Consider the following 278,365-nt stretch of genomic DNA (forward strand, 5'->3'; position numbering starts at 1 on the left):
TCCTATCTTCAGCCCGTGAAAGAACAAAAGCCCCCCTAACCCCCTATCACTGTTATGGGAGTTAAATCTACCACCTGTGGCCGGGGTTTACTCCATCCCTTTATATTACTTCCAGAGTCATTTGGAGGGTTAGTCACAGCAGTGTTGCTGCTGGGGACTCGAGAAGGGTCAGTGATCACTCCCCAGGTGGGCAGGATGGAGCTGGGTACATGCTCACTGTCTGCTGTGGGACAGGATGTGCCAAACAGGTCCCCACTCTTTGGGTTTGGTGGCATGGCTGTGCAGATTCACCGCAAGCCCTCAGGCTGGTGCTGCCTGCCCCATCCTCCCAGCAGCTCTGTGCACACTGCAGGACATGTTGGGGGGCTGTCCCCCACCCATATCCCCCTCCCACCCTTCTCTGTGCTGGGCCACGTCTGTCTGTGTGGCGTGGGGCTTAGGTTGTCCGTATACCCACCCACTGCAGGCCCACCTGCCCTTGCTGCACCTGTCCACTGGCAGCTTGGGCAGCTCTTGAGGTTTGGTTTGCTTTTCTACTCAACTGCTGAAAAGGCAGATGAGGACCCTCTTCTTGATTCCTGTTGACTGAGATGTCCATCAGTGAGCAGCAGGTTGGGGGCATTAGTCACGCTCTGGAAGAGGAAACAGGTGAGAAAAAGCCATGGAAAGGTGAGGGCAACCTGCTGGTGATGTGGAGAGAGGCTTTAGCTGGGCCACTGATCAGACAGATGCCTCACTGCATCTATGCAGGGCTCAGGCCCCACAGTGCCAGAGGTGGGACAAACAGATGGACAGAGGGAGAAGCAGTGGGTTACACTCTCCTGCCGGAAGAAGTGGGGAAAGAGCAAATGAAACTCCAGCTGTCAGCTGTCTCCCTCTGAGCATTGCAGAGCTGTGGCCCAGGTTTGGTTTCTTCCATGTAGGGTCAAGTCCCGCTGACACCATTAATGTGATCCTAAGGTATCCCCTGCGCCTGATGAAGTCAGAGGGAGCATTTCTCTGGGCTGTAGAGCAGAAAACAGAGCTGGTCAGCCCTGGGATGTCCCTTTCGGGTCTGTCAAGGCTGACATACTCGCCTCCACAGCTTTTGATCTACCTCACTTGAACAGCAAACTAAGGATAGCTGTGTTGGCACGGGTTTTGGGCCAGGCTGGACTAGCTTGCTGGAAAGGACTGCTCTGTGCTGCTGTGCCCATCCTCTTGTTATTACCTGTATTAGGTGGCTAAAGGAGGTTTGTATTGGAACCATTTCTTGCTCTACTGTAACAACTCTGTAACCTCGGATTTTCTGTGAAATGAGGACACTTTGCCTCTCATAACTGTACTAACAATTCTGGGATGCTCAGGTACCTCAATAACATGTGTGTATATGCATGCAGACATAGACATTTGTCCCCTCATGCCATATGCAGCATATTTCTTTAAGGCACTGGAGGCTCTTGTGTTTCAGAAGGAAAAGAGTTTGTCTGTAGACCAGGTGGGGTACTTGTACTGCAATTTGTTTATTGTTTAACTTTCATTGATCTATGGTGAATGCACATTTCAAGGGAACATATGCAAGTGATAAATTAAATGCTTTAAATTTGGGTGCATGTGGGAGAACTGTTACTGACTGGGCCCAGAGTTTACCTTCCAGAGTCATCATTAGAAGAACAGCCTAACTGTGTTGATCCATTACTGATAAACTCTTCATGTCCCTTGGAGGTCTCCTGCCAGTCCTAGAGAGCAGAACGGGGAAAAATATCAAAGGGCTCTAACTAGCTGACTGAGGAAATTGTCCAAGACTATATAATCTAAAAATAGCAAGATGTCATTATAATAGAGATGTAGAAAACGAGGAGATACTAGAATAAAGTAAAAGGTGTCTTCCCGCCTTTGAGAGAGCTCACTTAAGTGAGTCTATCTATCAGATATGACCTTGATGTGTAAACCATGCATTTAATTGTCTAAAGTTTCAGCCCGCATGGGAAATCCTGATACTTGGCTGGTGCCTACTGTGGCAGTCCAGGAACATGCATCTCGAAGGTGCTGTGTAGTCAGGAAGTTCAGGTTGTGGTTCAGCAATTAACAGACCTTATCCTAAAGTGTTGACTTTGAGGACACAGTACACTCCTGTATGCTGTCCTGAGCACAGGAGCTGCAGCGTAGCATGAGGGTACTGGAAAGCAAGACAGAAGTTGGCTTTTAGGAAGTCCTTTTATACTTTTTGCATCCCAATATGCCATTTTAATTAGCTGCCACACAGACCGTGTGGGCCTGCAAAAGGCCAAGGAAAGGCTGAGAGAGAAGAAGTGTAAGGTGTTTTCCATTTTAAAATTAAGTGACTCATAATTCAAGGCATTAATTCATGACCTCAACAATTATAAATTCATTTTGGTCTTAATTTATTATTAAATGACTGGACATTTCTTCATCTTTTTCTTGAAGGCTCTTACCCCACCTCAGAACCATGGGATCAGCCTGGGGAAATAATTTATAAGCCTCATGGAAGGAAGATGGAGTAGCCAGAAACCATCACAATGTGCACTATCTTGCCAATGCCTATGCATGCACGTGGAAGGTACCTCCAGTGCTGCCTCTCAGAAGTGTTGCGGCTGCAGCCAGCAAGTCCTGCTCAGGTGCTAGAATAACGCTGCCCAGTCGAAAGAAATCTCTGCTATTCTTTCCCTGCCTGCTCAAATACATGCAAGTGGTTCAGGTGCTGTTTCATACCAACTCTGGGACTGGAGCAAGGTCTCTCTCACCTTGTTGAGCTCTTGTGTGCTCTGAGGTTAAACAATAACATGGGAAAATGAAGGCCAGTGGTTTTAAAGAAATGCAGGGCAGAATTATTCATGGCACAAAGAACTTGGGGAGCCAATAAGTATAACTGAGTTACAGTGACTACGGCTGGTCACTGACACCTGGATCTGCTGTGCTGTAGAGCATCATCAACACCAGGCAATTCTCACTTTAAACTGATCAATACAGTACCACAGACAGTATATTAAGCATAATCATTTTAACAGTGGTATCCTATCCACAAGCCCTCCTGGGTCAAGTTTTCTGCCTACCTGCTGAAACTCCCTCTAGTTAAATTTTCTGCTGTTTTTCAGCTACCGATGGAAACTTGTGTGTCTCCATGTTCTTCTGTGCTAGTAAATAGCTGTAGCTGTCTACACTTAGCATCACTGAAGTGCTATGGAGAATGACTCCTGTATTTCTGGGGGCTTAGGTTCAAAATCCTCCTTTAGACAACCAGCTGATGTTGGCCATACAGCCTCTAGGACAGGGCAAGATGCGCAGCTGTAGAGTGCTTGATGATGGTCCCAGCAGGCTAGATTTGAAGTAGGGGAGAGTATGTTTAAAGTAAGGATCAGAGAAGGCAGTAGAAGCTGGCAGGCATGATGCCAGGTTCTGGCGTTGGCTCCAGTGGCCAGAGCAGCAAGTGCCACAGCTGCATCCCTTGCGTGGAAAGTCTCCCCTTGTAAGAGCAGCCTGCAGGCAGCAGCCCCACAGCAAACCACTGCGTGGGTAGGGCGGGTGGCATGCCTGAGCCCACGGGGTGCTCCCAGCAGGCAGAACAGGCCCCAGAGGAGATGGGGGAGGGCAGCTTAGACCTTGCTTTGCTGCAGTGCCAGGTGAGGAGCAGGATCTGTGGCTGGAAACAGTTAAAAGACAGAGAAGGGGATGTGGAGTATTGCTGGGGCGGAGAGGGGGGTGGTGGGGGTGGGGGGGGGGGGGGTGGTGGTATTTAGCAATACCAGGAGAAGGCTCTGCAGCCTTGCTCTCCCAGGCTTATACAGCGGGAACTGATGATGCAGGGGAAACCAACTACAGACAGACTGCTCCACCAAAGCGTTTTTTCTCAATATTTTATCACTAGTAGTGGCAATGTACAGTCTTTTCTGGTTCTCCAAGATGCTTTCACAGAAACAACTCTGTCCGAAGCAAATAATGAGTTGCTTGACTTTAGAATAAGTTTACAGCCCTCCTTCTCCTTGTTTAGTCTTAACATTTGCCTTTCTACAAAAATGCTATTTTGTATGCACTTCATGTCATGCATTTAGCATACCTTATATTCTTAATTGAAAAAAGAAAACTGAAAGTCAATAGCCCTTGGTCCCACTTGGCCGATGTTCACCTTGGTCTGCTCCCTGCCCCGTGGCTGCCACTGGTTGCTGTCTCTGCTGGGAAGGCCAAGAACTAAACCAGCCTTGACAAGAAACTCCTCTCCTCTTCATCTGACTGACCTACCTGCACCCTGTTTGAGGCACCACAAAAGTGCTGGACTTTCTTATCAACACTACCCTGGCTCTGGCCGGGACTCATGCCACCCAAAGAAGGAAAGCTGATGAGGGGTCCTGGGGACTGTGGGATCTGTATTTGCTTCCTTCTCCCAGGCAGGTGTCTCGTGCTTTATGGGAAACTTGATAGAAAAAAAAACCAACCCACCATTCAGCACGTTTCCCTCATACATGAAATTCCCCAGTTTCATTACCTTCTCCAGTAATAGCCTCCAATGATATAGTAACATCCCAGTGGTGTACCAACAATATTAGACAGTGTCATAGAAATGGGGAAAAAAATTGAAAATAGTGTTTCCTGGGTTTTGCTTTGATCTGTCAATACAGAGCAGTGTTAATACTGTTCTTTGTTCTTGTAATGTTGATATATTTTGAATTGAAATCTTGATTTTTATATCTCTATTCTCCCTCCTGCTTTACCAAGGTATGTGGGTGTCCCAGAAATGCTGTACCACTCTGTGAGCTGGGAAAGGATCACGGCCCCTTTTCACAGCTGCGCTCTGAGTCAGAGAAGGTCTGTGAGTTGCCTGAGACAAAGTGGGAAATGCGTATGTTGGGGCAGGGAATTGAAACCCTCATGCCAAGCAAGTGCCCTGCTGCGTATTGTGGAGTTCATCCTCCCTGCCACTCCACCCTCAGAGGAGTCCCTGACTTCTCCCCTTGTGCCACCACCTTTGCCTGTTGAGGATGCATTTGTTGTCACCCGCTGGTAATTCCCATAAGGAGCACTTAGACCTTGCTCTCCTTGAGTCACCACCACCCAATCTAATATAATTCTATAATACTTTCCTCCAGTTTCTTATCTGATCTTCTCCACATACTCTGTAGACAAGGTACTCATGACTCTGCTTCAAATTCAGTGTTGTTTACTTGTCCTCCCTCCTTTCCCTGCTTTGCATCCACACCAAAAACTGAGACAAGCAAAGGCTTTGTGAGCTGCTTTTCCTTCCCCCAGTTGTCATTTTGAGTTAAAAAATATCCACAGAGCAAAGCAATGGCAATTTCTAATTTAGTAATAATTTGCTAAGGAAAGAAATTGGTAATTGGTGCTCTTTAATGTTAAACTTGTTATCTGTTTAATTACTGTTAGCTGGGCTTGAAGACCTCATTAACTAAGCATCTGGTTTTATAGATGCAGTTCTTAAAGTCTCAGATGCTTCCTGCAATTATCTAGCCATGACATGGAACTTATTAACATATCCAAATAATTAGTGCAAGGCAAGTAAATTCCCTCTCTTCTGTAAAGCCAGAATGACTGATCTGTTACCTGGGTACTACAGGATAGGGGGACTCCCTGCCTGCAGTGGGACAGACGGTACTTTTTTTCCCATTCATTAATATAACACTGCGCTAACAACTCAAGCAGGCTCACAGCCTTTTTCAGTGCCAGTTTTAGTTCTTACTTTTCCATTCTCTCTCCTTTGCACAACCATGGAGTTCCCAAAACACCCCCTTCACCTGGCCCCCTTGCAGGCAGAAGGCCCTTTCTCAGCCATGTGCCTCAGTGTGCTGAAACCCTTGTGGCACATTGTGACAGTGCCACGACTCACCTTTTGCACTGAGCTTCACAAATTTCCCCTGGCTCCTCTTCTGGTTTTACTGCATTCCTTGGGGTGACACTGGCACTGAAGCCTCCTGGTCCTTGCTAACCAGCAGCTCTCAGCTGTTCCTCTCCTGTCTCTCTCCAAGTCTCCCTTGCTCTTTCCACATGGAGCAAATTCCTGTGGGGAAAAGCTCAGCCACATCAGCACTTAAGGGCAGCAGGATGGCACCTCCTTTGAGGCAGCAGTGACCTTGCCTACCTGTGCAGCCCATGGAGAGGTGCAGCTACAACAACTCCAACTTGAAGAGCTTGCCCCAGGGTGGTCTGGTGCAGGAGTGGTCCTCTCCTGAAGCTTGCTTCTGTTTCCCTGACGGTTTTTAACTCCATAGTGGTACCTCCGATGCTGACTGTTTCCTAAAGCTTTGAACTTGTTTTGAACAGCTCCCTGGTACTGCTGTCCACATTTCTTAGATCTAGGCTGTACCTACAGGTAGTGTCAGGTCTTCAGCTCGTTACCGTTTCAAGTGTCTTATTTTGTATTGCTCTTGACGATCCAAGGGGCTGATAAGTGCTGTGAGCCCCGGTCAGCCCCTGGGAGCCTTCTGGCACCTTGAATGTTACTCACAGGCTTTGAAGCAAGAAGGCCGTGGTGACCGGAGCAGAGGCAGCCCAGCTGTCAGTGCTTGCACCTTTTGCATGCTGGTGTGAGTGTGCATGCTGCTCTCCGCTGCCTCTTCTTTGGAAGTGGAGCAGCTGATTACCTCATGCCACTTGTTACCTGATAATCCTGATGCCTCTCTCACCTGTTTCTTGGAGGTATAATTTTGTCAGGGATAGTGACAGATCACTTTGACATCCCAGGGACTATTTGACCCTAAATTAATTAAAAGTACTTTCAACTCTACCCCCATTTTAGTGGCTTTCCGATATACTTTAACAACGTACACCCTGTAATGATAATTTCACTCACATCTAATTTGCTAGAGGAACTTTGTTCGGAATACTCTTATGGATGGAAAAGAACAGCTTTTAATCAGGACTGTTCATTAGCAGCAGCAATCAGTCTGGCAGGTATTATGGGCCACTGCTCTGCCTCCTGATGCATGTGCTCATTAACGGGGAAGTTCAGAGGAGAGCTTAGACCTTTTGTCTTCAGAGTGTTGTTACAGATTGAATACCTTGCTGACTCTGAATTCAAACACTGTTACCCAGAGTTTACTGGACAAACTGGTTTTGGTCCACATGATGAGTAGGATTGACATAGCGCTTAGGGATACAGTGTAGTTGGGAACTGTCAGTGCTAGGTTGACGGTTGGACTAGATGATCTTCAAGGTCCTTTCCAACCTAGATGATTCTGTGATTCTGTGATGGACTTAGTTAAGGCAAATGCTGAGGAATCTAATGCTTTGGGTAGACTTTTTTTTGGCTGAATATTATTTGAGGGATGGGATGGGTAAGTATACACATATGAGTATATGAAAAGGAGTTTGATGGAGGTTGAACAAGCTTTTGTGACCCAAAGAACAGGCCTCCTGTGAGGGGCCGGGATGCTGGCTAGAGGGGATTTAGCATCGCTAGCAGGAGAACTTGATGATTTCTCCATCAAAGCAGACTTTGTGTGGTCTTGTTAACAAATAAGCTGACATCAAAGTAATCTGATGCTGGTCTCTGTTTCTTCTCAGTAGAATAACCTGAGTGCCTCACTTCGTCAAAAAGTGGGTGGTGCCTAATAGTGGGGTGCCTAATAGTGGTCTGCTTTACTTAGTGATGAAAACCCAAGCCTTTCCTATGGTGTCTGTCAGAGAAATCATGTAGAGGCAACAATATATCCTTCTCATGGGGAAATGAGAGCCCTGAAGTGTTCAGGAGGGGTTCTTGAGCCAGCTGAGGATGGGTACTACCACTAACCAATTCAGAGTTCAGCTGGGGGAAAGGCTGCCATTTAAAAAACATATTTATTTTTTCAACCAAAGATTGCCTCTTCCCTCACAGGTCTGCAGGTGATTTTTTTTTTTTTTTTCAGCCTGCTCTAAACTTTTACTATGAGAGCAGAGACTGGGCACAGTGTGCCTGCAGGAGGAAAAAGGGAATCCAGGTGTCACCGGAAATTTTCTCACCTTGTAAGAAATTAAATGGACCTAAATACCTGATGGAGCTGCCATAAAATCTGTTTAAACTGAAGTTTTTATCAGGAGAGCTCATTTTTCTACTCTGGGCACTTTTGTTGCCGAGTCATACATAAAATGAAGAGTACTTTCATAACTAGTTTCATGGCACATCCGCTACTTTGGAAGAGCCATGTCAATTTTCTTTTTTTTTTATTAATAACCCTTGATGACCTTGTCCTGGCTCAATGAAGAGCGGATGTCTCAGCGGGCGTCCCCTGCCAAGTGCCTTGGGGAAGCAGCAATCCCGCACTGCTGGGTGACCAGGGACTCATCTGCAAGCGCAGCCCTGTGTCTCCGGTTGATCTGAAAACAGTCTTCTTTTTATATCCTTCACTTCCACAGTCTTGATAGAGGCCTGCCAACCACAAGAGTTCTGTTCACCTGCCAGAAACTGCCTGTTGCTGCCAAGTTGCCCACAATGAACTTCAGAGGCTCCACTTGCCAGCGGTGCCTTGGTCAGTGTTGCAGAGGCAGCGCTGCAAAAACCTGTCAGCTTTTACAACAGAACAGCCTGGGTAGCTTTGAAACTGCTTTTCCTGTGACCTGTGGTGGTATTTTAATAACATGTCTTCTGTTCAATGTGCTCAAACGTTATTTTTTCTTAGTTTATTTTTCCTTTAAACGCCTGGTCTGTGTGTTGGCACTCAGAACAAACCATAAAGATGCAGAAACCCACGTATGACTGGTAACTAGGAAATGCAAAGTCTTCATCTAGACTGCTTCTGTCTATGACCCCGTCCCCTCCCAAGTCCACCCTTCCCCGCTTTGGTTCCCCAGTGGCTACAGAAATTGCCAAAGCTGCGATGCCCAATGCTGTGCCTAGACCTGCTTTGCATAATTCCTGAAGAAGGGTATTTCCAAAAACTTCCCCAGGGAGCCTGCACCATGCTTTGCTGGGTTTCACTCTGGTTATGATTAGCTGACTTTGCTTATGCTCTGTCCTTGGGAGTAAAATGGGCAATTCCCCTCCCTCACTGTCAAGCCTGTGCTTTAAATAGCTGCAGAGTTTTACATCTTTCCTTAGACAAGCTAGATATCTGGTGCTTTCATCTCCCCTCATCGATCCCTGCCTACCCTTCTGATCTTTCTTCATTTATCTCCGCATTTCCCCACTACCTGCTAGGGTCTTCCTAAAAACATGGCTCCTCTGGAGGAGGGGGTGTCATCAGGCCATTCGCACAGGGACGTGCTTCCCTCCTCTGCTCACCCAGGACATCCCCGCAGCGCCCCGACGCCACGGGAGCCTTGCCAGCGGATCTCAATGAGCAGAGTTTACGGCAGTTCAAGCCCCAGCCTCAGACACAGCCTGGACATAACAGACTGTTCATTGCTTTGCCACACAGCATAAATCTGATGCACCAGTATTCACCTAAGATTTTTTTTCTTTTTATCTTCTAGGTCCCTAGAAACATCTGACTCAAAACAGAGGTGCTTTTAGTTTGCTAAAGGCTGAATGGATTTTATTTTCCATCTGGAAATGAAATATTGGTCCTATTATAATCTGGCTTGGAAATCTGCCATTGGATTTAGTGAGGCCAGAACGCTGAGCTATATTTTAATACTAGTGAGGTATTTCAATGTACAAAATTATTTTTCTTTATGAGGAGAGCTATCTAAATTAAACAAAACAAAGTTTGCCACCACCAGAAATGTCTTATGACATTTACTGATGGCTCACTACACCCCTGTGGCTTTTGGCTTGTTAAGGAGAGGTACTAAACCTCTATTATTCTCTATAAAGTTCTGTAAGCTTTAAGTCACTTGTGCAACTGCATCCCATATTTCCTAGGACGGTGTCTGCGTGCAGGTCTCTAAATGTCTCCTGGTTCTTGCTATATTCACCTTAACACTTGTGTTCATTTTAATGTGTTTATTTTCAGTATGTGCACATTTCTACGAAATTAAACTTGTAACTCAAAGCATTTGATAGGAAATGTTATTATTTCCATAAAGAAAATTTGTCTCTGGAAAAAACAAATGTTCTCGCTACCAAGCAGAGAGTGGATAAGTATGCTTACTGTAAAATCCTGTCTAGATAATTTTAATGCTGAACCGGTTACCTTTTGTCAAGTCAGGTACGACTATTATCCAGGTGCTGTTAATATAATGCAAAACATGTTAAAGTTCTATGCAATGTGCAAAATTATTATGAAACATATACATTACATTTCACATGTACTTTAAAATGTGAACAGATCTTGTGTGCATATGTGGCGTATATTGAACAGCTGGTCTTTCAAATGTACTGAAACAATAAGGTGATATCAAATGTCATATCCTGTTATAAATTCAGCTTCAGCCTTGGTAAGCAATAATGAAAACAAAAGGTAACTGTATTTCTAAGATTAAAAAATATGTATCATCAGGAGAGACTTTTGCAATACATTTTTTTTAAAAAAAAAGAATGTCAAAACTCAAAATGGAAAATCAAATTACCCTTTCAAAAACATTTCCTAATTTCTGATTCAATTGCAGCACTTTCTTGTTTTCTGGAGGAGAGAATTTCTCTAGTGACTTGATCACGAAACTCTACATGAGAGTCTGTAACCACAGCTCCAGGCAAAGGCACAGCTTAGGTGGTGTTCCTACATAACTGGCTTTTTTCAGTAGATACTGGTCTAAACAATGAAAGATCAAGGCTGACTGATCAGGTACAGGAATCTTTATATAAGTAACTGAGAAAATTCTACAAAATATAAGAATGAGCTATCTTCTGATACACCTTCCCCTTACTAAAATATTTAGTCAGGTGAAGTGGAAGCCATGTGCATTTCAAGTGGCTCCCAGAAAGTTCCCACATTGTCATTGGAAAAAACAACCCTGACTGACAAAAGCAAACCCAGGGCCTGACTCCCTGGAAAAACAGCAATCTCCAGCAGCTGAGCTTCTTACATTTAGCCATCAGCAAACAAAACAGCATGAAAAAAACCCCAACGTTTATCAGAGTTTCTGTGTGATTCTTCTTTTTAATCTCAGGCAAGAAGTCAAGGAGCGTGCGAGTAGAGGGAGTGAGCCACTCTCACTAGCCCTGGTAGTTCTCATTTGTCTTTGGGCAAGCTTGTCAAGCTTGCACTGAAAAGAAGGCTGCACAGGTACCACTCTCCAGTCATTTAAGGGATGTAATTTTCTAGACCTATTCTTCTGACACATTTTCCCAGCATTAAAATCAATGGAGTAGTTGCAGATGAAGAAGCCTGGAGAAATTTAAAAGGCAGGAATAAACAGGAGGGTTACATAATCTGTTTAAAGTTGCTACTTTTGGACATGAAAGTTGAGCTCAGGGAAACAATTATTTGGTGTCAGGGGTTTCCCCGCTGTGCTCCTCAGTGGGCAGCGTGCAGCAGGAGTAAGGTCATTTTCATCAGCATACTGCTCAGCAAGTGGGCCACCGCGCATTAAGTTTAAAGTAGCCGCAAGTTATTTTCTACGCATCCTCCCCCCAGTCTTGGACCCACACTGGCTTTCTATAAACAAATGAATTATTCTCTCTGTTCTGCAACAGCATGGCATGTCTGTGCATGGGGAGTCAGGTCATGCACCCCTTTAATTCATCTTTGACTGACAGGTTTTGGCTGGCTTCCTGAATAGGCTTCCTTGGTAAAACGATATCTTGTGATAAGAAATGTATGTTACCTATATGTTTCCTATGACTCCACTCTTCCTCACCGTGACTCTTGTGGCTGGTAAGTCAGACACAACTGAAGCCATCCTCAACACTTAAAGCCCACAGTCTTTTTAAAATACAGAATACTGAATGCAACATTTAAAAACAGAGAGAAAACAATGCAGGTGTCCTCCTTCCAGGTCCTCTCCTATCCAGCTTTTGTAGGCATTTAGGCAGGGCTCCCACTGCAATGTGCTTTAACGAGTGTGCTTCTGAAGAGTCACATGCTTGTCTGCATTTCCCTGTTCTTTCTCAGGTGGTGGTCAGCAGTAACTTCCGAATCATTGCTTTTTCTTTTTTTTCCTTCTGTCCCTTACCTCCTGGTGCAACTCTAGAAAGGCACAGAGGGCCCCGGATAGGGGACTAGTCACATGCAATAGCCATCCCTTGCTGTTCATACCGTGGCTTGTGACAGTGCGTTCGTAATGGAAAAAATAGAGGAAAAGGAAAGGAATTTATCCTCTGGGAGAAAATAAGGGAACAAGGAAAAAAAGGAAAGCACAGACTGGGGCTTTGGCAGTCCTGGGCTGTGGGGCACATGGGAACGTCCTTTCAGAGGAAGCCTGTTTCTGAAGGGGGAAACTGTGCAGGTATGTGGTGTGCCTACCTGCAAAAGGATATCATAGTACTCATTTCACTCAATAAATCTTTTATTTTTAGGAACTTTTGGGGCTGTGGAAGGTAAGAGGAGGAGGTTTCTGGTGGTAATAACACAGTCCCTGCAGAGTGTATTGTATGTGCTGATAGGATGGTTTTCAATATCTGTGCAGTATGATTTTTAATGGTTAAGGGCAACATTATGGTCATGTCATGCAAGACAAGTAGTCAAAACTCAGCTTGCAGTCAGATCTGGCCAACCACTATGAGAGGCAAATAATTGATTGTCACTAAAGTAACTTTTGGGAGGCTTCTGGGATTCAGTTTGATGTCTGTGGTCAGTCTGTGGGACTTGCTCTCAGGGGGCTGGAGAAATAGACAACATTCAAGGCAGGGAGAAGACACCAAGACACTGGAGGGGTATTACATGGACACTGCTGGGTTGTCAGCCTGCCTGGATGCAGGGACTGACCACGAAATCTTCCTGCTACAGGTGCTGGACATGTCTGCTTGCGTTCCTTGGACGGTCAAACAGGCATTGCAGGATGTAATCCCTCAGTGATGGTCCTCCAGCCAGAGCTCCTGAATGGCAGTAACACATTCCTAAAAATCACACGTGTTCAAGTAAATGGGTCTTTATCCTTCTGGAACATTCTCCCCCCTCTGCCCCATTTTGCCTTATTTTTTTTCTAGATGGGTTGATTTGCCATGGCTTTTCTCTGTAACAAAAGGTGAAAGCAAAAGCTGTTAGTTTCAGAGTCAGTTAACTGGACAAAAAAAATGTTTGTCCCTAATCTTTAGGAAGTTTGAAGACAACATTCAGTAAACTGAATGAGAAAGGCATTAAGTGAGCTATGTGGAGGTGATGGGTAAATAGTTTCTCACTTTTTTTTCTTTTTAAATGTTAAAATGCACGTGGAATACAAACATTCAGAAGGAATGTCTGAGGAAATGATCTTGGGAAATTTGAGATGGGCAGAGGTACATTCAATAATATGTGTGTGTATGAGATACTCAGTTGCACTAAAAATGTGGGCGGAGGGAATGTTTGTCAGAAGGAAATTTACCAAAACAAGGGGCGGGGGGGGGGGGCGGAATAGCTGAAGAAAATGCTGTTTCTCTGATCCATAAAATACAGGCATAGCTGCTTAGCTGGGATAATTCAGACTCTTTCCATTGAGTGCCTCAGAGATACTAAACGAAGGAGTTAGAGCCATTGTCCCTGCAGCAAGACTAAAACTACAGCAGCTGTTTTTAATTCACTGCCCCTATGTACCTGCAGCATGTTCTACATGTACATGAATTAACACCAGACTAGAAACTGAAGTCTAGCAAACCCTTGTCTGTAGGCTTAGCTGTGAGCCCAGCGTAGACTTGTTGGCCATTACAGGGGTGAAGGTAAAAGATGGGGGAACAACAGGACGTCTCAGGAAATGCAGAAGAGTAAATAATTGAAAATTCATGCATTTACTTATGGTCTTTCTTGGGAATTCTGACAGGAAGGCACCTGTAGGAATAGCCGAAATACGGAAAACACCGGTAACTTGTTGAACCAAATTAATGCAGGCGCTGCATAAGAAGGCATGGGCTTTCAAAATCTTATAGTTGAAGTGATCGCTTCATTTCATAAGTTTTGTATCCCCTGAGTCACTCTTATTTTTCAAACACACTGTAAAATTAAAAATCCTCCAAATCTGTGCAAAGCCTGCTTCAATCTGGGCAAGATGTAGGAAAGAAGGGGAATAAGAAAGGGAGAAAAAAAGGCTTGGGATAACATCCAGAACTATTCGGCTACAAGATTCTTCATCTGCCAAGAGCAGAAGAATGCCATTCTAAAATGAATAGCACACAAAATGCTGAATGAAGTGAGCATAAGAAGCTCTATCAAATCAACAATTATTTGGTGAACAGAATACGATTATTCTGGGCTGAAGTGAGCTGAAATGCTAAAGAAGTCTGTTGTCAAATATTACATCTGGAGAACTTCTGCTGCATATTTTGTGGTGAAATTTACAGTTTTTCATTCTCCTAAGGTTCCCTGTGAGAACTGCCTCCTGGTGTGAAGACTGGGATGCTATCCCCAAAACAGACTTTAAAAAGAAGATGAACTACAATGCTCACAGTCAGGTTTTGGGGGTGCTCTGGGAATTGTAAGTAGGAGAGAAACACCAGTTGTCCTCATAGTCAAAACACTGTTGCTGCAATCCTTTTTATCCTCCAAAGCGTACAGGACACGGTGCTGCTGAGCAACTGGTTTTCACAGGTTTGCCAACTGTAGGTGTTCATGTGCACATTTCCCACCCTAACAAAAATGAACATTACAAAAAAAGTGAATACATCCTAAATCACACAGACCTATAGCCAGGCTCATTGCCTTTGGGTTACAGAAGTCAGTTCTAAACAGGAGAAAGTCAGAAAAAGCAAAAGTTATGTTTCTTCTTGGAAACTGTTACTGCCCCTAATCAATATCTGCTGCTTTTCTTTGAGAAACAAGGACAAAATGAAGCCATACACTGTGCTTTCATTCATAAAGCTCTGTACTGTTTTTGGTTACGTTCTTGAGACACTTTCTGACTCCTGGCCTGGAGATACGGATAAGAAAGAAATCCTCACCTTTCTCAGAGCTCTCTTTAGTTTTATTTCAACAAAGAAGCTCCAACCACAGCCTCACAGCAGCTGCCCTGGACCCAGGCACCATCTTGGGGCTGCACTGGGGGGATCGTGTGAGGAAGTAAAAGGGGAAATGGGGAAGCAATGAGATTTCTTGAGCAGCTGCCTTGGCGTGGCTTCCCATCAGCTGCGCGTGGCAGTCTTCAGACGGGCTTAACTACAGACAGCAAGAGCTGGAGAGCAGGGTCTGAGCCAAAATGATGTGGACAGGTCTTCTCCTTTGCATTGCAGGTTTTGGACAAAGCATCCTTTATCTCAGAAAAGCACCAGTATGAAATGTGCCCACCACTAATGAGGCCAAGCAGAGCAAAAGATGCAGGATTTGTGATGCTCCGTTTCGGCCAGCTTCCCTTCTTCGGGGCTTCACTGAAATACGAAGGCCGTGGCAGGACTGTTGTAATTAGTACACTCTTGAAAACAGAGATGCTATAAATAGCCAAATGGACCTCAAAGTGGAGGAGACATCAGAGTTGGGTTTTTTTACTGCTACTTGAGGTGAACAGAATACTAATTAGTCTGGGAAAAACAATATTAGTTGGTCAGATAGTTCAATAATTGCAGGAGGCTGCTTTATTTTTTATATGCCTCCCTCTAAAAGTCTCTTTCTCCCTCTTTTCCCTGATTTCAGCTTTGCTGGTATGGATTAACTCCCTAGGCTTCCAGGTGGAGGAAGGTGCCTATTTTAATTGCCCCAGATTTGTCTCCTTTGTCCCAAATGGAATGTCCCCTTGCCTTTTCCTTTGTCTATGTTCTGCACAGAACAAGAGCTGTGTAGCATTTGAGGTGATTTTAATGAAAAAAAAATAGAACTGGGAATTAATTTACAGACTGACCATGTGCTCTGTACAAAGCCTATATGGGAAAGGACTTCACTAAGCAACAGGAGATGGTTATATTGATATCTCAAAGATAAAGAAACAGCCTGTTAGCCCACCTCTCCTCAGGCACATAGTGAACGTGAGGTTACGTTGTCCCTTGGTGTTGACAGTATTGACTCACCCAGGTATTAAGAAACTTTTGGTTTACACTCCCTCCACAATCACAGCTATGATACAAAGTTCTGAGATGTAAAAATGTATGTACATTTTTGGTTTGTGGTTTTTTTAATCAGCTTATGATTTTTGTATCCTTTAAGGGTTGTAACATTTTTCCAAGCTTTCATAATTCATTTCAGTAAAGTGAAGATTTGACCAGTCCTTGGCTTCTCTCTTTTCCTCTTTTGTGTTTTGTCTTCTTCCAGGCTTAGTGGTGTCTCCCATCTGTCATTGATGGAGTCTCAAAAGTAAATGCTAATAGTCATACGGGTGCCTCAACCAGCTGCTTTGGTGGCTCCAGAACTGCTTTGTCTTCTGCTAGCCTGGCTTCTCTTTCCTCTACTAGCATGTTAACTGTATTAGTGACTTGATCACAGTTAATCCTTTTACTATTGTATTAGAGTAATACAATAAGAGGGCAAAGGAAAATCAATAAGAAAGTCTTTACAAGACATCAGTAAATCAGATGAGAGTCTAAGCAAGGCAGCAAGTAAAGCATTTAACAGACTGTAAGCTTCTTCTCTTGAATTAAAAAACTAATGACAAATAATATCTGTAAGACTAAATTAGCTGTACTCACTTCTGGCCATAAAAAGGAAAATGCAAAGGAATCTCTTTACAAGGCACTTGGGAGGAGAGTGGTTTGGGAAGGAAGTTAAATACCTTCCTACCATTAGACACCCCCTCAGCACCGGACCTGGGACAGCCCCTCTCTGGTGTTGAAATTTCCCCACGGAAGAGGGGGCAGCCCAAAAGCCTGAAGCAAGCGCTGCTTCTCAAGGTCTCCAGGTGGTCGCTTAGCAGATTCCTTCTGTGCTGACAGAAAGGTCCAGCCTGTCCCTCCATACCTGAAACCATGACTGTGCTGTGGGCAACACAACTGCAGAAGATCTCTGTGCTGGGATCCTCCCGGGGTGTGTTTTTTCTTCATGGAGTTATTTCTATCATGGGATGGGTAGGATGAGAAGACCTCAGCACAAGCTCCTTTATTTCTTCCCCCTTCTGCCTCTTCCTCCTCTGTCTTTTTTTAATCTATAAAAGACAGTAATTTCACAAGTTGTGGAGCTCACACAAGAGTCTGGGCCTGAAGGAGGAGTCGCTTCATTACTGGAGGACAAAAAGTGTTAAGGTCCAGGTTCAGCTCTTCTTCTCTCTCCATAGAAAACTGTCTTATTGCCACCTTTTGATTTTTTTAATGAGTCGGGGTTTTTTTTGAGTCATGATACTTGCTGGTAGACTTTATCTAGTAGTTTATAAAACACATCCTTTCATGTGTTTTCCCCCAGACCTCTCCTCACAATGAGAAATTGTTCCCAGCAAATACATATGAATCCATTCCCTGTTCCACGAAATCTCTTTTGCCAAAAATGAACTTGACAACAAGTAGGTCGTTGGTCTGCCAAGAAAGACGACTGTCAGTCATGTTTGCTGACCCTCTCTCATCTTTACTCTGTGTATGACCATTAAGTGTCACCTGGCCGGAGAGTACATGTGTCCTCAGCTGGGTGCAACGCGACCACAGCAAGGCCTGCACTCTGCGCTAGCTGGGGCTGCTCCTCTGAAGCAGAATAACCACAGCAGCACTCATGTGGTCCAACACCTTGAGCACTCAATGAGTTTCTCAGGGCCTTTTGCATCCCACGCTGAATTTGGTCAAGGCTAGCTAGCAAGCTAGATCATTTAAAGAACATTATATGCCTGCAATGTGCTGACTCATAAAAAGGCCCACACTCTCCACAGTTTGCAAACTTCGGCGGGGAGAGGGGAGGGCTGTCGTTACAATTTTGTGTTTGTAACGCCCCCATTGTAGTGGGCTTCTGGTCAGTGGGAGGTCACTGCTGTTGTTACATGAAAGGTGAATAATGATAACACGTTAATGATGGCTTGCAGCAGGCTGACACACAGGCGGAGATGCGACAGATGGTGCACGAAACTAGTTCCTGCTGCTGTAGTGAAAGTAATCTGTTAAAATCTGTAGGTTTTGTCATGTAAGGGTAAATAATATGCTTTTACCCTGGGGCAATGAGATCTGGCAGGATAGCAAGTGCTGTCTGATCATGTCTCTGGTGTTAAATGGGACTTCTTGGATGTTTAATCCTTTTTATTTTTTGGTAACCCTACTTCCGGGAGATTTTCTGACAGAACAAGCACTGTGACTCCTGTTTAGGATGACGACCTGTCAAACCATCAGCTCTCTGACTCTGCTTGTGTGCCTGTCGCACAGTTGCAGGTTTTCTTAGGCTCTGCTGCTGGGAGCCCAGATATTGGGGATACGTCTATATTTTGTTAGCTGTTTTTCATTAGTAGTCCATTTTAAGGGTACAGCATGAGCATTTTAAAAGCTATCCTGCTTGGTTTGCTTCTTGATGTGACTGATTTTGCCCAGTTCTGTGCTACTAATGAATAAGTAATAGCACAAAACTGTAACAGCTCACACTGCAGGAGCCAGGGACTGGCAGAGTGCTCTCCATCTTTTTTTAGACATCAGTGAGCAAACATCCTGTAGCTTTTTTGATTTACTTGAAGATCTTTCCTGACCATATACAGTGCTCAGTTACATCCCTACTTGAGAAAAATAACAACAGAAACAAAAAAGGATGGGGCTGAAGCTGATTAATTTAATGAGGGAGACAGCAAGGAGCAGTCATGAATAGAAAAACTCAAACCTTGATCATCAAAGGCAAGAAAAGATATGTGCTGACTTTTCTAGAAAAGCTGGAAGTATGAAATTTAAATGGGTAGAGGCTAAAAATTAAAATAAGTGGACTTTTAATGATGATATTGATGCAATGGACATACCAGAATGTCGGAAAATAAGCTGAGCCATGGGATAGCATAGATGCAGGCTGTGACTGATAAAGGAATTGCAGATTATATCGTGCTACTCTGTGTTTAAAAAGAGCTTGAAGTCAAACCAGGTAAATCTGTGGCATACAGGTAACGGAGAATCCCTGCGATTTGAAATACTGTGCCTAAAAGGGAAGAATATCAGAGGGCTGCTCTCAGCCACCTGACCAGGCTGGTGACCTTGACTGAGAAATGGGAAAGGTAATGAGAAAGCATGAAATGGGAGAAAACAAAGGAGATTGGAGATCTCAGTGATGTCCTGCAGCCTGGGTAAATGTTATGAGAAACTATGAGGCAGAGATTATATTTTCAGATGCCATAAATAACTGCTCATGGCAGCAGCTAGGCAGAGAACACAACAGAAAAAACAGCGCGTGGTTTTCACCCGGGGCCATGAGAAGAACATTGCTGTGAATGCAAGCATCACCCAAACATTTTAGCACGGTGACCCCAGCACACTCAAATTCAGCAAGCACAGGAACAAAAAAATCCCACAAAGACCACAGTTAGAGCTTCATAAAGGACAAAAATGTACAAGTGAAAAAAACTTCTTAGAAATTAACAGCACCATTAAAAAAGTAAAATGCTTGCAGATGTCATGGACACATGGACATCATACTGAAAATTCAGAATAGGGAAATATGTGTTGAAAAAAGACTTTCAGAGTTGGCACAAGTAAAGAGCAAAGTAAAGGAAACTAGAAGAAGAAAAGATATCTTGCAGAATAGAGGGGAAGGTACAAATGGGAAAAATAGAAGAGAATGTTCTGGGAAAGGAAATGTAAAACCATAATGAAGCAATAGGTAATAAAAAGGTTCTTGATAGCAGCACACTAAAGGCATGTAACTAATAATAAGAAAATTTTCAAACATGTCAGAAATAGAAGGTCGCTGGCAGGAACTCAATATAGCTGATAAATGGTCAAAGTGTAAAAGAAAGGCAAAGCAATATCAGGAAAGCCAAACGGATTATTTGCACTGGTGTTCACTCCAATTTAGGAGTTCAGTGGAGTTGCCATATTGAAGACTTTAATTGGGCAAGTCTGATGAAAGGTCTCAAATTGAAGTGACAGTAAAAGCCTTTTTAAAACAAACCAATAAAAAGAATAACAACAGATCAACAGGACCAGATGGCACTCACACAGGAGTTTCAGAGCAGCTCTGATATGAAATTGCCAAACTATTAACTGAGGTGAATAACCCACTGCTTAAATTGGTTTTGCTTAAATTAGCCTCAAGGTTAGAGGAAGTGGGACATGTGATGCCCACTTCTGAAAAGGTTCCTAGAAGAACCCAAGGAACTACATACTTGCAAATCTGTTTTTCATTTGAAGGGCATTTGTGAGAAGCATTATAAAGAAAAGAATTAGTAGACATATGGAGAAATACAAAATAATGGAGAAGAGTCGGCACAGCTTGGAAACCATGGCTCATAAATCTGTTGTTAGGGTTTTTTTGTGAGAATCAGCATGCACGTAAATGAAGCTGATCCAGTAGACACAGTGTACTTGGATTCCTCCAAGCTTCTGGTGAAGTTTTTTATATAAACCAAGTTGTCATAAAGGTGAAGGTTGTCTTATGGGTTAGCAACTAGTTTAAAGACAAGAAACTAAGGGCAGGAATACTTGTCAGTCCGCACAGTTGGGCAAAGTCACCACTCAGGGTCATACAGGGATGTGTGGTGGCCACAGGGCAGCTCAATGTACTCAAGAGTGGCCTGAAAAATTATTTTCATTGGAGGTGACAAAATTTGCCTACAACATTCAGTGACTTGGAGTAATCAAAATCCGAACTGATTGTGAAGAGTTACAGAAAGATCTCATGGTACTGAATAGCTTGAGAATAAAATAGCAGATGACAGTCAATGTTATCAAGTGCAGAGGAGTAGACTTAATTTTAGTGCACATAACTTTACATGCACAGTGGTGGGCTCTGAAGAATTACCACTGAGGAAAACTATCTTGGTGTTCAAGAAAGTTTCAGCTAAACCCACAGCAGTTGTCAAAAAGGTAAATGGATAATTAAAAACCATCAGGAAAGAAATGAGGGAATAACTCAGGATATTTTGACATTCTGTAGACCCACGGTGCACTATCATCCTGAAAGTTTCATGTTGCCCTGCTCATGTCACCCAAGGAAAGATGTAAGAACCAGAAAAGACAGACAAAATCTGGTGAGAGCTGTGGAGCAATTGCTGTATGAGTAGAAATGAAAAAGACAGGGACAGTCAGTCTGATAGAGACAGCTAGAGAGAGAAGATATGACAGGGGTTTGTACAATCAAACACACCATGGAGGCAGTGAATACGGAGTGATTACTTGCTCTGCCCATATTCGGCAGCTGCCAGATCACTCGGCTGCAGTCTTCTGCCACTGGCCCTTCACAGAGACGTGAGCTAGTCAGCCCTTTGCTCCAAACAAGTATCAGCAGCCACGCACATCAGTGTGCTCGGAGAGCATCCCAGACAAATGGACCTCACCCCATCATTTCTAGCAGGACCACAAAGAAAAGGAGATTTTTTTTCTCTTCTTGTAATTCAGCAGTGCTTTAGCTGGGATTGTTGAGTTGTGCAGAGCACTGTGACTACCATGAAGTCATGATTCACAGGGTCAGTGATGCCGCAGCTTTCAGCTGCTACCGCTGCTTTCCCTGCATATTTTCAGTGCAGTTTCTGCCCAGTAAGGAGAGAACATATTTTCTAAGGAAGAAACTCTAACTGCCCAAAGCATTTCCATTTAAATATTTGCTGATGATTGTCCCAGAATAGGAGATCATTTTGATTGTTCTGTTAAGGTTCAATGGCTTACAACTCTTATTAAGCAAAACCACTAATCTGAAATCATGTGTAAAGCAGAGTGTCTGATGGCACTTGTGGTCATTAAATGATATCTTGTGTAGTAATGAAGTCTTTTTTGGTGGTTTGGGTTTTTTTCATGCTGCAGGTTTTTTTCCACTCAGTAACATTTTATCTGTGCTGATTCAGTCTCCTGAAATCAGATGAACATTTCCATAGTAGGAAAGGATGAAGCATTGTCATGTAAACAAGGCAGGTATTTTTGAAGAGGTTGAGACACAGTCCTGTTCAAGACCACATAGTGTGACTGTGGCAGAAACAGACACTTAATCTGTCTGCATGTCATTTCCCACATCACTAAATTAGGATTTTTGAGTGCAGTACTGAGACTTTCAAAATAAAATAGTGACATACGTGCAAATGGATCAGGAATCCTGAATGACAGTGAGGTTGGGCTGACTTGCAAGTTGGATGAGGACAAGAACAGCAACAATCAAACACTGTCTCATGCCTCAGCCAGAGCCAAATGCAGTTCTGAATCCTGAATTCAGGGCTTGAGCTCTTCTTCTTGCCACTGAATCTTTATGAAAAATTTGGGGTCTGAACTCATGATTTTGATCCAAAGCTAAACTTTGTGCTTCTCCGACTGTGTGGATACATATAAATTCAAAACTGGGCAGAAGCAAATGGATGAGGGTCATATGTTGCAGAGGGAATGATACTGAACAGGTGACTAGGATGATCATCAGCTTTATAACAACATTTATTCCTAACACTTTTGCTTTATTACATACTTAACAAAAATGTTGCTTTAAGTATTTTGGAGTGGGTGTTCCAGCTGATGCTGGAGGACTTGTGTTTGCGAAGTTTGTTCCTCTGCAAGGACTGCGTGTTGTGTGTCACTTTTCATTGATAGTTCACAGAAAAGGTCAGAGAGAGAAAAAAAGAGAGGGGGGGAAAAAAGGCTTAGCTAGTGAGTCTTCGCTGCCCGCTGCAGTGTGATCTGGTCATACCCAAGCAGCTCATGCCAGAAGACATCTAACACCCTGGAGGCACAGAGCACAGCACAAGCTAACATCTTGTGGAAAGCAGGGCACGCCAACCTGTGCAAGTCTCCATGCTGTGAGTGGGCATGTTATCTAGTGTAAAAATAGGTTGTATACATCTGTACTGCACTGAAACATGCAGCATATACAGCCATAGGGATGAAAACCATATTTTCTACAGGACACTGTGTATCTCAATTACATAAATTCACTTTGACATCTGTAAAAAATGAGCAAAATTATCTGACAATTAGGTCCTGTATCTAGCTGAATTTTGGGGAGGGCTCCCTTTGGAGGTGCCCAAGAAGAGCAAGGTGGTTTCATGGCTGGGGTGGTGTCCCGCATCCTGGGTAGCAGAGGATATTGCCTTGAGCCTTTTGCAGAGGAGCAGTGGATTTCCTTGACCGGGAAGAAAGGTTTCACTAATCTCTCTCCCAGCACAAGGCAGCATTCAATTCATCTTTCTCATCCTGTTCCTCCAAAGCCTCTTTCCATCTCATAGGCTCTCCTGACATATGTCTGATAAAACCACATGACCTGTGACCACTACATGGCTTTGCTACCTTGCTCTCTCTGCTGAGTTAAGGGTGTCCTGAAGCAAGGCTGGGACTGTCACCTGTGTCAGGATGGGACATCCCACCAGAGATCCAACCCCACCATGTGGGTAGCCACGCAAGTGAGGCAGATACTGCTCTGCGGTAATGACAAGTCACTAGGGGTTCTCCCTTAGGGGCTCACAGGCTTATAAACTGCTGCTGGTCTTAGAAGGGAAACATCAAAAACAGCACCTTTCCTTTTTCAGGGAAAAAAAGTCTGGTGGGAAAAAAAAAAGGGTGATATTCATTGTTTATATTCAACAAGCATGCTACCTCTGGGGTTGTCTACTGCAGGAAATCTTATATTTCCATTCTGAAAGAAGTGCCTACAAGGAAAGTGATATAAAAAAGGTATGTGGATAACTATTTAACTATATGAAAATCAGTGATGAGAGGGCATCTTCAGTATTGAAGTATGACTGATCAAACAGTGCTGGAGGAGAGAGGCCCCCGACATCCATCCCCTCCCTGTCCTCATTTCTCTTACTCTAAATGTGCCTCACTCGTTCAGTACTCTACTCATTTCAGCATGAGTCTGTGGAGATGTGCTGGGTTTGTGTGGAGGGGGTTTTGGTAGTGGGGGAGGGGGCTACAGCAGTGGTCCCCTGTGAGAAGCTTCTCAGAGCTCCCCCAGCTCCAAGTCAGACCCACCTCTGGCCAAGGCTGAGCCAATTAGTGACAGTGGCTGCGTCTCTGCGATAATGTATTTAAGAAGGGGAACCTGGGAGGGGTCTTGGGACTTGTGAGGACAATTTACAAGAAGAACACCTATGTGAACACCAAGGTCAGTGAAAGGAAGGAGGAGGAAGGGGGTGAGATGTGCTGGAGCAGAGATCCCCCCTGTATCCTGTGGTGAGTCTGCAGGGCTGCCCCCCTGCTACCCATGGAGATCACCAGTGGAGCAGAGGCCAACCTTCAGCCTGTGGAGGACCCCACACTGGAGCAGGCAGCTGCGCCCAAAGAAGGCCAGGACTCTGAGGGGAGAAGAAGCCCCCGCTGTTGTAGTTCGATGATGTGAGGACTGCAGCACATGGGGGTGACCCATGCTGGAGCAGCATGAGAACGGCTGCAGCCCATGGGAAGCAATCATGCCAGAGAAAGTTCATGGAGGACTGTCTCCCGTGAGAGGGGAACCACATGGAGCAGGTGAAGAATGTAGAGAAGTGCTTTCCCCACCTCGGGAGGAAAAAGAGGTGGATCGACTGAAAACACCACATTCCTTGCCCCCATGCTGCTGGAGGAAGAAGGTAGAGATATTGGGAACAAAACTGAGCCTGGGAAGAAGGGAGGGGTGGGGGAAGGTGTTTTTAAGATATGGTAATGCTTCTCACTGTATTACTCTGTCTGTTAACTGTTGGTTTTGTTAGTGTTTTGAATTAAAGTTATGTTCTTTTTCTTACCCTAATGAGTCTGTCTTTTGCCCATGATCATAATGGGTGAGAAACGCTTCTCTCTCCTTATCTCAATTCCTGAGCCTTTTTCTTCATTTTCTCCCTCCCAGTGTTGGAAGGGGAAGGGGTGAGTGAATGGCTGCGTGGTGCTCAGTTGTCCTCTGGGCTCAAACCACAACAGGGGAGTGAGACATTCTTCAGCTCAAGGAAAGGCAGACTTGAGCCATTCAGATAGCATTTAGAAGTCATTCCTGTGACATGTCCAGGTCTAAACTTAAATTTACAGACATTGACTGGTGCTCATGCTTTCTAATGAGGCTAATATTGGGCACATGACATGCCAGCATGATGAGAGGAGTAAGAGCAGTCAGAAACAGGTGGGTTCCCAAGCTACGCAGGTTATCATTTTAACCAAGTTTGGTTCGAATTCTTAAATTTCAATGCTGCCTCTTAAGAGATCTGTGACTCCAGATGTATCCAGGCTAAAAACTGTGTGATGCCCAGAAACAAAAATAAGTCTGACAGGAAGACTTTCCTCCAGTAACTCTGTGAGTGCTTGCAGCCACAGTGATTTTTTTTTTCCACCGGAGTAGTTATAGAACTGATGTAGTTGTACTAATATGATAAGAAATCAGCAAAGCTTGTATGAAATGAGAACTAGAGGAACTTAAATCTGATATGCAAAACCACAGAGAACTCTCAAAGAAAAGTAGTTGTAAAGTGAAGAGAGAAACAATTCAGTTTCAGATGAGGTTTAGAGCCATTATTCAGAGCTTTATCTAGCCCAGATCTTTTTTTTAGCAAATACCAGCACTACTATAAGAGTATAGAAAATCTTTTTAGTATGCTCAAGGGCAACAAGAATCTTTACAGCTTTGCAAAACTCACAGGTAGTAAACCCTTTTTTTTCACTACATTTCATTACAAGAGGACTACAGACCAAAGGTGGAATTGTTTCTGCTCCTACCATCCTAAAGCAACCTTTTTGTCCCTCTGTTCCACCTTCAGAGGCTGACCAGAAAATGAATCTTGAGCAAGCAGGACTGTTTCCAGTCTCATTGACCCTCAGAAGATGCACTTGTAGGCCTGGCAAGGATCTGACCTGAATCTCAAAAAAATTTCAGTATGTGAAGCAGGAATTAAGGTTGCTTGAAAAAAAACCAACTAGGATGGTGCAGTCTATGTACGTGCCATGTTACTGCTTTCCAAAGTGAGCACAGGAAGATAATATATACTCTGCAACAGGTCATACAGTACAGAAGTGAGAAATGATGCTATGCATGAAGCCGTCACCCTAGGGATGCAGGAAAGTGTCAGAATAACTTTTGGGGCTTCACTAGAGAAGACCCAAGGGATAATTATCACCAGGTTTAGACCTGGATGCAGCTAATGGTCTCTCTAAGCATTGTCTAGATTAATACTACTGAGAACTGTTGCTAACCTGTCAGATTGAAGTACATGGTGGTTATTATAGTAGGATCCAGATATTCTGGGAAGTGAAAACCAACCTATTCTTTCCCACACAGTCACTGAACAAATTAAATGTGTGGATACATTGAATTTTGATTTGGTAAAAACCCAAGAATATTATAATGCACTGGTTTTAGAAACTAACTTTGGATCAAGTGATTTCTTCAAATTATATGAAAGGAATAACAGACATATAAACAGTGCTTTGGATTTTAAAGGGCCAATCTTTGTGAAGTTGGCTGTTGTGGTATGCTTAAAAGCCTCTTTGCAGAGTGGGCTTTGAAAGTTTTTGCATCTTTGATTTAACAGCAATGTGGACTTTGGATCTGAGTAAATGGGGAAAGATACTTAGGAAAAGGCTAAGGTCATCAGAGTAGAACAAGAGCCACAAGATACACATTAAGAGTAAACAGACAGCCTTACAGCAAGACTGATGGCTTGAGATTAACAAAGTGCAGGAAGAAAGTAAAAATTGCCAAGAATCAAGCTGAGATAGATGTTGCAAAGTATATTAATAGAAATAGTAAAAAACATGTCCTGGTTTAGCCAGGATAGGGTTAAGTTTCCCCAGCAGTGGGGGGAAGCCCTAGCCCGGTTATTCATATGCCATGCTGATGTCACGTCTGGGCGTCAGAGCGCGGGAAGAATCGGTGATCGCGTGGGTTGGTGCAGCCGGTTCTCTCACTGCTGTATTGGTAGAGATCTTGCTCTGTTCATTGTTATTACTGTTATTGTTGTTGTTTGTTGTGTTGCTGTTGCACTGTTGTATTAAACCTCTCTTTATCTCAGCCCCGGGGCTTTGTATTTCACTCCCTTTGTGGGGGAGGGGCAGCGGCCGCGTGGTCTCAGACCCCGGCAGGGGCTAAACCACCACTAAAACAATATAAAAAACTTCAGACATCAGGAAAATGAAGAATGGGGCTGTCACATGGTGAGGGCAGGATGGAAATAAATACAGCCAGTTTGTCACCAAAATGAAATGAATACTTTGCTTTTGTTCTCAGCAGAATCAGTGAGGAATACAAATAAGGAAAAAGCAGGGTGACTAGTGGGAATGGGAACAGAAGACTATCATTTCCCAGATGAAAGCAAATTAGAAGTTGCTCAGCATGCTTATATCCAAGAAATATTGGGAACGGTGATGTCTGAGGTGGGTGAAGAACTGGCACACAAACTTGGAACATCCTGCCTTAGGGCAAAAACAAAACAAAAAGAAAGGATCTATTGATACGGCCTTACAGTGCACAAGACTTTAGGTGGTTTGTTTTGTTTGGTTTTAATGATAAGTATGATGAGAGACATAACAGCACTATAGCAAACTCAACACTCCTTCATCACAGTTACATGACAAGACGCTACCCTGACAGTAGCCTGGTGAAGACAGCTGTTTTCCCCAGCTGAGGAAAATACAGCAGAGCTACCTGGAGTGCTGCAGGATATGATGCTGCATTAGTCAGAAAACTGCAGCTTTGGAGCTGAACTAGAATTGCCAGGGCAGCCAGTGACCAGCTGGGAAGAGGCAATGGTCTGGGTTGAAGGGGGAACTGTGATGCTTTTCTAATTCTTGGTAATTCCTAGGTGTCCATGCTAAGAATTACAAATTATCCAGGACAGATGTCTCTGTGACACTGGTACACTCCGAAAAGAGAGGTGCTGTACCTTGCAAGTGGGTAAAAGCAAGGTGGGATTGTGGAAGGTAAGTCCTGAGGTCACAGGTGGCTCCCACGTTTGTGCACCTAAGTCCCATTAGTATCTCATGCACATGGTTTTGCTCTTGGACCCTAGCTGAGGGTTGACAGAATTTCCATTCAAGGACATTTCATCTGTTTTTCTTTCTTCCCTTCTCTCATAGAAGTGATTTTAGAAGGCTAGAAGGATTTCTTCTGAGAGCCATGGGTTTTGAGGACACTATGCTTCAGGAATCCTTTATGCAAGAATCTTAAAACTTTGCAGAAATGTTTTACCATTTTTTCACATTTGACTTCTTTTCATCAGTTTTGAGACAGCTCTGAAGAATAAACAGCTGTCAGAACAGGACACACACCACAGAGGCCATCATCAATCCATAAGAGCGCTTAGAGTGTGGAGTTTTATTGTTTGCATTCACATGTTGGCAAATGTGATAAGACAACTTTTTCCTTTTCCAGAAAGGAAGAAAGCAGTACTAGCATTTTGCCCACCTGACTACATAGGACAGCAGAGTGGCCAGTCCTGCTGGGTCTGAAAGTTCCTGCCTGGTGTCTCTGTTGCTTGGCATTATCCAGCTCAGCAAGACCTCAAGCCTCCAGCTTGAGGCTTGCAGAAATGGCTCTGGTTTTCCATAATAGGCAGCAATACCATAAAAGATTTGCCTTGGCTCTGTTGGGGTTTTTTAAAATCTGAAGGATAAGACTAGTCCCCCTACCTCATGCCAAAGATGCTAATTTTCTAGGCTTTAATTAATTTCTGATGCATTTTAATGAAGACAAAATTATCTTTAATGGAGAAAACACTCTGAGATTATATAATGGTTCCCTCTTAATTTTTCTTACCTGAAAACACACTTATCCTCTCTACAGAGAATATAATTATATAAAGAATAATGATTTTTCTGTGGTAAGAGAATACTGAGGTGCCAGTTCAACTGATCACAGGTGAAACCCAGCTGGTCTAAGGGAAAGTTTCCTGTGATGCTGATGAGAGCTGAGGCAGCCAAGTAATCATTTTTTTCAGAGAAGTGTGAGAGGCTTGCGGAGATTCTTTGTGAGCAATATTCTAATAGTCTTAATGTCCGAACTGTGAAATGGCCGAATTGTATAAATCAGTGGTTTCAGACCAGGCCTCTGGTTGGTGTTAAAATGTGTCAAGATGGTACAAAAAATAATTGAAAGGATTTGGTTTATTTTAAGTAAAATAAAACATGCATAAGCCAATGCATTCTAGTAAGTGGAAAAAAGAAGTGGGGAAAGGGAAATAGGTACTTTTTAGATTTGCTGGAAATGAAAATCCTTGAAATGATCTTGTCCAGGTACTTGGTTGGGTTTTTTTTCTTCCCAAAAGGTGAAGAAGCCTTTTAATTAAAAAAATATTGAGCAACACTGGTATGAATGTCCAGTGAGAGAAAACTGATTTGGGTTGCAAAGTTATGTGGGAGAGAGAGCCTGTTGCTCTTTGTAGCACATGCAGAGGAATGAGGCAGAGCATGGTCATGTTCTAGCTCTTCTAAGTCACTGACCCTCTGCTGTATAGATTTTCTGCAGATCAGCTGTGATTTGTACAATAGCAAAGCTATCAACAATTTAGCTACAGAAAACACTCTGTCCAGGCCTCTCGCATTTAGCATCCAAATGTTACCTGGCAGTTAAAAAATTAAACAAAAACCAACCCCTCACACATAAAAGACATGTCTCTCGTTGTACCAGAAAGCCGACATCATTTCTCTGATATTTTGAATAAGCAACTTCCTCTTGTGTGGGTTTGCTAACACATGGTGTAAAACAGTTGTTAGAAATAATATATCCACCCTATTATTCCAGAAATGTGAGTCCTGAAAAGATGATTTTGTCTTTTGTGGCTTAGAGGAGTTCTCACCTTCTGAAAATTACTGCAGAAGTGCAAAGTTATTTTTTTCCTTCCATATAACATGAATAATATGGGAGGGAAAAAGATCTATGTTTAGCCAGAAGTACAATAGCTACCACAGATGACTGTGTGGTCCAGAGTGGTATCATGGATTATGAGAACTCAGTAACACTATTGTATAGCTGAACTATTCCATAATTTACACAGGTTCAGATAAAAGTAGGTAGAACTCTCTTCAGCTTGTGTAGGCATTAGCTTTAATGCCTTGGCCAAGGTGAGCCCTGGCTATACCCTTATTTAATAATACATATCAACATTTTCTTCTAAAGTGATGTACATAAATATTTAAGAGGAAATGTGAAAGTTGCCATTCTTTCTGGAAGGCCTGTCATTGTTGTGATAGAAATACTCCACTTTTACTGAGCAGAGACAGCAATCTTCAAAGCCAGAACTTGTCTCTACAAAGCACCTGGCAAGTAAAGCCATAATACAATTCTTCTTGCTGACTACTGTGAACTGTAAGTTTGCACTTACACAGCCTTTTCCTTAACCAGTCTGCTCACATTTCTGCAAGCTCATGCTGGTTGCAAATCAAGTAGCACATGTATTATTTGTCTCTTCTTATCTGTAAGTAAAGGGACACTCTGATGGGTTTGATTGTACACAGTCACAAAGCAAGTCTGTGGAAAAGGTGGGATCAAATTGAGAGGCTTTTTCCCTGCTCCCACTATTTTCATTTACAAGAAGCTGCAGCACAGATATAAAGCTTAAAATCCCCCAACAGGCGTACAAATAAGGATTCACATAGGCAATTTTCTGCCTAGACTTTGGCTTGGCTTCTCGCTATTGTACTCCACTGGACAGCAAGAAAAATCCTTATCTTAGGTTTACAGATGAGAGGGCAGGAAACTGTGCAGGGTCTCATGATGGTCATGGAGGTCTTCAAGAGGACAGGGAGGAATGGAGAGACAACATAGTTCTTTCAAAAAGAGAAGGGAGGCGGTTAATTCTGGATCACCCTAAGGTGCAAGGAAAGAGGGGAAGAGCAGTGGAGAGCTCAGGGAGCTGTGGTCACTGGTTAGCAGCTGGGCACAGCACAGTGGGTCCTAGGTGGGGAGATCTCCCACTTGGTTTCAGTCAGTTCTGACCCCGGCTAAATGCCTTTGTCCCATTCCAGCTAAGCTATGTCTCTGCTTTAACTGCTTCATGGTAAAAGCCCTTTAAAAGATGGTAAGAGGCCCAGCAAGACAGTAGTTGTTCTCTAGTGACCCTGAATCTCAACTTCCTGCAGAACAGGGAAGAGCCACTGAATCTAATGGCTAAGTGGAGAAAAGTGACCGATAACCCAAGAAATGGGGTTTGTGTCTTGTATATAACTACAGGGGGACATTGGAGATTACATTAAGCATTCGGAAGACTCAGGTCAAAACAGAGTAGGCACTAAACGTAAGAAGAGACTTTGCAGGAAGTGCTTGTTTTGAAAGGCAATTAAAAGAAGGTTTCAGAGGGATTTGACAGGTCACAGCCTGATGCTTCAGTCATCTTGATGGAAATCTGGCTTCTTGAAGCTCTGTTTTTTGCTGCTCTCACCAAAAGAAGGCAGAAATGGGAAACTCTTGGGAGAAAAGGATCATTTACCTCATTGCTGTGACAGTTGCCAAACACAGTGGTCTATAGTTGAGATGTCGGAGAAGAATCACTTGATGTCGTCTCACCCCTTCCAGTAAAGCAGCAGAAAGAAGAGGAAGAGAAGAACTAGGGGATGAAAGGTATGGACTTGGAAAAATGCCAACTTTTAAACCCTTTCCACTTTTAAACCCACTTTTAAACACCACTTCAGATAATCCAGATATAGATAAAGATGAGTGCTAGTATAAAATTCAGCTGGTAAATGTAACCATTTAAGAGCATAAAACTACAAACAAGGGGACTAGCAGGTGAATAGATTGGGTCTGAGAGTTATGAACCTTTTTATTTATTTGTCTTTATGCTTTCAGGTGTAGAAAACCAGTGCAGATGTCAAAGTGAGGTCTTAGGGAAATGTAGGGGATTTTATACTAAAATAGCCTGATTTCACTCACACTCATTCTTGGCCACATTTCACCCACTACACTCATACCATGTTACAGTCATGCACAGTGAGGCAGATGCATATGCTCAAGTGGTCTGGCCAAGGACCGCTTGTGTGTAATGTGGAGAACAAGAGACAGAGGCTAGCAGTTCTTAACTAGTGATGGCAAATTGGGTTTGGACAGGCCTTTTATACCTGTTAGAAGCCAGCAGTTACAGTATGACCCTTTTGCTTCAGCTTTTTGCTTATTTCTCCATCAACATTGGCATGTGCTTTGTCTGTGCTTTCACATTTTGGGTATCTTAGAGGTACCACCAAGAGGAATGGCCCATGAAACATCCTGTAAACTTATTGCCTTCCTCCTGTGGAATCTTCTGTGACCCAGCTGTGGTCTTACCTGAGCACAGGCCTTCTGGTCTTGGCATAAACAACACCTTTGTTAGTATATTATTTTGTCAGTTTGTCCTTGGTAGATGCTACTGTTTTAACCTTTGTTTTGTTGCTTTTTCTGGTGCTTTCATAACACTCATTTCCATTCATACTTCGTCCAGAGCAGACTTATTTCTGTTACAACTGTGTGCATTTGGTTTCCTCACCACTTCCCAGTAGATGTTTTAAGAAGTTCCTGTGCTTTTTGTGGGATTTTTTGCTGGTTCATTGGTTCATTTTGTTTATATCTGGTTGAGGATAATCACCTCCATTTTAAGCAGTGATTGCAGCTGCTCCACAAGTCAAGTTCTCAATCCCGAGTTTGTCTGTGTAGCCTTTTTTGCAGACCGATGTTCACTTATGATCTGAGTGGCAGCAATGAGCCTAAGGTCAAGCTCAGCCTCTCAGTCAGGCTTATTAGTTTGGGGACAACACAACGCTGATGAAGGCTCTGCAGTATCTTGTTGCTTGCTTGCTTGCCTTTGTGCACAAAACGTTGGGTGGAAAAACAGGCAGGAATGCAGCCACTTTTCTTCTCCCCTAAGGGATAATACAGGGTTTACATCAGAACAGCTCACATGCTGAATTTTCATATATCTTTTCAGTCACTGAGATGTGGTGGTGTTGTTTCTTTCCCTTTGCTATAGTTTCATACAGAGGGGGCATATGGGCTCAGCCAGCTGCTTCTGCATCATGGTTCTTTGCCTCCTGCCTCTCACAGCCAAGGGACTTGTAGGAGGGCAGGGATGCTTGCAGCTCATCCTTTCTTATTTTGGGCAAATAACCAATGCCAGTATTAGGCTGGCTTTTACGTCCCTGAGCTCTGATGATTGGGCTCCTTCCTACATTCAGAGTATATCATATGAACCTTGGCAGTGGTGCTGGCTTAAGCAATTACTGCCACATACTCTGTTGCTCCTGGGCAACTTGGGTTTACCCCATTTTGCCTTTTTTTTTTTTTTTTTTTCCTGCAGTTAGATGAGCTTCCAGGTTCTGTCCCTCACACAAATGCTCAGACTTTTGAGTCAGCCCTGCCCGAGGGGCTGTTACAAGGGGACAGACATTACAAGAGGCAGATGAGCGCAACTCTAGTGGGGAGTACTAAGCCAGCTAGTGACAGCGCAACCATGGTCTCAGAGGTCTCGGGGTTTTGATATGCATACAGAAGCTTTAAAGAAGGCAGGCAAAAGAGAGAAATTAGCTAGATGTCACGCTGGCTGGGGCCTTGGCATTGCACAGTCACATGACCACAACTGCAAAACCTCTTGTGCTTTCTAGACAGGTCTAAAACTCATGAGATCACACTGTCTGTCACTTCCCCCCTCAAAACTGTCCAGTTTCATCCACATTTGAGACATGAGTTGAAGACACAGAGATACTGAAGTTCCCATGCGTGCTCCCCTTTGGGAAAGATTGCAGTCTGCACTGGCAGTCACTGGTTTTGTTTGCCCTATGGAGCGGTCAGCAAGCAGATGCATCCTGCCCAGCGATCAGCACATCTATGGCTTGGCACTGGCCATAACACAAACTGCCTCTGACTTCGACAGTAAGTGGGCACATGGAAAGAGGTTGGAGGTAGGATGTGCACATCTACAGGACATAGCAATTAGTAGATGTGACAGGGGGGCTGGAGAAATAAGAGGGAAAGGGTGAACCACAGAGGAAATAAGGAAGGAAGAAGGGGGTACTGTGTGAAGAGCAGAGAGTAGGGTTGTACAATGCAAGACCGTAGAAAACCAAGCTTCCTTCAGCTCTGCTTCTCACAGAGCAATGTTTATTTTCCTTAATGTCAGCTCAGGGAGCTGCAGCTACACAGCCTGTACCTCATTAAGGATTATGACTCAGAGGCACAGCAAAATTGAGGTATTTGGTCTCTAACGTTGCCGAGTTTTGTCTATGTGTGCAGAGACACCATTCTAGCTCTTACACAGTAATGCTTGTCTTGCTTGCAGTAGAATAGCAGGTTTGGACCTAGATAAAAGTTACTGCATTTTCATCTTTCTTAGGAGACTTGCTATATTAGGAAAAAGAGACTGACTTTCAGGGGCTTGTACAGGACAGTGGCTATAGATCTACCGCTAACACCTATCACACAAGAAGGGAGTGATGAGATTCTGACTTTTTTTGAGGAGAACAAATGACAAATTTTTTCCTGGTCTTCTTTCCAATGTCTTCTTAGCTATTCAGCTCATATTGCCCTTTTCAACTGATGAGTGGGCAAAACATATACTGTGATTTTCTTTTCCTTTGGCTCCTCAGAGGAGATGTGACTACACACAGTCAAAAACCCGGTGCCTGTGTACAAGGCACTCCTCAGCTTTGTTCTCTGGATACCCCTTCTCTCTGCTGCTCTTCTTGCTGGGACAGAGGACAGCAGAGTTGTCTTCTCTGTGCTGAAGGCACTTCTATCTTCATCAAAATTCCTGTTTGCAAACCTCTCCATGATTTAAGCTACACGCTCTGAGGAGAAACACTCCTCCTGCTCAGTGGCTGCAGGGAAGGTCAAGATAAGTGGGGAGCTGGATGCTTCTGCCCCCCTTTGCTTGTGGGGCCTTTGCTTGTGGAGCAGGGACTGTCTGGTGATAGCCAGAGAAAAGTTCATTCCCCTTGTCAGAGCTTCGCTGAGATAGAAGAAGATGGTGAAGGTGATATGATCACCTTTATATTCAGAGCAGGGGGTGGGCAGCAGGAGAATATGTCACTTCACAGGTAGCTAATGGTGCTGCCTGGGATGGCTAATGGTGTTGATGGGCTCTTCTCCAGGGAGTCTGCTGGGCTGCAAGAGCAGGGCTGGGCTTAGTGGGCTGTTACCAGACTCCTGCCCACTTTCCCTCTGCAGACAACAAACTTGCCCTTGAAGCTGGTGGGAAATGGTCTCCTCCTACATAAAAGCCATCAGCCTCTGTCAAGCCTTGTCCAGGTGGTCAGTGTACAGCATGGTTTCTGAGGGCTGCCTGGGAGTTTCATTTTTTGTTTTAGGCTGCTTGCTCAGCTGCCAGTTGGGGTGACTGCCCCAGTGTGCTGCTGCTCAGCCAGGCGCCCAACTGTGCCTGTGCCTGAACCGCTGGCCTGGCTCCTGCTGCAGCCCTGCCTTGTCCCCCCAGACTCCCCCCAACACAGCCCCCTCTGTAGCCCTGTGGCTTCAGCTCCTGACTTCCACCTCACACTGACTCCACTTTTATCCACCCATCACGTAGCATGGACAGATTCTCTGGATTATTCTGCCTGACTTCTGATCTGCTTTGTACCTTGTCAAGCTCCTTGACAATCTGCTCACTGTTGACTGTAAGCTCCTGGTATAGTTGCCCCCTTCCTGGATGGGAGGACCTCTCAAAAGACAATTTGCTAACGTCAGTTAACTGTTTATTCCATCAAAAACGTGTATACTTGGGGGGAGCGAGGGCTAGTGCGTGCAAGGGGGTTGTAAACAAGGTGGGAAGGGAGCAAGGGATGCGCAAGTGGGAAGCAGAGAGGAATGGTTTGTGTATCTTTGGTGTTTGTGTGTAAGCACATGTATGTGAGTCAGACCAGAGGTCTGCCTAGCCTAACACCCTGTCTCCAGCTCTGGACAACAGCAGATACTTATGGAAAGAGCATAAGAAATGAGATATTCACAAATTTTTAACATGTTAAACAGGCGGGTTCTTTGCAAAGACTATGAGAGAGCGTTGCTGTGGGTTGTTACTTGGCCTCCACTCAAACATTTCTACTGTTAATACTTATTTTCTTCAATGAGTTATTTATTCACTATTAGCAGTACAAATTAATGCTGCGGTTTTGTGGAGGAGTGACCTGCTGAGAGTTACAGACAAGTTTTCTTTAGTCTTAAGTTTCCTGCAGCCAACAGGGTGCACAGAGAGAAATATTACAAATGTATATAACACAATACAGTGCCTACACAGGCTATCTAGTCTCCATGTATCAAAAATACTTCTATTTTTTATTGCCACTGTTTTGTTTTTATGACATCCTGCTCAACCTTTATAGCCTTACAGCAGTCACTGTCACAGCTTTTGAGACGAGGCTAATAAAAGACATCTTGTGGTCGTCTCCACCACCCATAACTCACAACAAAATTAAGCTAGACATTTATGGAGTTGTCCGTTCAGTGCAGTAAATAAGCAGAATTTGGAATGTGCGCATATAATTTACCAAGGTAGTTGAACTAACTCGTTAGAAAAAGAAAAAAAGTAATTAACCTGCCACAGAAATTACTTCAACGCAAAATGACTTTGATGCAAAACAGGCAAAGTGCGGAAATAGAATCTCACTGATTACTGCTGCAGTCCTTGCAGTTCAGCATGAATTTCTAGTCTGTTACTCAAAATTGGGAATATCTGCGACATCGTGATAAGTAACAACAGAAAGTCATCATAACAGGTAAGCAAAAGGTCAATGTACATAATCCTGACATTCATCAGTTTTACAGTACAATAGCTTTGGTACCCTCTGGAGTCCTCTGATTTCCACAGCCCTTCAGTATCTCCTGGCATGAGGATGATCTATGCTACCTTCTTGGGTGTTGGTTTTTTTAATTGGTAGACACAGTGCAAGATCTCTTTTTTAATCAACAAAGTCATGTATGGTTTTCACTCTCAGTATCTTACAAAATCTCCTTCTTAACATAGCAGTATGATAGCAGTGGGGAGGCTCGTTTCCTGGACATCAGAGATAAGACACAGATGAGCTTGTGCGAAGAGTCCACTGTTTTTAGAAGTAGGTCCATGTGCAGATTAAACAAAACTGAGACTTGTGACCTTCAAGTGTAAGATCAAAAGTCAAGCTAAGGTTTGCTTAGATTTTTGCTCAATGTGGGTTGTGTTGAAATATCTCTAGAAAAGAGGACACACCAACAATATCACACCATCGGATTGCTTTCCCTCCATTCAGCCCCACAAAGTCAGATGAGAGTTATTACTGTCTGCTGTGAGGTCAAGGTTTCACCTGGGAAATTTATCCAAATCATAAGGTCTCTGCAGTAACTAGTAATACTTAATAAAAATAGACACTCTCTGCCCTTTTTAGGCTGTGTATTTTAAAGCTACTTTACAAAGGAGGAAAATAGTGTGCAGCTGTAACAAAATGAAAGAAAAAATACTCCCACAAGTGACAACAGCGAAACTTTTTAGATATGTATTTTGTTTTCTCTTGTGTCCATATTTAAAAAGCAAAGCAGGGGAATTCTCTGAAGAGCCTCCAATAATAGCCAATTTTAATGCAGAGTTCTCCGTATGGATCTGTTTGGTTGTATACAGTGCAACCCATATTATGCTCAGAGGAAATCTCAGAGTAACCCCTTCATAGTGATCTAGTCCTCCCAATTAAACCCTCTGCAAGACTATGCATAAGCAACCTTACGCCAGTGTGGTGGTTTGACCTTGGCTAAATGCCAGGTACTCACCAAATCACTCTATCACTTCCCCCCCCTTCCCCTTTTTTTCTCAACAGGGCAAAGAGGGGAAAGAAAATAAGATAGGGAAAAAAAACCAACAAACCAACCCTTGTGGGTAAAACAACAGCAGTTTTAATATAAGCAAAGCGAAGCAAAGGTCCACACGCGGAAGCAAAAAGAAAACAGATTTTTTCTCTACTTCCCATGAACAGGCGATGTAGGGCCTTCTCAGGAAGCAGGGCTCCAATACGTGTAGTGGTTGCCTCGGAGGACCAAGGGTGACCCCACCCCCTTCCTCCTTTCTCCCAGCCTTATACTGAGCAGACGTCATATGGTATGGAATATCCCTTTGGTCAGTTCGGATCAGCTGTCCTGGTTGTGTCCCCTCCCAAGACCTTGCCCACCCTGTCCCACTGTGGGGGGAAATGTCGGAAAGAGCCTTGGTGCTGTGTAAGCACTACTCAGCAGTAGCCACAACACCAGTGTGCTATCAACACCCTGCCAGCTCCCAACATAAAACACAGCACCACGAGGGCTGCTACAGGGGAAAACCAATTCTGGCTCAGCCAGACCCGGTACAGCCAGGATTGTTAATCAGTAATATGTGACTCTGCAATCTAACAACAGGCTTACATTAATATTATTAAATTATTGTTTACATTGCAGTAATTCCCAGATACTCCAGTCAAGAGCAGAGCCACTATAGTGCTGCTCAATTGTAGATTAAAGTTCAATTTAGGCCCTGGGGAGTATGCTTTCTAAAGCAAAAAAGAGAGTCCCTGCTGGTGTACAGAAGGAAGTTTAATTGCCTTCTGCTTGGGTGTGCAGCGTTACCCCAGCTGAGGGTACAGCCCAAAGGAGCTGGGACAGATGGGGGATAAATTTTCTCCTCCCTCTTTCTGTGTCACAGCTATGTCATCCCACCTCATTCACCTGTTCCTCTGTGTCCACTTTGAACCCCCCTTCTCCAGCTACCCCACATGTATTCCTTGATGAACCTTTCTTTCTCTTTATACATATGCTCAGATCCCAAAGGCATGCTCTCCTACCGAGGCCTCCTCCAAATGAGACTCTGTCCCTTGTCCACAGTGGGAACCCTCTCCAGATGACCCCTTTCCCACCAGAGTTCCTTCCAGCAGGAATTTTGTGGCAGTCAAGCAGGGGTTCCCATATCCCTAGGGAAGTGTTGCTCTGACCCTAACACCAGCATGCTTTAAGGGCTCAGGACCCATGCTCTTCTCTGAGAGACAGGGTTGGTGCCTGGGGCAAGGTTTTGGGCAGTGAGCGGGAAGGAACTTGCCCTCACCACCATGCATTGCTGCAACTCATCTATTAATTGCGCTGAATGAAAAGCAAATACCATGACGGTATTGCTCAGCAGGCTCACCCTGGGAATCACAGCCTTTCTAATTGAGACAGAATAAGGGAAATAAAAGGGGAGTTTGACTTCACTTTTTTTCCCCCAAATTATGGAGAGGTCAGACATAACTGCTTACACAAGCAGTAACCCCATGGATTAAATGACAAGTTAAAGCTCCAGGGTTCAGCAGCCATGGTTGCTTAAAAGTACCACAGTGCTTGATTTTGATTAACACAAGTTTTGCAAATGGAGCTGGTAGAAATGTCTTATTCCCTGTTCTCTCCTTGGCTGCTGCTGTATAATGCTGTAAGCTGACTGGTTTGCTATATTCCTAGGAGAGGAGAAAAAAGATTGTTAAGAAAATATCCCAAAATATATCAGACTGTACTAGGGTAGAAAATGAGATTCAGTTTGATACAATGGGTGGAAATGTTCCTTCTCAAAATCTGACTGCTATCACAGTTTTATCTGAATTTGTATAAAGTGCATAATTTTTATGTCCCTAGGTGACACAACATCACCTTCGCTACTGTCCCAGCAACGTAGCAAAATCCTAGCTACGTTTTTAGCACTGCTGCTTACCTGCTGTGACTCAGACGAGAGTTGTTCCACTAGTATTCTTCACAATCAAAGCTAAAAATAATTCTCTCTAAAGAGACAAAGACTGTCAGATAGGAAGAGTTTTTATTAGCGATGGGAGTTTGTTTCACTTTTTTTGTAATTTTAGGAGACTCAGTTAGAGAAACAGCTTCCTCTCTTGTACACAATTTTCCTGGGAGCAAATCGATGAATTTAATTTGATTTTGAACCTTGCTGCACAATCAATAATGCTTCAAGTCTGGAAGCAAATCTCATGGAAAGTGACTTCAATCTGAGATTTCAAATCAGTATCCCTAAAACTCAGATGTGAAACCCCTTTCCCCAAAAAACAAGAGCGGTTTGCTTTTCACCAAATCCATATTAAGAAGAGGGTTATACATGCTAGTTAGAAGAGACCAAACTCTGGTACTGCTCTCTGAAAAGCTGCAAAAATAAGGTGTAGAAATAACGCAAGGAATGCAGTCCAGTCTTGGTAGTCCTACAGGGTAGTCTATTCTCATATGTGGACTTCATACGCTAGCAATGGTAACACACGTTTGCCCAAACCTCTGCAGCAACATGCTTCTACGTGCCTTGGATGGGAAGGGAGAATAGGGGCAGAAAACTCCTTTTCATTGGATCTCTGCCCTGATTTTTTACAAATTAAGGCAGGTGTCAGACACATTCACACTTTGCATGATCGGGCAGTGCTATTAGTCCATCTTACTGTGTGACTGCATTGTCCACATTACTCACTGCAGGAGGCTAGAGATGTATTCACTTATACTGGGACTGGATTAAGCTACTGTCCAGTCTATGCTGAAATTTTTTTCTAAAAAAAACAGTTATCAAGCTTTTAGCCTTCCCTTCACCCTTTGTCCAATTTCATTTATTCTCTTGTTACTCACATTATGGTCTGTTTAGCCCAACCTATCTATTTGTGACAGGTGGGAATTGGGGAGTAATTCTTGGTTAGTGTAAAGTACCAGGCTTACGTCCATAGATTCGATGGATGTGACAGTTAATTTCAACTGCAGACCTTCCCTTTGTCTTTTGAATGATTTAAGTTTCTTTCTGTTTAGTCATACTTGAGAAAAATCTCTACAGAACATTGTAATTTTACCAGTGATGGTCTGCATAGTTCTGGGTCCTCCTTACGTACATTTGTGATTTCAAATGAAATCAGAATATTTGTATTTATATTTATATTATTTATATTTATATTTATATTTATATTTATATTTATATTTATATTTATATTTATATTTATATTTATATTTATATTTATATAGGATGCCTTAGTAAGTGGCTGACAATATTCTGACAAGTAGTTCCCACAAAAATTTACCTCTTTAACCTGTGATAGACCCTGCTAAGCACCTTGAATGGATGAATTTGTGCAAAAGAGGGATTTGCAGATTATAAACCACAAGGAGTTTTGATTGTGTAGGGTGAGGATCTCTACAACACAATCCACCTTCCCAAAAATCTTGTTAGAATCATGACTTTTGGGGGAAAACCCACTCAAGAAAAAACCCAAACACAGCTTTTGTTTTTTCAATTTTAAGGTTATCAGAAGTAGGAAATCCACCATAACCATTGCAACAGCTTTCTAATGGGTTGCCAGAAACGGGAAATCCAACATTAGTATAGCTTGGTAATGGTTATCTATCCTCACATTGCAGATCATGCATGTCATTTTTAGTTTAGGTTTATAGCTTCAGCGAGTCAATTGGACTTTTTTGTTTGGTAGATGGAAGAGCCCCCACTTATCAGATTTCTTCTCCCATGTAGATAGATATTTACAGCCTGTGATCTAATTATCACTCTATCCTTATTAAGCTAAACAGGCTGAGCTACTTGAGAAATCCCAAATCTTATTTATTACCCAGACATCAAGAGATGATACATAGGAAACTAAAGACATTCTTCTTGTCATGGTTTTGGTGTCTTGATTAAATTTGTCTTCAGGCATGATTTTGTGCTAAACAAATGTTTATCTGGTTCTTCTTCTTTCCCATTAGTTGCTACCATGTTGCCCTCCTGAATGATTCAGTCAGGTTTACTTCCTTTGAGGACAGGTCCTTCTGCTGCAGTGAGGCCACGTTGACTGCACAGGTTTCTGTCCACATAAAGTTGGAGCATCAAAACTGAATCCCTTAGTCTACATCACACTTGCTATGTGTGCATTGCTTCCGGAGCCATTGGCTGTCCGCGCTCCTGTTCCTAATTCAGAAATTATTTTCATTCAATAGCCTCCCAATTCCCCAGAAGTCCTAAAATTTCTTAAGCGTCACATGAGGCTGTGATGCTAATGCTGGTGTGCACCATTACAAACGAATGGCCTGTTAAGTTTGGAAGGCTGTATGATCTGAGTTACATCACAAGGCTCAGCCCCAGGAGAGGAAGAGCACTACTTCTGTGGTCTCTGTGTTTGTCTTGGGCAAGATGTTGGTTTCCTTTTTCTTAGAGTGAACTTCCCAACCAGCACCGCCTGTCTTTCTTGGATAGTCAGATTGCTGTTTTGAAAGCAGACTTGACTATTTCATGGTTTCTGCTGAGCAGTTATCAATTTTATCCCATACCACTCTCCACTGTCTTTGATCAAGTGTCTCATCAGTTACTATTTGCTTCCTACTAATGACTTCTGGCTGTGTAGAATTCCCCAGGCCATCTTCCCACAGCCTGCGGACCTCTGTTCACCTCCACCGCACAAAACACTGCCTTGTCCCCTTGGCTGCCAAGACCACCTCCCTGCCCTCCTCTCTCCGTGATTAGTTCCTTTCTGCCTTGAATTTGGGAAGACAGTGGTGTTCAGAAAGCATCTTTTGCCCTTCTATTTAATATGGACTTTATCATAATTTAAATTAGTGGGTAAATTCAGGCAAATGGCAAACAAAACTGCCATATACCGTATTTGCTGTAAATATTTGTGCATACTTTCTGACACGTTATAGAACATAGCACTACCATGCGAAGTGCTTAGTGTATACGAAATGGAGAATAAAGAAAGGGACAAGTGGACAAGAGGGAAAAAAGAAAGGGACAAGTGGACCAGAGGGAAAATTAGGTTATTTTCTTTGGAGAGAGTTGCAATACAGGGCTCCTTGAAGCTACCTCCCTCACCCCGTATGCTGTGCCATGGCCATATGCATGGCAGAGATTACAGCTGTTGCTGTTTGGCACAGCTGTAAGATCATGGACAAATTGTAGCTGTGATTGCATCAGTTTCACTGAAGAGAAAACAACATGAACATGACATTCCCTTCCTCTTTCTGACAAGGCAATTATGCTGAATTAATCTTTCTTAAGACCGGCCTTAATTGTTTCTGGTTTTCTGCAGTATATTTATCTGTGTTGCTGGGTTTGTTTTTTTTCCCTGAGAGAAGCTGCCCTTAACCTCCTGACTTGATAATTTCAGACTACTTTGAACGGCAGGTTTTATAAAACAACAGCTATAAAATTTAATGCTGCTAAGGGAATAGTTAGGTATATCTACATATTATGATCATAAAGGCATATGATCTTCAGACATTGACCATAGAAAACATTTAATTCAAGATTGCATATATTTCCTCCTATCCCAGTGATGTTTCAGACCATAACTTAAGCAAAACTCCTCTCTTCTGTGTCATCCCATGCTGATGGCCAGAAACTCCCTATACAGGGATAGTCCAACATTGCTGGTGAAGCTTTGAAAACCTATTTGCAACCCAGACCCAAGCAGCCCAAGCCTGCTGCACCTCCTAATCATGGTCAATGCAAAGGTTCCTATTGCTTTAATAGGTGATGAATCAAGCTCACAAGGAGCAAGTCTGAGTAAAAAACACCTCCATGCAAACATCTACTGTGAGAAGGTGTCTGTATCCCCCCTCCCCAATAAGCAAGGGATGTCTATACAGACTGGTGACAGGGTCAGGCTGTGGAGCACTGCTCAGTGAGACAAGCCAGTTACCAGCAGCTAGAAACACAGAAGGGAATTGTAGGCACATTGAACATCCTTGAGTGAATTTAGGATTGCTTTTCCACTTAACAAGTGAGGTTGCCACACTGGGGAGGCTTGGGAGAATTTACTTAAAAGGCAATCATATAGCACAGGAGGCGTTTTTCAGGCACAGGTGTCCCACTGTACTTTACAATCAAATAATTAATGCCCACGAAAAACTAGGAAGACCATCCCAAGTTTAGAGGTAGGTAAATAAACATTGAGATGTTGGTGTGCATCATTCACTGATTTAATGAGTGCTATCACAGCAGAACCCAGGAGTTCTGAGCAATTAAACCCAAGGTAAAATTGTAGAAAGCAGAGTAGATTTTATTTTTAAAGTCTCCAAAGAGTAACTGAAAACATCCCCTTTGTCAAATATGTCTTAAATTTAAAGCAAGGCAAATAATCCATACTAGTGACAGACTACCTTGGGATCTTTTTGCCTCTTGTTTCTCCCTCTTGGCAGAATTGGAGCTGATCTCATGCCTTTTAATGAGATGTGTCCCAGTTGGAAATGGCAACTTCTACCGTTTTTCCCAAAACCCCATGTTCAGACTGTTTTCTGAAACACTCTAAACATCTGTACTTGTCCTGTGAATTGCATGGTGGAATATATTGTAAGGAAGTAGTATCTTGGTGTTCTGAAAAAAAAAGAAAATCAGGATATTAACTTCAACTCTTTACCTTCTCCGTACTTTCAACAGTTAGTCCTAAGACTGAAAAGCTGGTCTGTACACTCATGAAACAAAAGCAGGTTGATATATGACATTGTGCTGGCTTTGGCTGCATAGAGTTAATTTTCTTCGTAGTAGACATAGTATGGGCTATGTTTTGGATTTGTGCTGGAAACAGTGTTGATACACAGGGGTGTTTTCATTATTGCTGAGCAGTCCTAACACAGCGTCAAGGCTTTTTCTGCTTCTCACTCCATCCCACCAGCAAGCAGGCTGAGGGTGCACAAGAAGTTTAGAGGGGACACAGCTGGGACAGCGGACCCCAGCTCACCAAAGGGATATCCCACACCATATGACGTCATGCCCAGCATATAAAGCTGGGGGAAGGGGGCAATGTTCAGAGTGATGGCATTTGTCTTCCCAAGTCACCATTATGCGTGATGGAGCCCTGCTTTCCTGGAAGTGGCTGAACACCTGCCTGCCGATAGGAAGGGATGAACGAATTCCTTGTTTTCCTTTGCTTGCGCACACAGCTTTTGCTTTACCTGTTAAACTGTCTTTATCTCATCCCACAAGTTTTTCACTTTTACCCTTCCAAAACTCTTCCCCATCCCACGGTTGGGGGGAGTGAGTGAGCTTAGGGGCTTAGCTGCCAGCTGGCGTTAAACCACAAGAGACATTAGGACAATGATCTTTTTTTGTTTCAGATCCAGAGGAGAAGGATTTGTTTCTTTGTTGTGTTTTATTGCCACTTAAATAAGTTGGGAGGAGCTGATGGCATCACAGCACAGGACCTCTAAGATGACCTTTCAGTGTGACAGGAGCCGTGTCACACAGCTCAGCTTTACTTCAAATTGCTCAGCTGGGTGGAAGGCACAAGAGGTTGCGATCGATGGCTCATTTTGTCTAGTTTCTCTCTCACTTTGTCACACCTCTTTTCCCAGATGTATGATGCAAACCCAGCCAGAGCGAGCAGTGTTGGGTGAGGCCATGGCTCCCTGCAGCACACCGCAGCAGGTGCATCTGAGCCTTCATTTCTGGGCCCCGGCTGGCTCCCTGGGCTGTGTTTCATAGCCTGCAGGCAAGAGGCTGCCTGGGCCGCCTGCGAGGTGGGGGATGCGGTTTGCTCATTCCCAGTCTACATATTTTTTCTGTCTCAAAGAATAACTGGGGAGCCAGGCAAAATGTACCCACATATATTCAGGTGTGTGGGTCCACGTGTGTGTAACCTATCTTTAGCATTTCAACAGTAAGTGTTTTAAAAGCTCTCCTGCAAGAAATATTCCCATGTCAAATTCTGTATGAGGCAAAAAGCTCTTTTTTCATATGCATAATTTTTTCATATATTGGAAATTGTGGTACCAAATAATTCTAATTTTGAATCCATAGTCATTTCAATCATGATGTAAGGCACAGTTGGATGTTTACTGATTTGTATAATCAATCTTAAGCTTTTTTTGTCCTTCACGTTTTTGTGATTTTCATTTGAAGTTGATTATTATTGCATTAAAACCATTCAAATAGGTAATTTTGCAATCATGCGTAGTTTTACACTACTTCATACTTCTTTCTTGCAAACAGAATCTGTACATGTACTAAAATAATTACCTACTTTAACATAACTTTATCCAAAGGCTTAATTTTTGCATCCCTAACGTACCGAGTGATATAATGTCAGTAAAAGAAGAAAATTAATTCGATACTAATTTCTACCAAGCACTTCTGATAAAAAATGGAACTCATTAAAAAATGTGGAAAGTCAGTATTTCGTATTTGTGATTTATTTGCTGTAGAACCTTCTCTGGTACCTGTCTGCATTTAAATTATTAAACAAAGGAAAAACTACCCACTCCTTTTCTCTAACTTAAAAACCTCAGAAGGTATTTTTTTCATATGTTCTAATTGCTCAAGTAATTGAATTTCTTCACATTTTAAGATTATGCCAAGACTTTATTCAGTCACTGGGTAAGAAAATCTTTCAACTACACTTATTCCAGTACTGAACAGCTGCTGATTTCAGTATCTTGCATGCATTCCTTTTTTTTTTTTTCAGTTTCATGTTTTGAGGATACTGTCTTTTTTATGAAATTCTATTGAGATGGCAGTGCAATAGCAGCAAAGCCAGAGGATACTGCTTCTTTTACTCTTTAAGGGTGATACAGTCAGTAAGACAAGTTTAGAAATTTCAGCTCGTGGTATCACTGAAGGCGGCAAATTCTAAAGATGCTTTGTAGGAGACATCTATGTTTTTAGACTTAGTTTAGGTATGATAACTTTCTCTTTGCAGTAGTTTATCAGTAATTAATGTTTTTATGGTGACCTCCTGCCATCAGTGACAAATGTATTTGGTGCAAAAATGTTTAAACTTCACACACTTACAGTTAAAAGAGAAAATTTTAATACACATAACAATATTCATTGTTTAAATGCACCATAAACAAATGGCATATTATTCTCGCTTGATGAGTGCCCATAATGTATACTGCAAGGCACTGCTATGATACAAGATGCATAAGTCAAGCAACATTGTAATTTTCTTCTCCCCCAATTCTCAGTTGAACTTAATTAGTGCACACACTATGCAACTGTCTTTATTATAAGTCTTTGGGTTGGTCTGGACTGACATCTCACACAGCTCAGTGCACTTTGGACTGTTTGTTTGCTACGATGTCCACGTCCATCAGTTACTGTCTCACCTCACCAGCCTGAGGGTGGCTTTGGATTGTGGTGAGCCTATCATACAGGGTTCACATTGCCTGCGTGTCCCTCCAGGATCCAGCCAGCCCTGGCTGGACCCAGCACAGCCAGTCCCATCCCAGGCACTGTCTCCAGTTTCCCACTTCCAATCACCCATTCAAGGCATGCTGAATGCTGGTAGCTGTTGTGTGGTAATAAGTGGTTGGAGTTAATTCCTACCTCCTGGCTCTCTCCTTATCCACATTTGACACAGGCAAGTGTCCAGCAGCACCCAGTGGCACCACCCACTGCACTTCATGCTGTGACATGGGAATCCTGCATTTTCTGGTGGGAAGCCCCATGATTATTCAAGCCTGCAAAAAGTCTGTGAATAGTAAAGCTCCTGACACTGTGCTGCCTGCAGAAAAACTTATGAGCTGTGTCTCATCCCAAAAGCCACTCATCGGGGAATACACATTATTACTGTTATTGTCAGTGAATCTTGCCCAGAACTGTGTTTCAGGAAAAAAAAAAAAAAAAAAGAAAGAGAGAGCAGCATCAGTTTTCCAGTACTCCAGTGCAGTACAGCATTTCTGAATCCGAGGCACCCTGCCTTTAGTGATGATTGATTTGGTCCCATAATCCTGGAGAACATGTGAAATAGGATGTCTGTGTGTATCCTCCCGTGATGATTTCAGAAGCTCAGTCTTCCCTCAGTGGTCTTTGGTGAGACTGGAGTAGAAGGATTCATGTGTGTGACAGTGAACTCTGTCATGCAGCTTCTCACTAGTATCTTTTCCATTCTTCAGGTGATAATTTGATGAATCCTGACTTATAAACCCGGCTGTACAAAAAAGATCTCTGTTCTTAGATCATGTGCCTTGTGGGTGTGTTATGAAAGAGAAGTATCCTTCGTTTCTTGCAGTGCCTTTATTGGTCTCTCCTGGCAAATGTCAAGTGCCATGTCGAAGCTACAACTTCCAGCTTCCCTTCTGGAGTGCTAATACGCAGATATCTTCTGGAAGATCTGCAAATATCCGCTCATTCTTTTGATTAGATTCACTCTCTAATGTAGAACTATTTCCTGGGATGGTTTCAGCTGGCCTTCTGCCCTCTTCTGCCTCTTCTCTTTCTCTCACAGTGATTCATATGGTGTTACTAGTGAAGTCAGCTCTTAGCCATAATGCTACTCTACTCAGAATCTCTTGCCTGTATGTTACTTTGGATTTGCATGCTTTGAGAGCTCTGAAATGTTAACTGTGTCTTTATCACCAGATTATCTATAGCAAGCATATTAGAGACAAGTTATCTGGCTGTATTATTTCTTCTGTCTCAACAAAGGTGTTCAGGAGTAGTTCCCCAAACTCGGTTTCTGGTTTACAATGGGAAGTGTCTCTTCCATAAATCCATTAATTACTGACATATATATGATTTCATAGAGGCATAAGCCTTACTGTGAAGTTAGTCACATATACTGTTATATACTGTTTCTAACCAGAAAATGTTTGCATTAAGGAGTGCTTTCTAATCTAGACTCCAGATTATTAGTCCTGTGCTTATTTTTCTATAACAATCTCTTCATTGTCAGTGTATGTATGGCAGCAAGCACAATGATAACAGGCTTTTGCAGCACCCATCTCCCTACTGAAACTTGTGAAGCACCTGTTGTCCATTTTCTTTGCAGCAAATTTTCTTACTTGGGCATTTGATTACTGTGCATTACACTTAACCAGCACTTCATGAATCCCTGGTTCTTTCAAATAAGTTTTTTTTTTCATCCGACAGCAGAGACAGTCTGTTTCGTATGATGATCCACTTGGATCTGCCTCAGAGGCTCCCTATCAGTAATTGCTGCTTTTCTCTTCTGACACAAATGCATCCAAACATTTCCTCCCAACTGCAGATATGCTAAAGCACTGCTGATGACACCGAATCTGCTGTACCTTAATCTGATTTTCATTTCTGGCAAATCCAGGCAGTAACATGACTGTGAAACTGGCATTTCTCAGAACTTGTGGTTCGTGAAAGTAGATTTTGATGCAACACTCCACCAACCATGGGATTTCTAAGGTTCTGTGAATTATAAATGCCTTTCATGCTCCTGGGGGGGAGGGAGAGGGACAGCCACTGGCTCCTTTCTCTTTTATACTTAGCTTCAGAAATATGACAATTACATTGAAATCTGCAATAAAAAATTGTATGTTCTCTAAACTGCACAACAATTCACCAGTATTATGTAAACCTGAGCATCAGTAACATGTACAGACCAAACAGACACTGTGACATTCAATGTTTATTTTGGTGATGTCTTGGGAAAATTACTCATGTGGAAAGATTAACACATACAGAAAGACTACAAAACCCTACAAATAACCCTGTCTAACGGAAATGTTGCCACAGCCTTGCATAGTAGTTCCCACCTGGGTTTGGGGGCTTATCTAATACCCTTAGCCTATGACATTAATTGATGGCACAAATCGGGTCTGATTTTCCTCTGGGGTATATTGTTGTAAGGCCAGTCTGACTCTGCTAACATCACCAAACCACACCTGAGAAACCAAGGAGTCAGGTCCATACATCAGGGATTGTATATGATGATGACAAATAATATTGGACAGTCTTCTCTGGCTTCATTCATACATAAATAAATCAACGGAGATTTATTTTATGATACATACAGCAGTACCACTAAATCCTTGTCCTGTTAAAACCATGTTTACTGAGTTTCAGGCTGGCAAAGCCACGGATTACTCCAGAAAAGCATTTTGAAGTATATCAAAACCATAGTGGGAAAGCATATCCCCTACCATGTAACACCAGCTTACTGAACTGCAAATGCTTCCAAAACCAGGAAAAAGCAACTTCTTCCACACAGAGGTAGGAAATCAAGTTTTCATCTATATTAGGGATCTGGCACATTGCAGTATTTTATCTTTTCATATTTTACATGTTTATAAATAACAGGGCAGCCTGCCAGCAGCTCTGGCCAAAAACAGCAGCAACGGCTTAGCTCCGAGTGAGTAGGTTTTTGGTGGAGCAGTGCATGAAATAGGTACGTTGGTTTGTCAACATTCAATTATAAGTACAGAGGCACTGCCTACGGTGCTGACCGCCATTAAAAGCATAGCAAAACTGAATGGTGTGCTAGTGCCACTAGAGCTAGAAAGCAAGGTGCTGTGGTTGACCGAGAAGCTCTCCTAATGCAGTCCTGAAGCTGAGGAATCTCATTTGCATTCACATTTTGGCCCCTATCCACCATTCTGGCAATGCAAAGGAAAATCAATTGACTAAGCTTCCAAAATGGCTTTAAAGACTCAAACAATGTCAAATCCGTTTCCTATGTCTACAGCAATTAACAGAAAATTCAAGATTAAGAATCCCCAGTAAACTCAGCTCTGTCTCCTTGATCCTATGCGTTAAGTGGGGTTTTCATTACCCCATCCTACTTCTTTGTACAAATGTGTTCTGTAGATCAGCTGGACCAGTCTTTTTCACACTTGGTCTGGGAACCATGAATGATTCATAAGCTGTCAGAAGGTGGTTGATGGAACAGGCCACCAAAACTCAGTATCAAACGTGCAAGCCCTTTCCCATGCATGCAAGCAAGAAAATAAGCAAGCTCATGAAAGGAAACCTAGTAAAGAGATACTCAAAGCTGAATCTAAGGCTTTCTCTTTGTAAATGAAAACGTGACCAGTGTGGGTGCATTACAAGATCCCTTAATTTTATCTGAGGTGCTTAGGTAGCCCTTGGACCAGATAAAAGAGCACTGGGCTAAGTGACCTCCAGGATCCCTTCCAGACCCTCCTTTCTGCAGTCACACAACACAGCATGTGCTGGGTTCATTTCACCTAACACTCAACATCTACAGTACAGATGTTCACACTGAACTGGGCTCCCTGCGTTATCAGCGGGAAACAGGCCTTGCTAGGAGAGCAAGTGTCACTCGGGCTTTTGAGGTTCAAAATACACTGCTAAGAGAGTGGTTAAATATATACTGCTAAGAGGGGTTAAATCAAAGTAGCATTTATTCAGCATTTCCTCAGATTCAATTATGTATAGGACTGTGATCCTGCTTTCCTTATACAGAAAAACTCCCACTAACGTTAATGGCTACTTTTTCCTTAAGAAGATGTACAAGATTCAGCCCTTGGATTACACAGAAAAATATGCAATTTCAATATAAGTCAAGAGCATTTGGTTCAGCTCCAAGTGCCTTGTGAGAAGAACAGAATTAAAATTCACCTCAGGGCATTGGAAGATAACAAATACCATTTCAAGAGAAAGTATAGGATCTGTAGTTACAGCGAAATGTGTATTGTGTATTTGTATTGTGCGAGGTTTTGTTCTTTGCTGAGCAGCATGACCTATTTCCCAGCATCATGTGATTTTTGTATTGGAATACTCTTCTGTAGAGAAGTACAATTAATTTTCCAGCAGAAAAGATACAAATTTGATTTTCCTTAATGCTGCCCAATAAAATAGTATAACGTTGCATTTTATTTATTTATTTATTTATTTAAACTTCATAACCCTTTTGAAAGATACACATGTAAAGCATATGCACGTACTTACCTGTTTCTGGCAACATTTAGTTTCGTTAAGTTTTTATTCAAAAAATGTATCAGGCATCAGGAAAATCCAAATTAAATTACGCTTGGATTTAATATGATTTAAAGTCCATCTCCCACCACATTGTCAGTTAAGTACTTGGGTGCCTAAAGTGCACGCAGGGAACTGAAGCCGCCTCCCATACCTCCCAACCCAGCTCTGCCTAAGTTTTCTGCTTAAATTTTGCTTAGCTGCCTGAAGTTTTACAACTATGCACATGGAGATGAAAATCTAGGGATGTCACCTCTGGCTAAAACAATCCCAGTTTCATAAGCAACCCTGTCTATCAGACTTCCTCAGTTCATTCCTAATGGAGACCAACACTTGAATTGAGAGAAGAGAGAGAAAAAAAATCAAGCTGTAATGGAGACATCTGGAAGGGAACAGTTTATATAAACTCAACAGCTTTTGAAAAGCTGGCCCCTTAAGCACTCCAAATCAGCAGTCCCTTCCGAAATGCCTGCTATATATGTATTTTTAGCTTGTGGCTTCTTTATTTTAGTCATATTTCTTCTAACATACTGGAAGTATTTGTAATTATGGTGATATGACTTTTTTTAATGCTCGTAGAAGTCAAAAATGAACAAATGAAAGCTGACTACACCTTCCAAAAGAAAAAAAAAATGGTTTATGCATTAAGAAATTTCAGCTCTAACAGTAATTAATTTTCAGGTAACTGTTAGAAAGCTGTGTTCATAGCACAGGTTTCTGTTCATTTGTCAATACCAACAGCACAACACTACTGAGAACACAACGAAGAAGAGAATACTGTAGTAATGATTGTAAAGGCAATGTTGAACATTTGGTAAGCTAAGCGGATATTCAGTTAGGTTGGATTTAAAGTATTAACCTCTTCAGGAGATGAATTCTGGCTTTCTATATCTTTTTGTATCACATGCACATTAATGCATTGTGTTGGCATGTGGTTTTGGTTAAGACCTCAAAATAATTAGAGCTTAAATTTAGGATAGGATGTGTCAGCACTAGAAAATAAGTGGTGTTGCTATGTCATGCTTTCACTTATATGACCAATGCTGTGTACTTACACTTGCCAGAGCGTCCCCAAATTTTCAAGTACAGATGAGACCCCATTCAGCGTCAGCTTCAAGTCTTCTTGACCTTTCAGCAGCTGACACACCGCAGCTCGTGCGGTACCTGCTGTACAAAACTGCAAATGGTTGCCTGGCTTCTGCTCACTCCAGAAGTTAATCAGGGCTTTACTGCAGTTGATGGGAAGTAATGAGGAGCTGCCTTTGGACCGAGGTGTTGAACATGACTCAGACACAGCTCTATACTAAAAACTAACAGGGAAATGTCCTCCAGTGATCTCTAACTAATGCCTTGAGAAACCAGAATGAGATCAGGGGAGTGGGGGCTATAGCAGGTACGATAGGTGCAAAAGGGATAATTTCAAAAACTAGAAGAGTCTCTTAAAGTGGAAAGAAAATCTGCTTCTCCTAATTATATTCACATTTTCAGAAAAATTGGCAAGACAAGTGAAGATCAATGTAAGAAAATTCCTTTCCAGCAGACCCTGCAGACCTGTTGGGGTGATCTGAAACAGCTGTTTTCCTGATGCTCTTAAGTAGATTTCAACCACTTTAATGTATTAAGTGTTTTTTGTTCAATAAAAAAGGCTAGTAATGCTTTAGCTGGAATTTTGCTACAAGCACATAGTAAGCATTGCTTCCGTGGAAGAGCTCATTTTAAGCCTGGGGATGATAATGGGTGAGTATCAGGATGGTTGCTCTCAGTTTCACTCCAGAGGTACTGGTCAGCACTTCACAGAGCTCTCTTACCAGCTGAGAAGGAGAGATGCTATCTGCCAGTAAGATGTCAGAACACAGCTGAGCGGGAAGGTGGCAATGAATTTCTTGGCAAACTTTATAGGTGTTACCTTTCGGGATTTTTTTCATGCTGTTTCTGTATTCCAAATTTTTATTCCCAAACTTTAAATGTATTTTCTTTTCTTTCTCTTTTCTCTTTATCTGTCTAATGCTAAAATACCCCACGAATGCACCATCCTTTCAGATTCTAGTTTTGATCATTTGATTGTTATATGCACAACACTCTCACTGGACACTATAAGCATGTAAGCACTGCAAAGTAGGACTGCCTGTATATAAAAAAGTAGGGAATTTATACTATGCTGTAGTTAAAATTTGGGTAGACCAGAAACAGATCAGGCAAGCTTAACTGTCTTCCTCTTAGTGATACAATCTGAAAAGTCTCCTGACTGAAGAAATTATGTCATGCTCTGTTTCTGCAATTAAACTGTCATAAACTACTTCTATTAGATCATTACCTTGAATGAGCTATTTCTTATTTGGAAACAAGCTTGTGACATATACTAAAAGTTCACACTGATGAAAAATGGAAACTGTGCTCTATGTGCGTCCTTGTGCAAACCCAGAAGTTGCAGAAAAATAAGCTGCAAATACCTGTGTACTACCAGTGTGGAAAATGAAGACAAACAGGAGGCTCAGCGCCAGGACCCTTAGAGGAATGCTAAATTGCCTTTGTCCTGCCTCAGTTCTGAGCCTTGCGAGGGACTGAAATCGCCTGCAATGTTCTCCAAGAAGCCACAGAGGCTGCCGTAATTTATGGCAGCCTACTATAAGGCTACACCAGCACAGGAGACCGGCCAAAGATTTTGTGATTGGCCAAGCCAGCATGGGCTGAGCAGCATTAGATAAGGCTGATCAGAAATGCCAGTAAGAGGCTGTGCTGGAGGAGATAGAGAAGAAAAAGCAGCATACGCACCTGACCTAAGGGCAGAATCTCTGCCTCGTACTACAACTCACATACAAGGAAACCAGTAGCGAGTTCTGTGATGATAGTAAAAGCACAGCAATTAAGGGATTTAATGGCACTTCAAGTAAACACAGAACATAAATATTTAGATATTACTTGTGTGTACTTTTCTAAAGTAGGTCAAGTTATGATGTTCTGAATGTCACATACTGCAGGCAAAAGAGGGGAACATTTGGATCCTAAATAACTGTTAAAATCACTTTCTTTTACAGGTCTCCCATAACCGCTGACGGTAGTATTTGCTTTACTGTGATGATCCAGAGAGCACTCATGACCACTGTCTTTCCATGTTACTAACATTAGTCTCCTCAAAAATCCGTGTTCTGGAACCAAATAAAAGAAACTGAGGTAATGAACATATGCAATCATCTCGAAGAAAAAGCTTTGAGAGTTGCAAGCACTCACCATCTTGAAAAGTAAACCCAATTATTTAGTGGCATCAGTAAGGTGTTTGAAGGATAAAGCTAGATACTGGTATTTGAAAATGCTGTTCCTTTTTTTTTTTTTTAATAAAAATTTGTAACTTCCAAGCTTTGACACTTACGCTGCACCGAATAAAGGAGAGGAAGACCTCGCTACCCCTACTCGTTATCGCCCACAAAAGCCTCACCGAGCTGAATTTCCCTGGCCAGGACAAACACAGCTGCTGCAGTGCCCGCACGCAGTCCTGTCACACCCTGAGGAGAACGAGAGAGATTCCAAACAGAAACGTTATCTTTCAAGACTCACGCTGAAAAACGGACCAAACTTGTATTCCCTTTGATATGTTCTGACTTGCTTCTTCATGGCACACTGAGGAACACAAAGATATTGTTAGTCTATGACGTTACATTCGTTGGAAATCAACCTAGGTGAGATCCCGCTCCTTTCGTGAAGAGCTTCCTTGAAGTCCAGCCCTTGGCAGGGCATCCCATCTTCTGCACGGGAGCGTCACCCCGAGAGCCGAGAGCCCCGCTTCACCGCTTTTGTCTTCATTCGGACCCGGGACTGTATCTTTATTTATTAACAGCGTTACGTAGCGGTTTCCTGCGTTACCGGGAATTTCCATTACCGATCGATCCCTCACGGTGCCACCTTTGCGTTTCTTCCCCCCCGACCCCCCGAACATACCCGGGAGCTTCACTCGCACCCCCCCGGGGAGACCGCCCGCCCGCTCCCCGGGCTGCGGCGGGGCCACACCGGCGGGCGGGGGTGCCCCCGCCCCTCGCTGCCAAGCGGGCGGGGGGCACAGACCGCCCTCCCTGAGGGCAGCCAGCGGGATGGCGAGCCATGGCCCCGGTCAGCGGCCGTACCCGGGCAAGGCGGCTCTTCCTCCTCACCCAGGGGCCGGGGGCAGCCGCCGCCGCCGCTTCCTCAGGCAGGGGAGCGGGGCTTCGGCCCCCGCGGGCGCCGCGCTCCCCTCCCCGGGACGAGCGACCGCCCCAGCCCCGCCGGTGGGGGGCTACGCCGGCTCCCCTGCCCTCCCCCGCCCGCCGGAGGAGCGGGGCCGCGGTGAGGGGCGCGGCGGGGGGCGGGCAGCTGCGGCGAGAGCGGCCGGCGGGGGTCCCGCCGCGCCGGCCGGGGCGGGGCGGGGCCGGGCCAGGCCCGGCGGGAGGAGCGGCGGCGGCGGCGGCTGCCGCCCCCGCTATCTGACCCGACCGTCCCCCTCTCCTCCTCCTCCGCCCCCCGGCTCTCCTGCCCCCAGCGGCCCGGGAGGAACTGAACCGTCGCTGCACAGGAAGTAGCGGCTGCGGGGAACAGCGGCGGCGACAGCTGGGGCTGCCGCACTCAATGAGCGAGGCTCCCGCAGCCGCCGCCGCCCGCCCCGCTCGCCCCTTCCCCGCCTCCCGAGGGCAGCGGCGCCGAGCCAGCCTGCCGCCGCCGGGGGGGCACCGCGGACAGCAGCAGGCGGAGGAGGCGGGCAAGGCCGCCCGCCCCGGGGCTGGAGGCTGAGGCGGGCAGAGGCAGCTCCGGCTCTTCCCGAGGAGGAGGCGGCGGCGGCGGGGACTGCAGGTTGGTGCCGCTCCGCCGGCGAGGCGCGGGTGCCGGGCTGAGGGGGGAAGGCGTGCGGAGGACCCTGCCCGCGCCGTGTCGGCCCCTCGGCGGCCGGGGCAGCGCCCCCCGCCTCGGCGCTACCGGCGGCGGCTCCGCCGGTCGCCCCTCTCGGAAGGCCCCAGCGCGCCGCCCCCCGCTGCGGCGGCGGCAGGAGGAGCCGCGCCGGGCCCGGCTCGGTCCGGCGGCCGCGGTGCCGGTGCCGCCGGCAGGCGCAGCCCTTTGTGCGGTGGCGGGGGGGGGGGAGGGGGGAACGGCCGGGCCCGGCGGCGGGGGGTACCCGGGGCGGGGGTGGATGGGGGGGATGGCGGTGGGGCGGGGAAGGGCACAGTGGTCCCGCCGCCGCGGCCGGGCCCCGGCTGAAAGGCATCCTCCCCTCCCCGGTGAGATGGACGCCCTCCCGGGGCGTGCGGAGCCGAGCGAAGGAGGCGCAGGCTGGCGGCTGGGCTCTCCGCCGGGCGTGAGGGGAGGGTGGGCGAAAAGTGGGAGAGCGGTTTAAAACAACAACAACAAAAAACAAAACAAAAGAAAAAAAAAAAGGAAGGAAAGCCCGTTTCCGACGAGCCAGGCTGTACCTGGGTGCACGGCTTGCGAGTGCAAAATGGAGAAGAGCAAACCCTACTGATCTGAGAGCGGCAACCAAATAGGATGCTGCTGCGCCTGGATCCTGTTCAGATGATGCTGATGGATTTAATAAGTTGCTAGCCTACTGTGTAGGCATCTAAATCAATAAGCACGTTGATTATCCCCTTATAGCTTTTAATACGCTGTATTCTAAGGGCATTTCTGTGTTGAGACCGAGTGTTGCCTCTTTGATGCCACACTTGTATATTCTTCCCCTACAATGTTTTTTCCTCTCTGATTCTTCATCTCCCCTCCTTGAGTAGGCAGAGAGCAGGTGTGGAATGGGAAAAGGAAGTGGCAGAGTTTGCAGTAATTGCGCTGCTCCTTCTTCAAATCAGTAATAATCTCATTAGCTCATCGTGTTATCAAACTCATTAATTTCAAGTCCAAAATAAACTTCATGGCCTTTCCCCCTCTCCCACTCTAAGGGAAATAGGCTAGAGTCCAAGACTGCATGTTTGCCATCAGTGAATTGCTGATACGTACAAGCATGTCAGGGAGTAAAGTGGTGAGTTCTCCACTTGTCTTGGCAGTGTTTCTTTCGCGGTGACGCTCTTCACTTGAGGCTCTTTGCTTGAACTACAGGTCGCTTGGGTGAAGTTCAACATAATCACAGATAGGTACATGTATTTTTTTTGCCAAGTTTGATTTTACAAGCAGTAAAACCTGTATGGTTTCCATTCATTTTCTTTCAAGACTGCAGCTGTATACGAGATGATGAAGTTAAAGGTGGTTGTTGTTGTAACCTGCAGTGAACTCGCTTTGCTGCGGTAAGCATCGGGCAGTTATAGAGCTCCTTGTGCCATGAGCTATTCTGGTCCTTGGATTTTCAACATAAATATTCTGGTCTTTCCTGTAACTTTCACAGGAGCTTTGGCTTATGGTTCCCTTCTGTGTACTCTAGTCTTCTTCTCCTTCACATCTATTGTTACTGAACCTTCCTGATTAAAATTATGTGCTTTACATTCAGTACCTTTTTTCAACCTTTTAAGGCCAGTCTTATGTATTCTAAGAAAGTCTCATTATCTCTTTCTTTCTTAATTCCCACCTTCACCTCATCACCTTTATACACACACCTAATTGGAGAAAGCAGAATAGAGAACAGTTGGTCTCCAAATATAGCTTGAATTCAACAAGCACAGGAAAAAAACCTGACCAGATTGTCCCTGCTGAGCATGATTAAAATGGCAGGACCACTTGTCAAAACTTGGTACTGCAGTTTAACAATACATTGCAGATAGCTCAGTCAAGGGTGCACAAGTTTTACCTGACTGAAGGGCTGAAATCAGAATAGACTTTAGTTGAGGTAATGTTGGAGAGGAATAAGGATGCTATTTTCTCTTCCCAGTATGATTTCTTTTAGCTCTGAAGAGATGCATTAACAAACAGGACAAAGTTCCACTTACAATTACAGGGAACTCTACTAGCACAAAGCGTATGTTCTTTTTCCAGCCAGAGCCAAAGCTTTCTGCCCTGTGTTAATCTTCTTACAAAATGAAACTATTGCATTGTCCCGTGCTAGCTGCTTTTTTTTTTTTTTCTTTCTGCCTCTGTTTGCAGAAAGATGCATTGTTTTCAAATCCTAAACGGTGTTTTGTTTACTTACAAAACGATTACGGAATAATGGGATTTGAGGCTTACATTTTGTGGGGAACTGGTGTGAATAAAGTATTGCTGTTAACTGTAATGAGTTCACCCGTACTAAATTTACGATAGCCGTGAATTATGGTAGGCTGCTTTAACGCTTTATGTAAATACAAAAAACCCCAAGAAAGGTTGCATTCAGACTTGCTCTTTGGCTTATGAGAACATAATTCTTGATAGGAATGGCCAAGATACTGACAAAGAAACATAATTATCATCCGTAATGGCTAAAAAAGTCCTGTTCTTTCAGTGGGGTTTTTTAGTGTTCATATTGAGTGTTGGTACATGCGTATTAGTCTGTTTATAGTCAGTGCCTGAACAAAGAACAGGTGACTAGGCAATCGGTACCTTGAGTATTACAAGATAAAGAACAAAAGAAATGACAAAAAGCAAAGGGAACCCAAAATTTCATTGTATCTCAGACTGTTCCACAACCTTCTGGTGCTGGGCCCCTAGTAATAAGAATTCTCTGTCTAACCTTGCATTTCAGGCTAATACCAGGGAACTTTTGTTTGCTCTTATTAAAGTAATTGATACCCTCTTTTTAAGTAAAACTAAAAGCAAGGGAACAGAGAGGCATTAGAAGGCATTATCCAAGTTTCTTGTTTACCTATGATATTAACCAACATAAAAGAAGAAAAAGAAACACTGATCCCAAGGCCTCTGCTACGTGCTTGATGAAGATACTCTTAAATGTGTTACATGAAAATCAATTTGCCATCTGATGTGTGATCTTGTCAGGATTCCAGGAGTGAGTCAGCACCTAAATTGAGGACTGATTATCACTAGGACACAGGCACCTATAGGTAAAATCAGGATAATCTAGGAAGTGTTTGATTTGCTGGTGCACCAAACCAATAATCTGTTTTCTATTTTGGTTATTAATTGCAACAGTCCAAATTTCAAATGGTTAAAAAGGAGACTAATCCTTGCTTACACATTTTTTAATGCTCCCAAAAATCAGTGGATAACCTATGATTTCCCTGTAAAATTTCCTTGTGCCTCTGAGTCTGGCTGTGTTTAGGTGTGTGCAAGACATGACAGTGATGAGAAGCTGGGCACTTACAGCTGTTACACCCAAGTCAGCAAAAATGAAAGAAGTGCTTGTCTCTTTTTGTAAAGACCAATCTGTGAGTGCTACCTTTGGATACAGTCCTTCACCACAGCACCTCCTTCTGCTGTGTCTTTAGCTGTCTAACCTTTCACGAGATAGACAGCATAACTGTGCAGTTTAGTAGACGGGATGCTCATCTTGGGAAGCAGGAGGCTTGGGTTCTTGTCCAAATGAGTTTTGGTGTTGTAAAAAGGAACTGAGAGCCATGGGGATCCTTTTTGTGTCTGTAAAACCATGCAAACCCCAAGCCGTTTTAGTAGGAGAGAGCAATGACCGGCTGTGTCAGGGTACCGTGGTGCGTTACCAAGGAAGTGCTGGGTGAAGGCTATGATACCTTCCAGGGAGAAGGCAGGGAAAGCTGTATCAAAATGGTGTACAGCTCAGACTACATGAGGATGCTGCCCATCTGATGGGCAAAGGAGCTGATCAGTCTCACTTTTCTGTTTTATGAGGGGATCAGTGTAGTCTTGGCACCCTGAACTTTCCCCTAAAGTTGTTGATACCTACCTGTCATAAACCTGGGGAAAGCTAGGCCTGATGGTACATCTTTGCTGGGTATTGCTAAATCAATCCAGTTGCTCATGTTGCTTTTTTGTCTTCCCCCCCCTTCTCAGGAATGCAACTTCCTTCATGTATTTTGTAGGGAGAGCAGGCACATAATTTTGGCTGCCACTTCCCCTGGGAATCGGAGAACTTGGGAACTAGCCTCTGTGAGGCTTGCTACTGCAATGCTGCATTTTTTGTTTGCCTGTAGGTGCCAGTTCCTTTGTAGAGAGCTAGGATGAAATAGAGAGGAGAAGAAACTTTCTGTCGCATCTTGGATGGGGGGAAGGAAAGCTGGTGTACTGAGTAGTCCTAATACTGTTTGTCTTGCAGTAGTATCAATAATGTGGTGTTTGCTTTCCAAACAAAGGATGTGGTCTATGTCCCAAAGAGTTTAAAGATCCTTTGAAGCTCTGTGTAGTGGAAACGGTAGTTCTCTCAGCCAGATCCGTCTTCACCCTGGGTACAGCCTTGTTGCCTAGTTGTGATTACTGCTGTAGATTGAGACTGCTCAGGAAAAAGAAAATGCTTATCCTTGAAGTAGGTGTTGAGCTCCCCAATGTTTTATGAGAATGAAAGGGTGTATAGATTCCTTCTGTGTGTGGTGAAATGGTAGAAATTTTCCTTGTGGATCTGAGCGTATGGCAGAACATTTAGAATCCAGCACCTCCTGTGTATTTCCATATTCATGCAAAAAAACCCTATTAAAAACCTTTACAGTGTTTCTGCATCAGTGTTAAGTGCTCTTTAATGGTCAGGCATAAGCAGTGTGACATTGGCTTCTTTCTGTGTGTAGCCTCTCTTCTCCATGCAGACAGACTTTCTCATTTGCTGTGAAGGAAATGGTATCACAGTGAAAATTTTAGTTGCTCCCCCCGCCCTTGTTCTCTTGTGTTAGCATTAGTTAGGTAATTATAGTGTGTTTGTTAGGAGCCCTGACAGCCTAAACTGAGTTCTTTGTCAAAAATGCAATATTTCCCTTGATTAAGAGGATTAGAAACAGTACCTGAATCTACTAATTAAATAGTCAAAGGTGCTATCTATTTAGGATATATTAACAAGCAAAACAAAATACATTTCTGACTGTTGCCCAGAGTAAATGAGCTTCTGTGAGGCTTTTTTGTGGAGAAAAAACAATCTATTGGTGCTGCAACTGTCACACATGCACGGTTGTGCAAAATTCATGTGAGATCTTTCCAAATTCTATGGTACTCAGAACAATAGCCACTATTTCTTCTTCAAAGCTCTTCAGAGATGTTAAATAATGCTTGTGACAACTCTGTGAAGTGAGTATTGTAGTAATTTTGTATGGATGGGGAAACAATTAATCGACATTGTCTCCAGCTGTACTGCGAAAGTGGCATTTTCAAAGTGCCCGCGGCTTGGCCCGCCACTAAAAGTTGTGGTTGTGTGAGCAAGGGGTGGGTGAGCCTCTCCGAGCTGATGAAAATATTTTGCAGATGCAGCGGTTGTCAGCATGTAGGTGCATACGTCAGACTGGACACTACTAATCCTTATAAAGGATAAATTTAGCTTGTTCTAAATTATTCTGTCCATGTTACTGGCATCACTTCTGGGAGGAGAGATGTGCAGAGCTGTTGGCTGTGCTGGTGTCTGTAAAGTTTGTCCAAGTGTGAAAGTTGGGTTGCTCAGACTGACTTTAGAGCACAAGTTTGCTCATTTGTGGGATGAGGTCCTGGTCAGGCTCTTCACACTGGGCTCTTGCCAGGCTGGGCTTGCTCAGGGTTACAAGTTGCCTTGAGGTTGGGCTCCTAATTCCCATTGTTCTGAAAAGTCTGCAGACCCAGCTGTGTCCTCTGCTATGTGAAACACGGGTGGCATCTGCAAGCTGAAGGAGGTCTGGCAAACCAGTACGTGAGCTCCTGTTTGGGTCAGACCAGCATCGCAGCTTTTCTGCACAGCCTGGCTTTAATTGCTGAGATATGTGTGTCTCTTCTTCTCCTCCACCAGCTCTGCCTCCTGCCCTTCCAGGAGTTATAAATGCCACAGCAGATGGCTTGGGGAGGCAGTGTCTGTAATTACTGTTGCGAGATTTGCCTAAGCTTGACTCTGTACAAAGAATGCTTTTTTTCCCTGGAGATTTCGAAGTTGTGGGTACTTCAAATGCAGATTTGGTCTTTTCAGGGAACACGATGGTGGAAATGTGTGCATTATGTGCTGGTTCAAAAACAGCCTGTCTTTCCTCTTAACATAATTCATATGATGGTTTAGTGTTACCAGTTTTCAGTCTTCTCCCGCTGGGTCAGCTTTCAGGTTCCTGGTGGTGATACAGGCTAGACTGCTTATGGATCCAAATTTTGATAATGGCTGACACAGTTAAATAACACAGCTATAATCAGTTTATTTGTTAAAGGTAGGTTTTTAAACCCATTAGCCTGACTGGTAGCCCTCCGCCAGGTTTCAGTGTGAACGTTGTTCCTCCTCCCAGCTGAGCAGAGATGCGTGGCTATACAGTTGACACATGCATCTTTAATGCGTAATGCAATCATCTCCCAGTTGCAGTTGTGATTGATTGATCCAATGTTATGGTGCACAGTGTGTACTTCTGCATGGGCCCCCTTGCTCCAGATGCCTTCCTGCAGTCTTGGGCTCCCTACCAGCATGTCTGAGCTGAACTTCTCTCGCATCCATCTGGTGCCTGTGGCCCTTGGGTTATTAACCATATAGCTACCCTCTGCTTTAGGTTTGAGTTGCAAGAGGGCTGAAGCCAAAGGGAAAGAAAGGTTTTCATTTCTTGAGGTCACTGAAGATGCTGTGAACCAAACCACCCAGGCCTGCTTAGCAGGGTTGTTTTTCTTATGCTCATGGCAGAGGGTGACAACCTCTGGTTCCTCAGACAGCTTTCTGGCGTTGCTCATGGTGCAGGGGGTTGGAGCCCCTCTCTTCCTAGGGAGTACGAGGCTCTCATCTCTATTTTGAAGACTTTTTAATTCTTTTTTAAATTAACTTTGCCTGTGAAGTACCTTGGGCTAAAATTATAAGCAGCAGTGGGAATTTGGGCCAGATTCCGGATCCTTACTGATTTTTCCCACCCCTTCCAATGAAATATCCTCATCACTGGGTTCATGCGATTGAGTGGCTCTTGGTATTTTGTGTTTTGAGGTTCTTATCTTGTCTTTTGCTTTTCTGGCCAACCTGTGGCAGGGGGACAGTGTCATGTCTTTTAGCAGTCTCTGCTCATAGCTAACTCTTCTGAAATTTGTAAATATTTTTCGTGTTGAATTCATGTGTGGCACTGCTCTTATCTGTGGAGAGGACAACTACTTGAAAATAAGTGTGTTTCATATATAGCTAGCACTGCGGCAAGGATGTTTACATGATTTCTCTTAAGAATTGAGATGGCTTAATCTGAATTATAATGTATTTTGAGTAATTCAGCTAGCTTTTTGTCATCTCAAGTTGAACTGTTTTTGACGGCGGAAACTCAACTGGCTAGCTTCACTCTCTAGTTGCGTTTTTCTCCAGTGTCTTTCTGTGATGATGTGACACCTATCGCTGCCGAATGCTGCTGGATTCCTTTCAAGATTTCCTGCCCAAATACTCATCAGAAGACACTCAACAAGCCCCCTTCCTCTGCCCGCTCTGAAAGGACTGAGTTTGCATTCATTTTCTAACAACCTTACAGCAGCATGTCTTAAGCTGAACTCTGAAGGCAGCGACACTGCTTCTGCCTTGAGAAGTGCCTTAGCTGCAAATCGCTAGACACTGAGGGGTTAGGCAGCAGCAGGGCTGCAATACACTTGCCCTGGTCCTCTGCTCTTCCCTGGCCATTGTTTGCTGGCTACTGCCAGGGACACGTCATTCGGTGGGAAGGACCTTGGCTCTGACCTCGTACAGATGTGCTTGTTTGCTGCCTGGGTCCTGCTCAGCCCTAGAAAAGACATTCAGCCTTGCATTTGAAATGAAAACTTTGGTTAAAAATGGCATTGCTTCAGCTTGCTTGTTGCAGCTGTAAGTGTGGCTGTGAATTGAGAACCATAAATTAATTCATGGGAAAGGTTTTGGAGCATATAGTCTTAGGATGAAGATGTGTCCGTTAAACATGTATGTATGCTTATGCTGTTAGATGTATACAGCTAGCAAGCTCTTCGGGTGCAGCTGTGCCTGTACCAAAACCCCCTTGCTGGTACTGTTCTTTTCTTAATTTATAAGCTTTTGCTAGCAACTTACCAATAAGGAAATAGGCTTTACTGTCAGAAAAGTTTCATTTTAGTCCATGCGCTATAAGTTTTTTATGGTATACTGCAGTACACTGCTGGAGTAGTATATTGGCTTTTTGGTAGCAATATTGTGCTGGACAAAGAGAGCTGGCCGAAGTAGTGATGATATTAAAGGGAATTTTATGTATTAGTTTGGAAAGCAGGCTTTGTAGCTCTTCAGGATCCAAAGGCATCATTAGCTTTACTGGAAAAAAAACAAGTTTCCTTGTTTTGCTGTTTATCTGATGAACTGACATTCAAAGCATCATCTTGGAAATATTTCACAGTAAAAACTAGGTAGACAGTGTTCATCATCACTGAATTAACAGGACCTGCTGTATGCAACCCACTACGAGTCTCACCTCATTCAGGTAACATGCCTGTACCTTTCTCTACAGCAAAAGAAAGTGGTATAATCCTTTTCTTTCTTTTTCTCTTGCAGTGTTTTTTTCCTGTCAGTTTTTTAATGTCCTAAATCTTAAACATTTTTTACAAATGCAGTGATCTCAGCATTTTTCAAGCTACCGATATGGTAGGTCTGGTTTGAAGGTTGAACCTTTGGTTTTCTTTCAAGGTGTTATGGGTAGAAAGGCAGTATTTTACATCCATCTTCACTAATTCTTCCGACACCAATTCAAAAGCTGCCTTGATGGGTCCCAAAGGAAGCTATCAACTACCGGGAAGCGTTATCTATGGATAACTTGGCTTGCTGGGCTTGAGAAAGGCAGAGGATGTTTTTTTGTATGAGGGAAACAGGAAGAAGCTTTACCGCACTTGGTGTTGTGTTTGAAATTAGCACTGGTTGCTCTTCACGTGCGCTGCTCTTGCAAAGGAAGGCATATCCATTGAGAACATGACTGGGTTTATAATGTCAGAGTGAAGACTTATTTTTCAGTGAAGGAACATCCAAAAAGAATGTGGGTTTCAGATTGGTTTAACGAGCATTTCCTTAGTTGATTTATTTTAATAAAGCTTTGCCTAGATGACTCTCTTAATTGAATATTTAAGCAAGCTGAAAGCAGACATTTTACTGTCTCTCTTTAATTTGTGCTGATACATGGTTTAGCATAATTATTTTTTAATGTCCCTTTTAAAAGTATGGTGCCCTCATCCCCTTGACCCTTCTCCTTCAAGAAAAAGTGGATTTAATTTGTTGGAGAGAAATTTGACTACTGTATCGCTGCTCTGTGACAAGGAGGCGTGTGGGAGGGGTGGGCTTGGTGAAAAAATTGCTGGCTTTGAAGTGATGGGTTCAGTCCAGAAAGCTTTAAGAATGGTCTGAAGCACACTATTGCATTTGTAAGCTCCCTTTCTGAACCTCATGGATTCAGTTCTAAATATGAACCTTGCAGCATTATGCAGATGTTTTGGTTTTACTGGGTGACCTAAAATAACCAACTTACAGCTTTCTTTTTTCTTTTTTTTTTCCGCTCCTCCAGCAGGCCCGTCCTTTTCTTGTTGATCAGTGTTAACTTTCCTGAGATCTGAATCCCTAAAGAGGGAATGTAGTCATATTCTTGTGTGTTAAGGTTTCTGCCTGATCCAGACTGGGGAGTAGTGGAGTGGTGGAGTACTCCTGGGTGGGAGCATTTTGTCACAGGGCAGATAAAACTGGCTGCCTACCTCCTATCTAGTTGCTCCTCCCCAGTGCAATAGGAATGTCAACACTGAAAAAAGGTTGGCAGCATCTTTCCTAGTGGGACTGCAGTTTAGTCTGGAAGGGAGGAGTCTGCTGGTATTCTTAATCCCTCTCTGAATAAGATCAACCTCAACAACCTCAATTTTTGGTGACATCATTGCCTGCATTCATTTGTGCCTCTGTACTTACGCGGGAGTCTTTAATGCTATTCATTAACACAGCTAGGTTGGCAAGACATCTAAGGGGAAAGAAAGCCGTAGGCTTGCTTGTATTCCTACCAAATACCTGTTTTGATAATAACCAAAAATGTAGCGCTTCCACTTAGCAGTTTGCAAACTTGAATGTGAGTCAGTCTGAGGTGGTTGCAAAAGAAGACCAAAACCAAGCAACCCCAAAGTCTTCCTTTCTCTCTTACCCCAAAAGAAAAAAGCAAGTACACTAGAGAGGGATGCATCCACACTAGATGGGGATGCACTGACAATCCTGCAAAATGGTTGTATTCTGCATGAGCTGGACTGCGGTGTGGAACTGTGAAGGCATAAGCTTTTAAGAAACGCCTTTTCCTGCAGACATAACTGTAAGAAAAATTGAGTGAAAAAATTCACAGGGATATCTAGAAAACATTACCAAAAGGAAGGTTTGCAGAATGAAGGTTGTTCTATGTAGAGAACACCTGAAAGCCTGCTGCAAGAGGAGAAGCTCTCCATGCCTGCTGTAGAGAGGACAAGAAGTTATGGATTTAAGATGCAGAAGGGAGAGCTGGAAAGCTTTGGAAAAAGCTTTCTGTTGCCAAATGGGAGTTGTGAAATCTCTGTTGCTGGAAAGAACTCAGAAAGAAAAGATCCTGGCAGATGCCTGTGGGAAGGGTTGGGGTTTGGGGCTTCTGCACTGGGGACTTGAGTGCTGGGTCCCTGGTGGGAAATGCACCCTTACGAGATGCGGGCAAGAGCAGGAACGTAAGTTCTGGCCATCCCTGCTCATCCCTTATGTTGCCATGCAAAAAGTGTGTATGGGGGGTGGGGGGCAGGAAATCAGCAGTCATGATGAAGAATAGAAGTTAAAAGTGATAGAGAAGCTTAGCTGTCAAAGGTTGGGGACAGCTGGGTTAGGTGACCTCTTGAAATCCCCTTCAGATACACACACTGCAATTTTATTTTGGTGGAAACTCATGCTCCAAGCCTGCTCTGCTCTAGGAGCCTCATGTGCTGTGAATTCCAGCACAGGGTGATGCTGATCAATCTGTGCGTCAGACTGAATGACCCTGGGAAGGATATTGGTATTTTTGCTTTTCTGACAAGGGGTCCTTTTAATTAGTGGCTGCTTTGTATCTTCCTCTTTAAGCATGTGAAAGAATTCACTTGTGGTCCACATGTGTTCCATGCAGAAGGTGGATCAAAGCCTTGAAGATGTTGACCTTAGAGATCAGCCTTAAAACTGGAGCCTGAACTCAGCTGCCAGGAAGACTGTGGTGCCCATTTCCTCTGGTTTGCTGTTTTTTCAGCCATTCGTCTCTCAGTGAATTTCTGTGGCACAGAATTAATTCCTGACAACCAGCCAAAGTACCTCAGAGTCTCTCTGGCCAGAAAGGGTAACTACCAGCAATGTGTGGAGGGCACTAAACAAAAGCTGAAAGGCTGGGTGAACCTCATGCAGAAGCTAGCTGGTATGTGCCTGCAGAATTTAAATGCAAGTGCTGGTTCTCTCTGCAACAGAGTACTGCTTGCCTTTTTGGTATTACAGCCATTGCATGAAGCTGTTGGGTGCTGAAGTAGTTTTTCAGAATGATAAGCAATGAATTAAAATCTGAATCAAGTTCCTGGCTCCCTGTACTAGCGAACGCTTCCCTCGCAAGTATTAGAGACGAAGTACCAGAAAATTTATGGACTGTGATGGTCTGTCACTCTGTATGAACAGAAAAGAAATACCATCCAGCTTCCTGAAATGCTTTTTTTAATGCGTGGTATGCCTAAAATTGTTTGGCAGGACATATGGTCTTCACGTGTTCGTAAAACATGGGCAATCCAGTATGCTCCACACAAGGAACTTCTTGCTCTTTGAGTTCTCTCCCCAGCAACGGCCAGTGCCTGACCTAGGCAGTGCTGAGCTGTCATTGACTGCGTCTGAAAAACTCATCAAAAGTGTGTGTATCTGTAATATAAATGAGATACAACTTGCCTCCTCATGGCCATGAGGAACTTCTGTTTTCCTGTCACCGGCTATGGAGCATGTGCCTAGGTAGGAGAGACAGAACTAAGATAAATTGAGCCTCTATTGAATGACTCAATAGATGTTGGGGGAATTTGTAATGCTTTTTAAAATGCCATATGCTGTTATGAGAGGGGATCCCTACTGTGTTTCTGCCTTCATTCCAGAACAATGTTAAAATGGGATTCTGTATGTTGGAAGCATTTTGGATGTTACTGTTTGGTAAATGGACCATGTATCTTGAAAGACTCCATCTTTTGCAGATAGCGTAGTATTTATTGTTCACAAATCTGGTGTAATCTGGTGGAATTACACCTACGAGAGAGGGTATAAACAGCAGAAGGTACCCGCATTTCGCAATATGCGTTTGCTCTTGCTAGCCAGCAAGTCCTCATTAGCTATGTGCCTCTAAACTTGAGAATAATTGTTACACAAATTAAAAACCCACTGCACTGATACAGGCCCTCTCTGCAGGGGTGTCTGTCTGACAGCAGCTGTGTTTAACAAGTTCTAGCAGTGCCAAGCACATACGACTTGGTTACAAAGTGGGGATTTTTCTCCCCAATGAGTTTTTTTTTGCTTAAAACTTTAGCTTGCACATCTTCTCTAGAAGAGGGTGGATCTTCTCAGACAGGAGAATTTGTGTACCTCCAATTTATCTTAATCTCTTGGTGTAATTTTCTCTTGTTCACCTCTTCCTCCTCTTCCTCATTTCATCCCACTTATTGTGGGTTTTGTCAGGGCTCTTTTTTAAGCATTTGATTCAGTTGCCAAATTCCAGTAACGAGCAGGTAAGGTTAATGCTGCATTGCATGGTAGATGAAGTAATTGTACTAGCAACGCTTAATCTTTGTGTGTTTCATTTTTGTACTTCCAGTGTAATTAGATCGAGTTTTCTTTATTGTACCTCTAACCATTTTTCTTCTATGCTAGATATGTGTGGGGAAGGGAGGGGAAAGAGGAGAAGCAGGAAGGGAGTGAAAAGGGCCTTTAACTATTCCTGGGTTTTCTTGGATTTATGTTTATGTAAGCATGTCTGCCTTGGGTGGGGGCTGCGGTGGTTCTGTCCCGAGTCCATCGTGTAGGTAGCCAGCAGACCTGAATGTTACAGGTCCAAGTTTGTGTTGATGCTGCCATGGTTTCAGCTATGAACTAAGCCAGCGGGTTTTTGGAATGGATCTGGGTTGAAATAGAGGAGGTTGTGGGGGGAGATACTGGGGTGGCTGTGCTTGTTTATCTGTTCAACCCATCACTTCCTGGGACTCCCCATTGCCTGTCTTGCTCCAGATTCCTACAGCATGTTTCTCCTGGCCTTGTGTACTGCTTCCCGAGATCTGTCTTTCACATCCTGAATTTGCTGTTTGTCAAATTTTCCTCCACCATGAACTCGTCGGGTTGTCTCTGCTGTTTCTCCCCCCTGTACCCCACCGAGGCACTGTCTGCTGCTTTGTCAGAGGGTGAGAGGCTAGGGGCTGCTCTCTGGAGGGCTCTCACAGGCATCTAAGAGCTGCTGCCCATTTTTTAGGATGACAATATCTCCTCTTTTTCTCAGGAGTCCTAGTTTCTTGCTTCAGGTCTGGATGCAATCCTAATTTATGTAGAGATCCTATCTTAAGACTTGTTCAGATGTTAACTTAGCACAGACAGCTTTGCAGTTCTTGCGATGGAAGTGATAGTTTCTGCATGTGGAGGGAGCTGTGTAAGCTTGCTTAAGACCCTGGTTATATTGGCCAGTTCTTTACTGCAGCCTTTTTAGTTGTTTGATGAGAGGTTATTTTGGGAAGAAGAATGTAATCAGATCAAAAATCAAACTTCAGCCAAGACCGATTTATCGTGTATGGGTATGTTTTGGTTGCTGGTCATTGCTCACAATAGAAGTTGGAAGAACTGAAGTGTTCAAACTGATTTTAATGAGCGGTTTTTCCTGTTGGCAACGTGTGGCTTTCCCGACATGGTTTCATTTCAGATTCCTGAACACTAATTTCTGTTTTGTGTTAAATGTACTTTTGACTGTCTAATAGAAATGCTTTGGAGAAAGTAGTAAAGCCCAAAGGGGAACAAAACCATTTTCTTTTGGCTTAGTATTTTTTCTATAGATCAGCTGTGGCTGTGTCTTGTTTTGACCTATTTCATTCCTGGTATGAATTTGAGATTTAAAGTCCTGCTGGTGAGCAGAATAAACTTGCTAAAACACTTGGGCAAGATAAGGCGGAGTACTTGGAGTCTTAAGCCATGCTAATGTCGTCTTTCTTCATGGTGGTTCCCATCAGTAATCGAAGTGGCCTTGGAGAATGGGGTAGCAGCTCTGTGCGGGTAGAAAACGCTTTCTGAAAGTGTGTGTATCAGGTAGGTAATGTCTATAGTTAACATCTTTGATAACTGAAAGCCTGGGTTTTGAGTTCATAATGAATACTCTTCCATATTGGAGCCTGATTTTGCTCTTTCCTTAATAAAAAGAGAAACCATCATGATCTCTCATAAAACAGTAGTGGGAAATGGTGTTGTAAATCACTTGACATATTTTGAAAACCTGATGCTTTCATGCTGCTGTCTTCTATTTGCCTTTTGTGCAGCTCAGTTTTTAGTGTGCGCTCTTCCTCTCACGGTCACTATTCTCAAAAGTTTCTTTGGTTATTTGTTGGACTGATACCATGGAAAGTAGCCCAAACACTTTGAGAAAGCAGCTTTCTTTTCTGCACACTGAGATCATGTGGTCATCCACCAAATGAACTGGCTGGAAGGATGTAGGATGAAGGGACCAGTCTGGTTCTAAATCTAGTTTTAATCTCCTCTGCTTTACTTAAATGCTGTAGAGACTATGGGGTGACTCGGGTATCTGAACATCTAGTGTCACTTCAGGCACTCAAGGGTATTTCCTCTGGCCTGGAGCCACCACTGTCAAAGGGTTTTAAGTTTCCCAGTGGTCTGGTATCACATCTGTCAGTTCCACATGGATGTTGTGGCTGTATCTTGGAAACATCTAAAAATGACACTTGGCCACCTGTGTTTGGAAACCTAGATCTCTTCTGTAAGTGTTGGTAAGAATTTCAAGGAACAACTTTTTTCTGCCTGTTAACCTAGAAACCTTCATCACTGATAGACCTTTCCACAGACCTCAGTTGTATTTTCGCCTTGCCTCAGTGTTTGTCTATGTGTTTAAAGCCAAAACCTTTATGTGCCAATAAGTAAATACACCCAGACATCAGTGTGTGGTTTCAGTTAGAGATTATTTGACTCTCATGAAAATGTAATTTAATTGCTGCAAAACTCTTTAAAATTGCTCTGAAGTAAAGGTCTCAGAGTAATCTATAATAATGTTCCATGGATTCAACACTGCAAAAATGCAGGTGCAAAAGTGTATGAATAGTGTGCCTTCAAAGATAGATACTTATGGGACTGCAAATGCTGTAAACCTTGATATTTTCCTTGTTGTTCGGATCAATATTTTTATTATGTATTAAACAGTTTCTAGGCTGCTGAGCAAAGTGGTGTCTGACTGTATGCTTTCTTCCCTATTCCTGGCACAGAGTGTCATACCCATTTTAATGAAATAGCGTGCCTCTGGTATGATGAAGGGAAAATGAGTAAGGTAGTGAATGGATTGGTACGGTGAGATTTTATTTTTTTCCTAGTTTCCTGCTGTCCTTTAGCACAGTACTTCCAAACAAATAAATTGGAACACTGATAGCTTTGTAATAACTCTGATGTTCTAAAGAAACAAAAAGGAAACATCTCCAGAGGTTTCTAGCTTTGGAAAAATGTCATATGAAAAGTCAAGTCATACCCTAGCAAATGTACTTGTATCTCCATGCTTTCAAATCTGTTATTCAACAAAACTCTCAGTTATATGTTTAAGTACTCTTGCTTTCAAGATTCCCATGTGTCCTGAATGAAGCTGCTTTATTATTATCATCATTCATAAAGAGTATTTTGACTTTGATAAAGGGACTATAGTTGGAAAACCATCTTAGCATAGAAAATATGACAACCATCTTAAGCTATGGAGAAACTGATTAATGTGGATATTAAGAGAAGGTGCAGCCTCTGAAAAGCAGTCACAACAATGGGGTGAATCTGGGTAAAGATTCATGGAGTATCTGAATGTTGTTGATCTTGGTATCTGAATGTCTCTCTGAAATTAAGGTGATGCAAGTTACTTGGCCACTAAGCACTGTGTTTTTTATTAAAACTCCTTGTATGTAGGTGCATGTAAATGGTCTACATAGATTCAGTTGTTTATTATTTAGAGTAAGCGTTTAATGTTTTAAATACCTTTCCAGGAGGGAAGGCATACAGTGGAAGGAAAGGAGAAGGGAGGTTTTAAATATATATTCCTTTTTGCTTAGTTTTTTCCATGTCCAAGAGAAAGACAGGAGCATAATTGGCTGTTTTTAAGAATCAAGCAATAGGCAGAGCTTTAAGCTGAGAAATAAATAATTAGAAATCTTACCCCCAGTTTAGTAAGTCACACCCATCTCTGTAGTAACCAGCACTCCAAATGATGTTTCACACAGGTTATTGCACTGCTGAAAAGCAAACATCCTTTCCTTTGGATCAAATGCTGGTCACAGCAGTAGTTAATGTGTCTGATTTCAGAAGAAGGTGTTAATTGTGCGCTTATTTTTACTGTTTGTTTGTCTAAAAATCAGTGAGTACTTTGTATGTGGGTCAAAATACATTCTAGTCACCAGTATGTAAATTGAAAAGCAAAAAGTCTTACTTAAGACAGCATGTTATAGCATTATAATGAAATGGGTAAATAATACTATAATTTGTGCTTTCTAAATCGCTCAAAGTATGTTTGTGGACTGCAATCAAATGCCACTTTGTGGCACAACAAACCAATGGCCGTGGGGCCAACTATGTTACCATGGGCTGGATGTAGCCTGGGTAGGAGGCGGCAGTGGAGCCTGCAGCACTGTGGTCGGGGCTAGGTAGCGGGGCAGGACACCAGACTGAAGAGCCAAGCATGGCACCTAGTGAAATGCACTCCTGAGAAGTCGTAACCGTTCCTTCTGACCTTAAAAAAACACTCAAAAAGAGAAATCTGCTTGTACTGACTTGTGCTGGTCAGTAAAACTTGCTGAAGTCTACGACAGTATTTCTCAAATTCAGCTGTTTGTGTATGAGCAGTGCCAGGGCTGGCCTCGGTGATCCAGAGGGCATCTGTATGTTTGCTTTACCTGTGCACTTTACCCTGATGGTGTGACTTTTCCAAATGGTATTTATGTTTTAAGCAACATGAGATTGCGGCTGGATCTTTGAAGGATGAGAGTGATGGTGTGCGCCCATAAGACACAGTAAATACTTGCTGTTCCTCACCAGACATGCTCTGCACCAGCATGGGCTGGCGCCAGCCATTTTAACAATGCCTTCCTAATCTTTTGACATATTAGCGGCGTGCGGAGCTGGACACATCTGGCAGTAGCAGGGTGTGCAAACACGCAAGTGTCTGACCAGCTGTCTCTTGTGCTGGCGATGCCGTGGGGCGCTTTTATCTGCAAAAGAGCCCCGGACGAAGGTGAAGTTGGCCGTTCCTTTGGGCCGGTGAGCCCGAGTGGCACAAGGTGAAGTTTTGTGAGCTGTGTGAGGTGCAGGCGTAGGTGAAGTCAGGGAGTCTCCTCTGGCTGCCTGTGCCTGGAGGCCCTGACCCGTCTGGGCAGCGTGTGGTCCCTGTGCTCCTGGAGCAGCAGTCCCTGCCGTGGGTCAGCTGCCAGCGCTCCTCACCGGCCTCCCTGGGGGCCTGAGCCTGTCTGCTCAGCACCTGCAGGTCTTTGGTGTTGCAGCGTTACCTGTTATCTAGCACGAGCGGTGCAACCTTACTTCTCCGTTTACTAAACGTGGATTGGGATGTGATATTTTAAGGGGATGATTGTGTGGGGGCCAAGATGAAGCTGGGAACTTGAAAAGCTGTAACGCCCCTAGGTGTCTCCTCTGAAGTGTGTATGAGGTCTTCTTAATCCACTTACCGCTGAATGCACTATACTCAGGGTGCTCTGTCAACGTAGAATTTTATCTTCCATGTGCCAATAAATATTATTACCTTTAATTATTCATATTCTTTTATTGTTTTATGGGTTCCATATTTCTGAAACAGCAGTCCTTTTTTAAAATCTCTCATCCACTTAGGAAATACTGTCTTTACGTTTCCTCTGAGGATGATGAGACAGTTTTTGCCTCCCATGATAGGTGGAAATAAATGAATGTGATGGATGTAGAGAGGCATCTCACTTTTTAAAAAATCTTTTAATTTCTTGGTAGGGTAGGAAGTGGGTCTACTGTTCCATTTTAGCCTCTTGTGGCATCTGGCAAATGAGAATAAGAGGAAGCTTAACCCCTATGTTTAGGCTGACAACGAGGTGTGAGAACAGGCTTCTGATGCGTAGATGCCATGACTCTCTTTCATGTAGTTGAAGGCACAGTCTTACCGCAGCACCCAAATCTATCACATCGAGATACTATCCCATCGAAACAAAAAAGCCTAATTCCTCAGTATTTGACTATTAATTTCTCTTTTTCCTTTGCCCTTCTTTGTGTTTAAGAAATTAATTTTATTATTTTTTTTGTATAAAAAAACCTGGTCTATTTGGACACATTTTCTTACAGTCAAATCTTATGTCACCTTTTTTTACTTTGATTCTAAAGTTTTAAAAACTGTGCTGTGAAATTAATCTGAAAAGCAGTAGGTAGATTAAAAAGGAATACTCTTTTTAACACAGGTAATGGAGCTCTCAGGAGCAGAGCAATTGGAAGCAGGGGGAAGAGCCCACGTGAGAAGGAATAAATCTCTTTATGACTCTGCTGTTTAACACTTAAAAGCCTTTGTGCATGGGGCGTGAGTAAACTGCTGGCTGTCTTTAGTATTCAGGAACAACTACTTCCCTTTCCCTGAGTTGTTCTGGAGTCATTCGAGTATATCTATACATTAGCAAGGTTTTTTCTGTCTCTCCTGATGCCTCCAGAATGAACACTGCTTGGGACCACCTTATACAGTGTGGAGATCACTGAGCTGATCCAGAGGAGTATTACATGAGTTGTAAAGAGACAATTTGGGATTTGGCGGGAGGGGAAACATGTCTTTGAAATGTCTGTGGTTATTGGGTTTTGATTTTTTTCTTTTATGTGTTTTGTTTTTTAAATCTTGAGTGGAAGAAGGTGTGTGGATGAAACATAAATGTAGGTGGAAGCAGAAGGGAATGTACTAAAACCCTCTGTGTTTACGTTCCTAAGACTTTTCAGAGGCTTATTTTACCCGAGTTTGATAGTGCTCAGCTACAGGAAGTGTAAGCTTTTATGCAGTGTTTACCCACTTAGAAATTCCTGTTTGTGTATGTTTTGCTGGATTTGATTTTTAGAGCAAAGATAGGAGTAAACTCGGATCTGATGAGAGAATTGATCCCTCTGTCTGCCTCCCCCATCAGGTTCCCATCCCATGCCTAGCAGAGGTGAGAGAAGCATGCTGTGCTGCCCTAAATAAACTTTCTTGCTGTGTTCAGAGAGGCTGATTGCTTTCATTGATAGAGCTGTAAGCGAGAAACCAGCCTGCTCTAAAGCCTCCATGGCTAATACATTTTGATCTGTCCTATATAGTTTGCCACCTTAGCTACCTTGACTATGAAGTTCAGATCTTTGCACTGTTATGTGGCAAACCCTTTTAATTTGGTTTATTGTTGTTTGATCCTGTAGTTCTTGCTTGAAGAAGCCGACAGAGAGAGCCCAGCTAGGTAGTCCCTTGCTTCCTGTGCTTTTGTGTATCGATACCTGGTGTCCTGGTGTCTCCTTTCCTTTCGCATAGATCACAACGCCTGCTCACATCTGATCCCCCCATAGAGCTGGTGTCCAGGTAAAGTTTCGCTGCTGTACCTTGTCACAGAGCTTGAAACAACAAAGTAAATAAACAATGGCTGTATTGATCAAGGCAGCATGAGAAGGAATACAGTGGCTTTAAAAGAGCATCTGCTTCCACATTTCATTTGGACAGGGGATCGTTAAGTGTAAGGATTTGTCACCTGGAAGAATCAAGCTGTGTGTGAGTGTGACTGGGGGCACGTTTTAGGTTTAGCATTTTTCTGGCTTATTGTCATGTGGCATCTTGTGCTGCCTACACGATGCAAGGCCAGTCAGAGCAACACATGGCAAGCTGGACCTAGGATCTCTGGTACAGGGAATTTTGCGCTTCAAAAACTTACCCCTTAATACTTAGTGACCTAAGGAAACAAACAAACAAACCAAGTTGTTGTCTTTTCCCTCATTGCCCCTCCTTACCCTCTCTCCAGTCCTGGTCTCCTGCACAGAATTGGTTTCTCTTGTTCTGTTTCTTTTCTTCAGCCCATGCATCTTCAACTAAAAGAAATAAATTGATTATGTACATCCTTTTGCTTTCTCTTTTTTGGCTGCTTTTACACATTCTACTTCAATATCAGTATGCTTGCTTTGTTTCCCTTTATATCTTTTCCTATACTTTCTTTTACTTTCTTTTCCAGCCCCTTTTTCATTCCCCAGCCCCTTGACACACACATATCATTGCGTTCTCAGGTCACAAGCCAAAGGTAGAGGGTGTAGGAAGTTAAACCTGTGTCTTATAAATCTGTGCTCAAACTATAACTTGCCTCCGAGAAAAGCTTCCAGACTTAATTTAAAAAATGGTTAGACATGAAGACTATCTTGGCCATTGGAAAGTTGTTCCAGTGGCTGGTGATCTTTGCTGCAGTACATGGGTTGTGACCTGAATTTTTTTAGTTTCATCCAGAAGCTGACGGCTCTTGCTTTCCAAGTTTTAGTTCCAGCAGCTAAGGTTTAAACTGCTGTAAAACTTGTTTCCATCCAGGGACTTAGACTGTGATCAAGTTTGTGGTTTTGCTCTTTTTTTTTTTCCTTAAACTTGAAACAGTTGTCCTTGTTGAGTCTCCTGCTGAAGACTTGTTTTCTGGTGGTTGGAATTGCTTGTGAAGCTCCTCCATGCACACTTTTCACTCTGTGAAAATAATCCTTGAACTACCAAAGGCAGAACTGGACATGGCGATGTGAATGCATGACAACCCCATCTCCTGTTTGTATCAGCCCCTAGCTACAGCAAGGCCCTGTTTCTTTCTCCCATTTCTCCCCATGTTTCCTGACCACCACTCTGCATCTTCACCATCTTTGTTCACTCTTGTTTCTTCTCCTGCCTCTTCTATGGAAATTCCTTTACCTGCTCTGCTTCTCCTCGCTCAAGGACTGTTCCAGCTTCTGACGATGTGGTATTTTCTTCTTCAACATTTCCCCAGGACTTAATTTTTATAGCTTTTGGGTAGAGGGACTGACTGATTTGAAAGCTATTGAACAAATACTGGAAGACTGTTAGTATGGTTCCACTCTTCAGGGTGTCTTTGGAGGAAGCAATGATCCCATCACGAGGCTCACCGGGCTTGGGAATAAGCTATGTACATGGAGCCCTCACTTTGTTTTCAGTGGCTCAGTACTTAGAATTTAGAAAAAGCTACCTCTTTGCTTTTCCAGGTGCCTGTTAAGGCTTTTGTGGGGGAAGTAGTCCTTCTGGTCACCTGGAAGAAAAACTGAAAAAAACAGGGTTCATATACAGGACTGAGTATTATTAAAATCTTGATAGATAGGCAGAGTGTAATAGTTTTACTTGTACTACAACAGTAAGGCCCCATTTGCTTTAAGTCTTACAATTTGCAGGGTTTGAAATAAGTCACGGAGGCTGTTGATTTCTTAGTTCACAAAGGTAGCCCTGGAAGATACTTGAGGAGAGCAAGTGTTTTTTTTTCCCACCCTTCAATTTGACAGTCAGACTAAGTCTGTTCTGGGGAAAACTGTCGCTTGCCTTGAAAAGGTCATTCACGTATTCAAATAACAGCACGCAAGAACAGAAAACTCTTTCAGAGCAGGTGTCCAGAGATGGAATAGAAGATATCTGCTTGTTTCTTCTTATACCTGTCATCATGGAAATCTGGTGAACGAGTCTCCAGTTGCCAGCAGGAGAAAGAAGTTACAGTGAACAATAAATAAGAGGCCCATGGGGAGCACCCAAAGCATTATCTTTCACACAGACTGAAAGCTCTTTTCTGCTGTGCAGAAAAAGAACAAATAAGTAAAACTTTAGTATGCCACTGATGGGACACATGTGAAGCATTAGGAAAAATTAAAAGGTCAGGTTACTTGGAGTTCTTGCTGAAGTTAGATCCTTATCTCTGTGCTGACAGAACCAAGAGCAGTTTTTATTTACTTTTCAAAGAAAGGAGAGGATCTGTCAGTCTGGCATATGAATACAAACCCACTTTTGTTCCTCAAAGTCTAAAATTGCATGGTGAAATAGACTGTATTATGTGAAAAGCCCTTGGAGCATATGTACGTTCGTAGTAGTAATTTTTCATTATGTGGTTCTCTGACTTTACATGGAGAGTACATCAGTCCTGGAGGTGAGATATTATCAGTCATTGAAAATGTTGCAGGTGGGAAGACTGTAGTAGTCCAGGAGTAAACTAGTGTTTTGTTGAACAAAAATGTGAAATGCAGTTTTGTTACATAAGATTTCTCTGTCCCATTAAGGCAGCTTGGAAATAAAGGCAATTAAAGGCTTGTACCTTTTATTATGGGTGCAGTGTAGCTGATCTGTGACCTGGCTGGAAGGGCAGGAGGATGCTGATCAAATCTTTGTAACTGAAAAAAGCCAGTTAGAGAACAGTGCTTGTTTATCAAACTTTCTCTTACCGGCAGGAGTACCTGGGAGCTTTATCTTGTGTGATGGGTAAAGAATTCAACTTGTTGAATTCAACTCTTTAATATTGGTGGTAGATTTCCATATGAAGTACTGATAATATATTTTAGGTAAGGGCTTGTTTCACATAAATACTCCTGGTTTAAGCAAGTATTTGCATGAAATTTGTCATAAGAGTGAGATAATACAGAACATGTCCACCTCATGGCTTTGACCTACATCTCTTTGAATCAACACTCTTGCATTATGGCTTGGTTTTGCAAGATTAGCAAGCTGTGGGCTCTTCACTTACCTGCTGTTTGATCTCTGTGCTCTGGGATTCACTTTCGGGTGTGTTGTAGGAAGCTTTTCTAAGGACGTCAGATTTTTGCAAGTGTGAGCTCAGATACTGGTTCCTGCGATTCTCCTATTCTTTCCATTCCTGTTTTTGGGTTGCTGTCAGACAGCAAGGTGAAACCATTGCTTGGTGGCACAATCCTGGGAATCATTAAGATATTTAAGCTGCAGCACACGTGTGTGTGATTGCCAGACTGGTTGCTCAGGCTGTTCAGCTGCTGTGACTGCTCAGCTAATCTGGGTGGAGGCAGAGATTGTGCTGCTGCTTTTGGATGCCCTTACCTGCAGAGATGTTTTTGCACATGGAAATGAGCATGGCCTGATGGGGGGAGAGAAAGCTGTGGTGGCTGTTGGTGGGAGCACAGCCTCTATGTGCTGAAGGTCAAGCTTGGCAGCGCTGGTGCTGGTCCAGGGGAGCTCTGCGCAGGAGAACACGGATGTGATAGTTTCCCTCTGCCTGGCTCTCTGTGCAGTCATCGCTGCCTGGGAAATTGCTGTGAACTGTTACTTCCTAGTACAGTGTCTACTTTTTATGTGAAGAGCTGCTTGGCAGTTTGCTGAAGGGCGTTAGTGCAGCAGTAGCTCCAAGAGTGTCTTGGGGTCACTGATAAAGCCATTAACCTTGAGCCTTCTCTTCCCCAACCAGGCTTCCCGGTGTGTCAGTAGAGAATTGGCCTTTAATCTTTTTGTAAATTCTCTAGCTAGCAGAGGCCCACGATGTCAGGATCCTTAAAATCATTCCAGCATCTTCGTCAGTGAGAGGAGAACTACTTCTGTATAAATAGGTTTTTCCTGTGGTTGCTCTGGGCAATGGCTTGCTTGCCATTCCCCTGACTTCAGTGTTTCCAAGCAGTGTCTAAGTGGATGGCAGCCTGGAGGACTGTGGGGAGAGCGTTCGTGGCAAGGCTTGGTGCTGCCGTCTTGAGGGCTGCTTTTTGGGTGTTTGAACTTGTCTGTGAGGGGAGTGGGAAGGGGGAAGGTGGAAGCCTCATTTATCAGAAGAGGTGCAGTAACCTCTGCAACACATGAAGAGGCAGAAAGACTGCTTCTGCAAATTGCAGCAAGTCCATTGGACTGCATAGTGACCCTACGTGGGGTTTTAGTCCTGTTTTAGTCTGAGGGCTTTTCAAGGTTTTTATAAAATAGCTTTATAGAAAACACTTCTTCTATAAACACAGGTTTTTTTGCATTAATCTGGTGAAAGGTTACTAAGTGAAGTTAACTGCAGATTTTAAGCCAGTGGACCTCAAGTTGCTGCAAAAACTATCCTCAAACTAGTACAGGTTTCAAGAAATACAGATGTAGATATATCACCAGCTCATCACTTTTGGATGCATGTGATTGATACTATCCTTGAGAGGAGTGTGTTGATATGGGTTTCCCTTGATCTTTGCCATGGGAGGGAGAATGTTTTCTGTCTCCCTGTTACTTGCGTAGCAAAAGCCTTGGGTTTTGCTGTTCCAGCATTCTGGAGTTGGAAATCCTGTGGATTTCCTAAGGGAATGTGCATGTTCCTTATGTGCTGTAGGATGTGCTTGTCTGGGGATGATGTTTTTGGCCAAGAACACTGCACCAAAATGTTTTCCATACGATGGGCTGCTCCTGCATCAAATTCAGCAGCTGTTTCCTCGTATGGCTTTCTTCTGCAGCGCTGTCCTCTGCCAATTCTCTCCTCTCCCTAAGGAGAATGCACACTGGTGAGCTGATTCATCAGCCCAGTCATTAGCTGTGCTCAAATTAGTCCTTTCCCGGGGCTTCAGAGTATTGTCCAAACATGAACAGGAATGGATGGTACTAAGGTATTAGTGTACAGATCTGGTCAGGATTTATCCTTGGTGTTTATGAGGGTCCTGTTATCCCATTTGGAGGTGGAGCCATTTCCATCCCCTTCTGCAAGCAGCTGCCAGATCTGCTTAGTCCATTCCCTACATTGACCTTTTTGATTCTGTTTGTCCCTGCCCCCCAGTTCAGCTGTTCCCTGTTGTCTGCTACTCGAACCCCTAGAAGAGAAGCAAACTGCCTGATAAAGGGACTTTTTCCTTTTGTTCTGCAGCTGTTTCTTCCCTCTTCGAGGATCAAACACTGAGGTCCACCAGAAGATTTACATCTAGGTGGTGATATTGTTGAGTGTGTGTGAGGTCTGGTCAGCATGCACATCTAGTGCAGGAGCAGGGAAAGCACAGAAATAGAACAAAAAATTACTGAAAAATTATTCCAGTCTCAAGAAATAATGATAAAGATTTGGCTTTTTTCCCACTTGGTTAAAATATTGCTCCCCACCTCCCTCAGTTATGCAGAGCCCTTGTAATCTCATGTCAGGGTGAGCCTGGATGTGAGGAAACATTCCCTTCATTCCTTGATATCTCCTTTATGTAGGATCTAGGTGTCCATCCAGAATTGTGGAGGACAGGAAGGGTCAGGGTGGTAGACATCTTCTGTGCATGTCTGTAGCCAAGTCCTTGTGTGGGAGGCTAGTGATGGTTCACAGCAAGGTGGAAAAGGGGCCGTTTTTGGGAAGAAGTGGGTCAATCGGCAAAGCACTGGGTGGTGGTACTTGCTGGAGTGCTCTAACTGCTGTGGGACCCAAGAGGACAATTCTGTAAAAAAGGTCCAAAAAATGATCATAAGGACTGGAGCTCTTGTCTTCTACCCTGCTTAGCTGTTGGCTTGCCCCCTGACTTGTTTTGGACCAAGCTTGGCCTTCTGGCCTTTGTTTTAGCAGCATCTAGCTGTAGAATAGTGCCTCAAGTAGCAGTGGCTGAGTTGCCTGTCAGGGTGCGTGCCAAAACGGGAGTCCTACCCTTGCCTTAAACTCTTCATGTGGCTTGTGAATCAGCACAAAGTCCACTGAAGAAGAAATAGGCTTCTACAGCAATTTGCCCTGAGCCCATGGGATTCAGATCCTGAGAGGCTGATTAATGTTAACTCTGTGTTTGATAACCTCTGGGTTTTTGAATGTCATGTTTGGAGGAGGAAAGGGGAAAATACAGCAGTGTGAAATGTTCAAACTCAGGATATTGCTCAAACTGGAAATCAAAGGACTATATGGTATGCTTTTCTGTCCTTATCAGTTGTTCAAATAAACGTGCTAGTCCCTGTTTTTTTCTAGTAGTTGTGGTGATTATAACCACAATAACAAAGGTACATGTTCTAAGGAAGGGAAGACTGAAAAGGTACCTGTCCATCAGATACCTGAAGCAAAAGTTTAAGACAAACAAAAACCCCAAGCAACAGAACTGTACTGTGGTATGACACGTAATACTCATAACTGCATTTTAGCAGAAGTCATCTCTTTGCTGCAGTGCCAACGCTGGGCTTTGGCTGGGATTTCGGAGCTGCTCTCTGTGGATTCTTCTCTATGGAGGAGAGAATCTCTGCCAGGGGAGTTGTGTCTGTGTTAACCACGTGTGGAGTGCAGTAGGAACAGGCCAGGAGATCAGGTTTCAGTTTTACTTGCTTTGTCCACTTAAATGTTCTTTGAATTTGAGTTAGCCTACTCCCTAGACTGACTGTCCTCCCTGTGCGTGTGCTGCAGAGCTCTCTGAAGGAAAGCTGTCCCACTAACTGCTGCTGCTCTTTGGACTGTTGCTTCAGGAAGTGTGAAATTGTCCTTTTGCCTGTATCGTAGGGATGATGCTAGCATGTCATTGCCCTGTGAGTAGTGTCTGTGTAACTCTTTTGTGTGAACAAACTTTAGTTCTCTTCCGGCTTGCTCGAGTCACCTCTGCAACCTGCTGCCTGGATCCCTACTTGACTCCTGATGTTAGTGATGTCAGGAGCGATGGGTGTTTTTCACCATTGACTGCTCCAGGAGCACACCCAAAAGACCAAACTCTAACCTTCCCGGACATCCTGTTGTTTGGGGAAGGCGACAGGATTACGAGCTTTCTCTGAAGTTTTGCAGCTGCTTTTTCTCTGGCCATGGTAGAGAAGCTCGGTCCAGTAGGATACTGGAGACATGAAATGACCCACAATGGGCACAGAGCTTTTGTGTGTGAAGAGGCACAGTCAAGACCTTCTGCCATCAGATGGTACAGCATCTGTTCTGTCACCAAATGAAATTTTAGCAGCCCAGACCTTGCGCAAAAGCGTGACTGTCATCTGTAAAGTCTCATGACCCTCAGCTCCTACCAGTAGTGGTGAGCTGATGTGGGGTGAGCAAGTCTGGTCTGGTGTAGTTATGATCAAGGTTTCCAAGGCTATCTTCCAAACCTTTTACCTCCATGTAGTGGGATAACCTGGGTCTTTGCCCTCTGTGGATCCTCAGGCAGCGTGAGCAGTATTGATTCCAGCCTGATGCCTGGCCAGGGACCACTGCTAAGTAAACAGTGGGGACAGCCCTTTATTAGTCCTGCTGGCTTCGGGCCATAGAAGCGTATTTTCAGGCCTTACTTGCCTTGCTGAGATGGAATGTTCTGCCTGCACAAAAGGTGAGATACAAATATATCCAGTGTCCTCTGAGTCACAGGTGGCTGCTGTGGAGACCGAGGATGTGGGTGATCCTTTTCTGAGGCTGTAATTTCAGCCTCCGACTTCTGCTTCAAAAAGTTGGAGCACCCAGCATGGCACTCATCTAGGACACTTATCACAGAGGAAAGCCACCATGATCAGTGTCTGGGAGCAGACAGTGTGGAACGGGGGAACAGAACTACGTGCCATGACTTATTAGCGTGTGAACGTGTCTGTGCTGAATAAAAAGCAAGATATTCCTCGTGGACTCTGGATCTGCTTAACCTGCCTTCCCCATGTTTGCATGCCTGTGCATGCACACATGTGTGCACTCTGTTCGTGGTGGCACTCAAATCAACCACCTCTTTTTGTCCCTTTTGATTAGTGCTGACAGCACTTTTGCTGGGCCTCCAACCCTTTTGGGCTTCCTCATGTCCAGGTTTGTGGCTGTGACTGCTGTCACCTTTCTTTGAGGAGATCTCATCTGACAGAGTGATTTGCAATTCAGAGGAAGGGGAGTGGGCTTGAGGGGCAGTGTCTCTCTGCTTTGCTGTGCTTGGGAAAGGAAGGTAGGTTTGGTAAGATCTATATTAGCTGCTGCCATCTCAAAGGAAGAGGTTGGTGAGGAAAGGCAGTGGTGCCCACAGTTTTTAGGATGAGGATAGCCAAGGAATATAACAAACTGCACAGGTGTCCCATATCCCAGTGTACCTTTGGGGGAGTATCTTTATTAACATTAACTAGAAGGGCAGAGACCTCTTCTAGAGTTGTGATAACAGAAGTAGTCTTGTCAGCCATTACTATATAGAGCCTGTTGTTATGCTGTGTCTTCTTGGCTCAGTTTAAATACTTAGGTAGAAGCTATGTGGATTGGAAGGATGTGTCAGCTGTCACTAGGGGAGAGAGCCTTTCCCTCACTCCTGCACTGCTCTACCCGCTGGTGTCTGTGATTGAGGTGGGGACTCTGGATGGAGATGAAGGACTTTGCAGGAGCTGCCACCTTGCCCAGCTCTTTGCCCATCTGGCATTGAGCTGAACCAGAACCCTTTGTTGGGCCTGCTTTGAGTCCCTGTGCCAGCCCAGGGTCTCTCTCCTCTGTTTTCTCCTCCTCCTCTCTTAAGTACCCACTCAGACTAGAGATGCTACAGTGGGTTGGCCTGCTACTGTATACGTTGCCCCCCCGCCTGCAGAAACTTCAGGATAAGATGCCTGGGGTTTTGAATAGGGGCTCTCTTTGCCTCTGAAACCTCTTCTACATCAAAGAACCTTTTGTAGGAGAAAAAACTAAACTGGTCCTTGCTGTATGGTTATAATGCAGGGCTCTGGCTAGTTTCCCCAGGTTTGTAAAGACAGATTTCTTCAGTATATGGGAGCAGCAGAAGGAGGTGGAAGGCAGTGTAGACCCATTTTTGCTTCTCCTGTACGGGACAGGTGAAGTTGACCTCTGCATAGGGTATTCTACCATGCATGGTAATTACCTCTTTGCTATGGCCAGTGCTGTAGTGCAGGAATCTGTCCTGCAACCTGCTCAAATTTGCATCAGGGGAAGGCAGAGAAGCATGGGGGGAGCAGGGGGAAGGGTGGAAAATGAAAACGAAGGAAAAGGGCTCCCCCAAAAATGTTGATTCCTTGGGTTGTGGGTTTGTGGTTTTTTTTGTTGTTGTTGTTTGGTTGGTTTTTTTTGCTGGCCTGCCCTGAAGGGAGAGCCAGTTTGGAATATCTGGTGGCATTTGAGGGCATCCCATCAGTAACTGTTGTGTATGTACTCTGTGCCACACAACAGCTCACCTAGATCAAGGGATCGCCTAAGCTCATGTGCTTTGGGGTTGTGCCGCTACACGGGGCAAGGAGGGGATCACAGTCAGGGCCTTTGCGGGCTGTGTTAGCAGATTATACTGTGTGCAGGTGTGCTTGGCCAGCAGAACTGAGCAAGGTTCTTGTACAGGGCAAGGTGTGGAAAGATGCTTTCTAGTTTAGCTGCTTGCCATGCTAGGAGTAACAGCAATCTTCTGCCCTTGTGGAATTGCTTTTAAAGGCCTGATAACCTTCCCAGTCAGACTGCTGGTGTTCATTTGACTCTGCAGACCCAAGATCAGTGTGCTGTAATTCAGCTCAAAGACACATATGCTTACATCCTTCTTCCCTAGCAACAGGTATAGAAAAGCAGTGTGCTTACCTGGGTTGGAATCAGAGGTGTTAATGCAGCATGTTGCTGGTGTTGGCCATGGGAGAATGGACAAAGGGAAGGGTCCATTCCCTGAACACTGATGTTAACTCATAGGAGTTACCTGTAGGGTCTGGGAACGGGAAGTATAGAGACTGTGCTGTCTGTCTTACAGTACGTGCTGTGCAATGACCCTGGCCCTACCATGTGCTCATCCTCTGGTAGGGGGTAGGGTTGATGATGCACCCCAGGATCCGTTTGAAGATGTCTGTAGAAAGGGTATGCCTGCCATGTTGTCCCCATGTTCTGTGGCCTTTAAGAAGTCAACATTCATCCCTTTGATCTTTGTGACACGTATCACCAGTCCTCTTGCACTTGCAGGTCAGCAGTCTTGCTCCTTGGTTGGTTAGCCGCCTCTTGCCACTGGAGAAGCCCTGTCCCCCTTTCAGCATTGCTTGATGAGCAGTGGGGTTTTCATGTGACTCCAGGTGCCACTGTGCTTCTGTGAGCATGAAGGAGATTGATTTTTGCCATGGGAAAGGACGTTTGGAAGGAGTACCATACAAAATAAATCAGAAAGTAGTGGTGACATTTGGCAATGGTGAGGAAGGCAACAGAGGGCAGGGCAGGTATTGAGGAAAGAGAAATGACACGGAGGCAAGAGAGATCTCAGTGGAAGACAAAGAATTGAGAGCTGGAGGTTAACATCAAGAACAAAAGTACGTTACTTTCAAAAGTGTAAAGGGTGTTACTTAGCCCTTTGTTTAGCGTGATGTATTCCAGGTATTGTATAAATTCATGACAATTGAAGTCTCATAGTGCTTGGGACTTGCTGGAGAGCTTTGCAGAGGTGCAGCCTGCCTATGTCTTTGGACCAGCAGGGTTTAGAGTGACACTCTAGGTGGATCTTCTGATTTGGTTTCATCCAAAGGGAATCTGGCTTGTGCACACCAAAATCATCCTGTGATCCAAGTCACAGAAGCAACAGGGCATTCCTTTAAGAAGTACATCAGTGCTGTGGATTAATGTGCTATTTCAGATCAATTGAGTCTGTGTGGGTTCCCTGTTGCTTTTGATGCTGACTATGTGGCGTTCTTGCTGGACTTCCATTGTTGCCTTTCCAGCTTCTTATAGTAGGGGCAGGTGCTGAAGTTCTTACTGCAGTCTTAATTCCTCTGAAAGAAGCTATTTTTGTGGCTCATGTGCTCTTGATTACAGCATGGCTGCCCTGGGAGTGACCCTCTTGGTTCTTTGTTTGGATGTGGCCTTCTGAGTCTTGTGTTCGTGGCCCATGTTAAGGAACCAGCTCATGTCTGCAGAACGGCTGCATGGCTCTGCTCAGAGAAGCACATCAGAGCACACAATCACTGTTTGTAATTACAAATGGGTTATACCTAGCTGCACATTGGCCTCTCAGTGCACAGGTTATATGTGGGCAATTTGACATTGACGTGCTAACAAAAGTCATAAACCAGCTTAATTTGGACATTAAGTAATATAGCAGAAGGGAAGATTGCCAGAGGTGAAACCCATTTCATTCACAGTGCATGTTTCTGGACAAACTTTTCTTGACATGTGTATTCTGGAATTTAATCCATTTTGAGAAAGGGATTATCCAATTCACAAAAGGTAGACAAATCATCTCTAAAAGAATTGTCATGTGAACTCAATGACTTTTAATCTAGGAAATAAGAATAAATTGGATATGCTGTCCCTTTTCCCACAGATGTACTTCTCTTAAGCACACTTTTATTTTGGTTGGTGTATGCATTTTTTGTTTTGTTTTTAATAACCAGAGAGGATATGTATCATTTGATTTCTCTCTAAGATTTTTGGATGCTTCTGTTGCCTTGCTTTGGGGGTACTTTTCAGTTATAAAGAAACTATTTTTTAGTAGTAGAGGAGGATCTGGCAACAGTGAAAGAATTTCCTTTTTTTTTGGTAAATTTTATGTGGCTACAAGGAAAGGATTCAGGAATTCAAACTAGCTATTTCCATGTCTTTAGTTTTCTACAAAGACTAAAATGAAATCACAGCTGCATGGGAAACATTTTAATCAGTAGGGAAAAAATATTTCAAAATTGGATAGGAGAGTTAGGTGGGTTTGCTCAGTTAAAATCCTTCAGAGCAGCTTGTTTTAAAATTGCGTAAAATTAACCTGAAGTCTTGATGACTTCCATAGGGCAATAGTGATGCAGTGCAAGGTCTTCAAAGACAAATATACAGGGGTCAGTCTGAAGTAAATGAGGCACAACACTTTTAACTTGGAAAGTGTATAATTTTTTGAAAATCCATACTTCTACCTTGTGGCAAGTTACTGACTCAGGTGATTTGCACTGTATGAAAGTAATAATAAGCTGCCACTGGCCTGACTTACCCATCTAATATCAGTGTGTGTGGTGAGATGTTTCTGGTATAGTTTTGTACTGTGGAGTTCCTCAACTGTCTGTTGTTTATTGTGGGATTGGAGAGCTGTCAATGTGTAGGTAATGCTAGTTGGAAAAATACTTGGGAGTATACTTGGGATTGATGAGACATGTCTGTCTTGTAGCTAGGAAATACCTGAAAGGAAAACAGCATCCTTCAAGGTCAGAGGAAAGAGAAGTTTCAAGTTTATATACAGAAGTACATATTATTTTTCCCAACCCCTATCCCAACTCTTGCTGTTTTGATGAGTACGTTAAGAGATCTAGCATAATGCAAAAATCTAAAATAACTGTGGGTAGATAACGGGTATCTTTCTAGAGCAGGAAACTGAAATACTGTTAGCTTCAAAACACAAGTTTTCTTCCCAATTTTGTGCATATAAGGCCCTGTCTTAAACTACTTCATCTTCTCTTTCTTTTTTAATGGAAGTTTACTACAACTAGAAGCTTCCTTGACACAGTTCTGCTTTTCCTGTCTTTCTGACGTATTTCTTCCCACACAATAACCCACACCTTGGATAATCTGTATCCTGTCATTGAAAATAAATCTTCAGATAATGTGCATAAGATCAGAGGTGCGAGGTTATTAGGATAAATATGTTGGAGGTAATGGGGCAGGAGTCTTCAGGGCAAGAAGGTGACAGCTGTAAGGAAAGAGAATAAGGAAGATATAAGTAGTCTTATTTTCTGAATATTTGTGTGACCTGAGCTGCTGCTGTTGCTGATGACTTGAGGTTTTGCTGAAGTATGGTGTGTCCTGGAGTTGGGGGTGGTGGGTTTGTTTTGTTTTGAACAGCTAGCCCTCAAGGTGTCTTGAGTTTTTTGGTGGGTTAGACGATTAGAAACACTTAAAGGTGGCAGTTTTTAAGCATGAGTCTGAAGTGTTGCATCTAAACAGAATGACAAAAAGATCACACTGAAGAGTTTGCTTTCTCCATTGATTGGTTGGTTTGTTTTTTGTTACTTTGGGCATTTTTTTAAGCACCTCTTTGAGGAAACATTCCCCTGTGTACACTCATAACCCTTAGACTTGTATGGTTGAATGGGTGGCATGATGTACTTATTACAGTGCTCATGTAGCTAGGATTCATAAAGCAGACTTTCCAGTAGAATATATTTTCTGGTAATGCTTCATCAGAGATCATGCGTTTTTTTAGATAGACATAAAGGAACAAATATAGAACAACTCAGGTGCTAAAAATAACCACTTGCATTGACGTCTACTTTTTTTTTTCTTTAAAAGAGACCTTTTGGATATTTAGCAAGATGCTTCGTATTTGCTTAGAATCACTTTGACTGCAGTGATTTTGAAGGAGAGACAAGTCAGCTGATCTTAGAAAATAGCTTATCTTGGTTTGATTTAAGAGGGGAACGTGGGAATAGAGCAGATGCCAAGGAAGAGACTTGATGTGGGTAATGGAATGAGAAGTTGGTTTAATTACTGCAGCTGTAGAAGCTGGGCATTTACAATCTCAGAGATTAGAAGACTGCTCAGCTCTTGTGTTTACGGAGTGGGGATGGGGGGAGAAGATAGTAAATACCTCAATCAAACCCTAAGATACATAATGGATCTCACTGAAAAGATGGTCCCTTGATAGGAAAGCTGCTTGCACTGAATGGCTTTAGTTACAGTCCAGGATAAAGTAATTCTGGCATCCTTTTAAGTGTGAGATGAGGGAATGAATAATCTTCCAAAAGATCTCTAATCTTAGAAGCTAAGATTTTTGTAGCGGGAGAATGATTTACCTGAAATGGATTTTGATATAATTTGCAGTTTGCAGATGATTTGCCATGGACACGATTTCTTGCACGTAGTTGGCCACTTGTTTCCATTCTGAATAGTCCTTTGAGATCTGTGGTGTGAGAATGAACTGGTGAATCAGTTAACACATTTAAATGAATTCAAGATTAGACTATTACTCCAGTGCCCTGTCACGTAGAACTTCAAAATTAATTAATTCAGTGCCACACTCCTTTATTTACAAACTCTGCACACATTTCAGTATCCAGAAACACTGAGATCAGCCCAAGCAAGTGCGTGCTACCCATGGTCCAGTGCTGTCAGAAGTGGGTTGTGTGGTGCATGGGGAGGAAGGGGTGAGGACCTTTTGGCATCTCGTAGGTTGTGCAGCACCAGGCAGCTGCTGGTTTATGGCAGTCAGAGCAGACCACGCCTGCAGACCATTCCCACCGGGCATTTCAGAGCCGTGACTGCCTGTCACTTCAGCTGTAGCCTCCCCTTCTCCATGGATAAGCCAGGAGCACATCGCTTTGCTTTCCCAGTGGCGTTGCTGTGGCTGCTTCTCCCTTTGAATTTAATAACAGGTCAGATGTAAATTGCAGTTGAGACATAAAAATAGCTGGCACCTGCTTCAGTCACGCCGGGCTGGGGTGAGCTGGGGCCTTGCTGCGCCGTGCCAGCCCTGGGACTGCGTGAGCAAGAGCGGTCTGGTGAGGTTCTCCACCTGTCACAGGTGGAGCAGCCTCAGCTGCGGGGAGGAGCGTGGAGAGCCCCTTGGCAGGGTTGTCGGCTGGACTTCTGCCAGATTAATAAAACACCCACGCTGTGTCACCCTTTGATTGCAAGCATTTTCTGTCTCCTCAGCCGCGTGCTCTTCTGTTTGACTGTTTGGTTTTTTTTTTTCCCCCTGCTTTTAACCTCTAACGTAGCAATTTACTCTTTTGATGTGTTTGACCAAGACCAAGGTAGGACAATGTAAAGATAATGCATCCTCTTAGGAATTGCATTGTTATTTTAGATTACAATTAGCTTAAGCTTCACCAGGCTTCTGGAAATCTATTATATATTTCTGTTTAATTAAAAATGCTATTAAGATGGTATTAAGAAACTTTCCTTGTGTATATAGTTCAAAGGTCCAGTGCACAGGTTCTCCTGGAGAAGATAAGCTAGGCCTTCTCTGCCTCACCTGTTAGCTCTGTTGAAGATTGTATATATTTTTTTTTATTACTTTATTGTTAGCCGCTGTTCCTTGGAAAGGAGTATGCATATCTTTTCTTTTTTGAGATCCTGAAGAGCTGATGCATCCAAAATTAACACCTCATTCGCTGTGAAATGGCTTCACTCATAACAAAGAATAATATTGTTTTTCTCTGGATATAGGTGTGTTTAACTGTTCTTTCCTTGTTTATGCTATTGAATGAGATATGATAGCAAATGCAGACAGTTTTGCTGTTGTCTGTTCAGATCTTACCTGCAGCAGTTCAGAATTTTAAAGCTTTCTTTAAAAGGCTTTTATTTTCTTAATGCAGAGTGATAAGGGTTTTGATCAGGGAGTAAACTTTTAATTACTTCAAGTGCTTTATAATAGACATTATTTCTAAAATGCTTTCACATTCATTAAAGTTCTTAACTACATTGCCATTCTAGATCCTTTTCATTTCACTTGTATTTGAAATATGAATAGTGAATAAACAGAAATACGTGTAGTTAGTTTAGTCTAACCAGGGGGAGTAAAATAACTATTGAGGAGGAGGATCCCTCTGCTACAAATAGCTGCCATGCAGGTTTGGGCTCAGTGCTAGGATGTGACTGTCCCCTGGGATTTGCTAGTGCTAGCACTGGTAGCAGTAGGTGCTTTGCAAACAACTTAAAAGCTTGAAGGATATCCAGCATCAAGGCAGAGGGTGAGGTGGACTACAGTGAGGCAGATGAGGGACAGTGCTGGAGAACATTTTTAGCCAAGCCTGCTTGACTCATGACCCTGGTGGCAGTCTCTAGCTAAAAGGGACTTAATGTGGACAGGGAAGGGGGGTGTGTGGTTCTGCTCAAGAAGATGACATGAGTTTGGCATGCTGGGCACATACAGGTTTCTGGGAGTTTTGATGTGATTAATGTTTCACCTACAAGTTTTCGTTTTGGAACCTTACAGATTCGAAGCTGGTAAAGAAAGGTATTTCTGCCAGAGACTTGCTGCAATTCTCAAATCCCACGAGGTAATTCCTTCCTATTAACTTTATCTGTGAATTCCTTAGAAAATGATTAATTTGGAGTACCTGGAAAGTCTGCTCGTGGAAGATCAGAGCATTAAAGTTAATGATCAATTGTGTCTCGTTAGTGGGTAATTATGAAGAATTGTGTTTGGGGATTATTTTTTTTTTCTGACTGAAGGCCATTTAAAGACCTACAGCTCTAAAAGCTATCTACAAATCTATTGCACACCAAAGAAAAGGTCAGAGCAATGGGAGAAAAGCTTGCGCAGCCCCAGTTGCGCAATGGAGACCTCCCTCAGAGTGCAGTGCAGGGACCCTCAGCCCCAGGGTTTGGGGCAGGGCGCAAGATGAAGGTGGCGGAGGACCACCATAGTGAAATGAAAGTGCTATTATAGAGGTCAGCCAGAAGAAATCAGTGAAAGGTGTTTGCACTGTTTTAGTTTTTTTAAAGATTTAAAAAGTGAAAGAAGGAGGGAAATTAGGAAATTAAACTTATCCCTTACGCTGCAGATCATTCCTGTGTATGTTTTCCACACTCCATAGCAGGCCTCTCCCTCTTTCTAGTATTTGTGCTGAATACAGCACCTAACTGTCCTTGTTTCTCTGAAGGCAGTCCTTTATGTAGCTCTAAACATTTTCTGTAATGGGCGTATTCTAAGCAAAGGAATATTCCAGCGTTTAAAGGAAAAAAAATAATCACTGGTATTACTCTGAACACGATAGACTTACATTATATATTGTGGTAGGAAAAAATCATATGTACAATTAATAGCCATTTAGAAAAATAATTTCGGTCCTTTTTCAGAGCCTACTTCTTCCCAGAAGCCAGTTTAGACAATTCTTTTATAAAGCGTGGATGAGCTGGCATCAACATTCAGGATTTATTCACAATTCAAATTTCATTAATAAACCCAACTAAAACCCAAGCACTCACAAACACAAGGAAATACAGAAACCTTGCCTGAGCCTACTCAAATTTCCCTCTTACACTTCTCTTTTATGCTGTTTTTTTATTTAGGCCTTTAATCGGGGTAAGTCATGACAAAACCCCAGAGGTAACTAGTCTCTAAGAAACAGCAGATAAATTATTAGATTTCTTGGGAGTAAACCTGTCTGGACTGTAACTGGGGTAACATTTCCCAGGACAGGACACACTTACCTTGGTTCAAAGGTGTTCTGCCCTAGCTGTTAAGGGCAGCTGTGGCTTTCCCAGATTGTCTTCTCGTATTGCCATGGTTTCCTTTCTTGTATGTCACCTTTGAAGATTGGAGTGAGATGAAAGCTTTCCAACTAAGCACTATAGTGCTATACAGACTCCTGAGTTAACTTGCTGATGACTTACCCTGTTTCTGGTCTCAAGTATCAGAAGAATTACAGCCTCTTTAACCAAGAAAAATTCAGCTTCTTCAACTTGGATCAGGATTGTCTGGCAAATCTTACTGCAATGATCTCAGACGTTTGTTGTTGTAAACGCTTCATAATTTATTCACATTCTCCTAGTTTTTCCTACTGTGAGTGAAGACTTCTTTTTCTGAAAGTAGTTTCAGAGTCAATCATTTCCAATTATTAGGGAAACATAGTTTGTAGGGGCTCTCTTTCTAAGAGATGATGGTCACAGTAGTAGGATGGTGGCATGAAATAACTTCCTGAAGCTGTTCTCTTCATATCTGTATGAGTCTATAAGATGTTGAGAGAGGTTTGCCATGAAACCAGTTTTACTGTCTAGGGAGAAAGTTAATTTGTGATTAAAAACACATTATCAAGCTATTTTTTTTTTTTGGTCTATTTTTTTTTTTCCATGACTGCCATTCCTCCGCCAACGTTTGGATATTATCGTATGGAAAATGGTTTTTAGGGAATGGCCCAAGCTGTGGGTCAAGCAAATAATCAGAAGATTCAAAGATATTGATACTTCCTATGGTGAGGAAGAAATCTGACCAGAAAATTGTTTCAGTAGTTTTAATAAATTATTAAAAAAAAAAAGGAGAGAGAAACAAACAAACAAAGGACAAAAAGGAATGAAATGTTTCCCTTGTGAGATGATGCTGAAAACAGAGTTCTATGTGTCTGCATTTTAGTCTTGTATGTCCTAAATGATGGAACACTGAGAATATTTTCAAAGCTGTGGTATCAAAGTAGCTAATGGAAACATGGTTTTGGAGGTTATCATACTGAATTCAGTGCAAGGTACTATGCAAGAGAGAAACTGCATAAGAAAGTGCATGCACATGCATTTATATTTAATTGGGAGACTTTTTTGAAATGGAAAAATATGTGTGTACTTAAATGTACTTATCCTCAATGTACTGTCTAAGTCTGTTCAGTCTTAGAAGACATCAGAAAAGCAATTTGATACAACTTGCAGTTTCCAGTTCATGGGTTGGTGGTTTTTTTTTTTTTTGAAGTGGGGAAGATGAGGATCCTAAGTGGGAAGAGCTGCTCTCTTTTTTTAGAGCTCAAGTACCTCTTATCCATGCACCAGTACAATAAACCGTGTCAGACCAAAACTAGCTTTCAGATCCTGTTCTCTTGCATAACACTACTGTGCTTCAGTAACAAACCAGAAATTATTCTCCTACCGGTTGCATTGTTTCATTCTGGGAACTTTGACCTCAGTTTTACTAGTTTTAGCAAAATGTCTGCATGAGACTCTCTACACAAGCAGTGAAAAGGCAAAGATCCCTTTGACAGGCCATGAAAGCAGTGTTCAAGAATCACTTCAAGACCAGACAACGTGCTTGTTCCAAGGAACAGCTTGGCTCGAGTGATGCAGTTTGTTGAACTGTGGCATGCTCTGTTGCATTGATTCTCCAGATCTCTTTCTTGTGGGATATTGGGAAGTAGGATGAGGTACTGTTCATGGCTCGCTGAGCTTTTTTAATGCACACTTTTTATTGCATAGTTGCTTGTGAGGATTTTAATGTAAACAAAATGGCTAACATTATTATTTTAAATCAGGAGATCTTTGTTTGCCTTTTACATATGCAGGAAGATTATGGTAACTATTTACACTTTCCCCTATAAATCAGATTTCTGCCCACCCCCATAAGTCACATACCATGTACCACCTTCCTCCACCAGCACTAAGAACTGAACCAACTGCTTTTGGTGATTGTTTTATAAAACATTCAATGAATATTTAGATGGGACAGCTACAAACATGGTTGGAGCTATAGAAAGCAGGAAGTGTGTCATAATGTCCTTTTCATAACAAGGGCCATCTTAAGCACATAGGTTTATTGTCACCAAAAGCTTCTCCCAGAGCTTTGCTGTTCTCATAGGCTCCAGCCTAAACTTACTCCTGGCCAGTTGATACCTGTTTGTTCTGGTATCAGCAGCTTTCTTTGTCTCAAAATGGTTTTTTTCCCTTCCTAGTGATTATCTTTATCCCTGTCTTACAGGGAGCAATTGCATCCCCTGTAAATCCTCCTGTGTCCCTCCACTGTGCACGCTAGTCTCCTGGAGATCCTCCTTCAGCCTCCTGTGTTTCTAGTGCCTCCTTTTTGAAAATGGTCAGCCTCTCCTGTTCAGTATTCCACATGGGATTTTATCAGTGCTTCTTATGTACTTCCCTGTACTTCCTATCTCTGTTGGAAATGTTTCTCTGGATACATCCCAGGATTGCATGTGTGTTTTTCACAGCTGCATTTCAGTGGTGACCGACAGCCATTTTGTGCTAGGATGGACTAGCACATCCAGGCCCTTCTACTCCAGGCACTGATCACCCTCCAGTGTCCAGCTGGGGCTTGTTTATTTTATATATGTGATTGTGCATTGTATATTAGTGACTTTCATCCCACTCTTATGGCTCCAGTCTTTTAAGGCCATGGTGCCTGTTGTATAACAACTCAATACACCTTCTTGTTCAAATTGCTTCCCAACTTTGTCATCAGCTGCCGTAATGACTTTTTTGTATGCAAGATGTTAATCAGTTAAAATTGAAGCAGAAGACTGATCGTTGGGTTAAGTTTAGTGTTTCCATTAGTAACTTCTAAGGTGTCTGCAGCTTTTTCTTCCCTTGCTGTCTGTTACCATCTCTTCTGGGCAGGATCCTTACTCCTGTCAGTTCCTCTACCAGTCTCCAACTTTACATGTTTAATGTCATACCATGTGGAAAAATATTAAATAATGTTTGATGAAAATCCAGATAGCTGAGACTTACTTATATTTATTTTGAGTAAAATTCCTAAAGCAAGCCTATTGTGTCCTGATCTCTTTGTAGCTTCATGTACTTACTCTTCTTTGTCAGTCTTTGCTGAAATCTTACGTGCTGTTGATGAGTTCTGTAGTCTTTCTTCTATGCGGCAAGTCAAACCAGATCCTAAAAGTACTGTCACTAAAGTCTTGAATCTACATCTGCCACATTTATAGAGGTAGTTCTCTTGGTTTGAATATCATTGACTTTTAGTTGAGTGTTGAGCAATTGAATGTGTTTTTGTTGGACAAATTTGCAGACAAAGAGTTGCAAAAAGTGGTGTATGTTCTTAAAATGCCAGCCTGGTCATCTGTTTTCCGTCTCTCTAATGGCAGCACTGGAAGATGATACCCTTTGTTCCAAAAAACAGCAAATGTGTTTTGACACAAAACTGGCCTTGGGTAATGTGCCAGCCCAGATGGACTGGCAGCTACGGATGCCATTAACTGTATACAGACCTAAAGCTGAGCTAGATGGGTAGTAGCTAGCTAAATGGCTAACTGTCATTTCCTAGGATGGCTTGGTTTCAACAACATGTTACACAAATTTGTCTGAAATAGGTTGGAATTGAGCAATTTTCAAATGGTATGATATCCAGGATAAATATACATGGTATGAACCTACATGCCTGGTCTTTATTTCTGTTCTTCTGATAACACCATCACAGAAGTCTTTGTTAAGTGTCCGAATGATTTGGTAGTGGTTGCACCATGGCAGATACCTGCTGGGCATCCTAACAGACGCATACATTTTCCTGTAGACCTTATGTCCTGGTTAAAATAAGTTGCAAATTAAGTGATTGTTGTGAGAAGAGCATTTTTTTGTTCTTACAGCTTTGAACTTGGCTAAAGGTAGTGGTGGGTTAAAGAAATGGTTTATATTAGCTTTTGTGATACATCTGACTTGTTGGGCAGAAAGAATATTTTTTCTTCAGTTTTTTTATTTTTAAGGAAAACCAGGTTTGCAGTCTGGTAAATCTGAGTTTCTTTGAGGGTTTTCTTTATTTGAAGTTTGGTTTGTAGATTCCTGCACAAAACTATCATGGTGTAAGGCTTGTGAAATTAGATAACATGCCTTAAACAAGCCACCTCTGGGTAAAGCACATCTCTAATTACTGAGACTAAATTATGTGGAAAGTGAGCTTGTGTCTGAAGTAAATCTCCAGTAATCTAAAATTAAATAATGATTAACTTAATTGCTTCAGGATCATAAAAACCGCTCTTAATAAAATATAGGGATTAAGTGTGTGTTATGAGAGTGGATAATTGCTTCTGCTTCATTTTCAATAACTTCTATCAAGACAAGGTTTGTAGGTAAAAGAAATACCTTTTATTATGCTGATTAGTAAAGCAAGGAGAAAGGTAGGCTAGTTCTTGAGTATGCAAGCCCTTTCTCCATTCTGAATAGAAGCTGCAATTTCGCTGCTAAATATAAGTTGAGAACACTTGCTTTTAATTTCATAGATATGTGCCAGTTAGACCCTCTGAAAGCAAGAGGAGTTAGTACCTGTGGAGCAGAGTGTAGTATTAGTACGTGGGAAGAAGGATTAAGTAGTTTTTTTTTTTTTTCCCCTGAACAAAAAGAGAAAGATGGGTATTTTTAATAAGAAGAGTTTGAATTAAAGAATTTGTGACCTGGGTTAGCAGCTGCATGTTGTTTGCATTGTATTTTGCTTCTAAACAAAATATTTTTACCTTCATTCATTGAAGAATGTCTTTTTTGCTTATAGGCAAATGAGAAAGCAAATCTGTTGAAACATAAACAGTGGTACTTCCCTGGAGGGAGGAGATGGGGATTCTCCTGTTGCTCTGAGTGTTGCCAGGTGCCAGAAGTGGTCCCCAGTGGTGGTGGTAAGAAAGAAATCTTCCCCCACATTTCTGTATTTGCGTTTTGTCTTTAGCAATAAGATGCTTTTGGAAAAAAATGGGGGTGCAAATCCTGTTCTTTTCATAGAGCTGTATGAATTGCTGGGAGACACGTCAAAAGTCTCCCACTCTGAGAATTTTAATTTAGGGATGAAACCAGTGCTTCAGCTTGTTGCTTGCCTGTAGTGTTTGCTCCTGCTCTCTCCTGTATGCTGTATCTGTTGGTAATCATTGCAGCAAAGACTTAACCACAAATAAACCTCTAGAGGATTCTAGAAATACTTAACTATCACCTCCCTCCTTAAATGCAGAAGGGGAACTGTGGCCTTACAGTGCTTTGAGGACCTCCTTCACAGAGTCCTTAGAAATCTCTTGAATGTTGACTCTGGGGCCATTTTAGGCTTCCTTTAATCCAAACATCCTTAAATTTTGTCCAGTAACCAGATACAGAAATGTTAAGTTATAGCAGCCAACTTCCTTCTTTTTGACCTTTTCTGCAGTCTTTTCTGCAAACGGTGACAGCAAAAGTGGAAAGCTGATGAGACCCCACTGACACAGCAGTAGGGAGAGGGTTTTTCCAGGACAGGATCTTAAAACCCTGGAGTGGCTAGTGTCAGATGTTGACATTTTAATGATGATCTCTGATACCCTGCCCCTTCATGGGCTATTAGTAGCTTTTTTATAGGAAAGTAATTTAATCTTGGTGATTTTGCAAAGACCCAGAGTGTTGCTTTAGTATTCTATAACCTTTCAAGGTCTATTATAGGACAAGTAGTTTCCCAAGAAACTTTCATTTCTGTGAGATATTTCTCAAAGCACTGATTCACAGGACAGCGCATAGTGGATCAGCCACAGTCTGTGTTCAGGGCACATATGCTGACCCCAGGCAAGGTTACATCCCTCCTGATGATGTGCCTTTTCCTGCTGTAGAGGAAGTTAAAGCATTTATCCCAGATCATATTAGGTGGGCAAATTAACCACTTTCTGCAAGCCCCAAATATTTTTGTATCAAAATTTAATCCCCAAAAATTAGTTATTGCAGCTGAATCTGGTTAATGCGGACCATCTGCAGCTTTGGTGGGTGGAGGCAGACCCAGTGGGTTGATTCATGAAAGTAACCTTTTTATAGTGTCATGGTGACCAAGTGCTTTCAAAACCGGTTCTGCAAACTGCTTTTGACCGGGCTCATTGCCATCGGTGTAAGAGCAATGTCCCAGAAGTACACGAAAGCCTCTTTTTAAGCGTTTTCTGTTTTGTAGCATATTTTTCAGCTTACATGGCTGCAATTTTTTGCTTTTCTTCTTTGTGTGTAAGGCCTGAAAAGACCATCAATGTTAGTGTTACTGAGAAGCTAAAATATGCTTGAGGGACAGAACTTTACAAATTGTGCACAGCTCTTGAATTTTCAAGCTTTGCTTATGTTTGGAGAAGAGAGAACTTGGGCTGCTCGTACCCAGCCCTGCAGGCTGCCAAGCCTGGTGCTTGTGCCCCTTGTGTAGTGCATGCCTGGGTGTCTTATCTCAGGTTGCTAGAACCTGCAAGGAGGAATAATCTGGAAATGAAATGTCCTGAATGAAGTGGATGGCCATGCTGGAAGCTGCATGGGTTGAATAATCCCATGAATAATTCCTTCAGCCTTCACCTTCTTGATGGTTCAGATAAATCCTGAGCAGGTCGATAGATATTAGTATGGATTAGAGAAGTCGTACCAAGAGCTTTTCAGTGTCCCAGTGGATGCTGCTTCTGTGGAACAAATCTCCATTTCCTGAACCAAAGCACAACTGGTACCAACAGGCACACAGTCAAGGAGGTGAGGGACTGAATTACGGGGAGGCCAAATTATGATAGCATTTGCCATAGCAGCCATCCCCTCCTCTTGGGGTTTATGCATAGGCAGAGGCCCTATAGGTATCATCTGCTGCTATTGTCCTTATTGTGTGTCTTCATGAGGGGATCTCTCATTCTCAGACTTGCCAGTGTTACAGTTGGTAACAACTGTTGGAAGATTCAGTTTTCATAAAAACTTATTTGGGGGCCACAAAGAGGAAAAAAAAATCTTTGCAAAGCACTTGTGAACAAAGATCCAGCAGGCTAGACCAAAAAGCAGCTCACAAAAGCAGTCATGGCAGTTAAAATTTCAAGAGTTTTCTATAGTTCAAGCAAGGAGAAATGTAAAGTACATCAGAAAACCAGTTACATTCTCTGCTTTCGTATTTAATTTACCGATGTGGAGGGTGTAGTAATGGGCTATTTCAAAGCCCACAAGACAGAGGCCTCTTCACTGGCAGACTGATGTTCTGAGAAGCTGCCACCAGAGATACGATCCCTGCCATTAGACTGGTGCAGTGTGGTTTTTAAGCTAAGAGTCAATTCTGCACAACATGCGCTCTCATATCTGTTTTTAATAGATAACACACTGAGTTAGGACACCATGAAAATGAGAAAGGACTAGTCTTCCTTGGTAGTCTAGAAACACTTGAGAAGGTCTGGGTATATTAGGTGCGTTACAGCATGGAGCCCTCTTTCGCAAGGTGGAAAGTGTTGCTCTGAACTCTTTTCAGAACAGAGCAAATATTGTTTCCATGCCCTTCACTTCAGTATGTCTCCTCTAACTACTGAGCCTGTGTATAAGAGGTGGGCACCAGAAGATCAGCTCTCCTTGTTGTGACACTTATTTGGAAGAAGTGAGCATGACAACTGTGTTTTGTGAAGCACTCAGTCCTCTCAATCTTTGAAAGTGTTTGGACTGCACCCCACTAAGCTTTGCTCCCCAGAAAGATTAGGGAAAGAGCAGCCTTGTCGGACAGTGCTGGCTATGCTTGTGCCTGGGACCCAGCGCTATTCCACACTGCCAGGTTGGTCACTGCTCTGGGCTGGCACAGGGACCACTTCTAGCTGGGGGCATCAGGTGGTGGAAATCATGGACCAAGGACCTGTAAACTGGATCTCTTGGGGATGTTTGTTTAGAGAAGAAAAAATAGCCTGAACTACAAGTGCTTTCTAACAAGCTGTAATGGCATTTATTCTCACTCTTTTATAATTGTTTTGAAAATGTCAATGTTGCCATGGGAGCAGTTGTTTTCACGTGTCTTTTTTTAAGTTGTGAAGGCCACACATTCGGGTCCTTAGACAGTATTTTCCAAAGCAGCAGAAAGTACAGATGGGAATATGAATGCTGTCGCAGTGTGTGATTCAGGATGATATTACTATGTCTTAACAGCAAGGCCAGTTTTGTATCAAGGGTTCATTTGCCCAATCTCTGCGCCTGTGTCTCCCTCTTCAGGGAGCCTCCCTTTCCGCCTTGGTTGTGGTCTTGAAGTTTAATGGGACAAGTAGCCTGATGCACAAGAGTGGCTTGGCCTGAGACGGAGGAGTTGGAGATCACACAGCTGATTACATCTGTGACTGAAAACAGTTGGCAACCAAAGGACACTCCTCTAAAAACAGAGCAAGCCTCAATCCTGCTGTGATGTAAGGAAGCAAACAGAGAGAAGGAAGCTCAGTGCAGTGTGAGCTGGTGATGTGGTTGCTGGACTGTTGTGGCAACTGCTGGTGTTGTACTGTGGCAGAGAAGGGGGTGTACATGTCGGAGTGTGGGCTGCTCACTCGCACCGCAGGGCCTGGCTGCGGGTCCTTTCTGGATGGCTCTCAGGGCAGATACTCCTTGCCCCAGCCTTGTGAGCTTTTGCCTTGTACTCATCTGGGTACTTTGGATCTTTTATTGCAAGATGGGAGCAAAAGACTTAAGCATCATGTGGTTCTTTTTTCTGTACTGAAGGTATAGCAATGCCACTTGTTATTGCCATGTGTGCCCCAGAAGGAAAACATCTTCAGTGTTTATGCCTGTGGGCCAGTGTAGTGCTGGGATGTTTGGTAACATAAACTTACAGCCCAGTTACAGGTGCTGCTGTGTTAAGGCAGTTTGTCCCTCTGTGCGTAGCACTACCTATTTCTTGGCTTTATTAGGTTAACTGTTCCCTAATGTCTACTGAAAATATCTATTTGCTAAAAAATTCTAAAGAAAAATTAAAACCGAAAACAAAACCAAAAACCCAACCGTTTGGCTTAACATATATCATGTTGGTACAGACCTGGGATGAGTAATAACTGTAAAAGCTGTTATACAAGCAAACCTCAGGACATGCTGATCTTAAGCATGAGTTAAGAGTGAGCCTTTAGCAGTGCCTGGGAGTTGGGACTTCTGAACAGTCAGTCAAACCAGGCATGGGATAAACTCCCAGTCGCTTGGACATAATGAATTTAGTTACAGAAAAATATTTCTTATTAATGCAGTGAAGTTTCAATTATTACAGGTATTTCTGAAATGTGGCTTATTATACTAAAGGTAAAAGGAATTTAAATAGAATAAATCAAAAGAAGTAATTCATGTTTAGTGGGCTTGAAAGTGAACAGCACAGACTGCAGACTCAAGACGCAATTATACACTGAGTAAATAGCATGAAGGTTCTTGTTATATGTCTTGATTGGAGAAATATTGATTCTCTTAGCTTAGTTCTGGTAATTAGACCAGTCTGCTTGCTTGTTTATTTTAAATGAAGCTAGCCTGGCTTGCTAGACTCATTGTCTGTAAATGTGTTCTATATTAACACGTTGCATTGAACTGCAGGCAGTCTTCAATATCCTTGAATATCTGATTTTTTTGGCATATAATTGCAGATGAGCTAAGGGTTATTTTGGCAGATAAAAATGAATCATAAAAGCATAAATGCTGCTTCTCAAACCATTACTCTGCCTGACTGAGGAGCTTTTGAAGAGCAGTACCAAGCTAGCAGTTGTGACATCCAGAGTTTGAGTATGGCACACAGGCTATTTTGAATATGAGGCTTTGCTACAGTAAATACCTGTTTACTAATGAGCTTCTAATTTTGCAAATGACGGGGAGCAATTTTTGACTTGGCAGTCCAAAGCTGCGAGCTCCAAAAGAAATGGGTGCCCACTTTTATACTATAATTTCACATTTCACATTTCTTTCAGTGCTTCATAACTGTGCCAGGTAACAGAAAACAACCTCTGCTCCAGTGATGTTGTGCGTCTCCGACAGGAGTGGAAGCGATGCAGTAGAATGTACAGAGATGTAAAAATTTCCACACAGGCAGCTGCCTGCCTGGCTCAGGTTAGGTCACTGAGGTCACTACCATGGTCAGATTAATATCAGTACCATGGCACCTGTAGGACTGAGAAAGTACTCACAGAGTCAGAATTATTTTAATGTCTTTTTGCCTAGGTCCAGTCAGAGCTAGTTTACATGAGACAATGATAAAAAGAACAGAGAGCATCTGTGAAAACTCCTGTGCTTTTGCTGTCAGTTGTGGAGCAGCCCTCACGCAAAGTATCTGTCTGAATTTTGCTGGTGCAAGGCAGGCCTGCATTTCTAGTGGGCTAGTCATTTCAAGGATCCCTGCATCCATCAGTAAAAGGATATTTAGGTCACCTCCTCTCAAACATTGCATTAAAAGGCTGCTGTTCACAAGAAGCTGAACAAGTGAAACTGAATCGCGACAATGCTAACCGGTCCTGGATTTCTGATCTTTGTTGGCAGCGTCTTTCAAAGGCTGTTTGTGTTCCCATAGAAGGGTCCCCTGCTCTGCAGAATTTGTAGTAGTTTGAATTAACTGTATATGCTACAAGAGGCCTGTTTAGCAATAGAACGCCAAGCTACCAGGAGATGAAAGATCTTAAGAAATGGGGAGAGCTGTAGATGTTTATTTTCAGGTTTTTCTCTCACATGGATTTTAAAATAGACGGGCTGTTTGCAGAGTGGCTTCTGTTCAGTTTCCCAGCTGAATGGCCAACAACAGCGTGAACTTTGACAATGTACAGACTTCCCACTTCTAAGTTAATTTTTTTGAATGGGTGGGATCCTAAATTTGTGAAGTGTTCTGGTTGTAATTTATAAAGTTTTCACCATGTGCACATTCATGCGCATGCAGTTCAGCTCTGTGTTCAAAATGTAGTCTTCAAATTTGTGTAGGAAGGAAGGGGTTTTTATTTTTATGGTGATTTTGAGTTTTTTTTCTTGTTTTTCAGAGGAGGGGGAGAGGGGTTGTGTTCCATTTACACTGAAAAGATTGTGTGTGGCTGCTGCCGGTATTGGTATTCAGTCCAGAAGGTGTTGGTATGATCTTGTCTGAAAACACAGAACAAAAAACTTTGTCCGGCATATTTGATTTTGCTATCAGTCTGTTTGATAGTCTGCTCTATCTTTTTAGAAAGATGCCTGCTTTTGTATATATGCAAAATGAGATCTGACCACAAAGATAATGATGAATTCAGAATGATAACAGCCTTGTGAAATATTTGTCAGTGAAATAATCCGAAAGAAGTATAGCCATTGTGTTCAGATAAGAACACACTGCTGATGGCAGCTGAGGTGACAGGAAAGAGACTAGAAATTGGATCCTGTACAAGGAAGAAGGGGGATGATGTGGGCCCCTGCCCTGCTGTATAGCTCTACTTTTCTTGCTTTCTTACCCTTTCGGTTGTGAATAGCAGACTGTATGAAGCAGCATTGCACTGAATATCCTCCTCCTCCTCCCCAGGATCAAACTCCCTGGTGCAATTCAGGCTGCCAAGTCAGCTCGCGTGAACCGACTGAGGAACTGTTTGGGTTGTGTACCTGTTGGATTTCCAAGCCATGTTTTTTCACCTATAACTCCTTCCTGACTGCAAAACGATGGAGTTTTATCTTAAGCTGCCTGGGTGACAGTCACCCAGCAGAACATCTACCACTTGTGGTTTTAGTATTTTTACTTCTCTCCCTGTCTCCCCTGTGATGGAGATCATCTAAACCCAGATACTTCAGAATGGCGTCTTTTGTCTTCCCTCCTCCTCCACGTGGCCCACACCTCCCTCCCAGGTTGAACCCAGGAAGATTTGTTGGTGGAAGTGTAGACATCCTGTAAAGAAATGTCTAGAGGAGGTATCCTTGTCTGTGTGACAAATGTCAGTCTGGTGACAGGAGGATGGTTGTCTTTTGTCACAAATCTGTCAAGAAGACTGGGGACTGTAAAGTTACAATTGAGTGGTGTATGTATTCTGCTTTTCAGCTATTTTTTAGAGCAGCCTTTCTCAATTGTTGGTAAGCTGTGAACAGTTAACAGTTTGGTGGTGGATTTGCAGGGTGAAATAATGCAAATACTCTTCTGGGGAATTTCTGGATCTAGCAGAGCACTTGCAGGGGAAAACTTTCCTGCTGTCTCTCCTTGGTTTTGCAGCTGTGATTCTTACAGCACATGGATAGCTCTGGTGTCATCTGGGGCCTTTGCCTTACTGTGCTACTCATTTACTTATTTAATAATCATAATAGATAATTGTATTTATTTAAGCTTTTTCCATCCTGGCAGTACAGATTGTGGTAGCAAATGCTGGAGCAGAAGCATGAGGTGTAAGCGAGCGAAGCCAGTGTGCTGAGTCTTGCATTTGTCTCCTAGCCTGCTCTCGGGAGGGGATAGGAGGGAGGTGGTGGATTTGCTGCCGGACACCCCCAAGAGCCTGCCTGCTCCTGCCACTTCACTTGCACTGGTCATTGTGTGTTACTGTGGATGCAATCATAGAATAAATCGTATTGCTTCCCTTTTGCTGAACGTAGTGTTTTATACCTAAAATTTAAAGCAACTCAGCACTTCTTGAAAGACAGGCTTTCAATTTCTTCCCAGTTAGTATGCAGTACTTCAAAGAAATGCTTTGAACTTGGGTACGGACTTGTAGGAACGCATGCAGTGTTTGCATAGATTTCATTTAGCAGCAGCCAGAACTTCCCCGTGTTCAGCCACAGTACATTTGCATGTTGACACGTACCTCCTGGTTGGCTCTCTCTGTTCTTTATGTTTGAGGGTTGATTTTTTTTTTTTTGCATAATTTTCCATCCAGAAAGCGAAGTTTATCATTCTTCTTAGAACACTGATCTCAGATGAGACTTTTTTGTTTGTCCTTTATTTTGCATCCCTGTTTTAACAAGTAAGGAAACTGTGCCACAAAGCATTTTCCAGATTGGCATAATCTAGAAGGAGATGGGTCCCTAGGTTTCACAGATTGGTGCATAGTGCACTTACGCTCCTGAAATTTCTTTTGTAGTTTATTTTTATCTGAATACGAAGGATGAATTCCCACTTGCCTTGAAAATTCAAGCACTTGGAGTGAAGAGGAGCATTCTGTGTAGTCTTAGAGAAGAGGAGACGCTACTGAGATTTTTCTTAATCATCAGAGACTAAGATCGGCAACATTATATAATTACATAACATTGATTTACTTTATACAATACAAGAGTCCTATTACTCAAATAATTTTGTACTAATAGGGCTTCTGTTAGATAACTCCTTTTCTATTTGTTATGTAAGGGCTGGTATTATAGAATCACTGTTTGAATACCAGCACTATAATTTTAGAATTGCTTTTATAACAGAAATACCAAGTAAGCCTTGCTCCGAATATAGGCAATTATTGCAATATCCTTTTTTTTTTTATTAAAAAAAAATGAGGCCTCTTGATAATTGCTACTTTGGTTTTGTTTTTTATTTACAAAATCCTGACACTGTCCTGTGCCCAGTCATACTCCATTATACGTGTTTTCTGTAATGAATAGTGTGCACTGGAAGAGTGTGATTAGCAGTCCTGGAAACTGGTGATTGAGCTTCTCCTATGAAAACATTTCAAGTGCCAGTTTACAGACTCTGCATGTCTGGGACCCTCCTGTCATCTTTGAACTGCGTGTGTGTTTGTCTCTCGGGTTTGTGGATTTATTTTAGTATAATTTAATGTAATTTTATTTCTGTAATTGAGAACAGAAATAGTGTGAGCAGTCTCAAAATGAGATTGAAGAACACAATCAGTAAAAATTCCTTTGGACCCCACAGAAACTAATTAAAGGAATTTAGTTGCAGGCTATCTCCTTCACTGACAAAGATGTAGATAGTAGTAAGTCTTTTATCTGTGTAGTTACTTGAGAAATGTGGTTGAGCTATAGGTGAGGTTGGAAAATTTTACAATAGACTTGGACTTTGCACAGGATATAAGAGGGCAGGAGGACCTATTGACTTGGTGCATAGAGAGCACCCATAATTTTTCTTTAATTCATGAATGCTGTGATGCTTCTGTCCTGGTTGAGAACTTCGTTTCCACTGGACCCTACTCAACAATGCTTTCTGGAGTATGTTAGATTTATTTTCTGTGTGCTTTTAAACTCTGAGGCAGCTTCTTACATTCTTTTTCCACCCAGCTCTGCTGAACTTCATACCAGATAAAATCTCCTATTTGGCTGTGATTTTTAAATTCACAGCCTCTTTTTTTCCTTTTTCGCCAAATAGTTCCAACTATTGTCTGTTTCCTTGATTGTAAAAACTTTATTGTATCTTAAGTGGTTTTGTACTGTCTCTTTCCACTTTATTCAAATCTCCTAAAATCTCTGTGACTCCACTTACAGGGCAGCCAAGGGTTTAAGAGGAGCTAACAGCATGCCGTAGCTTTCTGTAGTGCTGCTGCTAATGTTTGGTCAGAAAATGGGAGTGTTGGGGGTCTGACTACCACTTTAATTTTTCTTTGGTGTTTAAGCTAGATTGTGTTTGGATTTTATTTCTTCTTGTTTCTTTTAGAGGCCTAACTCTCGCCACGCCAGTGAAAACTCTTATCTGCACAAAGGGCTGTGTTGCCGTAGTGGTAGGTGAATGGGAATCACACTCTTCGGTCCGACTGTTGTGTCCCTGTGCAGACGTGGCCTGCCTCAAGTCTCTCTTTATCTGGACTATAGCACAGATTATAGTGCAGAACAGCCGGATGGGCCCCTGAGCCTTAATCACACTGGTGGCACTGTGTTCCTGCTGCCTGGGTAGGGTGTAACAGCTGCTGCCTTGTTTCTTTCCTCTCTAGGCTCTGCTATCTCCTTTTTGTTAACCAAGCTGGTGGGGTGTGCCTGCTGTGACTCAGGCCTCCCGAAAGCCCTGAATTTGGAGCAGGAGGAAGAGAGAGAAAATACAGTCATCATTAGTTGGGTAGAGCTCTCCTCCGAGACCCGCAGAGAAAAGATGAGGGCAGTGGACTTGGGAAAGTCCCCCTCCAAGCAAAGCACCTGGGAGCCTGCTCCCCAGCTGCAGAGTCCCTTCCTTTAGTCTGCGCTGTTCAAAGGTGACCCTTCATCACGCCATGAAGGCGAGCAGTCCTTCTGCCCTGCAAGGACTGCGCTCTGGATGCAGACCAAACCCTTTCTCTGCCATGATGTTCTCTCAAGCCTTGTGTTCACTCTGTGTGGAGAAGAGACAGGCTTTGGTGGGGTGGGAGATTCCTTTTGTGTTAAAATCTAGATTTTGTTAAAATCGTTTGTCAGTTCTTTAAAACAAAAAAGTGTCAAGAGGCAGTGCTGAACATACGTACCTCACCATGCAAGCGAATCCAGTTGATTGTAGCCTGGTAATTTGCTGTAAGAAGATTATTGGATTAGAGCAAAAGCTTGGTTTGTCAGCAACACCACCTGATGGTAATATTTCTTGAGAAGTATTACCTATTTTAAATATTAGTCCACTTATGCCCCAATCATACCTTCATTCTTGAGGTAAGAGGGGCTTTTTTAGTTTGATGTTTTACAAAGCCATGTAACAGAGAGGACACCCAGCTCTTTTTTTTTTTTTTCTCCTGCTGCTGAGCAGGCAGTTTTAGGAGCTGCAGCACTTCCAGATTTACCTTGATGTGCTTTTGTCATCATAATCCCCGCTCCATGTCAAGACCGATTTGCATTCCTAGCCAAGACTCGCATCGTCCATTTTTGCCGTTCCGTTTCTCCTACTCCTTTTTTTGGTTTTATTAATCAATAACAAATCGGGAAGATGTTGGTAAGCCAGTCGGGTGTATGCTTGCTAGCTGGAATCTGCGCTACATTCATCGCCCTGGCTTTAGCCTATTACTTGTATTGGTAAGTTTCATTTTTGCGCTGTGACTGATGGTGGTTTGTCCTTTAAAATTCTTTCTTGGGGTGGGCTGGAGAGTGCTGGTCCTTTTGAAGTGCTCCCAAAGGCTCATGTACTTACTGGTGTGTTGCTGGGGTAGATACCTTCCTTGATTTGTGCTGGTGCCCTCTTTATTTGTCATGGGACTCAGTTTTGCCACTATTTGAGTTTTTGTACATTTTTATTGAGCTGAGAGCATAGTGGCTAAGGGTGCCATAGCATGCATTGGGTAAGATGGTGATTGTGTCTTTCCAGTTTGTTGTGAGAACCTTTTTAAACTCCTTTCATGCTCTTGCTTAGCATTTGCATGGCTGTCCCTCTTGGCACACAACTTGGAAATTAGGCTGCGACAGGTTCACAACGCACTAGGGTGTTTGTGGGACACCCATGTCTTCAGCACCTCAAAATAAATGTTTCAGGCAGGTGCGAATTAAGGACTGCTGTAGTTTTTTTCCCCCCCCCCACCAGGAGCTCAGCAGTTCGCTTCCCCTTGGGGGTGATCTGGGGCCTGGAAGGGTGGTGGCATGGAGCAGTGAGTCCGGGAGCTTGGGCATACCTGGGTTTTTGGCCATGCTGGAGAAGTGCACAGCAATGGGCCTGCATGGGTTTGGGAAAGGTAAGAGCAGTGCAGAGCTGCCCTAGATTTGTGGGCTGGCTTCATTTCTACATCTCTCTACATAGGTCCAAGACTTTCAGCCAAAAGAAATCTTTGAACTTCTTAGAGCTACACCTGGAGCAGTTAGCAACTTTTAGAAACCTGAGTGCAATCTGTTGACTAGTTTTAGTGGAAAAATTATGCGTCGCTTCAACTGTAAAAGGAAAAGCCTGCTGGAGTTGTACTTAATATGACTATGACTGGAAAACTTTCCAAGGGGTGTGATGTTGCTGAGGACAAGCCTCCAACATAAAGTCTGCATTCTTTTGTTTTATAAGGCGATGAGGAGACAAATAAATGAAAATCTGTGGGGTGATCTTCTTGGCTTTGTTTTTGCCAAGTACTTCCTCCAGGCAGTTATGCCTGTGCTGTTTACAAGCCTACAATCCTCTGTGTGTGTACGCACACACTTCTAGTATTAATGAGTTTATTTATGTTTAATCTTTAAAGTGAATCTCTGCGGATATGTAAGCTTTCAGCTATACAGTGTGACAGCTCAAATTAAAATGTGTGATTGCTAGCCTCTTTAGACCTCAAAATATTCAAGAAAAGAGGACATATGTGACTCTACAGTTCTAATGTTAAAAACCAGGAAATCTAGAGCTTAAGGATGTTAACAGCTGTCCTGCTAAATGCTTTTTTACTAAAGAAAGTACATGTGGTAGGTATATACATGAACACAGTGTAGTTTTTAATTAATTACGCGTGTCTTGAGTCAGTATTAGGGTGTAGTGTATGCATCTGATATCAGTTATGCTTTTGTATTGATACAAATATCTCTGTGTGTGTGTTACACATAGGTATAGCATGTGCATCTCCTTTTGTAATTCTTTTTTTTTTTCCCTATTTTGTTCACTCTTAAAATTCTTGACTTGAATCCAGGTCAGATCTGGTTTGCAGGAGAGATTACAATTCTGCATACAACAGGAATTAACTGGTATTAGGTCAGATCCTCTTCTTCAACAACCTCAAGGTTCAGGAGAAAATTAGTGACATCATCTATTTGTTTGTGAAAAGAAAGCTCATTTAAACCTCTCTGATTAGATATGGATGAGACCTGACACAAGTACCTCAGAGTGGTTTTTTTGGCTTTATTGGTGTGGGGTTTTTAACTCTTTAATTTGTTGATGCTTGAAGAAAACTGACTTTGATAAATAGTTTATTAATTCTGTAACATAAGTCTATTCTGTAGGAAGTAATTAGACTAACTTTTTTCTTCTTCTTAAATGTGTTAGTTTGGCTGCTGCAATTCCCTTAGAATATCCTCAGACAGAGCTGGAGTGATTAAGATCAGAGATCACCAGTTCAGCAGGGAATCAACTTTTGCATATTGAGAGATTAACCCGGTTTTTCTGTAATTCCGTCTGTGATTTTTTTGCTTCTCCAAGATTGGAGCACCCTTATTAGCTTGCTGGACAGGACATATTTTGGTCGCCTTCTGGGCTAAATTTAATTTGTACTCTCTAAAGAATTCTAAAGAATTCGTCTAAGGAAGTGAAGTCTTTGTTCCTCTGGGATTTATGTGACACCCTGCAGGCCTGGGACTGGCTCCCTTGCTGCATGTCTGATGCAAGAACACCACCAACCTCAGAAACGACCTAGGAAATCCACCATGCCCCTTCCTCCCCACTCCAAAAAAAAATTTAAAAAAAAAAAAAAGTTGCATTGCTCGGCTGTGTGAAGGCTGGTGCTCAGGCAGCAAAGAAAGATGTGCAAGGGACCACACAGTAACCGTCTCCTGAAGTTAAAGGCAGTTGTGTAGGAGTTAGTCCAGAGGGCTCGCATGCATCTACCCATCTATGCCTCCATACATAGGCTCGTTCTGCTATCAGGTATGAATGCCTCATAAGATAAATTGCAGCAGTCCAGTGTATAATTCAGAGTGCAAAACTAAAGTCTGCAGAAATTATAAAAGCATGGGACATCACATTTTCTTCTTTGGTCAGTCGTTACTGCCTCACGGATTTTGTTTGGTTAGTCTGCGCAACATGAGATGCTAAAAGAATTGTCCTTTTTCACCAATCAACAAATTGCTTTGCACATAAATAATTGATTTATCATTCTGTGTGTGCTTGTCATCACTTAATATATAGGATAAACTCATAAAAATCATCTGCTGTAATTTTTTGTGGTTTGTAATTGACCCATTCCAAGCTACAAAATGTTTGAAAGAAATGCCTTTTCCATTCTTTTTCCCTTGTTGCCAAATCTGCACTCTAAGTTTCAGCTTCTGGCCACCAAAGGAGCCCGAAATACTAACATACATTTAGTTTGATTAACTAGTGTACTTAGAACTTAAGGTAATTTAACTCGGTGATCTTACCATGTTCCTAGCCCTGCCTTGTAGCTTGAGTGATGTGTCAAAACACCTGAATTTGCCATAGATGTTTTGGTTTCATTAATGCACTTTGAGTTAAGAGCAAAATAACCCAGATCACAAAGTTTTGGCTGCTGTTATATTTTGTACTGCAATAGGTTAGGATTTTTTGAGACAGATTGAGAGAAGTGGAGGCCTGTGCTAGACTTGCACGTATATTCAAGTAGTTTTAATAAGCTGCGTAATTTCACTACCTATTTATTTTATTTGCTTATTGACTGTAATTGTGCTTTGCCCTCTTAGTTTCAGGTGTTTGAAGCAATAGTTTAGCACGTGATCTCTAATGATGTCTATCTTCACTTGGGTTTTATTGGTATTTCCCATTATTGTATTTTTGGAGTGAATGTATTGTCTGTTATTTTAGGCAGAATAACCTGGAGGTTCTTAATTTGTATGTGCTGGAGGGGTGATTTGCACACAGTGGGGGCAGGTTGTTTCCATGTTGGTGGGGAGCCCAGTGCTGCTGGGGATGGGTAAGCACTCTGGGGAGTACTCCAGTGTAAATGCTGACCTGGTCAAACATGGGCTTTAAGCCCTGCTCTTGTCAAGTTAGTGCTTGGTTTGTGTTTTTCTTCAGAGTAATGCAGCAAAAGACTGCATGGTGACTGCCTATTAAAATATTGTTTTAAAGAAAGATTGACTTCCAAGAGAGATAAATAGGCAGAAATGAGTAGCCAGGTTATCCGTTAGTGCTCCTGCACCAGTTTCCCAGCCCTGAGGGGAGCAGCAGAGCGGATGAAAAGCACAGCTCTGCTGGCGGGCCCTGCTGTCCATGCTGGCTGAAGCGAAGAGAGGGCCCTCTCACAGGTGGGGGACTCTTGGGACAGATTTAAAAAGTACATGCCTTATCTATACTTAGTATATTATTCCCATATCTAAATGCTATTCCACTTCACTGATGCTTTTATCAAAATGGTGAGGGAGAGGAGCATTATGCATTGGCTGGCACGTGCTCTGTCAGACCCACGGACTGTAACTGCACCACCATTAAGGGAGGCTGAGGAAGAACAGGCCCAAGCCTGACAGAGGAGCAGTATGGTTTTCTGGGTTCATCTGTACAGATTATCACTCAACACACAAAGTGCGACATATTTCTATATAACATCTATTACCCGTGGGTAATGTGCTCATAATCTATGGTCTGCTGTGCTTGAAATATCACCACATTTGTGTAAAAGCCACTGTATGCTCTGCTGCTTTATTTAGGCAGCTTAAACTGAAGCACTGAGAAGATAGGTGTCCTACATTGGGTAGTTATCTATGAGATAAGTGCCTAAAGATTTAAAGCAGCCAGTGTCTTCCTAACACACCCGTAGCACAAAAACCATGCAATTTTAAGAGTGTGGAATAAATCAGGAGTTTGCAGAGAAGTTGAAGCTTTGAGCAGTGTTCTCGATGTGGATTTTGGGGTGTTGCTTCTGTGCTGTGGCTGCTGCTCATGGATCTGCAAACATGGAAATCTTGAATGTCTAAAAACTCATTACCCAAAAAATTTTGTGATCATGCCTATGTGCATAAACCATGAGTTTATCCAGGCTAACATAGTATTGCTGTGTATTTAAGTTTGATGACCTGAAGAAGTTGAGTTTGGCAGATTTTCATCCTCCTTTGTTATGGAAATGTATTTTACAAAATATTTTATGTATTATTTAAAATATGTTATAAATAAATCTTATCTGTGTCCCTCTACTCAGTGATTTGTTTTGAACCCATTGAAGCGTTTCCAGCCACACTTGGTTGGCAGATGGCAGTGAGGGTGTCTCCAAAATAACTGGAATCCTAAAAGCTTAATGGAGGTGACCAGGGAGAGGAGAAAGGGGCTGCTAAGAGCCTCACCTTATGGAAATATTATGACATAAAATTGGGTGTTCTTTGATAATCCACATCTCTACACGGATGTGAGCTTGTAAAAGTGTCCATCAACACTAAAATACAAGTTTGTAGGGAACCAGGCTTTTGGACTTACTAAATAAATTCCTCTCTTTGGCAGGCTGCTTTCTAGTGACGAGTAGCTGGTTACTCAAGCTCTTCTCTGTAACCAGAGCAATCGTTATGCATGAACAGAACAGAGATTTCTATATATTGGTCAGAGCTGGAGCTTAGGAAAAACATGAGATACTAAAGGCTGTAGGAAAGACTGGAAGAGCAGCTGTCAACACTGCACAGACATCTTTTTTACTCTGGAACACAAACCAAGTTGACCGCAGGGACTTTGCTGATCATGCCCCTTGCGGTGGTTGCTTTGCCACAGACCTCTAGTCCAGAGAGGCAGACACTGTTCCCTTTTCACTGGGGATGTGCAGCAGTGCAGTTCCCCAGGCACTTGGTCCCCAGTGGCTGATTTGAATGCCCTTTGCAAACAAATGATGTCAGACTGTGATATGAAAGATATGTGACTTAACATTCTGAAATTTGGAAGATACAGTGAGAGCGCCCCATCGTTTTAATGCTAGTGAAGAGATTAAGAGTGGCGAAACAAATGCTGTAAATACTTAAACTTACATCTGTTTTAAGAAAGATGAACTTGCTTTAAATCAAATCTTAAATTTGAAGAGCTGGTAGAGGAAAAAATGAATCTGTGGCTGAGTTACCTGGTAGGGCATGTCTATACTGCAGCTGTGATGTGATTAGTTTTAAAGGAGGAGTGAAATGCTTGTAAGAGTAGCCATGGCAACATAAAGCTCACTGCAGGCTGCAGAAAACACCTGGGAAGTGGAATAAAAACTCAGGCAGTTTGGACTTAATTACTTGCTCAAAGTGCATTGCCTGCCTTCCTCTAGAGCTCATCTGGTGTCATTTCAAGGAGGAAAGAGGTCTCAGAATGGTTTCCCATAGTCAACTATGAGGTCTCAGGATCCTTTTTTCCATTGATATTGTAACTGTGGGCTTGTAACTTTATAAGCATTCATTATAAAAAAAAAAAAAAAAATAAAAAAATAGAAAGTATAGTTGGGTGGGATCTCTGGAGCATGCTGTTTGAGTTTGAGGCAGCTTTCAGCAGGGCTTATTTCGCAAATAGGCTGGGTTGCTCAGGGTGTTGTGCAATTGGGTTTTGAAAATGTCCAAGGATGGAGTTTCCTCAGCCTCCCTGGACAACTCGTTCCAGTGATGAACCACTGTTCGTACGTTGTTAATACAGCTAGTGGTAGTACAAATTGGTGTCATCTTTTAATGTATGGAAAGAGAGAAAAGAAGCCTTGGTGAGGAGTGGGCTTTGCCATTAATTTCTTTTGGAAGACCGTCTGGGAACATGAAGGGCTGTTGCTGGTGAGAAGTTTTTGATCTTCCCAACATTTGTGTTTGGGCTCATTGAGTTAGACCCTTGTGAGCTGTCACTGGGAGAGTGTGTGCCCTGGCAGGACTTTGGCCCCTAATACAGAGAGTACATCCGTGATGGCAGTCCTGTACATACCCAAAATGATGAATGCAGGGTGGATCCAGTACTGTCTTCCTCTGCACTGGCCATGTTCAGGTAGTGTATCCAGACAGATGGTGAATGGGTGAGAGAAGCTGTGTCAGTTGTTGGGCTTTATGATGTAACATCCCAAGATGACTTCATAGATATCCAAAATTTCGGGAACTGAATGTAAGGAACTGAAGGAAGTAATGCCTCAAACATTCATTGACATAAAAAGCCTCAAGGACAAATTGTGGCCTTTGTGGTTAGTCTAAGGAATTAATTATCTGCCTAGGGAAGCGCAGAGTGTATCAAAGGGTTCACGGCTCCGCTCCCTTGTAGTTCTATAGCCAAATTCCTTAGATAAGCCTCGAAGGGGGGAGACATAGACTGAGTAAAAGCATATGTTTGGGTTAATGCCTACACCTTAATTTATGACTATAGCCTTGAAGGAGAGATAAAAGATTGATAAGAGACAAACAACCAACACCAGATGGAGCTAATGACTGGATAATTGCCCAAGAAACAAACTGAGGAAAAGGTAAAGGTGGTAGGGGGAGATTGTGACCACTGACCCAATTGGACAAAGGGTTTGTGTACCCCATTCCCCCTCAGTGCACACACAGAACCCACGCTCCACCCTTTCCTCGTTTCTCATGGAAATGAGTTCGTGGAACACCTGCCTCTCTTTGTCTAGTATGCAAATCAGCTAATAAGATGAACTTAAAAAGGCAATAGAAAACTTTGCTGGTGTGCACCCATCACCCAAGATTACTGGACCTGAGACAGCACTGAATCCTCGAGTGAGGATCCGTATTTCTTTGACTCTCTTCCTCTCCTTTCTTTTTTTTCTTTCCTTTCTTTTCTTTCTTACAGATTTATAAGAGACCACCTTGCTTACTATCCTTTTCCAAGTTTAAGCTGTTTCTACCACACGTAAAACATTTTAACTGGTTGTTTGGTGTTGTTTCACCTTAATTTAACCCGAGGGGATCACAGAACCTTTACAACTCCCTGGGCTCCCAGTCTGGGTCGTAACACTGAGATGCTGCCTTATTAGTCCATGTCCAAAGGTGAGCAATAGGTCACCTTTTCTAGAGGCAGCTTCTTGGGAGAGGTCAGTTCATAATGCAAAGCAAACATCTGAAGTTTGGTGGCCTTGAAACCAAAGTAAACCTGGAAGCAGCCCGTGGTCTCTTTTTTTTTTTTTTTTTTTTTTTTTTTTTTTTTGTGGTGGTAGTGGCCTTTTTGCCTGGAAAGGAGAGAATCAAACCATATGCAGGTGTCCATGGTTTGGCCTTGTCTATGTGAAGAGCTGATCTCTCATCCTGTATCAGGAGTCTGCCAGGGAAATAGATACTATCAGCAGCTGAGGTTGCTCTCCTCCCGCTTGTCCTATAGTCCAAAATAACAGTAATTGGTCAGAGATTATTTTCCCCACATCACTGCCATGCATGTATTCTGTTTGCTTTAGCACAGTCCAATTTATTTATAAAACTGGAAGCTGAAAGCAAAATTTTGTAATGTGTAGCAAAGATCATAAAGTGCTCGCAGGAACTGTTGTCCAGAGAAAGATTGAGGAGGCTAATTGGCTGTTTGTATGGAAGTAGGTAAGTGACAAAAATGCTGTCAGAGTATAGATACCAAGAATGCATTAACACAGAGGAGAGGGAGAAGTTTTGCAGAGAGAACTAGCTAGAAAATATGAAATGAAATGTCAGGAAAAAAATGTTGTTCTTAACATATAATAAACCTTGTTCAAAATTTTTTTAGCAGAAAACATAACTGAGGAAGTGGCTTATAGTGCCAGAAAATTGATGGGAACTTGAGTTCTTGGGAAATTACTGTAAAAATAAAGTTTGCAAACCATTAGGATACTATTTTGTATCTTGTGATCAGAAATAGCATCAAATGCGCTTTACTAAATAGACCATCTTTCCAGTTGGTACACACACTGCCCTGACGAGGGGAGAATTAAAAACAAAACCTTTGTTGTTCTCGAGAGATCAATAATAGAAGCTACACTTCTGAAAATAGATGTTTATGTGGAGCAGGAGGCAAGGTAAGTCAGGGATATTTTAGGTTTACTATCCTCTTGAGGCATCTGAGAAATTTTTGGAATGACCAGTGATTGCTTTGCTGGTCCACTGGCAGCAGATCTGGTGCAAGGAAGCTGATGCATGGGGCAGAGCTGAAGACAGCGGCACTGGTGTGTGCGTGTGGATGCGTTGTCCGTCTGTCCGTCCCCCAGTGAGTTAGGAAACAGACAGCCCAGTTCAGAGGTGTTTTCCTGGCAATTAGTAACCTTCTCCTGCCTGGCTAAATCAAAGTGTTGTAGTGGTGACATTAACTATGTCTCTATGGCATGGTAGTAGCTAGCTATTAAATTCATGTCGGAACACCAGGTTGTCATTTTACTCTGTGGATTCAGCAATTAGGGGGAAAAGATAGAGTGATGAGGACTTCTTCTGATGTATAAATAACTTCTGTAGTCACATGTAACGGGGGGAAGGAAATAACATGGAGGTGGAGAGTGATGGATGGAAGACTTGTTCACAGTGTGAATTCAAATGTACAGGTTGCAGTGGGGAGTATGGTCTGGTGGTGATGTCTGCTCCCCTGTGCTGCTTTGTTCCTGCACTCCACCATAGTCTCTGAGATCTTCAGCTACCCGTGTTTCAAGGCTGCTATCTTCCCTTTCCTCTTAGCTACTTGAAAACTTGTGAATCAGGTTTGGGCATCCTCCCTGCCCTTAGCTCCATAGAGGTGCAGAAAAGCTGCCATTTTGAGGAGATTTGTGCTCTCCCTGTGCAGTTCTTGGACTGAACTCCACTGTTAACCATGTGTCAGGTTTTCTGTTTTGCAGTTGCATGGCTCACTTTGGAAAATGTCTCTCCATTCAGGGGAGTGACTCCAAGGGACAGCTGGGACCTGTGCCCTTTTGTCATTGAGGAAACCATACACTGATCTGGAAACAGGTGTTGTTTTCTGAATGATGCCTTTTTATACAATATTTAATTTGTACTTCTTTAGCCCCTTTGCTGTTCTCTGAAGAACACTAAATTACTGGTGTTATGGAATTTATTTGGGCTAGCTAGAAAAAAAAATCCCAATATTTTAAAGAAGTCACTTACTGTGGCTAATTACTTTGTTATTTGCCACTTCAGCTAGCTACTAGCTGACTAGTGCTTTGGCCACTTGCTGTCAGTGAACCTCTCTCTTCAGTGAGTGTGGAGGCACTCTGAAGGTTTTAGCAACTTAGGTGTTGTAGAAATTGGAGAAGGTGATTCAGGAAAGGACGCTCCAGCAAATCTGTCAAATTGTAAATCCCTACATCAAAATACAGAAATACTAAAGTTTCTCACTGAAATAGTTGTATTTTAACCTGTTTTTTTTAAGACAAACAAAACTTTTTTAACCTGATTAAACTTCAGAATTTGGGACCTAATGAGAGACTTAATTACCAGATACAAAGCAGATGTTAATCTCAAGTTAGAAAGTAGGAGTCAAGGTGATGACAAACTATCTTAAGTGGGTTACTCTATTTAAATATTTGTTAGTGTTTTTCCCGTAGTGTTCATTTAAGGCTTAAAAAGTGCTGTTATCAGCATCTAGACATAAATCTGACCAAATCCTGTTTTATGGTACCAATCATAATTTTGTATTAATAAAAATGCATTTTCACCTGTGTAAGACAACTGTCTGGCTTAATAACTTCAGAAAGAATGAAAGCCTTTGGAAGCATATTGAATTACTCTGAAAATCCACTCTGGACAGTATTCCTCTCACTAAAGAGAGTAGCCACAGCCAGAACATGTTCACTTTAAGAACAGAAGTCTACTATAAGGGAAAAAACAAGACTTAAGTACCAGGGAAAGTCTGGCCCCCTTTAAAATTCAGAGACCTCATTTTCTCCCACCAGTTTTTTATTCAGAGATTGCAAGAGGCTTTTCACTTTTTCAACTCCCAGTTGGGTTTTCAATGAACTAGTTGAAATGAACTAGTTGAAATGAAGAAAGTAGTCTCACTACACCTGCTAGCTCAATCAAAACCAAAATTAAGGCAAAAAGTCTTCTTCGCAGGAGGAATTGAAAATGCTTACATTTGAGGGGAAAATGTCAGTATCAGCAGTTGCTCCATGGGAAAGGCTGAAAATAATAGAGCTGCTCAATGCAGAATGGGACTTCCTGGTGGTCAAATCTTGACTTGACCTCCAGTCAGATGATGCAAAAATCAAAATAATAAAAATGCACTATTTTTCGGCTATATTGAGAAGAACTCACTGAGCCAATTTACAGCTTCAGCTATTTCTGTGGTTAATTACATGTTTGTAATAGATTATATAGTAAGTTTTGGTCCCAGTTCTCTTTCATAATTTTAAGCAACTGGAGTGTGCATCAGTTTTTTTAAATGTGGGGTTTTTTTTTAATCAAACTAAAAACCTGGGTTGTATTTATGTCTCACAATATGTACTTATATTGTTGGTTTTGCGCACCTCCACATAAAGTGGAGGAGGAGTTTGTAGGGCTGAGGTGGGGGCTGGCTCAGGTGCAAGGTGGGTTACTGCCCTTCAGCCCCTGCTCTCTAAGTCCCTCCTGGCCTGTCGCAGCCCTGAGAACTGGTGTCAGCACCTGGACTGGGCGGTGCATTGGTGCCCCACAATATTCAAGGTGCTTGTGGAGCAAGAACAGTAACCTGCAGAGAGGACAGAAGTAGGAGAAACCAAGGATCTATCACAGATAGAATTTCTTTAGCATTTGTGAAGTTAAATGCAAGGTGAGAATCTGTTCCAAGCCAGTTAAGAACTGGGAAGAATTACTACTTTTTGTCTGTCCTTTTTGAAAAGAGCATATATAAAATGTTCATTTGAACTTTCTTATTACCCTGTATTGGATAATGTATGCCTTAGCTCAACAGGAAAAATTCAACTGGCATCAATTACTTTTGTAGAGAGGGAAGAGATTATATATTCTTGCCACATTGCCTGAAAAAATGGAAGATTCATGCTTCTGTCAAAATGCAAATTTTATCACAGACTTGTGGCATCACAGATACTGTGTAGCAATTTCAAAGGTGTGTAAACTGCAGTGGGATGGAATAAATTATGAGCTGACTTGAGAAGAACATTGATTATGGCCACCCCAGCCTTTTGAAATTACTTGTAAATTGTGGAGTCTTCTGACTTCCGCTTCCCACCCTCTCTCTGATTATAATGCTGATTTTCTACAGACCATTTCTTTCTAAATACTGCCTTAACTACTTGGTTAAAATGAAATTCTATCAGGTCTTCAACTGCTATGCTGGAAGCTGCTGGCGTGTCCTGTGCATGTTATATATATAATTCAATTTATATAACTATATAAGTTATTTTTATATATTTCTATGTGATATATATATATATATAAATTACATATAAATGTATCTATATGTATAAGCAAAGTTATTTTCAAAGCCATACCTATGTGGAATTTTGCCCTACTGTACCGAGACCTGCTGGTAGCTGAGGAGCATTGTTTGGGAGTGTCAGTATGGTGCTAACCCACCAAATCTACAAGACTTCCAGAGCATCCACAGTGTGAGCCATAAACCTGGCTAAAATCTCCATCCCTTTCATTGCAGGGAGAAGCATGTTGCTTCCTGCTCCCCTGCCCAAAGGTCTGGGGTCCTCTATCATAGGGAAAACATATTTTCCACCCCCAGCTGCAGGAGTGGGCATGCGTGTTTTCGGCCACTTAATCCTGCTGCTGCATGGTGGAGAAGTATTTTATATTCTTTCCTTTCTGTGAGAGGGAGGTGTCTCAGTTCCTCCTGAGATTTAAGGAAGAGGTGGTGGTGGTGGGGTATTAGAGCAGACCGCTATGGATGGTTGTAGGCTGTTGTCTCAGTCTGTCCACCCCCTGCTTTGTCCAGCTGAGGTCCAGAAACCTTAAAACCACATCACTGTGGCACTGCGCACAAACTGATAAGTCAGGGCTTAGGCAAGTTCACCTGGCAGCAGGAGAGAGCTATACGCAACACGGTCAAGTGGGCAGTCAACAGGTGCCTGTGGGGATGTGCTCTACATCTACAGCATCCTAAAGTTGTGTGTTGTCATTGAGGAAGAGATTTCCCATGCTTGCAGTGTAACTTTGGAGCAAGTCAGAAGCATGCAGATACTGTGGTTATTAGGCTTTGCTGGCTTGCTTTTCATGATTGAGCATTCGAAACTGCTTAAATGTCTTGTGCTTGTGGCAGTTTCGTTCATTGTAAGTACAGTGGTTAAATGATGTGTGAGCTCCTGCTGGGCTATGCAGTAAGCTCCATCTAGCCATTAGCTCTCACAGGTATCCATTCCCTTGTGTATAGGGGTAAAGAGATGCACAATATTTACCTAAGGTGCCACTGAAGTCCTTCGTTAGATGTTGTTGATGAGTGAACCTGGCTGGGAAAAGAAAAGGGAGCATTTAGCACCAAGAGCATACCAGTACTGCTTGGCAGGTATCTCATCCCAGTATTTTCTATCATCTGCCGCACTTGAAATTGGGCAGGACACCCTGCTGTTGCACTCAGAGTGAAATTGCAGAGAGCAGTTAGCAGGACAGAAAATATTTGGCTTTCCTTTAGAGAACTGGAGTGGAGCTGTTAGACCTTCTGGAGTGTGTTGAGTTGTTCGAGAGCTTCTCCCAGGCTGCTTTTGCTCTCAAAACCTATGCAAGCTGGAAACTTAACAGAATTTTTCAGAATTTGGGGTTGATGTATAAACTGAATACCAAATGGGCAGGTGATGCCTGTAATGCTGTGCACAGTGGTTGAATGGCATAAATCTGCTGTGGCATGCAGCAGGAATCTTGCACAGGCCTGGGAAGTTGTCACCATATGTAACAAAAAGAGGAGGGTATAACATGAGGGAAGGAACAGGGAACTGGGGAGCTAGCAGAGATTGGTATCCTGCTTCTCCCTTGAAGGAGTTTTATCTAAAGTGGTGAAAGGGGGAGAATAGCTGCCCCCAAATAAACAGAAAGGGTCGGGGGGAGGTTTACAAGCTCCCAAGAGAAGGAGCAAGACTGACAGAAGGTGTTTGACAGCCATTTCTGACTGAGTCACATTTAACTGTCTGTCTGGAGGCATGAGGAATTTGCAAAACGTGGTAATTGTTCCTATTGGTTTCTTAAAATATACAGAATACAACAGTGTTCTAGCTCATGCATTTCAGCATAAAATGTCTTGCTGTGGGCTGGTATTTTCCCCTGGTTTTATCTTTTTTTCTTTTAAATTGCAGTCTCGCTATCTTCTCCTCCTCCACGTAAGAGCCAGGGAGGTCCGCTCCTGCTGTGCCTTGCCATGCCAACAGGCTGCTGGGAACATGGGCTCCCTCTTGCTCTGGGTTGATGGCTCACGTCTCTGTGCGTGGCTGCATCAGGGAGGTAGTGTTTGGGAGGTTGACTTCTGTAGTGCTGCAAAGAAGGGCACACACAGAGCCCTGTATAGCCCCCAGGAAGAGCAGTCAGCACCGGGGTGGGGGGGTGGGACCCCCGTTGCACTCCTGGGTTACTAGTGTCCTTTAATGGGGAAGCTGGTGCATTAAAATGTGCACATTAACTTGCAGTTTAGCTTAGCTCTGCTGCAGTAAGGTTTACTCAAGTGCAGTTGCTTTTTGGTTCAGGAGACCAGAACTGGAAAACTCTTACTTTTTGCCCATAACTGTTGAATTTTCCCCTTTCCATTAAGGATGGAACCAGGAGTAATGTGTGTCTGTCTGCCTTTGGCTTTTGAAATGAGGCTAATTGTATGCCATGTAGAACAAGGTAAGTTACGGGTTGGTTTTTTTCTCTTGATAGCAAGCAGGTCAAAGAAGGAACTTGAGTTCAAATGCTTGCAGTTGAGTAAATATTTGTAATCAGTAATATTCAAGTTTAGGACAAGGTTTATTAAGGCTGAATTCCACAAGGGCTCTCCCAAATTTCTGTAAATATGCATATACCCACAAAACCCCTCTGTATCTATGAGAAATGAGGCAAACTTGCAGAACTTGCAAATTATTATCTTATCTAAATTTAATATGTAATTAAGGTTTTGTAATTATGGCTTTGGGAAGAATTAACTTTATGTGGTGTTTATACTGAAGCAAAAGTGCCAGACTGCAGACTGAATGATGACAAATGGTGTGTGTATACAGGGGAGAAACAGCATGCAAACACCTACAAGCAGTTGTAAATGACATACTATAATAGAAACTATCCTAAGTTTACTAAACCATAAGGCAATGTTTGTCTTCCTGAAATAAAAAGTTACATGCATGCACAACCAAGTTTTGAAGTAGTGGGACTCCTTCACTGGAAAGCTCAACGCAGAATCCTGGGGTGCCTTGCAAGTACAGTGAGGCCGTGCTACGGGAAAAATGATGTCAGCCTAGTTCAGCAATACTCATCCGTGACATCAAAGTTGTGTGGGCTGGTTTTACCCAGTGAACTTGCGACAGAATCTCTCTAGTTTCCCTGTTGTCAACAGAAAATCCTTATAAAAACACCTTTGTTTTCTTTGTCAATAAAGAGATGCTTGCAGTGAGAGAGGTTTTTCAAGCAGTTCTGCTTCCTTGTGTTGGTTGTCTTGCAGCCAGCAGATTTCTAAGCAAGTCAGGATTCATTTTGGTTATCTGATCCATTTGTTTAAATAGAGGCCGAGTTAACTGAGTGTGTATGCTGAGGAGAAATTGAATTTGTGCACGCTTGGGCTTTTTTTTTGTATGTGCCAAGTATGATGAAAGGAAATGGTTGAAATTAAATTTGGAAAATAGCCATTTTAATATTGCTTGCGTTTTCAGCTGTAATATTGTAGCGACAAGTTAGGAAAATACAATTTCATCTCTAGCAGAGGCATAAGCACAGTGCTCTCCACATCTGGTGAGGAGGCTTAATCATGTCAGTAACACTCCATTTAGGGTGGGGAAGAGGGAAAACTGCCCCTCAAGTGCAGTGATACGTGGTATCAAGAGCTGTTTTATCTCCTTTTGTTCCATGGAGTTGTTTGAATGTTTTTCTTGACATTGTTTACATATTCCGTGGTCTTCTATCTACAAGATACAAGTTAAACAACTGGTTACCTTGATTTATGTTTTTTAGAGCAATCCCTATCTTGATAGGAAGCTGCCCCACATTTTAAAAGCAGGAAAGAGCGCTAAGGCTGAAGTCCCAGTAGGGTGTGGACCTCTTACAGATGTTCTCCATCGGGCAAGGGAGTGTTGCTGTGGCAGGAGGTGCTCTGAGCACATAAAGGCCTCCCCACAGTGGGGCTGTGCCCTAGCACAGCATCTGTCAGGTGGAGGGATGACTTTCTGTTGTCACTCCTGGGTGGGGCTCACTGGTATGTGGAAACTATTCACGTATGCATTTTACTTTGTAACCTACTCTAACCTACTCTCCTCTAAAGTTTAATTGGTAAACTTACAGTCTTTTAATAATAAAATTAAAGATTTATAGAGTGGAGGAGGCATGAACAGGGACTAGTGTTTCTGTTGAGGATGTGTGCTCCTGACATGATTGTCATTGTTCTGAGTGACCATCACATCATGCCTGGAGTTAACGCCTACACTTTACCTATGGCAGAAGAAAAGGAAATAACTTCGTCAGGACCTCTCATTCTGTATGCCTACTAAATGACAATGACTGTTGCAGCAATGTGCACAGCTTTTTTTTTTTTTTTAACCTTGAAGTATTGTCATCTCATTAGGATGATGAGTCAAGCAAAAGGCATTCTATTTAATGGAAATAGAAATTTTTGATGAGATTAGTCTACAGATACTGAGCCAAACCTATCGATACTAGTGGAAGTTTCTATGATTTAATGGACTTTAGATCAAGATCAAAATAATACATTTCAGACATAGTGGTGATAATCTTTTACTCCTGACTTTTTCTAGAAACTGGCTGTGATGCTGTTTCAAAGCCAAGATTGACAAAATTTCAAGGAATAAGTTCTCATCTAACTTCATGATGGTAGCTCGGTAACATTCTTTCTTTTTGAGATCATATTCCTAGTTCTGACAACTCAGAATCAAATTTGCATCTTTGTGACCTAAGTTTCGCTTAAGGTCCTCTTCCATACACTTCAATTTTAGGAATTCATGACAAGCAGGATTTTTAATGAACTCTGAATCAGCCTTGCATTTCACTGAGGGATGTGCAGGGAAATTAGACCTATATTGTTAGAGGAACTAAGATAATCTTCCTGTCACGCTCAGATTTAAAAGACTAGGTTTGTAGTAGACAGTTTGTAATGCTGTGTGGGATTTGATTGAATAGTTGTCTATTTTTGCAGTATATCTGGAGAATCCCTAGTACAGACTGTTCAGATGGATAGCAAAACTGTTGTTATAACTTATTTCCTTTCATTTGCTTATTAGCTGTACTGACTCACTGCTGTTGATCTAAGCTATGTTTTCTAGCCTACTTAGACAGCTGGGGTTGCCAGTGGTTCTAAAACTATACTTCTGAAATAAATCAGGCCTGAGTGGAGACTGCTTTTAGCAGTGCCGTGATAGAGTTGGCAGGAGCCTCGTGTTGCTTTTTTGAAGTCAGGGGCAAAGCCCTGGGTAATTACTCTGTCCATTGGTTTTGTATGGCTTCTGCATCGTGTGGGTCAGGCTCCCAAATTCCTCATCACAGAAGGAGATGTGGTATAGTACAGGAAGTGGAAGACCATCAATTACCTACTTTCTTCCTGAATATTGTCCTATAGCAGGAAAATTTTGCTATGAATATATAATTACATTTTTAAAAACTGGATAGCCACTGCACTTTTGTCTTTTGGCTAGAAAAGTATTGCGTATTTTGCGAGGAAAAAGTATTTCTTAGAGGTAACTGAGTTAATTTACTTCTGAGCATTGAACACGGCGCATAAGATGATCAACATATTTTTGTGTGGTATGTCCCAGAAATGTCCAGGAGAATAATCTGCTGCCCCCATGGCAATGTAGTACTTTTGAGGGATGCTACAGTAACCAGACTGGGACCTGCACTTTTATTTATCCACCAGACAGCTATAGGCAGTGGCACTGAAAGTTTTCCTTCACATCTCTGCCATCACTGTTGGATAGCTGGTTAGTATTCTTGGGTTTTCTGATCTTGTAAGGGGTGGTGAGGGAAAAGATGCTTATGCGAGTGATTTTCATAGCTGCTTTTAAAAGAGAAATAGCCTGAGTTGGGTCATTGGAGAAATCTGGAGGGTAGAAAGTATACTGAGAGAAGAGGCGTTTTCTTCACCTCCTGGCTGCTGCTGTTTGTACCTGTCTTCCTCATGCACATGAAGGAGCTCATGGAACAGATAGTTCTCACTTTGAATAAAAAATAAGTTTTTAACTTCCCTTGTGTGTTTTCGATGAGGCAAGTTTACAGAATTCTGAAAAATGGTGAGGAAACTTTTGATGAGACATGGCCAACAAAATGCCTTTTTGTACTGCTTCTGACTTGCAACATTATTAGCCTTTCTTCATAGAGAGGGTTTGCCAAGTTTATACAGACATCAAGGGAACTTAAAAAGCTCAGTCTGAAAAATACAGTATTTTAAAATATGTTGGTAAAAGGTAGAATTCCGTATCATAAGGCTTTCATTCCTCAACTAGCAAAAATGCTACGAGGTAGGTAAAATACCAGAATTTGGAGGGGGGGTGACAACACATTCGGAGCAAAAGATAGCTGTAATTAGTTTCATAAGTGGAGATAAATATGGTACGATAGAGTGGCAGCAGCTGGAAGATGGCAACACCATGCTCGGAAAAACTGAAGGCAAAAGGCTAGAGATATAAGTACTGGCTGCTGCAGTTCTTGTTGTCAAGTACATTAATTCTCACTGGGTTGGACTGTTAGAGTCAGTGGACCAGTTTCTAATTTCATGCTCATATTCACGCAAACCTCATGAACTTCAGAGGAATTGTATACACTTGATAGCAATAAATTAATTAAAACCTGAAGTTCAAACTGGAAATACTATATTATAGAAAGATTAATGGATTAATTTTTAATTTTGAGTTCATAAATAACTGTTTCATGAAATGGCTGTAATGTGCTTAGTGCATGTTGTGCATCTGGGGTTTTTTAACATGATTTCTTAATAAAATGAGGCTGATGCAATCACGCTGTTGCTGTCATTCTCCCTTCTAATGGCTTTTGAACTTCGTGGCACATTTCAGCAACATTTAACAAAGAGGTAGAAGTGTCAAAGCAGTTTAATCATTAGGGCTTTCATGAATGTAGAAAGCTGGGTAAAGAAAAAAGGTTATATTCCTCCTTCTACTGAGAGACATGTAGTATCTTTTGGATACTGGAGAACCCATGTTAACGTGGAACTTCAGGACACAACTCTGTACCCAAGAAAGCTGTAGGACATCTGCCTCCTTGCCCTTTATTTGAGAGGCATATAAATAAGGGAAGGAACCCAGAAGGATGCAAAGCATTTAAGAACTTTTTCATCAGAGAAGATAAAGATCAGTACTATGGGGAGTGGTCTCTGACTTTCATAAAGTCAAACAACCCTGTGAGGTAAGGCACTAAGAGGCAATGAAAGTGTGCCGTTTGGTTTGAGCTGGGTTTTACACTAGTGCTGTCCTGTGTGACAAGCAGGCACTTGGCGAGGATGTGAAAGCAGAGAGAGTACTAAAGTTTTGTGCAGTTCTCAGTGTGGCTACACAGGAGAAAACTAAGGTTTTGCAGTGAGAGGTCGGTGTTGTGAAGTTACAAGGTGCTTTAGGAATAGAAGGGAGAAAAAAGTTTTTACCAGTAGGTCTTTGAATATGCCCATGATATGGGTATACTTTAAAAAAGAAAGAATGAATAGTGCTGAGACTTGCTGTCTTAAACTAGGGCAGATGTTTACTTCCTAGACACTTCACTTAGCTGATCTTAATATATGTGTTTCTTCTCCTCATTCCAGCAAATACTGATTTCCCCATCATCTCCCTAGCCAGACCGTGGGATTCAACAAAACAGCTGCTGACCACCCTTTGCCTGTTGGCCTCTCCCTGTATTGCCTGGCTGTCCTACATGGGCAGGAATGCAGAAAAGTAAAGAATTCCTGGGTTAAGATTAACTAATTATCTTAGAAGTCACATACAATTAAGTGAGGCATTGGTAAAAGGGACGCTGGGAGGTTCTGTATCCAGCATTGAAACTAGAAGGATCAGACAAGACTAACCCATTTTTCAATTGATCCCTGTCCATTTTAAGAGGAAGTGCAAGTAAACCAGCTGTGCTTCATGGAGCAATTGGGCAAATGCTGTCCTTGAAAGGTGCCGGAGAGGAACCAGCTGTGCCTTGTCTGCTGTCCTCTTTACCCTGTAGCAACACTGGTAAGACTTGTAGTCCCCAGGTGCATAGGGGTGCAGTGAGCCCAGGTTCAGGCGCACGAGGTGGCTGTGCAGTGTCTCCAGCCAGAGCCACGCAGCTCTGGAGTCCCGCCAGGGTGGATGGTGCCCTACATGTGGGGCAGGACACTGGCGCAAGAGTGATAAATCCTGTTTCCCACGTATAACAAAGCTGGAAAAACAACATGCTGTGATGTCTCCAGCTTTGTCTGGTAAGGAGGGAGGGATGTGTCATTTTGGGTTTGTAATAACAGCAATGTCCTTAATATAAGGGACAAATACCAGAGTGCTCCAGACTTTGCTCAAAGCAAAGAGGTTGTGGAAATGGAGCCAAACCACTCAATTTGAGGATAATACTTGACGCTTCTATTTTTCCTCGTGCTGTTTGTATGCACTTTGGGCCCTTGTCCGGAAGGAGTCAAGCTGTGCACTGAAAGGCAGTAAGTCCTGGTCTAATGACTATGATAGATATGGTCATCAGCAAAGCTGCTTGCACATGGCTGTACAGAAGGCAAGTGGGGATTCAAGAAATAGTTGGGTGCGGGGAGGGAAATTATTCTTTTCTGGTTTGTTTGAACCGGCTTTTGAGAGAAACCAGATGAAGAGAATGACTCTGATCTTGGAAATTAAGAACGTGATGTTTAATGTTTGGCAGTAATTTAATACAATGACTTGAAGAACATGCCAGTGAAAAAGATAAATGAGCCCATTGCTGTGTTAGGGAGTTGAACACCAAATACCATGGCTACCTCACATACAATATGTGTGAATGCTGCTGCAGTCTTTTGGCTGTATGAGACAACTCTACCCTGCAACACTTTGGGGAGGGGAGAGGAAGGAGGGCTTCACTTGTTTATTTTTAAACACAAGTCTCTGCTTCCCAACAGCTATTCTTAAAGTAATTTATTAGTGGAAGAAATGTTTATTCCATTCTTACAGGAAAACACTGGGAGAATTTAGATTATTCATCATAAGCTTCAATATCAGCTTATTCAGCTTGGTTTGCTTTGCTTGACGTGGTAGGCACAATAGTGGCTGTATTGAAACAGACTTTTTTTTTTCCCTCTGTAATGTGCTTCTGAAGTGAGTAGATTACTCGTGATGCAAATAGACTTTAATTGTGCAAAAGCTAGACACTCTGTGCCTTGAAAGGCAGTACCTGATTTGTAGAAGAGATGGTAGAAAACAAGCTTTCACAAGTAAAATTGCTGTTGAGTTTTATAAATACCACCATACTGTAAACAGGTGGCAAATGAAAATCGTTTGGTTCCTCACAGCTGGCAGGTACTTTATTTTCAGGCATCAGGAACTTCTGCATCACCTTTGGATGCTTGACTTGTCAAAAGTGTTGGTTACCATCTACTGGTTGGTCTGGTCATTTGCAACACTTGTAAAAGCTGAGCATAAATACTGTCAGCAAGCTTTGGCAGAAAATCGGGGTCATGCTTTTATTTTTCGTGTGAGACGTTGAGGCTGTGGTTTGACAGCCTGGTTGGCCTAGTTGTAGGGCTTCTAGTACACAACAGGTCAAAAATGCCAGTGCCACATAACGTGGGGTTTGGAATAAACTCAAATCTGGTGGCTTGGTAAATACATTTTATTGGGTTAACTTTGTACTGGCAGGATTTGTATTGGGTCAGACTTGTCTGTCTAAGCTACTGTGCCTTTCTGCTGGTTCAGACATCGCCCGTCTTTCTGCACCTGGTATAAATATGGCACATGCTCAGAGTTTAGTGCTCTGGCTAATTCGGTGAAATCAAGATTCTTCACCAAAGCCCTTTCCAGATTGAGTTTGTACTGTTATATAGCCTAAGGTTTTTCTATTATTTTACTTTTTCCACATACTAACTAGTATATTTGATCATGGAACTGTAGCTTGACAAAATGGGAAGTTATTAAACTTGCTCCAGCATGGGTTTTGGACGTGGGAATACTTAATTTTCATGCCTTAGTGTTTGCCAGACTGACACTCTATGTGACCAGCCCTGCTCTTTTCATCCCGAAATTCACTGCAGGATGAAGAGCCTGCTCCCCAGATGGACTGCTGTACTCTTCTAGTCAAAGCAACTGCATAACAAAGTCTCCATAGCCCCCAGCAGCCCTTGCTCGGTACTTGTTAGGGAGAAGTCTGTACAGAGCGGTGGCTTTGAAGGCAGTCTAGGAAGGCATTGCTCGCAGCTCCAGAGGGTGGGGGTGGGGGGCTGAGGCTCCTGTTGCAGTTCAAGGACAGCAAGCCCTGAAGGTACAGCAGTCACTGTGCAGCTTGTTTACTGATCGGGGGTCGACTGCTTCACTGTGAGTGCAGGGCTCGGTGTTCTTGCCAGCATTAAGTCCAATTATATGTGATCATTGTTTGAAGAGAGGTGTGAGATTCATCTTCAGCAAACAGTAATCTTAGGGGATAGTAAATTGTAAATAATGATTCCTTACTATTTTTGTAAGTGGTTTGCACCATCAACAGATTAGAAGACCTGAATGAGACCGGCTTGGAGAGCAGAGTGTTTATTGGGTTGGGTTCCTGTTGCTGAAGTTGCATGGACTGCTTCAGGGCTCTCGCTTTGCCCTTCCTCAGGGCTTACAAATCCAGTCTCCATCTGATTCTTTTCTTTCTCTTTCAGGACAATTATTCTGACTGACAGCCCTTGCACACACTTCTGAGTGGTTATCATGGGCTTCATTGCCTTTCTGAAGACCCAGTTCATAGTTCACCTCCTCATTGGGTTCGTCTTTGTTGTGAGTGGACTGATCATTAACTTCATTCAACTATGCACGCTTGTCCTCTGGCCCATAAACAAACAGTTTTATCGCCGAGTAAACTGTCGCCTTGCCTATTCGCTTTGGAGCCGTGAGTATTCTTGAAGGGGATGAGAGGGCTGGGGGTGAGGAAGGGAGCACGTTGTGTTTCTCTTTTTGTTAATTAAAGAAAAAATATATATATACACACATTTATGTGTATACACACACAGAAACGAGAGAGAGAGAGAGAAGTGATAAGTTAGATGTAGACTCTTTCAGAGCAGTTCAAAGCAGCCATCTTTTCTGAAATGTTGGGAAAACATACAGAAGTCAAGGGACTTATACATATTGTCACTCTGGTACTCAAAAAGTGGGGAGTAAAGCTCCCCCCTGCCCCCAACCCTATCTTGACCAGTAGGAATTGTCTCAATACCATCTTCATGCAACATCAGAGCCTGTGCTAAGTGATGGGGAAGGGGGAATTCACAGAGACTGCTTTAGCTATTGAGCATATGTGCGATATTGACCACTTATTTAGGGATCCAAGTTGATTGTGTGATCTGCAAAGAGAGATGTATCTAGTGTAGATGCCTCTATAGCTGAACTGTGTGACAACTTCAAAGTCCTCTTACACCCTACAGTGTCTGTCTGTCACACCAGTATTCCCTCCCGTGAGCAGTTTGTCACTCTTCTGCCTGTGGGACGGCTCTACAGTGAGTGCAGCTGCTTTGCTCTCTTCTTTCAGACCTTTGCAAAACTTCCTCCCTGTGAATGGCTTTTTTTTCCTCTTCATACAGCTTACCAGGGGATTAGATTTCTGAAATGAATGTTTAGAAGGCTTCTTAGTCCAAATGTCACCTCCTGTTTCAGCAGTGAATCATCTAATTCGTTTTCATTCTCCATCTCCTCCCAGTATGCATGGCCACTTACCTTAGTGCTCAGCTCAGCATCCAACTCCCACTTCAGGTAAATGAGTCACCTAAATAAGTACTTGGAGACAGTGGACTGTCAGCAGCCCACTGACAGGTACCCACATTTCTTAAATCATCAGTGTGAAGTACTACCAACAGAAACTCTTCAAACTATCTAGTTCAGTTTCTTTTTCAGTTTGTTGTCCTTGTCCTTCCTGTGCTTTTTGTCCTATCTGTTGAGAATGTTGTCTGAGAAGCACAGGAGAAAGGAAATTAAACAGAGAGTGGCAGGCAAACTGTCAGGAGAAAAGGTATTGTAATGTAAGAATTTATAGGTAGAAATGTCAAAATTAGCTTGGTTGGAGGGGAGTGTAGGTATATGGGAATTCTTTTTTATTTACTTGTAAGAATTTTTTAATGTGCTTTTAATAACCTAGAATCTGATCTCATCCTGAAAACTATTGTTGCACTAATAGTCTGGCTTTTCTAAGGATATGAGACCACTGTTAGCATTGTGCATGGAAAAATGACGCTTTGAATGCTGTTACCTTACATCTTGTATACACTGGAAATAGCCTACACTATTGTTCAAAAAGGTTTGGAGAAGCTGAGTAGATAATTGGGTTGTACCTAGGGTAACCCCTCCTGTATGGCCTATTATAAATTAAATGATTGAGAAATTAAACTATGAAAATGAACATAAATTTTATATGGGATTGCAGAGTGCTGATGGCCTGTAATGGAAGAGCTGACAGCATATGCACTTCAATTGTGATTTATAACAAATTAAGTAAGCTGTGTAAACGCAGCAGTTCACATGTTGCCATTCATAATGATATATATTTCATTATGTGGAAGCCTTTTGGCGACAAACCTGTAGGTTGGTGTTCTGTTCCAGATGCTGTTTTGCTCATTTACTCCAAGCTGTTTAGTTTTAGGCTGAGGGTGTTCGTGTCAGAGCTGTCTGTAACAGGAGCTGCTCTGCCTCTCCAGCAGAGGATCACTGTGCCGGGGTAGATACACAGGTGGTCGTGTGTCTGGCTATGTATTACAACCCACTGAAAACCAGGCTCTATTCTTACTGTATCTCTTCTCATATACCTAAAGCACAGCTTCAGAAGGGGAAAGAGACAGACTCTGTCCAGTGTTTGTGGCAGACGTTTGGGGAAGGAACAGCTGTTGAGCTCTAGCCTCAATGTAAGCCCTTTGCAACGAATGTCATTCATGATGGGTAGTCTGTACTTTAAGCTCTCCTACATCAGCTCCTTTCAGATGACTCACGCCTTTGGAGAGCACAGCACGTTTGATTTAGTCCTGTTGCAAAAATAATCTCTCAAATGTTAGCACTTTAAACTGAGAGGTTGCACTGTGCCTCTTGTTTGCTTTGTTTCTGGGTGGCTTGAGAGGCCATAAACCTGCCTGCTTTGGCACGTGGGAACCCCAGCCACAGGAGGGGGTTTGTTGCAGCAAGGCGTTGCGTGTCCTCTACAGGAAGTATCCCAAGCAGTGCAAGTGTAACTGTCCCATTGTTCAGAAGGATGGGCTTGCTGTAGCATCGGCAGGTTCGGTGCCATGCAAAATAGCTGTAACACACTCAACAAAAAAAAAGAAATGAGCCCACTCCCACTTATAATTACATCATCTATTGCTACACTTGTAAAGGACAGTCTGTTTCCTTGTATTAATTCTCTGGCTCGTCTACCCTACTCTCTCAGTATGAACTCTGGCAAATCTCTCAGCAAAGCTTCCTCCACTATTTTAGAGTGAATGGTACAAGAAATGCTCTTCAGAAAACCATCCACACCTGCCTCTGCAAAACTTTTTCTGATTTTGAAGAAGAAACACACCCATTTTGTTTTATTTCTGATAAGAAAATGCAGCAACTGTGGCAAGTCCTTAGTACATAGACAGGAATGGAAAGGGAAAATCGCTCAGAGTACCACACTGTGTTTGGTGCCACTACTCCATTCTTCTGGCCACCTGCTTGGCAGAGCATAGCTCTCAACTGAGGTCACTCTTGCTGTCCTCTTTCCCCTTTTACTGAGCCAAGATAACCAGAGCAAGAAAGGTTAATGATCCCATCATTGCAAAGGAGACAAAAGCAGGAAAGCAATGATAGAAACCTCTAGCTGGTATAAACTATTATTTTGTCTTTCCTCTGCTGTATTTCCAGTTGACCAGGGTTACACTCTCTCAGCAAGTTGCATAACTTTGTCATGCCTCCAGATGAGTGAGTCCTGAAAACAATACAGGAGAATAACCTGGTGGATAAGTGGTCACATAGAGAATACAAATGAAAAAGATAGTGCTAGAGAAGCTATGTTTGTATCTTCAGCAGACCAAGATTGGTTTTCCCAATCATTCATAAATACTGTTTGCCTTCTCTCTGATGTGGTGTGAAATTGGACCCAGTCTTATTTAGCAGTATAGATAGATTACCCTGTCATGATCCCACTGATCAGAAGCCCTTATGCAGGAAGACACTGCTCCACTTTGCAAAACCAGGGTCTCCCAACAGAAGGTTGAAATACCACATGACAGAACCTGATGTAGAGAACCGTGGGGGCACCTTCCAGTTTTGACTCTGCAAGTTTGTCATAGCGATGTGGGAAGAGTTGGACTTTTTAATGCTATATTTGTGCAACCTAATTTTGATTGCATCCATAATCTCATTGAAATGAGAAAATACCAATGACTACAGTTTGCATGGAAGCATGGGAGAATGAACTATTCTCATACTTCATATAGTTGTCCCATGATACAAGCAATGCCTTCCATCTGCCTCGTTGTACTGAAATGAGAGATATAGGCTAACCATAGCAACTACATTCAGTGTGTGCTGAATTTAAGTGGAAGGGTTTTTTTAAGATGAAAAAAGGGGAGGTGGAAAATAAGAAGAGTGGGTAATAAAGGAAATGTTCAGGGTGGAGTAAGACATGCTGGGATATTGAAAACAGAGGGGAAAGGCCTCATTCTTTCTTTTGCAGTAAAAGAAAGACACGATTTACCATTCCTGTCTTTGCCCGGGTATTCTGATAAATTGGCTTGATTCTCTGGTGCTTCTGACTCTGTGTTGATGACCATAATACAGAATGGTTAGAGTCCTGTGTTCTAATATTAAAATCTATTGCAGAAGATCTATGGCACTGTATCCCTTTAAAAGCCCTTTATTGGTCTGTTTACCTCCATAAAGCTTGTTTCATGTCAAGTAAAAGCATTAGGCTGCATCTATGCATAATTTGTATTCCACCTGGGAGAAACTGTACTCATTTAGTGGAACAATCAACAGCTCAACTGTTGTTTTCAGGCACAAAATTTTGGTTTTTTTTCCCAGTGATCATGAAATTTCACATTCATAATATAATGCCCAAACTTGTCACTATTAAAAACTTGCTAAATTATCCATAATGTATATGTCTAGTGCCTAAATACTGCTTAAGGATGGTAATGTGATTTGATCTATACCCATCCAAGCTCTCATTTCATCTGTACTGGTTTGGATTGAAAAGGTGACAGTGTTGTTGGGAGTCAGAAGAGACTAGGCACTGAATGGTGCTGGAGATGAAATGCTAAATGCTTTCTGTAAGCGGCACTACTAACTCCTCTCTCCGTCTTGTTTGTTAGAGCTGGTAATGCTGCTGGAATGGTGGTCAGGCACAGAGTGCACCTTGTTCTCTGACGAGGCCACTGTGAACACCTTTGGGAAAGAACATGTCATCATCATCTTGAATCACAACTTTGAAATCGACTTCTTGTGTGGCTGGACTATGACAGAGCGCTTCGGAGTGCTAGGGGTATGTGGGGCCATGAGCTTTCCCTTCATCTGGAGGATGACAGGTCTCTTTAAAACCCATGCACATACAGAATCACAGAGGCATCTAGGTTGGAAAAGAACTTGAAGATCACCTAGTCCAACCATTAACCTAACTTTGACAGTTCCCAACTACACCGTATCCCTAAGCGCTATGTTGACCCTACGCTTAAACACCTCCAGGGATGGGGACTCCACCACCTCCCTGGGCAGCCCATTCCAACACCTAACAACCCGTTCTGTAAAGAAATGCTTCCTAATATCCAGTCTAAACCTTCCCTGGTGCAACTTGAGGCCATTGCCTCTTGTCCTGTCACTTATTACTTGGTTAAAGAGGCTCATCCCCAGCTCTCTGCAACCTCCTCTCAGGTAGCTGTAGAGGGTGATGAGGTCTCCCCTCAGCCTCCTCTTCTCCAGACTAAACAACCCCAGTTCCCTCAGCCGATCCTCGTACGGCATGTGCTCCAGACCCTTCACCAGCTTCGTTGCCCTTCTCTGGACACGCTCGAGTCATTCAATGTCCTTTTTGTAGTGAGGGGCCCAAAACTGAACACAGTAATCGAGGTGCGGCCTCACCAGTGCCGAGTACAGGGTAAGATCACTTCCCTGTCCCTGCTGGCCACGCTATTTCTGATACAAGCCAGGATGCCATTGGCCTTCTTGGCCGCCAGTTTCTTTGCATTTGAGTTTCCAGATATAACTCCATCAACTCTGTCATCTTAACTTTAATGTCTTTGTTTGATCTCATTGTACAAATCAGCAAATGACACTTTTGGATTGTTGTTTTTGTTTTTCTCCAAGAGTTCCAAAGTTCTTGCTAAGAGGGAGCTGCTATACGTGCCCCTAATTGGCTGGACGTGGTATTTCCTTGAGATTGTTTTCTGCAAAAGGAAATGGGAAGAAGACAGAGATACTGTTATTGAAGGATTAAAACGCTTGGCTGATTATCCTGAATATATGTGGGTAAGTGTTGAGTTCCTCCTCCTCACTGCTAGGAGTGAAGGTACTCATGTGATTGTAGCCTTATGTATCAGGAGAAGGTCTGCTCACTACTTCCTTCAAGTGTTGTCAAGGAAGACCTGGGCTCTGTTTCAGGAGGTCTTTTGGGATATGCTGGTAAAGTGTTGCTCTATTTGCCTGTCAGTAACAGAAGTCATTTAGGAAAACAGTTCAGAAGCTTGCATAGATGATTAGAAGCTTGATGATAATTAAATAATAATCAGGCTTCTGTAATACTTGTTCATTTTGTCTGAACTTAATAAAAACAGCCCATATTTGATTACTAAATCTATATAACCTTAAGCTACATTTCTGAGGTAGGCTAAAAAGACACCTAAACAAAAAAAAATCTTCTCTGGAGAAGTGAGTGAATTTGGGGGGGAATGCACAGACCATGGATTTTGATAGGAAGTTCTTGTTAGTATGTTCACGGATCTGTGAAATTACAGGTTTCCCAAAAAATGTCTATGAGAACATACAGCAAGCTTACATCTGCTTTTGCAGTTATGCTTTTCCTTTTTATTTTGATATTATTTGAAGTCAAGGGTGAAACATCTATGTTTCATTATGTGCAACATTATCAGATTTTACTGCAGCAACAGAGTGGTTTACTCAACCTATTAACCTTCTTTTAGCTTTGAATGCAAACGTTTTGATAAATTTACTGGTTTGCTTTTATAGCAGTGCGTGCAGTGTACAGTTATTTGGCTTATAAAACATTTTAAGAGGCTTTTTGTGCATTTTAAATGATTTTTTAGTATTACCCAGTACAGCTTCTTAAAATGGATAGTGAAATAGTAAGCCTTAAACTAGCACACTGTGAATGCGTCAGTTGTGATTTTTCTATCATTACAAAGTTGTAAGAATCTGGAGAATGTATTTTAAACTACTTAATTGCTTGAATATATGGATGTGAACTACATTTAATATATCTTTCTGATTAGTGTTGAAAAAAAGAATAAAAGAAAAAACCCTACCAATTAAAAAATCTCAAGACTGTACTTTAGTTGCAAATCTATACATTTTAATGATTTTACAATTGAGAACCTAGGACTAGTCTCTAGGGAAAACAACTTGAAAATATAAGTGCAAAATGTAGTTAGCATTGATTATTTAAATCAAGACTTCCTGCTTGGTAATTTAAATCCTGATTAAAATTGACTTGAGTAAATCAGTTTCCTAATTTTTGTGCATTCTAAATGCCACGGTTGGGGCTGTCTGCACAGTCTTCCTTCGTTAAGGTCTTTCTCACATGTGCAGTGCAGCGCAGCCAGTACCTTGCTCACAGCCTTGGTCCAGAAGGATCACTGTGCCATTGAGTAGAGGAGGGTGAGAATTTGGTATAAGAGCTTGTGTCGCAATCTCAACCCCAGTCTGCAGTGTTACTCTCTGTACCTTGTGCTGTCCGCACCACTTGGTGGTGGTGGTGGTTGGTCAGGTTTTCATAATGAACGTGCCCTCAAGGGCCAAATGAAGATTACAGGACCAATCCCTGTTCTCTCACTGCACTCTAGCAGGTGTTACTTTTGAGTCTATGACTTTGCGGTTTCAACATCATTTAACTTGCCTTTTGTGGTGCACACTATGTGGATACACTACAGAAAAAAAAAATCAAGCAACCACAGTACTGACAAATAGCAGATGTATAGTGATGCATTTGATAAGTCTTTCTTTCAAATTGCATCATTGCATGATACTGCTGTGAGAGTAGTAGCAGTCTTCCCTTCTCCCCCTCCATTGCTTGCCTGGAATGCAGAGGTTTGTGCATTCAAATGAAGCAATTGTTCCACTGGTGGCACAATGGGAGTGATGTCCACCTTTCAAAAAAGGCAAGGGATAAACAGAAATTTACCCTAGGGACCTCAGAAGATCTTCGTTTGTCTGCTCTTGGCTTTGCATTGCTTCTGGTCTATCTTTCAACTGGAGCAGAGGCAATATAGAGGTTGGAGAAGGACAGATCAATGTTTTGTGCTGCTTGAAGTCAGTATGGTTACTCTGGATACCACAGTCTGATTGGTGCTTTACAAGATGAACAAAGTAAAGGTTCTAGGGAAGGGCACCTTTTTTTATGAACACAACTGATACAAATGCAAAACAAAAAAAAACCATAAAAGCTTTCAGACAAACAAGTCTGTCTTCAGATGAGTAATTCTTGTTGTACAGTACAAATTTTAAATGAGGTAGCTAGTGATTAATATGTTTTTTCCTGAAGTGGTCATGTACTGATATTTGAATTGCTTTTTCTGATTTGTAGATTAGTCCATCACCAGCCAGCCAAAGACTTCAGGGATTTTTCTTTTTTTAAGTAAAAGTTTCAGGTATAACCATTTCAACTTTTTGTCGCCTTAAATTTGGTACCAGTGTTGTTAAAATTAAATTGTAAATGAGTTGTGAGATGGTGCTTATGCCTAATACTTGATGACCAAATGAGACAATTGAAATGTGTGCGCATGCATGGATGTATGTTTATCTCGTGCAAATTTTCAGTAGTCTGCTTGGTTTCTTTTGATCTCAAGATGTCCTTGGTTTTGCCTTTTGTCTCATTGTACTAGTTTCTCCTGTACTGTGAAGGAACTCGTTTTACGGAGACCAAGCATCGTATCAGTATGGAGGTAGCTGAATCCAAGGGGTTGCCTAAACTGAAATACCACCTGTTGCCCAGAACCAAAGGTTTTACCACTGCTGTCCAGTGTCTCAGGGGAACAGGTACTGGCAAGCTGCTATTTGTGCTTTGCATTAATTGTAAGGTGTTGTTTAGTGTACTCTGTGTAGCACAGTGTAGTATACTTTGTTGTTCATTATGTCCGTTACAATTAGTGAGTTGGCAGTAATAAGCATTCAGTGTGTCAACTGTTAATTTGTAAATTGCCACATAACTCTCAGATAACGGTCTTAAAAAATATTAAACGTTTCATGTATGTCTTTGTTGCTTAGTTCATCAAGTTGTCTTGTGTTTTGATGATACGCATGCTACATAGATGGGAATGTCAGGTGGCTGATACAGTTAAATACAACATGTAAACACAAAGTAGTGAAGGACTCTGCTACCTGACATCATTAATGCAAGGCTTGCACAAGGCTCTGTTGCTGTCTAATGCAAGGATGCTGGCAACATTGTTGCTAGAATTGCTGCTATAACAGCCATATTTTCTTTTTTGCAACAGTTTCAGCAGTGTATGATGTAACACTAAATTTCAGAGGAAACAAGAACCCGTCTTTATTAGGAATTCTTTATGGAAAGAAATATGAAGCAGATATGTGTGTAAGGTGAGCATATAATGATGGAGGTGAGCCCTAAGATGCATGCTTTGGCATGTCAAAGTATATACAGATTTTACAGGGAAATGTCCTTTTCTGTAGTCCCCTTTTCCTTGTCCTTCAGGTTTCTCTGCAGGCCACAAAGACCTGCCTGTTTCCCCCCTGCTCCAATTCACTTTTGTGTGAGATCCCATGATAGCACCCAGCAAGTCAGAGACCACTGGACAGACTTTTAAAGCCTGGATGTGACCCCACTGTCGTTTCAGGGTTTCCCTGTTTTATGCAGTGAGGACACTTGCCTGCCTTTTTCACTTCTCTGCTGGGAACAGAAAACCAACTGTTCTGCCCCCTCCGCAGTCCTCTGTGAGCATATGCAAATAGCCTGTCCAACTTCAGTAGTCTCTTGTAGTAAATAGTGTAAAGCTCCTTACTGTGCCAGTTTCCTTCTCTCACATGGTTTGATTAGCAGATTAGAAGTTAAATAATGCTGAAATTCAGACATCATATGAATGAGGCAGGACATTCTTCACATTCCTCATTACTCTTTTGCCTGAAAGAGTAGCTGCTAACACCTAAGTCCATGCAGCGTGTACACATGTACATGCACACACACACATGCCTTCTCTTTCTTGCTTTCTCCTTCTGCTTTAAAGGCTTCCTTGTGATCGTAAAAACTACCAACCCTTTCCTGATGAATTTCTTCTTTTCCCTTTTATTGTTTGGACATGACAAACAACCTGGTTGTTCTTCCCACAGTTCTTTTGACAGTTTACTTCTGCTTCTCTGGGGACTTCACCCACACTTTGACAAACATTGCTATATTCTGGTGATGGTGTTGATGTTTGGTTTTTTTAAAAAAAAAAAAAAAAAAAGAAAAAACAAGCCTTGCTACTTCCCCCCACACCTTTCCCCTCTGGCCTGGGGTCTGTGTGTTGCAGATGCATGGCACTGGCTCTATATATTGTCCTTCTAATGAAAGCAGGTACGTCTTCCCAGAGCCTTTTCCAGCAGTGAAAGACTTTGTAGGGAATCTCACTGATTATCCATTGTGTGGAGGTATAGCAGCAATAGTTTTGTGGAAGAAATACTATCCCAGGGGAGACTGCTGCAGCTCTAATGGGGAAGGAAAGGACACATGTTCCAGTTCTATTCTCAGATACTGCAACTTCCACAACATTTTAGTCTTTCTGTTGGAAAGAAGGCTGCGGAGGTGATGGGGAGCAAGACAGGGTCACTCATTTGCAAGGGTTTTCATTTTGACTATTTACACTTGCCAGACATATTCCTGATGAGGAAAGTGAGCGGACGACTTGCCAGCTAGCAAAACAGCTGGTCATCTGGTTGCCACCTGTAATTCCATACTGATGGCAGATGCGTGTAGCATGTCTAGATAGATCTGGGGTACACATGCATGGATGTACATCTGTATAATTGAAGAGCTGCCTCATGCATTCCGTTAAATATCCTGTGGCTTGCTAATGCAGATGCAAGTTGGTTTTGGTGAGGTAGTGGGAGGAAAGAAGAGAAATGTAGTTTTCAATAGTCATTAGAAGAGGTTTGGATTCATAAAACTCTGTTGAGGATGATGTTGCCAGGTAAAATTGCTAATTTTACCCTATCAAGGAAACTTAATTACTGTGTTCAGATAATTTTAATTTAAAATAAGTTTATGGCCTGAATCAACATTCTCAAGATGTTTTTCTACACTTGAATCTTTTTGTCTGTTTGGGAGAAGAAGCTATGAGAATAAGGAAACTGTTTTTACAATCTTTTTCCTGAAAATTGAATGTGTCCTTAATGTGTCAGCAGACTTAGCTTAGCTCAAAGAAAGGAGGAAGCACGTAAGCTCTTGTTCTTCATATATGCATATGCAGTTACCTGTGCAGAGGTAAGAAGCTTAGCTCTCTGCAGAGGATCCCGTCTTTCTCCTGACTGGCTCCAGAGAAAATAATCTGCTAAATTACCAAATGTTATTGCTGTGAGTTCCCTCTAGTGGTGAGAGCAATACAACGACAACTTTACCAGAGAGCTTTCAGCAAATAACTTTTTACTGAGCTTTTATTGAACATTATTTATATTAATTGAGCATCTCCTCCTGTTAGAGCTAATGAAAGTAAAACTATAAAATCTGGTGTTCAGTTGGTTTGTTTATGGGATGCAGAAATTATTAGAAATGTGTTAAAATATCTTCCCTCTGCTGGTGCAGACCCGAAGGCTTTAATTCGTACTGTGGAAATATATTCCCCTTTGAGCAGCAGCGAGTAAGTTGTATCTGGGATCGCTGTGACTAGAGCCCTCCCAGAGGTCACTCTTCTGTTGTTACTACCCTGCTGTTAGAGCGCCCTGATACAGTCCCAAGTGTTACCAAAATATGTTCAGGCTGAGGGTAAGGTGTGTGCCTGCCCACTACAAACCAAGCAACTTCTTTCTGAATCGATCCAGGACTGAGATGTGTGCCACTGAGAAAGGAGACGATACATTTGTGAGCATGTTAGTGGCCTTTCTTGGAAAATAAAAGCATGCAGGAAAATGGTTGGCTCTTCACCACTAGAAAGAGGGTCTTAAAAGGTGCCTGTTCTTGGTGAGGTCAGGTCAGTACCAGGAGCTGGGCATAATTTTCATATGCACCTAGAACTGCATACCTCAGTCTGTAGGGCTGGAGAGGCAAGGGGAGAGAATTGCAGTCACTACAGAAGATGATGTTTTCCTTAGGGTTGGTACAAAGTGAATTTTTAACCACCCCGTCCATTCTTTTGAAAATGGGGTTTTTGCTAACAAAAGGTAACAAACAGTTACCCTGGGGTTTGCCACTTGCTTGTATTTTTCCAGCTCTGGGTGCCTCACTGGGAGTCAACCAGTGGCAGTTCCAGTGAAGGAAGAACAGTGAGTGGGAAATGCTTGTTTTACTAACGTGCTCTGAAATTGATGGGAGCTTGTACAGATCTTTTGTTGTAGGAATCTGAGTTTTTAGGTGGAGAATCAGTTGTTATTTAAGTCCCAGTTTTTCTCTGCCTTTAAGACTTCTGCCATCAGTGACAGTGTTACCTGTAGCTTATGCCCTTCATTGAATGCAAGATCTTCCCTAGTAGAGGTCTAAAGTCAAATAGCTGGATTTTTCCTTAATTCTTTTTTCTTTTGTTTTTCCCTTCTTTAATCTCTTTACTAAACTAGGAGATTTCCTCTGGAAGATATCCCTCAAGATGAAAAGGAAGCTGCAAACTGGCTTCATAAGCTTTACCAGGAAAAGGTAAATATCTTTGCTTTCAGCTCTCTCTCTTTTGGGACCTTCACAGGGGTAGTGTATTTAGGCACTGAGTAATGCACACTCTTCCACTGGATGGAGAGAAGAGATGGAAATACTATGTATAATGAGGCAGTCATCCCTCAAACTGCTGGAAGAAGCAGTACAGAAGAGCCCCTTGGCTGCAAGAGGGCTGGCTTGTGAGTAGGTCTCAAATTGCTGGGAAGCACAGTGGGATTCAGAGATATGCCTGAGTTGTGAAAGACTAATAGCAATCCACCGTCTTTTTATATTCTTCAGCTCTTGGGTCTCTGTCATACATTTCTAAAAGCTCCTTTTTCCCTGTGGGTGTTTTAGGCACTCAAGAAGAATAACTGTCAGGGACAGCTGGTCCCAGCTCTTAGCAGCAATTGTCCTTTGCTTTCATGTTTCTTCCACTGTCACTTTCCTTTTGCTTCCTGGTAATACCTCTGCAGTGGTGTGTGCCATGGTACAGACAGTCCCTTGGATCTGCTGCCAGGCACTGATGTAGCACATAGCCAGCCTGCCTTCAAACAGCTTGAGGCTTTTCCTTGTGTCTTTTCTTTTTTTACCTTAGATGGTTAATTTTTTGACCACAGATTTAACAGTTCTGTGGGGAGGAGAGCACTGTAATTAATGTTGCCCAGCCCTGATTGGTGGATTATTGAACTTGAAATGTGTATCTTGATTTTTTGCATATCTTTGTGAGAAAACAGAGGAGCACAGAAACTTTAACAGTCCTGCGCTTTCTTCTGCTATGATGACCTGTGGTGCAGCATTTCCAAGCTTACGCTTAGTCTGTAGGTAGGCAGCAAATTGTTCTGAGTCTCATTTTATTAATTCTAACCTAATTTGTTTGAATACCTAAGCTCTAATTCAATTAAGGAGAGAGAAGTTATCTTACAAAGAGCAGTAGCTACCATCATCTTCTCCCCCTACCTCCCATTAGCAGGTGTATCAGACTAGCTTGTGGGTCAGTTAGTGTAATAGAGGCTTAGAGAGCTTAAGAGAAATTTTTTTTTTTAATTTGAGATCTTTGAATCCTGCCCTCTGCTATCAGGGACATGCCATCATGTAATTCCCTTGTGAAAAGGCGCTCAGATGCAAGAATTCCTTCTGACCCTGCCTGGCTGGAGGAGCAGACATTAAGGAGTATGTTACAAGGGTGGTCTTTCTCTGTTTGGCTCCTGCTTTGTTGAACAGTCAATGCAGAGCTGAGCAAATGCAGCACGGAGCATTCACTCCACTTGGCGCCATTCCTTGGGCAGAATGCTCTGCTTTGCTTGCAGATGGAGGGCTTGGTGTTCCTTGCTGGTGTTGGCTGTACCTCTGCTTAACTTTGGTGTGAGGAGTTGTTGGAGAGGTATTACTTATATATGTGGGTGTTTACTTACCACCATAAGATCAATATATAAATGTGTTGTAACTGGAATCCTTAAAGTACTCTTCCTGCACAGAAGGTATGTCCTCAAAAGGCTGTGGTATTGGCAAGGAACACCTTGTGCTTCTCAGCCCTTTATAAGGGAAGCTAAAAGAAAGACAGCTTAAGTGGGGAAAAATAAGAAATAGCCAGACCTTGGTATGGCTTGGAAACCTTACAGGACATTCTTGCAAACTGAGGGAAGACTGTGAGTACTCTGCTCCTTTGAGTGACATGTTTCGTGATTGCATCTCTCTTGCAGGCTCAGCTCAGGATGCAACTGCTCTGTTGAAGTCCTGGGGTTATGGCTAGCACAGTGCTGTCTCTGCTGGTTAGCTTGTGCTTTGCCTTCCTCTTCTGGCTGTATATACAGCATTTTTCTGCTGTGTGCTTTGCTTAATCATGCTGTGTTTTCTGGAAGTAAAAAGCCTCAAAGAGACGGGCAGTGTTTGAATTGGCCTCTGGCCTGACATTTGCCTGAATTCCTAAGCAATTAAGAGAAGAGGTGAAGGTATTTGGTAGCGAAGAGGCTGATACCGTTTCAGTTTCCAATGGTGGCCAGATTGCCTTCAGAGGGCTAATACTGTAGCCTTGGTGTTCAACAGAAATGTCCAAATAAATGACAGCAGGTGGAGATGGATGCTGCTCATCATGGGTATTTACTACAGATACTGTCCTTGATGTTGTCCTGGAATTGACTAGTCTTGGATTGCTTGGTGCAAAAACTATGAACATGTTTTCTTCTATCTTGTCTTTCTCCCAGGATGCTTTGCAAGAGATGTATAATCAGGAAGGCGTATTTCCTGGCCAGCAGTTTAAACCTCCTAGGAGACCATGGACTCTCCTAAACTTTCTTTTTTGGGCCACAGTTCTCCTCTCTCCTCTCTTCACATTTGGCTTTGGAGTTTTTGCAAGTGGATCACCTCTCCTTATCCTTGCATTCCTGGGACTTGTTGGAGCAGGTAATAAAAGCAGAGAAGATACTAAGCCCAGCGTGACGTGTAACAGGATCCATTACCTCCAATAAGTTCTGTGTATTAATTAGTATGAATGAGGCTTGCAGGAAGAGTATTTGGAGCTCGCTCTGTAGTCTTTATATTGTATAGCATTTTTATTATTTCAGAAGCTTTAATCCAGGAAGGTTTGCTTTCATATCTTAGGCAATATCTATAGCAATCAATAGCAAATGAGTCTTGTAGTCCATATTTATGGTGTCTAAAGGAGAAAATACTTTTACTGTATACCTTGTCTGTGAAATAAAAAAAAAAAAAAAAAACAAAAAAACCAACACAAAACACAAAAACAAACAGACCCAAACCAACTAAACAAAAAAACCCCAAACAAATGTGGGCAGGGATATGCTTCAGTGTTCATACTACCTGTCCTGTTAATCAACACAGAAGCATTAATTATATTTTTAAATCTGGATTGATCTCCTCTTTTAGTGACATCTGACCTGTGATCCATGTGCAGCCTCGTACAGCATGCTGTTGGTCTCTAGTCACTGCTGTCCTCAGGACCGGGTTAACTCATGTTGGTTCTGCTAGTGTTTACATGTAACTTCGAAATCGTTGAACTGGTTTTAATATGCCTCCCATTTCTCTGTTATATTTTAAAGCTTCCTTTGGAGTTCGTAGACTGATAGGAGTAACTGAAATAGAAAAAGGCTCCAGCTATGGCAACCAAGAATTCAAGAAAAAGGAATAACTGACAGCTGCAGTTCAGCACATATAACCAGACTATGGTATCCGATTAACTTCAGTTAAAAAACAACAACAAACACTTAGAAACTATCTTTTTCTTAATAAACTGATGACTAATATTAATGAATAAAACTTGAGCCAAGAATGAAGAAGTTGGAGGCATCAACTGAAGAGAACGCATCAACTTTCTGCCTGTTTAAGGATTACTGTAGTCAAACTATGGGAGAAAACCTGGGATGGGGTGGAAGAAGAAACTAATTTTTCTTGCTTTGTTGGGAGACTTGGGGGTGGGGGGAGAAAAGAGGGCATTGGCCATGGCCACGTGCATCTTCAGATGACTGAATACACTGGTTTCTGTCAAGAGCACTATACTCACTTTTACAACAGGAGCCATTGAATGTTTCCTCTTGCTAAAGCCAATGTAATGTTTGTTGTTTTCCAACTTTTTTTTATTAATAAGCCAGGAAAAAACAACCCTTCTTAAATTAATTGACAGATGTTCATTGGGTTAGAGTAATTTTGGAAAGGCTGTGTTGTCATGGCTACAGTTGAAATCCTATTTGTATGTTACACTGATACTTTTTATTTTCAGGCAATGTCTTAAAACTTCTGTAATGCGAGAGAACGGGTAGTGGAGTTTGGAAGCAGTGCGTAATTGATCAGCACATACCATAGAACAGATCCACTAGTATTAAAACAGTATGAAATTCTCATATCTCCTGCTAACTGCTCAAGGCTGTTTAATTTCAAAATACTACTTCAGTCTTGAGTGTTGTTTGCCCTGTTTCACATCATACATGTATGATAATTGTGAACCTGTTTGGGCTGGTTTTGTTTTCTGAATTAATGGTGATCATGGGATTTGAGAGTTGTGCAAAGAAGGAAGTTTATTCAATTGTCCCGACATTTTCTCCTTTTAGTTCCGTTCGCATCTCTCATCACCAAAGTCCACTTCAGCCAACCTCTCTCAGTAAACTGGGAGGCAGCAGCAGAAATCAGCACAATAGTTTTCAAAATGTTGTCTTTTACAAAAATTTGAAAAGGAGAGGTCTGTAGCAATCGGATTTTGAATACTGCTATCTCTTGAACTTTTAATGAGAGTTTCAACATTGATTCACGTGGGGCCAGGATCTTACCCTGTGTGCTGTAATGATAGGGTGTGCTGCACTTTCTACTTGGTCGTGCTTTAGATGTTAATGTGAACTATAATGCAAGGTGAGCTGTGCTGTTAAGCATTAGAAAGAGAATGGGGTCTCTTCAGGGATTTTAAATATCATTAGTTTTGCTTGTTGACCTCTTTTTTTTTTTTTCATGGAAAATTAGAGATCAGAATCATGGCTGTACCTGTGTCTTTTTTTTTTCCACAAATGTGCATTCTGAGATTTTTGTAGATTGCTGCTGTATGCATAGCTGGAGAATTAGTTGCAAACAGATGGAAACTACCTGTATGTTCAAGTCTGAAGGCCACAATCTACATTGGGCTACGCTTAGAAGTTGGTGAAATGGGTTGCAGATCTACAGCTGAGGGCAGAACCTGACCCTCGGGGTCTGTATTTTTAACCCAGCTGCCACTAGAATATTTATCTCATTTTTGTGAAGAGCAGATCTTATCAAAGAACTGGTTGTTATTTTCATCTTTGCTCTAGTAACCAAGATAAGAGAGTAATAATTTACCTTCTTTCCGTATTTACTCTTAACCATTGGAATGTAACCTGTTCTCCCACAGGTTTTTTTTCTGTTTTCAAACACTGGAAGAGCAATTTTAACTTAGAAAAATATTTTACTTGGGATCATTAATCACTGTTCTGTCATGCACTTAGTTTTTATTTGTGGTCTTTTCAACAAGAGGATCTGAAGGATGACCTACAGCGTCTGTCTCCTGTTAGACTCATCCTCACTGAATCATTGTACCCATAGCCCCAGCATTAGTATGTCATTTTGTCCCCTCACTAAGTCTTCCCTAAGACAGGGGATGCAAAACTGTTGTTAATGTTAGTGGAATTTGGAATATGCTTTGGGAACCAAGGAGAACAGAGCCTAGCCATGACTCTGTTTTCTTTGCTGGATGTTTTTGTACTTTGTCTTTGAATATGGTTAGACCTCCAAATGCTGATAAAGATATCTCTCTAACTTTTCCCTGTTTTTTAACTGGAGGACTAAAAGCAGTGGGCTTTTCTTTCTTTTCTTTATTCCTTTTTTTTTTCTTAAGTAATTCAGTAATGGCTATCATTCTTGCTTCCTAGAAAGATGTTACAAATGTTGTATACTTGCTTCCTGAAGATGATAACGAGTATATATAAATTGTACTGGCTTAGCAGAGTGAGGCTTGCAAAGCAGGCTGACCATTGACTATGTTTTATATTTTGAGCAGTATATTAATGGGCATGACAAGAATTTCACAAAATAAATCCCTTCTTAATGCTGAGGAGAGATGCTTAAAGGAGAAGGGAATTAATAGCCTTTCTCTTTATGGGATTCTTTTCTCCTCTTAGTGCATGTAACTCCCTATTCAGAATCATGGGATTAGTGCATGTACATCAAGGGGAGAATAATCAACATTTCATATTTTCTTATCTTACTGGTCATGCTTTCTTTTTGAAAATATAATAAATACATCATCAGTTACTTAAATTTTGCTCTTCTAAACAGGCATATCAGTAGCCATTTGGAAAACTGAAATATACAGCAATGCACAAAACAGTAGTACACCAACACAGATCTCTTCATTTTGAATTTTATCTCCTCAGATAGGGGTTTTTGTACATGCGCGTGCACACATACACAGAGTATTGTATAAATTAAAATGACTGGAAATAGCTGAAGTTAATGTCACTAATGAAGATTAGCAGGTGGCTTGGATTGAAAAAGTGAGCATAGATTTTATATCTTATTTTCTTCTGGTTTAATAGAACATAGCTTGTATATTTGACTACCAAGCCCTTTAAGAGCAATAATAAACAAAAATATGTCATGTTTTTCGTCTTTTGCTTTTCAACCATGCTAGCTTTAATAAACTTAAAGCTATAGGAGCTTTTTCTCTGTCCACCTTTCAAAATTTTCATTTATTGCTTGATTGTTTAGACTAAATACCATGTTCTCCAGTATGGACTTGAAAGCTGACTGCCGTGGAGTTCAGCATTGACTCCGAAGGTGAATGGTTCTCAGACTCGTATGGACAGATGCTATGCTCTTGGCCTTGGCAGCACTTGTCATTGTCATGAAGAAAAATGATGTTGCTCTCAAAGTGGGATTTGCAGTTCCAAGGTAGCATCACATTGACCTCCGTCTACGAACCTGGTGGGAGAGCTCAGAGACTGCTGGTGTTGTGGCATCTGTTAGTTAGTAAGGCACAAAAAGCTGATGCTGAAGAACGACCGGATAACTGGTATCCAGAGGTCTTGGCTCGGTAGGGATTACAGTTCTCTATTGCTCGTTGTGGGCTGAATGTGCTCTTGCAATTGACTTTGCGTCACTGAGCAAAATATCTGTCTCTGGCACAAAGAGCATGGGCAATGTTCCTTTGTTCTGCTTTAACTTATCTTGAAGGGCTCTACACTTAATGCTGACCAATGAATATGACTACTACCTTTGTCCTAATTGCCTAGTATTCACTGAAAAAGTGAGTGTGTCTGCTCACTTCCACGTGATACCACTTGTCTCCATCACTGATGTCTGTATATTTGCTTGCCTGTATTTTCTGCAGATGGTTCGGTTAGGACCTCTTAGCTGGAACTTGGAGCTTTCCAGTTCAACCAGTCCTACCGAAATTGTCTCACATAGCTGGGGTTTTATCTTCCTGCGTTTTGGCACTGGTTGATGTGCTCAGTAGGTCTGAAGTGACATAGTTGTGTTTAAGTTGTGTTAAGTGATAATGCAGCTTTGCTGCTTCAGAGCAAAACTTGTATTAGGGAAGAGTAATTCTTCCCAGGCCTGCTCATATAGGCCATCACTGCCTGGTAACAGGTCCCTCTGGCATTGATGAAACCAATAGAAGGAGCTGGGACAAGGTCTTCACTAAGATTTGGAGTAACTAGCAAGCAGGGGTCACTGTACATCTGATAATCGCTAAAGGTACTGTTTCTGTCTGGGACTACCCCAAAATCTGGTTTTACTTCATGTATGTTTTTATTAAAGAAATGTGGGGTTGGAGGCTTTTAATAATGCAGAGTTCATACCATGCAGAGTGTTTCAGATTGAAGAAAATCTAAACATATTTTGGCATCTTGGAGAAGTATGTATTAAGAAATCTAAGGCCGAGATTGGACAGACCTCGCCCAAGTGTGTTTCATTCAGATGCTGGAGGCCAATGCAGATAAAAGTGAAAAATCCATTCCTAGGTTTCCTTTGAAAATCAGATGCAGTGGTGTAGCTCATTGCATCTCCTGGATGCCCGTGTGCTTGTGTCACTTGGTGTGAAATTTCTGGTTCACAGCAGACAATAACTACACATTCTGGTTTATGCCTATGGAAAGAAGCCCATCCCTGTAATGGTAATGCTGAATTTGTACTTTGACCCAGTTTGTCACAGCTACTTGTTTCTATATTTCTGAACCTTTCCATCCATAATGGGCTGCCTCCAGGGCTGCCAGCACTGAGCGAAGCCAGGATTTGAAGCAGGTGACAGCCGTTCTGAGAGCTGCAAGGTGCATCGCTGAAGGGAGGAGGAATACCACAAGGTGCATAGCTGGAAGCAGGAGCACACTGACAGGTCTAGCCCAATTCTTGCCCTGAGAAAGTTGAGCGATTGCCAGGAGCTTTGCAAACCAGAGATAAGCGTGTAGGTGGGCAGGCAAGCTCTGACTCTTAATACGAATGTGAAACCTCCCTGTGACAACTTAAAAGGCAACCATGTTCATGTGATTGGGGACAGAATTTGTTTTAAGGGCTTGTTACAGATGGCAACTCTTACTCGGCCACACTTCGCTCTATTTATCTTGAAGACTAGTTTATCTGATTGTCTCAGCAATCTCTGCATCAAGATCCTTGCAGATTGTTGGTTGTGGTTTATTTACCTGCTGTGGTTTTGAGGGAAGACTTTCTGGAGTCAGTGTTACCTGGCCTGTGCTACATCTGGTAGCCACCAGAAAATGTCATTAAAATGTCACACACTGGGAAGACAGTGGATTGGCATCTGTAAGCCAAACATGTGACGTTTCTCTTATCCCCAACCTCTCTAGGTCTATGGAAAGCTGCCTGTACTTCTTGAAATGTTATACCTGTAGTTACAAGCCAGTCCAGTTTTTGAAACTGTGAAGAAAGCTAATTTGTGTACTTTCACTGTTGAGAGCCCTTGAGTGCAGCTTATTGTCTATTTCTAAAAAAGCTTTACATTAGTAGAAGCAGCATTTTATCTTTTTAAGAGGAAATTAAGAGGAAATTTAAAAAATAGACACTTTGGCAGATGCCAGACTATAATCTAAATTGGAAGTATTCTTTAGTGTGGGGAATGCCACTACCAATTTACTGTCTTACACATGTTTGATGTTTTGTTTTTTTTTTTATTTTGACCAATGTGCATTTTCAGGGAAAACACACCAATTTACTAGTAACACTAAAATCTAACTTGCAAAGGGAGGAAGAGTGGGCAGCAGAGGCTAATCAGGAATGAATTCCTGCCCCCCCCCCCTCCCCCCAAGGCATGAACTGGTTCTGTGGACCTCCTTTATTACGTGCATGTGCATCAAGAGCCAAGCTGTGTCCCTTCGTATTATTTTGCTTCAGCTTTGTCAGAGCTGTACTTTGTGACAACTGAATGCTACTTGCCTGAACTCCAGGCAGCCACTGTCAGCTGGCATGTCGCTCACTCCTAAAGATCACCAGCAAGTACTGTAGCTTTAATGAAAACCTTCTCTCTAAAAAAACTCACCATCCTTAACCAGATTTGTTACAAAGTTGTCATTTGGAGGGAAGTGTAGGTACCAGATGATCATTATTAGCTAAATCTAACGAGTAATAAAACTCTATACAGGGTACGCATTTACTGTGCATGTGTATATATTTTTGTACATTTTTACAGTTATTTCCTACACTTGATTTTATGATGTTCAGAAAAGATGCATCTGAATCTGGTTAAAAAACAAGAAGCTATTAAGAAAACCCACCCCTGTCACCTACTGTAGTTTCTACTAAGAACTGTGCCCAAACAAATACGCAGATTTACAGTGCTATGCAAATATTACTTTGTAAGTTGTCTCTTAAATTTTGCTTAAGTAGTTCACGCTGTTTTTACTGGGCTTTCAGAAAGTTTAACGCAAAAGACTCGTCTTGTAAAATAAAATAGCTTTGGCTGTGTGAAAGTACTGTATATTAGAATCTCATTCGTGCTTTCAGTTGCTTATTTTAACTGTATGTGATTTTTGTACATAATATGCTGGCATAGAGGGTTTTTTAATTGTGCTTGAATGAAGAAGGGTGACTGTCCAAGCATCTGTTTTTTTGCAGTTACTGAGCAAGTAGCCAATAATGTAACTGGGAGATCTGCATTCTCTTCCTATTTGCCACTCTGGTTTTTGTAACTAAACGTGCACTAAGGGCTATTTTCTTTTTTTGCTTTGGTTTTATTTTCATTTACGCTTCTTGTTCTCAGTCCTGCAAAGTGATCCATGCAAGGGCCATGTGTCTGCAGCAATAATGTGAGTGGATCATTTTGTGGAGGCTGGGAGTAAATAATAAGTTTAACCCTACAGCCATTCCCTGCACTAAGCCAGTTGTTGAGAACTGCAGAGGGATGGTGCATTACCGTAGCATTTATAGAAGCAGTATATAGTTTTGCATGGCTCTTCCAAATGACCAAACGAGGATGGGGAAAGGGATGTTCCTTTCCTGAAGAATCCTCTGAAGTAAACCCAAAGCTGTATGATCTAAGAAGTTGAGACTCCAGCAGGGTAAGCTGGCTCTACGGATAGATGCTGTAGATTAAACCAATTTTTCAAATCTGATGCCTTTTAAGTTTCGATTTTTTACTGGAAGATAAAGACCTTCCCCATTCCTTAGCTGTATGCCAATATCATACACTCCCACCTGGAAGAAAACCAAGACCCACTGAAAGATCATTTGGTGGTTTTGCTCCCTTCCCTGTATTTTTATCAGAAGTCTGCCCAACACAAGTAGATCTCTACAATTTCTACCTCTAGTATATCCCTGGCCTGCCTCTACCTGTTTGGTCCCCTAAGACATCAGCTCTTTTTTAGGATATTTGTGCCTGTAACAAATGACAGGTGTGCAATAATACCATGTTCCTGTATCATCTTTTTGCTAGACTGCAAGCAGTTCTTGCAGGTTTTCCTATCCCTGATCCTTTGCTCCTTTGAATATTCCAGGTTGTGCTGAGCTGCCTTATAATGACCATTGACCAATGATCTGTTGCACCGTGTGTCACTGCATGGGCAGTCCTTTTTTGTGGAGAGGATGGGCTCTGATTCTAAGAGTATGCAAGCAGAAACTTCTCTGTTACTTTTCTAGTTTGCACAAATACAGCTTTATCTTATTTCTGTTCCTCCATTGAATCTCCTCAGATCCATAATTCATTTTTAAAGGCCAATGATTTTGATCTGGAATTTTTAATGCTCTGTTCCAGGACTTTTTTTTTTTTTTCAGCTTTAAGGTGAAAGATATGGGTTGAAGTTTTTATTGGTACAGCATAATAAAGAATTCATTTGATTAAGATGGTATGATCCATAGTACATGCATGCAAAAGCCAAGCCCTGAAAAGCAAAGCCCCAGCTGATGGCAGAGCTCTGTTCCTTAATGCGTGTTGCCTTGCCATGCACTACAGAAGAGACGCTACTGTTGTTAATTCTTGTCCTCAGAGGTACCTGTCTTCTCTCATTGACTATCCACCTGCCCTTCTGCAAGTCCTATTTCCTGAGCTGCTTTCTCCTGTTGAACCAGCCGGTATCAGACATCACAACTGCACGTACTGGAGAAGCAGAAGCCGTCGGCAGTGGGGTGTATGGACAAGGGTAGGTTAATGGGGCAGCATGTCGCCAACAGTGTTTGACATCCAGCACTGTGTAAGGTAGCTGTGGAAGTGGAAGAAAAGGTTTGCTACTTAGATGAAGCATAGGGAATGTTGTTAGGTGGTTTGTTTCTGTACTAAGCAGTTCACATCGCAGTGACCTTTAGGCTGTGGGAGCTTCTTACACATCCTCTCTTTAAATTGTAAACACAGTAGGAAGTTGACTGTGGTGGTGGTGGCATTTTGTGGGTGTAGCTCTTCTATATTCTTTAATCTCATGTATTCCACTCTTTTTCTTCTAATACTGCATCGATATATTTTGAAAACCAGGCTGGAATTCTATAAAAGCAAGGCCATGTCCTCAACATCAGACACAATCAGCTGCTGCACTGGGAGTGAATTCATGTTTCGGATACACTATGCTCCTGACTACAGTTACATTGGGCAGAGGGCTTTTTGGGGGGAGCAACAGGTGAATGCACTTTCTACATACTTCTAAAACAGGAATCTGTTCCTGAGAGGCTTGACAGACGGAGTGCATCTATGAAACAAAACTTAATGTAAGTATAACAGATTTTTTTAGGTAGATATAAGCTTAATAACTGTGGTATGGGTTAATGAAGTACTCTTCCAGATTTTGCCACCCTATGGATTCACATCTATGAACCTATAATATTTTACATTTATGTATGTATGTTGGAGTCCAACACTCTCTGACCGTGTTCTTTTAGATATCCAAGATGTGGAGGGTGGAACGTTTAATATCAACTTTACTTACATGAAGGTAGTTGTTAAGTGGGATTTCTGATTTAGCAACATGATACCGATTATACTGAAAACACAACATGATACAAATGTGAGTGACACTAAGCAAAATAGAGCAATTGCAGGACACGGTTAAAGCACAATGCCAATATGATCTCCATTAGCAATCTCTGTAATATGCTCACTGTCACGATGCTGGGCATCCCCAGTGGCTGGTGAGGGTTAAAGCCAGCTTAAGCCCATTGTTCTCTTCTAAATGCTTTTGTTAGTTGTTTAGTGTGGGGCTGAGCTATGGATTCATTCTCCCTATGCTGGTCTGTCTCACTCAGGGAGCTGTTTACAACACCAGTTGATCCACTCAACTGTTGATAGCTATTATTCTAAAACAAAGGCCACCCTCTGATCCCCTTTGTGCTGAGCTAAAGTCAGTTTGCTTTGCAACAGCTGTGGTCAGTCACACCCTGTGTTACTTCCCAGGCTTCACAGGTACATCACCCCTACCCATCTCCACTGAGCCTTCTTCCCTTCTCAGGGTTTATTGATCAGTCACAGTAATATCATATATATCGGTATATCATATGATACATGGTATAATATCAATATATTTTATACATATATATAAATGCCCTATAACGCCAACATCATTACGTTCCTGCCGTGATAAAGGTGTGTGCCAAAGAGGCAGGATTGCGGTGGGCTGTATGGTGAGTTTGCTGGGGCTGGAGCTGTGCCACCTGAGGTGGTGTGGCTGGAGCAGGCATTCCTGCTCACTGCTGGAAAGGCAAAGAACATTGCTTCCTAAGGCATTTGCTAGAAAGCGGACTACCAAAAGCAGATGCCACCTTGCCATCTGTGGTGAATGCCTGTGCACAGACACTGGCACAGAACTGATGTGATATAACGAGCAGGCTTCCAGGGGACTAATTGTGAAGAATGGAACAGAGCACAGTTGATTCTGACGACAGGTTGTTTTTCTTTTCTTTGCTGTGACTTGTGATGTGAACTGCCTTTGGTTTTCATCTTGCTAATGTAGGGCAATGTTTGCAAAAGCCAGATTCAGCAGTGGCCTAGTTGTCTTGTGCATCTCTTTTATTTACTTGTCCAATAAAGTTACAAGTGGCTACATGCTAGTAGTTGCTCCACTTAGGAGGAAAATCAGTAGAAGAAAGAAACTAGGCAGGGTTTAAGAACATATATGAATCTCCTCCCACCCTGGCTGCAGTGAAGTACAAACTCTACAAGTATTTTCAGGAAAATGCTATTTCTTGTATGCTTCCCATCAGCTCAGAGCTCCTTGTTAAAAGTAAGAAATGGCTAACTCCTTTTTTCCCATCTTTTAATTCTGCTGTAGCAAAGTTACATAGTCTAGACTAAAGCTGGAAGCTGCTGCATCTTTTAACTGTAGATCTCTACCATGCAGATACACTTAAGTATGCTGTTACAGGCTGCTTCTTCCAGTCCATGGAGAAAAGGCTCTCATGGCAGTGGTTTGGGCTCTGCCCTGGCATTCCTGTTTCCCCCATCAGCCTGGGGAAGTCTGAGCCCTTTCATGGTGGTTTCCAAAAAGGAGGACAATGCTGTGCTTTATTCCATCTGGTCAAAGCTCTCTAGCCAGGCAGGACTCATGGAGCAGAATGAGGCCTGCAGCTTATTTGGTCATCAAACATTTCCATTTACATGGTGATATTTAAGAAGATGGGTTTATTTGAGCTAAATCCTGTTCAGACCATTGCGATGACTGGGGCGTGCAAAATTGTCTCCTTAGCAATTAGCAGCCAGAAAATAGCCCCATACAGCTGATATAGTTACTCTTACCTCTTTGTAGGCAAGAGAGGACAGTAGACGGAGGACTGCAAACCTAACAACCACTGTCTTTGCACTTTGCCTCTGTCCAGCAAAGCGGGTTTGCAGGTTGCAGAAGTGGGGCTCACTGTGCCACAGGGCTGAGCCTGAGGCTTCCTGGGGAAAAAACCTTCCCATTGCAGTTACTCCTCTCTTCACACAACCTCTGCAAGTGTCATGTTTGAGTAAACGAGGCCAACTTGTTTTATGCACAAGTGGGCTTTTTTCCAGCTGTAAGGCGTTACTTTAAGCAACTGCACAAAACTCTCTCTCCCTTTGTTCGGTCTTTTTCCTTGTTTTGCTGCTTTGTTCCTCCCATGTTACACCCAGCACATAATCATGTAATTCCCATCATTTACAAAGCTTTACTCCAAATCTCCAGTATTTTAAAGGCCTATATTAACTTTTTTTCTTTTTTTAAGAACTTGAAGGTTTTCAGTACAGACCATTTATTGGGGTTATAATGGTATAATCTGTCACAAAGATGGGGAAGCATTGCTTGCTCTCTCTGCCAGCAGGTAAGTTCAGAGTGAGACTCACTATCAGAATATGATAAAAAAGTTTGCCTGACAAATCCCATATTTCTTATCTGATGAATTTAATGTTAATGGCTCTCTAAAGGATGGAGAAGACCTTCTCAGACTGCATAGAAATGCTTCCATGAATGAGCACTTGAATATTCTGCACCTGTGAGGTGTGGACAAGACACAACCATGTGCTGTGGAGTGAAACCTTGTATTTTTGGGGAAGGGAATTTGCTCAGACCAGGGTTAGTTCCCTGTCAGATGGGAACAAAAAACCATCTCTCTCCCACCCCTGGCCCAGAACCACAGCAAGATGGGAAACCTGCAAACTTGCTATTTCCTGAGACTATGCACTCTTGCTGGCAGCTGTACAAGAAGGCAGTTGGCCTATCTAAATTAAGTACCGCACATAATGGAACATAAATTATTGCTGTTAACTCCAATGCGATAACATGGTTAGGGAGAACAAATTGCACTAAAGCAATATGGTTTTTTTCTTACTCTCAAAGGGATCTCAGTGGAGCAATGTCTGGAGCTAATATTAGGTCTGGGAATTTCACAGGCACTAATAGGATTAGGCACATGACTTCCTTTCCAGTCTGATGGGGACCAAGTGTTTAATTCCCTTGGGCTTCTCTGAGATTTACTTGCTCCCACTCAAGATGTAAAACAAAACAAAATATCATAATTTCATATAGTACCTTTACAAAAATGAAATAATAGAATTATACTCTTCCACTCACAAGAGGAAACCTGTTCTCACCAACAACTCATGTGGCAGGAGGGTTCAAGCTTAGTCACTCAGCTTCAGTTTGGTGCTTAGGGCAAGGTTCACGGCGCCTTTCCGTCTTCAGGCAAGCTGAAAAAGACAGGGTCTTAAAAGCAGTGAAAGCTTGTTTGCAAGTGCTGCTAGAGGACTCTGGATGTAAGTAGCATCATCTGTTAGAAGTATTTACTGCCTTATTATTTGGGGGGCAGTGGTGGTCAGAGGAAGACCTGATGAAAGATCTCATTGTCCTTTTTCTCCTGTCAATAATATCTTTTGTTTTATAGCTCTCTTAGTAGCTTTATTACTTAAGAGCACCAACATCTAATAGGATCCAACCCTGAAATAGAAACCTGTGATAGAAAAAGCCTGTGCTGCCTGGATGTCTTTGTGATCTCAAAACTTATAGTACTGTTGTGTCTCTGATTGCTTAGTCCTCCTTCTCTGTGAAATCACATACACGCTGAAACTAAGAGGTGGCGACTGTCAGTTTAACTCCTTGGGAGGGGTACTGCTATCATGGCATTTAAGGCATCAGGCCTTTTCTTCAAAAGTGAAGGCTAGTGCTAACAGAGCATCTTACCCTTGGTGGTGTAAGAAAAAAGTCTCCTCCTAATGGGAGTCACTCCTGTGAATGATTCAGATACCAAAAACCACACTCCATGCCTGCTCCCATGCGTGAAAACATCTGATGTCTTCATAACTACATGCCAGTGCGCATGCAAAAGCTGTCCTCTCTCCACCCAAACTCAAGATGATGAGTTTGGTTATACCTGTCACGTCACTGCAGAATGCAATTCTACTGATCCAGAGCAGGGAAAAAAAGTGGAGAATTCTTATCTGAATATTTACCTCTAGGCTTATTGTGATTGCTTTCTGGGCCTCTTCTTCAGACTCCATTATTCTTGTAGTACTTCCATTCTGCCACCCAGGGAGGACATGCCTAAGGTAAGCTTGCAAGGAGATCTCATTTGTAATTCATACCACATTTTAATTTAATAACTAATAGCTTTTGACATGCTAATTTTGAAATGATCTCTCCCTTGATGAATTCAGAGACGAGTATTTAAATAATAGTGTAACTCACCTTCAGATTCCCTCCTCCCCTCTTCTCATCAATTTTCAATTATACCTTGGACGTGTGAGCTCTTCCCCAGGCTGGTGTGATGGACAAACAGAGATCCTTATTGCCTAGAAAATCAAATTAGAGATTTTATGGTCTAGCTCTTACCAACTTCACCCATACTCTTCAGAAGCTAGTCCTAAGCAGGAAGATAAACAAAGAGAAGTAACAACCCAGAACTACTCTGTTACAATATGTTTGTGCAAAACCATTAGTTGGTAAAGGTTTATTTTATTAATGTTTCCTGTAATGAGTTTTTTAAAGTGACTTCTAGAAATGACCACACATCTATGTCTCTAATAGTGTATTTAGTGAATAAAATCATGAATATATGCTGGAGGAAAGGGTTGTCTTTTGTCCGGTCTGTACAGTCCCCAGCTGAGAGTGTATGGGTGTGTGGAGCACAGTGTAGAGCTATTAAAACGAATTAAGTAACAGTCATTTACCTCCTGAGCTGTGAACAGGGAACTCTTTGGCTGTGGCACAGGTTCAATCAACCATGGTCTGTTTAAGCCCCCAGGTCAGGTCACGACAGGTTGTGTGTATCTGGCAATGCAGTCGCCTTGCTAGTGGTGATACCAAAGACCCTGTACTTGAGTTGTGCATGGGAATATCCTGTGGTGGTGGTTTACCTCCCTCTTCTCCAAAGTATGGCCAGCGTTCAAATTTTATCTTTCTGTGCTTCTAACTCCTCCTCTCAGGGTAGTATAACTTTCCAGACAAACAAGAAATAAGCCCTTTTCTTCTGAGGTCTTCAGTCTCAAGTGGAAATTCAAAACTACCTTGGGGTGTGACTACCCTGGGACTCTGCCTTGGACTCTCTCCCACTCATACTCTTGGCATAAATGAGAATAAACAAGCCTTCTCTCTCCTGAGCTAGGATAATTGCTTTCAATTTTCGTGCAGTAAGAGCTGACTATCTCACAACAGCTACTATGACAGGGCTGGATAATATGAAAAAAGGGAGCTGCTAAGGGAGCAGGTTTCAGGTGGGTGATACAGAGAAGATGCATCCATGAAATGCTGAAGAGTGATGGATGCTATCAATTTGGATCTTGACATTCAAGACCAGCTAATTAGCCAAAGTGCCTCCCTGCTGGCAGTTAAAGTGTTTCTGTTTTGCAGCTTGGGTCCAGGATTGACCCCCTGAAAATACTCAGAGCTACAGGAACTCCTGGGGTTTAAGGGCCTTCTCTGTCTGCTGGCACCTGACCTCGTTTCTGCCTGTGCTGGAAGCGTGCTGACTGAAAAGTCGTTTGGATATCAGCAGAGCTGTAAAAGGCTCTAAGATCACTGCAGTATTACTAGTTAGTTTCTAAGTAAGTTTGAGTGACTCAGGAAATGGATATAAATGACCTGCTAGGGGGAGAAGAAAAGGAGGCAAATATAGTGGTGGCTCAGCTGTAAACATGACCAGGTTGAATTCCTCTGCTCTTTAGTATTAGCTTGGAGTAAGAGCTGTCACGTCTACTTTTTCCTCTTCTTTCTTTTATTTTGTTCGTGTCATATAAGGGGAGAAAACAGTTGTTTGCACCATTAGACACTTGACATCATCATCTTTGATAATGATGTTCATACTTTCATACTCAAAATCTCATACTTTGAACTTGTTCTTTACCAAGGTGCATAAGTGTACTTGTAATGTACTCAGCATTTGATCTGTGAGTTCAAATGCCTTTCTCTCGTGCCTGCAAGGTGAATCTGCCTCTGAGAATTCAAACACGCTGCCTTTTTGTAGCAACTTCCCTGGATGAGTAGGATTTTTGAGAGCTATTCAAAGGAAGCTGTTTGGGAGGGAGGAATGTCTGTCTTAAGGAGTGCGAGAAAGAAAGGCATTGCCAGGAAAGGAGATTTCTTTGAGTCCCAGAAGATGAAGAGTGATGTTGAAAAGATTATGAAGGTTATGTCAGAGAAGTAGCATGCTACTGATCCTCCCTTCCAGGCTAGGTAGCGTCTCCCCCTCCTTGCTCCAGCTGCTCTGCCCTGGCTTGCTGGCCAGTTTTTCTGTAGACTCCTTCCTTAAATGATTTCTCTTTTCTGTTCTCTCCACTTCTTCAGGCTCTTAGCTTTTCCTGACACTTCTTGAAAATCTTCGATCCCACATTTCAACCTTGTCCCTCTGGTTTGTCTTGGTGGTCATTTAGGGGTTTCAGAACAAGGACACAGCTTTTCAGCAAAGTTACTGCAAAGTTACTGTCACTTCCTCTGCATTCCCCATCTTTTCATAACTCTGGTGATGGGGGGTAGTTCACACAACACAGCATTTTCTGCTGCAGAAACACAGACAGACATCTGTGGATGGAATGAAAATGCTCTTGAACAGAGCTGGTATGAAAATGGGTTCCCCATGCTGGTTTTGTTGCTGTTAAACAAATTCTAGTCAATGATTCTTTCCCAATGATATGAAATAAAAAGCCCAAATTCTGATTATTATGTACACCTAATGACTTGTGGCTGACGTACTAATTCAAAAAGACAAGGTGGCTTTTCAACTGTTAATTTTGGAAAAAGAATCCACCTTACAATATTATAAAAGAATTTTCCCAAATGTAAAAATCATAACAGTTTTTTCTATGTTTCTGCACTAATTCGTGAAATTAGTTAATTAAAAACAGGCTTTCTTATGGAAAACTCATTCAGTTAAAAATAATCATCTGACTGCATGAAGAAGAGTTTTATTCATTATGACCCAAAGAGAGACAAAAAGTATGCTTCCAGCATTAATTTTTACTTTCTTTCATACACAAATTCATTAACCGTAGAGTGAATCCACCATATTTTTTTTTCTGGTAGTACAATAGGGTGAAAAGCCATTGCTAAGCTGATATCAAATGCATACCTCAATAACTTCTGGTTTCAAAGTTAGGGTCACCCTAACATCTCAAAGTCTAAGGAAAGAAATGAAAGTACTTAAAGTGTACAGGAATTAATTCAATTAATTATTTAATGGGGCAAACACACTGTGTCTCATTTTTACCGTGGTTTGACTGACAGGAATGATCTGAAAATATATGTAGAAGTACTGTCTGTTGACAGAGGTTCGTGTCTGTGCCGGAGCGCTGTTCACTGCTGGGCCACAAGCTGGCGGCACTAGACTACGCGGTTTGGTGCCAGTTTTCTGACTGCCGTCTGCAAACTGAAATGAAAACATAAAACTCTACATTTGCTTCTATAGCTGATTCCTTGAATAATTCTTCCTTTGGGATAAGGTTTCCTTCAGTACTTCTATAAAACTTAGTTACAGTTAATACATAGAATTTTTTAATCCCAAACGCTTTAGAGGGTGAATGAGAGGAGCAACTGCAGGCCATCTCAGTGGAAGCCCATGAACTTCAATATCCATTTCTCCCAAAATATTAATTACCAAAAGTATCAAAGGAAAAAGTGAGAAATCTCTAGAAGCAAGGTTTTCTCTTTTAACCTTATTGGAAAAATACCTTTAAACTTTTCCCATAGGTAGAAGTTAATGCTCATCTTGAAGAAGGAGGCTTTCTGTAGCAATTCCTTCTGAATTTTTCATTCCAAACCTCACTACTGTCCAGATAATGATAAAGCTGAACCTTCTGTCTATAAAGTTTCTCTCTGTAACCATTTTCAGGTCAGACAGGATTTGAACTTTTGGCAAAATACCAGATGTGTAAGCTATCGCCTACCATTTCACCCAGAACTGTTCATCTGTCTACAGGTTCTGTTTTAAGTAGTGGTGATAATATGCAAAGTCAGGGTATTGTTTCATGAATATCTCTGGCATAATCCTACACTAAGCCATCTCAGGGAAACCAACCCTATCTGTTAAATGACTAGTTGTAAAACAAGAAGAGCTGGGCACAGGGTAACTGGAACTTATTTTTGTGCCTGCATTGAAAAGCTCTGGGAAGACACCTTCAAGACCCTCCATGTAATTGAGAGTTGGCATAACGGTCTGGCTGGGATGGAGTTAGCTTTCTTCATAGTGGCTCATATAGCACTGTGTTTCAAATTTGTGGCTAAAATGGTGTTTCTAACACACTAACATTTTGGCTGTTGCTGAACAGAGCTTGCACAACGTCAAGGCTTCCTCTTTTCCTACTCCTCCTCCAGGGAGTAGGTTGAGGTGGGCAAGAGACTGGGAGGGGACATAGCTGGGACAGCTGACCCCAACTGGCCAAAGGGCTTTTCCATACCATACAATACCCTAACATCATGCTCAGCAGTAAAAGCTAGGGTAGAGGAAGACAGGGGGACATTTCTGGCTTCCAAGGTGGCTGCTGTTCAGAGACTGGCTGGGCACTGGTCTGCTTGTGGGAGTGGTGAGAAATTTCCTTTTCTTCATATTTTGCCTCTCTCCTTCACCCATTAAACTGTCTTTATCTCAACCCACATGTTTTCTCACTTTTATTCTTTCTCTTTTCTCCCCCTGTCCTGCTGGGGATGGTGGGGTGAGTGAGTGGCTGTGTGGCTGCTGGCCAGGGTCAACCCATGACATGAAACAGAAAGAAATGCTGTAGTGTGGTCAGATATAGAGAATAAAGATATGCTTTTTCATGAAAAATCTTTATTTGGAGGCCACCAAATGGGAGCAGTGGGATATGTGGATTAGAGGGAACAAGGAATTTTACATTCAAGACTGTTATTGCTAGCAAATCCTGGGATCCTAGGATCTACCATGATACTCCTGGGCCTCCATTATCTTAAAGGCTATCAGGCAGTCAGACAAAACTGGAGAGAGGGAATCAAATTACACTGTGGACACTGCTGGCTTTGTATTCATCCTGATCAAAACCTGGCATAGGAACTGTATTTTCCTCCTATTATACCTTTGCCTGCTGGGGACAGTTTCCCTTCCTCAACACCTTTCTCCTTCTGTTTGTCTTCTTTTGTCTCTGCCTTCCCAAAATTGGACAGTTGATATCATCTTCAAACTCAGCAGGAAGATTTTTCAAACATGGATTTCACCCTGTGATGAACATTCCGTCAAAACATAGGGCAATTAGGGATTTTATTATTTAACTGCTTTCCTTCCTCTTCCCTGCTTCTTAAATATTTGAAAGAATTTCAACAAGGGTTGTCTCAGTAGGGACCTGAAGACTAATATCACATTTTAGGATTTAGTGTTATAACAATGAGCCAGGGTTTAATTAACCTTCTAGCTCTTTGGGAGACCCGAGACAGAAGATCCAGTTCCTTACAAAACCGCTGCTGCTTCTCTTGCAGTTATTGAGCTCATTAATCTTTCTGGTACTGCACTTAGCTACAGCTGTATTTTATTTTGGTCAAGTTAAAGTGCTAAATATTTTAGAGAGATAATGAAATTCCTTGTCCTGCCTTGCAGAGAATATAATTTAAACAAAGCAGTAACAGAAGAGCTGGGGGAAAAAGAAGGAAATGGAAATTCAGGAGCAGAAAAAGGTGTGGGATATGTTGACCTCCCCTGTTTGCTTGACACCTGTGCCATGTGGGTTTGTACTTCAAAACACATGATATATAATAGAAGGGGACAATGAGAAATTTAACCCTTTATTTGTTTACATTAACCACTGTACAATATACACATATGGCACATCTGAAACCAGTTTCTTTCTCTGAAACAATCCCCACCTTTCAAGTCAGACTTCATTCCTCCTCCAGGAATGAGAGAGTTCCCAAAAGCCACAGAAACTTCCCATGAAACTGGCCTAACCTACAACGAGCCATGTAACATGATTTATGTTATACTGATGGGATTTCCTGACAGCAGTGACTATTTGGTGTATAAATCTCTAAGTCATCAATGAGAAGAAACATTACAGCAGAACATTAACAACTGCAACCATGCAAAATTTTCATGGAGAAAATTTTAAGTTCTCTTTGATATCTTATAAATCCCATTGCAGGGAGAAGTTGTGAAATGAGGGGAAAGTGACCTGGCTGCAAGATGAGAGAGCATATACAAAATAAAAGTAGGAAGAATAAACACCAGCTATTGCTACTGAAAGTGTTAACCAAAGTGCAGTTAAGCAAAGTTAGCATGAAGAGCGGAGTCTGCATTTTCATATGTAGGGAGTTGAACACCTTGTTCTGAAAGAGAGAGAGTCCATTTTTTCCCAGGGTTGTTTTTCCTAGCTAGTGTGTTCTCATGCACCCAGAGCCCTGTTCCTGTAAACATCCACCGAAGGGAGTCGACAGCGTGTGCTATGGCCACTGTGGAGCCAGTACGCCTCTGATGGCTGTGCGCAGACACCAGACTGTGGAACAGGGATGAAAGGAAGGGGTGGTGTGCACTTCTGTCCATGCCAACCTGCAATTCAGTGGAAGCTGATATGCACACAGACTTGGAAAACAGAAAATTCTTCTTGGTCTAATAACATATATGCTGTCTTTTCATCCAGTCATAAAGATGCCTCCTAATCTGCTCCTTTTATACCGCACCTCAAAGCCAAGATCCATCCTACTGGTGACCTACTTGGGCATTGAGCCTATTGCAATGACAATGCTGATACTTAGAAGCAGCATTTGCACATGCTCTGGCTGGCTATAAACTACCTCAAGTTCACAGAATCACAGAATTGTCTAGGTTGGAAAAGACCTTGAAGATCATCCAGTCCAACTGTTAACCTAACACTGACAGTTCCCAACTACACCATATCCCTCAGCGCTATGTCAATCTGACTCTTAAACACCTCCAGGGATGGGGACTCCACCACCTCCCTGGGCAGCCCATTCCAACACCTAACAACCCATTCTGTAAAGAAATGCTTCCTAATATCCAGTCTAAACCTTCCCTGGCGCAACTTGAGGCCATTACCTCTTGTCCTGTCGCTTGTTACTTGGTTAAAGAGACTCATCCCCACCTCTCTGTAACCTCCTCTCAGGTAGTTGTAGAAGGCAATGAGGTCTCCCCTCAGCCTCCTCTTCTCCAGACTAAACAACCCCAGTTCCCTCAGCCGCTCCTCGTACGACATGTGCTCCAGACCCTTCACCAGCTTTGTTGCCCTTCTCTGGACACGCTTGAGTCATTCAATGTCCTTTTTGTAGTGAGGGGCCCAAAACTGAACACAGTAATCGAGGTGCGGCCTCACCACCGGTAAGATCACTTCCCTGTCCCTGCTGGCCATGCTATTTCTGATGCAAGTCAGGATACCGTTGGCCTTCTTGGCCACCTGGGCACACTGCTGGCTGCAGTTCAGCTCCTCTCTCATTGATTCATCATTTAAAGTGCAGGTGTAATTCTGCTCTGCTAATGTGCTTAGGGAAAAGTTTCAGGCACCTGATACCCAACAAACTGAAAAGATGATGAGAATTTGCTCATTGCTTTGCTAGAGAGAATGTTTTGTATGCATGAATGTAATTTTATCTTGCCAAGCATGTAAGGCTGAAAAATTGGAGAGAACTGTAGCACCATGATGGCCTGGTGTCTATAATCTGATCAGGTTTTGTGGATACAAGATTAATGTTCCTTAAGACATGTATGATTTCCAGTAGAGACAAAGTATTTTAGACATTGTTGGTATAGAGGAAAAGTAAAATTCTAATTGCAATTCAAGTGATCCCTTTTTCCCTTTGCCATATTTTCCCCACAGGAAAATTTCATCCATTCACTTCCAAATCCAAGGTAAAAACACAATGTTGTCAAAGTCCCAATTTCCAACTGCTTTTTTTTTTTTTCTCTGTATAGTTTGCTATAAAAGATCTACTTTTTCCATCAGAGACCAGTCAATTTCACTTCCAAAATTCACTTTCAAGTATTTTTGGCAATTAAACACCTGAGAACACAGTGAAAAGTTGTTTTCTTTAGTCTTCTAGATCTTCTTGCCTATGTTAATGTGTCTGTCTCTCTTTTCTCTTTCTTTTTTTCGGGGGAAAATGGTGTGGTGTATTTGCTTCACTTGCTATCAAAAACAGCTAGTAAGGATAGGATAGGGTTGGGTTGGGATTTTTTGTTTAAAAGAAACAGCTATATATACTGCAACTATAAAAACTAGAGAGAGGAGATTGAATATATATGAAATTCTGTGGTGATTAAAACTTTAATCCCAATGAACTGTTGACCTTAGCTCTAATCTCTGAGAAAAGGGGACAAGCACTCTACAGTAAGGGGATATTGTTGGAAGAGATTCCTGCTTATCTGACTTGGGTTTGCCTGTTTTCCTATCAGCATTGTTTAGGACTATATTTGACAAACACATGAAATGAATTACTTTAGAGCTTACTGGAAGGAATTTATCATTTTTTGCACATGCATATAACAGCATTTTTCTTTTCTGTTTCAGCGAATCATGTATTTGCCACATACTTCTTACTTATACTGTGAAATGATGTATAAGTGCTGACATTTTTAAAATAAAATTGTGCCATGACACACTTTGAATCTCACAGTACTTAAAAAACTAAGGAAAAAATGTTAGTGTCCAGCTGCTCACCTAAACCTGAAAATCAGATATAACGTTTTATTGTGCTATATGAGATTTGGTCTGGTAGGGAATTTTGTATTTGTCCTGTGCCAGGGAAACAAGTCTTGTTACAACCAAGGTGAAAGAGAAGTTCTGTGTAAATGCTGATGAAAATATTCAAAGAATTGGAAACAACCATTAATCCCCAAAGCAAAACAGCAGAGATAAAACTGGGAACATTCACCTGCGGTATGGGATGAAACATGCTACAACGATGCTGTAATTATTTTTGAAACAACATTATAAGCCCAGGAAATAGGGTTTTGCTGAAAGAAAACACTAAACAAATTGACTTCTGGAAATACTTGAACAGAACACCCAAACCACCTCAGCACAACATCACTGTGCAATAAACAGTTATGATTAACACACAGATTATTTATAGTCTTACCTTAGATTACATTTGGTTTTACATATGTATGCTGTGTTTTTCATTTTTCACCCCTTATGGCAGACTACTTTTAGTATGCTCTTCTATATTGTATTTACTTCTATTTGAGATAGTAAGTCTAAATCCTCTAAGCTGAGAATTCTTGATTCTGAAGAAACTGCAGATGACCAAGGTGAACGGTAGATTTATTAAAAACAAAGGCATAGGATCTCAGTCCACAGTAAAACAAGGATCGATTTTATGAGTACTGAAGTCTAATGCAACTAATTAGACCCAACAGAGTGTGTGTATTATTTCTATGCATTTAAAAAACCTACAGTATAAACTCTAAAACTTTAAGGGCCATATTCACTGATATACTCTTAACTGTTATGCATTGCCCTGGAATGGAAATACACTTATGATTGTGCCTCCTTTGCATGAGCCAGTTTTGCCCTTGTATCTCATTCACCTCCCCTTACTCACCTGCCCATGCTATGTGCTCTTTTCTGTTCTTTATAATCCTCCCTCTGAGCTCACACTCTATACGCACAACTCCTTGCCCTTTCTTCTTCATGGTTTCCATGCTCCAAGAATGCAACCCGTGAATTATAGGGCCTGCCAGCTGTTGCCCGATTCACTATGATCTGTAAAGCCTGTCTTCAAGATGGCCTGCAACAAAACTGCTTAAAGTATTTGAGGTCAGTGGAAAATATGATCCCTAATGCACTTACTCCCATTAAACTATCGGAGCTCTAGGCTCTAACAGCCACAGGAGTGACCTAAGGCTCTGAAGCACGAAGCATGTGCTACGGAGTCCTGCGCGTATGCCACTTTTCTTTTCCCTGTCTAGGCTGAAAAGATAAAACAGTAGCTCTCCATGCTGCCACAGGGGATTATTCGAAGGTGATGAGCAGAAGCTTAAACCCACTTGTGAAAATTAGCAGCGCACCTGCCACACAAACCACCGCCGCCTCCTGGCCCAGGGACAGCCCAGCCGCGGCCCAGCCGGGCAGGTCCCTCTCCCAGCCCCCTGTCCCGCAGCCTGACAGGGCCACGAGATCTACCAGAGCCTCACAGAAGCCCTGTAACAAATTTAAATAAAGCTTCATGTCGCTCACGCCGGGTGTCAGCGAACCGGGCGGTCGGGGGGGCTCATTTCCCCCAGTCGCCTCAGAGCACCCGGCGGTGGCAATCTCTCCCCCTCCCGCCCTGCCAGCGCCCTGGGGCTACCGGCGGCGGGGACGAGGGAAGGAGCCCTCCGCCCGCCAAGGGCTGCCCCACGCCCGGAGCGCGGGGACCGGCGGCACCGAGGGGAGCGCGGCCCCGGCGCGGGCTGTGGGGAGGAGGCTGCGCCCCGCCCGCTCTGCGCAGGCGCGCCCGGCCCCGCGCTTCCCCTTTCTTTCACCCGTTTTCCGGGTTAACCCCGTGCGGCCGCGCTGGGCCCGGGCGGCGGCGGCCCGCGGCGGCGGCGCTCCCCGGAAGCGGTAATGCTCCGCCGGTGATCCAGGAAGCGGATGAGCTCGGCCGCCTTCCCCTCCGGAGCGGCGCTGCGGGGACGCGGGGAAGGGGGTGGGGGGAGGCGGGGGGGGGGGGCGCCGCGCCAGCAGGCCCCGAGGCGGAGCGGCCCGTCCCAGCCCCCCGGCGGGGGGGGGGAGCGGCGGCGTTTCCATGGCGCCGAGCGGGCGGGGGAGCCGGGGCTGAGGACCCCGCCCGCTCATGGACCCCGCCGCGGCGGCGGCCGCCGAGGAGGAGGGCAGGGAGAAGCCCCCGGTGATCTACACCATGGAGAACAAGCCCATCGTGACCTGTGAGTGCGCCTCGCGCCCCCGGACGGGCGTTAACGGTCGCTGCGGGGGGAGGGTGGGAGCAATGGCCGTCCGGAGCGGCGCGGGGGGCGCGGGCCGGTGCCCCCTCCGGGCCCGGGCGAAGGGCGGCCCAGGGCGGTGCCCGGGGGCTGTGCGGGGCGCTGACCTGGCGGGGAAGGCCGGAGCGGGGCGAGGCGGGGAGCGGCCGTTCGGCCCGGCGGAGGTGCCGGGCTGGCCGCGGCTCTGGGCGCCGGCGCTCGGCCCTGAGGGACGCGGCGCCTGCAAGGGGCTCTGATGGCGGGTTTTGCCTCTTTACTGGTTCCCCCCCTCCCTTTTAATGGCAGTGGACAAACTTGGGTCTGTTTCTCTATGTTTCAGGGCTATAGTAAATAATAAAAACGAACGTCATGCTTACAGGTGCTTGGGGAAGAGTCAAATGCGACAATAAATCTTAAACGCTAAACTTCTTGCCAGCGAGCTTTGTGTAGTTTTGCTCTGGGTAAGAGAAGTCACGAGAAGTAAGACATCCTCTGTGGTGAGGAGAGATTCCCGCTGACATTATAATTTAATTTGTAACTGCTGGGCTTTGGTTTCGTCTCTGAGACAGTTTATTTAACAAGGCGGATCGCGTGGTCCCAGCGATGAATTGGTGCTTCCAGGCGTCGGAGGCAGGCAGCTGGGACATGTGCGCGCGGGTCCTGGTGTAAAACGTGGGCTCCCATGCTCTTACAGGTATAGAGAGTTGCCCGCAGAGTTCACTTAAAACACACAGGTGAACTAGACTCGACACAAGGAAGCGTTTCTTTACCGAGAGGGTGGTCAAACACTGGAACAGGCTTCCTAGGGAGGTGGTCGATGCCCCAAACCTGTTGGTGTTTAAGAGGCGTTTGGACAATGCCCATAATAACATGCTTTGACTTTTGGTCAGCCCTGAAGTGCTCAGGTAGTTGGACTAGATGATTGTTGTAGGTCCCTTCCAACTGAAATAGTCTAGTCTATTCTGACTACATTTATAATGCTTGTAATAAAAAGGTGAATGAGAACAGTGTAGAGAATTCTGCTGCCTTTTTTTTTTTTTTTAACAAAAGGTAACCAGTTTGTTCTCAGTCAAAAATATCTCTATCGGTGACATAACAAACTACATACTTCTACTTTATCAGTAGAACACTGGCAATGCTTTATGTGTGTGTGAAATAGAAACTTTCACAGGTGTGTGTCATGTTATTATGAAGCAAGCATTGATGATTAAGGTCTTCAACTGATAGTGATATTTAGAAAAAAATATCCAGCTATAATCTCATAACTATATAATTACAGAACTCTGTGTGTATATATATTTTCTTCAGACTATTTTATAAATGTGCTTTTTTTCTTAAACTTTTTTTCGGTGCAGTTCATAAATTGAAGTCAGAGATATCTATATTGAATCTTCTGTACTTACATACTTCAAGACTTTTGAAATCCATTTCACTTCAGATTTAAAGTCAGAAAAATGTACATATCCAAAACATCTGGAGGATATTGTTGCCGTCCTTGTTGGTGTTAACACTACTGTTCAGGCTGTGGTAGATTGCTTTTTAGGTTTGCTGACTTTATTCTGTATTCGGAATTGGAGTGTTTGGGGGTGGGGTGTGTGTCCATGTCTGTCCTTACTGTTCCTATATGATTTAATAAGTAATACATCTTTCAGTCTGTTGAAGTACATGCAGTTTTACCTCAGGCTTGCTTTTTTGTTGATAAATGCAAAAAAAGAACTCTTGCCTCTTTGTGCAAGGAAATTTAAAAAATTCCAAACATTAAATTTCATCAGATTTCAGTCAAGCCCAATAATCTGATGCTGAAAATAAATATTAAAATAAAATAAAGTAGTGAGTGAGCGTATGTTATGTTTGCAAAATGTTTTGGACTTGCCACCATACGGTACGGTAGCAGCATACTTACAAATGAAATATGAGGTGAACATTATGTATCACTTGTATGCCTTGCTCCTGGACTAAAGGAATTCTTTCTGGTGCTGTGAACAAGTATGACAGTAGTATCTTCACTGGTATGGAGTAGAACTGCTTTGTCTGAGACAAACTAATTAAAAAATAAGGCTAATCGAGTAAAAGTGCTCAGAGATGACCTCTCTGGTGAGTGTAGTAAGGGTGACTGGCTGCCATTTTTAAACTAAAACATTTGCTTTTAATGGGGAATGTGTTTTGCTTTAGCTGGTTTAGTTTCCCTTTTCCTCTGTCCAGGGAAGTGGAGTACTTGGAGACCATAGTATTTCAAACAAATACATTCAACAAAAATTACTTACTTGAAGGAAAGCTCTTCTAAGCATTATATTGGTTGGAGATTTATGAGGAGGTGAAGCTTGGTCTTCCAGGGAAAGAATTGTTGGCTCGATATTGGCTTGTTGGAAAACACATTCAAAGCCAAGGTATTAGAAGCTGTTCAACAAATACAGTTTATCTTTTGTTTTGGGGTTCTGATTTCAGGCAGTTGGGAGTTGTCTGGAGTAACTGCCCCACCTAGCAGGTGCACATGAGGGGAAAACAGACCTGCAAGGGGATGGCTAGCTTCTTATTATATTGCTACAAGGTTTAGATTAATCTGACAGATAAATATTTGTATCATGAAATAAATACTGTTAACTCTTAGGGTTTATCCTTAATAAGGGAGAACAGAAGAGTGAGTTTTGTTTGGAATGAAACTTATTTTGAACACTGCATACCAGAGATGTTTTGTAAACAAATGTTTTAATCTACTTGAAATAAATTTGACAGTACTCTGAAAGGAATGCTTCTTTGGTAGAGTTATGCTTTCAAATCTGTGAGTTCGCCTGTATTGTAACAGTAGTTATTTGCTGTACTGGTACAATCCTGAGTTTAGCGCTTTATGTATGTACAGACTTCAGCCTATAGAATAAAAATGGCAGATTCCACGTGGCTTGTATATTTGATGCCAATTGCAAATGCAGTTTTTGTCATGACTCTTCACATTAGTAACTTAATAATTTTGTCCTCAGAATTTGTATATAGATGCATTAGCCTTGTATTTATGGTATTTGTATAACTGGTAAACCCCCATAGTTTTAATAGTTTAGATTAATAGAATTCAACTAGGCAAACTGTCTAACCAAAAACTTCTAGAGATGTTTTCTCCAGGCAGACAGACAACCATATTTTGTAAGCGTGGAAAAAGTAGTATATTAATGGAAAGATGCTATTTCTTTATGGTTTTTTTGCTTTTCTCAAGATGGCAGTATCCCGTGTAGTATTAAATCATTCTTGTCACTTAGGACTGAGTGCTATGATGATTCCGTTCCAAATTAGTTTGAATCATGTTTTTATACTGTTGGTCTTAGTAGACTGTAAACTCTGTGGGGAGTTTCACTGTCCAGCTGTGGGTATGCTCGCTCTGGCACATTACCTTGCAAAGTCTCAAGTTTGTAGCAATTTAGCTTCATTGCTACCAGACCTTGTATGTTTATGAAGGATTTTGAGTCAGCTTCTAGCTTTCTCACTGCTGTAGAAATATTATTTTTAGCATTATTAATTTTTTTTTTTTTTTGAAGAGGCAAGTTGAGTGTTTGCATCAGACATCTTAAACTTGGGTAGTTTCTTTGCAATGTTGACTAGACATAATCTTTATACAATTCAGATTGCTTTCCTAGAAAACCAAAACAATGTTGCTTCCTTCTCGTGAGTCCTATTTGAAACTTTAATTTGAGAAAGTCTTTGGAACTTTAATATAATGTTCTTGCACATATATATCAACCAAGTGTTCTGATGAAAGAACTTGTCCTTATGTAGCTGGTTTGCACTTACATTATTAGCTCTGTCTATCCATAGGGAGAGGAAGTTGAAGACTGAAGACAATCCTGCTAAAGGAAGCAATAGGTTTTTCAGAGCTTTTCTACCAAGTTGTTCTTTTGTAATTATCTTCACGCAGTTGTTGAATATTCCTTATCACCGTGTAGTATCTGTTTATATATTGTGTGTGTGCGTATTTGTTCTCACTGTCAAGACTCTGTCTTAGTACAATGAACTTTTTATATAATCTTTGGAGAGAATGGGATGCATCACTTTCATCTGGTCCATGTTCAGAATGTGCTGTGATAGAGCAAGAGCAAAACCATCAGCAAAATCATTGTAGGCCGGAGAATAGAAAACGTTTGCAAATATCTACAAGAGCAGCATGAACAGAAAAGGTTAATAGATGTGAAGGGGGGGGTGGGAAGAATTTACATCTTTTTGGAGTGAAAATAAATGCTTGCAGTTAAGAATATTGTTCTGGAACTGGAAGAGCTTAATTCAAAAGTTCTTCTGTTACTAGTAGGTAGATGTAATAAAAAATGTGCCACCAAGAAGTGGCGTGTAGCCCAAGTGATTAGAATGATTTGCTGCTAGTGAGACCCTTTAAGCAACTATATACTATAAATGCATTTTCCCTGTTCTCAAACAGGACTCCTGTCTGCATTGTAAGTCATCACTATTGTGTAGTTGATCCAGTGTAATTCTGTACTTAAATATCTGATTATATATGTTGTGAGAAGCAGCAGCGTATTCTTGTTAGTGTTAACCCCTATTTTACAGATTTAGTGGGGCAGCAGTAAGTAAAGATGTAAAGTTTTACTAGAAGGGTTTTCTTCTGCAGGCTACTAGTGAATCAGCTAAGATTTTTATACAGCAATTAAGCTGTCTTGTGTTTTGTTTTTTAGACCTTTTTTGAACATGAATCTGGGTTGGGGGGGGAGGAGGACCTTTAAAAGAAACAAATACTAAAACCCCACTAGCCTTCCAAAACTTAAGCTGGATCTGCTTATAATAGACTAGTGAATTATGAAAAAAGATTTATAGCAGAACTTTTTACCAGTGGAAAAATAAGTGGGATCAGTGGTTAGCTGTGACTGATATCTGGGGATAAAAACTAGGCAAAACCACACTGAAGTGTAGTCTTGGCACTGAGCTCTTTTAAAGGTATTTGAAACCTTTTATCTCAGTTGACTGGGTTTGTCATTGGTATCAAAGGAAAATATTTGTCTGCTTCAGTCATCTGACCTCAGGAGTTTTTGTTTTACACGGCCTGTGTAGTTAGTGGGTTGGGATAATTTTCTCTAGAGGAAAAAAATTGTGGAATATTCAGATATTGTAGTGACAAAGCCTATAAACATTAAGAAGATTGGAAAGTGTTAGAAAAAAATAAATTCTTTTTTGGTGTTTTTTAGGCAGCCATCAAACTAAAAACTGTCAGTATTTTATGGTTCTTTTGTATCAGACAGCTGCTACAAAGAGTATGTGGTCCTCTTGAGAGTCCTGGTAAGGCAGTCATTCTGGTTCTTATATCCTTTCTGTACAGATTTGCAGCAGAACAAGTGTCCTAGACAGGGGTAGAGGGAAGGGAGGGTGGCTGCATTGACTTGATTTAACAAAATGTCAGGGAGAAAGACAAGGCGGAAAGAATGGAAAAAAAGAAAATACACGACCAATAGCATAAAATTTTTAAAATTAGTACTTTGAACATTCATGTGGTCTTTTAAAGCTGTATTTGCTAGGATACTCAGTCACCTTTGCATTATGCTGTAACCTAAACAAGGAGTGTTTTGATATTAGATGCCTGTCTCAGTTCTTGGCTAACGTAATTTTCAGAGTTTTTCCCCAGGATTAGGTTTATGGTTGTGAGCTGCTATGTAGAGATAGAGCCTGTCCTTGAACAAAAGATATAGACGTTCTTTACTTGCTTTACGTAATCAGTTTTTACAGCCAGGTTCACAATTAAGACTCATTTGAGTAAATTTTGTTCCTCTTTTGCCTGACCTGGCCATCTTAACATTTTGGATGTCAATTTGGTGGACATCAAGTCTTTGAAGGTCATAGAAACCTTAACTTACGCTGTCTGATTCAGTGTTTGATTTCGGCTTATTGTAAAACCCTTTTAAGGTTCTGCTGCTTAATTTGCATTTGGTTTCTGGACAGATACCTCTTTGTCTTAATTCGTTTCTGAAGTGTTTAGATAAATGGCAAAGGGCATGCTCTCTGAACTTTGTATTGTGGAAAGAGAGGAAACATGCTTTCTCCTTTCTTCCCTTTCTCCAGAAGTGTTTCTTTCTAATGTATATTATTTGAACATTCCTGCTTTATATTATTTTGTTAGTTAAAATAAGTGTTACCACTTCACATACAGAACCACCCTATACTTGGAGTGACACCACTTACAGAAAAAACACGGTAATTCTTTATTTGTTGTATGTTGGCATCCAGATGGGGAGTAGATTAATTCAGACATACATGGTATAAAAGCTGAGGTAGGTGCTCCAGAGACTATGGATTAGCATTTTTTTCCTATAAATTTTTTTTCCAAAAAAATTATAATCAAGTATTAAAATAGAGCAATGGAAAATATTTATTAAATTTATAATAGAAATTAGAGAAGTTGTAGAATATATTTTAAAATAGTACCAAATATGTATAATTTTGAAATGTGTTAAATCTATTAAATCTGATTAGTTTAATATTGTTTATAGAATAATTGTATTAGAGAAACTTAATAAAACATAAGATGTGCATTTCTTACTGTGTTTTAAGTGATAAAGGATGACTTTTTAATGTTACTCCCTAGTTATTGTCTCTATTGGATATTTAGGTCTTATTTAATTCTGATGATTCTAAAAGATTCTGAAAGAAAACCCTTTGCTAGCAGGCTGTTTTGTTTTAGTTATGGTAGGATTCCAGAATTACTTTTCTTACCTGTGTACGCACATCCTTCCTTCTCCTTTTCAGCTGTATCTGATCATTCTTTACACTTCGGCTAGGAGTGGCTTTTCTCCATTACTGAGAATCCTTTGAGTGAGGGCTTAGTGTTGAGACCCATCCACTGAAATGAATTTGCTGTGATACAGTTGTGCTTAGGTATCTGGCCGTATTAGTCTGTACGGTTGTTTTTGTTTTTTCTAAACCTACAAAACAAAACTACCAAAACAACCATACAACAAAAAAAGACCCCAGCCAAAACAAACACCAGCACCCCTATACCCCCACCTCAAAAACCCCTGACAAAAAACCTATAACAAAATCTTTGAAGCAGTTCTGACTTTTGTGCAGACTTTTGGGGTTTGCTTTAAGTTTGAATTCCAGGGTTACTTGTGGTTTTGGAATGTTTCATTCAAAATTCATAGATTCAGTCAGATGCAAACAAAATTTTCTGTAGTGGTGTGATTTGGTTTCTTCTCTTTTTTTTTTTTTTTTCTTCTTTTACCTTTTTTAATTTATTCAATATTTTGGAAAGTAGATAATGGATGCAGCAGCTACTAAGTCTTCAGAGGCATATATACAGAAGAGAATGAGACTTCTACCCTGCTTAAGGTCTTGAGTCATAGGAATCTTGTACAACATCACTCCAAAACTAGAGTGATCTTTGAGGACTTTTTGTTCTGTTATTTGTGAAGGTTGTGCTCATGCTCGTCTACTTGCTGTGAGGTGTTCCCCTCCCTCGCTGCAGTCCAGTAGCAAGCAGTTACCAATTTAATGTGCATCTTGCCAGTCTTATGGTGCTTACAAGTCCTTACTACTGATATTTGTCCTCTGTCAGTGCTGTGCTATTGTTGTCTGCTGATAACTTAATTTTTAGTTTTCTTGACTTGAGTAGCTCAAACATGCTGATTACAGGGTCTAGTTGAGTAGAATCTGAAACGTTATAAACCTTTGGGTGTTTGTAATACGTGGTAGCAACATTTGGTCTGTGTTCAAAAGATAGCCGATGTATTTTGCATTGAAGGTCTGTTCTCTCTTCTAATCCTAGATGCCTTAATCATAAAACACGTTCCTAAATGTATTTTATATGCCCTCAAAACCAATGCAGGAGGAAAAATTGACTGGTTTTAAAAGGAATGTACCTTTCTTAAGCTGATAATGTGATGTGGTGGTCTGGAATGGCAGGGTGCCTAAACATTATCATTTAGTAGTTCATTTGTATTCTGGAGCAGTCCTTTTTACTCAGGATGTTGAATTCTGAAACTTTTGTGGCATACATTAGATTTTTAGGTTCAGTACAGAAAGAGCACTTTGTTGTGCTCCAGAGGTAAAATACGTCGTTCGTTCTCTCAGTCGGGCTCCAAGCTTTGTGTGCTATCATTTTGATGTGGTCATCGTGCTGTTGCTAAATCACTAAGCCGCGTTTTACTTCCTATGGGCAGTAATGACTTGCAAATCAATAGACTGTTCTCCATGGCCTAGCTCACAGAGATGTTGTAACTTGGCATAAGACAGCATTGACAGTATGACTAACACTTGTTTCGGTATTCGACATTTGTTTATAGTCTTAAATAAGATTTGGTACAGTACACTTAATTCGGGCAGAACAAGATGAAGGTGAAGAGTCAAGAATAAAGTGCTTTCTGGAGACTTAAGGCTAAAGCACTAATAGCAGAGTGGGCTTTTTTGTTTGTATTTTGTTTTTTAACTATTCTAGGAAATGCTATCATTGAATAATAGTTATTGTGGTCACACATCAGAAGAGCTGTTTTTTCTTGTTTTGACAGCTAATCAGACTTTTGAAATTTAATTTTTAAAATTCTTTTATTGTGTGGTGATAGAATTATGCTAGTGGCTGGTAATCAAAATAATATATAAGAAAATTGGGAAAAGGTGAGTGGACTAGAAGAGGGTTTCCAAGATAAAGTTTAGTGCTAAGCTACTGTGGAAGTAATGCCTGGCTGTGTGCCCGGAGATGAGATTGCATGGTGGGAGGGAGAAGAAAGGATGTGGGATACTTCCCAACCTGTAGCTCCCTGTTCTGCAGGAAGGTAAGATGATCTTTCTGTTCAGGTTGGGCTGTACAATGGCAGATGATTGTAAAAAGGAAACAAATGGAAAACTACCAGGAAATATCAGAATTGCCTATATACCTTTTAAAATCTTAATTGGAAAATGTAGCTCTTCCCCTGGGGGAGAGCGGGGTGGGGGGAGGAGTGTCAAAAGTAGAGACTCAATAGCAGGAAATAAAGGATTTTTTAGAACTAAATTGCAGTTGCTGGTAGAGGGGAATGCAGCCAGCCAAAGATGAGGCAGTAAGGAGGAAGTACAGGGAAGGGAGCAATAGCTGTAATAACTCAGGGCAATATGCAGATGGGAGATCTAATAAGCGATACCATTAAACTAGTATGGGCCAGCTCATTCTCCCAGATTTAGAGAGTGAACGTGACATAACAGATTTTAGAACTATGATTGAATGCAGTGGCAAATATATTTTTGATCTTACTCCCTTCTCATTTGGATGTGCCTGTTTGCCAGATGTCAAATGCCATGTTTTCTGTTTAAGTATCATAAAAGACTACTTGGGCATTATGCATTGGGTGGTATGGTTGACTGATCAGTCTGACAAAGTACCTTGTTCCAGAGTTTACCAGCTCTTTGATCTAAGATGCTGACAGCCATCAGAAGTTGGAAGAACTTACTTTAAGCTTGTCTTTTCCTTGTCATGTCCTCCCTGTACCCAAAGGAAAAGAACAGAATTTAAGAGTTGATATTCATGGGTTACTGATAATATATTTTTTTCATATGGTAGACCCTAGATTTTGTTCTGTCTTGTATCCAAGTAGCTACCCAGTGGTGTTGCATTTCATGCAGTTGTTCAAAGCTCAAATGAATTAAGCCTGACCACATATCTGTGTGACAGTGTAGAGCTAGCTCCAGGGGACCTGCACCATGTTGAACAGACCTGATGTTTCTGAAGGCAGCAACAATAGCATGGTGGTCACGGAGCTGCTTCGTATTAACAGCAGCCTCAGAATAATGGGGAGGGAGGAATCAAACCCAGTAAAACACAGAACATACTAATGCTAATTTTTTCATGGTAGGCCCAGCTACACAAGGGATGTGAACCACTGTCTAACCAGTCTTCTGGTCTCAAGAATTTAGCCTTCACAGGTTTTTTAAATATATTTTGTTTAGCCAATGACTCCACCTAAGGAGCTGATTGTTTATGGATACTGCTCTCTTTGGTGTATGGATTATGTAGCTATGTGGAGAATCATAATAGGAAGTTAAAACAGTATATGTATTATATGTCTTGTTAAAGTGTTGTATTAGGTCATGAGAGCGTGCGATTTTAAAAAGTCTAGTTCAGTGCTAGTCTCCAGTTTCCACACAGCAGACAAAATTACATCTTTTTATTGAAAGAATAAACCATTAATAGTATAGTTTATTAATCTCTTTTCTATAATTTGCAGATGATAATAGATTAATGCCTTTCACTTTTAGGTGCTGGAGATCAGAATTTATTTACTTCCTTATATCCTACACTTTCTCAGCAACTTCCTAGAGAACCCATGGAATGGAGAAGGTAAACTTACATTTTTATTCTGTGATACTATTTCAGTGTGTGCTTTCAGACTTGGGAGTGTGTATGTTTGTTGTGCTCTGAGAAGCTCTTACCATAAATTGAGTTTAATATAGCAACTGACTTGAGGAAGGGAGGACTTAGGTAAATGTTGTTCAGGATGATCATCTCTACTCAGCTATGTTGAACTTCACCGAAAGAAAAATTGTAGTAATGCTGTGTTTCTCTTTTTGATTTTGTGGTTTGTGGGTTTGTCTGGGTGTGTACTTTGATGTGCTTTGGCAGCCATGTTCTGAAAGTGACGTGCTTTCTTCTTAATGAGAATGAAGGTGGAACTTATGTGGAATTAAATGTACTTTCCTGCAAAAAGTTTGGTATGGCACACTGTTTTCTGATTGGAAAAAAATATTCTGGGAATTTTCTTATTTGGAATTTTGTACCTTTAGAGGTCCTAGAGATACAGACAATCTTTTAATGAAAGCTGAAAAGCTTCTAGCTCCTGTTTTTGCAAAAAGGAGCATCTATCTCATTTCAAATGATGCCAAGTTTTAGTTAACTTTATACAAACTGCAGTAAGTGTAATTGTGAGTTTCCAATACCAGAGTATTTCAGTTTATTCCTCTTCCCCAAAATAAATGTTCATTTTTGTATTTGCTATGTATGTCTCGTCCACTGATTTCAGTTTTTAAACTTTGTAGGTCTTACGGCCGTGCTCCGAAGATGATTCATCTAGAATCTAACTTTGTTCAATTTAAAGAAGAGCTACTACCCAAAGAGGGGAATAAGGCTCTTTTGACTTTTCCCTTTCTTCATATTTATTGGACAGAATGTTGTGTAAGTATTAGAAAAATATTGGGAAAAACTGATTACTCAGATTTATAAGTGAAATGATTTTGACTTTCTGCTTGTGCTCTCTGGTATTTTTCATTTGCTTTTCACGCTTATTTGAACAATTAAGTCTGCATTGTATAAACATGCATACCCAATATTATTGGAAACAAAACTTAGTCATCTTGAGTACTTTTTGCCATAAGCAGTATTTCTTTGTAATGTTGCTTGATACTAAGAGGACAGGCTTTTGAATAATCTATTTTCAGTACTTTGTCATGAAGAAACCCAGGATCTAAGTGTTACTGCAGTACAACACACTTGCTTCATGATACAGAAATGTTGCCAGAGTATTTCAGTTATGATTTATTCATAAGATTAAATCTTAAGATATGTGTTTTTTCTTTAGCTCATCTTCCATATATGTCAGGTATTAGTACATGTCAGCAATCAAACTGAGCAAGATTTGGAATGTCTTAATCCTGTTTATCTACAGTTCACTGCTTTTTGGTTGGCCTCTGTTATGAATTAATTATCCAGTTGAAGGGCAAAGGTGACATCTGATCTGTGACCAATCAAAAAGTATCCAGAACAGCCCTAAGATCTAAATTGATTTGTTTGAAACCAACCCAGAAGCCAAAAAAGTGCCAAACAACGCTTCTGTGTTTTTTTTAATTTTTATGAAAAAGCTTTTAAACAGACTGAGATTTGAGCAGTGTTAGAAGGCACAAATATCACACTTCTGTTACTATGTGAGAATAAAACAGTTCAGCTTTGTAATTTCAAACATTTTTGTTGTGAAGTTCAAGAATGTGTAAAAATTTAAATTGTTTTAAAATCTTAATTTCAGTAATCTAAAGAATGATAGTTTACCAAATACTAAAATATATTTACTGTTAAACAAAATACTAGAAATAAATTAAATTCAAAGAGTATAACCTTACTATACTTTATCTCATTTGATTTCTTTCCGTAAGTGAACTTATTGTCACTAATTCTATTTGATATGTCTTTCTGTTTGTCTTCTGTTGGAACAAAACTTGCCTTTTGAAATTGTTCAGAATGTCTGTTTGATTTGATGATTCACCACTTCTCATCCCAGGATACGGAAGTGTACAAAACTACAGTCAAGGATGACATCACCAAGTGGCAGAATGTTCTCAAAGCTCACAACTCAGTGGACTGGCTAATTGTGGTAGTTGAGAGTGATGCCAAGAAAAAGAACAAAACAAATATCCTTCCCCGAACCTCTATAGTAGATAAAATAAGAAATGACTTCTGTAACAAACAAAGTGACAGGTAAACATTCTTTTACCTGCAAACATTTTAACCTTTTGACTAATGTGCTGATTTAAAAACTCAACTCCCTGTGTAACAGGTTCCTTGCTCATTTAAGGACTTTCCTTGATGTCCAGCATTCAAACTGGTGGTACCTTAAGACCTGTGCTTTGAAGAAGACTGACACAAGCAATAAAGGGAGGAGTTTATTTTCAGTTCTTCCTGAATTTGTGGTGGCTTTGAAATGTGTTCCAAAAAAACTTTCAAGTATCTCCTCCTGGTTAGGAGAGGCTTAAGAGGAATAGTGTGGTAATAATTTTTTAAAACTTCAGGGCTTTTTGTTTGCTGAAGTGCTTGCAAAAGTATTACCAGCATTAAAGGTAGTGGGAGTCAGGTGAGAGGGGAATATGAATCCAATAGGGCCTATTTTTTACCATTGTACTTTCTGCCTTTTCACTTAATCACCTTTCTGCTATAATTGACTTAAAGCCATTTTTTTTCAGATGTTTTTATTCTAAGGAAAATAATAATGAATATAGGAAACTGTTTCTGCTCTCATTGAAGTCAACAAAATACACAAATGTTAATTTGAAACCAACTTTAATAGATACTGTCTTCCTCATTCTGAAACACTGCACTGAATGTTATATATTACATTTTTTTCTTTTAACCTTAAGAGTTAACTTTAAACAGGAGATTTTCCCCCTAAAAATGAGTGACAGGGTAAACATTTGAAGTTCAAAAGAGTAGATGGAAGCACTTACTCTGTACCTTGGTGTGAGCTGACAGTGACTGGCAGGTCATCATGTTATAACATGCTGTACATTGGCAGCACTTTCTTTGTACCTAGACAGTGTTTGATATATTACAGGATTATTTGGGCAAATAGTTTGAACAGCTCTAATTCAACAACTTCTTTTGGTTTCTAACTGATTGATTGACTTCATTTAATCATTTTGCCATGGGATGAGATTACTTTTCTAACCAGAAATGGTGTTTTACTTGGATGAGAAATTTTCCTGCCTTTAGAGATACCAGTAGTTTTTTGAATGTTACTAAATTATGATGGAAAAACTGAGGAAAGAAAATGCTCTAAAAAAGACTGATATATTTATGAATTAATGGGATCTTTTTATTTATTTTCTGAGAAAAGCAGTGGAAGTTTTAGCACATAGGATGTGTAAAAAAAAAAAAAAAAAAAAAAAAAAAATTTGAGATACTGTAAGAATATATTATGGAGGATTATTTTAAGTGACTTAGGAAAGACTGACTATATGTGATCTAATGGATCTCGATTTGTATATTGCATAATCCTTGCCAGGAATAACTATGCTGATTTGTATTGCTAAACAGACTTTTTTTTTCTTGGATAGCTACAGCATTACTTGTGTTTAAGTAATTGAAATGATGTATCCATTATTTGCTTCAAAAAAAGTAAAACTTTGTAGTACTCATTTTGTGGAAAACACTTAACTCTTCTCATAAACTCTGTCACAGACTTAAACATAAATGAAAAAGTTTTTAAAAAGCTACCAAAACCCAACCAACCAAAAAAACCCCTCAAACCCCAACATACCCCCCAAACAAACAAGGATAACCCTCAACTTTGGTTTTTTTCCTCTGATTAGTGTTGAACAAAAAACTAAATTTTACTCACTCTGAATCTGTCAGGTATGCACAGTATTCAAGTGTGCATTTATATGTGAATTTTATGTTTACCTCCTCAGAAGTAATTTTTGTCGATCTGTTTACAGATGTGTGGTACTTTCTGACCCTTTGAAAGACTCTTCCCGTTCTCAGGAATCTTGGAATGCCTTCCTGACCAAACTCAGGACATTGCTTCTCATGTCTTTTACCAAAAACTTAGGCAAGTTTGAAGATGACATGAGAACTTTGAGAGAGAAAAGGACTGAGCCAGGGTGGAGCTTCTGCGAGTATTTCATGGTCCAGGTAAGAGTCTGTTTTTACTGAAGAAAGAACTTGAGTCCTAGTTTTAATAATGGCTTTCTTTTTTGTTGTAGTTGGCTTTCTGGTATGTATAATGTTCTGCTCGTTCTTTGAAGTTTTTGATTCTTTTGCTTGTGGCAGGAAATGTGAAGACAGGTATAAAAGCAGCATTTTTAGATCTTGTTTGCATTGTGTTGTAATACAGTGCTATTATAGAAGCAGAATCTTTTCAGGCTTGTCAAAGTTTTGTGAACCTCAGCTGAGGCAAACAAATTGCTTCTAGGAAGTGTTTTAGTAGTTGCTGTTGAATTTTGGGTAAATGTCCCATTACTATGCTTGTGCAAAGACACTCAAATTTGTAATTGCTATTTAGTATGAACGTTGCTATGCTTTCTTTGATTGGGTTATTATCAGTATGTACAGAGGTGATTTTTAGAAAAATGTTTATTTTGAAGTAGCCCATATAGAGAATGCCTTGGATTCAATTTTTTTATATTTCTAAGTATGTCTTTTTTTTTTAGCTGGTATAGAAAAAAGGAAGAAACTCTCAGTAGAATTAGAGGTCTTCATCCCGTTTGAGTTTTCTGGATCCTGTACAGTGCTGTTCTCCACACCAATTCCACCTCATCTTCATATCTCCTTTGACTTTATGCACTACCTCTTGCATATGATATACCTAATTCTCAGACATTTTCTACTTACCACTTTGGCTTTCTTTTCTGTGTACAACTGAACCTTTTATTAATACTGCAGTTGGTGCCTTCACAGTGTAAACAGAGGGGAAAAAATTATTACTGTTATGGGAAATGAGGCTTCAGCAATTTATTTTTTTTTTTTAAACTCGAACTTTTAATAGATGTATGAACAATTATCTGCTAGTGAATCAGGATCTGGATATACAACAGAGTTTACTGGCATAGCTGTATGACTTAATCTCCTTTTGTGAACCTCCCTGTGTTAGGAAGAAATGGTACATCTGCTACAATGGCAGGTTTTCCTCTGTGTGAATACTGGAAGGGAAAGAATGTTGGGAAAAGTAGTTCCCTGAGCTCTATGTATGGATGGCGGCAGGCTGTAATACCAGACATGACTAATATCAGTAACATGCTCCTTGTGTTGCTTGTGTGTCAAAAGGAAGAACTGGCCTTCGTGTTTGAGATGCTGCAGCAATTTGAGGATGCGCTAGTGCAGTATGATGAACTGGATGCCTTGTTTTCTCAATATGTTGTCAACTTTGGGGCTGGTGGTAAGTGTCTTAAAATGTTAAATAAATTATAAGTGTATTAATTTCTTCGCTATGCTTCCACTAAACAGCCCAGTGCTTTGGGTACCATACGTGTACATGGGAGAAAGATGGTACGTTGCAGTGAAGATGCACTACACAGCCTGTGCTCTTGTTTTATGCTGTATGCAAACTCAAGTGTACATCAGTTAGAATCTATTAAAGTTTTGTCTTTCATCTCTGAGGCTTAGAAGCAATTTTTAATGAAAACCTGCGTTTTGCTCTTACTCTTATGATCGTTACAAAGGGAGCCGTGAAACTCTATAATTACCCAAGTATCGATCTGGCTGAGAGACAGTTGCTGTTTTCGCAGCTCTCTTCTAAGTTATTCAATAAAGAGCTTCCTGGAGAAACGCATTCAATTTTGCCTCACATTACGTAAGACATTTGGTAATCGCTACAAAACTGAGTAGAAATATGTGCGTAATCTGCAGTACTCAAGATCAAGAAAAATTACTGTGCAAGAAGTATTGAATAACTTTAAACTGTTTTAATGAACTAAAGCATATGTTGTTATAGAACAGTTTTAATCAGGTATGTGTTATGAATCTTGTAAAAATATAGTACAGGAGTAATTGCAGTGAAATACATTTGCCCTGACTGAACGTGATGCTATATCTGAAAATGGGGGCACATCTATCCATGATAGCTGGATAAAGCTTGTTTGTTTTGAACTTCAGGTGGGTTTAACTGCTAAGAAATACATTACAACTCATTGCCACTATACAAATAACTAATATGCCTAATAAGACAAAATGCCAGTGGTGTTTGAATGTTCTGAAATTCACTTATCTAATTAGCTGTGGAAGTTCTGCTGTTTTTTTGGTTTTGTTTTTGAAGTTAAGACGTTAAGCCAATTATCGGTATGATAAACTTTAGAGAAAATAAGCCAGCTTGCAACCTCTGGAGGGAGGAGGAAGCAGCTTTGATAGAAAGCAGTGGTTGATTCTTGGATGTTAACTTTTATTTACTTAGATGGTGCAAACTGGCTGACGTTTTTTTGCCAGCCAGTGAGGAGCTGGAATGGTTTAATTCTCCGAAAACCGATAGACATGGAGAAGAGAGAGCTAATTCAGAATCAAGAAGCTACTCTACTGGACTTGCGTAGTTACCTATTTTCTCGCCAGTGCACGTTATTAATCTTCCTGCAGAGGCCATGGGAGGTTTCCCAGCGAGCACTGGAGCTTCTTCACAACTGCGTGCAAGAACTCAAGCTATTAGAAGTGAGTCAGTGTAATATATTCCATTATGTGAATGATTTTATTCAATGATGATCTAACAAGATTTTTAAAGTTGAGATGTTGGTGACCAGAATACAGTAAGCACTGGCTGTGAGTTATCAAAATGATGCTATAATAACAAATTGTAACAGTGCTACAGTTGAATGTTTCATCATGAGGATGTCTTTGGAAGGAAATTTTGGAGACATCACATCTGGAAACCAAACCTGTATTTAGTTAAACTATTCTAGTCTTCACCTGGAAAGTTACCTTCGTAAGATGGTAGATAATTTGTCTGCTTCTTCCCTGGATTTATTACTAGTCTCTTGAACTATAGTTCCCATCATTTAAATCTATAACAGTATTATATTGAAGAAGATAAGGCAGAGTGGTTAATGTGCTGCTATGCAGGCTAGTAGTCTGTAACAAAAAACAGTTTTGAATTAGAAACAGTATCTACAGTAGGACTTCTTACTGCCATGCCAGTTGGATGCTGCTTTGATTACCTTTTGTGGTTCTTACTGTGATTCCTTTTGGTGCCTGCTAATGCTCTTCTGTGTTATGCATGTGTGTCTGGCTGTCATGCAGTGACAGAAGAAAGAGATGGAAACGAGTGACAGTGCTCAAAGCTTTTTGTCATGTTGCATGCCTCCATGCTTTACCCCTCCTCCCTCCATACTTCAGTTTCTGCTGGCGGTTTTTAATCCTCTAAAGAGGCTTTATCTGGGATGTTGTACACTGATCATCCTCCATGTATGACCACAGATGTATGTGAATTGAAATACATCTTTAGGAACAGTGTAGTGTGTGTGAGAATATTTCTGGATTTCACCTTGTGACTCATCCATATCCTTAATCCCGTGGGTGTCTGCTTCTCTCTTAGTTTTATCTGTGCTATTATAACAGTAGCTGCTAACTTTTGCCTGTCTGACATTGTGGTAGCAAGTTCCATAAGTTCCATCTGTTCATCTACATTTAAAACCAGAAAATCTACTTCAGATGCATTGCTGACACCTTCATGTATTCTAAAACTAATATGTAATTCCCACAGATAGTATGTTTTTTGTGTGTGTTTTGTGGTTGCTTTTTTCTTTCCAAAACAAATACATGCAGCCTTCTAAATATCTGAATGACTTCCTGCAATTCCTCTTTTGCTCCACTCCAAGTCTGCCCTGTGCCTCCAGCATTAGGGGCTCTTCTCTGCACTGTCTCTTATTTCTGATACTTTTGTCTTGATGTGGTGATCCAGACCGAATGCTGGTGTTCAGGCAGTGAGACAGTGACACTTACCTGTGCATACCATGTAGTTATCCCTGTTGTGACCCTTTTTCTTAATACAGGCAAACCTTTTAATGTGCCTTGACACCACTGAAGACATAGCGGAAATCTAAACTGCTCTGTTCTTACGATCTTTCTCTTCCTGAAAATTCTTTCAGATCTTTATTTTTGTTTCAAATGCATTGTGCTTGCGTGTTGAACTTTCCTATCACATTAGTTAGTTACCTTGTTAGTAATTATTAAGTATACTAATTATTAGTTAATTTATTATGGGTTTCAAGACTTTCATAGTCTTTCTAAAAGGAACATTTTTGCATTGTTTATGAACCGGATTTTGAGACACAATTTTTGTGATATATTCCAGATCTTTAGTTATGCTTATCTTTATCTTGATTCTTAAAATATTCTCGTATCAAATTCTCCTGTCTCTTTCTATCATGTCCTGACTGATAATCCCTTCTTGGTCCTTTTTTTGTTTGTTTTTATCTCCATTCTTTAATTAGTTGTTCATGACAGATGTCTTATCCTTTGATTAACAGACATTGTTGTGAATGAAACTTAGACTAATTTATTTTATTCAGGTTTTTTAATCTACTCCTAGTGTACTTTTAATTTCAGTCTCAGTTAGATCTGATGTCTCCTTAGGAAAGTAGTAGTAAATTTACAGAAATTTTTCATAACTCTGCTTTCCTTAGGCTTGGTTTCCAAATTTTGGGAATTTTTCTAAGTACTAGTACCTATTAGTCCTCTTTTCCTTCTCTTTCATCTTGGTCAATGTATCAAATCTAGTTAATATAATCACTGTTTAGTTGCGTAGCTGTCCTTGTTTCATGAACTGATTTATATGACTTATTCAAGAGGTATCAAGAGTTGGCTTGTCTTTTGTGTATTCTTAGAGTAAGCTCTTCCAAGAGGCTCTGCTACGTTATATCAAGAAAAGTATTTTGCCGAAGTATTTTCTCATCTGACTAATGTTTATTTCCCAGTTAATTTTATCTGTTGATCTTCAGGTCTCTGTTCCTCCTGGAGCTTTGGATTGTTGGGTATTTTTGAGTTGTTTGGAAGTCTTACAAAGAATAGAAGGCTGCTGTGATAGGGCTCAAATAGATGCAAATGTTTCCCACACAGTTGGCTTATGGAGCTATGCCACTGAGAAGGTGAGCAAATGATGTGTTGCAGTTGTGGTGTTACAATTTTGTAGTAGACCATTTGTTTCTGTGGAACAGGTTTTGCACTTTTTATGGTGGAATTTAATATGGGGTTCTGTATATTGTTTTGGATCTAGTATAGATGAGACACCCAGGTTTAAATCCCCTTTTTCCACTGTCAGATGAGGTCTGGGAATAACTGGAGTGTGTTCACCTCTGTGGTTCCCCCCCACCCCATTTTGATAATGACTGGCTAATTAAACTCCAGAACAAACTCAGTCCATGTCAACTAAGAGAGGGAGTATGAATTTCAGTTGTAGCAGGAGAAACTGCCCGGATTTGGATGCATAGAGATTACAGCAGTCTGTTTGCATAGTTTATTATTTCTTCAGAATGTTAATATGGTAGTAATAGACCCCTAACTTCAGTGAAGATGATACCCTTGGCAGCTTGTGAAAGAGTCAATTAAGTAATAATTTGCAATTTTTCAGTTACCACCCCTTACCATAAAATAAAAGTTGTGAAGTGGCCTTTTCAGTTTGGTTAAGCCCTTTCCCTAATTACATGAATGTCTTTTCAAGTTCCACTTACTCTGTTTCTATGAAAGAGATGGTGTCTGAGGTTGCTACTGCCTTCCACTGTTGAAAAACAGTTTAGAAAGATTACAAACTCCAGAACCTACTGAAATAGCATGCTGTGATCTTTGTGGATGTTTTTGAAGACCAGCGTAAGCTCATCGTCTTGTTTGCATAGCCTATAGAATATTTTCTATTTATTTTAATCATAGTTTGTTCATATTTCAGTAGACTTAGGAATCTTCTAACTGAGGTCCTTGTCTTATTACAAAAGCAGAGAAAGACAATTTCACCTTGAGGAGTTACTGTTTAAAAAAAAAAAAAAAAAGAGGGGTGGCAGATCAAATAAAGGAAACAGAATTGTTTAAAGTTGTGATGGGTGTATCAAATTCTTCCACGCTCCTTACATGTTTCTATGGAAGGTGTGTACCGGGTTGGAAATGTTCTTCCTGTTCATAGCTCTCCTAACACAGAAGGTAAAGGGAAAAATTGCTGGATAATGAATAGCAGGAAGGTAGAAAAGACTGCATGGAAGAAATTTAGCAACTAGTGACAAAATTAAGTGGAACTTAAAAGGAAGAAAAGTTAATGGCCATCCCCATTTTATATGGTGTACGGTAATATGACAAGCTGAGACCTTTTTTCTTTTGCAGGCTTACCTTGGTAGTTGACTGAGTTATTGTAAATGAATTAGCCAAATGAGCAACAGAACTGAACTTCTTTAAGACAGTATCCTCTGCTGACTTCTGGGCCTCAAGTGCTGTCTAGAAGGGGGGGTTTATGGTAGTTGTGTGGCACTGTTTTAACACCATTAGCTATGCTAATCATCTCTTTTTCAAAAAGGTTTTCACCTGAATACAACACTGCAGGTGAATTTACAAGCTTGTCTAATCAGTGTACTGGAGACTGTCTGCATTTCTTGATTATATAGTTTTCAAAAATACAGACACAGTTATTAGAAATGATCTTCAGCGATAACTGCCAAATATCTCGGGCTTTGTCCATGTTCACATGGAAAAATAGAAGGATTTATTCCGATTAGGTGTTATGCATGTAAGGACATGTGTGTATATGCATGTGTTTTGATGTTGCATCAGTAACCTATATGCAGTTTAATTCTTAATAAAATCAATTTGTACTGTGAGAATAACAGTTACTTTTAAAAGGTTCTCTACTTTCTTCACATGAAGCAACTTTAATACAGATCTTATAAGCAGTATAATGTGACAGCATTGGAAATGTATTGTAGGAATGATGTAATAGAATAAAAGGAGTTTTTTATATTGATTTTGTAGCCTACTGAAAACAAACATCTAGTTTCTCTTATAGTTAAAATCTTTGGGTTACCTGTGTGGACTTGTGTCAGAGAAAGGACCCAATTCAGAAGATCTTAACAGAACTGTTGATCTGTTAGCAGGGTTGGGAGCAGAACGCCCTGAAACAGGTATTACTGGGAATGCACTCATTCTTTCTAATAACTGACATTGTTTGAAATACATAGTGTATAAATACATCAGTAATTATAATTTCCAAGTATTCCTACATATATAAAAACATTGGTAGAACTGTTATCGCTTACGAGTTCTTCTAGTGTGTGTCTAGTACTTTAAATTATTAATGCATCTCCTTACTGTTCCAAGTATAAATGTTTCCATTAATACTCCATTTATCAGCATTTAGTTAAATAGTCTTGAGCAGTACTGGTTTTGAATAAAGTTTTTAATACTTTCAGACAAGTATTAAAATTATTTGAAAAAGAAGTGGAGCATCCTTGATTTGATGCAAATAGATAACCTGCAACTGGAGCTACAAAGTGATATTATCTGAGTTGAAGTGATATTATTTGAATGGCTGAACAATCAAATTTATTCACTCCTTGTGGATTTTAACACTTGCAAAGATATTTCTGAAGGGAAGAAGCTTTCAGATGTTAAATATGCTAGAACAATTAATATCTTTGAAGCATTAGCTGACAGGCTGATGCTTTACTTGTTCTTGCAGGTATGGTGATGTATGATTCTTAATTCAGTGCCATGGTGCCTGTTGTATTGATTTTAAAATTGGGGCTTTTTTATTTTAGAAATATTGACACACATTTGGACTGTCAAGGACTTAAAGTGAGCACACTACTTCAGAAAAAAACTTGGTCTTGCTAACCATTTTCCTTTGAAGTACATTGTTTAAAGTAGTAAAATGTCTTTATATTACAGTATACTCTGTCACGCTGATTTATAAATCCAGCAGTGAGGAGTTGTGAGAATATTACTCTTGGCACAATATGGTATTTAAGTACAATTGTGTGTGTTTCTAGGTTGAGTAAGTGTTGTGAAATACTGCGAGGAGAAGTTAGTACAGTTACTGTACTGCTGCTTGCCTTTACACTGCTACCCTGAACATCATTCACATGTGCATGCACACACGGAGAGTTGTGAAACAGCCTTTCTTGATCTTATTTTAGAGCCTGGGAAAGAAACTCATGATCTGTCTCTAAGTGTTAGTGACGTTTCCCACATAAAATTGGTTTTAAGTTTTCTTGCCACTTTCTACTGAAGGGAAAAGGGGGGGTGTTATTAAAATAGGTGTGTATTTGTGACACCTCTTGTTCTGCTTTTTTCTAAAGCCAATGCCTCACAGAGCCCTTATAAGAAACTTAAAGAGGCCTTATCATCTGTAGAAGCTTTTGAAAAACACTACTTAGTAAGTATGAGTTTTGGTTATTTATATTAGTTTTGTGTGTTTACATTATAGACTAAAATTTTCAAACCTGAGAAGATAACATTGAGAATGTAAATATGTATTTTGGTGTCAAAGGTTATTGCTTACACACTGAACACAACAAGACTGATCTGCTTTACAACTGGAATCCTGTATGGGCCCCAAGTTTCAAATATTTGGATTAATTTTAATATTTACAGTTATGAGTTGGAGGTTATTGTCTGTAATTATGTATATTTCATTATTAAAAAAGCCAGTATCATGTCTATCATAGTCTGCTATCCCAAATTCAGCATTAATTGACTCTTCCCCAGAAGAATATTGATGTGTGAATTCAGCTTCCTTTTGAATGGTTTAGACTTGCATTTTGCAATGGGTGGTGCATGGTTTAAGTTATACTGTTGAATTTTTTTATGTAAATGGTGAGACATCTGTGGATAATAGGGTTGGAGTTGGCATAGATTGAAACATTAGAATTCTCATTATGCTTTAATATGTATGTTTATTTCCTGACAGCTCCCTTACTGAGGAGCCATTGTAATGATCTTCTGGGTTTTTTAAATAAAAGATTAAAAACCCCCTGACTGTCACAAGAGTGTGTTTGAGTTTTGGGGTCTGGTTTGTTTCAGGTTTTTTTTCCTTAAATAATTTTCCTCTGAAATTTCTTGTATTTGCAGTACGGCTCTTAAAGTTTTCTGGGGAAAAGTTAGAGGAAAACTGAGTATTTTTTTTTTTTTTTTAAATCTGAAAACTAGGTGGTACTTATTTTACAAAGTTGTATTGAAAGAAAAAGTCTCAAAAGATTTCATCTGAAGATACCAGGTTTCATTTTTATACTTCATTTTTTTGTAAGCTGGACCAAAACTAAAATCTTCAGAATTGCTAGCTGCTCTTACATATTCAGTTCCAACCTGCACCGGAAGATCTCTGCGAAATTCAGCAGTATCTTCCTAAATTTAAGAAACTAAGTGGGATCTGCAGAGTTTGCCAATGAAAGAATTGTCATTCCTGTTTGTATTTGACTGCACTTTTATGCAACAGAAATTCAGATATCAGATACACTCTAAAAGATTGTTTTCTATGTAGTTGTCACATAAATATATGCAATTTATATATACCCATATTTTATCCATGTATTCAGTGGAGACGTACATAGAGTTAGTTAAAATTTCCAGACATAGCTAACATAATTTATTTGCATTTCAAATTTTAATGAGTCTGGAAAGTAAAATGCAGCTTTTCAGACATGTTGAAAGCAAGAAGTGATGAGCTTTTATTACCAGAAAAGGCTTTGTTCTCATTCAATGGCTAGTCTCATGCAACAACTTTAGAATCTTTTGTAAGACTGTCAAATCTTCTACAAGCATGTTGGCTTGTACCTTAATTTGGGGGGAATGTAGCTTTTCATTTGTATGTGTAGCTGATGTCTAAGACCTCTCTGGTTATACTGATCTGTTAAGGAGTGATCACTTAGTTGATTGTAGGATATTGTTGTGAGTTCTTAAATAAAGAAGTGATTTTTCTAGGCTCTCCATAAGAAACATTAAAAATGGCCTAAGAAAGGCTTTGGGAGCTCATTTTAGGTTATTTTCCTACCCCATAGGAATAGATAATTTCTGACAGATACTCTGCAAAATATTTAGGCAGTTGAAAGCTCTTAAGGAATTTGTTTTGAAGGACAGAGTTGTTCTTAATATGCTGAGTGAAGGAGAGTGAACTTCTGTGGAAGGTGACAGCCAGAAGAGGCTGTGGGTATGTAAATATGATGTGAAATGTTTTTATGTATCTGGCCAGAGATTATTATATACTTTAGAAAAAAGTTTGGTGGTGGTATATAGTGTGTGTTGTACCTGCTAATTTTGTGAGAAAGATTTTGTCACTGTTACTACAAGTTGAGGGTAAGGTGAGGAAGGTGATATGTAGACAGTGTGGCTGCATTGGAAATTAAGCTTAAAGATGGCTGAGAAACTTCAACGCGGGATTGCATAACTTCAAGCAAAATTCCTTTAAGGCACTCTTGCGAAAATACTTATCCCAATTGTAACTTAGCATTTTGTGTTTAATTTTATGTTTACATAGAGCAGACTTTCATATACTTGATGGTATTATGTGCAGCTTTAGTGAAAGAATCATGTAGCATGTTCTGTATGTAGTTGATTTGTTTTGAAGTATTAGTTGTGAGTGTTTGAGGCAAGCTCTAATATTGTTCTAGATATGTTATGCTTTGGTGTATCCTGAAATTATACACTATGCAATCCTGCAATGATAATCTAATGGCATGTAGTCACTGAGAAACAGGTGCTTTCAAAAAAAAGACAGAAGGATTCAAGTATAAAGAAGTGCTTGAAACTGTATCTCATCTATTATTTTGGTGGTTTTGAGTTGCCTTATCTAATTTTTAATAGGCTTTTTTCTTCTGCCATTTATAACACAGATATGGGATAACAATCAGTTGTAGAAAGTGAAGATGACCTGTTACAAACTCCTCTATATTGTGTGCTGGGGGCAAGGGGAAATCTAGGAAGTGACTCATTCTGGTAATTTTATGGTAGTAACTTAGTTACTGGCTATGAGTTTGTGTGAAATACCATTTAGCTACTAAAAAGATATATAAGCTTATAATAGTTTCTTTTCTTTTAAACAGGATCTGTCCCATGCCACCATTGAAATGTACACAAATATTGGAAGAATTCGCTCAGCTAAGCTTGTGGGAAAGGACTTGGCAGAGTTTTATATGTAAATGAATGTTTAAAATGTCTTAAATGCATTAGCTTTGAAATGTTTGAATATAATCCTTGATGAAAACACACTGTATTTAAAAAGGACTTTTTAAAACATAAACATACCCTAAGTTTCAGGCTGTATTTAAGCCTGATAATCGTGATACTTTCATTGAAGCATTTTCCTGCTTTAAAATTGTTGAGTAAGCATTTTTAGGTTAACTGTCAGAAGCTTGTGATGGTTCTTGTCACATTTGTGGGAGGTAGCTTCACCTCACTTGCTCTGACTTGGGATAGATCTGTATATGAAGCCTTTCATTGACATAGTATATTTACACTAATTACAGTTCTGCATGCTTAAGTGAACTGCATCAAGGTAGGCCAATACGTTGATCTGTTACCAGCAAAATAAAGAGCATAATGATTCACTGCATCGTGGTCTGCATTCATATGCAATGTTCCTCTCCCATCACCACTTTTTGAAAATATGTAGAGAGTTTTCCTGGCTGCAAAGGTTCTTATATCACTCTCTACTCATTTCTTTATTTTTAAAGGAGGAAGAAAGGTCCACAGAAGGCAGAAGTCTATCTTCAAGGAGCACTGAAAACTTACCTTGCTGAGGGCTGGGCACTGCTTGTTACACATACGAGAAAACAGTTAGCTGAATGTCAGAAACACCTTGGGCAAATAGAAAAGTATCCTCTAAAAGGCAGAGCCAGAAAAATCAAGACCAGAGAAAATGATACTTCTGATTGTTTTCTGACATATCCCTAAGTTTTATTTAACAGTAGAGACTGCCAAACATCAGACGGCTGAGTTGTTTCTTGTTTCCATTGTTGCTGTTCATTTGGGGGAGGGTTGGGTTATTTATTTTTTCATTTTTATTTTTTTAACATCTGGCTCACTTGAAACCTTTTGCATATAGTTGTGCTCTCCATTTTAAGTATGTCTAGGCTCTAGAGAGTGGCGCAACATGGATAGTGCGAAGTTTGTCATTAGTTCAGCAGATACCATAGAGTTTTTTTATGATTCTGTCATTATGGAAGTTTTTATGTGGTGCTGTTTTTTCATTGGTAAATATGGCATTATAATGTCTTCCTCTATTAAGGAGCTTAATTCCTGGGCTTGCTTTCTATAACTGCTACCACCTTTTTCCTGTATCTGACCTGGCAAGGGCTCTTCTGGTATTTGTAATGGTGACTTTTTCCAAAAGTTAAAACAGAGGCATGGAAGATGAAAATCTTGTGGCTTTGGTGTGGTGTGTGGTCTTTTAATATTTTTTGCTATTATTTATTTTTTATTTCTGGCTTTGATCTCTGCTTCAGAAGGGGAGTGGGAGTTGTTTGCTTTTAAGTTGTGTAAAAGCTCAGCCTTCAGTGTGTGAAAGAAATCTTTTCTGTAAATGCCACAGAAATGCTAAGTAATACTTTGAGAGAATGATTTGGCCCAATCCTAATGTTTGACAGGCTTCAAATTCTTCACTTTGATACTCTCTGCGTTATTTTCACACACCAACTTTATCCGCTACAACTGTACTTGTTTAAATATTAAATCTGTCTGTGCTGTACTGTTCCTACTTTCAGGATAGGAGGGGTGTGTGTGTAGGGAAGAGTCTACTGACTGGCCTTAGGTGTTTTGTTGTATTCTTTTTGGCATTAGAAACAGCACAATTTGAATTCTGCTTTTCATTTTAGGCTTATATGTTGTTGCCTAAATTTGGTAGCTAAATTAAGTAACTTGGTTCTAATCTGAACTGTTGTGCTGCATGCAGGATATTATGAACTATAGCAAAATGGCAGATTTTCATTATTTTTTTGGTGTTTTGGGGGAAGGGTGCTGCTTTCATTGGTGCCATAGTTGTAAATGGAATTCCTCTAGGTGTTCCAAACTGGGGTGGTTAGCTGAACAGAGTACTTTCTGCAGGACAGTTCTTGTGGAAATTGCAAGGAAAGACAGCTTTTCTTGAATGGTCTTTCTAGCTTTTTTCCAAGCTGTTGGGGTTTTTTTGGATTGTTTTTTAATTTGCCTAAGTGACAGTACTATGAATCTTATTGTAGCTGAAAATCGTAGAATACCAGGTTTGAAGGGACCTCAAGGATCATCTGGTCCAAAATTTCTTGGCAAAAGCACAGTCTCGACAAGATGGTCCAGCACCCTGTCCAGCTGAATCTTAAAAGTGTCCAGTGTTGGGGAATCCACCACTTCCCTGGGGAGATTATTCCAACGGCTTGTTGTTCTCATTGTGGAAAATTTTCCTCTCGTGTCCAGTCAGAATCTCCCCAGGAGTAACTTGTACCTGTCCACATCTTTTTTGCATAGTGGAGACCAAAACTGAACACGGTATTCCAGGTGTGGCCTGACAAGCGCTGAGTAGAGTGGGATAATGACTTCCTTATCTCTGCTGGTGATGCCCTTGTTGATACAACCCAGCATCCCCTGGGCTTTCTTTGCCACAGCAGCTCACTGTTCACTCCTATTGAGCTTGTTGTCCACCAGGACCCCCAGGGCCCTTTCCACAGAGCTGCTCCCCAGTCAGGTAGATCCCAGCCTGTGCTGCACTACTGGATTATGTTTTCCCAGGTGCAAGACCTTACACTTGTCCTTGCTGAAATTCATAAAGTTCTTGTTAGCCCACTCTTCCAGCCTATCCAGGTCTTCCTGCAGGGTGTCTCTCCCTTCCAAGGTGTCCACTTCCCCACTCAGTTTGGTATTGTCAGCAAACTTCATCAGGGAACACTTGATCCCATTATCCAGATGACTTATGAAGATATTAAACAGCGTTGGGCCTGATATCGATCCCTGGTGGGACCCCACTTGTGACAGGTTGTCCATTTGAAAAGGAGCCTGTGGCTGCAGCCTGTCAGCCAGTTCCCCACCCACCACACAGACCACTTGTCTAGACCGTAACGCATCAGTTTCTCTAGGAGGAGACTGTGGGGAGCCATATCAAAAGCCTTGGAGAAATCCAGGTAGACAGTTGTGGGGGTTTGACCTTGGCTAAATGCCAGGTACCCACCAAGTCGCTCTATCACTTCCCCCCCTTTCCCCTTTTTTTCTCAATAGGGCAAAGAAGGGAAAGAAAATAAGACAGGAAAACAAAACAACCCTTGTGGGTAAAACAACAGCAGTTTTAATATAAGCAAAGCGAAGCAAAGGTCCACGCGCGAAAGCAAAAAAAAACAGATTTTTTTCTCTACTTCCCATTAACAGGCAATGTCGGGCCTTCTCAGGAAGCAGGGCTCCAATACGCGTAGTGGTTGCCTCGGAGGACCAAGGGTGACCCCACCCCCTTCCTCCTTTCTCCCAGCTTTATACTGAGCAGACGTCATATGGTATGGAATATCCCTTTGGTCAGTTCGGGTCAGCTGTCCTGGTTGTGTCCCCTCCCAAGATCTTGCCCACCCTGTCCCACTGTGGGGGGGAAATGTCAGAAAGAGCCTTGGTGCTGTGTAAGCACTACTCAGCAGTAGCCACAACACCAGTGTGCTATCAACACCCTGCCAGCTCCCAACATAAAACACAGCACCACGAGGGCTGCTACAGGGGAAAACCAATTCTGGCTCAGCCAGACCCGGTACAACAGTGCCCACTGCTCACCCCACATCAGCCGAGCAGGTTACTGTGTCATAGAAGGCAATCAGGTTTGTCAAGCATGATTTGCTCTTGGTGAATCTGTGCTGGCTTTTCCCAATCACATGCTTTATTTGACTTGTGATAGCTCCGAGAAGGATTCGTTCCATAACTTTCTCAGGAATTAGGAAAGCTGAGCTAAATTCAAATATGTAGTGTGTTTTGGGTTTTGTTCTTTTTTGGGTTTTGTTTGTTTGTTTTAGAACTAGACTTAGTGTAAATGTCTACCTCCTTTGAAAATTCTTATGCTGCTTTTAAACACTTCAATTTTTCTGCTTCAGTGAAAATGCTCTTAAAGAAACTAAGCCAATAATATTGCAGTCTTAGCTAAATATTTAAATGAGCATTTGTATCCCCAGCACTCAGAAGTATAAAGAATGTCTTGTGACTTAGTTATGATAAGTGATGCTCTAACAGCTGGCAGATTCTCAGCCAAGTGAACTGGAATATAATCAAATACTCAAGTTTAGTTCTAAATGTTGGGCAGCATAACGCAACACACTGGTCTTTAACTAATAAAGAATAAAGAAATCAAAGAATTTTCTATGCTCACTGATCTCTTTGGGTGGGGGAAGTTTGAACAGGTTAACAATGGATCATATTTTAGTAGGTCTGCAAAAAGTAGAGAATATTCGCAGATGATAGTAAATCTTCCATTGTTTCTTTTGTAATGAGTGAGGTGATGATAAAAGCAAATCTTGTATTAAAAGATTAGAAAAGCAGTACTTGAACTGTCTCATTTTCAGTCAGATTTCTGAATGTTGTAGGTTTCTATTTCATGTTTCCTTAACTTTGTTAGTTATCTTCAAACAAGCAGCCTTTTAGCTGGTGATAATCACTTAACAGAAGATGAACGCAAAAGCTTTTGCCAAGAAATACTAGATTTTGCCAATCAGCAAGCAGAGAACCAAGGTAAGTCTAGTTCTTAAATACTTAAAACTTCAGCTGCTCTAATCTGATCTTTCCCTAAATGTAGAGTGGAAGGCTTTTTCTGATTGTTTTCATTACCTTGTATATTACTTCTGAACCAACATGGTTCTTTTCTTGTCACCTCCAGGACATTTATAAAACTTATGCAATAATTAAGAATAGTCAAAGATGAAAGGGTAATTAACATTTTCATCCTGAATACTGGAAAGTCTTTGTTTTCCTTCACTTATCTGTTTCTCTGCTTTGACAGCTCATAACTGATCTTGTGTTGGGTTTTTTCAATTCCTAACTTATCTTTGTCTCTGCATTGCTGGCACACAGATGACAGCATTGTGATGATACTTCTTTTGATGTCAGATCTGTTCCCATCCACTTGCAGCTTATTGTTTTGACCATCGTACTTCTCTTCTTCCTCCTGCTTCAGTAATACTTGTTCTCTGATATTGATCATAATTCAAATTCATACAGAATAATTCCTGTAGATCTGAAGACTGTTCATTTTTATGCCAAAGCTTTTCTTGATGAATGGATGTACCATAAGTAATATCTTATTTTAGACTTGCTTCTTAATTAAGTTTTGATATTGCCTCAGTGTTGGGTTTTGGAATCTAGAAAAGAGAATGAAAAGCCCTTGTGTGGTAAAGCTGATGGCTCAAGGCACCAGTCCAATCATTAATTTCTTAAACTTGTACTTACTCTTAATTTATGCGCTCTGGGAAGTTTGTCACTTTATACTACTGTGTTTGTCTAGAACGCTTTATGCAGTGGTGAAATGCTAAACTTCTCCTTAGACACTATCTCCTAGTTTAGTTGTCTTTAATAGCCTGAGTACTAAACTTGTAGTACGTAAAACTGTTAGAAAACAAATCTCAGCATTCCTAAGTCTCATTGCTATGCAAGATAAAACTAAAATATTAAAGTATTTATTTGTTGTGAAAGGATTAATTGTGAGAAGTTGTTGATCTGTTTAATTCTAGGGGTTAAATTTGTAGGAGAAAAGATTTGCTGATCTCCAGCAGCACTGGAGAAGAATAAAATCCCTGTTTTTATCTCTCCAGGTCAAAAGGTTATATTGCCTATGCACTCCTTTGCGCAGTTGAAAACTCTGCATTTTGACCCTCCAAATGCTGTTGTCCATGTGGGTGGAAAGTTGTCTATTGAGTTGACTTTGCTGAGCCAAATGCCCATCCCTGTCCAGGTGGATCAGATTGCCATCCATGTTCACTTCAGCATTGAAAAAAATAGTTACAGAAAAACAGCTGAGTGGCTCACAAAGCACAAAACTTCCAATGGTGTTATCAGCTTTCTAAATGAAGTTGCAGGCTTTCCTTTGTCAAGAAACAACTTGCCAGCACTGGAGCTATATGAAATGTACGAACGGAGTCCCTCGGATAACTCTTTGAACACTGCAGGAATTATCTGCAAAAATGTGCACATGCTACTCCGAAGGCAAGAGAGCAGCAGTTCGCTGGATATGCCCTCAGGGGTGACTCTAGAAGATGGGGCTCATGTGTTGAAATGCAACAACTTAATACTGGAACCAGGGGTCAATAAAATAACATTCAATACTCAGGTATGTTTTTGTATTTGAGTGAATGTAGCACTCGTGAAAGAAGAGCTAAAAGCACTAGCTGAGGAAGAGCGTAGTGCTGGCAAGTGGTACCTGTATTGCTTCCTGTTACAGCTTGGGTGATGCCATTCTCATTGTGGCTTTCTTTTTTGTTGTTCTAGACCTTAATTTCTCTTGAAAGAAGGCCATTGTGTTTGTGCCAAAATGTACAGGTGATTCTCCTGTTTGCAGTCATTCCAACACTTACTTTAAACTTCTTGGTTATTGCTGCTAAAAATTAAACTGATAAATTCATATGCAAGATAATGTACTACTCATGAAGTCTGCCGTTGCTGTTGAGCTCATTGAGAATAATGTTTAAAAATTTGGATGGTAATGCATTTTCTAGTCTTTAGTAAGTGACTGTGTGGTTAAATTTGGTTGATAGCCTGTTCTTCACTGTGGAGGGTGGTAGAATATTTTTTTCACTTGGTGGATGTAATAAAGCTACCTGCAAGAAGTATGACAAAGTTAAGCTCAGCTTAAAATATTCCAATTTAGAAGATGTCAGAATAAAAATTGCCCCCATTATTCATCTTAATCACATAAGGTATGAAAAGACAAGAACATAAGGATTCTCTGCTACAGGAAGACTAAATTTGCGTGAGCAAACACCTGTGAAAATGGAGTGTCACCATCCAAATACCACCCTCAGAAAATGGATTACAGTCCTGCTTCAGCCATATAGTGTATATATGAAACTCCCTCAATTCCTGACTTACACATGCACTCTAAGTCAGCTTAATACTTAGAGTAATCCATTTCTTCCTCCCACTCTTCCCCAAGCAAGCTAAGTACTCCCAGTAATTGCTGAAATATTTGAGGACAGTGATGCTTATTGCTTCTGGTCACCTTGCATTACTACTGGATGCATAGTAACTGGAAATCAACAGTCCTGTTGGGTGGCCTTGTGGTGGGGGGGTTTTTTTTTTGTTTTGTGGGTTTTTGTTTTTTTTAAACTGCCGCTCAATTCTGTGGCCTTGTACTCTGCTGATCTGTGGTTTGTTTGCTTGTTTTAATGAAATGGGGAAAGGGATTTACCTGCTGACTTAGTTTTAGGAAGTGAAATGCCAAGCATTTTCAAAAGCGAGACTCCACCATCTGTTTGGTGTTCCAGGAGTAGGAGCTTCTGGCCTCAATTATCATGTTGTTTTGTCCTTTGGGTTTCTTTAAATACTTTCTATCCCCCTCTCCACCTCTATAACCCTTCATAGCGAAGTATTTAGTAGACTTCAGTGCTACAGTAATGAACATCAGAGTAGGGAAAATTTGAGTGAGATAAGGCTAAGAAATTCAGTGCAGCATCTGAATGATTAACAAGAGATGGGGCAGCACAATGAGGAATGCAACAAGTGTTTCATAGCTGCTTCATTTTCTGAGCATTATCCAGCATGTATATTGGAGAGGGTATGGATGCTATGAAGAGAGAAAGTTTTGCAGTCATGTATGGTGTATATATGCCTGCTACCTTTGCCATTTTTTAATTGGTTTAAGTTAGCTTTGGTCCCTTTTTGGTCCCTTTCTTTAAACTAATTTTCAAATAAGAATCTACATATCTGCTTTTGATGACTAAAAATTGATAGCTAGACAGAGCTGGCCAGGAGGTTTCTTTAGCATTCTTAGGACATTTTAAGTGCTCCACACCTGAGATTTTAACTTTCTCTGTTTTTTGGGGGTTTTTTTTTTGTTTTTGTTTTGGTTTTTTTTTTCAATTGTTAGTTTCTATCTTGTCATAAAACTTTGTTTAGAGTGAAGCTTTCTATAGGCTTACATACTCTGCCTTTCCATTCCTCCAGCGCTGGGGCAGGAAGCACTAGTGTGATGTGCTTGGTACATGTGCACACACACATTGTGCAACCTGTGTGGATGGCAGGTATCTCAAGTTGAGTTCAGGTCCCTGATGATACAGTGTGAAGTGGCAATAATGTCACTTGAACTACCTACTAACCTAATTTTTTAGGATTCTCATTCTTTCAAAGGATTGGGACAAGTTTATGGGATTTGGAGATGTCAGAGGTCTTGGTGGCTGCAAATGTAGTTTTCTGTAAAAATATATCAGCATGTATGTAGAACTGGATTTCAGGTGAAGGAGCCTTACTAGAATAAAACTGTTAGAGACTGTTCTGAGCAGGCATTTTGGCTTAGTGGGATCAGGAAGCAATCTGAAACCATGGAAGAAGAGATACGGGTGAAAAGCTAGATATCGCTCTGCATTAAATTTGTCTTTTTCTGCATGCTTTTGGTGGCTATTGGAGGATGGAGAGCCTTAACACTTATAACTTTGCTATTTTCCCAACCTTTCTTTCTTGAAAGAACTTTGCATGGGAAGACTGTTCAATGTGAATCTTAAACTTAACTTCATACAGTTGTTCAAAGCATGACTTACGTGTCCTTAAATGAAAAATCTGACTGTGTTACAAATTTGATAGTGTATTACTAATAACATGGTGAAAACTTCTCTAGATTTGAGCTGCAGTATTTACAAAATATTTACTAAAAATCCATTATGATTGTAGCAGTATACTGTGTCTCTTCTCGATTACATAGCTGGCCAGAGGACAGAAACTGATGACAACTTGTTTTCTAAATTTTCTTACAGTAATGCTTAATTACACTAATTTTGCAGAAAGAGGAATGACTGTGCTTGTAAGGTGCAGAGGGAGTTTGATTCTTTCCGTAGATCTTAGGCTGATGATTAGCATTATTTATGCTGATAGCAATCTTCCAGTGTATTTTTTTCAAGCTTTAAAAGAGATCCAGAAAGCATTCTCTAAATTCTTCAGACTGATATTCCCATCCGATGTTGAGGTTTAAAGTATATATATATTATGAAATACTTTACTTATGCTTTTCTGTTTATAAACTATTCAAGGAATAAAATTTAGTGACTTTAATTTCAAAATGTATAATACTGAATTTCAGTCAGGATTTGCTTTGTAAATAACTGTAAGTGAGGTTTGAATGTTCAGTTGTTACAGCTTTTGTCCATAACTTCTAATCTTATTCTTTAGATTTAATTATACCCAGCATCAATATTTATGTATTACACTTGTTAAAATGGCACATGGAAACAGAAAACATTTCCCATTCCCCAGCACTAGCAGCTAAGAGCAAATAGAATCAAGAATAAATATATTAGCAGATGTTACAGATTTGCTTTTCATGATGTTATTAAAAAACATCCAGAATCCCATTATTCAGAGTAAGGGAAGAGTTTGAAATTAAATATGTATGTATTACTTCTTTGTAAGCATTCACTCAGTGTGGGGTGGGGAGCATGTGAAATCGATAGCTTGAGCTGAAAGCTGTGCCTTATATAAACGTTGTAGGATTTTATGAATGTTAGCCAAATACGCACTTCACTGCTTGCTAAATATCATTTCAATACTTAATAAATAAAATTATATTTTAAAGTATGTGGCACTTGGAGGGGGGGAAAAAACCCAGCCAACAAACAAGAAAAAAAGCACCCCAAAATAACAATTTGACAGCATAGCTACTGTATTAGTTATTCTGATTATTGGTACATGTTACTTACGATGTTTTTTCCTGAATCAGCCAGCACTCTAGAGCTTCTATTTCCATGGGGCAAATGGTGCCTCTTTTGTAAAAATCTTGTCACTGACTCGGAAAACAAAGTCTCTCATTTTAATTTACAAATGCAAAGTATCTGATAAAAATAAGCTGAAAACATGCTGTTCTTTAGCAGAGGGTTTGTTCTAGAAGTATTTCCTAAATTGAAAAATCCGTTCAAATGTTTTCTTCAAAGGCCAAAGAACCTGGGACATACACGCTCAGGCAACTGTGCACTTCAGTGGGAAAAGTACGGTTTGTCCTTCTTCATATTTACCCAATTGTGCAGTATGATGTATATTCTCAGGAGCCCCAGCTAAAAGTGGAACCGATGACTGGTAGGTACAGTTGCTATGCTGAAGTTGTTTTAATGATTTCTGTTGTACTGTTGTGGGCCTAGATAAAGCATTTTCTGGCTTGAATGTTACTCAGATTTTTTTTTGCCTTACTCTTAGTTAATTTTGAGTCAAAAATACATTCTAACTCTTCAAATTATCCGTCAAGTATGCTTTGTCAATGGTGGCAACATCTAATTCCAGTGCTTGGCTGTGAAACATGTAGTGTCACTTAAATATCAGGTATGATTTGGGCTGCCACACTGATTAGAAGTGAATATTTAAATCTGTAATTGACTGAGCTCCTTATTGGTTAGTTCTGTGACGCTGCAGTCTCTGGTATTTATGAGAAACAGGTAAGAACTGGGATTCTCTACTAGAGGTGAGAATATAAACTTATTAAAATTTAATACTGAATGCGTCCATTGGTTTCATGGATGGCTGAGCATTACTTGGTGTAGAGTTTATTTATAAACGGAAGGTAATAGTGATTTTGTTTTCAGGCTATTGACTGAGGCAGTTGAGGAGCTAACATGCATTTTATGCCTTCATTCCAGTTACAGGGCTTGCAATGTGTGGTGAAGGAAGGGCAGGCATATTGGGCATTAATCAAATTAGCTACCCCTATGAAAGTGGTGGTTGTGATTCAGATATTTGAGAGTCTGTGTGCATACTGGCATTCTTGTTATCTTGATTATGTAAATACAGCGTGTGGGTATGACTGGCATTGTAGGTGCAAAAATATAAAGCTGTCTACAGTCTGGAGAATTTAACAAAAAGCTTAGTAAATTCTTTGGGATTATTCTATTTCACTGAATTCTGTGCTGCCAGAGCTGCACAGTATGTGAGCCAGCTAGTCTGAGTCATCCAGGTAACAGTGGTTTTGGTCACTCGAGTTGAAACAATGAGTTTCTCCACACCAATGTATCTGAACTAGGTTTAATGTGTTGCATAACACCAAAACCCCACACTTTTACCCTAACACATGTGACAGATTGTCTGGGAATATTGCTAACAAGCCTTAGCAGTGCATTGTAACTATCTACTGATGAGTACTGGAATCCATTAACAATGTCTGCTTGCTCCTTCAGATAGCCTTTTGGCTGGCATTCCCCAGAAGGTGAAATTCACAGTGACTACTGGTCACTACACCATGAAGAATGGGGATACTTTGCAGCTCAGTAATGCAGATGCCATGCCTATTCTGTACCATCCAGAGAGCAAGGCAGTGATCTATTCCAACACCAGAGGTAAGAAATGAAGTAAAAATTAATAATCTTTAAATGGCTGGAAATTCAGTAATCCTGAAGTAAACCTGAACTTAACGGTATTAAGAACACTAGTGCTGTCTTTTTCAATAGTTGTTACTAAGAACAATTCTAGGGGCTTGCACCTGAGTACTTCAGCACCAGAAACGTCTTAAACTTTCACCCTCAAAGTAGTGGAATGAACTTTTCATCAAATATAGCTGGACCACTTTTACTTTCATTGATGAAATTCAGTAGTCATGGTGAAACTGCTGCCGAGGTGAGCATCTGTCATGACTTCCAAGTGAATCATGGTGCTCTTTTATTACTGTGCAGGCACTATTTTGACTAGGCCATTTTTATTGTGAAGTAGTTGTTAGTAGGTTTTTATGCAGTGCTGTATGTAAACGGAGCATTTCATTTGGCTGGTGTTTCATTTAAACAGGTGACATCCCAGTTCCTTTTTTTTCCAAACATAAGTACTGTATAGGCTCCTCAGTTGCTCAGACACAACCAACTTTTACATAAATGGCAAGAACAGTCTTAACAGACTTCATGAAATTAAGATTAAAATAGACTATACAGAGGCACCCCATGTGTAGTATTTTAAAGATAGATCATGAATGGTGACCAAGAATACTGATGGATGTGTGTTCAGTAAGTTGTAAGTTTGCTTGAAGTGAAATTATGAGACTAAGGAGGTGCAGGACACTTCAACAGGTGTGATATGATGGACTGAAGTAGCTCTTTAGCTAGTTTGAAGCTTGTTTATTAAATTGTCCTCTTAGTTCTTTCTTGAACATTGGAAGGGACTACTACATGGAGTGTGGTGGTTACCTTCCTGCAGTTTAAGCAGGATAGAGCGTTACTATTTGGAAGTTGTGAATAGCAATGGTATTTAAAATGTGCAGATTATAGCTCACTTGAAGAGGTTACCATGGAGTTGCATAACATGTTTTTTTGTTGCTGTTTTTGCAGACATGGAGGTCTTGCTATGAAATAGTTATGGCACCACGTATTTTTCTATGACACTATTGCTTTTTAGACTAGTTTCATTACTTACAGATTAAAATGAAAATTGAGAAGGGATGAACAGGTTTTAAAACTACTTTTTTCCCCATTCTGCACAACTATAGAAAAGATCTCAGAATCATCATTAAGGATTCAGTCTTCTGAAAAGATCACAAGCATCAGTTTGCCAGTAGCTCCTGCATACCATGTGATTGAATTTGAACTAGAAGTCATGTATTTGCCATCAGCCACAGAATCTGCAGTGGAGAAAGAAAGTACTACAAATAAAGAAGTTCACAGGAAAAACAAAGAGAAGCAGAAACAGGACAACTGTATGGCTACTGTTGACCAAAAAGTAAGATGTAATTTAATGTTTTTATTACAAAATCTGTTTGATCACAGGGGGGTATACTTCACAAAATAGAAGTGGTGGTGAGGGGGGAAACCTGCTTGCATTTGAAGTAATTTTCACTTAAAAGGTGTATGTGCAAAAATCAAGGCAAATGTTATCAATGTAAAGACATAAGCAGAAATATACACTATATTGCCAACTGACTAGTAATCTGAGTTTTAATGTTCTAACACTCACAGTTTATACAGGATGAAGGATACTCGTGTCTTTGTAAAAGGTAGCATGGTGGTCTTTAAATTCTCCCTTCTGACTCATAGGAAAGATATTTCTTCCACTTGCAAAGAATCTGTGTACTGGATTAAGGTACTTAACACCGTAGTGTTTCAAGCTGTCACATTATTTAGTTGGAGATAACATTTCCTGTTAATTTTCATTATGAAGGGTGAATAAGTAGTATGGGAAGAAGCTCTTGAGCTGACAGCAAAATGATCTTGAAACCATCAGCTTTTACAGTGTTACTCCTTGTTAAAATTGACCAAGTGTGCTGCCATGTGTCCTTGAGTGTGAAGAGTTGGGTAAAAAGGAATAGCTATAGACTAACATTGCTAAAATGTGATACAACATAAGATTTTTATTTTCTTTGCATATAAAAATAGGTTGTTACATATATATGCGTTACAGTTGGAAGAATGGCAGCATTCACTTCAGGAGAAATTCTTCAGTGAAGTGTGCTGCTTCAAGTTAAATATAAAATACATAGATTTTTTTTTAATATTTTAAGCTTTAGTTAATATATTAAAGTATTATAGAAATTTCAGTAATAGATCTTATAGCAATTTATTTGATATTGACCTTTTACCAGATTATTGCATTAAGATGCTATTGGTATGGTTAGTGTCCTTTTATCTTTTCTTTCTTCCATTCCCCTTCCTTTATTTCTAGTCTTCAGAACTGGGTATTGCAGTTTTCACAGGAGAAGCTTCTTCAGGATTTCATTTCCCACTCACAGGAAAACAAAACCCCAATATTTTGTCAGACTAGTTTTTGACACACTGATTTTTATTTTTAATTTTTTCTTCTTCTGGATGCATTAGATGTAGACACTTGCTGAGAAAAGTTTTGCTTAGAAATGAGAATAAAAGCAAAATTGTTATGCCAAAGACCATTACGAATAAGAACTTTCTTCCCTTTTTCCTTTAGGTAACCATTGATTGTCCTTGGTCAATTTACTCCACTATTATTGCATTAACATTCTGCATACCTTTTAATGCCAAGCATTCCTTATTGTCAGCTGGCAAACGGTAATGTACTCATTAAGTATTTATTGTTTCTTTCTTCTTACAAAATATGGAGCTGGAGTTTCATAAGTAATATTTATAGCAGCCTTTTTTCTTTTTTTTTTTGATTGGACTTATGTTATCTTACACAGCTTTCCATTGGAAGCTTGTGCATTTCCTCTAGTGTTCTATCATAACAATAAAACAAATTTGTGGTTTCAGCTATTTTGGAAATAAGACCACAAGATAAGCCAAGCTAGCCTATTTCTGTGTAGTTATTTGGTTTTGTTTAATAGGAAAGAGGATGTTTTACAACCTTGTTTCTACAGACTTATAAGTACTGAGGAAAAGATTGAAGGAAACAAATATACCTGTCATTCGGTTTTTACTTGAGCTGTGCACTTTGAAAAAATTTTATGGACATATGCTCTTTCAGTGTAACTATTCAACTTTTATTGAACAAACTGTGTCATGTTTTTCAGGAAATACGTGCAAGTCTGTGTACAGAATTTGTCAGAACTCTGTTTCCAGCTTTCAGACAACAGCCTAAAAAATTCTGCTGGCTGTACAGATTTGCAGCTAGTACCTCTGAACCCTGAATCTCAACAGGTAAGGATTCACTTGGTGGTTTATGAGCTCATTGGCAGGACAGCTAGATGAAAGTTCTTGTCAGTGAAATTATTAACTCTTCTGCACATTACATTGTAGTAAGTAAGGTTGATGGCTGATGTTAGGTCAGACCTTTGTAGTCCTCTGAGTAACTTTGATTCTTAAAGATGCTTTAGAAGGCATTTACACCTATAGATCTCAGACTAAATTCTAAAACTTGCAAAGATTATTAGGTAAGTTTTCAAACTTGTCCATTTACCTCATGCTAAGTACTACATACCTGCTTGAACAACAACTATACAAATGTAATATCGCTAATACCACTGTTAACATTTAATTTGTTCAACTTATAGCTGCAGTTTGTCATTAGGTTTTAGGAAAAAAATCAAGTAGAGACTGTTTTCCAACTAAATACAGCTGTAAACTAGTTAAATTGCAAAACAGTCTCCTTGAAGTTTCTTTCAGCCTTGTCTGAACATGATATTAAATTGGTCATTCTTGGTGCCTGGGAAAAGTGTATACACACATTATTAATATCTTTATTAAATTTGACTTCTGAATAAAATATTTTTCACACATACTTGAATGTGAAGTGTTCCCTTTTTGAAACATTGATTCTGACAGTGAAGTGTATCCCTCCTTTTAAATAGATGTGCATTGTTAAAAAAAAATCACTGTAAGTTATTTTGGCTACATATTTTCCCTAATGATTTAGGTAATTTGTTTTTATAAACTATATTAATGCCAGAACAGACAAACATATGTATGTGCATTTCCACTTCTTTCTCAGAGAAGGAGCTAATACTATAAACATTCTCTTTCAGGTCATATACAGTAAGCAATCAATATTCTTTGTATGGGAATTGAAGTGGACAAAAGAGCTTCCTCTCTCCTTGCAGTGCCTGTTTTCAGTCAGCTTTTGTCCAGCTACCTCTGAAGAGCAGTCTCTTACCCTGAAGCCGTTCACTTACGAATTCCAAGTGGAAAACTTTTTTGTAAGTACTCTTCTAAGTATAGCATATATTAGCTGAATCTGGTTTCCTAATATATGGAAAGGGAAAGTCAAGAAATATGTTAGAAAACTTCTGTTTACATAACAAGATTGAATCATTGGAAAGCCAGTTTGTTGAATGGTAGAACTGAAGCCTGGTACATGGTGGAATCATATACTTCACACTGGAGTGGGTTGGGGGATGGGACATGGAGGGGACATAATGCTTGCGCAGGTATTTTTGGTCTTGTTTCATGTTTTTCCTGTGTTTTCACCTTCCTGGGCTTGTGCCATGGAGACTGTCATTAGATTACTGCACTGTTTTTTCCCTGCTGGCTTAAGACTGCATTCTCCAAAGCAAATTGCAGTTTCCAAAACATCTTTGCTATTGAAAGCATTTGAGTTGTTTTTTGTAGTGCTTGAGATGAGCTCCTATGATGAAATATTTAGAGTTTTCTAGGCCATTATCTTAAATGTTTCTTCTTTCCCTTTGTGGACAAACTTTTTATTCCTTTGATCAGCTAGGAAGCTTGTAGGTTAGCTATAACTTCCTATTAAAGGAATTGTGTTGCCCTTTTTGATGCTTGGGAAAAAGTAGCAACATGAGAAGACTTCCTTGGTTAAATCCTTTTGTCTACTTTCAGTGTTGCTATGTGTTCTACCTGCTTATTACAAACTGGCATTGAGCAATATTTTAGGTATTTGTTTACCTACTGGCATGTAACTAGCATTTGTTGGCACCTGTATCAGCATCTTTCTGGAGTTTTTAAAGAGGACTAACTGTGTTAAACAGTGGGGTTTTTTGTTAGAAATTTAATTCTGTAGTAATGAAAAATTAGCTCTTTGATAATGTGGGCACTGTTATTCTGGGACCTGTGATGGTAAGAGTGATGAAGTAGTTCTCATGTATTACTCAGAATTTGAGTGATGTGTCTGGAAAGTGAGGAGCCAAGAAACTAGTAAAAGTTTGTTTAAATAGTAAGAAGATTGGCGTCTATTTAGGAACGTTGAAAGACTGAGTTAAAGTGGAGGGAAAAATGGTATGCTTGCAGCTGGTATCAAAAATAGTTTGAATCAAATCTGGTTTGATTATTTTCTCAAACTGAGCAAGATAATGAAGTGAACATTACTTACAACTGAATCTTGTGTTGAAAAGATTTAATAGGATGTGGATGTTATAAATGTAAAGTTTGTACCCTATCAATTGTCCAGTTCAGTTTAAACACAAGTAAACCGCCCCTTTTTTCTTGATAACAGCACTGTTTTCTTCCTGACAGACATTGTATCATGTGAAAACTGAAATTTTTCCACCACTGGGGGCAGAGTATTGTAAAACAGGCTCACTCTGTTCTTTAGAGGTGTCAATCACCCGGCTGGTTGACCTCTCAGAGGTTGACAGAGATGAAGCATTAACAGAATCAGATGGGTATTGCACAACAAAACTTATGTATGAAGGTAAGAATATTTTTCTTAAGCATATTGACAAAATTCCCCAGTAGTTTTGTCTGGATAATGACATCTGCCAGACTTTCCACGGCATATATTCTTGTATTGTGAGTATGGTTGCTCAGTAAAGCAGTTTGCATTTTGTTAGACTAAGAATATTTCATTTTTTCCTTATTAATCTGTCTTCAAGTGAAATATAAATGCTGTTCAGACTGGATGGATACTTGTTGAGGCCCAACTATAGTCTCTTTTGTGTAGGGCTGTTTTCTTGTCTTGCACAGTTCTTCACACATAAAAGCTGGTGGGCTTTTAGATGTTGCTAAAATACTGATACTAAAAGTGTTCTAAAATTATACTGAAGGTTCTCCATTTTTCAGAGAAGATCTTTATAGTGTTTGCTCTTCTTGCAGTTGTTGATAACAGTAGTAACTGGGCAGTCTGTGGAAAAAGTTCTGGAGTGATATCTATGCCTGTAGCAGCTCGAGCAACTCACAAAGTCCACATGGAAGTGATGCCTCTGTTTGCTGGATATCTACCTTTTCCTGATGTCAGATTGTTTAAATACCTCCCTCACCATTCTGCTCACTCCATGCAACTTGATGCTGGTAAAACTATCTTGACTACATGGCTACTTACAGAAATGATTCTGCTTCTTTTGTGTACTTGTGTAGAGAAAAGCAAGGCGAGGAAGCATATTGACCAAGTACTCAGGTGTCTTTGTTACTTACCTTCACTCACAGTTCTGATTTGAAACTTATAAAATGTGGCTCTAATGGGAACTTTGAATTTGGGTTGCAGCCTTAATCTGTGAGGAGGAATAAGAAATGCATTGCTTTCTTTGAAGATTATTGTGCAAATTAGTTGTCACTGGATTTATAATCAAGTGAAAACTATTTGATAACCCTCTAATCCTGTGGTTTCACTATCTGTAACTGCACATCTACTGTGTCTTCATTAGCTTTGAATTTTTTTCCTAGTTTTTGAAAGAATTAAGTATGAAATAAAAGAAAAATTTGTGGCATATGAATCAGATGAGATGAAGAGTTTAAATTACCACAGCCACCTAGAGTATTTGTCTGTACTGTTAAGTAGTCCCAGAGCTGTAGTGAGAATTCACTCATACAGGCAATTTACCATTTGTCAGCAGAGCTCCAGGAACTGTCAGCGTGCACCCTTCTAGCCCGTAACAAATGTACGGTAACGATACTTAAATTTTCCTTAGAAATCAATATAATTCACTCTGTTACATCTGCTGCTGGCCAAAAGCGTGCACAGACTGTTACCTCAGCAGAGATGATCAGTAACTGTTAACATGTGGTAAGTCGATTGTGCGTTTGAGCTCTGAAATAATTTTTGTTTAATCACTCCATAGAATAAAGCTGTGGGTTTTTGTTTTGAACAGATAGCTGGATTGAAAATGATAACCTATCTGTGGACAAGAATGTGGATGATCAAGCTGACAGCAGCAGCATTAGAAGCAGAGGTAGCTTGCATTCCACAGCTAGCGGGGAACACAAAGGTTTGCCAATGCCCCGCCTGCAGTCCTTTTCATCTGGTCAGGTCTTCAACTGCAGCACGGGTATGCAAATACTTGTCATTCCCAGCAAGGACGACCATGTTCTGGAAGTCAATATCACGTGACAACTCGGTGTGAAAACAAGGAAAACAAAAACCCATTAGAAACTGGATATGAAAGCACTTTAAAGGATTATGACCTGATTAGTCTTTGTCGTAACATTCTAACTCTAAGGAGACCTATGGCACTCAACACTTACTGGCCATGGAAGCACCAGACAATTGTATCAATTTAAATGTACAGTGAAGCTTGTGTCAGCTAGGTTATATTGCCACTTTAGTATGTTTTGTGTAAGCTATTGGGTTTTCTCTCTTCAGTCACGTCCTGCATCACAACACGGGGCAACAAAAACAAAATATCCAAATATTTGGACCACTTCTTTATTTTTGTCTGGCAGCTGAGAGATTTGTTTCATGCTTCCTACATATTTTAGAATTTAGAGTTGGATTATATTAATTATCCAGATCTTGGATTTTTATATAATAATTTACAGGCATTTCCACACATGTGCCAGAAACATAACAGAGCATACAACAGCACATTCACTGGTGTAATAGTTGCTTTTCTGTTGGTTTTTGTTTTGTTTTATCATTGTTAATTCTTGCCATTGCAATTTTATATTAAACTTCCATTATTTGCATACTTAGATGCATGGAAGAGCTACTGCTATAAACAATCTTAACTGAACAAAATTCCTTAATTTTTTTGAGGCTTTCTCCTTCACAGAGTAGACACTGTGATGTCACATATTATATGATTCTTTGGGGGTGGGGGTTGGGTCATCCTCTTGCATCGTTCTTACCAAAGAAAGATATTGATAGAATTTAATAATAAATTATTTGGCTTATTGAGTTCCCAGATTAATTTCTTTTATTACCATTTCTAAGTGGCTTGGTTTGCTGCCCCAATTTTTAAATTGGGGCAAAAATTTCAGTATGATGTGATACTTGAACAGTCAACCTTTCATCATAAAGGCTTAGTGTAATTATTAATGATTAGAGGCCAGACTTCCGCATTCATGATGGAAGAAAGAGGTTGGTTTGATATAGGAAAGCTTGCAGATGTAGAATAATTGTGAAGCAAAGTTAAAACATGTAACTTAAAAGAATTTCATTATTTATATCTGAAATGTAAATACAAAAATTGTAAAAAAAAAAAAAAAAGTGTAATTTTTGTGAATGTTGCAAATCCACCTGTGACTGGAAAAATTACAACTCCTTCTGATGTCCTGCTTCTGATACTGAAACTTGTGGATTTAATGTGAGAATGACCTTTTCTACTTGCAGATCTATAATGGTGCGTTGTCAACAGACTCCACAGAGGAAAACTGTCCCATATCAAATACTTGTTGGTAAAACTAAAGTGAGAAACTGCTCATTAGACAAGTTCATTGTTGTTTTTTTTTTTTTCTAAACTCAGGTTCTGTTAAATTATAAAGGGGAAGAAAAAAAACAAACCCTCTTTCCAAAAAGAATTGCAATTAAGTTGAAAAATAGGCACTCTGCACTGGTCTAAACATTTTTTAAAATTAGTTTTTATTTAAAAAAAACAGTACGTCTAAATGGATGTATAAAGTAGACCTGCTAGCTGAAAATGTTCTTGTTTATGCATCTTCTTTCTGTGAAGGAATGCCCTTTCTCTGTGGAAATCATACCATTTTATTCTGGATAAAACCCAAAGCATCATTTAGTGCAAATGACTGCTGGAATTGACTGGAAAAGGTAACAAGTTAGTGACTTTGACACTGCAGGTATTATAATTCCATTTTCATGGTTTGCTATTAAATCATTTTTCACATTGTTCTGTAATATACTGTTAGATTAAACCATTGTACTAAGATTGTTTAATGAAATTGTAAGCGTTACAGTTCTAAATATACATGTTTTAAAAAATCAACTTCTCTGCTGCGGTAACTTCTCCTGTTTTCCTTGTTTGAAGGAGTGATTGTTTCATCTATTTTGGCCAAAGCTATTTTAGCAGAAAATATTTTCTAAACTCTAAGGCGGAGTCATATTTAGGATAAGGGTCTGCAGCGTCCTATCCCGGTGTGTGACCGGGCTTGCCGCTTTCTGGGACCAGCCGGGCCAGGGCTGCTGCTCATCCACTTTCGAGTGCCCCCGCTGCCGCCGGCAAGGCTCACGGACGGCGCCTGGGCTCCCCTCTTTGTTTCTGCTCCCGCTCCGGCACCCCGGGATCCCGTCGCGGCCAAGCGCCGCCAGCCTGAGGCGAAGCGTTACCGGCGGCCGGAGCACGCGCGGCGCCGGCGGCAGAGCCCGGGGGCGGGCCGGGCCACAGCGCGCATGCGGAGAAGGGGAGACCGATCCTACCGGAGGGGCTGCTGCTGGCGGCCCGCCTGTCTGGCACCGGTTCCCCGCGCCACCTCGCACCCCCGGAGCGGAGGGGAGGGTGGGCCGGTGTCTGCCCCACTCCCCCGGCCCGGCCACCCGCCCGCCGCCGGCGGCTTCGCCCCCATCAATGGTCCGGCCCGGCCCCGCCCCCTGCAGGAGGCCTCCACCGCCGCCTTCCCGGGCGCATGCGCGGGCTCGCCCCGCGCTCGCCCACGCGCTGCCGTCGCTCCGTGGTCCCGCGTGCCCGCAGCGGCTCCGCGCGCTCCTCACGTGGGCTGCCGCCATGAAGTTCGCGTACCGGGTGAGTGCCCGGCGGCAGGTGCCGCCGCCCTCTCCCTGCTCCTTTAACCGCCCCCCGTTTCTTATTTTCCGTTCCCCTCCTCCCCTCGCAGTTCTCGGGCCTGCTGGGCACCGTGTACCGCCGCGGGAACCTCAGCTTCACCCGCGATGGCAGCGCCCTCATCAGCCCCGTCGGGAACAGGATCTCCGTCTTCGACCTGAAGAAGTAAGCGAGCCCCAGCGCCTACCTCTCCTCCGCTCGGCCGCCCCAGGCCGCCGGCCTCGCTCTCCGGCAGCCCCGGCTGCCTGGGCCGCCTGCCGGCGGGGAGGCGACGGGAGGGCCTGGTGCCTCCAGCACGGGTTTTTTTGAGGGGGGGAAGTAAAGCTGACGGGAGGTTGTGGAGGCCGACCCGCAGGCGGCACGGCGCTGCCAGGGCCGCCTTGTCCGTAGTGCGTGTGGGGAACCGCCTGCCGTGCTGGGGGGTGTGGGAGTGCAGCTGGCATGGGCTGGGGTTCTCAAGAATGTTTTGCCTTCTAAAATATCCTGAAAAGTTTCTGGCTTAGAGTTAAAAGGTAGAAGCCTGCCTAGCAAAGTAACTGGTGAGGTGTTGCACGGTGCAGATTTTCTGTATGTAGGCAGGTCTGTGGGCAGAATAGTATAAGGGGTACGTAATGATGTGTTTTAGAAACAAAGAGGGGAAAAATAGTTTGTATATGACTTAGTCATAGGGTTTCTTCGTGTGTTTCTGTCTTGTACTGTCTCTCCTGTATGGCAAAGCTTAGGCTGTCATTGCCTTTTCCTATAGGCCAGAGTTATGACTGATGCTCGTTATGCTGGTATTCTGCTCAGGAACCCATCTCTTATGTAGTTTGTATTTATGGGATTGTGACAGCCAAAGAAAGCTGTGGGGGTTTTACATCTAAATTGATTCAGTGGCTTTAACATAGGTATCAAATCGTATTTCGTTAATACCAAAGATGACTGTTATTTTTACATCCTTGTACCCAATTTACTGTTTTATCTTTTTCTTGTAGTAATAAGTGTGAGACACTCCCGTTGGCTACACGGCTTAATATTGTGTGTGTGGGGCTCTCTCCAGATGGAAGTCTTGCCATACTGATTGATGAAGGTACTTTCATAAAGGAAGTATTTGTTTTATAAAAGAATTAAATAAAAAATACAGCCTGAAGAAGAAAGTCTGTAGTGCTTGGTGTTCAACATTAACACAAACAGCCTACTTTGAAAATTATGTTAGAATTTCAGGGGAAGGTGTCTTTATTTACAGAATTTACAAAGAACTTATTTACAGAATTTAGAAAGTCGATTTGTAATTTTGATTGTATTTTTCTTCTTAACAATATTAAGCACTATCTTGAAAAGTTTCTGAGAAGGTACTTTTTTTTTTTTTTTCCCCCTCTAAGTAAAGAAACTGAGCTTGCTAGGGTTAGTTTCTTTGGAAACTGGATTATTTCCATTATCCTTCTTTTTCTGCCCTTACAGAGGGAGCTGCCTTGCTTGTCAGTTTGATCGGTAAATGTGTGATACATCAATTTTATTTTCACAAGCCAGTTCACAGTGTCAGCTTTTCCCCTGATGGCAAGTAAGTAAAATGTGCATGCTTTAGAACAAAGCAACAGAAAGTACCCCATAAAGTAGCTGTAATTATTAAGGCATTCTAACCAATCTGGGGATTATACCTGTTGATTAACGTAGGGGACATTTTGAGCTGATCACAGTCACTTTATCTGTAAAGTTGAGAGGGGAGGAAAAAAGGAAAAGCAAAGCCTTGGAAACAGATACTAGCTGGAAAGTTGCCTGTCACAGATGTCTGTGGTGGAACTCTTAGAAACACAGAAGATTTGCTATGAGTCTTAACTGTTCTTGCATATTGTAGGCAAGGTGAAAGAGCCCACGGTGTGGGGTGGGACAGGTAGTGCTGCAGAGCTGCATGATGGCACTTAGGATGGTGCAGTTTCACTGCTGACTTGGGTTAGTCTTAGACAACTGTGATACTGAAAGAGGCAGCTCTCTGAATTGAGTGCTGCTTTTTATGTCCCTTATATTTTAACTGCATGGTCACAGATCCAAAGTGTGGTGACATAAATGTTAGTAGTGTCAGAAGGGTGAGAGGAAAAAGTATGGCATTCCCTTTTGGTGGCATTCCTCAGTTGGATTGACTTAAAGTGATCACGAATGAGGTTTTTTTGAAAGTTGGAGTTGCAGTTTTGTGTTAGGGCAATAATACTGGCAACAGGACCAGATTAGAGGATATGTGTGTCAGGGGTGCAGGTGCTTTGTGTTTGTTAAAATGGCTGGTATATGCAGGTGAAGAGAGGTTGAAATAGAGTAATCTGTTCTGAATGTTTGAACTTTTCCTTCCTTTGTGAGAATTAGAGAATAAATATTTCCTTATACAATATATGGGATTTTTACTGAAGGTTTTCTGTCTTATGATCCATAAGGTATACCTGCATTCATGAAGTTGAGGGATAATATCAATCTGCAACTGATTTTTTTTTTTAATTCAAAACCAACCCATATTTATCACTTCAGTAACACAGAAATCTTTTGGACATTGTTTTGTTTTGTTGTATTGCAGACTGTACTGAATAATTTTTTGGTTTAACAGCTTTGTGTGCAATTATGATTTTTTTTCCCCCCATATGACAGGAAATTTGTGATTACAAAAGACAATGTTGCCCTTATGTACCACGCTCCTGGGAAGAAACGAGAATTTAATGCGTTTGTTCTGGACAAAACTTACTATGGTCCATATGATGAAACAACTTGTATCGACTGGACTGATGATTCCAAGTGAGTCGTTAAACTAAAGCACTGTCTACCTGCTCACATTATTAAAATTTGTATGCATGTTATAGTCCATTTTCTTTTCTCTAAAGTGCTGTACTAGCTTTAAAAATTCTTTTTGGCTCTTCTGTTTCTCATTCTATCTTGAATTACAATTAGGCAGACTTGAAAGTATAAAATATGCATGTATTAGGGATCAACAGTGCATTCTTGCTTGAAAATATCTAGTTATCCATATAAAGAAAATATCTTAGGAATGTGACCTTTTGAATCTATTTAATCCCATCTACCTTTGCTAGAGTTGCCAACCTCAATTTACAACTCTATTATGTGTAAAATTACTTTTAAAGTGGCGACTGGTGTTTTCCTGCTCAGAACATTCTCCACTCAGTGGAGGTTTGCAAACCAATGTTCGAATTCAGATTTCCTTTTCTTTTGTAGGTGTTTTGCAGTAGGGAGCAAGGACATGTCTACATGGGTGTTTGGAGCAGAACGATGGGCAAACTTGATCTACTACTCACTTGGAGGGCATAAGGATATAATAGTAGCCTGCTTTTTTGAGGAGAACAGTCTAGATGTATGTATAATCACACAGCATTCTTGAATTTTAATATTAAAATATTTGAAGTAGAATCTTATGTGTAGGTAAAGATGCTGACTATTTTGAGAATATCTCAGAATTTTAAAAATATGTAATATGTCTCTCAGCTCCTCTGCTGTGATCGAGAGTTTACAATTCCATGAACGTTTGAAGAAGTAAACTTTAGAAGGATAGTAAGTTATTTAAAATTTCTCCCCCCAAAAGTTATAATTTTAAATATGAAAAAATTAATTAGCTCTAATGCCAGCTGATAATCAAATTGGCTTTGGTCTTTTCAAAAATTATCTGAGGGCAGGTAAAGTAAATCGCCAGTTCTCAGGACATGTGAATTTTCCAGATCAAAGCACTTTGAATTCTAGAGGACTAAGTGATGTATTATCCTAATGGTAGAGTGCAGACTTGCTAACCCTTCTGTGAGTCTATATTCATAACAAGACAGCAGAGTACAAAACAGAGGTATTACACAATAATCATGTGTTTCTGTGTTTGTATTCTAGCTGTACACAATTAGCCAGGATGCAGCTCTCTGTGTGTGGCAGTGTGATACAGAGCTTGATGGTTTGAAACCCATGCCCCCAAAAGATGCAGCTAGGGAAAAGAATGCAGAAGAAAATGATGAAGAGTTTCTTGAAGAGCCAAAGGGTGAAGAAATTCATGGGAAAGCCAATCCAAATGAACAAGAGACTAGACATAAGGTTAAATATTCACGTGTTGCAAAGTAAGTGATTTTCAGATTTCCGAAGACAGAATTGCTATGGGGATTTACTGTATTGGGCTTTTTGCACCTTTTATCACGCATTCAAAGCACTATAAAAGTCTGCCCAGGTTTAGTAATTTACTACAGATCCCATTTTAAATAGTTTCGGTAGAACACCTGCTTGTCTTACCTTTATATGAAGGGCAATACCCTCCGCCTTCAGAATAACAAGTCAGTGTAATTTTAATAATGTAAGAAATACTGACATGTGGTGTACGTGTTACTGTTTGAAACTCAAAAAGTGTAATGAGATCTTTAGTAAAGTATCCTCTTAAGTCTGGAGGCTTTGAGCTCTTGCAAGAAGAGAGTGGTTGACTTCAACAGGTGACAACAGCTACTTGGAGATGTCTTGCTGAAGGATCTCCCTATCTGTCCACATCAAAGGAAGTGTGACTGACAAAGAATAATCCAGTTTTAAGATAGTCACAGCATTTAGCTTTGCTTGAGGAGGGGTAATGCTCATAGGCAATCTCTTGTCAGTGGAGTGAGGGACAGGTGGGATGCATGTAGGGGCCAGTTGGGAACACTCTATATCAGGCTTCTGTTCTGTCTCTCTGACTGTAAAGGAGGTATAAAGAAAGTCCCACACCCCAGCCCAGGTTGAAATTAGCCGTAGTGAACATCACTTTCAGACTGAAGGAATTCGGAGTATACAACTGTTGAATAATGTTCGGATGCTCTTTTATTTGACTGTCATGTGGTGGTTCTCTGTTTAATTCCAGTAAGAAATACAGCTACAGAGAAACTGAGAAAACCTTCTCCAGTAGGCATATAGTATTTACGACTATTGCTTTGATTCCTTACTCTGTAAGAGGACTCGCATATAGAAGGTTAACCAGTGAATTCACAGGAGCCATCCATATCGGTATTAGATGATCAGAAGGGAAATGCACAGGGCAGTTCCTCTGAGGTTAACTTTCGTTCCATGTGATCAGGTGTCACTTCTGATAATCAGATTACTGTAGCAGCTGTAAACATTGGGGAAAAGAACAGAATTAGCTTTCACTAGCTAAAGTACATATATTTGGCAATTTCTGGAACTGCTGCTTTTTAGTTTTATTGTAGGATACCTTGATCAAAATATTTGACCTATACTGAAATGCAGTTATAACAGTGTACTTTTCTTTCACGTGCTATTTGCTTCTTTCTTATTTCTTTGATGCCAGGTATTTTTTCAATAAAGAGGGAGACTTTAATAACCTGACATCTGCAGCCTATCACAAGAAAACACACCTTTTAGTCACTGGTTTTGCCTCTGGAATCTTTCACCTCCATGAGCTTCCAGAGTTCAATCTGATCCACTCCTTGAGGTGAGGTACAGGGTTGTGTTGCTTTTTGGGTTGGTTTTGTGTGTGGAGTACGTTTTGGGGGAGGAGGGTGGTTCTTGTTTGTTTGACTGAGAGTACACCATGCTTAGTAGTGAAGGATGAATAATCAGAGCAGAAAAATGTTAAAACATGAATATCTAGTATTGTAACTTCTGGAAAGGCAGAGTCCTAGTTACTTATGTGATAAATACTGTACAACTCCATTCCATAATTTACAGTGGAAAAGTGAGGTCTGAATGAGGAACTCCTCAGTAGTTAGTTGTTGGCTATAGATTTCTTCAATGCTTTGGACTTTGTTTTCAGCTTGTTTGTAGAAAATAAAGATAATACCTGAAAAAGTTCTGCATATGCAAAATTATTTTACAATCTATAAATTGTCTCTAATTTTAAAAATCATAATTCTTTTCCATTACTGTATGATGCTAGCTAAAGAATGTGTAGTTTTCCCTGTACAAAAAAAAAATATTTTTTTTTTAATGTGGGGAGCTTTACTACTCTGCTGGCAAGTACAGCTTTGTTTGGGATGTAGATACTCTGTCTTCATTCCAAATATATACTCTGCCTTCATTCCAAATAAGGCAGTATTGTCTGTTTAATGTTTTTTAGTGTAATAAAGGAAAGAATTAATATGTGGCTTTTGGTGTTACAGTGATACAGATGTTCAGTAAAGTAATGAAAGAACTTGCTTGAACAGAGCTAATAAACATTAGGTTTGAAGTTTTATCACACAAGGCATGAAAACGCAAGTTTGTTTATTGGGTGATTCTCTTCCTTCAGTATTTCAGATCAAAGGATAGCTTCTATTTCTATCAACTGTACTGGTGACTGGATTGCCTTTGGATGTTCAGGTTTGTAAGTTTTGTCTGTGTTCGTGGAAAAACGAGGAACGTTGTGGGCGTGCAAGCCCAAAAAATTCCTCTGACTCATCTTGACTCCAAATGTTAAAGTTTTGTTAATAATTTATAGTCTCATCTCTGTAGTGTCTAGATGTAGTAAAGCAGGTATCTCTAATCTATTTCTCCTGACAGAATTCTTGTGGTTCAGGAAAATACTTTGTTGACAAAGGAAAAAGGTGTATGTTTCATATATGAAAACTCTAGCACAATTGGGATAAAGCCCATATCCCTTGTAGTTTATAATATGCTTTAATTCTGGGCCCAGTCAACTTGTGGCACATGCCATTTTACAAAGCTGCCTGGTTGTTCCAGCATTCCCACTCGGTCCATAATGGTTTGCATGGTAACCAAGATTATACCTTACTATGTAGCCCTGCTTTTCTTTCCAGTGTATCTATCAGCTGTTTGATAGCACTGCTGTTCTAGCATTGAGAATGTTAATCCATGTAACAGCTCCTGGCTGCTGAGGAAAGTTGCCTTGAATTTATAAAAGGGAAAGGGATTTTATTAGGATTGATAGCTGCACGGCACAACCTGTCTGCATCAACTGTTTTGGTTTTTTTTTTTGACAATGCAGTTGTGTTTTGTGGCTTGCATTTTCAGGGTCATTGTATTCATAACTCTGGTTAATCCTTTTCATGCGTTTTCAGGTTTGGGTCAGCTGCTGGTGTGGGAATGGCAAAGTGAGTCCTACGTGCTGAAGCAGCAGGGGCATTTCAACAGCATGGTTTCATTAGCGTATTCTCCAGATGGACAATACATAGTAACTGGAGGGGAGGATGGGAAAGTAAGTGAGGCAGTATTACTGAAATATGAACTCTTAATAACATAGTAAGCAGCTTGAATTTCCATTTTATGTAAAAAGCTCTGTTATGATAACTGATACATATTTTTCTTAATACGAAGTCAATAATTTTTTGTCCTCGGTTTTCTTAAATGTTTTTATTTTTCTCTCTAGAGCATATTTTGATTTATTATTATGGGTATTCTCTGCAAATTGCATAACTTATGATTTTTTAATTATAGATGCTGTCACCATACACACAAAAAGATGTAATTCATCAGATACTAATTTATATATGCTTGTGGTGGTTCCATGATGTTTTGGGATGAATGAACTTCAGTCACCCAAATTCATGCCCTTTTAATAATTGGTTTTGATGTGAAATTAATTTCAAATTATTTATAAAAGTGCAATTCCTAAACAGATTTTTCTGAAATGTGCCATTGCAGCAGCTTGTTATTTAAAAGAAAAATTAGCTTCTTATGGATGACTTGTATTGAAATGATAGGCTGTGTATACAGATACAGTATTTTGTAGAGTAATTCCACAATTTCTTGGCACATAAGTGGAGAAAAGATAGTATCTTATTTCCTATCAAAACTTCTGAATGTCAGAAAAAGACCTGCCACTTCATGGTTTCTGTCATTTTGATTCAAAATTGGCCAGACCCCAGAAGTCTCAAACTGCAGATAGCTGAACACATAACATTTTTGTTCGGGGAAAAAAAGATTGAAATATCATCTCAACTGTAGCTTCTGGAATGGCTTCACAGTTGGTTTTGAATTTGACAGTTGTCCTATCTGTGGACAGTACAGAGCTTGGGAGCCCAAGATTCTCACAAAGTGCTATAGCTTTCCTTGAAAATTAATTGTGTTTCCAAATTTTTTGTCTATCTCCACTTATATTTTCATGTTGTATATGTGTCTTTAGGGTTTTAATGATAAGCTACGGCCTGTTTGCTTCACTTGCACAGAATTCCTTACTGATAGTAAAGTCTTTTATTCTGTTGCAGAATTCTAGGACTAACTTTTCTTTACTCTTCTGCTGCCTTATACTTTCTCTCTGAACTGATGATGGAGATTCTAAGAAGGTTTTTCCTGTCTCTTGCAGGTGAAAGTGTGGAACACTTCAAGCAGCTTTTGTTTTGTCACTTTTACGGAACACACCAGTGGTGTAACTGCTGTAACTTTTACTTCCAATGGTTATGTCATTTTGAGTGCTTCCCTAGATGGAACTGTGCGTGCCTTTGATCTACATAGGTAACTCTTCATAAAGCTTTTGTGTCTCAGTTTTCATCTTTCACCCCCCAAAATACAGCAAAGTGCTGACCGCTTGTTTCAAGTTGAAGTTGCACAGTATGAGTACTGCTTTACTCTTCGTTCAGCCTTTGATTCAAATTTGGATAGTAATTAGGAATCCTCTCGCTCCATCCAGTTTCTGTGAAGAAAATTCTGGAAGAACTTTTCTCAGAGAAGCTGGCTCTACTACTCAAATGGGGAGAAGGCACCTGTCTAACAGATTGTTTGCCATAGTTTTAGCGGTTGAACCATTATAATACAGCTGTGTACAGAACTGGATGTGTAAAAAAGCTCATGTTTTCTAAAGAATGGACATGTGCTATGTAATAGAAGAAAGCTCATCTGTTTGGTTTTGGCTGTTACTTCTGCAGGGTTGTTAATACCTTTTTTGAATCTTGGAATCATGCTGACGTGTCTAATTTTATACAAAGAATATTTTTTTCTGTAGATAACTTAAAAGACTTTACAAGTAAAATGAAATACTTTTTAAAATATGTTCATAAAACACATTTAAATCTACCTAAAATGTTCTCATAATTTATTTTCACATTTACAACAGATACCGCAATTTCCGTACCTTCACATCTCCACGACCAAGTCAGTTCTCTTGTTTAGCTGTGGACTCCAGTGGTGAGATTGTGTCAGCTGGTTCCCAGGATTCCTTTGAAATATTCATCTGGTCAATGCAGAGTGGGAGGCTGCTAGATGTAAGGACCTATAGTGTTGGAGGGCTTGAATTCAACTCAGTGTAGAACGTGATGATACCAAGTAACTTTGGGATTAGTCAGAGGTTTTTAATACAATGTGTTTTGTTATATTCAAGAACTGGAGCTACGCTATGTTGCTCTCGGCAATTTTTGATTTATATTGTGGAGGCTATCTTGGATTTGTGTGGGAAATAGTTTTTAGAATTTTTGAGTAATGAGCTCTTTCCAGCTCGTGGAGTAACACCAGTATTGCTGAGCTAACACATCAGCATAAGAGTCTTTCCTCCAGTAGTTGTTCAGAGATGTTCTTTTCTACATATTTTCTGCAGGTAGTGAAGAAATTGTAGATGCTGTCCTAAGATTGATACAGATTTCATAGACAGTTTTGCTGGAGTAGAGCAGGGGCATGATTTCTTCTGTAGAAGGTTTTTATTTTGTAGGGTGAGAAAACTGTTAAGTTAAATCCCCGCTGTCTTGCTGCTAATTTGAAATGCATTCTTTTCAGAGTAGATGTAATAAAGGAGGGACACGTACTTCTGAGCAAATCAAACTCATTTGCTGTTTTCAATTCTTAAGCATTATTCTGTGTCTTGTACAAGTAGATGAACTCAGCGATTCATGTATTTAATTTGGCATAGCTATTGAACACAGATCACTGTAGTAACTCAGCATATATTTGAGTGGACCTCCAGAGTTTTGAGTTTAGTTCCTTTCATTGATTTCTTCTGAGAGGAGTAGGAGCTCCATACCATAAAAATCTGTATTACTCTTATTCACAGTTTTGGTTACTGTTTTTTCTTATGTATTTCAGCTGTAGACATACTCAATTCTCAAAGCAATTACTTGCTTTTTCACAGTTGGTTTGATTGTTCTGATAAGAAGGGGGGGGAAAAAGCATGCTGTATTCTTAAGTCTTGGTCTCTAAAGGGACTATGTGTGTGCATAAGAGTGGTTAGAGATGCCTGTGCAGTGGTAACTAATGAATTTTAAACTTCTGAAAATAAAAAGTTGAGAATCACTGGTATGTATCATGCCACATGTCCAAAAGTGACCTCAAGCATGTGTGGACAAGTTAGGCAGGGTTTCGTTGCTATATTTAGAGTTTACTGAATACAGACTACATGAATTCCAGTTTCTTTCACCTAATCCCATGTTATCTTTTCTTCTTTTATTAGGTCTTAGCAGGTCATGAGGGCCCCATCAGCAGTTTGTCCTTTAACCCAATGAAGTGTGTTCTAGCTAGTGCCTCTTGGGATAAAACTGTCAAGTTATGGGATATGTTAGACAGCTGGAGAACTAAGGAGACACTAATATTGAACTCTGATGGTAATCTTTATTTCATGTTATCAAATACAAAAATATTGTCAAAAATATTTCAAGAATGAGCAACAGAACATATCAAATACAGACTCATTCTTGTTAATGAAAAACGAAAAATTGAGATAGTTCCCTATAGTACTTAGTTAACAGTGCAAGAAATCTTTTTTTTATTTAATACTAGCTCTAGCTTTATAATTAGCTAAACAGTTGTATGTTGTCCAGATAAAAACTACAGTCATACTTGTTACTCTTAAGATTTTTCTGGTAGTTGAGATAATATCCTAGAAAAACATAGGGTATTTTCTTAGAAAGAAATCTGACTGCATTTTTAACTGTTAATTGCATTCTTTGCAGTTCTTGTTGTTGCTTTCCGTCCTGATGGCAAGGAGCTTGCCGTTGCTGCTTTGAATGGGCAGATAACATTTTGGGATCATGAAAATGCAGTGCAGACTGGCTCAATTGAGGGAAGGCATGATCTTCAGATGGGAAGGAAGGAGCTTGATAAAATAACTGCCAAACAAGCAGCCAAGGGAAAGTAAGTGAGATTGCAGTGAAAAAAGGGTGTCTCACTGGCTTGCTCTTGAATTGTTTCTTTCTAGTGGTTTTTATGTGAAGATTTCAGAGTGCATCTGCTGTTGAAATATTTTGATTCTGATGTTGGATTTTAAAAGACTGCCTGACTTGACATCTGGATGGACCCTTTTTGTCTTTTGCTGTGTTCACCCGCTGATTGCATCACCACTCTGAACATGTGTTCTTTTTCATCAGTTACAACTTTGGATTGCTAGCATAATATTAAGCTTCTCATGACAAGTTGTTCATTTGCTAAATGTGATAGGTTTTTAAGTGGATATCTTGTTATATAGATATTAGTATGTAACTTATCAGTGTCTAGAAACTGTTACTTTTTTTAAAATGTAAATATGCTGTGGGTTTTATTACATGTTACTATGCATGTGAAGTAATGTTTAAAGGCAAGTTGAATCTGTGTGCTGTCAAAAAGTGCAATATCGAAGTCATGTGTTTCATTCCTCTCTTTTTTTCCTTTGAACCCCTCTTTTATTTCCATGTTGCTCCCACTCAAGATGAAAAAAGGAAGCAATGACTTTTTGAAAAAGGTGGTTTTTTGGTCATGAGCTCTCAACCGTCTCTTTAAAACATGCCATGACATTGGTTTAGCTATTCTGACCATACTTAGTGTTGTACAGGGTGTAGTTGAGAGCTCATTCATTGAGCTGCAACTCAGAATCAGAAGTATGGAAGTACTTAAAAAAGCTGTTGAAGTTCTCAATTGTGATTCATAGTAAAGCATCAAGTACTTGTTTGTGGTAAACAGTTTTGTGTGTTAAGTACGTATCATGTGCATGAAGATCTCTACTTTTTCCATGGAATGGTTATTCTTCTGTGTCTTCATGTCTTCACATTGTACTCATCTCTTTTAGCTTGGATGTGGCAGTGAAATTAACTACTCTCTCTTTTTCTTTACTAGATCTTTTACTACTCTGTGTTATTCGGCAGATGGTCAGTCTATTCTGGCAGGTGGATTGTCAAAATTTGTCTGTATATATAACGTCAAGGAACAGATTCTTATGAAAAAGTTTGAAATCTCATGCAACTTTTCTTTAGATGCAATGGAGGTATGTGACCACAGGAGTTGGTTTTTTTCATTCCCCCACCTCCACAAGACTTTGATTCTGGTATAACATCTCATTAAGTGGTGTTCATGAATGTTTTGTTAAGCACAGGTTCATTTTCTTAATTTTGTGCGGGAGAGTGGTAAGGAAATGTTTCTCAGGAAACAAAAATTATTACTGACACTCAGCTAACTAAAGTCTTGCCAGATTGCAGTGTGTTTATATTGAATGAGCAGAACTCTTAAGCGTAGTTAGGTCAGTTGGCACTTAAAATTGAAGGGAAAATTTAAATTATCAATATTTTGTACCAAGCTGACTTTCCCTGGGTGTCAGTTGCTTGTGTTAGCAAAGAAATTAAGGAATTTATTGTGGACACAGAACATCACCAACCTTTACAAACTTGGTTTCTGAATATTGCCAAATTCCTTTAAAAGTAAAGCAAATGATGAAAAGAATCAGAAAGAAAAAAATTCCTGTAACCGTTTTTAGTATCCCTTTACCTGGAAGAATGATGATTGTTCTACTGTTCATGTCAGGCTGTATTTGGCTGTGGTTCCTTGACAACAGTGGTTTGTGAAGCAGCCTTCGTTTCTCTGCTGCCCTCTATTGTGCTAGCATAGCTCAACATGTGGCTTAAAAGGATACCAGAAGTGACCCAATTGGAAAAGAATCCTGGAGGGGATGGGTGTTTAAAAATGGGGGGCAGGGAGGTTCCTAAATCATCATTTGCATAGCTGACTGGCTACACAGCCCTTACATTAGCCCAGTGCAGTTTTTGAACCTAAAGGGAAGAGAGAGTAGGGCTGCATCTGAGGAAACAGTGCATCTCTTAAGTAGAACAACATTAAAATAATGTGAAGCCACAGTGTAAACTTAAGTTGTGCTGTTCTGAGCCCTTAAGACTGAAGCAGCCTGAATCTCACCTGCAGTTGGACACTGTTACCTGCTGTTGTGAAATTGTCAGTTTTCTGCATGTTTTTGGAGAAGCTTTTAGAAGAAAGTGCATGGAAATAATCACTAGATACCTCCTGAATGTTACAGAGAATTTTCAATTAATATAGATGTTTGAGAGGAGAGTCAGTGCAGTGCATGGAACTTACATGTTTTTCTAGGAGTACTTAGATCGGAGAAAAATGACTGAATTTGGCAGCATGGCTCTGATTGATGAAGGGGCTGGAGGTGAAGATGGTGTTGCCATTCCTCTTCCTGGAGTAAAAAGAGGTATGGGTTTTGTCTTTGCTGTCTTGTTACTAGTTTTATGTGGATCAAGACCTTTAATGTAGAGTCGATACCAGATAAGAAGGGTTTGAATTATTCAGCTCAGTTTTAAAGTTAGGATTACCTGAATGTTCTGTAGCCGCAGGGATCTGTTACTCAAGTGTTCAGCTGATGTATGGGTGGGTTCTTTTGCATAGTAGAAGCAACAGGGAGCAGGAGATACTTTGGTCTCCTGGATGTGTAACCCAGCAGTCCTGATTTAATTTTCAAAGAGCAAAATTCAGTCCCACCACTTCAGCTGTAAGATCTCTTGGACCTGGACTGTCCCTTACTTACCCTGTCTTTAACTCTGCCAGGTTTTGGCATGTTCCACATTGTTTTTCAGCATAATAACAGCATAGTTAGTGTAGATAGCTAGACCATGAAGTTTTGGTGACTATATTACATCACTTCTAAACTTCTCTTTTAGGTGACATGAGTTATCGACACTTCAAACCAGAAATAAGAGTGACCTGCCTGCGGTTCTGTCCTACGGGTGAGTATTGACAATTAATGTAGGATTTTTTTATTCCATATAAAACAAAACAAAAGAGCATTGGAGAAGTAATAATGAAGAAGAAATTCCTTGGAGATGGTCTCTCCAGACGTTACACAGTGCTGCTGGATTTGTAGTCTAGTTTCCTGTGCAGCGGATAATTTAGAAACTGAAGTGTACATTGCTTTCAGCTGGTATTTCTTAAAACCACTGTCATTGCTGACAGGTCCAGCGATGATGCATGGCTTTCAGTCCTACCCACTTCCTGTAAACAATGAAGAGTCATCCATTTACCATTACTCTTCTGTTTCCATCCTAGAAAACCCAGCTTTGCTCTTAAATATTGTTACTTCTCTTCTAGGACGAAGCTGGGCAGCCACCACCACAGAGGGTCTTCTTATCTATTCACTGGATTCTGGGCTAATTTTTGATCCTTTTGAGCTGGATATTGATGTCACGCCCAGCAATATACACAAAACACTGCATCAGAAGGAATACACTATGGCTATCATCATGGCCTTAAAGCTGAATGAAAAGAAATTAATTCAGGAGGTCATAGAGGCTGTACCTAGCAATGAAGGTGAGTGGATCTTCCATGAAATTTGGCTGAACTAGCTGTAAGCAGAGATTTGTAAGCCAAATATGTTGAGGCGTGAAGGGCAGAGTTTAGCTCCTGGGTGACAGGGAGTATAACATTGATATTTAAGGAGTTTCTACTGTAGCTGAAGACTAAAGAGGGAAGGGATGGTCTTTTGTGAAAAAAAGTAGACTCTTTAGTGTTAACTTATGTTTTAATTTTGCCAGTCTGCTGCATGCTCTTCTAGTGACTTTTGAACATGGAATTTGATCAGGTCTGGATATGCAGGTAAAGTTTTTGGATGCCAGTTCTCAGAAGTAGCTGATGTTGGAGAAGCGCGCAGCAAGTTTAGCATTAGTTAGCAGTGCGCCTGTGTGATGAAGGCAGTTAACTGGATACTGGGCTGTGCTATCAAGGATGTACTCAGCAGTTCAAGGAAAGTGATTAGTCTTCTCTGTTGAGAGTTGTGAGACCATGTCAGGAGTACTGTGCCTAGCTTGGGGCTTGACAGCACAAGACAGACATTGATACTCTGGAGCATCTGGTAGAGGGCTTGGAAAATGATTGGAGGGCCAGAGTGTGCAACAGCTGAGGAGAGGCTTAAGAGAGCTGGGTTCAGTCTTCAGAAGAGAAGGGGAATGTTTTTTTACTGTCTTCAAGTGCCTAACGGGATGTTAGAAAGAAGGCAGAACCAGACTTGGAGTCACACAATGGTACAAGACGAAGAAACAGACCTCTTGCAACACAGAAAATTCCTACTAGATATTTAAAAGCAGTAACATTATGTTGGGGTAGTGAAATACTGCAACAGGCTGACGAGGGAGGTAGTGGATTCTCCACCCTTGGAAGTGCTCAGTGCTCAACTAGATAAAGCTGTGCCAGCTACTCTAAATCAGTCTTGCTCTGGACTGCCAAAATTAGGAGCAACTCTGCAGGTGTCAGCCCTTAGAAGTTCTGATGAGTTTTGTTCCTTTAGTTATAGTGTTTGTTAAATTCATCCCTCTAAACAAATGTAAGTATGGTCCTTATGAAGGGCTGTGCTCACACAAACCAAACAGATTATTAGTTATGTGCCAAGCTCTTTGTAACGAGACAGATGCTTTCACAATTGTGATATCAGAAACAAAGGAACAGGTAAGGTGTCACTTGGCTTTGGAGGACATTTACTGAAGTCATTCTTTAGCACCCTTTTTATCATTTTGATAACTAATGTGCACATTCATTAGCTATATATGGTTGATACGACCTTAAAAATAAACTTTCAGTAATTGTATTCTCCTTAACTTCATCACTCCATCAACAGTTCCATCATAACTTTGAAGTATATTTTCTTAGCTTTACCTCACTGTTACCCCAGTGAAAGGTATTTATTTCCTTCCAGCATTTCATGTGTAACAAATTAAAAATCCTTTTATCTAGTCAAAACATGCTCAAGTCTGAAATCAGATGTGTTGCAAGCCAGTTGCTTTGTAGGTTTTTCTTACCTTATTCCCTACGTAGCAAGCCTGATAATTATGTGTGTCAGGGTAAATCATCTTTTGCCACCTGAGTTGGCATAATAATGTTTGCCTCTGGCAAAACTTAGTTCTGTTTTACTGCTGTTAACCAAAACTCCATGTACACAGGCAAGACTGGGTAAGTAGGCAGGTGCCAAAACCTCAGGAGTAGAGAAAGAGGCATGGAAATTTCAGGTGGTGTAATCCACTGTTAAGAGAATGAATGTGTACCTGTTTCTTTAAAAGTGGAAAACTTTTTTCACAGTTGAATGTTACATAGACCAGTTGGGGTGGCCACAGAGAGTAGGAGATGGTTATTTTTTAGAGAGAATGATATATGATGAGGTCATCATAGTTACATGAGATTATTTTGAATGCTTATAAATCATGCTGCTTTGTGCTGCACGTTTGCTAACAGCATTCACACAGTTCCTCTGTGGGCAGGTGACTTCACTATCTTTTCAAGTATCCTTTATTGCCTCTGATTATTGCATGTAACTAGTTTCACTGAATACAGAAATTTGTATGAAGTCAGAAGCAACAAGACTTCAATAAAGAGGAGGAAAGGGTGGAAGTAAAAGTTCTGAAGGAGAGCTGGTGGGGAGAGTATTCTGTCAGGAGGAGGAACTTGGGGAGGGGAGAAATTAAGTTCTTGCTTTTAAATACAGTAGCGATTGGAAGGCTTATGGAGGAAAGACTGCCTCTTGAGAGACTGTGGTGCTGTCCCCTGAAATACAACGTTAAATATCAAATAGTTGCCAAGACAGTGCTTTCTTCTGCTTCCCCTTGTGCTTTCCTGTGGTCTCTTTCATGTTTTTCCAAGTAGTATTTCAACCCTGATGTCTGTGGGCTTTTTTTCCTTTTTTACACAGTTGATGTTGTCTGCTCATCACTCCCAGACCTGTATGTGGAGAAAGTATTGGAGTTCCTGGCCTCTGCATTTGAGATATCTTGTCATTTAGAGTTCTATCTTACTTGGGCTCATAAGCTGCTTATGCTGCACGGACAGAAACTGAAAACAAGGTGAGATCTTGTGAAAGTCAAAATGTCGACAAGCACTGTAAAATCTATTTACCTGTCAGTTTAAGGTTTTTATTTACCATTTAGTGACATTCTAGATAATGCATACACAACAATTAGAGCTACTTAGTTTTTACAACTTCTTCACTAATAATAAAAGTCACAGTTTGGCCTTGATGATCTTAAAGGTCTTTTCAAACCTAAATGATTCTATGATTCTAACAAGTGTGTATGATAGAATTGGAATGCATAATAGGATTTGTGAGGATAAATTGCAAAAATATTTTTCAAATACTACAGGGAAAACTTTGCATAGCTTGCTTAGTCTATAAATGCATAAAGATTTCAAGAGTGATAGTAGGATTTCGGCAATGGTATTTTTAAACTGTTATGCATATTAAATATAACTGGAAGATAATGTGCAGGTACTGACTGCTTTTTTTATAGACTTGTGATTACAGCATGCACTCTTAGCTTGTTAGTACTCTGCTTTCCTACGTAGTTCTTTACAGCTACATGGGCCTGGGTCTGTGAATTCTATTCAGCCCTCCCATAGTACAGAGTTATTAAAGACTTTTGGGAACAAAAATAGGTAAATTTACAAATTTAAAATAGGCTAAGTGGGAGGTAATCTGAGAAGGAGTCCTGCAGGTTAAAAAAAACAGTGCATTGTGTAACTCCTTGCTTCAACATGGGTATTAATGTTCTGGTTACTGAAATGAGTGGAACAAATTTTCTTTTGTTGCTGTTTAAAGTAGAAGAGGACAATTTAAAACAAACGCTTGCTTGTTCAGAAAGTATTGTAGTACCTGGAAAGAACTGCCATCACTACAGCAAGAAGAATTGAGTTCTTCAAGCTGCAGTTTGACATGAGAAAAAAATTATTTCTGACAATATATTACTTGTATTGGTATAGTCACTGAGGACAGAGTCAAAAGCAAAGAGCTTTCGTCTATTTAGTATTATCTTAAAATGTTCATTTTGAACAGTTAACATGTATGCTTGTTAAAATTCTGAGAGTATAGAAAGAGTTCTAGATTTCCATATGCAAACATAAATTTTACTGCAAGTTGCATGTTTTCTTCATTCAAGGTCAGTGAAGCTGCTCCCCATGATTCAGTTCCTTCAGAAAAGCATCCAACGTCATTTTGAAGATGTTTCAAAACTGTATGTATTGTTATATTTAAAAGTTTAAATCAAAACACTGCACGGAAGTATGGAGTAATTTGGGGGATGATAGTGTGGTATTAGAACTTTTGAGACAGTTGTCTATTTTAGAGTATTTTTACTTTAGGAGGGAAATGGAATCTTGTTTCTAACATGTTCCTATTTATTTTTACAGCTGTGAATGGAATATCTACAATATTAAATATGCATTGGCCATTTCGCAGCAGCGGGGCATGAAACGTCTGGCAGAAGAAGCATCAGTAGATGAAGAAGACTTGGATTCTGACAGTGATTATCTTATGCAAGAAGCTCATAAGGACAATTTCAGTTCCTAGTTACTCTTCATGATGGGGAGAAAACCAAAGGCAGTAATTTTATGCAGTGGTATTCACTGAGAATGAGTGGCCCTCATAGTGGCATAATTTAGGTGGTCTTAACAGTGTGGATGGAGTTACAGGTGAGTTAGTGGGGGGAAATGTAGGAATAGACAAAGTGCCATCCATGGAGTATTTGGTGTACCCTTTGGCTGTAACAACTTGACAGCATTGAATTCTTTTTATTATTTTTATTATTCCTGATTTCAAGTAAGAAAAAAAAATGTATTTTTAGTGAAGTTAGAAGTATGATGGGAAGAAGTGCATTCTTTATTAAAAATGCATTGGACATAGATTAAGAATTGTGAGTTTTGTAACGTGGTCTTGTCATACTTTGGACTCTTTTTATCTTTTTTAAAAATCATTCTTAATTGGAGGTCTATATAGTGCTCTCAACATGTTTTAAATGTTGTTTTACTTCGTTTTAATACATACATGTTACTGGAACACTGTTTTCTTAGTTCTGTAACTTCCAAACCTGATGAAGTTTCAATAATGAGGATAAATAATATACCCATAGCAGTGAACATGGGAGAAAATTTACTGGGCTGTACAACTTTTGCAGAGGTTTTATTAATAATTTTGAGATACTGTAGTAAAAATTTGGAATTTACCAATTCAATAATGTAACTTAAACAGTAAGAGAACATGCTACAAATGTTTCTTTTTCTAATGAAAGCCCTTTCTTGTCTTGTTTTTTAAAATGTTTATTAACATATTAATATCTGAAACTTTATTTCCTTGTTTTTTGTGAATTGGTGTGAGAATTGTCTAATACTGACAATGAAGTCCTGAATACAAAGAACTGTATCTGTGCTCCTGATAATTTCAAGCCACATGTTGAAAGGGCTTTGTTAATTGAAGATACTGCAAATATTAACAATGAGCCAGAATTGATTTTTTTTTTTTAGTGTATTCTGTTCTTCTGGATTTGTTTTCTAGTCACTTTCCACTCTTGGAATAGAGGAGAGGTATGAATATTAAAAACTGCTGAAGAAAAAAATAAGTCAAAAATATACAGCAGACATACTGTCAGTTTGAAGAATTTCAGTATGTAAAATAAAGATGCACTTGCTACTTAAAACATAGCAAAGGGATTTGTTTTTATTACAATAAAAGTTTAAAAATATCTGCAGTTGCTGGTGCCCCCTTGCCTCCTAACATTTTTATGGTCTTGGCAGTGTGAAGGTGTAGCTAGGCTGGAGCGAAGTTTGTGATACTATGATGGGATTTGGAATTACTTGTCGTTCTTCACCCCTCTGCTGCCTCCTCCTGCCGTGGCGGAAAGTAGGCTTTCTGCCCTCGGTAGAAGGGAGGCCAAGGTGGGTAGGGAAGTAGTGCAGCAAGAAGACAAAAATCCATCTCGGGATTCTTGTAAAACTGAAGTGCTTAAGATAATATGAAAAACATGGCTGTGTTACCTGATCTGTAACATAGTTGTTACTTCTTAAATCATTTTTACTGTTTTTCATATACATTGTCTGCATGCTTTTTTAAAGACCTTTTCCCCAAATATATGACCCACAGCAGACAGGCTGTAATCATTCTGGGACTGTCGCAGCAATAGCTTTATGCTCTGTAAAATAGGAATTGTGCTGGTTTATGAAGTTGACCAACTTGATCCCTAAATTTGTGTTTGTGTCTTAGGTTTACAATATTGCAAAACACAGACTATGGAGAAGATGTGGCCTTTCAGAAAAATATCTTAGAAATATGTTTTGGGGTTATTTTACTCTTCACATTCAAAACATTTCTGAAGATTAAAACTTCACGAAAAGTATGTTTTAGAAGGTGAAAGAGCCTTGAGAGGAGTAGTGTAGCATCAGTTCTTATATATGAGATAAGGATGTGTTTACTTGTGATAGTCATTTTGCTTGATCACCCATGAACAGCCAACACAGATTTGTCAAGAGTGTATGTCAAATAATCTGATTTTATTCTTTGGTAGGACAGCTGGTTTAATGGATGAAGAGGAAATAAATAGTAGGTGTGTTATTTTGTAGTAAATGTGTCTTTTTATGCTTTCCCACATAAGAATGTATCATCTAGGGAAAAAGTGTTGGTTAATCGTTATCAAAGTAGGAGGAATAAAGGCAAGAAGATGGGTGAGTTTTTGCCCAAAGAGCTAATCAGTATTAGTCACAATAACTGGAATCATGGAATAAAAATGGTGCCTATAAAAGCTTTTTAATGACAGCATGTTGAAAGAAATTACAAGCACATTGAATGACAGGATCAAAACTAAAAATACTGAATAGGTTGGAGAAATCAGGAAGAAGAAATTTCATCAAAAATATAGATCAGGCATCAAATGTAACTCTCAGCCCAGTGTGATGGTGGGACAGAGACAGAAAAGTAATTCTTCCTGAAGGCAACGAGACCGAAAGGAAGCTTAGAAAATGTGATTTGTGGAGGAACTGCATTTGTTAGATATCCCTTGACCAGTTTTCCTTGTAGATGTCTCTGACTGTGTAGCGATTTACTGCAAAAGTTGGTTAATGGGCCAGTGTGTGATGAAAGGTAGGATAAGAAATAATGGCTTTAATTTGAACTCAGGGAGATGTATGTTAAATGCTAGGGAAAAAAAAATCCAAGTGTAAGAGTAATAAAGCACTGAAGCGGACCTGGTTTGGAATCACCGGATCAGTAACACCTTAGATAACGTCTGCCAGACATGCAGCTAGCCTTTAGTGAGGACGAGCTATTAACTCATCTTTGGAGGTAGTTTTAGACTTACATTTGTTTCACTTTCACAACTATTGAGTGGGTATATTCTTTTTTTTCCTAACAGATTTGCTTTTTATTTAATTTCAATAACCAAATTCACCAATATTTTTCCTTTTTTTTTCCTGAGAAAGACTAATGCTATTACTAATTTCACAAGAGCAATGCTAAATGGAAGCAAGGAGCCAGTACACTTCTTTTCAAGGGGAGTTCCCTGATAACATTGCTTAATTCTTTATTACACTACTGTGGATTGTAAATCGGAAAAGGCAAATTGATCGGCAGTATAATAATTTCTGTGACTTGTAATAGGAAATGTGGGGAGTGCTGAAACAAGTGGTTCAGAAATACAACCCTAAATTTGAAAGAGCTGTAGGCTTTCATTGTTCAGATACAGCACAGGAGCTCTTAACAAGACAGAGAATAAACAGAGCAACTCCAATCATTTGTTGATTAAAAAGCAAATGCTTGAAGTGGATTTGGCATAACTGGAGAGGTGGCAGTCTGTGCGGGCTGTGCAGATCCTCCGCTGCTTGAGCAGAGGCAGTAAAACCTGTGAATACCAATGCAGCTGAAACTGCAGGCCTCCTCTCTCAGTTTTTCCTTTAAACTGTTGTAAACCTTTTAATCCTTCACATCTACCTAAACTGTTGAATACAAAATCAGTAGAACTGTGGTATTTAATTTTCCTTAGTTCCTAAGCTGTGTGTGGCCAGGTACTGGAGGAAGGATCGGCGTGTGCTGCTCTTGTTCTTGCTCTCTTCCTACACACTCCCTGCTGGGAACCCCAGGGAACGGAGCGGTGGATTGGATGGACTCTTGGGCTAATCAGTACGGCAGCATTTGTGTTGGCCAGATGACGGATGCTTGGCCCCAGCAGAGGTTTTAATGACTTTGTTTTTCCTGAGAGTTGTTTTAATGTTACCTGCAGTGACTTGCTAGAACTTCTTTGAAGAGCTGAATGCCCACTCAACAATTGTTAAAAAATTTCTGAGTGAATTGTTGGAGACATTGGTATTTCCGTAGCTACAAATGGTCTGCCAAAGCAGATTCTGTCTTTTTGGAATCGTCACGGTACTGCAAAATCATACTGCGATCATGAGTGAGAACAGGAGTAGGGCACCGAGCGGTGCAAGCAGCTTAGCCCAGCCCCTGGAACAAAGCGCGGAGCTGGAATTGCTGCTCCCGCACCTGTGCGGAGCTGCCGTTGGTCTGTTCAGCAGCTGAGCAGGGCGTTTGCTCAGTCCCGAACTGGAGCGGCTGTATGGCAGGTCCAGGCTGGCTTCCTCAGAGACTGATTTGTCGGATGAGCTGTGTGATGTGACAATGTACACAGTCGATTTTAGGGTTAATCTTGACCAGCTGCCACTGTTAAATGCCCTAAATGTTTCTTGTCTGTACTCAATGTTTAAAACCTGCATCAAGGTAGGATAATTTCCCAGTGCTAGTAAGTTTGCATAGCACCCACTGCAGTGGCTTACCCACTCAAATGAGCCAAAACATTACTGTTATGACATCGGATAAATGAATAAATAGGAAGCTTTAATTTGATTAATATTACTTGGACTTTTATAATGTTATTTTCTGTAAGCATAACTTAAGCATGTGTTTGAAATGAGAATGAAGAAACGATATTTTACTCATTACATATCTCTTCTAACCATCCAGAATTTTCTGATGCTACGCATTTTAAAAACATGCAAGAAAACCGTAATTGGTAAAAGCAAATGATCCAATGCAATCTCATCAAAGGAACAAACTAAAAGCAAATGCTTACTTGCACTATGCATTGTGGTGCTTTGATTTCTGTGCTGTTTGTCTTTGAAAGTATGGTACTATGAGCTTTAAAAGGAGTAATTCCTTTCTTAATGTGTTGCTAAGCACAATGTTCTGCTAGTACCGCTGCTAGCTGTTTAGGAGTTGCAATTGCAAGACTCAGAAGCCCCATTAGGGCTGTGTCTTTTAGGGGAATGCTTTCTGCTTCCCAGGTATTGGTGTGTGGTTGGGTGGCATCCTTATGTCATCTTGGGAATAAGTGTGTTAAATAAATGCCTTCCCTTTCCCACGCTCCGATCCCCTGCCTCGCAGCACCCTAGCCTGCTGCCCAGGCAAAACTGTGGCATTAATCAAGAGGGCAGTGGTCTTCATGGTTGGTGGTCCAAGGCCCCTGTAATGTGCTGCAACACATCAGCAGGTAGCTGCAGATGAGTGCGTGGCACTTAGTGCTACAAGAGAGCGCTTGGAGCTCTTTTCTCAAGCACTCCTGAAAGCTCTTGTATGTTCAGGCGACTAGAAAGCAACCAGCGGGGAGTCACTTCCGTGGCTGAAAAAGGGAAGTCATCATCAGAGAAATGGAATTGAGGGAGCGTGTTGCATCTGAAGATGGTATGGACAGGGTAGGCCTGAGACAGACAGGCTAAATGGGAGAAGCAGCATGGTGGGGAGGGGACAAGAAGTTGACAGGCAGCATGGAGCATTTTGGAACACGAAGCCCAGTGTACCTGAGTTTCAAAAGGCCTCTGCTGGTCAGCAGATGGCTGTGAATCCCACTGGCAAAATGAAAGATCCTCTAGCATCAGGAAAAAGTCACACCCCTGCTTCTTGCAAGCCTGAGTTTTTTATAAAGGCACAATCTTAAGGATTTTCACTAGCAGAGAAGTTTCCCTTAAACACTTTCTGTGCATCCTACTTCCTTCGTTCAAAGCTCTGTCCTTCGGTTTGTTTACATCTTCATTAGATTAAACTAATCCACGTGCATCTTAGTATATTTCTAGGAAATATCATTCCCTCATGGACACCCTTTGCTGATGGCAGTTGTTTCTGGTTTTAGTTGAATGACATATTTCCTGAGTGCTGGTGCAAGTGTTTAGTTGCAGATTTGTAACCCAGTGAAGGTTTCTTGAGCTAACGGCTTTATGAACCTATTACTGTGGATGATAATGAAGGTGTCAAACACTTGTGTACAAATTGTGTGCGTTCATACATTTCCAAGATTTATATATGTAAAATCCTGCCAGCTTCACTCCTCAGAATGTGCATGTTATTGTTTAGTTACACCCCGCCCCCCCCCCCCGGGAAATATATGCCTATATTAAAAAAATAAGCAACTACCAATATCCAAATCTTTTTGCAAAACCTGAGAGAGATTTGATTTCATTGCAGGCTAGCCATTGCCATGCCCAAAACATTACTATAGATGCCTGTCTAGAGTAGAAGAGTCTCTGTCAGTGGAACTGTCTCCCATGAGTATTTTGGGAGAGCCCTCTAGTGGGAAAGGAGGAGAGTGTTTGGAAGAGGGTTTCTTCTGTCACAGCATGACTGAAATACACGATGGGCTATGCTGCAATACGGGGAGAGGAAAGAAAATCAGGGACGTTTTACTAGAATAATCAAAAGTTAGATGCAACAAGATCATTGTAATCAGAGCAGGTCAGAGTGCTTTATGGAACTGTATAAAATATGATTATCATCTTCTGTGTGTTTTTTTCCTAGAGGAAAAAAATCCTACAGGTTTCTTATATTAGATGTGCTCTATCTTTTTTCTGTTTTTAATAGCAAACTACTGCACATCTTGTCATAAACAGCAGGTGGAAAATCCTTGTATAATTACTGATTCTTCTAGGACGTAATGCGGTTTCAGATTAGCCTCTGGGAAAGTTCTGTGTTCTTGCTCACATGTGAGCCTTACTAAAATGCAGAAAACCTATGTCCACCACCTTCCCTGCATCCACTACGATTCATGCATTCTGATAAGCTTCACCTTCCTCAGTGGCTGCAGAAGAACATGTAAACATCGTCTGTAAAAGGTGTTAAAAATGGGAAAACTTCATTTACTTTGTATTACTATACCAGCCATTCACTACAACCCTTTGAGCCCTGCCCTTCAGCAAGTTCTTGAGCCAGCACACCATGTACTGGCTCATGTCACAGTTGGACATCTTACCCAGAAGGATGCTGATCAAAAGCCTTACTAAAATCCAGAACTACATCTCCTGCCTTCCCTTCATCCGCTAGGCAGGTGGAAGGATATGGTAGAAGGGTATCAGATTAGTTGAACAGCGCTTTCCCTTTGTGAATCCCTGTTGGCTGTGCCTGATGATTGTATGATTCCATAAATGCCTATCAGTAGCACCCAGTATGATCTTCTCCATAGTTTTTCCAGGATCTGCAGTTAGACTAACAGCTCTGTAGTTCTCCGGCTCTTCCCTCGTGCCCTTCTTGTAGATTGGAATGGCACTGGCCAGCTTCCAGTCAGCACGGACCTCCCCAGACTCCCCAGACGTTTGGTAGATGACCGAGAGGGGTTCTGCCATAACATCTGCTGCCTCGTTCAGTACTCCGGGATGAAGCCCATCAGGCCCTGTGGACTTGTGAACATTCCGCTGATGCAGCTGGACCCTTACAATTTCAGTGTCCGCGAATGGAAAGTCACTGTTTCCACACTTGTGGTTCTCAGACTCAGGGGACTGGGCACCCCTAGGTTTATCATTAATATCAAAGACTCAAATATCAAATTACGGCTTGAACGTTTATGTTTCGGCTACTGTGTTATGATCCCAATTCCCATCATTAAATTTCTTGGAAACAGACAAATGGGATCCAATGCTCGCCCCAGTCTTGAAATGGCTTTGAAACAAGGTGACGGTTCTTCAGTGATCTCTCAGATGTCGCCATCCCTGAGCTTTTTGAGAAGCACTTTATATAAAAAAAAGTTCTACAACAGGATTTTCTTGCATAAAGTCTGTTAAAAGAGTAACATTTTTTCCCCCCTTTTCAGTTCCTAGTCTAGTTCCTTGAGATTATTGGTAGGGAGAAAATGACTTGCATGGAAACACCGATGTTTTCCAGTAAGAAATGTTGATTTTACTTCTGAATTACTATGAGACAACAATCTCTTTTCTGGAATTGACAATGTCTTGAGACATTTACTACAGCTCAGTCATTAGAGTTCTGTTTGTGTATTTATAAATCTAGATGCAGCCTTCATCTTTTCAGGAAATGCAACAAAAATCTGGAGATAACAGGTGGGTAATCACCTCACCGTGAGCAGACGAATGAGCAGCATCTCAGACATGCTTGTAATAGCATACAATAGCAAATAGGTGACTGTGTGACTTGTTCAGTTATCCAAGGCATCTGCACAAACCTTGGTAGATAATGAGCTGTGTTTATGGCTGAAGCCAATACTGTCAAGAAAACTGAAGTAACTGTTTTGCTGTCCCCACCTGGAAATGTTTGGTGTGTGCCCTTCTCACTGTTTAGGAATGCTCCTTTCAGCCCCCTGTTCTGTTCCTAATGGCTGGTTCTCTAAAGGTGGGAAGATAACAGCCCCCAATTATAGTGTCTGGTAATGACAAGTTATATTTGCCAGGATGTACCTTGCAGGGTGCTGGAGATGTGGGAGAGGAAGGTGCACTCTGACTGCAAGGGGTCTGACTTACCAACAAATGTGGAATGAGCAGCTGATACTTCTTACGGTTGCCTCCCTTCCTGTTTTCAGGCAACATTACGCTGATGATGTGATGTGACAGATCCATGTCACGCGAGGTCAGTAGAAATATCTTTTCACCAAGATTAGTGCTCTGATGAAATTCTGGTGTCCTCAGGAAAGAAAGGAACATCTTGTGGCACAAAAAATGCAATTTAAACTCAGCTGTTTTGTGTTCTCTGTGGCGAAGACAGCCTCCTGCCATCACATCTCCTGCGAGTCTTTCTCCATACACAGATAATAGATAATAAGATACTGTCTGTTGGGTAGATAAGCAGCCATGCGGGGACACGATGAGCTATGACGTGACCTGACATGTTGGCTATGTGCTGTCTGAGTGAGAAGCCAGTCTCGTCCTCTGTGAGTGCCGGGACAGAGAGTCTGTGGCCATGAATGACAGAGCCAGCCATGAGGGCAGCCGGTAGCCTTCACTTGGGCATTGCCTGACTTGTGAGTGGTTGTCCTCGTGACGGTGTTAATGCTCTTTGGACACAGACCTGTTGTGTTGTGTTGTGCTATGTTGTGGAGCAGGCTTGCAAAAACGTGTCCTGTCTGCCCATTGAAACTCAAGGGGTGTTTTCTTCAAGTGCAGCAGCCAGGCTTTGGACAGCCTCGCCTCGTGTTGCTTTTCACTTTGCCAGCGAGGAACAAGTTTCCAGCCTTGTGTTTTCATTAAGAAACCTATTGCTGAACAAGTCCTGTTTTAATGGAGTGGCATCTCAAAGAGTGTTACATTGTTAGAAAGCCTTCAGATGAAGCCTGGTGTCCTCTGGACCTCAGAGGATGGTAGCCAGCAGCTCTGTAACTGCTGTAGCTACAAACGTCTGCAACTGCTACAGTCGTGGCCTTTTAACACAGTAACAGAGGCTTACACTTTGTCTTATCAGGCACAAAGCATGGTTTTGTTTTTAATTGTCATTAATCTGGGAAACTGATCATTAGTGTAATATGATTTCATGCTGTTTATTGAATGTAAATAGATTAACATTATACACAGAAAGGATCTTTTCCTCTTCAAAAGCAATGAGCAACTCTGAAAAGAAAGGTAAATAATGCACAAAAAATGGATCTTCAAAGGAGAAAGGTGAAAGAGCTGTGTGTCCTTATGTCATGGGACAACCTGTGATTAACCCAAGTTACGGGCACTGTCAGTGTCGGTAAAATGTCAGAGAGAGAGAGAGGTGAAACACAGAGAAGGGGAGAGGAAGATGGAAGGGAAGGGACTCATCCAAATACTGAGACTAGCCAGATACACATTTGATGCTTTATTTCTGTAAAGAAAGCGTAAGAGATTTTAGAAAGAAGGGCATGTGAAGAAATGCTAAGGACTGCCGACAGCCCGTACAATGTATTCCAGCAAAGGCAAGGGCAATAGGCACACATCGGCCGTTCAGTCCGATTACAAACAAATCACTCTGTCAGTGCTCAGATTTGAGGCGGCTTTGTTTGCAGACGGCTGGGATGCCGGCATTCATTTCCTAACGGCATTTAAGGAATCCTCTATTTATGAAGTGTTTTGGTTGCAGTATACCTTGGGACATCCCTGCAACGGAAGAGAGAATGGGGCACAACGTTGTATTGCAATGTGTTAGCAGAGGCTCTGAGTCTGTATCAAGCACTAGCAAAGAGAGAGCTGCGTGTACAACAGCACCATCGACTCCGGTTATTAACTCCGGACCGAATGCTGGTCGGCAGTTCTCAGTTAGCCACAGAGGCAGGTAAATGAATGGCAGGGAAACGGTGAGGAAGACCACACTCGGGTCTCGACATCTGACGTTTCTCCCTTTCGAGTACATAGGGGTTTTCTTTTTCCCCAAAATGATGTAGGGTTTTTTTTTCTCAGTCCCCTCAGTTTTGCCATAGTGCAGAGCTCCGAGCAGTTGGGAGTTTAATTACTTAGGGCAGCACTTGCTGCGGGTGTCAAGTGAGGCTTTGGCCATGAAGAAAAGGTGGCGTTGCCTCTGAAACACTTCAGGTGCCAGCTGGGAGAGTCGCACCTGAATGTCCGTGCTCTGCTGAGTCCTCATAAGACCTGTGCTCCAGACCCTTCACCAGCTTCATTGCCCTTCTTTGGACACGCCCGAGTCATTCAATGTCCTTTTTGTAGTGAGGGGCGCAAAACTGAACCCAGTAATCGAGGTGCGGCCTCACCAGTGCCGAGTACGGGGTAAGATCACTTCCCTGTCCCTGCTGGCCACAGTATTTCTGATACAAGCCAGGATGCCATTGGCCTTCTTGGCCACCTGGGCACACTGCTGGCTCATTCAGCCGGCTGTCAATCAACACCCCCAGGTCCTTCTCTGACTGACAGCTCTCCAGCCACTCCTCCTCAAGCCTGTAGCGCTGCTGGGGGTTGTTGTGGCCGAAGTGCTGAACCCGGCATTTGGCCTTATTGAAACTCCTACAGTTGGCCTTAGCCCATCGCTCCAGCCTGTCCAGGTCTCTCTGCAGAGCCTCCCTACCCTCGAGCAGATCAACACTCCCACCCAACTTGGTGTCGTCTGCAAACTTACTGAGGGTGCACTCGATCCCCTCCTCTAGATCATCAATAAAGATGTTAAACAGGAGTGGCCCCAAAACCGAGCCCTGGGGGACACCACTCGTGACCGGCTGCCAACCGGATTTAACTCCGTTCACCACAACTCTTTGGGCCCGGCCATCCAGCCAGTTTTTTACCCAGCAAAGCGTGTGCCCATCCAAGCCACGAGCAGCCACTTTCGCCAGGAGAATGCTGTGGGAAACGGTGTCAAAGGCCTTACTAAAGTCAAGGTAGACAACATCCACAGCTTTTTCCTCATCCAATAAGCAGGTCGCCCTGTTGTAGAAGGAGATCAGGTTTGTCAAGCAGGACCTGCCTTTCATAAACCCATGCTGACTGGGCCTGATCATCTGGTTGTCCCGCACGTGTTGTAAGATGGTTCTCAGGATGAGCTGCTCCATCAGCTTCGCGGGCACCGACGTCAAGCTGACAGGCCTGTAATTTTCCGGATCATCCTTCCGACCCTTCTTATAGATGGGCGTCACATTGGCCAATTTCCAATCTGTCGGGACCTCCCCGGTCAGCCAGAACTGCTGGTAAATGCTGGAAAGCGGCTTGGCGAGCACCCCAGCCAGCTCCTTCAGCACCCTCGGGTGTATCCCGTCCAGTGCCATAGACTTGTGTGTGTCTATGTGATGCAGCAGGTCAGTGACTGTCTCCTCCTGGATTGTGGGAGGGTCGTTCTCCCAGTCTCTGTCTTCTGGCTGAGGAGGCTGGATTCCCTCAGTACAACTGGTCTTGTAATTAAAGACTGAGGCGAAGCAGGCATTAAGCACGTCAGCCTTTTCCTCATCACTCGTTGCCATGTTTCCTCCCGTGTCTAGCAGGGGATGGAGGCTCTCCCTGGTCTTTCTTTTGCTGTTGACGTGCTTACAGAAACATTTCTTGTTGTCATTGACTGCTGAAGCCCGATTCATTTCTGTCTGGGCTTTAGAGCTCCTGATTTCCGCCCTGCATAGCCTCAGAGTGTCTTTGAAATATTGTGAGTGGCTAGCCGCTTCTTCCAAAGGCTGTAAACTCTCCTTTTCTCCCTGAGTTGCAGCCACAGCTCCCTGTTTAGCCAGGGTGGCGTTCTCTGTCGCCGGCTTCTCTTACAGCACCTGGGGACAGCCATTAAGACTTCCTTCTTAAAGAGTGTCCAGCCTTCCTGGACCCCTATACCCTTCAGGACCGTCTCCCAAGGGATTCTGTCATGCAGTTGCCTAAACAAGTCAGATTACTTAGGGCAGCACTTGCTGCGGGTATCAAGTGAGGCTTCGGCCGTGAAGAAAAGGTGGCGTTGCCTCTGAAACACTTCAGGTGCCAGCTGGGAGAGTCGCAGCTGAATGTCCGTGCTCTGCTGACTCCTGTGCAACCATTGCAAGACCTGCAGATCAGCCATGCCATTTCTTTCCCCGGTGGTGGCTGGCACTTGTGTTTTCCCTTCTGAAAGGAGCTTGACCCCATCAGACATCACACAGGGCTGAAGTGTCGAAAGAAGAGAGGCCGTTTCAGTATTTGGAGCTTTGGGAGAAGCTGGTTTCAAAACTCCATTCATGACGGACGGACGGAAAAGGGTGTGTTTGCATCAGTCCAGAGAGAGCTGATCTGCAGGAGGAGGTGCAAGAAAGCCATATCTTATGTAGCTGATCTGGAGTTCTTAAGCTGTTGGAAACTGCAAGCTAGTCCTGTGTGAGCCCGAGTGATAAGAAAGGGTATTCTGCTGTGTGCTGCATACAAGTACTTGCAGCGACCAAAGAGCTGCAGCGGGTGTTCCCCGCTCGGACTCAGCAAGTTGGTTCAGCATCTCTCTGCCAAGAATGAGCAGCTGTGAATAAAAATGCAGTGGAGTAATTCAATGCTCCTGTCCGCTGCCCGTCTGCGTTTTTGTTTTAGAAATTATTTTCTCTTTCCTTCCTGACCTTGACAGGTTTATGAGGTATGCAGCTGTATGCCAAGAGCAGGCCAATACTTTTCTGGAATTTAGTTGCATTTTTGAAAGGTGCAGTGCTTCGTTCCTGCACACGTAAATCAGTGCAGCTCTGCTGGCACGATCCACCTTCTTGACACACACTCCGAAGTGTCAAGGAAGTTGTGTGACAAGGGACCATATTTTGCTTGCGTTCATCAATGTCTTTGTGTCATTTCTCTCTAATCCGTGGAGTCTGACAACGTCCACGTTGGTTCGGCATCTCTCTGCCGAGAAGGAGTAGTTGTAAATAAAGCCTGGAGGGTTTTCGAGTCTGGAGCAGTCTGGCCAGCATGTCCCTCCTGTCCCTCCCAGACGACAGGCGCCGCCACGCGTAAGATGCTCCCTGTAATGTGAAGTTCCCATGCCAGCTCCCCAGCTGGGGAGATGTGCTGGCTGGTGGGCACTGGCTGAGGCAGCTGGGCAGTGAGCCAGCAAGGCCTCCTGCGAGGGCCGGGATGGCTCTGAAGGCGGCACGGGGCTGCTTCGGCTTAGTGGCGCGCAAGTGCAATCTGCTGTCCAGAGCAGAAGGGCACGGCGCCTCTCTCCTCGCCTCCGCCGAGGTGGTGCTGGGGTCGCCTCGTGCTCGTCGAAGCCCAGGCGTCAGAGCTCATCGGGGAGTCCAAGCAGCAAAAGTAGATGGGCACCTACAAGGGCAGAGTCAGAAAGCGCTGGTGAAACCATGAGGGCAGGAACAGGCGTGACTTTGTTCCCCGTTCTTTGGGAAGCCCTATGAAAAAGGGGTCGTTCCTGGCACCGGAGAGAGAAGCCTTACTGGCAGCGACTCTGGTGTTGCTTTGGCCCCTTCTCAACACCTGCGATGCCCTCAGGGCGTGGCAAGTTGACAGAGATGTGCAGCGCCCCCTTGCCAGGCAGCAGGGCTCGGCAGGGAGCCCCCGGGGAGCTGCGATGGGGTCCTTCCCAAAACGCGAGCAGCAGCAGCAGCAGCCCTCACTGTCCCGTGCTAAAATGGCAGGCTGGCAGGCAAACAGCGCTCTTTTTTGATTTGTTATTGTGGCGGTTTTCTTTCTCTTCTGCCAGTTTTCTGAGGTGAAACATGAGCTTTTTCAGAAATGCCAGTATCTCAGTGTGTACAGCTCTTTGGAACAACTCCTTACTGCGTCTTTGGGACTGAGGCAGCAGCAGCCAGCGCTAGGGTTGCCAGCTGGCATGGCCAGAAAAGAGGGACTTGGCCTCGTTCTGTAGGTAGCGGGTCAGGGAGCTCAAAACTGTGAGTCTCGTGCGCTTGCCAGGGTGCCTGCTCAGCCTCGCACAAACAGAGCTTCAGCAAGTGCAAAATGAAACCTGCCAACGCTGGAGCGGTATGTTTCTCCTGACCTACACGTTCTCCCAAGGGCAGGTGCGTGCTTCCTGTCTGGGGCCATCTCTGTGCACCTCGGAAAGATCTCCTATACTCAGAGCAGTGTTCAGAGCCTTTGAAAGATGGACAACAGGGTCTGCTACACACCTGGGCTCCCCCTTCATGTTGCCTGCTCGGATGCCCTCAGTTGCCCATCGCCGACAGCTCCGTATCCACCTTCCTCCTCTTGCTGCCGGGTGGCCCATCACTCCCCTCCGCACAGCCTGCTCTTCTCTTCAGGTGGTGTGAAGAGCCCGGCAACCTTTCCATTCAATAGTACGGTTAGACAGGTAAAGCCACGATAAACATGAAACAATTCTGCTCTTCATCAAAGCTAGCTCATTTTACCTCCTCTCCCCAGATGAGGTCTTTGGGTGTTCTGTTGGGGCGACTGGAGGCACCTGCAATGGAAAGGGGGAAGGTCACAGGTGGCAAGGACCTACCTGCCCAGTTGCTACCTCAGCTCTGAAAGGCAGATCCCTTGGATGGGTTTGCGCAGCCCAACTGAGGCAGTTCTGGTGGGACCACCGCACAAAGTGCAAGGGCCAGCCTGTGTCAGCCTTCCTCTGCGCTTTTGCAGAGCCACAGGTTGGTGGATGATCTGGGTTGTCCCTGCGGCGGCAGCAGTCCCCCGTTTTGAGGGGGGAGGCTTTGGTTGTCACGCTGTTTGTGGCCCCGACATACCTCTGCTGCCGGTGCTGGCGACTCCTCAGGCGATGTGCCGGCAAGCCCAGCCACCTCCTCCCCAAAGAGCTCCTCGTGATGGTCAATGAGGAACTCCACCAGCTGAGTCACCTGCACACAGCAAACCACTGGTTTGCACCCAGGTGTGACAGCCTTTCCCACTGCTGTGCCTGGCTTCTGCGCAGCTGTGGGGCTGCTCTTGCTGGCAGCTGCCCCTCTAAGAGCGTTTGCTGAAGAGAGGAGGCAGCCAGGTACCACTGAACAGCAAAGCTCGGGTGGGCCCAGAGGGCTGTAGCCGGCTGGTAAACAGAGCGTACCTTCCCCGTGGCCTGCACCAGGACGTCCAGGGGAAGGGTGTGCTCCTCAGCTGGGCTCAGGAGGTTTGGCCCCACGCAGATGGCCAGGTTGCCGGCAGTCATCCTGCTGGTGGCCACGTTCCTGCTGATGGTTTGCAGGAGGGCCAGCAAGTGCTTGAGCAGGACGAGGTTGGCCTCGGGCAACTTGCTGGCCACCCTGAGGGAACAGGACCGCTATGTTAATGAACTAGACCTTGTCAACACACGTCTCCCAGGCTGATCTCACCCAAGCGCGCCCGAGGGAAGGCTCCCTGGCCACACCTGCTCTCCGGCAGAGGGCCCGCCTTCGCTGAGAGAGGGCCACCTCCCTCCTCCCTGCCTTCCCTTCTGGCAAGAGTCCCTTCGTGGAGCAACCCCCAGTGCCTGCGGGCAGCGCTCCAAGGAGAGAAGTGCTCTGCTGTGCCACTTGCCCCCAAAACCCGACGCCACAGCAGCAAGAGGTGGCTGGCAGAAAAAAGGGCTTTTTCAAGGAGGCCGTCGCTCTGCAGACCAGTGCCGGCCTGTGCCGGTGCCCGTGGAGCAGGTAGGCTGCTCGCCACGCTTACTCTTTCAGTCCTGCCAGCTTCTCCTGCCTGCTGGTCTTCTGCAGGGCGCTCATCCACTCCTCGTAGAGATGTGCCTCGAGGAGCTTGGAGGGGATCTTGCGCAGGAAGTCCTGCAATGCCAAGGGATCCGGGTGAGGACTTGACCACCACCGCCAGGAGCACAGGCAGCATCCCTGGCACTGTGGCTGACGAGCAGGCGGCTGGGTTTTGGCTCCTGCTCTTGCAGGTGCCCACCAGCAGCGATGGAGCCGGGAGCTGCCGGGCTCCAGGTCAGCAGGGTTCACCTTCAAGAGGACGGCCAGCACGCACGCAGGCTGGCTTTCGAGCCGGACCTCCGCTCCGGTGTCGAGGGCCTCCCGGAGCTCACGCAAGGCGCGCTCGCTAGCTGCCAGCCGGAAGATCCCCTCCGTGGATGGCCCGTGCTGGTGCAGGAGAGCCAGCAGGTCCTGCGGGGGACAGAGGAGAAGAGTTGCTTGGCTGGAGACAGGCCCTGGGGCAGGTGAAGGTTTCTCAGGGCCAGGAGCGAGTGGGGATGGCTCCGCAGCTCTCCCTGGGGCGGGATGGAGGGGTGGCTGGAGGCTGGGGACGTGGGGAGGAGCCGGCTTTGTCCCTGAGTGCCAGCCGGGGTCCCTCTGCTTGGGACGCCCAGCTCTCCAGAGGAGCCAGCGGGGTGGGGCCCCCCTGGCCAGGCTTGCTTACCTGGATGGGCTGGGGCAGTGTGCCGTCCTGGCTGCAGAGGGCTGCCAGGGGCCGGCCAAAGAGAGCCCCGCTGCCGGCAGAGCCCGACGGCCCAGGCGCCTCTGCAGCGGCCGAGGTCCCTCGCCGTGCAAAGGGCCAGGGCAGCCCCCTCCTCCTGCTGCGGGTCCCACCCGCTGTCAAGGGAAAGCAAGCAAAAACCCCTGCATGAGAGCCAGCAGATGAGTGCTCCCAGACCCTCTCAGCGCTGTCCCCCCACCGCCGAGCGCAAGGGAGAGGCATCGTTTGGTAACGAGGGGTCCTGGGGGCTCGGCTGTCTCCTGCACAGAGCGATAGGGATGGACGTGCCCCGAGGGAAGGGCAGCAGCCCCCCTGCAGCGCGAGTGCCCGCCTGCCAGAGGAGGAGAGAAAGGCCGTCCTGCCCCCCTCTTCTCCAAACTCACCAGCCGAGGAGCCACGTCCACCTTTGCTGCCAGCAGGGACGGGTGGTGGCCGCTGCTCTGCACCCGCCTGCAAGAAATGCACTGTGCTCACCGAGCAGCCGAGCAGCAGAAAGGGCCCCTGGTGAGCTGCGGCGGCCCCTGGCCACGTGTGAGAGAGAGGTGGGGACGGCCAAGATTGCACCCTGAAAGATCCTGACCTTTGCCTGGCCCTCGACCAACCTCTCCAGGCTGCTGGCACGTACTGTCGCCACCTGGGCAAGGGGAAAAGAGCAGAAGGTGAGAAGCGATGTGCCTGGTGCTGGGCTGGAGCAGCATGTGGGGGCAGAGCAGAGACAGGAGGGACACTCACTGCATTGCAGTGGCTGAGCTCCTTGATCAGGGGCTTGATGGAGGGCAGCTGGGTGACCCGGGCTCCCTCCACTCCTTCTGGTGTCCTGTGTATGGGAAAGGGGCAGAGAAAGAGCTGTGTGAGACCCAAGCTGCGTTTTCCCTCTCCTGCCAGCCCAGGGAGCACTTCCAAGCTGCCTCGAAGCAGCCGGGTGCCACGTGGCAGTCGAGCGGAGAGCAGCGGCAGTGGTGGGGCCGGGGCTGGGCAGGTGTTGGCTGGACACAGGCGGGCAAAGCAGCTCGGCCAGCTCTGCCTGCTCAAGAGCTGCCTGCAGCCACGGGGGCACCTCTCCCCAGCCTGGAGCATCCCCCGTGATGTGAGCACGGGCCTCCCAGGCCGAACTGCCAGGCCGGGCTTACCCTCGGAGTGCGCCGACCCAGAGCTCCTTCTGCGCCCGGGAGCTGCAGAAAGAGAAGAGAAGCAGCCTGAGTGCCCGCTGCTCCCCAGCCTGCAGGCAGAGGCGGGCGCTGGCACAGCCCTGCTCCGTGGGGACGGCCACAGAGGCAGGAGGAAGCCCCGTGGGGCAGGACAGAGGCGCTGCCCCGTCCTGCTGTGGGATGTGGCACCGAGACTCACCGGAAGGTCACGACGCAGGAGCCGCGGGGCCAGACGAGGACAAGGGAGCGGGTGGTCTTGCCTTCCTCCTCCTCAGGGCCATCACCGGCCGCCCCCATGCTGGTGCTCAGCACCTGCAGCTGGCCCAGGGCCAGGCAGAGCTGCGGGCGCGGGGCGCTGCCAGGTCTGCAGAGAGGAGCGGCAGGGAGTGACCTGGAGGTGGCCGAGCCCAGTGGCTCCCCTCTACCGCCCACCTGTCACGGGCATGGCCGTGGGTGCCTCCAGCACCAGGGTGCCGGGGGCCTGGGGCTGCTCCTTGGGTGTCCCTGGCCTGGTGCCGGGGCCGGGGCTTGGCAGGAAAGGCAGTGGGGTTCTGCGAGTCTTACTTGGACTTGGCGATGACCAGGGTGTCCCTGGAGAGGAGGAGGTCCCTTTCCCTCGTCACACGGCCCTGGGTCACCCGCACGCGCTGGCGCAGCAGCGGCTCGGGTGACCCCGGGACAGGCCCGCAGGGCTGCACGGGGTCAGGGTCGTCCCTGCAGAGCAGACGGCGTCGGGCATGAGCAGGGCGGCTGCTGCGGGGCCCGGCTGTGCCAGCGTGTCCCCGAGCCGCTGGGGGAGCTCACCTGGAGCCACGGCAGCAGTTCAGCTGGCCCATCCCGCCGAGGACACCAGAAGTCTCAGGTAGCACACACTCTGGGGCTCCAATGGCCCGAGAAAGGCTGTCGAGGGGGTCTTAGCGCTCTGCAATGCTGCTCGGCGAGACCCCACTACGACTCTGTGCTGCAGGCACACTGTCGCTGCAGCACTGGGGCCGTTGCCGGGGCAGCGCCGGGTCAACACAGTGGGGCATTGTGACCCCAACGGTGGTGCTGGGGGGTGCTGGGGGGGGCGGGGCACTGAGGGGCTCTCCCCAGGGTGCCCGTGCCCCTCTCGTCCCGGGGAGGCCACCTGGGCACAGCACCGCAGGCATGGCCTCACCAGCGCTGAGCAGAGGGAAGGCTCACCTCCCTCCAGCTGCCGGCAAGGCTTTGCCCAGTGCCGCCCAGGGTGCCGCTTGCTGCCGCCTTTGGGCAAGGGCACCTTGCTGGCTCCTGGTGAACTTGGTCTCCAGCAGGACCCCCAGGGCCTTTTCTGCCATGTTGCTTTCCAGCAGCTTTGTCCAGGTGCTTTTGGTCAAAGAGGGGTGTCTGAAGAAGGACGTATTGTATGGCTGGACAGCTAGGATGGGCCCGTCACAAATCTTTGCTGTAGGAGAGGAAGTGGTTTTGTCTGTGGCAAAAATCCCAGATTACTGATTAGGCCTAATTCCTCATTATTATTTAGTAGTAATTAGGCCGAGTTACGTGCACTCCTCGGCTTGGATCAGGACGTTTGGCCACACGCAGGTGGCCAGGTTTTCTCGTCAAAGTCCAAGAACCATCAATAAATAAAGTAAATTTAAGTAAAAATAAGAACTGTTTTAAAAAGGACGTGTTGAAAAACACTTAGTCTGTGAGTGTTGGTACTGTGTACTATGCATAAAAAATGCTTCATCTCAGTATTTTGTAATTTAGACAGGCTGCAGTATCAGCTGCTAAAAGCAGGCACACTGCTACCCTTTTCTTGAAGGCAAGACCTTAACGGAATGAAAGTTAAATAAAACGTGTGGTTCTTTACCATGAGCAGAGCACTTATCTTTTAAGTTATTCTTTTCTTTCCTGACGTGAAAATAACCATTATAGGACTGGGATGCATTCCTGACATTGTTCTTAACGCCGCTGATATAAAACACATACCACCAGATGTTGAATTAAAAACTGGCAAGAATGTTGCATGGATGCATTTACATTTTGGTGATCTTATCTTTTTCTTGTTATTTGGGAAAAACCAAACCCAAACACCCATTACTTTTAAGGTGGAGCAAACACCACAGGACGGCTGTGCTGATGGGAAGGCTCAGTGCCAGCGTATGGAGTGCTCCAGCCCCTCTCCCCTCAATTTCCCTCCTCCACAGCAGCACAGCCCTGCCTTCCCTGGCAGAGGCTCCGGTCCTCCACTGACTCCTCACCCTGGGGATGTGGCTCTCTACATCAGCAGCAACAAAAACTGAGTAACTTCCTGCCAGTTTTCTGCACTGGCTTGCTAAGAGGTCAGACAGGCAGCAGAGCAAGGGAGAGCATCTTTGAAGAACTGAGAAGAAGGTAGTAAATAGTAGGTTTCGCCTTTCCGTGGCTGCAAAATATTAGACAAACGTAGCCTTTTAACCAAACATGAGCTCATTTTCCTCAGATGTTGAAAGATGATTTTTTTTTAATAATCTTTTTAATATAATGATTGTCTTTCTATACCTGTACTAGGAGCTGGTGTTAGGCAGCAAGAAATCTTAATGATTCTTCTCTGTCACAGCCCTGGTTTAAGGCAATGAACATTTATTCCAACCAAAAGGGAAGAGACATTGGTCATCCTTTTTCACCTTTCTGGCTGAAACAACAAAAAACATTGTCCAGAGTACTGTCCAACATACCACAGAAAAGCATGAAAAGAAACTAATTTTTTGGACTAAAGGGCTTCTCTGAACTGGAAATACAGGAATTCGCAGTTGTCTTTGTGTGCTAAGAGAGGGATAGCCAGCGAAGAGACGTGATTGTGCCGTAAGGACTCCAAGCAGCAGAGCTGACTTTGGAAAACGTGCCTTCTACAGAGAGAAAACTGGATGTCTGCATAGAAAAGTGCCTGTAGGAAGTATTCTCTTTCTATAGTGTTGGTGGCAACACAGTTAGGCTGTGTTTGTAAGTCACCTAAAGCACGTTGAAAAAAACCCCTCATTCAAGATGACAGCTTTTAGCAAAAATTACCTCATAAGGCTACAAATGAACCTTGTGGTTTTACAGACTAATTTTCTGGTTGGCTTACATCAAAATGATCCGGGGAGTCAAGATGATGCAAAGACATTGGTAAAATATCTTGACCCTGGAGTAGTTCAGGGACAGCAAACAGAGGAGAAGGAAGAGTTTTGCCTGAAACCCTAGAAGTTTTTGCAAGTCACATGTTATTGACAGGCTCTAAGGGTCCTGTGTGTGCATTTTCAGCCAAAGTAACTGTAGTCATTTTGTGGAGGTTTAGGGAGGCTTTTTTAGGAGAAATGCCATAACTCTTCACAGCTTCAGCAAAAATGTTGAGGTTAAGTGTGAGAAACAATAATTCATGAGCTAGGAGGAGCCTGTTTCTGCTCACTCTCTATTGTGTGGCATTTTAGGGGTGTTTTTGCTTTTTCCCTCTGCATCTTCTAAAAAGTCCTAAATCTTGTCAACGGACAGTTAGTTAGATGATCACTAACATCTAGGTGACACGAGCTATCTTCTTGATGAACCTCACAGATTTTCTATATAGGTAATCAACTGATTTCATGAAATGTTTCTGTATTTTGTAGAGGCCATTTGAATTCTTTGCAATAAAACATTTGTGAAAAATGCAGCTCTTTTACTGATGGATTTGCTAATTGATAGAACTGTAGCTAGCTATTTTGAAGTAAAACGGGAATTCTGAAAAGTTCCTGGGTACATTTAGGGTGAAATGATACGTTGTGCTTCTGGTTTCTGCTTGGCAGGTGTGTCATACAGTGTTCAAGTTCTTTTGATGGTTGCCTCAGTGTTGCCTGGAGGAACACTTCTCTCTGTGCTGCTGTGGAACACAGGGCACCTGGATGTTAACCGAGTATTTCTTTGTGCAGCATTTCATTCTACACCTCTTACTCACTTTGCATAGTTCTTGCTTGTGCAAAGAATGCCCTAGCTGACACCAAAATAATTCTCTGAGTAAATCGTACACACGGTAACGGGGGCTGTAAGAGCATTCCCTTAGCTTGCATGAGTACATTCTAGGCAGTAGTTCAAATATTGGCTTAACATAGCACAGTGAGACACCAGTAGGTGCGTTCTCTTCTTCTTTTCGGTGGACTGAAGAAAAGCAGGAGCAAGTAAATAGATTCCTCGTTTTATGCTGTGAGAAAGAGAAGTGCAAATGTGTGTGAGAAAGAGAAGTACAAATGTGTTGATGCATTTGAGATATCTCTAAGTCCGCTTTTAACTTCTCTAAAAAGAACAGGAGACACTGTAATTATCCTGAAAAGCTTTTTGTAAATACCCACTTTTCTAAATCTGTTCACTGACCTTGTCTCAGAACAGCTAATGACATTGGTTCCCCCTTTTTAATTCTAAGCCTGTGACATAATTTTCCTGTAGTAAATAACATTAAGAAAAACCTTAAATAATTGCCTTTTCAAAATGTTCCCGTCTTGTACAAGAGAAGGCTTCATTCTTCTTGTATAAAATTTTCTGCATCCTTCTCCTGCTTTTGACGACACTTGTTCAGCATTGGAGAGGAAGAGAAGGCTAAGACAACAGTGAATAACTGGAATGAAGCTTGAAAAACACTGCTTTTCTCTCAGAGGTACGTTTCTTGGCTTTGCAATAAGAAAACCTCGTCATGTTGCATAAATAAAAATGGTGTGGCAAGTAAGCTCAGGGACAAGAACCTCTGACTTGCAGCCCAATACTATTGTTATAAACACAAAATCCAAGTCCTAGGAAAAGCAGGTGGGTCCCGATCCTGCAGCTGCTTGGTTGCACTGATCTCATGAACGTTTCTGATGCACACTGAAAAAAACAGTTGACAGGGTTATGTCGAATTCGAACAAACCCCGTATGTCACATGCTCATCAAGCAGAAATTCTGAAGGAACACTCTCAGATGAAATTAACTGTTTTAATGACATTAAAACAGCAGGCATGATAACGTGGATTTAGTAAATCTGCCTCCTTTCAAGAAGGAACGCTGGACGAGCTGAGGAATGGTTTAAAGAAACGTAGTGGTGCTATTTGTTCTGCAGCGGTTGGTGTATTTCTTCTTGCAATGTTGGTTTGCCTTCTTATTCTTTACTGCACCAAAACATGCAATTTTCAAAACATAAATCTGACTCTTCCCCCCTTTTCAGGGATGGTGGAGAGAAGCACATCAGTCTTACAAGCCACATTAAAATTTGAACAGGGAGCCTTTTTACAGCAATGCCAGAAAGTCCTTAATTTAAAATGCAGAACATAAAAGATCTCAAGCCACTGCAAAATATATTCAGGAAGAGGACACTCGTATTGCAGTGGGTTCCGTAACTTTCCAATCGATGAAGGCATTGTGTTTTTTTATGAAGACCTCCACCAAGTGACAGCTCAAAACCTTGAGCAACGAGAGTTAGTAACAGGCACACTTCTCTTTCTTCATTATGGCCACAATTGTATTTTTGGAAAATAACCCAGGGAGTTATTTGGAAAATAACAAGGATGATGAGAACTTGCATATCTCAGCTTCCTTGACAAGGCTTTCTTTTAAAATTTTGTGCTCAAATTCCTCTCCTAGCACCTGTGCTATTTAGGAGTGAAAGGTCGTTATCCCACAGCAGCTCTTGCTGTTAACAACTATGGGTGTTCATGAAAGAATCTTTTTTCTGTTTCATGCCACACGATTTCTTACTCAAAACCTTTTGGTTTAGCAAATTGCCTCAATAGCCTAGTTTTCTGATATTTGCTGGTAGATTAGATTAAGGTGAGGAGAACGAAAAGCTTGCAGAGCACTCCATAATGCTACCTGAAATGAAAGCAATCTAGGTTTTTTTCATTAGCGTTCTTGAACTGAACTCTGTGTCATTTGTGCAAGTTCTTCACATTTGGAAGATGTTGTGGCTGTGTGAACCAGGATATCAGGAAATGTTGAAGTGCCTCGATTTCTGGTGCGTGGAGTTAGCAGTTCCGTACCCAGAGAAGCAAACCGACTGGAAAACCACTGTCCCGGAGGACAAGAGAGTTGCCATAGCACTCAGTAAAAGGGCCTGAGTCCTGTGAGTCATTCCTAATAAAGCTGCAGCCTGGGACCATAGTGGGGTAGTTCTTTATAGTGAGGTAATTCTTTACAGTGAGGCAGGTGTTACTGATGGAGATTGAAGTCGCCAAAGAAAAATAGTAGCAAGAATCCTTTCCCTTGGTTCTAAACAGGCCACAGATTTCTGTAATCCTGATTTAGAAAGCCCTCGGTTCACGTGGTCTGTTATGGGTGACAAGGAGCACTTAATAAATATGGGTTGGTATGGGGCAGCGCTAGCAAAATATTACGGGGCCTCCAGTCTCTAAGAGCGGCTGCTTTCTATCCCAACAGGAATACAAAAGGTCTGTGATGGTTCTCAGAAATTCTCCTTGTACTTGGGTACCCCGGTTGGTAACGCTGTATCTGAGCTCTCCGGCTGCCGTGCGGACGCGTATTAGCCCTTCCTTTCACCAGCCCCCTAAACAACGTTTGTAAGATGAAGCTGTAAAAAACCCATAGATCTGAAGCTGTTGCTTTAATACTTGTCATGCATGACCGAATATATTCACCTGCGTATCTTTTATATGGTGATTCACACTGTTACAGAGACCAATGTGTTACTCTGATAATTACAGACAAACGATGCACCCGAGCATTTAATTTAGAGCAGGTCCCTTCAACAGCTTTTTCCGAACAAGTCAAAGAACGGTGTTGTGGGTATAACAGGCAGCAAACTCAAATTAGCCTTCAAAGGGGTTGGATTTCTTTACAAGTAAACGTTGTACCTCCTGAGTATAAACTTGCCAACATACGCATCATTTGGAATAATAGAAGCTTATTAAGTTCATTAAAAGTGCAACGCTAGGAATTTGAAGGTTACCAGTAACATTACATTGCTATTGTGCATAAACTGCATTTTTTATGCTAAAACTTTACAGGTGAAAGCCGAGCAGGAGATTTTGGTTGCATGCATCGTCATTTTTTGGAAGTGATCAGATCAGATCAATTTTCAATTCAGTTGCAGCTGTGACAAAGAAAAGCTCTGAAGTATGGTCATGTGGCCTACCTCTGTTTACTGCACCAGTTTCAAAACCGTATTTTACCATGTTAAGGAATATACCTGAGTGCTAAATTCGTTTTATTATGTTTCTTAGATGCCTGCTAGGTGAGCTCTTCAGGTGCCAGAGGATGCCTGTGAGGGTGACTGAATCTTTCAGTTCATCTAGATGAATCAAGATGCTGTTTTGCTTGGTTAGTTTTGAAATTTGGAGTATTTTGTAATACTTGTAGCTGTTCGATAAATCTAACTCACTTGAACCATTAAAAGTGGCGGTCATAAAGCTTAAGAATTATTATGTGTAGCTGTAGGGAGGCCAGCTACGGCAAGAGCCTTTTATTATACACCTAAATACCGTTTTACCTTTTGGACGCTGCTCTCACCCAGGGCGCCGAACAGAGACAGCTCCTGTTTCCTAAGGGTTGACAAACCGTAAGACTGTAAACACCTTTTTGCCCCCCCCCCTTCCAAGCCCATTCTGAGAGATGAGTGACTCGCCTCCTGGGCTGCTGGCTCCGCGCTACTAAACCACCGCCGAAAACGTGGGGATGACGGTAGCGGGAAGCGCAACTGCCGCCGGCGGGACGCGCCCCCTTCGCCGACCGCCTCCGGGGGGGCAGCCTGCGCTGGCGGGGGGCGGGGGGGGGCGGCAGGGGAGCGGGAGGAGAAGGGAGAAGGGAGGCTGCGGAGGCGCCCCCGCCCCGCCCGACCCCGCCGCTCCGCTCCCCGCAGCGCGGGACGGCCCCGGCGGCGCCGGCTCCCGCGCCGCGTCCCCGGCCCCCGGCCGGCCGCTCCCCGCCGGCGAGAGGCGCTGCGGGGCGGCGGGGCTTGCCCGGCAGCGGCGGAGAGGTACGGGGGGGCGCCCGCGGGGCGGTGGAGGCGGCTCCGCCGGCGGGGACGGCCGGGCGGTGAACCACGGGCGGGCGGCTCCGGCCCTCCCCGAGCGGGGCTGCGGGCGGGGAAGGGGCGAGGCCGGCTGCCGCAGGGCGGCCCCTGCGGGCGTCAGGGCCAGCCCGCCCGTGCGTGACTCTGTGTGTGGGTCCGCGCGTGTGTCCGTGGGTCCGTGCGCGCTGGGGGCGGCGTGTGCGCTCCGCGCTGAGCCCGCAGCGGAGCCCCGCGGCGGCGGGAGCGGGACTTCACCTCCCGGCTGCGCCGAGCTGCGGAGTTGACGGCCGCAGCCCTCAGCCAGCGCCGCGGCGGCGATGCTGCTGCTTGTGCGCATTCTTCTTCTCCTGGCGAGGTTCCTGGTAAGTCCCTCTTTCCTAATAGCAGCTGGGGTTTGTGGTTTGGTTTTTTTTTTGGGGGGTGGTGGTGTTTGTTTTGTTTTTCTGCGCCTGTGAGAAGGAGTCGAGGGAGCGGAGGAGGGGGGAGCTTGCGGCGCGGTCCCGGCTCCGCACCGCCCCCCCCCCGCCTCCGGAGAGCGGGTGCTTGTGGCCGGGAGGTGGTTGTGTGTTTGGTTGAGTTTTATTTTTTAATGCTTTACAGCATACGCTGCTATGCGAATTGAAGGTGGCGGTTCTTGCCCGTCAGTGACGCGGTCTGTGGCTATCGTTCGGCAGAAAGGGCTGATAAGGAACAGGCGCTGCGTTGTCCTCTTCGTCACCGAGCAGGTGAGTGGCTCTGTGGTGCTCAGGTGAAGATCAACGCTCAGCTGTGTGCTAGCTAGAGTTTTCCTCCAGGATTTTGCTTTGGAAAACATAGTCTACTTATTATACTTCCATTTTATTATAGGACTGTACAAAGAAAGGAGTAAATGGTGGAGGCTGAGCACCACTTCTCTAAAAGCAGTGGGGTCACTTCATAGTTCCCGAGCGCAGCTAGCCCATATGCACTTCAGCGTACCCGGTGTGGAGTCGTACCACAAGGAGTGGTGAGTGAGGGGATTCTGTGCCCCAGGGCTAGTGATTTTTGGAAAGGCTTGGGAGGGTTGACAAGCAGTCAGCCAGGGAGTAGCCCTTTACATGAATGTGAGAAGATAGAGGAGGAGGTGGGAATATTACCTGTGAGGTGCACAAGTGTTACTGTTTTGCTGTGTGCACTTCAGGTGAAAGATCTGTGTGCAAGGTGCAGCCCACTGCAGTATAAAAAACATTGAAAAGGCCCGGGCTGTAAAACCGCTCAGAGCATATGTTGTCTTGAGTGGCTCCAAAAGGACAAAAGAAGTGGTTGGATCCTTGCCTAGAAATGTCAAGGTGAGGAACAGCATATTTACCCAAGAGAGAAAAGATTTAACAAGATCCAGTGTTGGAAATTTGAAGTTGGACATCCTGAGACTAGACAGAGGGTGCATTTTTAAAAAATAGCAGCACTCATTAGACTAACAAGTTCATAAAGCTTTTTCATCATTAAAAAATTTTAAGCCAAGGATGTTTTTTCTATTTCTAACAGGACTTATATGGGGAGGGAAATCTTATGGGCTCTACGTAGGAGAGGCTGGAACAGGTGATCGTAATGAAGCCTTATTGCCTCTATTATGCATATACTCAGGAAAGCTGTGCCGTCTCTGAGAGCACACTCTCCACCTAGGTTCTTTTCTTCATATCTGTTTTCTTCATACATGTTCTGTTCTTCTTCCCCAAATGCCATTAGATCCAGGGGTGTCTGTGCTTCTGTTTTGCATCTAAGCAATTACAGTGAAGATCTGGAAGGTGAGAGTTGCAATGAGAGTTGCTGTATGTAGATCTGAGTCAGGTTTGAGGAATGTGGTTTGTAAGGCTGGGGGCGCGTGGGTATGCTTTCCAGAGAAAATTGGTGTGTTCAGACATTTGGAGTGATTTAACGTGTTCATGTTTCTAAGCTGTCTTCAGCACTGTGTTTACGCTTAAGAAATACCTACTAGCATGTTTTGACTTTTATAGATTTCATGGTAGTTGAAGTTCTTTTGGGATGGAGAAATGCTTATTTAACCAAAATGCCGTATGAATTGTGGGTTGTAGCTGTATTTTTTTAGAGTGGAATAACAGTACCTATGAAGGCTCTTACTAAATGATTTTCAGTGTGACGTTGCAGCCATGGAGTTGTTTGCCTATCTACAAAACATGTTATTACATAATGTTGTCTCGTCTAAATCTCCTTACCAAGAGAGACAAGTTTCGTATCTGATGATTAACTGCTGTCTGTGAGTGAGACCTTTGGTGCTGCAGGGTGGGGAGGGAGCCAGGGAATCTGTTTGATAAAGCGATGGCTGAAGCCAGCTGCAGCGCAGGATTGCTCTGTGACCGAGCGCTTGTTTCCCGGTGCTCTATTGCTATTGCCTTGCCTACTGAATTTACTCTGCCTTCGACCCAAACTTCCTTTCTGCCAGGGATGAGCGTGCTGATGTGTTGTCCCAGAGCCTGGAAACTTAGGAAAGCCGAATAGGTAAGACCGGCTGAAAGGTTCGACCTTAAAGAACGGCGTGGGTTTGAGAACAAGGGCGGTAGGTAGGAGGTATGTTTGTGGTAGGCGCAGGAAGCTGATACGTGAGTATTTCTTTTTGGATATTTAGAGTAGCTTTTCTTATCTATCTCTATAGAAAGACCATATCAACATATACATACAATGTATACCAATGAACATATACATGCAATATATGGTAAGGAAGCCTTCTGCCTTCTTCCTATTCCAAACAGTCTGCCTCTATTGTAAAAAAAGGTCTTTTTAAGCTTGTATCTTGGTCTGTCCTGGATGTGACTGAGTGGCCCCATTCTGTGTGGCTTTCCATATGCTGTGGCGCAGCTTGAGAGCAGAATCAATTGCTCAGGAACTGAATTTGCTTGTTTTTTTTTTTTTTATCTTTACCTCAGCCTGCACTGAAATTTCTTCCTAATTCAATTAATCTGTACCTTTTTATTTTCACTGTAACTTTTCTCTGGGTGTGCTTTTTGTATTGCTTAGAAACAAAATTGGATATCAGAAATGAAACAAAATTCCATTGTGGTTTGTACTGTATTCCACAAATGAGTATTAACAGGAATCTCCTTAAATGAGCATTTTATTTATTTATTTTTAAGAGAGTTGCACTGCCTCTTCACTTCAGTGCATCTCTGGCACATTTAAATTCTCTGTGGCATCCCTCATTGTTGATAAGTAAGTTCTCTTTTCAGTTGCTCTCTCTCTTGGTTCCAGGCGAATTTGTCAGCTTTTTGTTTGGTGAGAAATTGCCTTTCCCCACAGTGATTTCATGTGAGGGAGAATGCTGCTAGGAGTGATTGCATTTTGTGTGGGGATAACTTGTGATCGGAATGCAGCTGAATTTACTAGTCTCTCTCCATCAGTACTGTGGTAACTTTTGGATTAGACGACTACGTTTTACCCGTACAGCCTCGCAAACTGTGAAAGTAGCAGTGTGTCAGCAGATAGGAGGAAAACATGTTTTACAGCATGAGTGTGTCAAAGTTTTTATCTAATGTATTAGAGGGATGGGGCCAGTGCAGGAATTGTGTACAGCACCAGCGCATTTCCAAGGGTTGAAGAGGAGAGTGGAGCTTCAAGGAAATGTTTTTTTAGATGTATGGTACAGAACTTGCAAGGTACTGTCTGAATACCATGGAAGCAAATATCCATGGCCATGGGAACACTGTTTCCAAGGATTCTGCTATTAGACAGACTTCTGGGAGAAGGCACTGTTTGAAAGCAAGCCATTTGTCATTTGGAGATTTTCTTTTTCATTTGCAGTTAGTACATGGCACAGTTGATGGCTTTTTGAGCAACTGTATGAGTTGAATCTGAGCTTGTCTCCTTACTTCTGGGGCCATTGCAGAACTCTCGAGAAGGTCAGACTTAGGAAGAGATGTACTTAATATTCCTTGTGAAACCTCATTCCTTTTCCTGAATCTTGGCACAAAATCCCTAGTGCATGGTGGGTTGGGGAAGAGAAAAATGGAGGAAACGAGGAACTGAATTCCCGTTCTCGCAATATTAAACCTGCTAAAGGTAATAAATAGGCTAATGATGCCAAGGCTGCCAGGTGTTTATATGCACTGTGACTTCAGAAGGCTAAGAGAAGCACGAGTCATCCATTCAGTTAAATAAAGATCTGATGTAGGAATTAGCATTCATTCACTGTAGGCATTAGTGTAGCAATAGTACTAATTGCATTATCGAGTGTGTTGATGTGGACAGGTGAGAACGTGAGATTTGTGCTGGGAATGGGGAATCTTCGCATTGTGTAAAGTAATCCAGCAGACTGGAATACGATGAAAGCGAGTATTCTCGAAGCCCATGTTTGTGTCAAAACATATTTGGGTTTTACATTGGAGATTAATGGTCAAAAATGGCAATACGTCTGCCTGCAGCGATACATTGCATTGCAGAAGGCACTTTTTCTAACAGCTTTTTCTACACTAGCTGTTGTTTCTGTACAATTTTTCGCAGTTGCCAACTATAAAACAGGTTCTTTGACTTTTGTCATGCTCTGGAGTTAGAGTACAGGTATATACTTCTCTTCAGGAGTACTTCTATCCCTTTGGTCTCTGGATAAAATATGTAGTAGACTAAAGTAGATGAAGACAATATAGTAGTAAAAGTGTCCGTCAACTGTTGGCATCTGTATCTAGATTAGAGCCCTCTCCCTTGTTATTACCAGTGTTCAAGTTTTAGAGGGGAAAAAATAATGAAGGCATAGCTAGGTTTTTAATGGGACAGTTTTTAAGCCTGTCTGGTTTTGAAACCCTTGCTGTTAGAGCAATATGGGTAAGTAGGATGCAGTCAGGAGCAGAAAAATCATGAATGCACTGGAGAATAATGATTTATTAGGTAAGACAGAAAACTAATAAGGGAGAAGGCTATACCTCCTTGGTATTTTCTGTTTCTGCTGTGAAGTGATGATGGCAGCAAAGAAGGGTGGGGAAGTACGAGTAACGTGTGCAAACACAAGTGTCATCTGGCTGGTGCTGGGGTGAGTAAGGAGTGCCCTGAAAGACCAGGGTAGGAGGAATTCTGCACGCCATGGTGCTGCTGGTACCTTTGTAAACGCTGTGCTTTCATTAGTGTACGTTTGTCTGGCTTTGGCTTTTCTAAGTGCAGAACCTGAACGGAGGCCATTTGGGTGAATGTAACTGCGCATTCTCCCAGTATTTGGGCTGTCAGCATTTCACCCTAGAAATAATATTCCTTTGGGTTTCCTGGTTTTCCTGGATGTCTTTAGGCAGGGGTTTGTTTTGGTTATGACTGGGAGAATCTTTAAGGGAATTGTTTAAACAGCGTCATCCCATGCTAAGGTACGAGTCCCTCTTGATCAAAACTTAAGATTTTTCTTTTTTAATTTTTTTTTTTAAAGACCCAATCTGTGATTTGGCATTGATTTGCAGTCAGCCCTGAAATCACTTTGAACCATGACCTTGCTGATGACATTTCATTGCTATTGTGGAAGGGAGCAGAAACATGTCGGAATGATTTGGGGGACGGGAGTTTTGAAAGTGCACATTCTCAGTTAAGTGTTTAATTAATGTAATATTGTTTATATCAGAATTGAAATGATGAACTCACTTCTGATTAATTTTGTGCAAGTGTTTTAACGTTAGCTTGCCACACCGTGTTGCCAAATATGATTAAGACTGTGTTTGGCAGTAAAAGCAATTAAGTGTTAGGCTTTAGGCTTGATGGAAGACATGAACCATTACTACCTGCAGAAGCCTTCTCACTAGTTAGTGAGGATAATGCTGGTGATTGCTACCGGTGTTTCTAGTGTAGTCATTTTTCAGAGTAAAGTTGGGTTTTGAGGAAAGCAAGGGAAAAGAAATGTTCTAAAGGATTTGTGTTCATTGTCCACATCCTTCAGCTTCCAGTGAGATTGTAGGTGGTTTTAATTGACCATCTCCAATGGCCGTGAATTAACAAAAAAGAGAGAAGTTTGAATTGGACAAGCTGTTTATAGTGGAATAGTTTATTGTAAGTACTGTGTGTAGTATGTGGTTTTTTGATTGCTCTGTGCTCAAAAGCTAGAAGTAATCCAGGTTTCATTTGGTACTCTTGCCTTCTGACTGGATACAATCCTTATGATTCTGCTTGGAAGTAGACGACACCTGAGGTGTAAACTTGGACTTTTTTGAAACTGCCTTTATTTTTGACATTCTTAAAAATCCTCCTTTTGACCTTCTGGCTCTTGTTAATGGCGAGGGAATGAGACGAGATTGAAGTTTTTCATTGTGACATTTGAGGAGCAGAGGAAGGACAAGAGGGACAGAATAACATGTCACCATGTGGCAGCCTCACATAGCCGGGGATGTGACTTTTTTAATGGGGAATTCAAATGACAGAATAACTGGAAACAAGGCAGGGATCACTAAATGGAGCAGAGCTGCTTGTCTTACTGTTGTCACTGGTTTTACAGGGGAGATACTTTTCACTTGCGTAAGTGCAAGCTGAAGCCAGAGGCAAAACGACAGAGTGGTTTTCCCGTTTTGGCTTCCGAGTGCTCTGTCCCTCCTGTTGTCTCACTGCGTCAGGTGAAGATGCTGTGATGGAGAGCAGAGAACGCGCTGGGGGTCTACTGCATGCCCCAGGTGGCTAAATCGTATCCCTTGGACTTCAGAGGGAAGAGAGCGCAAACATGACATGGGTGAAGACGATGACAGACACTCAGAAGTTCCGCATTAGTCTGTATAGTATGGAAGCTGTAGCTTTATTCAAGAAGAATGAATACGTATACATTCCTATACATAGAAGACTCTCTCAAGTTGATTGCCAAACAGAATTTTTTGTTAGATAACTATGCAAATGTCTTCTGACAGTTATGCTTGAGGACAGTGATGAAGTAATGCTCAGTTATTAGTGCATAAATTACGTGAGAGAAGGCTGAAAGCTTTCTTTCCGTTACTGCAAATATTCTTGAGCTTTGCTGTCATTGTAAGATCCCCCACTGTTGTCTTTCCACTTATTTTTTTGTTTTGGGGAGGAAAATCAAAAGACCTGTAAATCATAAAGGGTAAAATACATAGCAAGATATTCTTCTTTCAGTATTGTAAGCAGATATTTGAACATCATTTTGGGAAGGAAGGCACTAAAAATACATGTATGAGGTCTTAAAAGGGTGCTATGTTTGGGTGCCTGGGGTTAAATAATTCAGTCATTCTTTTATGAGATCACGAGGTGTTTTCTTCTACTGTAATACTACCATGTGTACCCAAATAGCAGTTTTTAGGCAAAAGAGTAACAGCAGAAGGATTGTGCAATATCCTGTCTCAAGGGGTAGGAGGGAATAAGCAGGAGGCCAGTGACAATTAACAGTCTGTTTTGTGGTTTAGAAAGATTTCTCTTTGCCTCCCAGTGGGTTTCTCTGTTTAGTTTTGAAGGACCTAATAGACGTAAGCAGCTTGTGGTTCTCTTTAAAAGCTACATAGGATAGAGAGAAACTTGCTCTTTTGAAAGAGTATCTTAAAATAGCAGTGGAAAATACCTCTGATATTATACTCCCTGTGGTATGATTTTCTTTGTTTACCGGTGAATATGGATAGTGGAAAAGAAAATGGGATGAATTCATGGCTCCCTAAAAATACGGAGAATCTTTCAGTTGGTCAGAGTCAGCATTCAAGCAAATGTTTGTGAATTAGCCAGATGCCAATTCCTGTTGTATTATAAAATTTCTGCACCCTTAAATTAAGGGACCATGACCGTATTCTTTGCATTGACAATTAATACATTACAAGTTTTCTGTTATTATTTAAGGAATCCCAAAGTGTTGATCCACCCAACTTACTACTGCTGTACCTCTGGTTAATACCTCCTGGAGTCTGAGGATGTAGATTCATAAATCCGCAGCATAGTACAGCATAATTTTGGCTTTCTGCCTGTGGATTTTGTTGCACTGCAATAGTATGATTTTTCAGTAGTAGAGGCTGACTACTCCAACTGTGTTTTGAAACCCTATCGTAGAAAGAAATGTAGATGGCAGATCAGCGTGAGACAATCTGTAGAAAGAGTTGAGCAGTCGTGATCGTGACATTGTCATAATGAAATGCTGTGTGGTCCTGGAAAAGTCCAGGATTCTCTAGAAACAACCAGAAATTTTATCAGTTACGCTTCTTGGTGGACTTTGGCTGAAAAGGTGTCCAGTGATTCTAGCAGAGGAAGAGTATGCTTTAATGTGCTCAGGGACTGTGCTCCTTTATCGCAACTCCTTGGCTACCTGAGACCTTTTTTTTTTTTTTCCTCTAACTGTTGTAACAAAACATTGTATCAAAGTGTTGAGTTTGAGGGAAACTAAGAAGGAAGCAGAGCCAAACTGAACTGAACCGAACCATATAACGACAATTCTTTTTCCTTCAGCAGAGCAGAGCCACATCAGTTTATATTACTGGAGGAGCTGAATCTGTGCATTGAAAGCAGTTTAAGCTGGGCTCTTTGTCCTCATGAAAAATTCTGTCTTGCCCAATGGATGGGGGAGTCCTTTTAGTGTCCTTCCAGACACACATTTAAATGGTTAATTCCCTCACACACATGGACATGTGCACCCCTGCACATGTGGAAATCTGCCGAAGGCTGGTAGTTCTCAGTCTTCGATGAAAACTCAAATCATATGAAATTGATGTGCACATGTTTATGGGGGCAGATTTTAATGACAAGCTTGAAAATCAAAGTAGGCTTTCCAAGGTTTGTGGTAGTTCTGGATTGGAACGAAATCTATACTGAATGGACCCGAGGAGGTTTTATACTAGAGTGAGTTTGAACAGCACGATTGTTGCAGCCATGATGGCTGAAACACAAAATAATTGCCTCAAGCTCTAGCAAAGCCAGATAATTTTTCACAGCTCTGATTATTTCACCCTTAGAGTCCCTTTTCGAACCCCCAGTACAGTAGTTCTTCACCCTTTTATTCTAGTAGAGCACTAAGGACAGAGTGACTACTTTGCCAAAGTACTGCTACACCTGCCACACTAGAAGACTGCAAGTATGTAAGTGTATGTGTGTCTGGAGACCTCCTGGAGGTGGGGAGAAGCTGTGAGCAAAAGGAAAGGAAAAAAAGACAGGTTACCTACTTACTGAAGGAGAGCAGTCAGCCAAGGTGAAAACAGCAGAATAGTATTTAAGGCTTGCAACCATTACCCGTGATAGTTTGAAGTGAGGTTTCGTGACCCGTGCTAGTGCAGTTTTTCATGTTCTCTGAGAGCAAAGCGTAAGAGTACTCGCATTAGGTCAGAAAAAAGATCCAGCGAGGCTGGTGTTTCTGAGTATGAAGGAACAGAAGGAGTGGGGCACACACTGAATACCACCTTCATTTTCCTCCCCACAGTTCTCCATAACTAAATGGAGCAAGGGCCCCAATGCTTCCTCAGTTAACTTTGTTTTTGGATGATTGCAATTAATAGACCCGCTAGAAGTCTAAATATCAAAGCAAGTTTTCTAAATTTTGTGAAACGTCCTGAATGGAATTGTTTCTGTATTGATACCCCAGGGTATTAGTCTTAGCTTTCAGTGCCTTGCTCTCTCAATCTACCAATTTAATGAACTTTTAAACCATTTCTAGTATTGACTTAGACAAGAAAGTCATCAAATGAATTATTCGTTTGGGTCCGTAATGTTCCTTCTTTTTGTGAAGCAAATAGTTTCAGCTGTTCCAGAAACCTGAATTTCATTGCTTAAGGGATGACACAGATGCTTAGGGAAGTCTTGAAAGACCCTCCCTTCTGGTAAGGGTGAGAACAGATGGAATGAGTTGATTTGGATGTATTATAAGTGGCATGACCATTGATTCTTATAGATCAGGTTGCCCAGTATGTTTTGCACATAAGTTGTTTTTCATTTTGTATTTATTTTATTTTGTGGCTTGTTTTTATTTTTCCTTCCCATTCCCCTGGAATCAGCCCAAATTTAAGCCTTGTGAAATTTCTGTCTTCATGTATTTGGTAGCTCTAGCAAGTCTTTATCAAACTTGTGTGAGCTATGCCTTCCTCCACAAGCTTAAAATGTGGTTTTAACCAGCTAAATTTTAACAGCGTCTGCAAAAAGATATTCCCTGATAGAAAATGCTCCCTATCCTCTTTAAGTTTGAAGTCCCTGTCCTACAACTTGCATATGAATTTGTGAACATGGGAATTGTTACACCTGTGACAAAGTAAGAGGAATGTGGTGGTTTTTTTTCCTTGCTCTTTTCAGAAACTTTAACTAAAATATGTCCCAAAACATCAGTGTGAGTACCGTGGAAAACTTTCCCTGTGATAGGTAACTTGGCAAAGTTGTTAGGAAAAGGACTTATAAAGGGTCATTTCCATGATAAAAATGGGAAAAAAAAGTATTGGTTAGTTTCTAATGGAAAGGCTTCCTGACCCACCTAATGTTATGTGCAAACCAAGAAAGAAGGGACCCCGTTTGCCACAGAAAATAAATGGATAACTTTAGCAATTTGACATAATGTGTGCATATTGGTGATGTGTCTGGTCTATCCATAATGTCAGTGAGCCTCATGATCCTTGATATAATTTTTCCTTGAGATAACCTCTTGAGGCAAGAGAAGGGGCTGTCCCTGTGTATGCTGGGAGCTGAAGTAGAGAGAAGCTAAGAGATTTGCTGTGGTTTACATGTGGTGGAAACAGTTTCTTCTTAGTAGCAGTCTGCTGTTCCTCTCAGAGGATTATCACTGTTTGTGTTTTCACATGGTGATAGAGATTCTCAGGAGCAGTGGTGAGCTGACGATTTTACATGTCAGTGTATCACAGAACAAAAGCGTTGAAGAAATTCCCAAGCATTTTGGGATTTTATAATAATTTACATGGCAATTACTTGCATAGATAGAACTTCTATTTTAGAAGCTTCTATAATAAATTACCGAGGAGACGCGATCTGATTGAAGAGTTAGAGCGCGCCAAATAATATTAAACCCGCCTTATCTTCAAATGCCTTTAAATGAATTGTAGTAAGCTTTGCCTGCTACTGCAGGAGGAGAGAATATTTGAAAAGCTGATGAGAATTTCAGAGCGCTCAATACAAGCAAGATGTCAGAGCATGTAAATTGATGGATGGATTTTGAGAATAGTTTCATGTGATGCTATATATGTAAACACATATGAGTATTATGTTTTTCCCAGCGTTCTGGTGAACTTGACAGTCTGAGTCCTGCTTACCCAGTTCTGCAGCAGCATGGGAAATGAGTAACCTGAGTAATCTGTGGCTAGCAATGAAGTGGTCACTTAATCCTGATTTCTCATCTTCTTCTTCAGGCTGGAGGGTACGTTGCAGTGTCTAAAAGCATTCAGATACTTCCGTTCCCTTTGTCTCCACAATAGGTTGTGAGTAATCTTCTTGTCAGGTGGTTTGTAACAGCAATAAGGCCTGCACTCAATACATCTAGGATCAGTGGATTCATTTATTAAACCAATTTTAGTCCCCACCTAGAGACCTGGAAATCTAACTGTGCCTTTCCTTTTGCCTTCATGGGTAGGACTTCCCTGTTTCCAAACATTTGGACTGTGTGTAAACAATTCAGCTTTTTTGAAATTTATTTTTTATTTTAAACACAGCATTTCTCAGTATCCTGGCTTGCTCCCTTCACAAACAATGAGGAGAACATCCCACGGGTGAGATCAACTCCCATCCAGTTCCTCGGTGATTCGCCAGAGACAGCTTCTTCTTGATCTGCCTGCAATCCCAGGGAGATGCTAGTCTGGCCCAGTGAAACAAATCAGATTTTGCACACATGTGGGCAAGGTGTCCTTGGCCCAGGTCATCTCCAAGCCTCAGCTTTCTCTTCTTCTAGTGTGCAGGCTTGTGTCTGTTGTCACGTCACAGGAACACACAGCTGTGCCTTGAGCCGTGGGATGGATGCTTCCTGTACACGTCAGGTCGTTTGGAAGGATTGGATCTGCACAAGGAAACTCACGTGGGGATTGGGCTTCCTAGCGGGTTATGACCAGGAAAGATGCTCCTGTCCGCTGCCCGTGTGCGTTTTCTTTTAGAAATTATTTTCTCTTTCCTTCCTGACCTTGACAGGTTTATGAGGTATGCAGCTGTATGCCAAGAGCAGGCCAATACTTTTCTGGAGTTTAGTTCAAGCATAACCCAGAAGTTTAAATGAAGCTGCAGTTGTAATTTAAGAATTCTTAGACAGGACAAACACTGATACCTTTAGATACAGCGTGATACTAGTTACATTTGTGCCTTCCTAACACAAATTTCTTTTTATAACAGTCTAGGAAATAAACCAGAATATTCCCCTTTCCCATCCCCACTCGTGCTGCGTTACAATTGTACAAGATTACAAAAAGTCAGTATGCAATAATCAGTATTTTTTTTTCTTTCTCCTGAAATCCAGCATCATTGATAGTCCACAGACACACAGAGCCTTTAATAGCAATTATTTGTAAATGTCCAATGTTTCCTAGACTGTAGTGGCCACATGCAAACACCTCACAAGTTTTGATGTCTCGGTTGACAGAAATGCCAGTACCTCACAGCAAGAATTATGTAGGTGGGATTTGGTATCCTTCTTGCACTGTCAGTTGTTCCTTTTACCTGGGTTATGAAATGGTCTCATCCTCATCCCAGCTGGACTTTATTTCCAGGACACTCGAGGGATGAGGGCACCTGTTTTGCTCTGGTTAACAAAAAAAAAAAAGCTAGTCTAAAAAGCATAAGCATTTCTGCAAACTCCACAACGCGAAACAAACTCTTCACCCGTGGGTGGATGGACCACAGGAAGTGGACATTCTGTTCCTTCAGGTGGTTTACCTTTGGGACCTACAGTGAATTTAAGGGTGAGGGGAAAGTAAAGCAACGATTGATGCTGGGAGACTCAGTGTAAACAAAGAGAGATGACGCTTCCTCAAAACGCAAGCTCAGCGAAGGGAATGTAGCCCGTCATATGAACTTACAAGGCAGCAAAAATGAAGGCTTAAGAAACAGCAGATAGAAAGGTGCTTTCACACATTATAGTAAAAAACTACTATCAAAAGAATTGGGAAATGTTATACGAAAGGCTAATTGGAAGGAATGGTGACAGAGATTCTCACGAGCAGTGGTGAGCTGACAATTTACATGACAGTGTATCAGAGAACAAAAGCGTTGAAGAAATTCCCAAGAATTTTTTGGCATTTGTTTTTATTTTTCCTTGCCATTCCCCTAGAATCAGCCCAAATTTAAGCCTTGTGAAATTTCTGTCTTTTAGTGTTAGTAGTACATTGAATGTAGAATTGTAGTTTAGTGTTCTGTCGGTTAGTGTAAACATTAGGAGCTCCCTTATTTGAAATATACTAAACAGGTCAAATGTAATAACCGCTTTTCTTAAGCCACCATATCAATTGTTGAAAAGCAGAATTATCTTTTTGTATACGACAAGTAGTATGTACTAAAAGTGCATTATTTTTCCTCTAATAATTCAAGTAGGAAATTGGTATATGGGAAACATAATACTTCAGTTTTAACTTATTTGGCTTCTGGGTAATGCCATATATTCTGATTTACAAATAGAAAATGAAAAGAGAGTTTGTCTTCGCATCCACACGGATTTCTCTTCAAAGGTAAAATATGAATGTACTGTCTTTTATAGTAAAATACGTATTTTAGGTGATCCTGATTAGGAAAGTTAAGAGAAACAAAGGCACATATGAATTACAGCAGACTCTTGAGGCATCGTCTAATACCTCACTTTGAGGTCTAAATGTTACTTACAGAGACGTATTGAAAAAGTATTGATTCCACTTTGTCTGTGTGTTCTCTCAAAGCTATGCAAGGCTGTGGAATCTAGAACTAGTAAGTTACCAGCAAAATTGTTATTGTTTTTCCTGACTTCTCAGTACACAGTGTACTGAAGGTGTATTTTTAGATCTATTTAAACTGAAGGTTTCTTTTTTTTTACAAATAAAAAAAAGCCTTGCAGATGCAGTATGCTGTTTTAGCTTGTTGTGTTTTGTATTTTGCCCTAGTTGTAGTTAGAGCTAGAAATTAATTGTTTTAATTGGAAAACAGGGAAGGGATCTTAACCCTGTCCTCAGCACTGGTGAGGCCGCACCTAGAATACTGTGTTCAGTTTTGGGCCCCTCACTACAAAAAGGACATTGAATGACTGGAGCATGTCCAGAGGAGGGCAACGAAGCTGGTGAAGGGTCTGGAGCACAAGTCGTATGAGGAGTGGCTGAGGGAACTGGGGTTGTTTAGTCTGGAGAAGAGGAGGCTGAGGGGAGACCTCATCGCCCTCTACAGCTACCTGCAAGGAGGTTGCAGAGAGCTGGGGATGAGCCTCTTTAACCAAGTAATGAGCGATAAGACAAGAGGGAATGGCCTCAAGTTGCTCCAGGGAAGGTTTAGACTGGATATTAGGAAGCATTTCTTTACAGAACGGGTCGTTAGGCGTTGGAATGGGCTGCCCAGGGAGGTGGTGGAGTCCCCATCCCTGGAGGTGTTTAAGAGGCGGGTTGACATAGTGCTTAGGGATATGGTGTAGTTGGGAACTGTCAGTGCTGGGTTAACAGTTGGACTAGATGATCTTCAAGGTCCTTTCCAACCTAGATGATTCTGTGCAGTATAATAATTTCTGTGACTTGTAATAGGAAATGTGGGGAGTGCTGAAACAAGTGGTTCAGAAATACAACCCTAAATTTGAAAGAGCTGTAGGCTTTCATTGTTCAGATACAGCACAGGAGCTCTTAACAAGACAGAGAATAAACAGAGCAACTCCAATCATTTGTTGATTAAAAAGCAAATGCTTGAAGTGGATTTGGCATAACTGGAGAGGTGGCAGTCTGTGCGGGCTGTGCAGATCCTCCGCTGCTTGAGCAGAGGCAGTAAAACCTGTGAATACCAATGCAGCTGAAACTGCAGGCCTCCTCTCTCAGTTTTTCCTTTAAACTGTTGTAAACCTTTTAATCCTTCACATCTACCTAAACTGTTGAATACAAAATCAGTAGAACCGTGGTATTTAATTTTCCTGACTTAGTTCCTAAGCTGTGTGTGGCCAGGTACTGGAGGAAGGATCGGCGTGTGCTGCTCTTGTTCTTGCTCTCTTCCTACACACTCCCTGCTGGGAACCCCAGGGAACGGAGCGGTGGATTGGATGGACTCTTGGGCTAATCAGTACGGCAGCTTTTGTGTTGGCCGGATGATGGATGCTTGGCCCCAGCAGAGGTTTTAATGACTTTGTTTTTCCTGAGAGTTGTTTTAATGTTACCTGCAGTGACTTGCTAGAACTTCTTTGAAGAGCTGAATGCCCACTCAACAATTGTTAAAAAATTTCTGAGTGAATTGTTGGAGACATTGGTATTTCCGTAGCTACAAATGGTCTGCCAAAGCAGATTCTGTCTTTTTGGAATCGTCACGGTACTGCAAAATCATACTGCGATCATGAGTGAGAACAGGAGTAGGGCACCGAGCGGTGCAAGCAGCTTAGCCCAGTCCCTGGAACAAAGCGCGGAGCTGGAATTGCTGCTCCCGCACCTGTGCGGAGCTGCCGTTGGTCTGTTCAGCAGCTGAGCAGGGCGTTTGCTCAGTCCCGAACTGGAGCGGCTGTATGGCAGGTCCAGGCTGGCTTCCTCAGAGACTGATTTGTCGGATGAGCTGTGTGATGTGACAATGTACACAGTCGATTTTAGGGTTAATCTTGACCAGCTGCCACTGTTAAATGCCCTAAATGTTTCTTGTCTGTACTCAATGTTTAAGACCTGCATCAAGGTAGGATAATTTCCCAGTGCTAGTAAGTTTGCATAGCACCCACTGCAGTGGCTTACCCACTCAAATGAGCCAAAACATTACTGTTATGACATCTGATAAATGAATAAATAGGAAGCTTTAATTTGATTAATATTACTTGGACTTTTATAATGTTATTTTCTGTAAGCATAACTTACAGCATGTGTTTGAAATGAGAATGAAGAAACGATATTTTACTCATTACATATCTCTTCTAACCATCCAGAATTTTCTGATGCTACGCATTTTAAAAACATGCAAGAAAACCGTAATTGGTAAAAGCAAATGATCCAATGCAATCTCATCAAAGGAACAAACTAAAAGCAAATGCTTACTTGCACTATGCATTGTGGTGCTTTGATTTCTGTGCTGTTTGTCTTTGAAAGTATGGTACTATGAGCTTTAAAAGGAGTAATTCCTTTCTTAATGTGTGGCTAAGCACAATGTTCTGCTAGTACTGCTGCTAGCTGTTTAGGAGTTGCAATTGCAAGACTCAGAAGCCCCATTAGGGCTGTGTCTTTTAGGGGAATGCTTTCTGCTTCCCAGGTATTGGTGTGTGGTTGGGTGGCATCCTTATGTCATCTTGGGAATAAGTGTGTTAAATAAATGCCTTCCCTTTCCCACGCTCCGATCCCCTGCCTCGCAGCACCCTAGCCTGCTGCCCAGGCAAAACTGTGGCATTAATCAAGAGGGCAGTGGTCTTCATGGTTGGTGGTCCAAGGCCCCTGTAATGTGCTGCAACACATCAGCAGGTAGCTGCAGATGAGTGCGTGGCACTTAGTGCTACAAGAGAGCGCTTGGAGCTCTTTTCTCAAGCACTCCTGAAAGCTCTTGTATGTTCAGGCGACTAGAAAGCAACCAGCGGGGAGTCACTTCCGTGGCTGAAAAAGGGAAGTCATCATCAGAGAAATGGAATTGAGGGAGCGTGTTGCATCTGAAGATGGTATGGACAGGGTAGGCCTGAGACAGACAGGCTCAGTGGGAGAAGCAGCATGGTGGGGAGGGGACAAGAAGTTGACAGGCAGCATGGAGCATTTTGGAACACGAAGCCCAGTGTACCTGAATTTCAAAAGGCCTCTGCTGGTCAGCAGATGGCTGTGAATCCCACTGGCAAAATGAAAGATCCTCTAGCATCAGGAAAAAGTCACACCCCTGCTTCTTGCAAGCCTGAGTTTTTTATAAAGGCACAATCTTAAGGATTTTCACTAGCAGAGAAGTTTCCCTTAAACACTTTCTGTGCATCCTACTTCCTTCGTTCAAAGCTCTGTCCTTCGGTTTGTTTACATCTTCATTAGATTAAACTAATCCACGTGCATCTTAGTATATTTCTAGGAAATATCATTCCC

General features: G+C 42.0%; 3 protein-coding genes across 9 annotated transcripts; all 3 read left to right on the plus strand.

Moving 5' to 3' along the window:
* Positions 1–55,971: 55,971 nt before the first annotated feature.
* On the plus strand, positions 55,972–150,244 carry AGPAT3 (1-acylglycerol-3-phosphate O-acyltransferase 3). Of its 5 annotated transcripts, XM_074858451.1 has the most exons (11): positions 55,972–56,253; positions 92,267–92,330; positions 98,252–98,372; positions 131,720–131,946; positions 136,373–136,542; positions 137,361–137,522; positions 140,111–140,264; positions 140,723–140,825; positions 143,988–144,063; positions 146,262–146,460; positions 147,117–150,244. In XM_074858451.1, the coding sequence occupies exons 4-11, from the start codon at positions 131,769–131,771 to the stop codon at positions 147,203–147,205; spliced, it is 1,131 nt and encodes a 376-aa protein (XP_074714552.1). In that variant the 5' UTR covers positions 55,972–56,253; positions 92,267–92,330; positions 98,252–98,372; positions 131,720–131,768; the 3' UTR covers positions 147,206–150,244. The 5 variants fall into 5 exon arrangements, with proteins under 5 accessions (XP_074714552.1, XP_074714553.1, XP_074714554.1 ...); XM_074858452.1 differs by lacking the exon at positions 92,267–92,330; XM_074858453.1 differs by lacking the exons at positions 92,267–92,330; positions 98,252–98,372.
* Positions 150,245–170,573: 20,329 nt separating this feature from the next.
* On the plus strand, positions 170,574–216,560 carry TRAPPC10 (trafficking protein particle complex subunit 10). 2 transcript variants are annotated; one of them, XM_074858455.1, is made up of 23 exons: positions 170,574–170,766; positions 181,009–181,090; positions 181,786–181,921; positions 183,018–183,214; positions 184,948–185,143; positions 186,275–186,386; positions 187,398–187,645; positions 189,931–190,077; positions 191,973–192,087; positions 193,264–193,340; positions 196,003–196,094; positions 196,633–196,773; positions 200,508–200,620; positions 201,697–202,211; positions 206,017–206,158; positions 207,247–207,405; positions 208,539–208,768; positions 209,966–210,066; positions 210,525–210,651; positions 211,476–211,646; positions 212,920–213,097; positions 213,499–213,693; positions 214,491–216,560. In XM_074858455.1, the coding sequence occupies exons 1-23, from the start codon at positions 170,676–170,678 to the stop codon at positions 214,727–214,729; spliced, it is 3,804 nt and encodes a 1,267-aa protein (XP_074714556.1). In that variant the 5' UTR covers positions 170,574–170,675; the 3' UTR covers positions 214,730–216,560. The 2 variants fall into 2 exon arrangements, with proteins under 2 accessions (XP_074714556.1, XP_074714557.1); XM_074858456.1 differs by lacking the exons at positions 170,574–170,766; positions 181,009–181,090 and having other exon boundaries at positions 182,977–183,214.
* Positions 216,561–217,187: 627 nt separating this feature from the next.
* PWP2 (PWP2 small subunit processome component) lies at positions 217,188–236,947 on the plus strand. 2 transcript variants are annotated; one of them, XM_074858457.1, is made up of 21 exons: positions 217,188–217,313; positions 217,405–217,517; positions 218,327–218,421; positions 218,793–218,892; positions 219,963–220,106; positions 220,542–220,677; positions 221,199–221,419; positions 222,625–222,768; positions 223,564–223,634; positions 224,333–224,469; positions 225,577–225,725; positions 226,324–226,471; positions 227,647–227,797; positions 228,146–228,326; positions 229,281–229,428; positions 230,538–230,646; positions 231,113–231,178; positions 231,540–231,758; positions 234,124–234,274; positions 235,364–235,438; positions 235,614–236,947. In XM_074858457.1, exons 1-21 carry the CDS (start codon positions 217,296–217,298, stop codon positions 235,771–235,773), a joined length of 2,736 nt encoding a protein of 911 aa, XP_074714558.1. In that variant the 5' UTR covers positions 217,188–217,295; the 3' UTR covers positions 235,774–236,947. The 2 variants fall into 2 exon arrangements, with proteins under 2 accessions (XP_074714558.1, XP_074714559.1); XM_074858458.1 differs by lacking the exons at positions 217,188–217,313; positions 217,405–217,517; positions 218,793–218,892 and having other exon boundaries at positions 218,345–218,421.
* The last annotated feature ends 41,418 nt before the right edge of the window (positions 236,948–278,365 follow it).

The sequence above is a fragment of the Strix uralensis genome, chromosome 2 (genome assembly GCF_047716275.1).
Source record: "Strix uralensis isolate ZFMK-TIS-50842 chromosome 2, bStrUra1, whole genome shotgun sequence".
NCBI lineage: Eukaryota > Metazoa > Chordata > Aves > Strigiformes > Strigidae > Strix > Strix uralensis.

Excerpts from the sequence above, each read along its gene's own strand:
- PWP2 (XM_074858457.1), top strand. Across the intron at positions 218,422-218,792 it reads TGCCATACTGATTGATGAAG|AGGGAGCTGCCTTGCTTGTC; the intron begins GTACTTTCATAA and ends CTGCCCTTACAG. Across the intron at positions 234,275-235,363 it reads GGACAGAAACTGAAAACAAG|GTCAGTGAAGCTGCTCCCCA; the intron begins GTGAGATCTTGT and ends TCTTCATTCAAG.
- TRAPPC10 (XM_074858455.1), top strand. The coding sequence starts at position 170,676 with ATGGACCCCGCCGCGGCGGCGGCCGCCGAGGAGGAGGGCAGGGAGAAG. Across the intron at positions 192,088-193,263 it reads AGCAGAACGCCCTGAAACAG|CCAATGCCTCACAGAGCCCT; the intron begins GTATTACTGGGA and ends TTTTTTCTAAAG. Across the intron at positions 210,652-211,475 it reads TGAACCCTGAATCTCAACAG|GTCATATACAGTAAGCAATC; the intron begins GTAAGGATTCAC and ends ATTCTCTTTCAG.
- AGPAT3 (XM_074858451.1), top strand. The coding sequence starts at position 131,769 with ATGGGCTTCATTGCCTTTCTGAAGACCCAGTTCATAGTTCACCTCCTC. Across the intron at positions 131,947-136,372 it reads TGCCTATTCGCTTTGGAGCC|AGCTGGTAATGCTGCTGGAA; the intron begins GTGAGTATTCTT and ends CTTGTTTGTTAG. Across the intron at positions 146,461-147,116 it reads CCTGGGACTTGTTGGAGCAG|CTTCCTTTGGAGTTCGTAGA; the intron begins GTAATAAAAGCA and ends TATATTTTAAAG.